The sequence below is a fragment of the Pempheris klunzingeri genome, chromosome 8 (assembly GCF_042242105.1).
Source record: "Pempheris klunzingeri isolate RE-2024b chromosome 8, fPemKlu1.hap1, whole genome shotgun sequence".
Lineage (NCBI taxonomy): Eukaryota > Metazoa > Chordata > Actinopteri > Acropomatiformes > Pempheridae > Pempheris > Pempheris klunzingeri.
In genome coordinates, this window is record NC_092019.1 from 1432588 (window position 1) to 1720945 (window position 288358).

At 43.3% G+C, this 288358-nt stretch overlaps 15 protein-coding genes, 1 long non-coding RNA gene and 1 pseudogene across 21 annotated transcripts in view; 10 read left to right on the forward strand and 7 right to left on the reverse strand.

The window, feature by feature from the left end:
- Positions 1-26152, reverse strand: part of LOC139205734 (CREB-regulated transcription coactivator 2) — a 45009-nt gene extending 18857 nt beyond the window's left edge. Inside the window, exons 1-7 of the mRNA XM_070836029.1 lie at positions 25979-26152; positions 15729-15830; positions 12489-12605; positions 9759-9820; positions 4239-4307; positions 2928-3034; positions 1373-1399 (exon numbers count right to left, since the gene is read on the reverse strand). Of these exons, the coding sequence (XP_070692130.1) occupies positions 1373-1399; positions 2928-3034; positions 4239-4307; positions 9759-9820; positions 12489-12605; positions 15729-15830; positions 25979-26152 (658 nt within the window). The remainder of the gene's footprint in view (positions 1-1372; positions 1400-2927; positions 3035-4238; positions 4308-9758; positions 9821-12488; positions 12606-15728; positions 15831-25978) is intronic.
- A 2214-nt stretch (positions 26153-28366) lies between these two features.
- Positions 28367-34132, reverse strand: LOC139205752 (zinc transporter ZIP1-like). 2 transcript variants are annotated; one of them, XM_070836051.1, is made up of 4 exons: positions 34023-34132; positions 32347-32561; positions 31669-31799; positions 28367-30375 (listed from the first exon to the last, which is right to left on the reverse strand). In XM_070836051.1, the coding sequence occupies exons 2-4, from the start codon at positions 32552-32554 to the stop codon at positions 29686-29688; spliced, it is 1029 nt and encodes a 342-aa protein (XP_070692152.1). In that variant the 5' UTR covers positions 32555-32561; positions 34023-34132; the 3' UTR covers positions 28367-29685. The 2 variants fall into 2 exon arrangements, with proteins under 2 accessions (XP_070692152.1, XP_070692151.1); XM_070836050.1 differs by having other exon boundaries at positions 32347-32567.
- A 3276-nt stretch (positions 34133-37408) lies between these two features.
- Positions 37409-39690, forward strand: LOC139205749 (tripartite motif-containing protein 16-like). Its single transcript, XM_070836046.1, has one exon. The coding sequence runs from the start codon at positions 37434-37436 to the stop codon at positions 39141-39143; it is 1710 nt and encodes a 569-aa protein (XP_070692147.1). The 5' UTR covers positions 37409-37433; the 3' UTR covers positions 39144-39690.
- A 4890-nt stretch (positions 39691-44580) lies between these two features.
- Positions 44581-48545, reverse strand: LOC139205753 (histidine N-acetyltransferase-like). Its single transcript, XM_070836053.1, has 4 exons — positions 48479-48545; positions 46570-46689; positions 46156-46380; positions 44581-45139 (listed from the first exon to the last, which is right to left on the reverse strand). Exons 1-4 carry the CDS (start codon positions 48542-48544, stop codon positions 44582-44584), a joined length of 969 nt encoding a protein of 322 aa, XP_070692154.1. The 5' UTR covers position 48545; the 3' UTR covers position 44581.
- Positions 48546-50080: 1535 nt separating this feature from the next.
- On the reverse strand, positions 50081-53857 carry LOC139205756 (tripartite motif-containing protein 16-like; annotated as a pseudogene).
- Positions 53858-55892: 2035 nt separating this feature from the next.
- Positions 55893-70068, forward strand: LOC139205748 (cyclic AMP-responsive element-binding protein 3-like protein 4). The gene is made up of 10 exons (XM_070836045.1): positions 55893-56101; positions 58629-58775; positions 58873-59137; positions 59597-59718; positions 59826-59915; positions 61367-61473; positions 61599-61667; positions 64116-64200; positions 67139-67232; positions 67900-70068. Exons 2-10 carry the CDS (start codon positions 58632-58634, stop codon positions 68226-68228), a joined length of 1305 nt encoding a protein of 434 aa, XP_070692146.1. The 5' UTR covers positions 55893-56101; positions 58629-58631; the 3' UTR covers positions 68229-70068.
- A 16287-nt stretch (positions 70069-86355) lies between these two features.
- npr1b (natriuretic peptide receptor 1b) lies at positions 86356-178365 on the forward strand. The gene is made up of 21 exons (XM_070836028.1): positions 86356-87100; positions 113181-113368; positions 117638-117751; positions 122613-122748; positions 155416-155510; positions 158175-158310; positions 158429-158513; positions 159646-159763; positions 160227-160301; positions 163217-163294; positions 164368-164472; positions 165118-165189; positions 165312-165474; positions 166316-166471; positions 169591-169759; positions 170198-170344; positions 170540-170663; positions 171628-171696; positions 173298-173472; positions 174892-174990; positions 175574-178365. The coding sequence occupies exons 1-21, from the start codon at positions 86356-86358 to the stop codon at positions 175717-175719; spliced, it is 3195 nt and encodes a 1064-aa protein (XP_070692129.1). The 3' UTR covers positions 175720-178365.
- Positions 139039-141095, reverse strand: LOC139205750 (tripartite motif-containing protein 16-like). The gene has a single exon (XM_070836047.1). It carries the CDS (start codon positions 141065-141067, stop codon positions 139364-139366), a length of 1704 nt encoding a protein of 567 aa, XP_070692148.1. The 5' UTR covers positions 141068-141095; the 3' UTR covers positions 139039-139363.
- An 8456-nt stretch (positions 178366-186821) lies between the features above and the next one.
- On the forward strand, positions 186822-190580 carry LOC139205743 (tripartite motif-containing protein 16-like). Its single transcript, XM_070836039.1, has 2 exons — positions 186822-188938; positions 189576-190580. Exon 1 carries the CDS (start codon positions 186857-186859, stop codon positions 188555-188557), a length of 1701 nt encoding a protein of 566 aa, XP_070692140.1. The 5' UTR covers positions 186822-186856; the 3' UTR covers positions 188558-188938; positions 189576-190580.
- Positions 190581-195826: 5246 nt separating this feature from the next.
- Positions 195827-208527, reverse strand: dek (DEK proto-oncogene). Of its 2 annotated transcripts, none has more exons than XM_070836043.1 (12): positions 208466-208527; positions 207147-207308; positions 206632-206730; positions 206317-206426; positions 203815-203909; positions 203393-203522; positions 201926-202264; positions 201502-201672; positions 201238-201328; positions 200715-200857; positions 200541-200609; positions 195827-196335 (listed from the first exon to the last, which is right to left on the reverse strand). In XM_070836043.1, exons 2-12 carry the CDS (start codon positions 207268-207270, stop codon positions 196324-196326), a joined length of 1383 nt encoding a protein of 460 aa, XP_070692144.1. In that variant the 5' UTR covers positions 207271-207308; positions 208466-208527; the 3' UTR covers positions 195827-196323. The 2 variants fall into 2 exon arrangements, with proteins under 2 accessions (XP_070692144.1, XP_070692145.1); XM_070836044.1 differs by having other exon boundaries at positions 207147-207301; positions 208466-208515.
- Positions 197116-199797, forward strand: LOC139205739 (tripartite motif-containing protein 16-like). Its single transcript, XM_070836033.1, has one exon. It carries the CDS (start codon positions 197132-197134, stop codon positions 198839-198841), a length of 1710 nt encoding a protein of 569 aa, XP_070692134.1. The 5' UTR covers positions 197116-197131; the 3' UTR covers positions 198842-199797.
- Positions 208528-209992: 1465 nt separating the features above from the next.
- On the forward strand, positions 209993-225361 carry LOC139205732 (NACHT, LRR and PYD domains-containing protein 12-like). 4 transcript variants are annotated; one of them, XR_011584470.1, is made up of 20 exons: positions 209993-209997; positions 210292-210357; positions 211932-212014; positions 212590-214393; positions 215217-215390; positions 215731-215907; positions 216834-217010; positions 217094-217267; positions 217963-218136; positions 218297-218470; positions 218875-218912; positions 219082-219137; positions 219348-219403; positions 219733-219950; positions 220610-220875; positions 220947-221063; positions 221173-221314; positions 222919-223217; positions 224667-224918; positions 225319-225361. XR_011584470.1 is itself a non-coding variant. In XM_070836024.1 (18 exons), exons 2-18 carry the CDS (start codon positions 210326-210328, stop codon positions 223209-223211), a joined length of 4155 nt encoding a protein of 1384 aa, XP_070692125.1. In that variant the 5' UTR covers positions 209993-209997; positions 210292-210325; the 3' UTR covers positions 223212-224409. The 4 variants fall into 4 exon arrangements, 3 of the variants coding, with proteins under 3 accessions (XP_070692125.1, XP_070692127.1, XP_070692128.1); XM_070836024.1 differs by lacking the exons at positions 224667-224918; positions 225319-225361 and having other exon boundaries at positions 222919-224409; XM_070836026.1 differs by lacking the exons at positions 219082-219137; positions 219348-219403; positions 220610-220875; ... (3 more) ...; positions 224667-224918; positions 225319-225361 and having other exon boundaries at positions 219733-219912.
- A 2836-nt stretch (positions 225362-228197) lies between these two features.
- On the forward strand, positions 228198-234638 carry kcnv1 (potassium voltage-gated channel modifier subfamily V member 1). The gene is made up of 4 exons (XM_070836042.1): positions 228198-228235; positions 229104-229424; positions 230424-231091; positions 233993-234638. Exons 2-4 carry the CDS (start codon positions 229117-229119, stop codon positions 234508-234510), a joined length of 1494 nt encoding a protein of 497 aa, XP_070692143.1. The 5' UTR covers positions 228198-228235; positions 229104-229116; the 3' UTR covers positions 234511-234638.
- A 1735-nt stretch (positions 234639-236373) lies between these two features.
- On the forward strand, positions 236374-238468 carry LOC139205740 (tripartite motif-containing protein 16-like). The gene has a single exon (XM_070836034.1). It carries the CDS (start codon positions 236411-236413, stop codon positions 238118-238120), a length of 1710 nt encoding a protein of 569 aa, XP_070692135.1. The 5' UTR covers positions 236374-236410; the 3' UTR covers positions 238121-238468.
- Positions 238469-266272: 27804 nt separating this feature from the next.
- On the forward strand, positions 266273-268228 carry LOC139205055 (uncharacterized). The gene is made up of 2 exons (XR_011584454.1): positions 266273-267146; positions 267213-268228. It is a non-coding gene; the product is annotated as an uncharacterized lncRNA (long non-coding RNA).
- An 852-nt stretch (positions 268229-269080) lies between these two features.
- On the forward strand, positions 269081-273687 carry LOC139205054 (circumsporozoite protein-like). The gene is made up of 2 exons (XM_070835131.1): positions 269081-270877; positions 271762-273687. The coding sequence occupies exon 1, from the start codon at positions 269461-269463 to the stop codon at positions 270739-270741; it is 1281 nt and encodes a 426-aa protein (XP_070691232.1). The 5' UTR covers positions 269081-269460; the 3' UTR covers positions 270742-270877; positions 271762-273687.
- A 1849-nt stretch (positions 273688-275536) lies between these two features.
- gbp (glycogen synthase kinase binding protein) lies at positions 275537-276692 on the reverse strand. Its single transcript, XM_070836055.1, has one exon. It carries the CDS (start codon positions 276591-276593, stop codon positions 276057-276059), a length of 537 nt encoding a protein of 178 aa, XP_070692156.1. The 5' UTR covers positions 276594-276692; the 3' UTR covers positions 275537-276056.
- Positions 276693-288358: the final 11666 nt, after the last annotated feature.

The window sequence follows — 288358 nt, forward strand, 5'->3', positions numbered from 1 at the left end:
TGCGCTCACACGTTTCACAGCGAGTTTCACAGACGGAGAGTTGAAAAGCTCCTTGTATTAATCAGAGTCGGCTCACACAAAATTAACCAGCAATAATTAATCTGAAAACTATTTGTTCAAAGCAAAAATGCTAAAAAGTTTCTTAAAAGTCAGGATTTTCTGCTTTTCTTCTTCTGAAATTGTAGAAAACTGACTATTTATTGGGTTTTGAATTTTCTGAATAGTCTTTGTGTAACCTCATCGTTGATATACACTTTAATACACACATTCAGTTAATTAATATATTCATTTATGTTTCATGTATCTTCAACACTTTAACAAATAAATATAAATATAGTTTCTGTTTCTCCATCCACTGTTGTTCTGGATCAACATGTTCTCTGTCTTTCTTTAGTCTCCTCTGATGAACAACATGTCTGAGTCCTGGATTTCCTCCATGTTTCTCCAGTCTGAAGTCTTTTCTCACTCATTCTGCTTCACTGACTTCTGGAACCTTCTAGCTGAGGTCGGACACATTTTAGGGACATGAAGAAGAAGAAGGTCCTCCAAGAAACGAAGAAGAAACAGCAGTGTGGAGATCAGATGGTTAACAGAAGATTAACTATTATTCCAAACACTGCTGGTGACACTTGATATTCAAACTTTACATTAGTGCAAACTAGGTTATTAAAAAAATTAAGACAACTATTCATCTGCATGCAAGTTCCCTGATCGATACCATGCTGTACCAAAACAAAGCATGTGCCATGAAGTCATAATCTAGAGCAGGGGGGTCAAACTGGCTCAACATTTAGTGAAGAGTCTAAAAGTGACTATTTTATTATAGTATATAATATAATAATATATATTTTATTCAGAAATATGAATTTAAACAAACTCAACAACTTTTCCTCAATAAAATAAATAAAAATTTTAATTCAAATTTTTTTATCCTCATGTTTTGTATCATAGTGTCGTCTTATATTTATATTCTTTAATTACAGCTCCACAAACAGGACTCACAGGTTTTACCTCCGACAGACAAACAGGTAAAACTTTTTGGGGGCTGAATTGTCGCTATAAAAGTGCCGATCGATGCATTGATCCGCTGATCGAGGACTAGCGCGGCAGCTGTTCAGTGCATTGTGGGATTTGTAGTATGAGAGGCGGGAGTGCTGTTTACCGACGGGCCGTTCTTAATAGTTCTTAATGATCTCGCCTTGAGTTTGACATGTCTGATCTAGACGTTTTTCTTTTTTTGCACAACGTGAGCCAGGCATCTCCGAGCCTCCGTACAGTCACAGAAATGTGCTTTCTGAATTTGAAAACAATGATGTGAAACTGCCCTGAAAGCTGACAGCAGTGCGTGTGTGTGTGTGTGCGTGAGACTCACTTCTTCTGGCCTCTCCGTCGCTCTGACCTGCAGGATCACACAGACAGACACAACAGGTTTTAACTGAGTGGGAAATATCGGCCTCAGTTTACATTCAGAACATCCTGATTGTGCTGCCAGGCCGGAGGAAACCCTGTTTGGACTGAGATCTTTATCCTGAGGAAATGTGTGGAAACGTGTCGGGCCAGAAAAGTCACTCTAACAATGAGCAGGTCGCTACATCACGTCCAAAATAAAGACCAAAAAACAAACAGTCATCGCTGAGTGCTCTCGTCTGACGGAGACATCGCACCATTTTCACTTCACGTCACTGTGGTTTGAAGAGGCTGCGTATGAATCAGCTGCAGGCAGACGATAGTGGATGATTGACTCTCCTTCAGTCAAACTTCAACACAAACATTTTCTGCACACGACTGCATGAATAAGCCAGAAAGATGAAGCTGCTGTTCTGGAAATGCTGCGACATTTCCCCTAAACGACCCAGCAAACTCAGACAGAGCATGCAGTTGCTGATTCATGCATGAGCTTAAGGATATCAAACTTTTTAGCAAAGTTTGTGAGTTTGGAGGAACTTATATTATACCCGAAAAACTGTTTGTTCAAAATCCGAGTTTGCCAGATGAAATCTGGGTGAGGCGTCCCACAGGGATCAGTAATGGGACCCCTTTCTTTTGTGTCCACGCTGTCACAGTTAATAATCATTTGACATACAGACAACACACCGCAAATTACATCGGAAGAGCAAAATGTTGCTCATTGGTCCAACCAGATCAATTTTCCATTAATCTCAATGTCCACACAATTTCTCAGAGCCATACAATGAATTTGGGAATTATCTTCAATCACTTTGTTTCCTCTGAGCTGCATATCAAAACAGAAACAGCTGCTATATCGCTTTTATCAAAATCACCAGACTCCATCTGCAAAAACCTTAATTTTCACCTCACAGTACTCAGGAGTTGCTTGTCTACTGCTGCCTCCATTGGTTAGTTTATGTTATTATGTGCTACAAAAGTATTGTGTTGAATCAAAACTAATCCTTTAAAACACCAAAATTACTTAATTGATCGACGCAGCAGTACACCAGCAACTCCTGTGTTCTGAGGTTAAATCCCTGTTTTAGTGAATGTAGTCTGGTGTGTGTGCAGAGAGCGATATAACGGCTGTTTGTGGTTAAACCAAAAGGATCTTCCAGGTCTCTCTCTGTAGGGATCCTTTCCATGATGCTGTCACACACTTATATAATAATAACACTCCGAGCCTGTCAGTGGATCAAACAAGCTCTTTTAGTGGCTCTACTTGAATCATGTGAAGTTACCCAGAAGGATTACACTGCAGCCCTTTTCATGGCTGCCAGTTTAGGTGATCTACTGGACCGACTCCCACCATTTCTATACCTACCAGTCATTTTTAACCCAAAACATTCAAATAAACTGAACTGCTCCGAGAGTCATTCTAGTTATTAAAATAACAGAGCAGGCATTAAATGCTCTATATGTTTCCGAGCAGGTTGTGTATTTCATTGTTAGTGTTTTCGTCGAGAGTGGTGCCCCACCGGTGCGTCTGTTGCTCTGGGGGGTGAGGGTGGGTCCTCCTGTGGTGAAGGGGTCTCCTGAGGGAGGGTTCATCACACTGGTGTGGAGGGCCGAGTCAGAGTTGGTCCTGAGGGGGGCGAGAGACATAAAGTGTTAAGGGTTGCAGGGAGAGCGAGGAGGAGGAGGAGGAGGAGACGACAATCAAGGAGAAAAAAAAAAAAAAAGATTTCTGAAGAAGCTGAGGGTCAGGTGAGTCTTCATCCTCCAAAACAGCGAGATATCAAGGTTAAAACACCGACAACAACAGCTGACATGTTTTATTTCTCCCCCACACATGAGAGCAGCACATTTAATCTTCCTAAACAAAATGTAACCTCTTAGTTTAGGCCAATAAAAACTTGAAGCAACTTATATGCACGTTAAGAAATACAACAATTATTTCAAGCATCTCAGACACTAACTAGTGCAGACTCCAACAGTGCTGAGGTACTCCCAAAAGACCCACAGTTCATACACAATTGATTTCATTCAATTCAAAGCCACCAGACTCCATTGATAAAAACAGGAATTTTACCTTGAAGCACACCGGAGTTGTTGGTCTACCACAACCTCCATCAGTTAATTAGCATATATTATGTGCTATGCAAATATTGTGATGGATCAAAACTAACCCTTTAAAACACAAAAGTCACACAAATAAATCTTACTGATGGAGGCAGCAGCAGAGCAGCAGCTCCTGTGTCCTGTTCCCTAAAATCCCTGTTTTAGTGAATGGAGTCTGGTGTGTGTGCAGAGAGTGATATAACGGCTGTTTGTGGTTAAACCAAAAGGATCTTCCAGGTCTCTCTCTGCAGGGATCCTTTCCATGATGCTGTCAGAATAACAATCTGAGCTATAACACAGCTGTTTCTGGTTAAGAGTCTGCAACAGAAAATGACCTCTTTGCTTAAACTGTCACGCTTCAGTTTACTTTTCGTGGTCCAAACAGACGGAGTTAGTTTTCTTTAGAGCTCCGATAATGCAGATAACAGAGAGTGGAGAGATGAAGAGAGCTCGAGAATGATTAAAGTAAAAAAGAGGGATAAAATAGACAATGTAGGAAGAATTTAGAAAGTTATAGGAAAAGAGTGAGGATGGTTTAAAAGGCTGAAAAGTTTAAATCTCTAAAGACATAACATTTTCCAAAGTGAAGTTTGACAGGACATTTTTCACCCTTTTATTTAAGAACTTGGTTCCCCTCTCAAGGTGGGAGCTGGAAGATGGGCCAGCAGAAGGAAGGACAGGAGGAACTAAAGGGAGGTAGAGGGAGGAAGAGGATGAGGAGGATTCACCTGTTGAGTGCGGTGGTGGGGAGACGAAACAACTGGCTTTTATCCCCGGGGAAGTTTCCGGACCAATTCCTTTTCATGATCGACAAGAACAAAAAGTTATTTTCCTCCACCGAGCAAGAACATCGAAAAAGAGGAAAAAAAAAAAAATAGGCGGGAGAGGAAGAAGACGAAGAAGACGAGCGTGGGGTTGGAAAGCAAACGCAAGCGAAGGAAGGAGGAAGATGGAGGCAGCGAGCGATGGGCAGAAGGAAGCTGACGTGTCACCTGACGTGAACGACGAAGGCCTGTGATGCCAACGCAGAGTCTCTTTGTGTGTCTTAAAAATCGATCAATACGTGTTTTCAACGAGTGCTAATCTGCTCATCTTCATCGCCGAGGCAATTCACACGATCAGATACATTTGAGATGCACGTGTGGGCTTACTACCAATATGATTCAGCCCTATTATGATGCAATATTTGATTCAACACAAAGTGGTTCATTAACAAATCAACTAAAAAAGTGACAATTTTGCACATATTTCAAGTTAAAATTCTAAATATTTGTCCCTCCAGGGGAAATTCAAGCATGCAAACATAAGCCCACATAAGGAATTCATTTACACAATCAAAATACAATCAAATATACTCTAATAACAAAGATGATGCATTTCAGGCTGTGCTAGAGGTATGAAATGGTCTGTTTACATCTGGAAACTAAAGCCATTTTGCTTTTTCTTCACTCTCTTCAAAAGACACCAGACTCCATTGACAAAAACAGCAATTTTACCTCAGAGAACATGGGAGTTGCTGGTCTGCTGCTGCTGCGATTAACAAACTAACACACTTGTTTAGATCCGAACTGACCCTTTAAAAACACCAAAGTCACGCAATGGTGCACAGAAACTAACCGATCGAGGCGGCAGTAGATCTTCAATCTCCTGTGCTCTCTGAGGTAAAATGGTGCTTTTGTCAGTGGAGTCTGGTGGCTTCAAGAGAGCAAGTAGAGGGAGGACGGCTTCAGCTCCCCGTCAGGGATGGCTTGAACTGATATGGAATTTTTTAGGTGTTTTTTTTATGGAGAAGAACCTCAAACAACCATGCTTCAAGTAATATGAACTTTTATCTTAACCCATCTTAGACCTCATATCTTAAGAAACCCAACTCGACTCTTCAATCGGCACTCGTCCCGTCATGCCTGTATCTACAACATCAACATCAACGCCTGACTTCACTTGTCAGCGGCTAGCTAGCTCGCTACAGTGGACAAGAAAAGATTGTTAGATTATTATTGAATGATTATTAGATGGCGTACTAACGTCTCAGACCAGCCAGGCCAGCTAACTTCCTGTTAGCCCTCCGCTAACTTGAATATAAAATTATTTAATCGTGCTGCTCTTCTAGACTTTCCAAGTGTTATCTGAGGGTGAAACGAGTCATCTCGCGGCTTCCAATCCTAATATTTCTGCGATCGTGTTGTTTCCCCATCGTCACTGTCATCGCTATACAGAAGCTAAAAGCTAATAGCTAAAATCCCATTTTAAGATAAGATCGGATCTTTTCTTTCTAAATGCAGTTTGTGTTTCTGTAAAACCAAAAGTCTTAAAACGTCATCCTGAAGTTCAAACAGGATTTCAGACTGCTTCTGTAATAAAACCTACTTACTGCACCTTTTCCACAGTCGAATTCAAGCATTTTTCAAGCGTTCTCAAGGAGCATTTTCAAGGTTTTCTAGCATCTTACAGCTGTCAATCAAGCTTATTTAATTTCTTTATCTACAGATCAAAGTATTCGGACAGATAGCGATTTATTACACTAATGCAGTGAGACTTTCAAGCACAAACTCAGATGGCTTTTCGAAGTATTTGTTTATTTTTATGAAAAAACGTGGAATAACTCCAGACGTATATCATCCAGCTGGCACAAACACCACAGAAGAAGAGCACAAACAATCTCAATCCAACTGAGCTGCGGCTACAAGAGCTGCACGGCACATTTTGTTTTGACTAAAACCCTCCAACCTGGCAGGATGACCGGTTACCAAATCTCTGCTGGAACGAAACACACTTCTGTTCACTTTTTGTCCACAAACTCCGCCGCTCTTGAAATAAAGCAGTCCGAGCCTCAACAAACCAGAAACAAACGTGTCAAATAACTCAGGCGACTGAAGACTAAGTGCAGGTGGGATCGCTCTCAAAACTTTCCAACAACTAAGCCTGTTTTTACCAGAAAACTCCGTGTTTAGAAAGACTCTGCGGATGGCGAGCCGACAAAGTGAGTCAAATCTAAACAGACTTTGGGAAATGGCTGGAGGTCGTTCTCCAGCCTGGTGTGTGTGTGTGTGTGTGTGTGTGTGTGTGCACATATGTCTTTGTATAGTTATGAGGACAAAATCTGGTTTTCTACCGCGGTGTGAGGTCCTCACTGGTCCTCACAACTTAAACTGGGGGCGTTTTAGAGTTAATACTTAATTTTAAGATAAAATTTAATTTTAGGTTAGGATTAGGGAATTTTTCTGTATATGCAAGTGTGTGTGTGTGTGTGTGTACATGGTTTTATGTACCATGTGTTATGAGGACCTTCCTGCATTGTGAGGACATTCTGCATGGACCTCACTACTGAAAAAGGCTGAAAAGTTTGAGGGGTCTTGGTTTAGGGGTTAATTTAGAATTAGGTTAAGGTTAAAGTTAGGATCTGTGTGTGTCAGTGTGTGTGTGTGTGTGTGTGTGTGTGTGTGTGTGTGTGTGTGTGTGTGTGTGTGCACATGGTTTTACACATCCTAACATTCCTCCATTGTGAGGACATTTTGCCTGCTCTGGACTTGGGTGTGCATTTGCGTGTGTGTAAGAGTGCACATGGTTTTAAAACCACCGACATTCCTGCATTGTGAGGACGTTGGTCCTCACAACTTCAAAGATCTATTTGAGGGTTACGACTTGGGTTTATGGTTAAATTTAGAATTAAGTTAGGGTTAGTGTTAGGGTTTGGGTGTATGTGTGTATTTGAAGGTGTGTACATGGTTTTACACCATTGCTGTGAGGACATTCCTGCATTGTAGGGACATTTTGCCTTTACTCACAACTTCAAAGGGTTAATTTAGGTGTGATGGTTACGGTTGGGATAAGTGGACTGTCCTCACAACTATAGAGAGACAAGAATGTGTGTGTGTGTGTGTGTGTGTGTGTGTGTGTGTGTGTGTGTGTGTGTGTGTGTGTGTGTGTGTGTGTGTGTGTGTGTGTGTGTGTGTGTGTGTGTGTGTGTGTGTGCGCGTGCAGTGGACCTTCTGTGACTGTGGACCGAGGCCAGTCTCTCTCTGAAGGGTAATTGTTGTCTTGTTAGAAGAAAACCAGAAATAACGCAGGCGGGCAGGCGAAAATTTAACGGCTGGAACGATGCAGAAGAAAAAGCCCAAAAAAGGAGGAATAAAAAAAAAAACCAGAAGGAGGACAACAGGCAGAACAAAAAAGAAGAAGAGGGGGAAAAAAAGAAGTGAGAGCTCTTCAAAACCAGCTCAGGTTTGGAGAGACGCCGGCTAAAATCAACTCTGTTTCCTGTTAGTGGTCTAGAGGCTAGCGTTAGTGCTGCGGAGGCAAATGAACCGAAGCAGCAGCCTCAGTCTGACCCAGAAAAACCTTTGTGAAGCCTCAGCGTCACCTCATGTGAGTCTCATCTGAGGAGAACAGTTCCTCTACTAACGCTGTCTCAATATCCTGAACAATTCACAAGACCAAAAGAATTACAATGATGACCCTCCTGTGATTGGTCAGTGAGCAGGTAGCCCCTCCCCCCTCTTCCTGGTGTATCTTCCTCTAAATGGACCTTCATTGACTACATGAACTGAAGAAGACTGTAAACTAGAGACTGAGAGCAGAAACTGTTCACTGAGCTGATAAATCAGGAGAGAAGTCGCCTCATTTCCTCATTGACTTCCATCCAATCAGACTTCAGTTTGGAGCCAGTGGAGTCGCCCCCTGCTGGACATTAGAGAGGATGCAGGAATGTTCGTGCTACCTGGGGCTAACGCTCGTCCTAACTGGGGCTAATGCTCATGCTACCTGGGGCTAATGCTCGTGCTACCTGGGGCTAATGCTCGTGCTACCTGGGGCTAATGCTCGTCCTTCCTGGGGCTAACGCTCGTCCTAACTGGGGCTAATGCTCGTGCTACCTGGGGCTAATGCTCGTGCTACCTGGGGCTAACGCTCGTGCTAACTGGGGCTAATGCTCGTGCTAACTGGGGCTAATGCTCGTGCTACCTGGGGCTAATGCTCGTGCTAACTGGGGCTAATGCTCGTGCTAACTGGGGCTAATGCTCGTGCTACCTGGGGCTAATGTTTGTGCTACCTGGGGCTAATGCTCGTCCTTCCTGGGGCTAACACTCACGCTAACTGGGGCTAACGCTCGTCCTACCTGGGGCTAACACCCGCACCACCTGGGGCTAACGCTCGTCCTACCTGGGGCTAATGCTCGCACTAACTTGCTTCAAAGAAAGGTACAACCGAAACCTAGAATCACTAACAGACCAATATTTTCTCTCGTCTATTAAAAAATTCGCTTTGCGTTTGGTGGTAACACAACTTGATACACGTACTCCTAAACTTCTCCAATACAACCGCATCAGCACCGCTTTAAGAGGTGTGTGTTCTGTGCATGGTTTGGTGCCACGACAGGTCGGCAGCCTGTTTCAGTGATATCTGAGATGGGGTAAGCTCGTCAGAAAATATCAGGGGTTTCAGCCGGCAACGTACCTTTCCAAGTTTAATAACTTTACAAGCAATAGTCCACCTTCTCTGCACACAAACACGGCTCATGGGATTCAACCCACGTGGTGTCGCTGTCCGTGTTTTAGTCAGCTCAGTTACAATCTTTAACAGCAAATCGAAGGTGCCAACAAGTGATCCAAGTATTCGAGTGGGAGATTATATCCCCCGTTAGTGATTTAATATTTTATTTGCCTTTGTGTTCAGTGTGGAATCTCCAGCAAAGCGGAGGAGCGAGAGTGGGCACAAAGTTTCTATACTAAAGACAATTTGGGGACTAAAAAAGACCGAATGTACAATCTTGTTTACTTTAAATTAAATACATTAAATAGATACCTTCTTATCTAAACCATAATGTTGCCTATTTGAGGTGAGTTTAGACTTAAAGTTATGCTTTAGTGAGCTCAAACATGAAAAACATTCAACATAACATCCTAATACAACCAGAAATCACATACTGTATATATATATTCAGGCAATTAATTAGCCTCAGGGAACACGTTTATTTTGAAACGCTCTTAAACAAACTTGTCTAATCAGGGAAGAGATGCTCGATGAGTCTATTCACTCTGTGTTTCTTCACATTCATGTATTCTTGCTTCTGAGCCACCTGAGGTGTCACAAAGGCTTCAGAGAGGTTTTCAGAGCAGTGGGAGCAGAGGAGACTCAAACAAGATGCTTTGGAAATAACAAACAGGCATCCCTGCGGACAGCCACGTCTCCATGGAGACAGACAGACAGCATAGAGCGAGGGGGGGGGGGGGGGGGGGGTAAACAGACAGTACCTTCTCCAGCTGGGGTCAGGAGGCGGGGACAGGTAGGCAGAGTTATACGGCGAGCTGTCCACCTGAGGAGACGACCGGTTAAAGAAACAACTCTTTTACACTTTCTGTTGCTGCTTGAGACGACGGAACCCTGGCCACTATTTTGGTGTCTAAATGGTTAACAGGTGGAAAAAAAGTGTTGGAACTGGTCCAGTAGATCACCTCAGCCAGCAGCCACCAAACGGGCTGCAATGGCTGCAACGTGATCCTTTGGGACAACTGCACCTGATCACAGTAGGTCCACTAAAAGAGCTTGTTTGATCCACTGACAGGCTCAGAGTGTTATTCTAAGTGTGTGACAGCATCATGGAAAGGATCCCTACAGAGAGAGACCTGGAAGATCCTTTTGGTTTAACCACAAACAGCACACACACCAGACTACATTCACTAAAACAGGGATTTTATACAGGAGTTTCTGGTCTACTGCTGCCTCAATCAGTTAGTTTGTTTGTGTTATGGTGTGGCTTTGATGTTTTAAAGGGTTAGTTCAAATCCAACACAATGTATATGTAACAGACAATAACACAAACTAATCAATCAAGGCAGCAGTAGACCAGCAACTCCCCTTTTTCTGTGCGGTAAAATTACCATTTTTCTCAATGGAGTCTGGTATGGCTTTATATGAAGCGATAGAACGGCTGTTTGTGGTTAAACCAAAAGGATCTTCCAGGTCTCTCTCTGTAGGGATCCTTTCCATGATGCTGTCACACACTTAGAATAACACTGAGCCTGTCAGCACTTTTAGTGTTTGTAGCCCACTTCACGTCTGTCTACTGGACTAATTCCAACTGACCAATCGACAAAAAACTAAAATAATCTCAGTTAAAACTAATTTTTCTATTATAACAAAGCTCACTGCCCAGTATCAAATAACATTTCATGGATAAATCCACTATATGATTGAAGCATCTCGACTTCTCTCCTTCACAAAGTAACTGAAACTTACTAAACACCCTCACTGGCCGCACAGCTTCACACTAAAACTGCTTCCAGCTCCACTCGTTCACACTTTCTTGCTGAACAGACCGGGTGTTCACTGCACAAGTCCAGGCTGATTTGAGCGGCTCAACTTTCCTGCTCTCCCTTCCTTTATATGTTGACTCTCACAGTTTTTGCATTCAAGTATAAAAACTACCAGTGTCTTTAAATCACAGTCACAGAGGCTCTCTAATGACCTGGGATGCTGATATCGTCACTGATTTTCACAAATATGCCAAGGACCAAATGGCAAAAATGAGCTGCTGATTCAGTACCAAACCCTATTCTGTGCTGTTTGAACAGTCCCTCTAAGCTACGGTTTGATTCAATTTGTTGTGTTTTTGATTTGATTACACACGGTAATCCAAGCACATGCATCATAGAAGCATAACATGTAAATAATGAAGGGGTCTAATTCATAACCTCAAAATCAGATAATTAAAGGATGGCTTTGATATTTTTAAACCTGGGCTCCATTTTTACATATTTTGATGTCTGAATGACTGGTAGGTACAAAAAGTGTTGGAACTGGTCCAGATGATCACGTCATCAAAATAAGTGCTTGTTTGATCCACTGACAGGCTCAGAGTGTTATTCTAAGTGTGTGACAGCATCATGGAAAGGATCCCTACAGAGAGAGACCTGGAAGATCCTTTTGGTTTAACCACCAACAGCACACACACCAGACTACATTCACTAAAACAGGGATTTTAGAGAACAGGACACAGGAGCTGCTGCTCTGCTGCTGCCACAGTCAGTTAGTTTATTTGTGTTACTATATGATTTGTTGGTGTTTTAAACTACTAGTTTCAGATCCAGACCAAGATTTGCACAACACAATAAAACAAACAAACTAAGCGATGGATGCAGCAGCAGAGCAGTAGCTCCTGTGTCCTGTTCTCTAAAATCCCTGTTTTAGTGAATGCAGTCTGGTGTGTGTGCAGAGAGCGATATAACGGCTGTTTGTGGTTAAACCAAAAGGATCTTCCAGGTCTCTCTCTGTAGGGATCCTTTCCATGATGCTGTCACACACTTAGAATAACACTCTGAGCCTGTCAGTGGATCAAACAAGCTCTTTTAGTGGACCTACTGTGATCAGGTGCAGTTGTCCCAAAGGATCACGTTGCAGCCATTGCAGCCCGTTTGGTGTCTGCTGGCTGAGGTGATCTACTGGACCAGTTCCAACACTTTTTTCCACCTATTAGCTATTTAGACACCAGAATATGTATTAAAAAAAAAATAAATAAAATAAAAAAAAACAGGGCCCAGGTTTAAAAATACCAAACTTACCCTTCAAGGGCATAAAAACCCCTCAGTGATAAACCTCTGGAACAAAAACACATTATGTTGCTGCTGTGACCTAAAAATTCAGCAGATTATGATTCTACTGACAAAATGACATTAAAACAAATTTACACACACAAGATAAAATAATATCTCTGCATGAGGTTTCAGGGCACTGCTGGAGGACATGGATGGACCAGAAAGGGGAATTCAGAGAGCGTGGAAAGAAAAAAACGACACTAAAGCTGTTGTATATTCTCTATAAACCCTCTGTGCAGTTCTAAACGAACGCTGTGGAAGCATCCTGCAAACACTGTGTAGGTTTTCTGTCTTTCTTTGATTTCTTGACAGACATAAAAGTGCAGGGTAACTTCAGCTGTATCCTTTAACAGCCGTTAGGATTAGATCTGACAGGACAGTGAAGGATACTTGACGGTTGCGGTACGGTCGGACCGGTGAGATGAAACGGCGGTCCCTCTGGACTCGCTCCACCAGACCGTGATGCCGAGTAGACCGGTTGGACTCAAGAGTGGAGGGGAAAGAGCCCTGAGAGACACAAAGAGAGAGATCCAGTGAGGTTTTTGATTCATTATGCACATTTATTGTACATTTCTGATATCAGTTATTGTTGATTGAGGTCAAAAGTGATGAGATTTTTTAAAAATAACCGGCTGGTTTGACGCAGATATGTTCGTAAACTGGTTAATTATTTTATTCTATGGTCATAAAACAGAACTGCTGCTCACATGATTAATACCTCGGCCCTGAAAGCAGCTCTAATTTCAGCTGCCGGCTGCTGTGGGGGACGTCAGACAAAGGCTTAATATGGAGGACTCGCAAAATAGTTCACACGCCAACCTGAGCGTGTTCTTTTCCAGGACGTTTGAGATTCATCGACCTGCAGAGGCGGAGAGCTCAGAGGGAGCCCCGCCCCCGCAGGTCTGCACGCAGCGGCTGTAAATCTACACATGCACGTGAGTTTAAACAGCAGCAGAGATACAGCAGTTATATTGAAATGCAGCGCTCTAAAATTGATGGCTAGGTTTTATTTTAGGAGCTAATGTTACATATATGGTTCCAATATGTAGCATGAACCTGCACAGAGTTTAGAGGTATCAATCATTTTCAGCATACAGCTGTTTTTTAGTAAGAAATATTTACTATATACACACATTTTATTTAATATTTAACAGACAGTAATTATTAGCAGTAACAGGATTGGAAGAACAACTGTTGAAATGAAACTAAAAGGGCCATTAGGTGTTTATTAAGGCTTTCCACACACATTCCTTGCAGTGATTTCTTGACTAAAGGGCCACAAAAATAATGATGTGATAATTCTAGGTTTAATAAATGAAATTAAAAGCCTTCGCTACCTTTGTTTTCTCTCTTTTATCCGTTAAATACATTGAATAAACATTGGAATGCCTGAAACGCAGCTTTTAAATTAACATAAGGACTCTTTTTTGCATTTATTTCAGATCAAGTAACTTTTACAAGCAAATATCGGAACATAGAGAACAGGCCTAAAATAAACACTCTGCAGTGGGCGTGATGTGTCTGCGTTACCGCGGCAACTGTACATTTCGGGCAATTTTGTCATTGGCTGAAGAGCGATAAAGTTTTCTAGTTTGACAGAATATATAAAAGCATTTCTTTCCATCAGTTTGTGTTGATGTGCTGCGATATGACGTCTCCACACATGTTGGTGAGAAACGTCAAACGCCGACTGAAGAAACAGCTTCGAGTTGTTTGACCGAGTGTTTGGCGTTAGCCTCGGAGGCTACAAGGCTAGCATGTGTCACGTGTGCACAGCGTCTGAAGTCCAGTGGGGTAAAAATAGAGAATTTTACACAAAAACCAGCAAAGAAGCAGACAAACCAGAGAGACGGAGGTCAGTCTGAGGTTTTATCTGGTCAAATCCTCCACTGGGGACTTTATACACTGTGTACACATGACAGATGCTAACGTTAGCACTGCTCTGTGGCTAAAAAGGTAAACTGATTAAGACCCTGTCTTTGTTTCGTCTATTGGAAGTGATTTTAGCTGACAAACTCTATATAATCTATTGCGTACGTTTAGCTTTTATTCACAAAACTTTTATAGTTTAAGGAAAGTTTTAGCTCAAAGCTGCTCCCAATAGCCAAACGCAGGCTGCTGCGGTTTAAGTTGTGTCTCTTGCACGTGTTGCTGCCAATAAATCAAGAGCCTGTCTCATCTCTTTATACTTAACATACAACGTTGTTAAGGAGTTAAACAGATAAATAGTGCTAGACAATAAATAAAAGGCTTCAAACTGCTCCAGAAATCGGTGATTGGCCCCAAAAATCCTTAAAACCCCGAGCATTTGTCAAGCTGTGTTACTGCACAAACTATTTTCTAGGGAAAACAAAACCTGGAAAACAACACGATGCACATTACGGAGGCGTCAACCTCCCGAATTCCTCCGAACTCCCTGCGGCGCTCAGAAGCCAGAAAGACCAGCCGAATAATCTCATCTTCATCTGACCTCAGAGGCAGAGACAAATAAGGCTGACATTCAGCCGCGATATCGGCGGAGGGGAGTAAAGGGGGAGTCGATGATATTGATGAAAAACTTCCATTACAGAATGAGTTTGGCTCTGCGGAGCTGACGGGAAACTGATGACTCAGAAGTGGAGAGATGAAGGCAGCAGATTGTGGCGACGCAGCAGCAGATGCTTAAAACACAACTCACAACCACTGCCTCGGCCCTCAGACTTTCAGTCTTTATACGTTTAATCACCTGTGCTGTTCTTCTTCTTGTAGCGGAGGAAGTATCTGTATGAGTAGCTGTGGTAGAACGGAAGTGCTTGCAGACATAGTAGCACAAACAGTAATAGTATCGGACCACTAACAGTAGTAGATGCATTAATAACAGTTTTGGAATTGGTCCAGTAGATCACAAATATTGTTTGGGTTTGAACTGACCCTTTAAAACAACAAAGTCACACAGTAAAATAAACTAACCGATAGAGGCAGCGATAGAGCGGGAGCCCCTGTGTTCTGTGAGGTAAAATTAACATTTTTGTCAATAGAGTCTGGTGGCTTTGAAGAGCCAGACTCCCTTGACAAAAACAGTGATTTTACACAGGGGTTGCTGGTCTACTGATGCCCCTATCGGTTAGTTTGTTTGTGTTATTGTGTGGCTTTTGTCTGTGTTTTAAAGGGTTAGTTCAAATCCAACATAATGTATATGTAACAGACAATAGCACAAACTAATCAATCAAGGCAGCAGTAGACCAGCAACTCCCCTTTTTCTGTGATGTAAAATTACCATTTTTCTCAATGGAGTCTGGTATGGCTTTAGATGAAGCGATACGACAGCTGTTTGTGGTTAAACCAAAAGGATCTTCCAGGTCTCTCTCTGTAGGGATCCTTTCCATAATGCTGTCACACACTTAGAATAACAATCTGAGCCTGTCAGTGGATCAAACAAGCACTTTTACTGGACATCTGAGGTGATCTACCGACCCAGTTCCAACACTTTTCGTACCTACCAGTCCTTTAATCACTGGAAATGTGAAAATATAGGTCCCAAGTTAAAAGAGGACAAAGAATTACCTTTAAAAAGCAATGCAAACTAAAAGAGACAAAATGGGAGATGAAGGAAATGACATCAGAAGTGAGAGCATGGTGGTTGTCAGTCACCTGGAAGTCCTGAGGGGTCCTCCCGATCTGGTTGACGTTGGGTAGCGAGCCGCCGTAGTAGGAACCCTGACTCCGGGCAAGACGGAGCTTCTGGGCCTGGAGCTGATGGGACGAAGATGACAAGAAACAAAGGCATTAATACTTTAAGGCCCAAGAGCACAATAAATCAGATGTATTAGAAAATAGATCACTTCAGCCAGCAGCCACCAAACATGTAATGTGAATGTAGTCTGGTGTGTGTGCTGTTTGTGGTTAAACCAAAAGGATCTTCCAGGTCTCTCTCTGTAGGGATCCTTTCCATGATGCTGTCACACACTTAGACCACACACCTATTAGCTATTTAGACACCAGAATATGTGAAAAAAAAAAAAAAAAAAACAGGGCCCAGGTTTAAAAAAATCCAAATATAGCCTTTAAGGGCATAAAAACCCCTCAGTGATAAACCTCTGGAACAAAAACACGTTATGTTGCTGCTGTGACCTAGAAATTCAGCAGATTAAGATTCTACTGACAACATGACATTAAAACAAATTTTACACAAGATAGAATAATATCTCTGCATGAGGTTTCAGGGCAGGGCACTGCTGGAGGACATAGATGGACTTGAAAGGGGAATTCAGAGAGCGTGGAAAGAAAAAATGACACTAAAGCTGTTGGGACTCTTAAGTCACCATCACAAAATCACCAAGGGGCTTTTAGTTTAACCACAAACAGCCGTATTATTGCCACCAGACTCCATTGACAAAAACAGTATTTTTTACCTCACAGAACACAGGAGTTGCTGGTCTACTGCTGCCTCGATCAGTTAGTTTATTGTGTGACTTTGGTGTTTTAAAAGATTAGTTTTAATACAATACAATATTTGTGGAGCACGTAACAACATAAACAAACTAACCAATGTAGGTAGAGGCAGGCCAGCAACTCCCACTACTCTGCAAGGTAAAATTACCATTTTTGTGAATGGAGTCTGGTGTGTAATGAAAACGATCTTACAGGTCTGTCTCAGAGGCATTTTTAGTGATGACCGGTTTTAAAAACACTGGAGTTATTCTTTAAACAGGACAAACAGAAGACAGCCAGCATGAGAAAGGGCTCACATGGGGACTGTCGGACCTGCTTCGTCCTTGAAGAAAAACTCCCAGCATGCACTCGGTCACCTCTGGCAGACAGACAGCTGCATGTCAATGATTCTTTGGCAAACATTTGCTTTTTCGCCATTTGAAGGAGTCTCTACCATCAGGCCGACTAACAGTTGGGTCAGCAGTGTCAGTTAACGAGGACACCACATCGTACACGGATTATATAACGAACAATAGCTTCCTATATGAAAAGAAAAGTAGCCAGCAGTGAGTAGACCAAAGGGCAGAGGCCACAGACGACATTTCAACAAGGAAATACAACAAAACTCTTGCCAAATTCTCAAAAATTGTACAGGCAAGTGTCAAGTAAACTATCTGAGCGCAGCACTGAGGTTACAACCAAACCTGAAGAGACCGTCAGCCTCAAAATGCATTCAAGAGTTGTATAAAAAGTCTGCTGTGGTTATCCAGAAGTAGTTTTCTGAATCTGGGGCTTATTTTTTTTTACTGGTAAAATATAGTAAAATCTAACCACACGTCTAAAATAAAAGCAATCCTTCTTTTTGCAGCTGAAAGCTAACCCGTCAAAGTGTTTTGTGTGTTTTTTTATTCAAATTTGAAGAAAACTGTGCACGGATTTTAGTATTTCTTTCAAATACAGGAGTGTAATTTATTATAATGTTCTTTTACAGTGGTGTTTGTATCATGTTCACACCTGAAAGTTGCACTACAGGTGAGAAAAGTCCTTAAACTAACAAGACAGACCTGACCTCTGTCTGATATAATGAACCAATACTGTCTCTGAACCAGACTCCATTCAAAAAATGACAAATTTAGTGGGGGGAGAAAAACCATAAGAGAAAAAGATTTCCAAAACCGGAAGTATATATTTTCAGCATGAACACACACACACACGCACTGTCCCACTTTCTTGGAAAGATGAACTAATTTAATCTCCAGTCTCTCCTGTCCTTTCTCTCTATCTGTTCATGTCCTTGGATCTTTGCAAAACACTTCTGGAAAATCCTGTGTGTTTAATGTGTCGCATTACCGGATCTTTAGGAGCTTCATAAACTCACATCAGCGGCGTCAAGACGAAGCTGTTTCGATGTCAGTGTTCGTTAGAGCAGCAACGATTAGTCAATTAACCCTTTGGACATCCGTCGTCTACTATTGATCTAATTTCTCCCTTTTATTAACATCTGTGTAGACGACGCTTGGTCACTGAGCGATACGCCAGCCAGCCTTTTCCCACCGTTACTCATCACTATGTTAATCCGGACACTTCCATGAACGCCAGCCGGCAGCCAAAAGTACAAATGCGGCCCACCTTTGAGTTACATAGTCTGGGAAAAACCTTTATCCAGGGCTTCCAGAAACACTGACGGACATTTATCACCTGTTTTATTGGCCAAAGAACTAATCGATAAATGGGGAAAATGATCTATGGATTAACTGGGAATTAAAACAACAGTTAGCAGCGGCCCTGAGGTTGATGCCGCTGCCGTCAGTGAGCTAATTATTGTCCAGGGACGAGAATCATGCCCAGAGTCACCAGGTGGATGAGTGACGAGGTTCAGTCGGAGCCCCGTTAGGTTTTAATCATTCACTTCCGGTAAAAAGAAGAGAGTTCTGGCTGTAAAAGCTGCCGCGAATGCAAGTAAACGGGACTCAGGCCTTTGATGTGAGACAAATTAAACCAAAACCAGTCGTTCAAATAATAATCTAAACTGTGTTTTTCTGTCTTGCATTTATTTATTATTTTCTGAGTATCCTGCTTTTGCTTTGTCTGTTAAAGCACTTTGTAAACTCTGCTCTCATAATTGCGGCATAAATAAACTTACTGTATTAATATCTGAGCTGAGCGGAAAGTTCAGCATTAAACATATGGAGGATTTTCGGTTTTCGCTGTTTTTATAATCTAATTAAAAGGCGGTTAACAGCGATCTGTCTTTGTTTGAGTGATGTTACATTTTCAAGGCCTCATTTTTTGCTCCAGGAAGTTTCAGACAAACTCCGGGAATCATATCATAACTGGACTGGATCCACGAACGGCTCAGAAACAACAAAAACCGTCCGCTCAGGGCTGTTTGTGGTTCAAAACTGAGAGGAAAGACAATCTAAAAGAGCCACAGAGATTAAGGAGAAACACTGATCTCTTTCTAAGAATATCTCACCTAAAAAACACAAAACAAAACTTCTTATGACTCAGACAGTTTGCTCCAAACGCAGACATTAACCACTGTTTTCAAGCAGGACGACGCCTGTAATACAGCAACACGACACTTACAAAGTGACAAACACCAAACGACTGATTATTCAGCCACAGTGACTACGGAGGCAGCAGCAGCAGCGTTTCAATCCACCGGACCAGACCAGACACAAAAAATCTCTTGATACAAAGTCTAGTTTAGAACTAGAGTAAATAACCTGATAACTGAGGAAAGTAGGTCCACTAAAAGAGCTTGTTTGATCCACTGACAGGCTCAGAGTGTTATTCTAAGTGTGACAGCATCATGGAAAGGATCCCTACAGAGAGAGACCTGGAAGATCCTTTTGGTTTAACCACAAACAGCACACACACCAGACTACATTCACTAAAACAGGGATTTTATACAGGATCTGCTGGTCTACCGCTGTCTTGATCAGTTAGTTTGTTTGTGGTATTGGGTAACTTAGGTGTTTTGAATGATCACTGTGGATCCAACACTATTTTTTTTTAACACACAATTAGACAAACAAACTAACCGATCATGGCAGCAGCAGACCAGCAACTCCATTTTTTCTGCAAGGTAAAATTACCATTTTTGTGAATGGAGTCTGGTGTGTGTGCAGAGAGCGATATAACGGCTGTTTGTGGTTAAACCAAAAGGATCTTCCAGGTCTCTCTCTGTAGGGATCCTTTCCATAAAGCTGTTGATAACCTGGACCAATTCCAACACTTTGTACCTCCCAGTCAGTTAGACACCAACATATGTACAAATAGTGTCCAGGTTTAAAAATACCAGAGTCCTCTTTTGAGATAAGGATAAGACCAAGATTCTTCTAAACACAGCTTGATTACTCACCAATCTTTTATTTCAGGGTTGTGGCCCCTTCTAATGCACCTTTTTTTCATCATGTAATCATGTTTTTTCGGTGGGATGAAGATACGAAGAGCTTTAACCTTTATGTAGTCTGGGTAACAGCGTCATACTGGCCAGCTCCCACTCAAACGGTCAACTTTTCCTACATATTGGTGACGACTGAGGAATTCAAAGCCAGCAGCCTTAACTGAGCAGCACATGAAATCCCAGTTAGCCAAACCAGTGAAAGCTCTGGAAGTCCCTGTTCTTCCCTGCAGCTCCAGCACTCAGTATTCTGCCCTGTAGCTGCAATTATCACCATCCTGCCAGGAGAAAAACGTCTTTAAATAGATTTAATTAGATTCTGTTTATGGGACTCTATCTCAGCTCATCTGGAAACCCCCTCAAAAAAAAAACAAAATTAGTAATAAATGGTTGCAATGATTACTAAAGCCATATTTTCAAGGATTTGATATTACTGCCCAAGATCTCGTGATAAAAATACACTGAATATTAGCATATAAACAATCATGGCTCAGTTGATTGAATTACCACAGTGGATGAACATAGTCAAAATATTAGTGTCAGGCTGCCTGACACTGTTTCCATCTCAGCTTTAAAGCTTCTCTTCCAGACGTCCAGAATACGTGGGTGTTATGTGAGCCGACAGTAGCTCTGTAACCACAGTGAGTAGCAGGAAAACATCACTGAAATTTAAATTATTTCTTGTAATGGCTGTAAACTCAAATAAAAACATAAGACAAAAATATTACGAACCCTGAGCTGGGAAGATTAAAGTCAAACATACATATGAATTTTGCTAATAAGCCATTTATTACTGCTCTTTTATCTTCTTGCCTGTCCATCACCATACTGGCCAAAACAATATATCTGTAGTAATCTGATTAAAGGGTAACTCTGGTAGAAAAAGTGTTGGAATTGGTCCAGTAGTCGCCTCAGCCGACACTGACAGGCTCAAACTGTTATAGTGTGGTCTACTAGACCTGTAAGATCATTTTTGTTTAACCACAAACAGCTATTAAATCGCTCTTTTCAAAGCCACCAGACTCCATTGACAAAAACATTAATTTTACCTCACAGAGCAAATGAGTTACTAGTTAAGTGCTGCCATCCGTCAGTCAGTTTGTATATTAACTGTGTGTTACACAAGTGTTGTGAAGGATCTGAACTAACCCTTTAAAACACCAAAGTCACAAAATAACACAAACATGGTAAGCTTCAGTGGAACGGCAGCTCCAGTGTTCTGCAAGGTAAAATTACTGTTTTTGTCAATGGAGTCTGGTGACTTTGAAAAGAGCGATTTAATAGCTGTTAGTGGTTAGACAAAAAGGATCTTACAGGGCCCTATTTACACATATAGATAAAAAAGAGTTTTGGAACTGGTCCAGTAGATTGCCTCATCTGGCAGCTGCGAAACTGGCTGCAGCATAATTCTCTGGCGCAAATGCACTCGATCATTACTAAAAGTGCTTGTTTGATCCACTGACAGGCTCAGAGTGTTATTCTAAGTGTGTGACAGCATCATGGAAAGGATCCCTACAGAGAGAGACCTGGAAGATCCTTTTGGTTTAACCACAAACAGCACACACACCAGACTACATTCACTAAAACAGGGATTTTATCTCTCAGAACACAGGAGTTGCTGCTCTGCTGACCTGTAAGATCATTTTTGTTTAACCACAAACAGCTATTAAATCGCTCTTTTCAAAGCCACCAGACTCCATTGACAAAAACATTAATTTTACCTCACAGAGCAAATGAGTTACTAGTTAAGTGCTGCCATCCGTCAGTCAGTTTGTATATTAACTGTGTGTTACACAAATGTTGTGACGGATCTGAACTAACCCTTTAACACACCAAAGTCACATAAAAACACAAACTAACTAAGCAGTAGCAGAAAAGCAACTCCAGTGTTCCGCAAGTTAAAATTACTGTTTTTGTCAATGGAGTCTGGTGGCTTTGAAGAGAGCGATATAACGGCAGTTTTGGGTGTCAATGAACATTTGATTTCACTCCTGATATTTTAACTCCATTCTCAAAAGCAAAATTTAAAGAAAAAATATCTTCCTCCTCATTTTTTTCTGGCACTAAATCTCTCTTCCGTAGATTTCTGTCCTTCCCAGCAGATAATTAAAAACAGTCTGAGAGAAAGAGCATATCAATACTGAACAGCTTTGACACAGAGCTACTGCTGCTACCAACACACACACACACACACACACACACACACACACACACACACACACACACACACACACACACCCTGATGCTATTAGCTGATTGGACCACACACACACACTCTACTGCAGAGTGTGTGTGTGTGTGTGTGTGCGTGTGTGTGTGTGTGTGTGTGTGTGTGTGTGTGTGTGTGTGTGTGTGCATATAAAGGACAGGGGCAAGAGGAATTCCCAGAAGAGACCAACCCAAAAAGGGTGGTATTGTCAGTAAATGACCGAGGAGGAGGAGGAGGAGGGTGTGCGTGTGTGTGTCAGACGCCCCCTTTCACACATGGAATCTGACTAACAATAACTTTCATTGTCAATTAACTGATCCATTATTTTTACGAATCACTGATCAATTATTTGGTCTATTAATCTGCAAAAGAACAGTGAAAACTAGCAGTGGTGCTAATTCACGCTGGAGAAGCCGCGAGTTTGAGGAGTGAGCTGAACCTAAATTGATAAGGAGACACTCAGCAGGTGACAGCGATTGACTGATTGATCGCACTGTGAGGAAAAACAACAAGACCTGATTTATTACAAGCGATAAAAGTCTGGGGAAACAGCTCAGTCAGCTTAGATGTTCATCACTGACGGAAATGTATTAATTAAGTGTTTATTCACCTTTACGGTAAAGACTGCGCTGCTGTTTAACTGCGTTGTGTTATTAACGCAGCCTTATTAACATTTCTAACAATAAAATAATAATAATAAAAAAGATTCCTGCTATAAATACACATAATCCCACAGAAAAACTTGCTAAATTGCTTGTTTTACTCGACCAACGTATGAAATCCTCACTTGTGAGAAGCTGAAACCAGAGAATGCTATTTTTGTCTGAAAAATTGCTAAAACTATTAAACTATTAATCACTAGCAGCACGAGTTTCTACTATTTATTCTCATGACGGAAATATGAACGAACACCTCTCAGTATAACACTGTGCGCTCTCAACAGAAACTGGACATTTATAGCAGAGCTGTTGGTCAATAATAAACTAAAACTGTATTAAAGGAAAACATGAGTATTTTGAAACCCAGGCCCTGCTTGTACATATTTTTATTTAACCACAAACAGCCATTATATCGCTGTCTTCAAACACACCAGACTCCATTGACAAAAACAATAATTTTACTTCCGAGTACACAGGGGTTGCTGGTTTACTGCTGCTTCCATCAGTTAGTTTATTGGAGTTATTGCGTGTTACACAAATATTGTGTTGGGTCTTAAAACATCAAAATCACACAACAGCACAAACAAACTAAGCAGCAGCAGACCAGCAACACTTGTGTTCCACAAGGTTAAATCCCTGTTTTAGTGAATGTAGTCTGGTGTGTGTGCAGAGAGCGATAGAACGGCTGTTTGTGGTTAAACCAAAAGGATCTTCCAGGTCTCTCTCTGTCTATTTTATGTACCTGCCAGTAATTTAAACACCAAATAATGTAAAAATAGAGCCCAGAGTAGGACGCAGGGTTATCCTTAACACACTGATCCATTCACACTGGCACAGATTCAGCTCGGCTCTTTTAGGAAGTCGACACTCCTGCCACAGAAACCATAACGCTAAATTAACACCTTTGTCATTGTGTCTCTCTGTCACCTGAAACTGAGACTCACTTGGTCCAAATGTGTCAGAGGCACCTCTGCACGATAAATGACTAAAACAGACAACCCCGATCGCTTCCTGTACGCTCAGATCTCAGCCTTTCATCAGCAGGGCTGTGGGCTGAGACCTCAGCTCTCTGGAGTCCTGACTGTCTGCAGCACCGAGGGCTGAAACACAGTCGAGTGCTCGACTTTGGCACAATAAATGCTCCGATTTTCAGCCTTGTTTACTTATTCTTTGATCAGATATCTCACATCTGGTCCTTAGTGCCTTTCTGGCAAACTTCAAACTGCCAACAGACCAAAAGGCATCAATCAAAGTGAGGAAAAGCCAGAGTCAGAAAAAGGTATTGCGTCTATGCTTCGGATCTGCATATTAGGTATACGTAGAGATAATATAAATATGCACAAAACTGAAATACTAAAGAATTTCAAAGCAGAATCAGCTGTTACATAGCTCTCCTTACACCAGTCTCCATTGAAAAAAACAGTAGTTTTACCTCTCAGTTGACAGGAGTTCCCGATCTACTGCTGCCTTGATCAGTTTGTTTGTTTGTGTTGTTGGTGGTTACACAAATATCCTGTTGGGTCAAAACTAACATCTTAAAAACCCCAAAATCACACAATAACACAAACTAACTAACCAATCGTGACGAGCAACTCAAGTGTTCCGCGAGCTAATATCTCTGTTTTAGTGAATGTAGTCTGGTGTGTGTGCAGAGAGCGATGTAACGGCTGTTTGTGGTTAAACCAAAAGGATCTTCCAGGTCTCTCTCTGTAGGGATCCTTTCCATGATGCTGTCACACACTTAGAATAACACTCTGAGCCTGTCAGTGGATCAAACAAGCTCTTTTAGTGGACCTACTGTGATCAGGTGCAGTTGTCCCAAAGGATACCAGTCACTCAGACACCTAAACATGTAAAGTAGGGCCCACCAGCAGACCCCTATCCCCTAACCCAACTATGCTCCAGTACTGCCTGAATCCAGAGGAAACAACAGCTGTATGGGAGAGATCTGAGGCTTAAATGATGTTTAGTTTCAGTTTAAGCTGGAATTTAGTGTTTCATCACTTTTTAAAGTGTCAGAATATTAACTTATGTCTATTAACGTTTACAGTTCACAGTAACATATGCCAAACCACCCATTCATGTCAATATACAGAAAAACAACAAAGTCAAAGTCTCACACAAGACAATGTTTGTTTTTACTTGATACGTTTTGTTTAAATCAGCCAGCAATGCTAAAACAACTAACCTGGAGCTTTAACCACAAAAAAAAAAAACACATTAAATATGCTTTAATACGTCTAGTTATCCAGTCAGAAGTCCAGCAGCACATCCTGCTTTAGCTGCCTTGGCTAAAAAATACTAAGCATTTGAGTGTATCAGAGAGCTTATCGTGTCCACTGCAGACCCGCCGCCTGGTGCATGTTAACAGGCTGGAATTAACTGAGAAACATAAGTTAGATGAGCAAAAGCCCCCACAGCCATGCCCTACATTACATGTTAAGACCACCGCGCCGAATCCCATTTTAAAAAATTACGATTAAAATTAAACATGCTTGTTAAGGATGTTTGCCACATAAATTACGACTTTAAAACCCATTAAAACGCATTGTTTTGTTCCGTTATACAAATCGGCCAAGTTCCACTTCACATTACAAAAACTAATGATTGGAAACCAGATGTCTTTTTATGTGCAACGTTATCAGCTAGAGGCGTTTATAAAGTTAGCTAGCTATGATTGCCATGAAACTCATTGCTGTTGAATTGTGACTCATGTGGAAGCCGAATTCACCAGAAGAACCACATGATTTGTAAAACATCTTAATTTCTGTTGTTCTTCTTAAATATTTGTGGCAGAATGCAATGCCGCGCTAAACTGGCAGATTTTTGAACGGAGTTCAGCGGGAAGTTCTCTCCGCGGAGAGCCGAACCTATCGGGGCGAGAAGGGTGACAGCGACGTTCACGTAACATAGTAAACAAGCCAAGTTAGCCCCCGTAGCTAATGCTGCTAACTGCGCTAACGACGTATCGGAAATGGACAACAAGAGGCGACAACGTTTTCTGTTAACACCACAAACCAAACCAAAACTAGAGCCCGTGTCGTGTTACGCTGTTATTCGCCATGAGCGCTCCAATTCAGGGCAGAGCGCCATGCAGAGGCGGCGGATAACGCTGCCCCGGAGCCTGACAAGCCCAGCAAGGCCTCTCTTCCTCCGGGGAGCTCTCCTCCTCCTGCCTCCGTCTCAGACTCACCCTGGTCGAGGTGATGTCCATCATGACCTCCTGGAAGGCGGCTGTCTCCTCGGCCTGCCGCTGGGTGTGCAGCGCTATCTTCTCGCTGAACTTTCGGGGGTTGGAAGCCCCGGACCCGTTACCCGAGGTGGGTCCGGGTCCGGGTCCACAGCCGCCTGTTCCCGTCGCAGACATCTTCACCGAGCGGACGGGACGACCTGACGTAGTGGAATGATCTCCGCCAGAGAGGGGCGGCGGCGCGAAGAGCTCTCACTCTGGACACACTTCTGGAGACCGAAAATGTCCGCCAGTCTGCGACGCTGTTTTAGCAATGAATTATTATTATTATACAGATATGATAATTTAAACAGCTTTAAACAGCGACACGTTATGTTGATTTGATTTATTTGTCAGTACAATTTGATATGAATACAAATAAAGACTTTTATAAACGATGGAAGAAGCCTTAATCACACTCTGAAAATATTCAGTAAAATAATAAAATTAAAAAAAGGATAATAATAATATACACTCTTAATCACACTGAAAATATTTAGTAAAAATAAAAAAAGGAAAAGAAAAACTGATAGTAAAAAGATAATGAAAAATCCACATATATAACAAAAAAAAATTTAAATATAATAATAGAATAAATACAAAAATTAAAACAAATGAAAATGTAATCACCAATAATAATAATGATAATAAGGAGGCATAAAAATGAACGTAAAAAAAAAAAAAAATGACATAAAACAAATTTAAAAGTGACTCACAGGCAACAAATGTAAAATTATCATAATATATATATATATTTAAAACATACGACGTAAAACAAAACTTAAAAAACAACAACAATAAAGTAAATAAATTAGAAAGAGACAATACAACAACAACAACAATAATAATATTAATAATAATGTCAACGTGTGATAAAAGAAAATGGGCAAAACAATTGTGAAAATAAAAAGTCAATAATTAGTCAATAGTCAGTTTTAATCAATTTAATTGAATTCTTATTTTCTTTATGGTGAATTCAAACTGTTTGGTCTCCATGGTAACAGCGCCTGTTGTGTGCGTGAGTCCGTGAACGTGATCATCCTGTCGATGGTTTGGGCCCTCGGAGTGAGACCTCTCGTCCGTCACAGGCCAGCTCTGTGTGAAAGGGGGCAGAGCGGCAGCGCCCCCTGCCGGCGGAGTTTGGTTACTGCACACAGAGAGTTAATTAGAGCGCCTGATTAAAATGAGGGGGGGGGGTCTCACCTGCGGCACACCTGCCACGCTCAGAGGTCACAGGTCAGAGCTGGGGGGAGCTCCTCGTGACCCGCAACCAAACACAGCAGGCAAAAAAACACACACCCTAAAACAACCTTCAGGCTAATTATATTCACTTTTTATTATTTATACTATTTTCAGTTATTTATACTTTATCAATACACCTATTGATGCTTGTTTATTACTCACCCTGTAAACAAAAAGGCTGTTCTATTGCTCTCTTCAAACACACCAGACTCCATTGATAAAAACAGTAATTTTACCCCACAGAACACAGGAGTATCTGGATCACTGCTTCCTTGATTGGTTAGTTTGTTTATGTGATTGTTTGTAACACAAATACTGAGCTGGGTCTGAATTAACCCTTTAACACGCCAAAGTCACACAAAAACCCAAACAAACGAACTGATCGAGACAGCCGTAGACCAGCGACTCGTGTTCTGTGAGGTAAAATTGCTCTTTTTGTGAATGGAGTCTGGTGGCGTTGAAGAGAGCGATATAACAGCTGTTTCTGGTTGAACTAAAAGGATCTTTTAAAGTTTACAGTTCAAAATAACTTATGCCAAACCATTCATATAAATATAGCACACAACACCACCATAAGAATTTTTAAATAGACACAAGAACCATTTTCTTTTATACAATAAAATCTTCAGTTATATTATTTTACATTATTTCTGTAAATTGTATCTCCCTACATGAAGACCAGGGTGTATGATTGTGATGGAGAAATATTACCTTTCACTTTTATCAATTTACTGATTTTATTTATTCTGTCAAAGGCAAAAACCTCCCCTTTAAAAAAATGATCTTTAATCATTTTATTTAATTGAACATAAACCTCTGTTTCCTCAGTGGTGGTTACGGTGCTGCTTCTGGTTTCCGGTAGCTTCCAGATATTATCAAACTCAAGCATTAAAGAGCAAACTGAGCAGACTCCAACTGTCAATGAAGACCAGGGACGAAGGCTAAAAGCTCAGAAACAGGTCAGTAAGTGGACCTTGAGTTGCGGCGATCACGGTGCGTTCAGGTGCTGCTGAAATCAGACGTAAAAAGATAAGAATAAAATCAAAAAATTTGGGAATAACATGTCAAAAGTTTTCATTTTAAACCAACAAATTAAGAATCTCGTCGCTGTTTGATCTAAAAGTTTAATTCAGTCATTTTCACGAATCATCACAATACAAAATACAACATTTTTCACGCTCAAAGTGACTTTGGATCAAGCAGTTTGTCGTTATAATCACAAAAATACATTTCTGAGTTCTGATTTGTCTAAAACACGTCGCATAAAACACATTTTCAGCACTTTTCCTGCTTGTGAAATCCAGTTAAAGCGAGTTGGGTCCAAAATAAATCAAAGCTGAGCCTAAATAGGAGACACAAGGCTCTGACATTTCAGTGTCCGGCTGTGTAGTAAATTCCCTCCGACTGGACAACAACAAGCGGCTCATTGTGTTTGTGCGGCGCAGCGTCTCTTTCTCTGCAGAGCCTCGGCCAAATAAAAAGATTTCTTTTCAGCCGAAGTGAACAGAGCACAGAGTCTTTTCTGTTTCGGCCTCTTGGTCGAAGGTCGAGGAGATAAATCAGACGCCGTCACGTCCGTCGGGACACTTTTCACGGCAGCAAGATGAGAATTTGGGGTTTTTGCTTTTGGTGATTGTGGAAATATGACCTCTGTGATCACGTGACATGTTTGTACGACGGCGTGTTAAGAGTCATTGTGGGTAAAAAAAAAAAATTATATATATATATTTATATGGTGGGGGGGACTTAACGATTTAAGTTGTAAAATTCACAAGAAAAAAAATGATTTAAGCCCAAAATCACTTAATTTCATCACAATCTCTCTTCAACATTTGGATGCTTATTATAACATGATGAACGGCTCTCTGTTCCTTTGTTTGCTTCAAAGCCACCAGACTCCATTGATAAAAACAGTGATTTTACTTCACAGAACACAGGAGTTGCTGCTCTGCTGCTGCCTCGATAAGTTAGTTTGATTATGTTGCTGTGTGACTTTGGTGTTTTAAAGGGTTAGTTCGGATCCTAACTAACCTGTTAATTCATTAATCAAGGCAGTGGTAGCACAGTGGATCCCCGTGTTCTGCAAGATAAAATTACTTTTTTTATCCATGGAGGCTGGTTTGTTAAAGAGGGCCACATGTTTGTGGTTACACCAAACTAAACCAGCCGTGTTCCGTGACCAGCAGCTCCTGTGTTCTGTGAGGTAAAATCACTGTTTTTGTGAATGGAGTCTGGTGCGTTTGAGGAAGGAACAAACATAACCAAATCACAGATTTTTGGTGCACTATCCCTTTAAATTACGTCATTTTTTTAGTGGAATCAATATGTTTAACATCACCAGTTTTGAGGTCTGTGGTGGTTTGTCGACGCTCTGGCTGGATTCTTTGTTTTAGGACAGACTTTGTCGCCGGGTGCCTTCGTTTCCATGGTTACAGCTTGATGAAGAGCACGGCGGTGACCACGGCGAAGCCCACCAGCAGCATGGCCACCTTGGGGATGCGGTTCCTGGCGGAGGAGAGCTCGTGCGGCAGGATCTCCATGAAGGTGATGTAGATGAAGGTTCCCGCCGCCAGCCCCTCCAGCGTGCAGCGGGCCAGCCGGTGCTGCGGCGACGCCTTGGTCTCGGTGAGGGCGATGCCGATGGCGATGCCCAGCGGGGACATGACGGCGAACAGCAGCAGGCAGCCGGCCACCGCCGAGCGCCGCAGCCGGCCCTGGGACAGCTTGAAGGCCAGGCTGAAGGAAATGACGCTCTTGTGGATCATCAGCGCCAGGCAGATCTCCAGCACCTCCTTCCCCTCCTCCAGCAGCCCGACCGCCAAGCCCTCAAACACCGAGTGCAGCGACAGCGAGAAGACCAGGATGAAGGCGCGCAGGGCCGACTGGGAGCCGAAGTCCACGTGGAAGTGGACCCCGTCGGACTCGTCGGACCCGTGGCGGCGGTGGGAGTGAAGACGGCCGTTCCTGTCGTTCGCCTGGACGCCGGAGTCCGCCAGCAGGGCCCGACGCTCCTCCAGGTGAGAGGACGACTGGTCCTTGAAGGCCAGGACGACCTGCTCCAGGACCAGGACCAGGAAGAAGCCCATGGCCATGATGAACTCAGGCAGCGGGAACTGGAGCTGCAACGAGGAGAGAACAAACCAAAAAACGAAGTCAACAAAGACAGAGTTTTATCTACGTTGAGCCTAAAATGTAGAAAAATAAATCACCTGTTCCTAGAAAGAAGATTTTCTTTAAAGAACAAAAGAAACAGCGTCTAAATGAGTGACATCGCTCTCTTCAAACACACCAGACTCCATTCAAAAAATCAGTAATTTTACCTCACAGAACACAGGAGCTGCTGTTCTGCTGCTTCCATCAGTTAGTTTGTTTGTTATTGTGACTTTGATATTTTAAAGGTTTAGTTTGGATCCAACACAACATTTGTGCAACACATGATAACACAAAAAAATAATAAAACTACTGTGTTTATGAATGGAGAGAGCAGGACGTTTAATCTTCCCAAAAATTTTATATCTTAGTTTAGAAATACAACAACTGTCTAATTAGTCTAACTAGTGCAAACTCCAGAAGACCCACAGTTCATTCACCATTGATTTTTTTTCCCAACTCAAGGCCACCAGACTCCATTGACAAAAATATTAATTTTACATTGTAGCACCCAGGAGTTGTTGGTCGACCACAACCTCCACTGGTTAGTTTGTAGATATTATTATGTGCTTGTGTTGGATCAAAACTAACCCTTTAAAGCACAAAAGTCACACAATAACACAAACAAACTAACTGATGGAGGCAGCGACAGAGCAGCAGCTCCTGTTTTCTGTGGGGTAAAATTACTGTTTTTGTCAATGAAGTCTGGTGTGATAGAAGAGAGAGGCATCACGGCTGTTTGTAGGTAAATATTTGTGCATGTTTTGGTGTCTACATTCACAAAAATAGGAATTTTACCCTCAAAGATCACAGGAGTTACTGCTCTACTGCTGCCTTCATCACTTCAGATCAGAACAGACGTGTAAAAAAACAAAAAAAAAAACAAGCACACTGAGATAAGATAAAATTACTGATTATGTCAATGGAGTCTGGTGGCTGAAGTTATAGTTGTAAAGTTCTAGTCATCAGTTTCGACATTATTTTATATCCCTTTTTGTTTTTACTCTTATTTACTGATTCTGCTCTGTGGAGGGTTTTGGGCTGCAGGTTTAAAGATGAACGTAAAAGTTAATGTAAGAATCTTCAGTTTGTCATTAAGTCTGACTTTGTGGATTTCTGTTTGCGAGCATTTGCAAGATTTGAGTTTTTATGGAGCACAGGTTTTATTTCCTTTCCTGCAGTCGCTGTGACTCTTTCTGTCGGCTCAGCGTTGTGCCGCTTTACGGCCGCTGGACACGTGAGCGCCGTCTAAAGTCTCTTACTGTGATTCCGGCGCTGCCGAAGGCCTCGTTGATGCCCTGCAGGTAGTCCGGCAGCAGGTCCAGCAGGCAGGTGGCCAAGAAAACCCCTCCAGCGAAACAGCTGATCAAACTGAGCAGCCTGCGGCGCACATCTGTGAGATCAATCAGCCGGCAAATCAATCAGCCAATCAGTCAATCAGTCAGTCAAACTTCATGTGTGGATCACATTTCATAAAGGTTCATTCAGCTCAAAGTGCTTCACAGACCAATTCATTCATTTGAGATTAATTTCATTAATTAAAAAAGAAAATGAAAACACAATAATAATAATAATATTAATAAAGCTGGACTAAAAATTAAATTGACTAAATAGAGATAATATATAATATATATATATATATATATATATATATATATATATACATATATATATATATATATGTATATATATATATATATATATATATATATATATATATATATATATATATATATATATATATATACATATATATATATATATATATATATATATATACATATATACATATAATATGGAAGACCATCACTGCCAATGCGACGGAGAAAAGATCCTAATTTATCATTTTGAGAGAGTTTTTAATTAAAATAGGACTAATAGGTTTGTTTTTTTCTTTCCTCCATCATATTGGCACAAAGGGGCTTCCGTACTTTCCTCACCTGGACCCAGGGAGCAGCGTCCCGCCCCCCGGACGACGCAGAGCGGGCCGAACCCGAACAGCACGGTGACGGACAGCAGGACCACCAGCGCCCCCAGCTTGATCTCCAGGGCGGGAACGTCGGCCGGCCGGACCTGCAGCACCGCCGCCGCCTCCCTCCCCGGAGACAGGAGGACGGAGGAGGACAGCGCCCCCTCCCCGACAAACATCTTTAATCTGTCGCTTCAGGAGAGGAGGAGGAGGAGGAAGAGGAGGAGGAGGAGGAGGAGGAGGAGGAAGAGGAAGAGGAGGAGGAGGAGGAGGAGGAGGAGGAAGAGGAAGAGGAGGAGGAGGAGGAGGAGGAGGAGGAGGAGGAGGAGGAGGAGGAAGAGGAAGAGGAGGAGGAGGAGGAGGAGGAGGAGGAGGAGGAGGAGGTCAGAATCTCACCATGGATTCACTCAGGATTCTGTGACCTCTGACCTCTCCGGACCTCTCAATCCAGAAAAAGTAGAAATAATAATAATAATAATAATAATAATAGTAATAATAATAATAATAGTAATAGTAATGATAATAATAATAATAATAGTAATAATAATAGTAATAATAATAGTAATAGTAATGATAATGATAATAATAATAATAATAGTAATAGTAATGATAATAATAATAATAATAATAATAGTAATAGTAATAATAATAATAATAATATAATAGTAATAATAATAATAATAACAGTAATAATAATATAATAGTAATAATAATAGTAATAATAATAGTAATAATAATAGTAATAATAATAGGACCCAACAATGTATCCTGAAGTAATCAAATTTGCACCTAATGTGATCAATAGTACAGAAGCCCAGAGGCCAGTGAGAAAAAAAATGTGTTGATGACTTAAAGAGGTGATTTAAAAAGCTTTCACCGGGTTAATCGTTGTAAGTTTATTTCTTTTATTTTATGTTTTTTTCTGCATAAAGAAAATATTTATTTAAAATAGTATTTTGTTTGTTGTTGTAATAGTCTGTGGTTCATTTCCCAGCTTCTTCTTCTATTATGTCAAAGTGCAACACTCTGGTTTTAGAAACCACTCTGAGCTGCATTTGATGTGCGAAAGGTGCAGTATAAATAAGGTTTATCATCATTATTATTATCATTACATGCTGCAGTAGAGGACTTTCTTCCACCTCTGCTGTTAACATATGAAGAATAAAAATCTAAAACAGTCTAATTATAATAACTACCCCTTGATACAGTACATTTACTCAAAATATCTAACGCCGCTCTGTACTTTACTTTCTACTTCATTTCTTTCACAGTTTCTTTTCACATTAAAAAAACCTGATATTCTTACATAACATGACGCAGTACTGTGGTCAAACACACCATGTTTACTTGTTGGTGATCCGTTAATCAATTATTTGTCAGTGAGTACTTTTACTTTTCATATCTTAAGTACATTTTCACTGCTCACAGAGTATTTTTAAAGGTTGTTCTTTGTACTTTTACTTCACTGGATGATCGCAGTACTTGTTCCACTTCCGCCTTTAAGTTTAAAATATGTGAGAAAGTTAAACCGAGATGATAAACAACAGAGAAGAAACACGTGACTGATGTAAACGTGGAAACTTTGATGAAGCTTCAGGCATTTGGCTGCTTTTATTTTCGCCTCTCGGTAATAAATCGGATTCGTACCTGATCCCAGATCCAGATCCGGATCCGGGTCCTCGGCAGAAACGGGTTCTGCTGGAGCGGCTGAAGCAGAATAAAGCAGGCTGGAGTCTCCTCAGCGGTCCATGCTGTCCGGGAAGAGGTGACTCACTTCCGGTCAGCTGATCCTGGAGCTGCCGTCAAGCACGTCACCGTGATGACGACTGCACGCCGCACTTCCTGTTTTCAAAGTAAAAGCTCGACTTGGCTCGGCAGTACTCTCAGCCTCGTGCAGTTAAAGTACTGCAGTACTCTCACCCTCGTGCAGTAAAAGTACTGCAGTACTCTCAGCCTCATGGAGTAAAAGTACTGCAGTACTCTCAGCCTCGTGCAGTTAAAGTACTGCAGTACATTCAGCCTCATGGAGTAAAAGTACTGCAGTACTCTCAGCCTCATGGAGTAAAAGTACTGCAGTACTCTCAGCCTCGTGCAGTTAAAGTACTGCAGTACATTCAGCCTCATGGAGTAAAAGTACTGCAGTACTCTCAGCCTCGTGGAGTAAAAGTACTGCAGTACTCTCAGCCTCGTGGAGTTAAAGTACTGCAGTACATTCAGCCTCATGGAGTAAAAGTACTGCAGTATATTCAGCCTCGTGTAGAAAAAGTACTGCAGTATATTCAGCCTCGTGCAGTAAAAGTACTGCAGTACTCTCAGCCTCATGGAGTAAAAGTACTGCAGTATATTCAGCCTCGTGTAGTAAAAGTACTGCAGTATATTCAGCCTCGTGCAGTAAAAGTACTGCAGTACTCTCAGCCTCGTGGAGTTAAAGTACTGCAGTACATTCAGCCTCATGGAGTAAAAGTACTGCAGTACTCTCAGCCTCATGGAGTAAAAGTACTGCAGTACTCTCAGCCTCGTGCAGTAAAAGTACTGCAGTACTCTCAGCCTCGTGCAGTAAAAGTACTGCAGTATATTCAGCCTCGTGTAGTAAAAGTACTGCAGTATATTCAGCCTCGTGCAGTAAAAGCACTGCAGTACTCTCAGCCTCGTGGAGTAAAAGTACTGCAGTATATTCAGCCTCGTGCAGTAAATGTACTGCAGTACTCTCAGCCTCATGGAGTAAAAGTACTGCAGTATATTCAGCCTCGTGTAGTGAAAGTACTACAGTACTCTCAGCCTCGTGCAGTAAAAGTACTGCAGTACTCTCAGCCTCGTGCAGTAAAAGTACTGCAGTACACTCAGCCTCGTGCAGTTAAAGTACTGCAGTACTCTCAGCCTCGTGCAGTAAATGTACTGCAGTACTCTCAGCCTCATGGAGTAAAAGTACTGCAGTATATTCAGCCTCGTGTAGTAAAAGTACTGCAGTATATTCAGCCTCGTGCAGTAAAAGTACTGCAGTACTCTCAGCCTCGTGCAGTAAAAGTACTGCAGTACTCTCAGCCTCATGGAGTAAAAGTACTGCAGTACATTCAGCCTCGTGTAGTAAAAGTACTGCAGTACATTCAGCCTCGTGCAGTTCAGCCTCGTGCAGTAAAAGTACTGCAGTACATTCAGCCTCGTGCAGTAAAAGTACTGCAGTACTCTCAGCCTCATGGAGTAAAAGTACTGCAGTACACTCAGCCTCTTGCAGTAAAAGTACTGCAGTACTCTCAGCCTCTTGCAGTAAAAGTACTGCAGTACTCTCAGCCTCGTGCAGTAAAAGTACTGCAGTACATTCAGCCTCGTGCAGTAAAAGTACTGCAGTACTCTCAGCCTCATGGAGTAAAAGTACTGCAGTACACTCAGCCTCTTGCAGTAAAAGTACTGCAGTACTCTCAGCCTCGTGCAGTAAAAGTACTGCAGTACACTCAGCCTCGTGCAGTAAAAGTACTGCAGTACTCTCAGCCTCGTGCAGTACATTAAGTACTCACAGCGCAGTAAAAGTACTCTGTGTGTACTTCGTTACACCACACAGCTTTTATGCTTTTAATGTTACATTAGTTTGTTCTTCAATGACTTCCGTACCTGTGAGTACTTCATAGTACTTCATAGTACTTCGTAGTACTACTAGTACTGATTGTCATATTGCAGGTCAACATCTCCTGAACTGGACCTTTTTATCTATACTATCAATTTTTCCAGGATGTTCTCTGTTCTTTCTTTGTATTTTGGGGAAACGATGGTTAATCTCACCAACCTGTGATGAGGGAGGACATTTGGCTTCATCTCCTGGACGTAAAAACATGACGGTTTGTGCTTTTATTTTGAAGGCAACAGGTCTTATTTTCCGGTGTGTGTGTGTGTGACTGTGTGTGTGTGTGTGTGTGTGTGTGTGTGTGTGTGTGTGTGTGTGTGAGTGCTGCAGCAGGGAGGAGGATCCATCCAGCAGCTGATCCTGCAGCTGAGCTCAGATCCAGGAAGTGTGACTGTCCCCCTTCGTCACTTATTAAAACAGTAAATGTTTTTACAGGAAATGATCAGCCTCTGGAAACAACATGAGATCATAGAAACACTTCGAAGACGCCGTAGCAACATCAGATTCTCTATTAACGGCTGAAATCACCTCAAAGGATAAATCTGGTAGTTTTAAACCTGTCCAGACCTCTAAGATCCTTATTGTTAACTGTGTTCTCTTCAAAGCCACCAAACTCCATTCACAAAAACAGTAATTTTATTTCACAGAAGACAGGAGCTGCTGGTCTGTCGCTGCCTCAGTCGGTTAGTTTAGTTGTGTTCACAAATATTGTGGTAGGTTTGAACTGAACTAGAACTAAACACAAACGTCACAAAACAAAAAAAATATAAACTAACCACAGACCAGCAGCTCCTGTGTTCTGTGAGTTAAAATGACTGTTTTTGTGAATGGAGTCTGGTGTGTAAAACCAACCTTTAACATCACGTGAGATCCTAAACTGGGACTCTTATCTTCCACAATAAAAAGCTTCATTAGAGGATGTGAATCTTCCCACTGTGTGTCACATGCAGAGGAAACAACAGCAGCCACGTTTCCGCTCTGGTTAGGATCAATAAATGTGATATTATTACAGTACTTTGACTGTAGTAAAGGATCTGAGTGCTTATTCCACCACTGGAATATGATACTGACTGACTTAACTCTTATTGCTGCAGAGGGCAGAGTTTTACTGTCATGTTTGTCAGTTATTGCTGCTGCAACATGAAACTGAGCAGAATATGAGGAAGAGTTTGAGAAATATGGAGCCTGAGGAGGCAGGAAGTCCTTTAAAACTAAAGACTGCAGTGTTTTCAAAGGGAAGCAGGTTTTCACTGGAGGAAGAGGAGCAGCGCTGTCAGTCTGAACTTTCCTCCCTCGTTCAGAGTCAGTCAGAGCTTGATAACTCCTCCCTCTTCCTCCTGCTCTCAGTCTGAAGATGGGTGGGACCAACAAGTTCAGATCAAACCGGTTTTCAGTGACGAGAAAGTGAAACTCAGACAGTCGTTGAGTCTCTGAGAGGAGAAATGGCGCAGAAAGGAGTCCAGCTGGACCGTGAAACCTTCTCCTGTTCGATCTGTCAGGACGTCCTGAAGAATCCGGTGACGACTTCCTGCGATCACAACTACTGCATGAGCTGTATTAGAGCCCACTGGAATAAAGAGGAGGATGAGAAGAGGATGTACAGCTGCCCTCAGTGCAGGCAGACGTTCACACCGAGGCCTGTCCTGCTGAAAAACACCATGTTAGCAGCTTTAGTGGAGGAGCTGAAGAAGACGGGACTCCAGGCTGCTCCTGCTGATCACTGCTACGCTGGAGCTGAAGATGTGGCCTGTGATTTCTGCACTGGGAGGAAACTGAAAGCCCTCAAGTCCTGTCTGGTCTGTCTGGTGTCTTACTGTGAGCAACACCTGCAGCCTCACTATGAAGTGGCTGCATTTAAGAAACACAAGCTGGTGGAGCCGTCCAGGAAGCTCCAGGAGAACATCTGCTCTCGTCACGATGAGGTGATGAAGATATTCTGCCGCACCGATCAGCAGAGTATCTGTTATCTCTGCTCTTTGGACCAACATAAAGGCCACGACACAGTGTCAGCTGCAGCAGAGAGGACTGAGAGGCAGACAGAGCTGGAGAGGAGTCGCCTGAACATCCAGCAGAGGATCCAGGACAGAGAGAAAGACCTGAAGGAGCTCCAGCAGGAGGTGGAGGACATCTGCAGCTCTGCCGATGAAGCAGTGGAGCACGGCGAGGAGACGTTCACCGAGCTGATCCGTCTGATGGAGAGAAGGAGCTCTGAGCTGAAGCGGCAGGTCAGATCCCAGCAGGAAGCCGAAGTGAGTCGAGTCAAAGAGCTTCAGGAGGAGCTGGAGCAGGAGATCAGGGAGCTGAAGAGGAGGGACGCTGAGCTGGAGGAGCTCTCACACACAGAGGATCACAGCCAGTTTGTCCACAGCTACAGATCACTGCCAGCTCTCAGAGAGGACACACACTCATCCAGCATCAACATCCGTCCTCTGAGACACTTTGAGGACGTGACGGCTGCTGTGTCAGAGCTCAGAGAGAAACTACAGGACGCTCTGAGGGACCACTGGACAAACATCTCACTGACTGTGACTCAGGTGGACGTTTCACTGCCTCAACCAGAGCCCACGACCAGAGCTGGATTCTTAAGATATGCTCGACAGATCACACTGGATCCAAACACAGCTTTTAGACTTCTGTTATTGTCTGAGGAGAACAGAAAAGTAACATTTGTGGAAGAAGAACAGTCTTATTCTGATCATCCAGACAGATTCACTTACAGGCCTCAGGTCCTGAGCAGAGAGAGTCTGACTGGACGTTGTTACTGGGAGGTGGAGATCAGAGGGAGGTGGTTTGATGTAGCCGTCACATACAAGAGCATCAGGAGAGACGGGAGATCAAATGACTCTAGACTTGGATTCAATGACAAATCTTGGATGCTGTATTGTGACACAAACAGTTATCAGTTTTATCACAACAGTGTCTACACTCCCGTCTCAGGTCCTTGGTCCTCCAGAGTGGGGGTGTACCTGGACCACAGAGCAGGTGTTCTGTCCTTCTACAGCGTCTCTGAGACCATGACTCTCCTCCACAGAGTCCAGACCTCCTTCACTCAGCCGCTACACGCTGGAGTCTGGATTTACTGTAGTCCTGGATCCTGTGCTGAGTTCATGAACCTCAGACAGTCAGAGGTGGTTTCAGGGACGCTGGGTTAGATTCTGTGATTTAATTCTTCAGCTCATTCTGACTTCCTGTTTGTTGCTGAGAGCCGACTGTTGTGGCCTTTCTTTACCTGAGATCACCTGTCAGTCAGACGTCGTGGGCGGGACTTTGACGTCTCCTCTGGCGGCCGACGATCAGCAACATGAACTATTGTCATGTTTTTCACTGTCACCTTATTGATCATTATTAGTCACAGTCCTGCTGTCAGCTCTACAGTTGATCTTATTATTATTATGGCTGTTGATTGGTGTGCACCCCCCCCCTCTGAGCCTGGGTCTGTTCCAGGGTTCTGCTGTTAGAGGGGAGATTCTGCTGTTAGAGGGGAGTTTTTGCATTTAAAGTTGTGTTTCTGCTGTTAAAGGGGAGTTCCTCCTGTTAAAGGGGAATTAGTTCTGTTAAAGGGGAGTTTTTGCATTTAAAGGGGAGTAAGTCCTGTTAAAGGGGAGTTTCTCCAGTTAAAGTGGAGTTTTTGCTGTTACAGGGGAGGTTTTCCAGTTAAAAGGGAGTTTTTGCTATTAAAGGGGAATTAGTTCTGTTAAAGGGGAGTTTTTCCTTTTAAAGGGGAATTTCTCCTGTTAAAGGGGAGTTTTTCCAATTGAAGGGGAGTTTTTCCAATTAAAGGGGAGTTTGTCCTGTTAAAGGGGAGTTTTTGCTGTTAAAGGGGAGATTTTGCATTTAAAGGGGAGTTTCTGCTGTTAAAGGGGAGTTCTTCCAGTTAAAGGGGAGTTCCTCCTGTTAAAGGGGAGATTTTGCATTTAAAGGGGAGTTTCTGCTGTTAAAGGGGAGTTCTTCCAGTTAAAGGGGAGTTCCTCCTGTTAAAGGGGAGTTCTTCCAGTTAAAGGGGAGTTTCTCCTGTTAAAGGGGAGTTTTCCAGTTAAAGGGGAGTTTCTCCTGTTAAAGGGGAGATTTTGCATTTAAAGGGGTGTTTCTGCTGTTAAAGGGGAATTAGCTCTGTTAAAGGGGAGGTTTTGCATTTAAAGGGGAGTTTCTCCAGTTAAAGGGGAGTTTTTGCTCTTAAAGGGAATTTATCCTGTTAAAGGGGAGTTCTTCCAGTTAAAGGGGAGTTTCTCCTGTTAAAGGGAAGTTTCTCCTGTTAGAGGGGAGTTTCTGCTGTTAAAGGGGAGTTTCTGCTGTTAAAGGGAAGTTTCTCCTGTTAGAGGGGAGTTTTTGCTGTTAAAGGGGAGTTTCTGCTGTTAAAGGGGAGTTTCTACTGTTAAAGGGGAGTTCCTCCTGTTAAAAGGGAGTTCCTCCTGTTAAAGGGAAGTTTCTCCTGTTAGAGGGGAGTTTCTACTGTTAAAGGGGAGTTTCTGCTGTTAAAGGGAAGTTTCTCCTGTTAGAGGGGAGTTTTTGCTGTTAAAGGGGAGTTTCTACTGTTAAAGGGGAGTTTCTGCTGTTAAAGGGGAGTTCCTCCTGTTAAAGGGGAGTTTCTACTGTTAAAGGGAAGTTTCTCCTGTTAAAGGGGAGTTTCTGCTGTTAAAGGGGAGTTCCTCCTGTTAAAAGGGAGTTTCTGCTGTTAAAGGGGAGTTTCTACTGTTAAAGGGGAGTTCCTCCTGTTAAAGGGGAGTTTCTGCTGTTAAAGGGGAGTTCCTCCTGTTAAAGGGGAGTTTCTACTGTTAAAGGGAAGTTTCTCCTGTTAAAGGGGAGTTTCTGCTGTTAAAGGGGAGTTCCTCCTGTTAAAAGGGAGTTTCTGCTGTTAAAGGGGAGTTTCTACTGTTAAAGGGGAGTTCCTCCTGTTAAAGGGGAGTTTCTGCTGTTAAAGGGGAGTTTCTGCTGTTAAAGGGGAGTTTCTACTGTTGAAGGGGAGTTTCTGCTGTTAAAGGGGAGTTCCTCCTGTTAAAAGGGAGTTCCTCCTGTTAAAAGGGAGTTTCTGCTGTTAAAGGGGAGTTTCTACTGTTAAAGGGGAGTTCCTCCTGTTAAAGGGGAGTTTCTGCTGTTAAAGGGGAGTTTCTGCTGTTAAAGGGGAGTTCCTCCTGTTAAAGGGGAGTTTCTACTGTTAAAGGGGAGTTTCTGCTGTTAAAGGGGAGTTCCTCCTGTTAAAGGGGAGTTTCTACTGTTAAAGGGAAGTTTCTCCTGTTAAAGGGGAGTTTCTGCTGTTAAAGGGGAGTTCCTCCTGTTAAAAGGGAGTTTCTGCTGTTAAAGGGGAGTTTCTACTGTTAAAGGGGAGTTCCTCCTGTTAAAGGGGAGTTTCTGCTGTTAAAGGGGAGTTTCTGCTGTTAAAGGGGAGTTTCTACTGTTGAAGGGGAGTTTCTGCTGTTAAAGGGGAGTTCCTCCTGTTAAAAGGGAGTTCCTCCTGTTAAAAGGGAGTTTCTGCTGTTAAAGGGGAGTTTCTACTGTTAAAGGGGAGTTCCTCCTGTTAAAGGGGAGTTTCTGCTGTTAAAGGGGAGTTCTTCCTGTTAAAGGGGAGTTTCTGCTGTTAAAGGGGAGTTCCTCCTGTTAAAAGGGAGTTTCTGCTGTTAAAGGGGAGTTTCTACTGTTAAAGGGGAGTTCCTCCTGTTAAAGGGGAGTTCCTCCTGTTAAAAGGGAGTTTCTGCTGTTAAAGGGGAGTTTCTACTGTTAAAGGGGAGTTCCTCCTGTTAAAGGGGAGTTCTTCCTGTTAAAGGGGAATTCCCCCCTTTTAAAGGGGAGTTCTTCCTGTTAAAGGGGAGTTTCTGCTTTTAAAGGGGAGTTTCTGCTGTTAAAGGGGAGTTTCTCCTGTTAAAGGGGAGTTCTTCCTGTTAAAGGGGAGTTTCTCCTGTTAAAGGGGAGTTTCTACTGTTAAAGGGGAGTTCTTCCTGTCAAAGGGGAGTTTCTACTGTTATAAGGGAGTTTCTGCTGTCAAAGGGAGTTTCTGCTGATAAAGGGGAGTGTTAACTGTTAAAGGGGAGTTTCTGCTGTTAAAGGGGAGTTCCTCCTGTTAAAGGGGAGTTTCTACTATTAAAGGGGAGTTTCTGCTGTTAAAGGGGAGTTCTTCCTGTTAAAGGGGAGTTTCTGCTGTTAAAGGGGAGTTTCTACTGTTAAAGGGGAGTTCTTCCTGTTAAAGGGGAGTTTCTACTGTTAAAGGGGAGTTTCTGCTGTTAAAGGGGAGTTTCTGCTGTTAAAGGGGAGTTCTTCCTGTTAAAGGGGAGTTCCTCCTGTTAAAGGGGAGTTCCTCCTGTTAAAAGGGAGTTTCTGCTGTTAAAGGGGAGTTTCTACTGTTAAAGGGGAGTTCCTCCTGTTAAAGGGGAGTTCTTCCTGTTAAAGGGGAATTCCCCCCTTTTAAAGGGGAGTTCTTCCTGTTAAAGGGGAGTTTCTGCTGTTAAAGGGGAGTTTCTGCTGTTAAAGGGGAGTTTCTCCTGTTAAAGGGGAGTTCTTCCTGTTAAAGGGGAGTTTCTCCTGTTAAAGGGGAGTTTCTACTGTTAAAGGGGAGTTCTTCCTGTCAAAGGGGAGTTTCTACTGTTATAAGGGAGTTTCTGCTGTCAAAGGGAGTTTCTGCTGATAAAGGGGAGTGTTAACTGTTAAAGGGGAGTTTCTGCTGTTAAAGGGGAGTTCCTCCTGTTAAAGGGGAGTTTCTACTATTAAAGGGGAGTTTCTGCTGTTAAAGGGGAGTTCTTCCTGTTAAAGGGGAGTTTCTGCTGTTAAAGGGGAGTTTCTACTGTTAAAGGGGAGTTCTTCCCGTTAAAGGGGAGTTTCTACTGTTAAAGGGGAGTTTCTGCTGTTAAAGGGGAGTTTCTGCTGTTAAAGGGGAGTTCTTCCTGTTAAAGGGGAGTTTCTGCTGTTAAAGGGGAGTTCCTCCTGTTAAAGGGGAGTTCCTCCTGTTAAAGGGGAGTTTCTGCTGTTAAAGGGGAGTTCTTCCTGTTAAAGGGGAGTTCCTCCTGTTAAAGGGGAGTTCTTCCTGCCACTGCTGCCTGATATAATATCTGATGTTTGCTGACGAGCTCAGAAACCCTCTGTGTTCTTAGTTTGCCATCACACTTCTACATCTTGTGCCTGCTCCTACCTTCACTTGTAAATAAAGTCCATTCGTCTGTCCTCCTGTGACTTTGTTCTAAACTCCGCAGGCTCAGGTGTGAACTTTTATCTCGCATGTTTCATGTTGTATCTTTCTATGAGTGCGTAGAAGAAGAGCGACAGCGGGACGAGCAGAAACCCGTGGGCTCAGCACGCCTCCTTCACTGAGGCAGAGCTACTGGCTGCCTCAGCTCAGGCCGCTTTACTTCGCCTTCATGTCGGATCAGCGAGCCTGAACAAGTTCTGCACGTGTGTGAGATACAAAACCTGCTTTCTGGAAAGTGATGACATATAATCTACAAACATCACACCGGTGACAAACAGTGAGGAAGCACAGTTTGGGAGGGACTGTGCAGTCTGAGGGGAGGCTGAGCTCGCCTCTGTAATCTAACAGGAAATATTCACATTTAGCCATTTTCATTTAAAACAAATATTCACGTTATGACAAGAAATTACATTTATTGCACAGGTCAGCTGACAAACATTGATATTCATTTTATTGTATCATTATTTTTTACTGAATCCTTGTGAGGTTAAATCACTGATTTCAGTTTGAGCTGTGAAAAGATGAAGATGAAGATGAACTCTAGCAGACTGCAGGACTGAACAGCTTCCTAAACGATGTGTAAATCTTTTAATTTAATAGAAATACCGTCAGCGGGACACACGGCAGCCTGGCGGGGTCACCGGTGGACGGTGAGTCGCTCTCCCAGACCTGGACCAGGATCCAACTTGAAGGATTCAGAAATCCAACGTGAAGGATTCAGGAATCCAACTTGAAGGATTCAGGAATCCAGCGTGAAGGATTCAGGAATCCAACTTGAAGGATTCAGGAATCCAGCGTGAAGGATTCAGGAATCCAGCGTGAAGGATTCAGGAATCCAACTTGAAGGATTCAGGAATCCAGCGTGAAGGATTCAGGAATCCAACGTGAAGGATTCAGGAATCCAGCGTGAAGGATTCAGGAATCCCCACAGAGCAGCATCAGGACCTGCCTTCATTGTAGCATCACTCGTCTGTGCGTCATCGTCATTTTCATATTTCCCTCATTTCTTTATTGTTCAACGGAGAAAGAAGAAGTCGCTGCTCTTATTCCATTTCACTGACACCTGCACCGAAATTCTGCCTGTGATTCATGGGCTCGTTACTCAGCTTCCTGACTGTGGGAGCGGTGAACTGAGGGGAACCAATGACAGAAACACCTCTGGTTCTAGTTCTGTTGTTCTAACGTTTGGATCAGGTCTGTCTGGGCAAAGACGTGTTTTAATCTCCACCAGACTTTCATCTGGGAACTTGAAGGGACAAGACAACAAAATACAGTTGTTTTTCTCAGCGATGACACCTGTGCTGTGACTCTGTGCCACCTGGTGTTTACTTGTCATTCAGGACTTTAGTCCATCGAGCATCGAGCTGCCGTCTTGTTCCCAGAGCAGCGGCTTCAGGCTGTTCTGGCTCCGGCAGCCACTCAGAGGTCCGTCTCCAACACGAGCTCCTGGCAGTAATCCTTGAAGAGCGACACGTTGCTGTTGTTCTGGCAGGTCTGGCGAAGCCCCGGCCAAACCGTAGGGTCCACGTAGGTGTAGAAGATCAGGTAACCTCGGAGACTCTGCAGCAAAGCTTCCAGCTGAGCCAGAAACACGGCGCACACCGAAGCCAGACTGCGGCCGAAGACGTTGATGTTGAAGTGCAGGGCGTCGTGGCGGTAGGGGACAGCGTACGGCGTGGTGCACAGGCTGATGGCGGCGGGCTCAAACTCACGGTCCGCGATCCACGTCAGTCCCCTGCGGCGCAGCACCTCCATGTTGGCCTCCACGGGCCGCAGAGGCTCCCAGTCGTTGATGATGGTTTTCCCGGGCAGCAGGTTGGAAACCACGTGCTCGCTCAGGAGCAGAGTCTCCGCCTGCTGCTGGCTCAGGGTCACCGGGGCGGGGGGGGACGGGTCCGCCCGGCCGGGGAGTCTGGAGCTCAGCTCGGCCACAAAGAGGCCGAGGTCAGCCGCCTCGCAGCACAGACACAAGATGGCCTGCAGGGGGCGACAGTCAGGAGCTCAGCTGGAGGATGAGACGGATTCTTTGTATGTTTGACTCATTTGACATATTTTCTGATTTTAATCTAAAAGTCACAGTGAAACACAAACAGTTGTTAAACTGAACACATGAGGAGTGACAAACAAACAGTTTAGAAAAGAGACAAAGGATTCCAACTTGGAAAGAAAATGTATATTCTTTATGTCTGATATTTTTTAATCCTGGGCTCTATTTTTACACATCCTGGTGTCTGAATGACTGGTGGGTAGTAAAAGTGTTGGAACTGGTCCAGTAGATCACCTCAGCCAGCCAAACTGATCACAGTAGGTCCACTAAAAGAGCTTGTTTTAGGATCCCTACAGAGAGAGACCTGGAAGATCCTTTTGGTTTAACCACAAACAGCACACACACCAGACTACATTCACTAAAACAGTGATTTTAGAGAACAGGACACAGGAGCTGCTGGTCTAGTTTCTGTGTCTTAACATGTTAGTTTGGATCCAAACTAACCTTTTAAAACATCTCAGTCACACGATAACACAAACAAACTCGCTGATGGAGGCAGTAGGAGACCAGCGACTCCCATTTTCTGCAGGCTAAAATGACTGCTTTTGTTAACAGAGTCTGGTGGGTTGAACTGAGCAATATAACTGCTATTTCTAGTTAAACAAAAATGATCCCACAGGTGTGTACAGGGATCCTTTCCATGATATTATCAGTGGGAAAAAACACATGTACTGGGATCAGGTACCAAAGGATTAGCCTGCAGGCCGTTTGGCCACCTGAGGCGATCAACAGGACCAATTCCAACACTTTTTGTGCCTAACAGTCCTTTCAAACCCCAAATAAGTAAAAACAGGGTGCAGGTTAACTAGTTAGCCTTTAACTCAACACTAATCTTAATCAAAAGCCCTTCACAGTCTTCACCCTGGATGGTAAAGCTGAACTCCAGTCAGGATCTGACTTCCCACAATACTTTGAGTGAACAGGTGTTTGAACAGGTGTGACTCACCTCTTTGGCGATGACTCGGTACTTGGCCAGCGTTTGCGGTGAAGGCCGGTCTCCTCGGCTCAGCCTGACAGCAGAGACTTGTGGGTAGTGGCGGCGGACGTAGTCGGTCACGTGCCTCTGGAGGGCGCCAGCGATGCCGCGGCCTCTCAAATCAGGCGCCACCCTGAGACCCTGAAACACGACCGTCTGACCACCGTCGACCAGCAGCGCAGACTCCAGCGCCACCTGCAGGTGAACACAGGTGAACAAATGTGGTTCATTTGTTTGTGGCATCGACTGTTTAAAAGAAGTGGACGCAGCTTCCTGGTCTGAACGGTGGAGCCTTAAAGCCGTGGAACCAAACAAACTGTCATGGCGGCTCCGTCCACTTCTTATATGCAGCCTGTGGTTTGTAGTGACTCTCTTCTTCCTCACCACTCTGTTGGTCATCCTGGCGACGAAGACGAGACGTCCAGGCTCCTGCAGCCAGCGGTGGAAGGTGGCAGCCATGTAGTCCAGTCCGTCGAAGGCATCGCTACCGCAGATGTTCAGGACCTGCAACACCAACACATGAATCTTCCCCCGAAATCCCGTCTGCATCGCATTCTGGCCTTGGCCTTATAGACACAGCACAGTGAGCACACGAACTGGAGTGAGGGAGAGACAAGAGAGCGAGAGAGAGCACTGCTACAAGTCAGACTGCAGGCAGGACAGGTGAGAAACATGAGCGACAGAAAATGTAGAAAAATTTGGACACATTTTAATATGATATTTATTTATTTATTTATTTTTTAATATTGATAGTTCAAAGGCAGAGTGCAGACTTTGCAAAATTAAAATTTCATATCAGGCAGGCTCCACAAATAACCTGCACAGGCATGCGTGTACTGTTCACCATGAATTCAGTTAGAGGAGGAAAGACAAGCAAGGGAAGCTGCTGTTAATGAAGGTGCCAGTGTGTCTACAGCTCCTGCAATGTCTACAGCATCATCCAGGACAACAGCACAGCCACCAAGACCTGCAGCCCAGAGCTCCATGACCCCAGTGAAATTAAATAATTTCAAATCAATAAGGCAATATAAACAATAAATATTCTAAATAATGTGTTTTTTACATTAATAATTCATTTTACACATAATTTGGTAATAAATTTATTGAAGCAACCAAAAAAATCTGAGGAGCCACTTGGGAGCCGAAAGAGCCGGCTCTCTAAAAAGAGCTGAAATTCCCATCACTATTCTAACAGGATCAAACAGGCCGCGTTTCTTCTTCTTCTGCTGCTTTAAATGTGTTTCTAACGGGATCAAACAGGCTGCGTTTCTTCTTCTGCTGCTGCTTTAAATGTGTTTCTAACGGGATCAAACGGGCCGCGTTTCTTCTTCTGCTGCTGCTTTAAATGTGTTTCTAACAGGATCAAACAGGCCGCGTTTCTTCTTCTGCTGCTTTAAATGTGTTTCTAATGGGATCAAACAGGCTGTGTTTCTTCTTCTGCTGCTTTAAATGTGTTTCTAACAGGATCAAACAGGCCGCGTTTCTTCTTCTGCTGCTTTAAATGTGTTTCTAACAGGATCAAACAGGCCGCGTTTCTTCTTCTGCTGCTGCTTTAAAGGTGTTTCTAACAGGATCAAACAGGCCGCGTTTCTTCTTCTGCTGCTGCTTTAAAGGTGTTTCTAACAGGATCAAACAGGCCGCGTTTCTTCTTCTGCTGCTGCTTTAAAGGTGTTTCTAACAGGTGTTTTTGTTGTTCTGGGGTTCATCCATGAAGAGTGGAGTTCACTTCTCCACTGATTTGACAGACATAGTGATACTTTGAGGCTTGATGTCTTGATGCACACGTTTTCTGACTCCAACCCTATAAAACACTAAACAGTTCTATTAGTTAAACTGTTTCTCTACCTGAGTGTTTCCATTTAAAGTAACTTAACACTTCTGCTCCACTACATCGTAATGAGTCACAGCAAACACTGAGAGTAATCTAAGTACGTTTTACTGTGGCACTCACATACTTTTACCCAAGTGAGGGTTTGAATGCAGAACTTTTACTTGGACTGGAGTGTTTTCAAAGTGAGTGTCGGTGCTTTTGCATAACTTCAGGGCCTGAAGACGCCCTCGGAGGCCCCGTGAGGCTGGAATATCAATTACACACAAGGAAAAAACACCGTTTCGACCTTCTCAGAGTGCCGACGTCTGGGAGCACAGTGCTGTAGTTACTGATGGAGTCTATGAAACTACATTGAAATGAAGTGGAATGATCCTTTAAGGCAGGAGAACTTCACAGTAACAGCAGGATTTCTTTTTTTTTTTTTTTTTTACAGTTTTACAATAAAAAATAAATGTTGGGGACCTGCTGGAAGTCCTGCTCCTCCGCCAAGCTGTACGCCACATCACAAGCTTCCCTCGCTGCAGACATCCACAGCTCTTCTCTCAGCTGGACCAGCTGACCTGATCGGGGTCGTAGCATCTGAGCTGCTGCCTCAGATCTTCTGAGTTACTGAAAGACACAGAGAGTTTTGTGTTTGTTGTTCTCAAGGACTGAAAAACTCTCTTTGTGGAAGCTGCCACTCGGCTACAGTATGAGGCACAGAGTCACACATCTGGAGCACATTCTTTGAGGACGAACCCCGATGCTGCGTTCCCATTGGCTGCACATACCTGCGTCCAATCAGAATCGGGCTGGCGGGAGGACGAGGCCGCACCCAGGAGGACTTCTTAAAGGAGAAGTGCATGAAAAGTGATCTGAGGCAGATTGGATCTAACCAATGCCACCTGCTGGGGGCATCTTGGTGCTTCTGAATAAAACAATTAATGAATAGAAATGAGCTTCATTTGTCGTTGGGCCACATCTGGATCAAATCTGTGCTGGATCCAGCTCACAGCCGGGACCAGATCAATAAAATAGATCATATAATCAGTGAATTAAATTCAAACTATTCAGCTGAGATGTACACTTCTAAAGTTAGAGTTAGGTTTCTTGACATATTGATAGTTTATTTAAAAAAAAAAAAAAATACAGTTATATTACTTGGTTCAACCCACCAGACTCTGTTAACAAAAGCAGTAATTTTACCCTGCAGAACAAGGGAGTCGCTGGTCTCCCACTGCCTCCACCAGTGAGTTTGTTTGTGTTATCGTGTGACTGTGATGTTTTAAAAGGTTAGTTTGGATCCAAACTAACATGTTAAAACACAAAAGGACACAGAAACTAGAACAGCAGCTCCTGCGTTCTGTCATCTAAAATCCCTGTTTTAGTGAATGTAGTCTGGTGTGTGTGCTGTTTGTGGTTAAACCAAAAGGATCTTCCAGGTCTCTCTCTGTAGGGATCCTTTCCATGATGCTGTCACACACTTAGAATAACACTCTGAGCCTGGCAGTGGATCTAACAAGCTCTTTTAGTGGACCCACTTTGACCAGTTTGGCTGGCTAAGGTGATCTACTGAACCAGTTCCAACACTTTTACTACCCACCAGTCATTCAGACACCAAAATGTGTAAAAATAGGGCCCAGGATTAAAAAATATTAGATGTATCTTTTGAATATTTGTTTTAAATGAAAATGGCTAAATGTGAATATTTCCTGTTAGATTACAGAGGCGAGCTCAGCCTCCCCTCAGACTGCACAGTCCCTCCCAAACTGTGCTTCCTCACTGTTTGTCACCGGTGTGATGTTTGTAGATTATATGTCATCACTTTCCAGAAAGCAGGTTTTGTATCTCACACACGTGCAGAACTTGTTCAGGCTCGCTGATCCGACATGAAGGCGAAGTAAAGCGGCCTGAGCTGAGGCAGCCAGTAGCTCTGCCTCAGTGAAGGAGGCGTGCTGAGCCCACGGGTTTCTGCTCGTCCCGCTGTCGCTCTTCTTCTACGCACTCATAGAAAGATACAACATGAAACATGCGAGATAAAAGTTCACACCTGAGCCTGCGGAGTTTAGAACAAAGTCACAGGAGGACAGACGAATGGACTTTATTTACAAGTGAAGGTAGGAGCAGGCACAAGATGTAGAAGTGTGATGGCAAACTAAGAACACAGAGGGTTTCTGAGCTCGTCAGCAAACATCAGATATTATATCAGGCAGCAGTGGCAGGAAGAACTCCCCTTTAACAGGAGGAACTCCCCTTTAACAGGAGGAACTCCCCTTTAACAGGAAGAACTCCCCTTTAACAGGAAGAACTCCCCTTTAACAGCAGAAACTCCCCTTTAACAGGAAGAACTCCCCTTTAACAGCAGAAACTCCCCTTTAACAGTAGAAACTCCCCTTTGACAGCAGAAACTCCCCTTTAACAGTAGAAACTCCCCTTTAACAGCAGAAACTCCCCTTTAACAGCAGAAACTTCCCTTTAACAGGATGAACTCCCCTTTAACAGTTAACACTCCCCTTTAACAGCAGAAACTCCCTTATAAAAGTAGAAACTCCCCTTTAAAAGGAAGAACTCCCCTTTAACAGCAGAAACTCCCCTTTAACAGTAGAAACTCCCCTTTAACAGCAGAACTCCCCTTTAACAGCAGAAACTCCCTTTTAACAGGAGGAACTCCCCTTTAACAGTAGAAACTCCCCTTTAACAGCAAAAACTCCCTTATAACAGTAGAAACTCCCCTTTGACAGTAGAAACTCCCCTTTAACAGGAAGAACTCCCCTTTAACAGCAGAAACTCCCCTTTAACAGTAGAAACTCCCCTTTAATAGTAGAAACTCCCCTTTAACAGCAGAAACTCCCCTTTAACGGGAGGAACTTCCCTTTAACAGGATGAACTCCCCTTTAACAGTTGAGACTCCCCTGTAACAGCAGAAACTCCCTTTGACAGCAGAAACTCCCTTATAACAGTAGAAACTCCCCTTTAACAGCAGAAACTCCCCTTTAACAGCAAAAACTCCCCTTTAACAGGAGAAACTCCCCTTTAACAGGAGGAACTCCCCTTTAACAGCAAGAACTCCCCTTTAACAGTAGAAACTCCCGTTTAACAGCAGAAACTCCCCTTTAACAGGAGGAACTCCCCTTTAACAGCAGAAACTCCCCTTTAACAGGAGGAACTCCCCTTTAACAGGAAGAACTCCCCTTTAACAGCAGAAACTCCCCTTTAACAGCAAAAACTCCCCTTTAACAGGAGGAACTCCCCTTTAACAGGAAAAACTCCCTTTTAACAGCAAAAACTCCCCTTTAACAGCAGAAACTCCCCTTTAAATGCAAAAACTCCCCTTTAACAGGAGGAACTCCCCTTTAACAGCAGAAACACCCCTTTAACAGCAAAAACTTCCCTTTAAAAGGAAGAACTCCCCTTTAACAGCAGAAACTCCCCTTTAACAGGAGGAACTCCCCTTTAACAGCAGAAACTCCCCTTTAATAGCAAAATCTCCCCTTTAATGGCAAAAACTCCCCTTTAACTGGAGAAACACCCCTTTAACAGAGAAACTCCCCTTTAACAGGAGAAACACCCCTTTAACAGGAGGAACTCCCCTTTAACAGCAAAAACTCCCCTCTAACAGGAGAAACTTCCCTTTAACAGGAGGAACTCCCCTCTAACAGCAGAATCTCCCCTCTAACAGCAGAACCCTGGAACAGACCCAGGCTCAGAGGGGGGGGGTGCACACCAATCAACAGCCATAATAATAATAAGATCAACTGTAGAGCTGACAGCAGGACTGTGACTAATAATGATCAATAAGGTGACAGTGAAAAACATGACAATAGTTCATGTTGCTGATCGTCGGCCGCCAGAGGAGACGTCAAAGTCCCGCCCACGACGTCTGACTGACAGGTGATCTCAGGTAAAGAAAGGCCACAACAGTCGGCTCTCAGCAACAAACAGGAAGTCAGAATGAGCTGAAGAATTAAATCACAGAATCTAACCCAGCGTCCCTGAAACCACCTCTGACTGTCTGAGGTTCATGAACTCAGCACAGGATCCATAATAGTGAATCCAGACTCCAGGACTGTAAATCAGGACTCCAGCATGTAGCGGCTGAGTGAAGGAGGTCTGGACTCTGTGGAGGAGAGTCATGGTCTCAGAGACGCTGTAGAAGGACAGAACACCTGCTCTGTGGTCCAGGTACACCCCCACTCTGGAGGACCAAGGACCTGAGACGGGAGTTTGGACATCGTTGTGATTAAACTGATAACTGTTTGTGTAACAAACCAACGACCAAGATTTGTCATTGAATCCAAGTCCACAGTCATTTGATCCCCCGTCTCTCCTGATGCTCTTGTATGTGACGGCTACATCAAACCACCTCCCTCTGATCTCCACCTCCCAGTAACAACGTCCAGTCAGACTCTCTCTGCTCAGGACCTGAGACCAGACAGTGAATCTGTCTGGATGATCAGAATAAGACTGTTGTTGTTTCACTAATGTTACTTTTCTGTTCTCCTCAGACAATAACAGATTTCTATGAGCTGTGTTTGGATCCAGTGTGATCTGTTGAGCATATCTTAAGAATCCAGCTCTGGTCGTGGGCTCTGGTTGAGGCAGTAAAACGTCCACCTGAGTCACAGTCAGTGAGATGTTTGTCCAGTGGTCCCTCAGAGCGTCCTGTAGTTTCTCTCTGAGCTCTGACACAGCAGCCGTCACGTCCTCAAAGTGTCTCAGAGGACGGATGTTGATGCTGGATGAGTGTGTGTCCTCTCTGAGAGCTGGCAGTGATCTGTAGCTGTGGACAAACTGGCTGTGATCCTCTGTGTGTGAGAGCTCCTCCAGCTCAGCGTCCCTCCTCTAGCAGCTTTAGTGGAGCAGCTGAAGAAGACGGGACTCCAGGCTGCTCCTGCTGATCACTGCTACGCTGGAGCTGAAGATGTGGCCTGTGATTTCTGCACTGGGAGGAAACTGAAAGCCCTCAAGTCCTGTCTGGTCTGTCTGGTGTCTTACTGATCTCCTGCTCCAGCTCCTCCTGAAGCTCTTTGACTCGACTCACTTCGGCTTCCTGCTGGGATCTGACCTGCCGCTTCAGCTCAGAGCTCCTTCTCTCCATCAGACGGATCAGCTCGGTGAACGTCTCCTCGCCGTGCTCCACTGCTTCATCGGCAGAGCTGCAGATGTCCTCCACCTCCTGCTGGAGCTCCTTCAGGTCTTTCTCTCTGTCCTGGATCCTCTGCTGGATGTTCAGGCGACTCCTCTCCAGCTCTGTCTGCCTCTCAGTCCTCTCTGCTGCAGCTGACACTGTGTCGTGGCCTTTATGTTGGTCCACAGAGCAGAGATAACAGATACTCTGCTGATCGGTGCGGCAGAACATCTTCATCACCTCATCGTGACGAGAGCAGATGTTCTCCTGGAGCTTCCTGGACGGCTCCACCAGCTTGTGTTTCTTTAATGCAGCCACTTCATAGTGAGGCTGCAGGTGTTGCTCACAGTAAGACACCAGACAGACCAGACAGGACTTGAGGGCTTTCAGTTTCCTCCCAGTGCAGAAATCACAGGCCACATCTTCAGCTCCAGCGTAGCAGTGATCAGCAGGAGCAGCCTGGAGTCCCGTCTTCTTCAGCTCCTCCACTAAAGCTGCTAACATGGTGTTTTTCAGCAGGACAGGCCTCGGTGTGAACGTCTGCCTGCACTGAGGGCAGCTGTACATCCTCTTCTCATCCTCTCCATCCCAGTGGGCTCTAATACAGCTCATGCAGTAGTTGTGACCACAGGGAATCGTCACCGGATCCTTCAGTGGATCCAGACAGATCGAACAGGAGAAGGTTTCACGGTCCAGCTGGTCTCCTTTCTGCGCCATTTCACCTCTCAGAGACTCAACGACTGTCTGAGTTTCATTTCCTCGTCACTGAAAACCGGTTTGATCTGAACTTGTTGGTCCCACCCATCTTCAGACTGAGAGCAGGAGGAAGAGGGAGGAGTTATCAAGCTCTGACTGACTCTGAACGAGGGAGGAAAGTTCAGACTGACAGCGCTGCTCCTCTTCCTCCAGTGAAAACCTGCTTCCCTTTGAAAACACTGCAGTCTTTAGTTTTAAAGGACTTCCTGCCTCCTCAGGCTCCATATTTCTCAAACTCTTCCTCATATTCTGCTCTGCTTCATGTTGCAGCAGCAATAACTGACAAACATGACAGTAAAACTCTGCCCTCTTCAGCAATAAGAGTTATAACAGCCGTTGTATCGCTCTCTGCACACACACCAGACTACATTCACAAAAATAGGGATTTTAGAGAATAGCACACAGGAGCTACTGGTCTAGTTTCTGTGTCTTATTGTGTCTTAACATGTTAGTTTGAATCCAAACTAACCTTTTAAAACATCTCAGTCACACAATAACACAAACAAACTCACTGAAGGAGGCAGTGGGAGACCAGCGACTCCCATGTTCTGCAGGCTAAAATGACTGCTTTTGTTAACAGAGTCTGGTGGGTTGAACCAAGAAACATAACTGCTATTTCTGGTTTAACAAAAACACTAACATGTCGATTCCAGTGTCTTCCCACAGAGCCAAGACATGCAGATTAGTTTAGTTTGTCTGCACTTGACCGTGACTTAAATTAGATTAGATTAGATTCCTTTTAGTGTCATTGTAAATAGATATAATAAAATTCAAAGCACAAAAAGTGAAACAAAACCCATAAAAGTACAAAGATACAAAAACAACAAATGCCAAAGAATAAATTATATTCCACTCAAATTATTGCACAAGGTCTTATGTTTTTAGTGCATTATTTAGTTTGGTGATGGCTTGAGGATAAAAACTATGTAACACTCTTTTAACTGTCCGCTAAATACTAATAATGATAACAAACATTCATCCAAATCATAAAAAACTGAAGTTGTTTTAAATTCACAAAGGAATTTCAGCTAAACAGCTTTTATTTAGGATTTCATCCTTCAGATTGGAGACGGCTCTTTTTTTCAGGCTGAAATGTGAAAATGTGAAACAAACTTAATTAAAAATAAAATATATATATAATTGAAGACATGTTAATGCTGCACAGACACAAAATGGTCTCATTTAACACATAAAGCCAACAAAGCCCACAATGTGCAGCTTAGCATGAATGCTGGAGTTTGGTCAGAATAATAATAACATATTGATGTATTGTTTAACATATTGATTACTGAGCTTTAGATAAATGTTTCTATCTACCAGGTTTTAGTTCAGTTGAGTTTCAGTTAGTTTCCGGAGTGAATTTGTTTGTTTTAGTTTTTATTAGTTTCTGTGTTTGCTTTAGTTTATTAATTTAAGAAGTTCTAATATTTTAGTATAATAGTTTTTATTCTTAATTCAGTTGAGTAAGAGTTTTTTTTTTACGCCTTATTTTAGTTTTTAATTCAGTTTTAGCTAATCAGGGTCCAGGGTTGGTTGGATCTTTGATTACGTCTTAATATTAATATTGTTAATTAAAAATGTACATTTAAACTGCTAATTTAAAAGAAACCACATCCCACATGTTGCAGTAAACTGTAGTTTGTGCCAATTTAATTGACTAACTGTAAATTCTTATCAGCACCGACAGAGTTTTGAGATGTTTAAGGAGAAATGACAAGTTTTGAATTATTGGGGGACACCGGTATTCAGCCAATATGTGCCGGCGTCCTTTTTTTCAGTATAAAGTGTGATATATTCAATGTCTGAATCCTAAAGTATTCGGATTACTTTACATTTTTAGTAATTTCGTACCATTTCACATCATGATAACCTGGAAATACATTACCCATAAAGCCACAGCTCTTCTCCAGCACAGCAGGTGGCGCTGTGAACGCCTGTGACAAAATCCGTAGAAGAAGAAGCGAAGACGCGAACGACAGGAGGAGAAGAAGAAGAAGAGGAGGAGGAGGAGGAGGAAGCCGGACATGAGCTGCCAGCTGGACTTTTTATTTACGGAGAACCAGAAGAAAGCAGCGGGTCGTTGCTGTTTGTGTGTCCGGACGTCCCGCAGCAGCGGCGGGGCCGCACTGTGATGAAGAGCCGGAGGGTCTGAACCGGCTGGTGGAAGAAGAAGAAGAAGAAGAAGAGGAGGAGGAAGAGGAGGAAGAGCCTGTCTGTGCACAGTGAGTATTAACATTAAATGCTGCAGCTGCGCCTGTTGATCCGGCTGAACCAGGATCAGGCCCGACCCTAACAGCTCATTGATTAACACACCAGAAACAGCCAATCACAGGCCTCACGTGGGCCTGGAGAATCCTGGAGAATCCTGGAAAGTTTGTGAATGTAAAAAAAACCCTAAACAATAAAAAGGTGCAATAAGGAAGTTACAGTGGTGGAAGAACAAATACCAAATAACTATCAGTGCATTAATGCAAAAGTATTCATTACTGTTATTACTGCATTCAATATAACTGCAGTCCAGTGGTTCCCAAGCTGTGGGTCGGCCCCCTCCAAAGGGTCACCACACAAATCCACATTGTATGTTTGTTTTTGTTTTTTTAATGTAAAGTAACTAAAAGGATCTTGCAGGTCCATTTCTGTAGGGATTCTTTCCATAATGTTGTCGGCCAGAAACTGAAGCTGTTATGTTGCTTCCCCCAAATCACCAGACTCCATTGATGAAAATAGTCATTTTACCTCTCAGCACAGGGGACTTGCTGGTCTACCGCTGCCTTGATCTGTTGGTTTGTTTGTGCAATTGTGTGACTTTGGTGTTTCAAAGGGTTAGTTCATGTACAAAGTAATGTGTTAACATGCCAGATTCACACGAACAACACCACTAAGTCCATGGTGTCCTGCTCTCTAAAATCCCTGTTTTAGTGAATGTAGTCTGGTGTGTGTGCTGTTTGTGGTTAAACCAAAAGGATCTTCCAGGTCTCTCTCTGTAGGGATCCTTTCCATGATGCTGTCACACACTTAGAATAACACTCTGAGCCTGTCAGTGGATCAAACAAGCTCTTTTAGTGGACCTACTGTGATCAGGTGCAGTTGTCCCAAAGGATCATGTTGCAGCCATTGCAGCCCGTTTGGTGGCTGCTGGCTGAGGTGATCTACTGGACCAGTTCCAACACTCTTACTACCTACCAGTCACTCACACACCAGGGTATGTACCAGGTTTAGAAATACAGATGTTATCCTTTAATAAATTAATGTGCCTCTTACTGTGAGTCCTACAATATACTATAGTTCTCTTACAGGACAGTTTACAGGGTAAAAAGTGTGTGAACAAACTCTGCGATGTTTCTAAATGAGCTTAAATATATTTACTGCTACTGTTACCAATATATACACTGATGCTACATCTCTAGTGCGTTAATATCGTACATGTACATATCAATCTTTTGCTGGTTGTCTCTGCAAAATCTTTCTAACGTTGTAATGGAGTCCAGCAAGTGAAGACAGGAATCATATTATCAGGATTTGTGTTACTTTTCATGGTTCATTGTTATGAAGCAGAGGGAGAGAGGAAGAGAGGGAGAGAGGGACGGCAGTGTCGTGTTTCACCTCTAAAGTTTGGTTTTAGGGGCGTTTTTAGGTCTAATTTGACCAAAGTGATTGAAAAATGTAACTTTAACTTCCTTGTGTCTGTGTGAGCCAAGAAATAAGGCGAGGAGGGAAAACTGGAAACACGTTCAGCAGCTTATCAGGTTTCTATTCAGTCAGACAGGTAGTGTGTGTGTGTGTGTGTGTGTGTGTGTGTGTGTGTGTGTGTGTGAGTGTGTGTGAGTGTGTGTGAGTGTGTGTGAGTGTGTGTGAGTGTGTGTGTGAGTGTGTGTGTGTGTGTGTGTGTGTGTGTGCGCGCACCAACCAGGATATCCTCCTCAGCGTTGCATCACCACAGTTTGTCGTGATCTCCAGACAGACTCTGTGTTCAGTTCTTGTGTTTACTTTCTACTCTCTCACGTGTCACACATGCAGCTGATGAATCCATTGACGCTTTGGTTTGTAAAAATGAAATGAAAATAATGCTTATTGTGTCCAACCAACAGTCCAGAAGTGTCAGTTTCATTAAAAACAAATTCAAATGATTCAAGGAAAACAAATTTTCATGTGTGAGAAACTGCAACCAGGAAAACTTACTTGAAGGACCAGTGCGTAGGATTTAGTGACAGGCTCTGATTATTATTGTTATACATTTATTTACATATTCTGGTGTCTAAATGACTGGAAGGTACTAAAACTGTGTGACAGCATCATGGAAAGGATCCCTACAGAGAGAGACCTGGAAGATCCTTTTGGTTTAACCACAAACAGCACACACACCAGACTACATTCACTAAAACAGGGATTTTAGAGAACAGGACACAGGAGCTGCTGCTCTGCTGCTGCCTCCATCAGACAGTGTGTTTGTGTTATTGTGTGACTTTAAAGGGTTTTTAAAGGGTTAGTTTGAATCCAAACTTAAGAGTTAAAATACCAAAGTCATTGCAACTAGACCAGCAGCTCCTGTGTCCTGTTCCCTAAAATCCCTGTTTTAGTGAATGTAGTCTGGTGTGTGTGCAGAGAGCGATATAACGGCTGTTTGTGGTTAAACCAAAAGGATCTTCCAGGTCTCTCTCTGTAGGGATCCTTTCCATGATGCTGTCACACACACTTGAGTAAATGTACTTCGTTACTGCTCTGGTGATCAGTGTCTCTGGTTGTGTTCAGCTCATGGATGCAGAGAGTGGCGAGCTGTTTCTTGGCAGCGTCGGGGCGGCAGACAGCTGGCAGCTCGACGCTCCTTTCGCCTGCTCCGACCTCGTCTTCGGCGGCTCAGAGAAACCCCTGCAGGACTGGCCGGTGGAGCCCGACCGTGTGAGTGTGCGCTCCCAGCATGTGTGTAGTGGATGGTACAGGTGAGGGTCACCTGACGCAGTCTGTTGAATCAGCTGACCCTCTGACTGTGTCACAGACGCAGAATGACAGCGAATCGGAGGACGTCCTTCACGGCGTTGACCCAAATGAGGTGTTTCCCAGCGGGCCACCAGCGGACTCCTCGTCTGAGAGCGACAGCGGCATTTCCGAGGATCCCGTGGTCGAGACTCCCGTCGCCACGGTGACCATGGTGACCACCCCGCTGGCCCCGGCGGCCGTCTACCAGGTGGTTTATGACATCGGCAGCCTGGGCGCCGTTAAGACGGAACCTGGACAAGAGAACGCCATCTCCATCGAGCTCGGTGAGGACAAGTGTGTTTGTGACGGTTTGAATTAAAGCGTGAACATTTAAATCCACCTGTGTCCACCGATTGATATTCTCAACTTTATTGATTTTGTAGAAAAAACATCACATTTATCACATGACTTTTAAAGCTCAGATCTGTAATCCAACAAAACCGCTCTGTGTAAAGCTGCCAGACTCCATTGACAAAAATAGTAATTATACCTCAAGGAACACAGTAATTGCTGGTCCACTGCTGCCATGATCTATTAATTTGATTGTGTTATTGTGTGAGTTTGACGTTTTAAAGGGTGAATTCAGACCCAAAGTAAGGTGCTAGTTGGCTGATTGAAGCGGCGGCAGACCAGCAAACCCCTGTGCTCTGTGAGGTAAAATGACTGTTTCTGTCAATGGAGTCTGGTGGCTTTGCAATGATTGCAGGCCTCATCTGTCTACCTCCATTTCCTGTCCTGTGCAGATGAGTGGAGCTCTCAGGTGTTGTTTTCAGACTCGTGTATAGTCAACGAGCTGCCCGTGCTCTCCGCGGCTCGCCTCGATGGCAGCTTGGCCGTCGACCCCCCCAGCCCGGACGGTGACCTGGTGAGGCTGCTTTGGTGTTTTTTTTTTTTTTTGTGTGTGTGTTCTTGCTCCTGCTCCTGTTCCTGAGTTTTTGGCCTGGAGGACTGACTCTTCTTCTGCTGTTGCAGCTGTACCCGGACCTCCAGCTGACCGAGGAGGAGCAGAAGCTGTTGACCCAGGAAGGAGTTTCTCTGCCCAACAACCTCCCGCTCACCAAGGTCAGGCCGAGACTAACCTGCTCATACGACACGACTTCAACACCTGAGTCACTGATTTCCTTACAGAAAAATCCTTCAGATGTGGGTCGGAGAACAGAAAAGGAAAATAAAGCACATAAACAAAGAACAAACGTATTCACTAAAATGACATAAATACGTTGCCATGGCTGCATAATGACATATTTACAACATACGTGCAAGTATTTTGAGCACAGACTGTATAAAGGAAGTGGACGTAGCCAAGAAGTGATGTTAACCCACGAAGCATCTGATTGGTTAGTGAGCAGGAAGCCCCGCCCTAAAGCCTCCTCACTTCCTGGTGTATCTTCCTCTAAATCACATATGTTAAACTCAAGGCCCGTCAGGACCCGTGCAGCAGCCCCTCCTCCCGCAGGTATAATGACACACCGATCAGCGGATTAATGCACCGATCAGCGCCTTTATAGCGACACTTATGGCGCGTTTCCACTAGTACCTACGCCGAGTAGAGCTGAGTAGGTACTAGTGGAAACGCGCCATTAAGATAGCCCCCCCAAAATAAATGGCTAAACGAAAAGTGGACTTAATTAAATAATTAAAGAAATATAAGACGACACTATGAGACAAAACATCAGGATAGTACAAAAAATAAAAAAATAATTTAAAATTCTATTTATTTTATTGAGGAAAAGTTGTTGAAGTTTGGCTGTTTACATTCATATTTCTGGATAATATATATATATATATATATATATATATATATATATATATATATATATATATATATATATATATATATATATATATATATATACACATAATTATTATATTATATACTATAATAAAAGAGTCACTATTAGAGTCTTCACTAAATGTTGAGCCCGTTTGGCCCGTGACTTAGACCGGGTTTTAAATTTTGGCCCTTTCTTTGATTGAGTTTGACCCCCCTGCTCTAGATGGACCATTTAGCTCAGTCGGTATGAAGAAGTGGACGCAGCTTCCTGGTCTGAACAGTGAAGCCTTAAAGCTGCTTCCTCTCTAGTGTCCAGCAGGGGGCGACTCCACTGAAGTCTGATTGGATGGAAGTCAATGAGGAAATGAGGAGACTTCTCTCCTGATTTATCAGCTCAGTGAACAGTTTCTGCTCTCAGTCTCTAGTTTACAGTCTTCTTCAGCACAGCAGGACGTTCATGTAGTCAGTGATGGTCCATTTAGAGGAGGATACACCAGGAAGAGGGGGGCGGGGCTACCTGCTCACCGACCAATCAGATGCTTCGTGGGATGAAAGTCACTTCTGGTTCTGAAACCAAGATGGCTTCCACGTTGGCTACGTAAATCCCACCTCTGCCCTGTGATTGGCTCGCTAGATTTGAGCAACTTCCCACCGGCCAATCAGAAACAACGTACTGTGGCGACAAACACCATAATCTGCCCTTAAAGCAGTCGGTTTTGAACGAATCTTTATTTTCCAGGCCGAAGAACGAATCCTGAAGAAAGTTCGGAGAAAAATCCGCAACAAGCAGTCGGCTCAGGACAGCCGGCGGAGGAGGAAGGAGTACATCGACGGGCTGGAGAGCAGGTAGGACACCTGTCTGTCTGTCTGTCTGTCTGTCTGTCTGTCTGTCTGTCTGTCTGTCTGTCTGTCTGTCAGTCAATCATTCTCTTAAACTTTCTATGACAGTGAATTAAATGTTGTGTTAACAGGGCAGCAGCCTGCTCGACACAGAACAAGGAGCTGCAGAGGACGGTGGAGCAGCTGGAGAAGCACAACATGTACGACCAGGTTTATTATTGATTATTCAACCCCCCCCCCCCCCCCGGTACCAACCATATCAGCCAGCTGGTCACCAAGGGGTTAAATAACTAGTTAGTCAGTGTGTAGTGGAGGTCTATGGTGTGTGTGTGTGTTAGTTAGTCAGTGTGTTAGTGTGTAGTGGAGGTCTATAGTGTGTGTGTGTTAGTTAGTCAGTGTGTTAGTGTGTAGTGGAGGTCTATAGTGTGTGTGTGTTAGTTAGTCAGTGTGTCAGTGTGTAGTGGAGGTCTATAGTGTGTGTGTGTTAGTTAGTCAGTGTGTCAGTGTGTAGTGGAGGTCTATAGTGTGTGTGTGTTAGTTAGTCAGTGTGTCAGTGTGTAGTGGAGGTCTATAGTGTGTGTGTGTTAGTTAGTCAGTGTGTCAGTGTGTAGTGGAGGTCTATAGTGTGTGTGTGTTAGTTAGTCAGTGTGTCAGTGTGTAGTGGAGGTCTATAGTGTGTGTGTGCTAGTTAGTCAGTGTGTCAGTGTGTAGTGGAGGTCTATAGTGTGTGTGTGTTAGTCAGTGTGTCAGTGTGTAGTGGAGGTCTATAGTGTGTGTGTGTGTTAGTTAGTCAGTGTGTCAGTGTGTAGTGGAGGTCTATAGTGTGTGTGTGTTAGTTAGTCAGTGTGTCAGTGTGTAGTGGAGGTCTATAGTGTGTGTGTGTTAGTTAGTCAGTGTGTTAGTGTGTAGTGGAGGTCTATAGTGTGTGTGTGCTAGTTAGTCAGTGTGTCAGTGTGTAGTGGAGGTCTATAGTGTGTGTGTGTGCTAGTTAGTCAGTGTGTTAGTGTGTAGTGGAGGTCTATAGTGTGTGTGTGCTAGTTAGTCAGTGTGTTAGTGTGTAGTGGAGGTCTATAGTGTGTGTGCTAGTTAGTCAGTGTGTTAGTGTGTAGTGGAGGTCTATAGTGTGTGTGTGTGCTAGTTAGTCAGTGTGTTAGTGTGTAGTGGAGGTCTATAGTGTGTGTGTGCTAGTTAGTCAGTGTGTCAGTGTGTAGTGGAGGTCTATAGTGTGTGTGTGTTAGTTAGTCAGTGTGTCAGTGTGTAGTGGAGGTCTATAGTGTGTGTGTGCTAGTTAGTCAGTGTGTCAGTGTGTAGTGGAGGTCTATAGTGTGTGTGTGTGCTAGTTAGTCAGTGTGTCAGTGTGTAGTGGAGGTCTATAGTGTGTGTGTGTGCTAGTTAGTCAGTGTGTTAGTGTGTAGTGGAGGTCTATAGTGTGTGTGTGCTAGTTAGTCAGTGTGTCAGTGTGTAGTGGAGGTCTATAGTGTGTGTGTGTGCTAGTTAGTCAGTGTGTTAGTGTGTAGTGGAGGTCTATAGTGTGTGTGTGTGTGCTAGTTAGTCAGTGTGTCAGTGTGTAGTGGAGGTCTATAGTGTGTGTGTGCTAGTTAGTCAGTGTGTTAGTGTGTAGTGGAGGTCTATAGTGTGTGTGTGCTAGTTAGTCAGTGTGTCAGTGTGTAGTGGAGGTCTATAGTGTGTGTGTGTGCTAGTTAGTCAGTGTGTTAGTGTGTAGTGGAGGTCTATAGTGTGTGTGTGTGTGCTAGTTAGTCAGTGTGTCAGTGTGTAGTGGAGGTCTATAGTGTGTGTGTGCTAGTTAGTCAGTGTGTTAGTGTGTAGTGGAGGTCTATAGTGTGTGTGCTAGTTAGTCAGTGTGTTAGTGTGTAGTGGAGGTCTATAGTGTTCCTGTTGTTCTGGATCAACATGTTCTCTGTCTCTCTTTAGTCTCCTCTGATGAACAACATGTCTGATTCCTGGATTTTCTCCATGTTTCTCCAGTCTGAAGTCTTTTCTCACTCATTCTGCTTCACTGACTTCTGGAACCTTCTAGCTGAGGTTGGACACATTTTAGGGACATGAAGAAGAAGAAGGTCCTCCAAGACATGACGGCACCAGAAGAAGAAACTACTTTTACTTTTAAACTGACAGCAACTGTGTTTGTAAAACTATATTTTCACATTTGATGGTTATTTTTATGGTTATTGACCAGCAGAGGGCGCTGCTGTCTTCTTCTTCTGGCATCTTCTTATTCTTCCAGTTTTCCTCCTCCTCTTCTTCTTCTTCTTTCCGTGCTCTGTTTTCTCCTTCTGTCCATCCTGCCGTCTTTCTCTAACGTCATTCTAAATCTCCCCCTCTGTCGGTCTAAAATGGTTGATTTAAGCCGCCGTCAGTCCTCCAGCTCTGATCTTTCAGCAGCATCACACCAGAGGGATGCAGATGTTTCCCACCTGCTTCTTCTGCAGGTTTTCTGCTTTAAATCCATTTAAAATCTGCCCTCTTTTCAGCCCTGAAGCCTGATCTTCTTATTTAGTCCTTTGAATTTCAGCTCCATTAGTGTCACGGTGTCTCTGTCTGCGATGAAGAAGCAGCCTGTCGTGTCCTCTGTGAGCTCCCTGAGGTCTGGTTACAGGTGAAAGTGATGATGTGTTCCTGCTCTTCAGGTCTCTGCTGGCTCAGCTGCAGCAGCTTCAGTCTCTGATTAAACAGACGGTCAGTAAAGGAGCCCAGACCAGCACCTGCTTACTGGTAGGAAACTGTGTGTGTGTGTGTGTGTGTGTGTGTGTGTGTGTGTGTGTGTGTGTGTGTGTGTGTGTGTGTGTGTGTGTGTGTGTGTGTGTCTGTGTGTCTGTGTGTGTGTGTGTGTGTGTGTGTGTGTGTGTGACTGTGAGTGTGTGTGTGTGTGTGTGTGTGTGAGTGTGTGTGTGACTCTGTGAGTGTGTGTGTGTGTGTGTGTGTGTGTGTGACTCTGTGTGTGAGTGTGTGTGTCTGTGTGTGTGTGTGTGACTCTGTGTGTGTGTGTGTGTGTGTGTGTGTGTGTGTGTGTGTGACTCTGTGTGTGAGTGTGTGTGTCTGTGTGTGTGTGTGTGTGTGTGTGTGTGTGTGTGTGTGTGTGTGTGTGTGTGTGTGTGTGTGTGTGTGTGTGTGTGTGTGTGTGTGTGTGTGTGTGTTCATGGCGCCAGACTTTTAAGTTTAAAGTGAGCGTTAGGTTTAGGTATTTAGTTGTTAAGTGTCCTCACAACCACACAAAGTCTGTGTTTCTATCATTTAGTTGAAGGGGCCGATAAGTGGGAGCACCCTCTGGGGGGCCACAGTGTTTTTCTCTGACATTATGTGTTTCTTCTTTGTGAGGACATTTGTCCTGGTCCTCTCAGCTACAGTGGAGATCGAAAGTTTGGGCACCCCAGGTAAAAATTTGTATTAATGTGCATAAAGAAGCCAAGGAAAGATGGAAAAATCTCCAAAAGGCATCAAATTACAGATGAGTCAGTCTTATAATATGTCAAAAAAAGTTAGATTTTATTTCCATCATTTACACTGTCAAAATAACAGAAAACAAAATAATGGCGTCTGCAAAAGTTTGGGCACCCTGCAGAGTTAATACCTTGTACTGCCCCCTTTGGAAAGCTGAGACCTGACAGTGTCATGGATTGTTCACAATCATCGTCTGGAAAGACCAGGTGATGTCAGTCTCAAAGGTGCTAAATGCCCAGACTCATCTGACCTTGCCCCAACAATCAGCACCATGAGTTCTTCTAAGCAGTTGTCTAGAACACTGAAACTGAAAATAGTTGACGCTCACAAAGCAGGAGAAGGCTATAAGAAGATAGCAAAGCGTTTTCAGATGCCAATATCCTCTGTTCGGAATGTAATTAAGAAATGGCAGTCATCAGGAACAGTGGAAATTAAAGCAAGATCTGGAAGACCAAGAAAAATATCAGACAGAACAGCTCGCAGGATTGTGAGAACAGCAAGTCAAAATCCACGTTTGATTGCACGATCCCTCCAGAAAGATCTGGCAGACGCTGGAGTTGTGGTACACTATTCCACTATAAAGAGATACTTGTACAAATATTGTACTTCATGGAAGAGTCATCAGAAGAAAGCCTCTTCTACGTCCTCACCACAAAAATCAGCGTTTGAAGTTTGCAAATGAACATATAGACGAGCCTGATGCATTTTGGAAACAAGTTCTGTGGACCGATGAGGTTAAAATAGAACTTTTTGGCCGGAATGAGCAAAGGTACGTTTGGAGAAGAAAGGGCACAGAATTCAATGAAAAGAACCTCTGTCCAACTGTTAAGCATGGGGGTGGATCAATCATGCTTTGGGGTTGTATTGCAGCCAGTGGCACAGGGAACATTTCACGAGTAGAAGGACAAATGGATTCAATCAAATTTCAGCAAATTTTGGACGCTAACTTGATGCCATCTGTGAAAAAGCTGAAGTTAAAGAGAGGATGGCTTCTACAAATGGATAATGATCCTAAACACACCTCAAAATCCACGGTGGATTACATCAAGAGGCGTAAACTGAAGGTTTTGCCACGGCCTTCACAATCTCCTGACCTCAACATAATTGAAAATCTATGGATAGACCTTAAAAGAGCAGTGCATGCCAGACAGCCCAGAAATCTCAAAGAACTTGAAGACTTTTGTAAGGAAGAATGGGCGAAGATACCTCAAACAAGGATTGAAAGACTCTTGGCTGGCTACAAAAAGCGTTTACAAGCTGTGATACTTGCCAAAGGGGGCAGTACAAGGTATTAACTCTGCAGGGTGCCCAAACTTTTGCAGACGCCATTATTTTGTTTTCTGTTATTTTGACAGTGTAAATGATGGAAATAAAATCTAACTTTTTTTGACATATTATAAGAATGTCTCATCTGTAATTTGATGCCTTTTGGAGATTTTTCCATCTTTCCTTGGCTTCTTTATGCACATTAATACAAATTTTTACCTGGGGTGCCCAAACTTTCGATCTCCACTGTACAAAAGGTGGTCTGTGAGGTTTGTGAGGACATTCCTTTAACATTCCATTTAAAAATCATTTTGTAAGTCTAGGAAGTAGAATTAGAAAGACAAAGCTAAAAGTTGCATAAGTGGCGTCCAGCTAGCCGGCGGCGCTAAAGCTGCTCTGTGTGTGTGTTAGCTGTGAGCAGGTAGAGGGTCTGATCCTTCCTCAGGGGACCAGGAGTCTGGGATCACACACAGCAGCTCAGAGAACATGAGGGACGTTAGCACGGGGACGTAGCAGCGTTAGCTCGCTAGCTAGCAGGAAACCGGAGGATGAAGCTCACTGAGCGGTTTGACAGCACACTAAATGGTTCTTTACCGTCTTCACCACAAACTGAGACTTTACTGACTTTAACATCATCTTTAAACGGACAAACATCACGTGTGAGCTTCAGGGAACCATTCAAACAGATCTAAACTTTATTTGTGAAGAGTGTACAGATTTTTTCTGAGATAAGGTCCCATGATGAGGAGACAGGATGTGGAGGCGGTTTAGTCTTTTGACTGAAAGCTCTGTTCTGTCAAAGTTTATCTTTGCACGCTGCACAACTGTATTATAAAATAAATATGATGAGATGCAACGTAAAAAGACTAAACAGATAAAAAGAGTAAAAAGGCTGTTGGATGATTTCGTAGAAGCCGACTGATAAAGTGTCCCTGTGCGTCCTCAGATCATCCTCGTCTCTCTGGGTCTGATCATCATGCCGAGTTTCAGTCCGTTCAGCCGCCACTTGTCTGCAGACGACGACTACAGACCCACCGGAGGTCAGTTAAACTGTGTTTAACCCACTGAAGCTCATCTGGAGTCTGTAGCGTTATAAAACATCACTGATTTCACTGGAGAACAAAACCAGGAAAAACAAGCAAATAAAACTGCAACCTTTTGTACTGAAGCCTGTATGGAAGATTAGGGATGTCAAGGTTTAAAAAAAAAACCCCAGAAAAATATGATATAACAGGAAAATGACATGATAATCAGGGTTTGATTCCCCAAATCCACAATTTGATTTTGAATTTACACCTGGTTTAGATTAATTACTAAACCAGTGCTTTAATTCTGACAGCACTAGTTTCTTTATGTTGCCTGTGTTTGTTGTTTTAAATAAGACAAAATGTTTTTGTTTTTTTTATTAATCTTTGCAAATAAGAGGGAAAAAAAATACTGGGAGAATCACAGATCCTGCACTCATTGATCAATGGATCCATCTTTGATTGAGAGTTGTTTTTATTTGAGGAGAAGCGGTGCGTTAGCTCACCATCCACCGAAAAAATTTACTTCCACGTCTCTGGAAACGTCACGAAGGAGCCAATAATGCCAAATCCACCTCATTGGCAGGTGGCAAATCACTTATAAGGAACGTATTTAATATTTTGTGGTACGTTTGGTACAACAGATGGAAAATGGAAATAAAATATCCTTCTATTATTCCAGTTATTTCCAGAAACATCCTGACGGACCCCTCCTCCTCCTCCCAGCCAACAGCAGACGACGCCGACGCTCCGGCCGTCCGGTCTGACCCCTCGTCACCGCCGTCTGAGCTCAGCCAGCCGGGACCTCCGGATGGCGCCGCCTTCCTGCAGGAACCAATGGAGAACCCCGAAAACAACGGCGTCACGGGGCCGGCCCAAGAGGGGAGCCAATCGGGGAACAGCTCAGCTCCTGTTGCTGGGCAGGCCGAGGCGCTGGCGCCGGGTCTGAACCTGGCGGCGGAGAAAGGCGGCCGCGATCCCGCCAAACCTGCACATGCTGATGAGATGTAGACGGTCGATCGATTTTTAGTGATCGATGGAGTCGACTCTTCGCTCTGGATGATGGCTGCTGATCAGTATCGGGAACTAATCGATCGGTGGTGGTTTTAACATTTGCTGATGAGATCATAAAACATGGCCGCCTCCCAAAGCTCAGTCTTCAGGTAAAGGAACAGTTTGACATTTTAGGAACTATTTCCTGGCCAGGCTAACAGTTTCCCCCTGTTTCCAGTCTTTGTGCTAAGCTATGCTAACTCACCTCATATTCACTTGGTGAACTCGTGGTGGGAAAGCAACGGAGTGCTCAACCATTCATTTCACTTTCAGAAAAACATTCAAGTTTTACAGAAGAGCAACTAGGCGGCTAACTAAAGCGTGAGTTTGACTAAACTGGGCTGGATGCAGCTTTTATTTCCATGATGATCAGTTAATTTTTTACTATTAAAGGGACATTTCGCTCTGGTGTAACATAAATACATAAATACGCCGTGTTTACCAGCTGACCTCTGACCTTACTTCTGCTTCTCAGCCTCTGTGGCCTTTTTCACACCGTAAGGTTAAAGCATAAATCGGTATTTATAAACCTTAAACATTTCTTTACATATTCTGGTGTCTAAATGACTGGAAGGTACTAAAAGTGTGTGACAGCATCATGGAAAGGATCCCTACAGAGAGAGACCTGGAAGATCCTTTTGGTTTAACCACAAACAGCACACACACCAGACTACATTCACTAAAACAGGGATTTTACCTTACAGGACACAGGAGCTGCTGGTGTAGTTGCTGTGACTTTTTACTGTGGTATATATTTAGAAATATAATTTGGACATTAACTAATCCCTTAATACATGAAAGTCACATAATAACATGAACGAATAAATTGATGGAGGCAGCAGCAGAGCAGCAGCTCCTGTGTCCTGTTCTCTAAAATCAGTGTTTTAGTGAATGTAGTCTGGTGTGTGTGCTGTTTGTGGTTAAACCAAAAGGATCTTCCAGGTCTCTCTCTGTAGGGATCCTTTCCATGATGCTGTCACACACTTAGAATAACACTCTGAGCCTGTCAGTGGATCAAACAAGCTCTTTTAGTGGACCTACTGTGATCAGGTGCAGTTGTCCCAAAGGATCACGTTGCAGCCATTGCAGCCCGTTTGGTGTCTGCTGGCTGAGGTGATCTACTGGACCAGTTCCAACACTTTTACTACCTACCAGTCATTTAAAACACCAGGATGTAGACAGAGAGGATCATGGGGTTAAAAATTACCCTTCAGGAACAGTGTGCACTCAGCATCATGCTAATCTTTTCTAATTCAAGAATCTAAAAGTAAATCATAAACAAAGTAGTGTAACTTTGTTAGTTGAATTGTTATAAAGAGAAGGTTGGCTAAACTTGTTTTTCTACATTAATTTAGGAGGTTCTACTTATGTGAAATTATGCTGTGGCTTTTTTGAAAAAAAAAAAAATGTTGGCTCTTTCCTTCAGTTTTCTCTGTTAGAGGGAGTTGTTTTTTAAATTTCTAACAAAAGTCAGAAATCCTTCTGAATGAATTACAAATCGTTGTCTGCTTCACGCAGTGGGTTGAATTTATTTATTTAGATCCACTGGAATAACAGGATGAAAGTTTGTTGTAACTCTGTGTTCAACCGTTGGCCCAAACCTAAAACTTTATTATTATTATTATTATTATTATTCCTAACAATGCAGTGGAATGACACCTCTCTTTCTAACTGCTGTGTTATGTTTGTGTGAGACGCCGTCATTTATCCACAGGCTTCATTTTTCATCATTAATTTATTAAAAGGGAACAATCAATGGAGGCGGTGTCTGATTTATTTATCATTTATGGAGACAGCTTCACTATCACCATGTACAGTGTTATAATATAATATAATTAGGGAAAATCTGTTAGTTAGTTTGTCTTGGAAAAAAGTATCTTTGATGAATCGGTGTCAAGGTCAAGTTATCATTACTGGTAAGTTAGTTACAGTCACTCCTGCTTAAAATAAACATTTAAATCTTCGGGGGGGGGGGGGGGGGGGGGTAAGGATTTAAATGGGGGTCAAACACAAACTTCACTGACGCCTCGTAGAACAAATGAACCCCATGAATCACCAAAATCACACAACAACACAAACACACTAACTGATGCTAAAATCCCTGTTTTTTTGAATGGAGTCTGGTGTGTCTGCAGAGAGCGATATAACGGCTGGTTGTGCATCAGTTGTGTCCAACCAACAGTCCAAATTTAACGATAATTTTATTCTATTTGTCATGACGTTTATGAAAACACTAGATGTAAGCAGGTAGCAACAGACAGAAACATTCCACTTTAAAATAGAAGTGCACAGAAAGGTTAAGAGTGATCGCAGGCGTTAAAGCTGCAGAATTAATAGTGGTGCACGTGTGAGACACACAAAAAGTCCTCCACATAAAGCCGGTAGATTTAATTAGTTAAATTAAACGGATTATGTTTCTTTCAAATGTTGCAATGGTGAAATGAAAGTGTTAAAGTTCTTCTGTTAATGAGAGTTAATACAACAGGACTCGATATGTGATGAATAAAAACACGGAGTCAGAAAAGGCCTGACTTTGTAAACTGATTTTTATGATGTTTGACACCTCGTCTCTTAAAAACCTTTATTTAAAACCAACAAACAAGCAAACATTCATGTCATTGAAAGGAAAAGCAGCGAGTCTTCACACCTGAGCCGCTGCAACCAGGAAACGACTTCAACCATCACCAGGACAGAATAACTTCTGTTATTGATTATTTGTGTGACGATGAGGCCGTGATGATGATGATGATGATGATGATTATGATGACGAAGGTTTCTGTGTCTTTGAGAAGTGACATTTAGCAGCTGTGGTGGGAGTCCGGTGGGCTTACTGTTAATGAGCTCTGGGTGAGTATCGTCCCTTTATTATTACGCCTGTTTGGTTTCTCTCCTTCCAGTCTGCAGCTCTTCTTCATCCTCCTCCTCCTCCTCCTCCTCCTCCGCTCTTCATATTAGAGATTAACACAGACCTGATGTGATGCATGGGCGTTAAAGGAGCAGTCTGTGGGATTTAGTGGGATCTATCCGTAAAAGGTGGAATACACGTGGTGTAAAATCACCTGAAACTAAGAGTCGTTGTGTTTTCGCTGGTTGGAACGAGTCAACATTATTCAGTTTACTGTCATTTAACACTCACCAATCTCAGTATCATGGACCGATTAAGATTTCTTAATTTCTTAGGTTAACATTTCTCGCTGGAAAGTGAACCACAAAGAGACACAAGACGACCACAAAGAGACAAAAAATACAAGAAACAGACACAAGACGACCACAAAGAGACAAAAAATACAAAAAACAGACACAAGACGACCACAAAGAGACAAAAAATACAAAAAACAGACACAAGACGACCACAAAGAGACAAAAAATACAAGAAACAGACACAAGACGACCACAATGAGACAAAAATACAAGAAACAGACACAAGACGACCACAATGAGACAAAAATACAAAAAACAGACACAAGACGACCACAAAGAGACAAAAAATACAAGAAACAGACACAAGACGACCACAATGAGACAAAAATACAAGAAACAGACACAAGACGACCACAATGAGACAAAAATACAAAAAACAGACACAAGACGACCACAAAGAGACAAAAAATACAAAAAACAGACACAAGACGACCACAATGAGACAAAAAATACAAGAAACAGACACAAGACGACCACAATGAGACAAAAATACAAAAAACAGACACAAGACGACCACAAAGAGACAAAAAATACAAGAAACAGACACAAGACGACCACAATGAGACAAAAATACAAGAAACAGACACAAGACGACCACAATGAGACAAAAATACAAAAAACAGACACAAGACGACCACAAAGAGACAAAAAATACAAAAAACAGACACAAGACGACCACAAAGAGACGAAAATACAAGAAACAGACACAAGACGACCACAATGAGACAAAAATACAAGAAACAGACACAAGACGACCACAATGAGACAAAACATGACTATAAAGAATCCATAATTACAGTAAAGGGACATCAAATGACCACATAGACACAAAACATGAAAAGAAAAAGACAAAAATGACTACAAGGAGACAAAAAGAGGCCAAAATCACAATAAAAATGACATGAAATGACCACATAGAGACAAAACATGACTATAAGGAGATGAAATGCAGATAAAGAGACAAAAATTACTAAAAAAGGCTTCAAAAGAGACACAAAATGAACGCATACAGACAAAAAACCACTACAAAGTGACATGAAATGACCACAAAGGAACAAAACGTGACTACAAGGAGACAAAAATGCAGATAGATACTTTTCCAGAGTTTCCAATCACTTTGATGAAAGTCATTCATTTGAGATATTGAGTTATTCTGACTAACCAATAAAAAATTAAAGATAAGATTGTTTGAAGAAGAGGAGACCTAGCCACCAAGGGCTTATGGGTAATATGGTCCTAAAACCTCCCTTATAAAAACAGGCGTGTCCCTCTGCACATGGTGAGCAAACCCACGGCTTTTTGAATATTTAGATCCTTTTCAGTTGAATAATTGACAAGCGGAGCCTGAAGGGGGTCACATCCACTTCCTGTTGAAATGGCAACAACACACAGAGGAGCAAGAGATGGAGGGATGAAAGCTCAGGCACTGGATGGATAAATGAGCTGATGATATCTATGTCTGTGGTTTCTACGGGTCTCTTCCTGGCTGTTTTGTGTCTCTTTCTGGCTGTTTTGTGTCTCTTTCTGGCTGTTTTTGGTGCCTTTTTGGTCATTTTGTCTCTCTTTCTGGGCCTTTTTTCTGTTTGCAGCCATTTTTTTTTTGTCTCTTTAAGATCAGTTTTTGTCTCCTTGGTTGTTTTTTGTGTCTTTGTGGTCGTTTTGTGTCTCTTTGTGGTAATTTAAGGTTTTTGCAGACGTTTTCTGTCTCTTTCTAGGCCTTTTTCTTCTATTTGCAGTCATTTTTTTGTCTCTTTGTGGCTGTTTTTTGTGTCTTTGTGGTCGTTTTGTGTGTCGTAATCATCTTTTGTCTCTTTGTGGTCGCTCTGTGTCTCGTAATCATCATCAGCATCCTGTGCACACGTACATGCTGCTAAGATGGAGAGACATGATGATTTATTGCAATAATAGTAATAATAATATTTAAAATGCAGCACTAATAATCTCACACAGTCATTCTACCTCACAGAACACAGGAGCTGCTGGTCTGTTGCTGCCGTGATTGTTGGTTAGGTAGTTTGCGTTATTGTGTGTTACACAAATATAGTGTTGGATCTCAACAAAACACCAAAGTCACACAACGACACCAATCGAGGCAGCAGCTCCTGAGTCCTGTTCTCTAAAATCCCTGTTTTAGTGAATGTAGTCTGGTGTGTGTGCTGTTTGTGGTTAAACCAAAAGGATCTTCCAGGTCTCTCTCTGTAGGGATCCTTTCCATGATGCTGTCACACACTTAGAATAACACGCTGAGCCTCTTCAAATACACCAGACTCCATTAACAAAAACAGTAATTTTACCTTTCAGAAAGACAGAAGTTGCTGGTCTACTGCTGCCTCGATTTGGTTCATTAGTTTGAGTTATTGTGTGACTTTGGTGTGTTAAATGGTTAGTTTGGATCCAATACAATGTTTAAGCAACATACAATAACACAAACAAACTAATTTATCAAGCCAGCAGCAGAGCAGCAGCTCCTGTGTCCTGTTCTCTAAAATCCCTGTTTTAGTGAATGTAGTCTGGTGTGTGTGCTGTTTGTGGTTAAACCAAAAGGATCTTCCAGGTCTCTCTCTGTAGGGATCCTTTCCATGATGCTGTCACACACTTAGAATAACACTCTGAGCCTGTCAGTGGATCAAACAAGCTCTTTTAGTGGACCTACTGTGATCAGGTGCAGTTACTGGTGCAAACTAACTAATGGAGGCAGCTGTAGACCAGCAGCTACTGTGGGAAAACACTGTAACACAAGACTGATCATCCCTGTCTCTAGGATGTCTGCTGTCCAAACTGTGAGACCGGAGGAACGTGGTCCACCTCGGTTTGGATGGTGCTGGGCCTCCTCCGGTCCTGACGGAGGGCTCAGACCAGGTCCGACACATCCTCCTCCATAGTCCTTTTGTGAACACGTTTGATGGACATATTTTAAAAGCCTAAGCTTGTTCTCAGACTCAGAGACCTGCTGTACCTGGAGCTGATGTGACAGACGTCCGCTGGTGTAATTAGGGCCGACATACAGGGGCGATTTGGAGGGAGGCGTTGTGGTCGTGTTGCCATGGCAGTGGCGGCTGTGGACAGATTATCTGCAGACATTCAGGGAGCTGCGAGTCACATACAAACACTTGCATTTCACTGGCATTTAAGAGCTGTCAGTTTACAGGTGGAGGTGTGGAGGCCTTTGGGTGATCACTGTCAGGGTGGTGTCAGAGGGTTGTTTGTCAGGGTGCAGTTTCTTCTTCACACGCTGAAGTTTGACAGACATTGTGACACAACAAAGCCTTAGAAATACAGGAGAACTTTGGTATTTATAAACCTGGGCTCTATTTTTACATATTCTGCTGTCTGAGTGACTGGTAGGTAGTAAAAGTGTTGGAACTGGTCCAGTAGATCACCTCAGCCAGCAGCCACCAAACGGGCTGCAGTGGCTGCAACGTGATCCTTTGGGACAACTGCACCTGATCACAGTAGGTCCACTAAAAGAGCTTGTTTGATCCACTGACAGGCTCAGAGTGTTATTCTAAGTGTGTGACAGCATTATGGAAAGGATCCCTACAGAGAGAGACCTGGAAGATCCTTTTGGTTTAACCACAAACAGCACACACACCAGACTACATTCACTAAAACAGGGATTTTAGAGAACAGGACACAGGAGCTGCTGCTCTGCTGCTGCCCTGATCATGTGACTTAAGTGTTTTAAAGGGTAAAGTTGGATCTAACACAATATTTGTGTAACACTCAAAAACACAAACAAACTAACGGATGGAGGCAGCAGCAGAGCAGCAGCTCCTGTGTCCTGTGAGCTAAAATCCCTGTTTTAGTGAATGTAGTCTGGTGTGTGTGCAGAGAGAGATATAACGGCTGTTTGTGGTTAAACCAAAAGGATCTTCCAGGTCTCTCTCTGTAGGGATCCTCTCCTGCAGTTAGCAGGCGCTCGTCTGCAGAATGGCGGCCTCAGAAACTGCGATGTGTAACACTGAGGCTGAGAAGTTCACTGCAGACATAAATGTCAAATAAAAGACTTTGGAGGAAACTCTGAAAAAGTATCTGCTACTGTAATAAAACATCTTGCAGACAGACGAGCAGAGCAAATCTGTGTTTTCCGTCAGCAGGTTGTAGCTGCAGCTGTCTGGAAGGAGATCTATTATTAATGTTCTCCTTCCACTCTGCACTTTTCCAATCGTTTACGTCGTCGCTTTGCTCCCGGCGAGAGATTTCCCCCGAGTGATGCATCATGTCACAGCACCACCAGGTCAAAGCAGCAGTTTATACTCTTTAAATTTTCATGTTTTCCTCTGATGTTTGGCGCCCGGCGAGATATTTCAATTACACTGCAGGGAGGCACTTAGAGAATTAAAGCTACAAAAAGCACATGTAAAATGAATCATGTGTGATAAATAACTTCCCTTTTTGTGCATTTATCATGTGTAAAAGACATGTTTTCACATGTGATGTCTTTAATGTACACATGAAATAGCTGGAAATCATAAATGTGAATTGATCTCATATGATAAACACGTGAAATGTGTTCACACGTGTGCTTTTTCTCACAAAACATCGCGAATTCATCGAGAACTGAATTATTTAAAATGTCACTTTGTTCCAGAGAACCACTTTGAATACAGCTATTAAATGATCCTGTTTATATGAAACTCAATTTATGGGAAAGATTTTGTCTAAATTGCCTCAAAAACCTGCAAGAAAACAAGTATTCTTTTGTTGTCGTCAGTGATGTCGAAAACAAGAACGGAAACTTAAAGGATAAATCCGATATTTTTTAAACACGGGCCTGATGTTAACATATTTATGAGTCTAAATTATTAAAAGGTAAAAACAAATGGTGGCTTAAATGTGTGACAGCATTATGGAAAGGATCCCTACAGAGAGAGACCTGGAAGATCCTTTTGGTTTAACCACAAACAGCACACACACCAGACTACATTCACTAAAACAGGGATTTTAGAGAACAGGACACAGGAGCTGCTGCTCTGCTGCTGGCTTGATAAATTAGTTTGTTTGTGTTATTGTATGTTGCTTAAACATTGTATTGGATCCAAACTAACCATTTAACACACCAAAGTCACACAATAACTCAAACTAATGAACCAAATCGAGGCAGCAGTAGACCAGCAACTTCTGTCTTTCTGAAAGGTAAAATTACTATTTTTGTTAATGGAGTCTGATGTATTTGAAGAGGCTCAGAGTGTTATTCTAAGTGTGTGACAGCATCATGGAAAGGATCCCTACAGAGAGAGACCTGGAAGATCCTTTTGGTTTAACCACAAACAGCCGTTATGTCGCTCTCTGCACACACACCAGACTCCATTCACAAAAACAGGGATTTTAGAGAACAGGACACAGGAGCTGCTGGTTGCCAGTTTGTGGGGCTTTGGTGTTTTACCACATTAGTTTGGATCCAAACTAACTATTTCAAACACCAAAGTCACACAATAACACAAATAAGCTGTTTGATTGAGGCAGCAGCAGAGCAGCGACTACTGTGTTCTGCAAGGTAAAATTACCGTTTTTGTCAATGGAGTCTGGTGGGTTTGAAGAGAGCGTTAATGGTTACAACGGCTCCAAATAAGTGCTGTCTCAAGGTGATGTAAAGCAGTGAAAGTATTCTATATATAGCATTCACTTAAACTTAGATGGATATACAGGACAGGTTGGTAATACAGTAATGGAAAAGCACCTCATACGACCACACCACAAATAATCCAAACTGCCCCTTTAAAGTTAAGCAGGAAGCTGGTGTAAAGATCTGAGAAGTGGCCACAGGTGTCAGGAATGATTAACTTGTCATTAGATTGGTTTATCAGCCACCTGTGATTTAACTAATTGATCCACTGTTGAACGTGCCAAAGTGACCTCTGACCTCCCTGCATCAGAAATCAGTGATCCGTGGATGATGACAGATTATCAGCCACAAAACATTTGACACGCTGACGTGACGGCAGACCCTCACGTCAGCTGACCTGTCGCCATGGTAACCCTCTCAGTCTCACGCACAGACCAGAAAATTAAGCCGAGTGTGTTTCTGAGATGATTATCTGCCTTCTGAGGTGAGGTGAGTTTACATACAGGTATGTTAATGAAGGTTTTTTTTCTTCACTCATTATGTCATTTTAATTACTTTATGTGTGATTTCATATGAAAATGCTGCAAAATACTAATATCAGGATTTCAAACCAGATCTCTTGAAAGTAGGTCCACTAAAAGAGCTTGTTTGATCCACTGACAGGCTCAGAGTGTTATTCTAAGTGTGTGACAGCATCATGGAAAGGATCCCTACAGAGAGAGACCTGGAAGATCCTTTTGGTTTAACCACAAACAGCACACACCAGACTACATTCACTAAAACAGTAATTTTAGCTCTCAGAGAATGAGAGTTGCTGGTCTGCTGCTGCCTCGATCAATTTATTTGTTTGTCTTATTATGTGACTTTCATGTTTAGAGGGATCAGTTCATGTCCACATTGTTGTGTTGAAATGCCACACTACACTAAAAAGTCACAGCAACTACATCAGCATCTCCCATGTTCAGTGAGGTAAAATCCCTGTTTTTGTGAATGGAGTCTGGTGTGTGTGCTGTTTGTGGTTAAACCAAAAGGATCTTCCAGGTCTCTCTCTGTAGGGATCCTTTCCATGATGCTGTCACACACTTAGAATAACACTCTGAGCCTGTCAGTGGATCAAACAAGCTCTTTTAGTGGATCTACTGGACCAATTCCAATACTTTTTGTACCCACAAGTCAATGAGAAACCACAATATGTAAAAAAAAAAAAATAGGGCCCAGGTTTAAAAACAATATATTAATCAACTAATATAATATTGGTTTAGCTACCCAGCAGGTGTCCAGGCATCAATGGTACAGAGAAAGATGATATCAGGCTTTGATATGCGTTTACCGCCTGGCTCTCCTGCACTTGGCGGTGGCGGCACTTTGTCAGGAGAAGATCCGGTAGGCGTCGAGATGCCGTGGAAAGCCATTAGCTCCTCACAGAGTGGGAGTCAGCATCTACTCAGCATCCTCGGTGTAAACCCTCCACTGCCACTCATGCGCTTTCACCCATGAGGATCACACGTTTATTAGTTCTTTTATTATTCACAACGGGGCTTTGGTACGGGTTTATGAATGCAGACCGAGAGGCTTTTGTGATATTGGAGAGACGGCAGGGAAGCAAACCTGCAGCAAAGATGAGGAGATAAACATTTGAGGAGCAAGGGTCGATCCTCCTCTGCTGAAGAGAGCTTGCAGCATGAGCTGTGTGGATGCACACTTGGATAAATGAGAACGTACGAGTGTTATGTCTGAGGAGAGATGAGAGGAAGAGGCAAAGCATCACCACACATAACATTAGTACCATCACTGTTATATTCGACGTGGTGAAATACTATGCACCATTACATTATGTATTATTTAAGGTACATCATCATCTCACCTCTCATTAGAAACAGACAGGTGTCTAAATGACTGGTAGATGTGTGACAGCATTATGGAAAGGATCCCTACAGAGAGAGACCTGGAAGATCCTTTTGGTTTAACCACAAACAGCACACACACCAGACTACATTCACTATAACAGGGATTTTAGAGAACAGGACACAGGAGCTGCTGGTTGCCAGTTTGTGGGGCTTTGGTGTTTTACCACATAAGTTTGGATCCAAACTAACTATTTCAAACACGAAAGTCGCACAATAACACAAACAGGCTGTTTGATTGAGGCAGCGGCAGAGCAGTGACTACTGTGTTCTGCGAAGTAAAATTACTGTTTTTGTCAATGGAGTCTGGTGGGTTTGAAGAGAGCGTAAATGGCTGCAACGGCTTCAACTAAGTGCTGTCTCAAGGTGATGTAAAGCAGTGAAAGTATTCTATACAGTTGCAAAAAAAAGTATGTGAATCCTTTTAGATTACTTGGATTTCTGCATAAATTGGTCATAAAATATGTTCTGATCTTCATCTAAGTCACATCACTAGACAAACACAGTCTGCTTAAACTAATACCGCACAAAAAATTATACGTTTTCATGTTTTTATTGAACACAACATGTAAACATCCACAGTGCAGGGTGGAAAAAGTATGTGAACCTTTGGATTTAATAACTGGTTGACCCTCCTTTGGCAGCAATAACCTCAACCAAACGTTTCCTGTAGTTGCAGATCAGACCTGCACAACGGTCAGGAGGAATTTTGGACCATTCCTCTGTACAAAACTGTTTCAGTTCAGCAATATTCTTGGGATGTCTGGTGTGAATCGCTCTCTTGAGGTCATTCCACAGTATCTCAGTCGGGTTGAGGTCAGGACTCTGGCTGGGCCACTCCAGAAGGCGTATTTTCTTCTGTTGAAGCCATTCTGTTTTACTGATTTACTTCTATGCTTTGGGTCGTTGTCCTGTTGCATCACCCATCCTCTGTTGAGCTTCAGTTGGCAGACAGATGGTCTTAAGTTTTCCTGCAAAATGTCTTGATAAACTTGGGAATTCATTTTTCCGTGGATGACAGCAATCCGTCCAGGCCCTGAGGCAGCCAAGCAGCCCCAAACCATGATGCCCCCTTCACCATATTTCACAGTTGGGATGAGGTTTTGATGTTGGTGTGCTGTGCATTTTTTTCTCCACACATAGCGTTGTGTGTTCCTTCCAAACAACTCAATTTTGGTTTCATCTGTCCACAGAATATTTTGCCAGTAGTGCTGTGGAACATCCAGGTGCTCTTTTGCAAACTTCAAACGTGCAGCAATGTTTTTTTTGGACAGCAATGTTTTCCTCCGTGGTGTCCTCCCATGAACTCCATTCTTGTTTAATGTTTTACTTATTGTAGATGTTAGCATGTCTTTAGCTGACACTCTAGGATTCTTCTTCACCTCATTGAGCATTCTGCTGTCACAGTCATCTTTACAGGACGCCCACACCTAGGGAGAGTAGCAACAGTGCTGAACTTTCTCCATTAGTAGACAGTCTGTCTTACCGTGGACACATGGACATCAAGGCTTTTAGAGATACTTCTGTAACCCTTTCCAGCTTCATGCAAGTCAACAATTCTTGATTGTAGATCTTCTGAGAGCTCTTTTGTGCGAGGCACGGTTCACATCAGGCAATGCCTCTTGAGAACAGCAAACTCAAAACTGGTGTGTGTTTTTTATAGGGCAGGGCAGCTTTAACCAACACATCCAATCTCATCACATTGATTGGACTCCAGGTTGGCTGACTCCTGGCTCCAATTAGCTCTTGGAGAAGTCATTAGCCTAGGGGTTCACATACTTTTTCCACCCTGCACTGGGAATGTTTACATGTTGTGTTCAATAAAAACATGAAAACGTATAATTTTTTGTGCGGTATTAGTTTAAGCAGACTGTGTTTGTCTAGTGATGTGACTTAGATGAAGATCAGAACATATTTTATGACCAATTTATGCAGAAATCCAAGTAATCCCAAAGGGTTCACATACTTTTTCTTGCAACTGTATATAGCATTCACTTAAACGTATATTGATATACAGGACAGGTAGGTAATACAGTAATGGAGAAGCACCTCATACGACCACACCACAAATAATCCAAATTGCCCCTTTATAAAGTCAAGCAGGAAGCTGGTGTAAAGATCTGAGAACTGGCCTGGAAGATCCTTTTGGTTTAACCACAAACAGCCGTTATATCGCTCTCTGCACACACACCAGACTCCATTTATAAAAACGGGGATTTAAGGGCTTTAAATGGCCTCTCGATAACCACTAGATTTTCTTCAGTGACCAAAAAGGAATAGTTTTGATGAATATGTGTACTCGCTGTCTTGCAGAGGGTTTGATAAGAGGATTGATACCACTCTCATGTTTGGACAGTAAAAATTAAGACACAGCCTGTTGATAATTGACACGACGAATCTGTCCAGACAAGGTGAATGTGTCACCTGAATGTATGATGAAACATCTCTCCTGGGTCGAACCATTAACTTCTTTTAATCTGCAATGAAGATAGTGGGTGGCCTCCACTGTGCTGCTGCCTTCCTGTTGTCCTTACTTTTTTTTTTTAATAGTGTGCTGGCATTTTGCTTTTATTGATCTGTGAAGAGCTTGTAAAGGGAACAGATAGGATGATGGGAACAAGATAATCCTCGAGCTCGGCTGATGGCAGATAACAGGGCTGTAAAATGTAATGGCAGGATGGGGGCAAAGGGACTGAGCAGGACACACTGGATAAACTGCTCTATTTTGATTAAGCAGACTGAGATATTTCAAAGATATGTTCCTGCAACTGTCTCTTTATTATATCATGTAGCTCTATTACACTATTGTAGGAAAAACTGCAAATTTTATATTGTATATTACAATATATATGTCTGAATAGTTAGTTAGCTTAAAGCTGGATGTGGTCTTGAATTTGTCTTTCTTTGCGGTTTTACTTCCACATAATCAACAGCACATTTTAACTCGTGCATGTGGCTCAAATTATCCGATTCACAGGCTCAACTCGGCCTCGTCGGGGGGCAAAGCTGAGCCCAGAGACCACTTTGTTTCTTTGGGAAAGTCATATTTTGAAAACAGCTTGTTGTAGATTATTCCCAGGGAGTCACCACATCCTGCAAACCGGCTGAGCTGACCCCGCTCTCCCCTGTTCAAGCATCTCCCTCAGTTCTGTTTTCGCTCTGCTTCCACCTAATGGATTAACAATGATGGTACTGGATAAACAGGCGTAATAGTTAGTTAAAAGTGCTAAATAAACAGGTGTAATAGTTAGCTAAAAGTGCTAAATAAACAGGTGTAATAGTTAGCTAAAAGTGCTAAATAAACAGATGTAATAGTTAGCTAAAAGTGCTAAATAAACAGGTGTAATAGTTAGCTAAAAGTGCTAAATAAACAGGTGTAATAGTTAGCTAAAAGTGCTAAATAAACAGATGGAATAGTTAGCTAAAACTACTAAATAAACAGGTGGTATAGTTAACTAAAACTAATAAATAAACAGGTGCAATAGTTAGCTAAAAGTGCTAAATAAACAGGTGTAATAGTTAGCTAAAAGTGCTAAATAACAAGTGTAATAGTTAGCTAAAACTACTAAATAAACAGGTGGAATTGTTAGCTAAAACTACTAAATAAACAGGTGCAATAGTTAACTAAACGCACTAAATAAACAGGTGCAATAGTTAGCTAAACGTGCTAAATAAACAGGTGGAATTGTTAGCTAAACGCGCAAAATAATCAGGTGGAATTGTTAGCTAAACGTGCTAAATAAACAGGTGCAATAGTTAGCTAAACGCACTAAATAAACAGGTGCAATAGTTAGCTAAACGTGCTAAATAAACAGGTGGAATTGTTAGCTAAACGCACTAAATAAACAGGTGCAATAGTTAGCTAAACGTGCTAAATAAACAGGTGGAATAGTTAGCTAAAACTACTAAATAAACAGGTGGAATAGTTAGCTAAAACTACTAAATACACAGGTGGTATAGTTAGCTAAAACTACTAAAACAGGTGTAATAGTTAGCTAAAACTATTAAAACAGGTGTAATAGTTAGCTAAACGAAATAAATAAACAGGTGGTATAGTTAGCTAAAACTACTAAATAAACAGGTGCAATAGTTAGCTAAAACTACTAAATAAACAGGTGGAATAGTTAGCTAAAACTACTAAAACAGGTGGAATAGTTAGCTAAACGAAATAAATAAACAGGTGGTATAGTTAGCTAAAACTACTAAATAAACAGGTGGTATAGTTAGTTAAAACTACTAAAACAGAAGGAATAGTTAGCTAAAACTACTAAAACAGGTGGAATAGTTAGCTAAACATGCTAGATAAACAGGTGGAATAGTTAGTTAGTATAATTAGCAAACTGCTGTTGATTTTGTTCACTTTGTTCATACTGAGCTTGATTTTGCTCTGAAAATTGTCCTTCATCTTAAACTAAACCTTTAGTGAGTCACGTGGTTCTGAGTTTGTCTCTCTGTGGTGCAGCAAAGAGACGACATGAGATGAAAACGTCCGGTTTTACTTCCACATAATCAACAGCACATTTTAACTCGTGCATGTGGCTCAAATTATCCGATTCACAGGCTCAACTGAGCCCAGAGACCACTTTGTTTCTTTGGGAAAGTCCTATTTAGAAAACAGCTTGTTGTAGATTATTCCCAGGGAGTCACCACATCCTGCACACCGGCTCAGCTGACCCCGCTCTCCCCTGTTCAAGCATCTTTTTCTGTCTCTCTCCACCTTTCCCGGCTCCCTCCACCTCCTCTCCCTCCCTCTTCCTCCCTCTCCGCCCAGCAGAGACCGCGGGGCAGCAGCCTCTCAGTCCGGCTGGAGGCGGACTACCAGCAGCACCCGGTGCACCTCACGGTTTAACCGACAACCTGCGGGCGGATTCAGATCACACAACCCAGGAGCAGCCGAATAATCACCCGTGGGACAGCACATCAGCTGGGAGGCTCCTCCAGCCTGGACCGCGTCTCCACGGATCCCAGCGAGCCGTTTAACCACAAACTGGGAATCACCGGCCGCGATTTTGACACCTCAGTCATGGTGGGTGATGTGGATTATCGCCGTTTCGCCCCAGATGTGAGCCACACGGAGGTCTGACAGCACCGCAGCACCTGTGTCTGTCACAGGTGAACACGTTAAACACAGGTTTAGACGCAGAAAGTGACACAATGGACGCGTTTTCTTTGAATCATGGGAGATTTTTTTTGGACAGTAACGCTTTTTTTGTTTGTTTTTTTAATTTAAACTTGTTCCTGCTGCAGGAAGTGTAACGTTACATCCACCGCCGATTTATTTTGATTATTATTTTTATTTTTTGACACATTTTTGACGTTTTTCTTCCATCCAGAGGAGCAGAAACGGATTTTTACGGTTGCTGTCATAGTGACGGAGCTCCCACGCGCCGGCATGGGTGGTTAATTAGTTAGTTGGTTAGTTAGTTAGTTGGTTAGTAGGTTCAACCGTTTAAAATCACCGACAGCATGAAGAGGAAACCAGACACCCGCTGAGGCGCAGAGGAGAAGGTCTGTTTTATCAATGATATCATGTTTACAGGATGTATTGATTTCCATCTGAGCCGCGCGTCTCAGCCCGGGGGGAGGTGATGCTGTTAGACAGAACAGCCGTCAGGTATGGAGGCTGATTAGTGCCAGCAGGGGCTCCGCTGGAAACCTTGTTTTAGTCCAGTAATGCTGGTTTTAATATATGGAGACCCATTGTCCAAACTCTGGGACAACTTCATCAAAGTAATGAGAAACTTTATCAAAATAATGATTTAGAGTCTGAAAATGATGAGAAACTTTCCTTAATAAGTGACTTAGTTTCTTAAAATAAAGAAAACTTTCTTAAAATAAAGACTTAATACCTCAAAAAATAATAAGAAACCTTATTTTAAAAAGTGACTTGGTGTCTCAAATTGAGAAATGTTCCTTAAAGAGTGACTCTGTCTTAAAATAATGAGAAACTTTATCAAAATCCTGTGAATTAAAATAATGACAGTCTGAAAATGATGAGAAACTTTCCTTAAAAAGTAAAATAAAGAAAACTTTCTTAAAATAATGACTTAATACCTCAAAATTATAAGAAACTTTATATAAAAAATGACTCAGTGTCTTAAAATAATGAGAAACTTTCTTAGAAGAGCGACTAAGTCTCTCAAAGTCACAACTTTTAGTATCTCAGCAATTATTTCTCATTATTTTGAGGCGTGTTTCTGTCCAAAAGGGAATCGACTGATTCAGGTACGGAGGCTGATTGATGCCAGAGGAGGCTGTGTTTAAAGTTTTAATTTTCTGTGCTCATTTTTGGAGTGTAACTTTATTTACATATACATACAACAACCAGAAAGACAGAAAGAAAAAGTGTTATTGTAATCCAGTAATGTTTTATTTCCATTGAAATGATGACTCAATATCTCGAAATAATGAGAAACTTTCTCAAAACAATGATTTATTATCACAACGTCATGACTTTTAGTATCTCAGTCATTGTTTTGAGTGAGTAAGTTGTGTTTCTGTCCGAAGGGCATTGATGCTTAACCCTGACCCAGTAATGTTGTTTTAATGTATGGAAACCCATTTCCGCCAATGTAATGTAAAAATAAAAAAAATTATTCTGAGAAACTTTATTGGAATAACGAGAAACTTTCCTACAAGTGTCTCAAAATAATGATAAACTTTCTTAAATATGAGAAACCATCTTAAAATAATGACATGGTTTCTCCAAATACGGGTTTTAAAGTAATGAGAAACTTCTTAAAGTGATGAGAAACTTTTTTAAAATTATGAGAAACTTTTTTTAAAATTATGAGAAACTTTTTTAAAATAATAAGAAACTTGAAGTAATGAGAAACTTTAAAGCGATGAGAAAGTTTTTAAAAATAATGAGAAAGTTTTTAAAAATAATGAGAAACTTTTTAAAAATAATGAGAAACTTTTTAATAATAAGAATAAGAAAAACCTAAAATTAATGACTACCTCTGAATTTACAATGCATAATATAAAAATATTTAAATTAGACAAAAACTAAGCTAATAGTAATAATATAATAACATTAATACATTTTATTTATAGAGCACTTCTCTTGAAACTGGGACACTTTACTAAAGGTTAATATATATATACACATATATATATATATATATATAACTTTCTTCACGCTCCGCTCGGTTTAATTTCCAGCTTTGGGGAGTTTTCCTCCCACGGCAAAGGCCTCTTGGGTCTGACGTGGACAAAATGAGCACCGTGAGCTGAACCGTGACCGAGCAGCGCCGGTCTCGGTGTCCTGACTGCGTTATTAGATTCCCGTCATGGGAGGAAGGGGCTGCGTCCATGTTGCATGTTTTGTTAATGTCTCCCTTGTGTGTATCTGCAGCTAAAGGGACATACATTATTCAGCCGCGGTGGAAGTGGACGACCTGCCGGGAAGAGGATGGCCCGTTGGAAGGAGGGTGCCGCTCTCCTGCTGGTTCTGCTGCTGGTTCTGCTCGACCCGCGGCTGGTCGCCGGGCGGTCGTCTCGGCACCGCAGGGGCCACCACGAACGCCGGCCACGCCAGAACGTCACGCTGGCTGTAATTTTACCGCAGACCAACACGGACTACCCTTGGGCTTGGCCTCGCATCGGCCCCGCTCTGGACTGGGCCGTCAAAACCGTCAACGCCAACCCGACCCTGCTCCCCGACCACCACCTCACCTACATTTTCAAGAACAGCGAAGACAAACACGGCATCTGCTCCGAGTCCATCGCCCCGCTCATGGCTGTGGACCTTAAATTTGCGTACGACCTGTGGGCTTTCATCGGGCCCGGCTGCTCCTACACCGCCTCCCCGGTCGCCCTCTTCACCAACCACTGGGACGTCCCCATGGTTACGGCGGGTGCCCCGGCTGTGGCCTTTTTCGACGGAGACTACCCGTCCATCACCAACATGGGGCCCACCCACAAGAAGCTGGGGAAGTTCGCCCTGCGGATCTGTGAGCACTTTGGGTGGCGGGAGCACGTGATGCTCATGTTCAGCGACAACAAGAAGGACGATCGGCCGTGTTACTTTGCCGTGGAGGGTTTGTTCATGGAGCTAAAGAACCTCAACATCACCCTGGTTGACAGAGTCTTCGAGGAGAACAAGCCGCCGTTAAACTACTCCCAAATCCTCAGCGACGTTCAGAGCGACGGCCGAGGTGAGTCACGTCATGAAAGTAGGTCCACTAAAAGAGCTTGTTTGATCCACTGACAGGCTCAGAGTGTTATTCTAGGTGTGTGACAGCATCATGGAAAGGATCCCTACAGAGAGAGACCTGGAAGATCCTTTTGGTTTAACCACAAACAGCACACACACCAGACTACATTCACTAAAACAGGGATTTTGCGTTGAGAGAACATGGGGATTGCTGGTCTACCACTGCCTCCATCAATGTTATTGTGTGACTTTGGTATTTTAATGGGCTAGTTTAGATCCAACACAATGTTTGTGTTGTCTACACAAGAACCCAAATAAACAAACCAGTGGAGGCAGCAGCAGAGCAGCAGCTCCTCTGTCCTGTTCTCTAAAATCCCTGTTTTAGTGAATGTAGTCTGGTGTGTGTGCTGTTTGTGGTTAAACCAAAAGGATCTTCCAGGTCTCTCTCTGTAGGGATCCTTTCCATGATGCTGTCACACACTTAGAATAACACTCTGAGCCTGTCATAATAGGCTTGATAGGCAGTTAGCATTATGGTGAATGGGCAGTAAAGAACAAGTAAAAAACTCAAAGAAAGTTGACAGAAAGTAAAAAGCAGGACAGTGTCTTCTAATTTCCCTTTAAACTTAGTTTAGTTTGTCAGGCTGCACTTGTTTTGATGCAGCAGGTTCATCATCAGAAACCAGTTTGAGTGTCACTTCAGTTGATAATCAAAAACAATGTACACTCTTTTACCCAGAGCACAACCTTACGTGGTGTTTTTTTTGGAAACTTTGGGGTTTTCAATGAGCCTAGAATTAAACCATAGCTGAGACAGACCGTAAATTGTCCAGTCTGACGGCTGTTGAGGCAAAAATAAATAATGAGGCAGCTCAGTTCCCAAAAAGCTGACATTTAGGAGGTCTGTAAACACAGCGTCAGTCTTTTATCTTATCTCATTGCATCCATGTACTGTAATACACGGATGAGCTTTATATTTATTATTAACCCTCCGACAGAACCACAATAAAAGCTCACACACACAAATTCTTTTCTTTTTCTTTCTATTGTTGTGAGGACACTCGTTGATGTAAATCACTCCCTGGCACTTTACCTTAGCCTGAAAACTACGTCTTAATCATTAAGTGGCCCATTGAAGTTATGAATTCTTTGCAAAATGTCCTCACAAGGCAGGAATGTCCCTACAGCACAGGTAGAAAACCATTTGTTTCCATCAGTATACAAAGAAATGCATTCACACGTATAAACACACACACAAATCTTGTCTTTCTACAGTTGTGAGGACCAGACAAAACCTCACAGCACCAGTATAAAACCATCTGTTCCTATAAAGAGTGTTTTCTTGTTGATTCAGCTGCACAGACCGAAGCTCTGCAGACACCCGGTGCTCATGTGAACAGCGTTGTACAAACCGCCTGTACGTCACGGTTCCCATCTATCACTCTACAATCTCTGCCGTGTGATTTGCGCCACATCCGCCTCGCGAGCGAGCCAGGCGGCGTGGCTTGTTAACCCTGACATTAGCTCCTGATCCCTGCCGCAGGGCGCCGTCACCGCTGCAGCAGCAGCCAGAAATATGAGCTGGATCGATGCGTCCACAGGCCGGACACCAGCGCAGCGCTGTAAATGGCTCTGCCCCGAGGACACAGTGGAAAAGTCTGCATCAGTGAATGACGCAGCACATTTCCACAGCGGAGAAGGTGCTCAGGAGCAGTCGCACGGCTCAGAAAGCAGAAAACGGCAGCAGGAATCGACCAATAAAAACACAAAATCAGTATAAACGTGCTGTCATAATGTCAGCAGGCCTGATGACACACTTAGATGACTAAAAGTGAGTAAGATCCTAGTCCGTGTTGTCCATTAAGAATCTAAAGGTGTTATTATACCAGAAACTACCTCAGGATGTTTTCTAGATGCAAACATGTGAAATCAAAATGAAAAACTCTCATCACAGCGTCCACTTTTTTCAGACGACTTCATCCTCTGATGAAGCAGCAGAATCAAAGTAATGACATAATAGTCCTCTGATGTGTAAAATAAAGTGACTTGAAGTTATGGTTACAGAATGAATGAACTTTTTAAAATATTTTTGTGCACTTTGGTGTTTTGGTGTCTGAATGTGTGGTAGTAGCCTCAGCTGGCAGCGGTGAAATAGGCTCACGTGGCCACAACATACATCCACTAAAAGAGCTTGTTTGATCCACTGACAGGCTCAGAGTGTTATTCTAAGTGTGTGACAGCATCATGGAAAGGATCCCTACAGAGAGAGACCTGGAAGATCCTTTTGGTTTAACCACAAACAGCACACACACCAGACTACATTCACTAAAACAGGGATTTTAGAGAACAGGACACAGGAGCTGCTGCTCTGCTGCTGCCTCCATCAGTCAGTGTGTTTGTGTTGTTGTGTGTTGCACAAACATTGTGTTGGACCCAAATTAACCTTTTTAAACCACAAAAGTCACACAATAACACAAACACACTAATCAATCGAGGCAGCAGTAGACCAGCAACTCCTGTGTTCTGTGAGGTAAAATTACCGCTTTTGTCAATGAAGCCTGGTGGCTTTGAAGAGCGTGATAACAACGGCTGTTTCAGGTTGAACAAAAAGCATGTTACCCTTTCACCAAAGGGTTATTAGTCATTTAGACACCAATATGTACATATGGGGCTCAGGTTTTCCTAATTGAAAGATTTCCAAATTAATATCAAGAGCTGAAAGGTTTGACATGCAGAAAAACTATAAAGGAAATAAGACTTTGGATCAGAATTTGTTGAATTGAAAAATGGTTGCTGTGGCTTTAAAAGCATCTGATGAGTTGATATTTAACCAAAGGAACAACGACATTATTAAACCATGTGAGAAAATATTTATTAAGGACAATCTGACTTTGAGAAAACCCAAAGCGAGAGCACCTCACTGCTCTCTGCTCTCCTCGACGGCGCTTTAGCAATAAAATCAGTCCTGTCACGGTGCTGACGCCCTGTAATAGAGTCATAAATTCAGCGCAGGGTCGGCTGCTTCCTCTATCTGCTGCGGCGAATCAATCTGCTAACCAAACAAACACAGCAGCTCTCAATCGGCTCCCAATGAGAACTTCCCTCTCTGGTTCCCACAGAGGCATAAAACCTCCCGACAGGGCATTTATTAACAGAGGTCAGCAACCTGCCGCCTTATATGGAAACTACAGTCGGCCTATCAGATCTGTAGGTATTTCCTGCCAAACACACTCAGGCTAATTTTACCTTGCGTCTCTGCCTTTTGTCTCCTTAAACATGCACGTTGTGACTCTCAAAACGCAGAACGAGCCGCTGTTTGTCTTTTTAGAGAAATATCGACAAATGTAAGTAAGTAGCTCTGAGGAGGTTTGTGCTGCCAAAGAGAAACGGAGGCTGTTTGTTCCCCTCGTTCACCTCCCCTCCGTCCAGCTTTGCTTTTAAAGCAAAACAGAAAACACGACAAGTTAAACAGACTAAAAGACAGAGAGGACAAAATCAATCATAAGAATTACAGACAGTAAGAAGAATAAAGTCATAAAAATGGGTTTTTACGCAGGATTTAAAGACAAAACAAATCCCCAGGAAGTGCGTCAGACTGTATAAAAGAGATGGACACCGTCACCATGACCACCACCACCTGACACAGGTACAGGACGTGACTCTGAAGTGGGGCACCTCTCTTTTCCAAACTGTCCACATCAGAACAACCAGAAGACGCTGGTCAGCAGGTTTGAGAGGCCTTGAGGGGATCGGGGTGGGGGGGGGGTGTAAAAGGTCAGAGAGATAAGTTGGAGCTCATTTAGTGATTTGTGGACGAGCAATAAAATGTTAAAATCAATCGGGGAGCCAATACATGTGACCGGGGGGAGAACAGCTTGTGTTTCATTCATCAAAACGTGGCAGCAATATGCTTCTTTTTTTTTTTCCTCTCCATGGCCGCTCCCGATTGATTACTCATTACTATTTAAAACATTTCATTTTAGCTCTCCTGCCCGTACTGCATTTGTATAGAAAGGGTCACAATTAATTTCAATTTCCACGCAATTTGATCGCCTCAGCTTGGCTGCTGCTGCTTTCGTCCACTAAAAGAGCTTGTTTGATCCACTGACAGGCTCAGAGTGTTATTCTAAGTGTGTGACAGCATCATGGAAAGGATCCCTACAGAGAGAGACCTGGAAGATCCTTTTGGTTTAACCACAAACAGCACACACACCAGACTACATTCACTAAAACAGGGATTTTAGAGAACAGGACACAGGAGCTGCCAGACTGCTGCTGCCTCAATTGGTAAGTTTGGTTGTGTTATTGTGTGTTACGCAAATATTGTGTTGGATCAGAACTAACCCTTTAAAATCACTAAAGTCAAACAATAACATAAACAAACAAATTGATTGGGGAGCAGTCGACCAACAGCTCCTGTGTCCTGTTCTCTAAAATCCCTGTTTTAGTGAATGTAGTCTGGTGTGTGTGCTGTTTGTGGTTAAACCAAAAGGATCTTCCAGATCTCTCTCTGTAGGGATCCTTTCCATGATGCTGTCACACACTTAGAATAACACTCTGAGCCTGTCAGTGGATCAAACAAGCTCTTTTAGTGGACCTACTGTGATCACGTGCAGTTGTCCCAAAGGATCACGTTGCAGCCATTGCAGCCCGTTTGGTGTCTGCTGGCTGAGGTGATCTACTGGACCAGTTCCAACACTTTTACTACCTACCAGTCATTTAAATGAGAATAGATAAAAATCATGTCTCTGACTGTCGCTGGATTTCTCGATAGCTGTAAACAAGCCAAAGTGACAGTAACCAGTCCACTGTTTGATTTGTGGACGAATAAGAGCTAATTTCTCACCGTTGAGGTTTCTGTGATTTAACAGTCCTCCAGCTGATTGAGGAGCCTGGCGAGTCCACTCCCGCTGTTTTTTAAGGTCAGTAACAGCCCGACGAATTAGGACAAGAGGGCGAGAGAGGTATCGTCATTTTTCAGCGCTTGATTGCTCTCCTGGAAAGCCAGACGACCAGAAAACAGGGAATAAGAGACGTATTTTTCCAGAGATCAGGCTGAAAGTCGTCAGTCTTTCTCGGCTCTGCTTCTTAAACTAATCAGCTCTGCCCTCATTAACCGAAGCCAAGTCACAGATTAGTTTTCACAGCTAACGGATGCTAATTAAGAGCGGATAAATGAACGAGTGCGTTAATGGCTCACCGGGGGCCGTGAGAGCAGCGAAGCAGTTAACCGCTGATTCTCATTTAGTGCCACTCGCTGTGATCAATGCATTCGTTTCTGGATCGTCAGTGTTGCCAACAAGTCAAACAGATGTGTCGCTAGGTGATCGCTTGCTAACACGTGACCCAGAACAATGAGACGTGAGCGCTGTGTGCCTCACAGCTTGTTCTGGACAGATTGTGCTTCATTTTGTCAGCCATTTTTTAATTCAGTCTGGGATCGATCTAATGTCAGTGTTCTAGGTCCTTCTGCACATAAAACAGATCACAAACACACAGTCCAGTAAATCTAATTCATGGCTAGTTTTGGTTTTAAATTGTCCCGTCAGACTGGTCTAGTTAACCCTCTGAGCTCTAAACGCTGCTGCTTCTTCTTCTGGTGACGTCATGTCTTGGAGGACCTTCTTCTTCTTCATGTCCCTAAAATGTGTCCGACCTCAGCTAGAAGGTTCCAGAAGTCAGTGAAGCAGAATGAGTGAGAAAAGACTTCAGACTGGAGAAACATGGAGGAAATCCAGGAATCAGACATGTTGTTCATCAGAGGAGACTAAAGAAAGACAGAGAACATGTTGATCCAGAACAACAGAGACACTATAGACCTCCACTACACACTAACACACTGACTAACTAGCACACACACACACTATAGACCTCCACTACACACTAACACACTGACTAACTAGCACACACACACTATAGACCTCCACTACACACTGACACACTGACTAACTAGCACACACACACACTATAGACCTCCACTACACACTGACACACTGACTAACTAGCACACACACACTATAGACCTCCACTACACACTAACACACTGACTAACTAACACACACACACACTATAGACCTCCACTACACACTGACACACTGACTAACTAGCACACACACACACTATAGACCTCCACTACACACTGACACACTGACTAACTAGCACACACACACTATAGACCTCCACTACACACTGACACACTGACTAACTAGCACACACACACACTATAGACCTCCACTACACACTAACACACTGACTAACTAGCACACACACACACTATAGACCTCCACTACACACTAACACACTGACTAACTAGCACACACACACTATAGACCTCCACTACACACTGACACACTGACTAACTAGCACACACACACTATAGACCTCCACTACACACTAACACACTGACTAACTAGCACACACACACTATAGACCTCCACTACACACTGACACACTGACTAACTAGCACACACACACTATAGACCTCCACTACACACTGACACACTGACTAACTAGCACACACACACTATAGACCTCCACTACACACTGACACACTGACTAACTAGCACACACACACTATAGACCTCCACTACACACTGACACACTGACTAACTAGCACACACACACACACTATAGACCTCCACTACACACTGACACACTGACTAACTAGCACACACACACACTATAGACCTCCACTACACACTGACACACTGACTAACTAGCACACACACACTATAGACCTCCACTACACACTAACACACTGACTAACTAGCACACACACACTATAGACCTCCACTACACACTAACACACTGACTAACTAGCACACACACACTATAGACCTCCACTACACACTGACACACTGACTAACTAGCACACACACACTATAGACCTCCACTACACACTGACACACTGACTAACTAGCACACACACACACACTATAGACCTCCACTACACACTGACACACTGACTAACTAGCACACACACACACTATAGACCTCCACTACACACTAACACACTGACTAACTAGCACACACACACTATAGACCTCCACTACACACTAACACACTGACTAACTAGCACACACACACTATAGACCTCCACTACACACTAACACACTGACTAACTAGCACACACACACTATAGACCTCCACTACACACTAACACACTGACTAACTAGCACACACACACTATAGACCTCCACTACACACTAACACACTGACTAACTAGCACACACACACTATAGACCTCCACTACACACTAACACACTGACTAACTAGCACACACACACTATAGACCTCCACTACACACTGACACACTGACTAACTAGCACACACACACACTATAGACCTCCACTACACACTGACACACTGACTAACTAGCACACACACACTATAGACCTCCACTACACACTAACACACTGACTAACTAGCACACACACACTATAGACCTCCACTACACACTAACACACTGACTAACTAGCACACACACACTATAGACCTCCACTACACACTAACACACTGACTAACTAGCACACACACACACTATAGACCTCCACTACACACTGACACACTGACTAACTAACACACACACACTATAGACCTCCACTACACACTGACACACTGACTAACTAACACACACACACTATAGACCTCCACTACACACTAACACACTGACTAACTAGCACACACACACTATAGACGTCATCCATCAGTGTCCTGGCAGCTCTGCTCTGTGTCCAAAACGACCAGGCCGGTTCAGATCCAGGCAGATTCAGCCACTGAGGAACATCTGATAACGTAAACCAATTAGTTTGCTGGTGTAATTGAGTGACTTTGGTTCGTATCCAAACTAGGCGTGTTGGTTTGTTGATCCAGGCAGCAGCAGACCAGTTCTGTGAGGTAAAATCACTGTTTTTTTGAATGGAGTCTGGTGTCTTTTGAAGAGAACATGGGTAGACGTAACGGCCTCAGTTCAGTTCAAGATATTCCGACGCATGAATAATTCAGCATTTAGCTTTAGCCTCCCTGCATGAGCCGCCATTGAATTATTTATCCTAAACTTCTCTACACATGAAGAAACGTGTACAAACATAAACACGAGCTCAGGGTTTCATGATGCATGAACACCAGCAGCTCATGTGGCTGCTGCCAAAATCTACAGATCTGAGGTCTTCGCCAACAAGCTTCAGGCTCACGCCAGTATTGGTTCCACCTGTTTCTGATCTCTGCATCGCTGTTTGCTTCACTTCCTGTTTTTTATGCAAACAAACCACAGAAGAAGATGAAAATCTCGCTCCACAGACACTCGGGGCTTCTGTTTCCGGAGGCAACTTGATGCCAGCCGTGACTCATTTCAGCCACCGAGCGTCCCTGTGAGCTGTTGACAATACAGACGCTGTGCAGGTACTCTGCTTCTCACATGTGGAGGTGTAATCTGGACGGCCAGCCTTTTAAAGGTCCAAACTAAATGTGTCACATAACGTACGTCCCGTGGCGGGGGGGTGGAGTGAATAATCTGACCGTAACAGACTCTAAACTCAGACTTTGGTCTTGACGCCTGTGTTACTGGTTGATGACGCCATTAAATTAGAGGAACAAAACGCTGTGATGTGATGTGGTGCAGTGGATTTTTTTTGTTTCTACATCCACTGTTGTTCTGGAACAACATGTTTTCTGTCTTTATTCAGTCTCATCTGGTGGAACAACACGTCTGAAGTTTGTACAAGCAAACAAGGAATTTGACTCCGGTGCAACTTCTCTCTCTTTCTGTACAGTAAAAAGTAAGAAATAAACTAGAACAATAAGAGTATAAACAATATAAGTACACATAAATAGCAGTATACTTTCCAATGTTTAAAGGTTCCTCCCTGGTGAAAGTGACCAGAGAAGGGGAGCAGAAAACCAGTAAAACACACTAAGGACCAGAGAGTGAAGTACCGAGGCGGCCATCTTGATCTATTCCTGGATTTTCTCCTTTTCTCACTCATTCTGCTTCACTGACTTCTGGAACCTTCTAGCTGAGGTTGGACACATTTTAGGGACACGAAGAAGAAGAAGAAGGTCCTCCAAGAGACGACGTCACCAGAAGAAGAAACACCAACCTGTCAATAACACGATGGCAGCGGCGGGTTTTTCAGTGCCGACAGGTTTGACCGTCAATGAGCCAATCAGCCAAATGCACTTCAGAGTAAAACACAGGACGGACGCACATCTGCATCGAGCTTTAGGGAACTATTACTTAAAAAAGTCACAGCAACAGTAAATCATGTGCCAAATCCAATGTGGCGCAAATATGCAAAGCAGCGTGTTGTTGGTCGGACGGTGAGGTCGTCCACGAAGGCCCAGACGTTGCACAGATGTTGTGTTTGGCTGCTCAGGCTTCGCTGGAGCTCCCACGGCTCGTCTCTCAAGCCGTAATCTGCGCCGATCAGGGCGGCGGATGCAGAAAAAGGCTACTCAGTAATCACTGATAAAGACATTGTGTGAGAGCGCCGACGGAGGCGTCAAATCACAGCGTGAACAAAGAGAAGGAGCGCCGCAAAAACGGCCTCTGGTCTAATCATCAGACGTCTGCAAGTGCCAATTAATCAAACCGTCACAGTGTCTTTCTGTTCTTGTTACTAATTAGCTCACACGCCGTCAAAGAGCAGACAAAGAGATTGTCAGGACAACGTGGCGGCTTCCATATTAAATCATTATAATGTGTGAGGTCACAGGCGCCACATGGAGGGAGGAGAAAATTAAACCATTAAAAGACGACACGGCAAGAAAACAAAAAAAAACTAGAGCTGAGTGATCATGATGTTCCTCACCATGTGGTCCAGGTGAATACTGGACTCTGATTGGCTGCTGGGTGTCCGTTAAAGAGCGATAATGGACGCCTGCTAAGTGGTTTTGGCGTCTAGACTGATCCCCTCTTACCTCACCGAGACTCTGGGTCACATGATCGCTCTCTGATCAATTCTCTGACCTGTTTAAACATTAATGATCCGCTGATGTGGAGCTTTTGTCTGAGATCCTGAAAAACAGGAGAAGAATCCTGCAGGATGACATTCAGCTAACGTTACACACAGCCGATCAATTATCAGTGGAAATCTTCATATTGATTAGGGGACAGTGACACAGCTGGTTAGCTGCTACAGCTGTCATCAAACATACTGTGACATTATATTTTCGGATTGTCAACTGAATGCAGAGTTATTTACATTCAATCCTGCTAGCATAACATTAGCTTTATGGCTAGCATAACGTTAGCTTTGTGGCTAACAGCTGAGCTAAACGGATCAATGAGCTGAGGGACTGGAAATATCTCCTGTTGATAAGTCGTATCTATGATCCGTCCTGTTTCCTGGAGGAGTGAACGGCGCTTCCATTGCTTGAGAACCGTATGGGATGGTCAACGTGCATCCACCTGGCTGGTCGCCATAGCTACCTGGCTAACGCTAGCTCTGCTAATAAGATGTTGAATTTTGGAGCAGAGCAGCAGAAAAAACCCACAGTCTGAGTAACGTTATTTAACTCTGACTCCTTCTCAACGAGGGCCGTTAACGGTCCGAGCTCCAGGACGGACATTTTATTTTGTTGTATGTTGTTTTTTTTTCTTTATTTGACAGTTTAGTCTGTTAGAGTTGCTGTTAGCGTGTTGCTAAGCTAACATGGCTCCCCTTTGGAGACGGCAGAGCTGATGCGGAGGTTTGTGGGCGGGAGCCTGGTCAGGCTTGTGGGAGACGACCAATCAGAGCAGACTGGGCTTGTCAGGTGGGAGGAGGAGGGGGGGGTCTTAAAGAGACAGTAGCTAAAGTGGTGCATTCAGAAAGTATGACAGGATGAGCATATAAACAGATTCTGGTTGGACCCCAAATCCAAGAATGAACCTCAAAATGAGCAGAATTCGTCTTGGTTAAGACTGACTGACTAATTTGTTGTGTCTTTTCGTACATAAACAAAAATGATCTAAAATCTACAGATCTGAGGCTTCAGGCTCACGTCAGTATTGGTTCCACCTGTTTCTGATCTCTGCATCGCTGTTTGCTTCACTTCCTGTTTTTTATGCAAAACAAACCACAGAAGAAGATGAAAATCTCGCTCCACAGACACTCGGGGCTTCTGTTTTCGGAGGCAACTTGATGCCAGCCGTGACTCATTTCAGCCACCGAGCGTCCCTGTGAGCTGTTGACAATACAGACACTGTGCAGGTACTCTGCTTCTCACATGTGGAGGTTTTTAAAGCTTCATGTATTTGTGATGGTTTTGGTCGTGTTTCGGGATCAAATTGGTGACGGCTCCCATAATGGAACTATTTCTTGATCACTACTGTACTGTAACTGTAATCAACCTGGCGACCTCACAGGCCTGGCGTCCTCGTTCCATCGGAGATATTTTGTTAAGCGAAGGTCGTGTCATTTCCAAACTCTTCAGCTCAGACTGTAAACTGACTTTGGGGAAACTTAATTGGAGCTCAAACATTTGCTGCCACCGCGCCGTCCGTGACATCGTCTTCCTGCGGCTCCCCGCACAGGAGCATCTCGCTTCATCTCCCGTCGTCGTGGCGGTGAGGCGGGCAGCCGATCATCCTGAACAAATCCTCCCCACAAGGCCGTGCTTCGGGGCTCTTTTCTTCTTCCTCGCTGCTCTTCCCGTCCATCTGGCAGTAGTTAAAGATTAATACACTGGAATCTCCGGCTGACGACGGGTGGTTTTATATCCAGGCAGAGAGACGGGAGGCTGATATCAAACTGGACAGAAAACATCAGCACCGACGGTTCACTGGGTTCAGATTGAATGATCTCACGTCTCCGACATTATACACCAGAAACACTGACGGTCATCAACCCCGAATATGTTGTATTTGTCCTTTCCTGTGTGTCAGTGCAGTTCCCCCCGTTGATCATTAGACCTTTGAATTCTGTCACTTAAATCTGTCTGCGTCCTCGCTGCTGTTTTTTCTTCTTCTTCTTCTTCTTCTTCTTCTTCTTCTTCTTCTTCCACTACACACCACCAGAATCACCAGAACAATTACATCTTGATCTCAGCATGCCGTGTGCTTATTGGCTCACTGACCCTGATGAGATTTACTCCTCAGGAAGTGAAATATGTGGCCATTGACATTTAATAGTGATATTTAAATCATGAACTAATTGCATTGAAAGTATAAACATGTGAGGGTGCAGGTAAGAGACTTAAGGCAATTTAAACCCCAAGTTTGGGGACATAACACGTATAAAGCTTAGTTTCTGTTCTGTAAAAGGAAAGTGCTGCACTTTAGAGTGAAGCCCAATCAGATTTTAATGTACGTATTGATTAAGAAATGTGAGTTTTACACCCCAGCGGCTGCAGAGGCTCCACATATACATGAATGGACCTTGAGGCGCTCTGATAAACTGCTCACGGCTCAGTTTTATCTCTACCTGGCAGGTAATACGACCAAACATGGCTTCAGCCAGTGTTTTGCTTCCTGGTTTATTATTTGTCATTTAGCTTTTGCATCATTCATGCAGCTTTTAGACACTTTGGGTGGAGTTTACGTCACTGCAGTGACTGGTTTAAATCTCACAGGTTGCACCAGCGCTGCCAGCTCTCACCCAGCTGCTTTCATTCTGTCTTTTTCCCACAGCTGCAGCCAAAACTCCCCCCAAAGACCAAACACATCTGGCCAGGGGTGGGTGCTCTGCGCTCTCAGCAGGGTGATAATTTATCCCCGTCCACTAAACTAATCGCTCTAAACTCAGCCAGCGGTCCCAAAGGCTCAAACCAAAGAATGACGACCTTATATTTATATTTACTCTCGACAAATAACACACGAGCGCCGCATGTCGTTGGTGAAGTGTTGGTAGTGTTTGGAGCAGTTTGGTTAAATGAGTTTTGGAACTGGTCCAGTAGATCACCTCAGCCAGATTATTGTAAGGTGATCCTTTGGAACAACTGCACCTGATCACAGTAGGTCCACTAAAAGAGCTTGTTTGATCCACTGACAGGCTCAGAGTGTTATTCTAAGTGTGTGACAGCATCATGGAAAGGATCCCTACAGAGAGAGACCTGGAAGATCCTTTTGGTTTAACCACAAACAGCACACACACCAGACTACATTCACTAAAACAGGGATTTTAGAGAACAGGACACCAGAGTCGCTGAATGACAGCTGCCTCAGTGGATTAGTTTGTTTCTGTTATTGTGTGACTTCGGTGTTTTAAAGGATTAGCTCAGATCCAACACAATATTTCTGTAACACACAATAACAGAGACACACTGACTGATGGAGGCAGCAGCAGAGCAGCAGCTCCTGTGTCCTGTTCTCTAAAATCTCTGTTTTAGTGAATGTAGTCTGGTGTGTGTGCTGTTTGTGGTTAAACCAAAAGGATCTTCCAGGTCTCTCTCTGTAGGGATCCTTTCCATGATGCTGTCACACACTTAGAATAACACTCTGAGCCTGTCAGTGGATCAAACAAGCTCTTTTAGTGGACCTACTGTGACCAGGTGCATCATTTGGGTTTTGAGAAACACTGATGGACGTTTTTCACCATTTTCTGGATCCAAAAACGAATCAAGAAAATAATCAACGGACGAACTGACAGTGACTATAATCATTATTTGGAAGCTTATTCTGCACTGCAACTCGCCCAGCACAGTGAATTGTCCTGTTTGCCGCCTCTGTGAGTGATGGCGAGCGAGCTGAAGCAAAAAATGAGGCCAGCGACGGGGCTTTTGTTCCGGTGGGTCATGGTCTTCCTCAGCAGATGGCCCTGTGGGACTCTGAGGGGAGCGTAGAGCAGATGAGAACATGCTGTTGTGTCAGAGCTCGCCGTGCGACTTCATTTTCTGTCCCCTGCAGCTTCGGCCTCAGCCAATTACCTTCCCCTGGCGGGAAATCTGTGCCCGAGGCGAGGAGCCAAATGAACTGCACATCGAGCCGCTGCCACTTGTGACCGACCTGCATTACAAGTCCTCCAAACCTCATCTGCTTCTCTTTATGTGCAGCTCGTCCCTCTGGGCCTCTACACATCGCAGCTTTCTTTAATAACCACATGATTACTGTGCGTTTGCTGTAACCCTGAGGAAAACATCAGCGGTGACCTCCAGCTCTTTTCACTCTCAGGCAATGATTCGACGTGATTGCAGAGTTCAGGCTGCCGCATAAATTTGTAACTCCACGACCAAATAAAGACGAGGAATGTTAAGAAATGTCTTAACGGCACCTGCGCTGTCGGCCACGTTTAACGAGCTGAAACTCGACAACTCTGCTCAGCAAAGCGTCTATATAAGGGATATGTCCGTGGTTCAGCACGTTCCCACGTAAAGACAGAATAATACACACAAGTACGGCATTCCTCGACCCAAACTGTCTTTGATACAGACCAGAAGACATAAAGAGAGAAATATTCCTGGTAAAGGTTAAATAAAAAATAAATAAAATATAATAAAATAAAAAGTACACAGTATTCTTATTATACTTCCATTTGCATTAAAATAAAAACTATTGTTAATTTAAGTGTACTAAGCACACAATCATGTGAATGCAGGTTAAAAATAATATTAAATAAAGAATATAAATTTAATTTATGTATTCCTAGTCTACCTCAGTGTGTTTGAATTGGGGAAATTGCATCGTACTTCAATACACGTGCAGGTTAAATAAAGAAATTAAAAAAATGTATTAAATATGTACTCTTAATTTAAGTGTTCTTAGTATACCATCCTCTGAATGAAGGTTTGATAAAAACATTTAAATGAAATAAAAAGTGCACATTTAATTGAAGTGTTCTTACTTTTCTTCCATGTGCATGCAGGTCGAATAAAACAACCAAAAATAAAATATTTAGCACCAACAGTGCCGTTAGTGCCACTAAACACATACTTCAGTACAATTAAACGTAATTCTGTCTTTAAATAGAAAATATACACTTAAATTAAAGTGTTTTTATCATACTTTCACGCACATGCAGGTTAAATCAGATGAATAAAAAAGAAATGTCTGCCAATTAGTGCACATTTAGTAAAATAATACAGAGATTAATCCGGGGAAGTTTAATCCTGACGTCTATAGATCTATCATTTTCACCTGAGCTGTTTTTCCACATTTTGCATAAATTCATTCGTTAGAAAAGTTCTTTTAAGTTTTCAGCTTTAATCTAACACACTGAAAGTCGCCCTGCAGCGGATTTAAGACCAAAAGCCGATAAACTCGAGGCCGAATCGGCGGAGAGGAAACTTTAAACGAGAGGAAGAGGAGTGATTTCTCTCCCTCTGAGCTCAGTTTGTCACATTTAAGAAGCAGTAAATGTATTTTACTTGATTTAAAAACAGCTAACATCGATGATTGAAAAGAACAGACCATAGTTATTCATATAGAAATACATGCAGGTTAAATAGAACAATAAAAAATATGCATTTGCTTTAGTTCTACGTCTACGTGCAGGTTAATAAATATATAAAGAATAAAAGATTCTAAGTATGAACCTGCTTTTTTACATTTCTGTGCCGGAAATTAGTGCACATTTAATGAGATAATAATCAACTGTGAATAAATTAACGATAAAAATAATAGCTTGGATTTATTCAGGACTGAATAAAAAACTTTATTGGTGATATCTTATAGTTCTATCTCGTAGTTTTTACTATATTTACTTGTCTTAATGTTACTTAATGTCGCATTTAAGAAGCAGTAAATGTATTTCACTTGATAAAACGGCTGAAGTCTAACAGCAGAGGAACATGTGAGAGGTATTTATATGTATGTACAGTACACGTATATGTGGCAGCAGAGACGTGGGGCTCCTCTGTGATGAGCTTCTCTTTAATGATGAGCTGCAGACCGATAACGATGTCGAGCCGGTTTCTGGCGCTGATTAAGAGGAAGAGCTAATAATAATAGTAAAAAGACAGAAGGAAGACGAGTCTTAATTGAAAGACTCGGGGGCGCTTCACTAAGACGATGACAGCCGTCGTTCCTCTTCTCTCAATCGTCTCTAATTAAAGAGCTGAGGAGTGAAGGCTGACAGGATCCAGCGCGGTATTATCCACAGAAACGTCATGTCACCCACGGCAGCAGGCAGACCCAATTATCTGTGCCGGACATGCATGAAGACACGAACAAAACAAACACTCCTCGTGAACCTTTTTATTTCCCCATTAGGGCTGCACATCACAAGGAGAAGCAGCTCACCAGTAACTGCTGCAGAGAAGAAAGTAAACTGGATTTAAAGGGTCATTTAAAGGTATTTTTAAACCTCGGCTGTGTTTTATGCATTTTATGACGGGAAGGTACTAAAACATTTGGAGCTGGCCGCTAATATCAACCAGACCTGCAATGGCTGCAACGTGATCCTTTGGGACAACTGCACCTGATCACAGTAGATCCACTAAAAGAGCTTGTTTGATCCACTGACAGGCTCAGAGTGTTATTCTAAGTGTGTGACAGCATCATGGAAAGGATCCCTACAGAGAGAGACCTGGAAGATCCTTTTGGTTTAACCACAAACAGCCGTTATATCACTCACCAGACTCCATTCACAAAAACAGCAGTTTTACTTGGTAGTTGCTGGGCTACCACTGCCTCAATTAGTTGGTTTCTCTGTGTTGTTGTGTGACTTTGGTGTTTTAAAGGGTTAGTTTGGACCCAACACCATATTTATTTAGCACACAATAACACAAACAAACTAACCAATCAAGGCAGCGGTAAACCAGCAACTCCTGTGCTTTGCGAGCTAAAATCCCTGTTTTAGTGAATGTAGTCTGGTGTGTGTGCTGTTTGTGGTTAAACCAAAAGGATCTTCCAGGTCTCTCTCTGTAGGGATCCTTTCCATGATGCTGTCACACACTTAGAATAACCCTCTCCTCAGGTGCAGTTGCACACTGCAGCCACTGCAATATAAAAGCATGTTAAAGGAAAAGCACTTTTGTAGGAGTAGGTGATACCTGTTGTTTTGCAAAGCTTCGTGAACAAGAAGAAGAGTTATGTCCTTAATCTGGACATGAAGCAGGGTATGGTTTAGGGCGGGGCTACTTGTGACTAAAAAAACGAACATCACCTCTGGCTCCAGAAAGCCAAGATGGCGATGCCCATTGAGCCAAACGTGAGGCTTCAAAATCCACAAACACAGTCACAGTAGCTACGTCCTTGTCTTATATACAGTCTGTGGCTGTGAGTTCAGCCCGTAGACTAACATACCGAGCACAGTGACGGCCGCAGAGACGCTCGCCGGCTGTTAAATGAGACACCAGACAGATGAGTTTCAGGCTGGGCCTCCAGAGTCACAGTGGAGGTTATATTTACTCCTGATGTGTAGCTGAACTCTGAGCGCTAATGGCTCTGATCCAGCTGTGTCAGCAGGGGAGCATCATCACCACGTCCTGTTTTATAAACAGCGTCTGTTCCAAAGGAATTCCTGCAAACACAATGATGTGTTGGTGCTCCAAACGCTTTTCACTGCAGTAGAAAGTTGTTGAATAAGGTGAGTTTGAGTTTCCACCTGGGAAAGTATAGTTTTAATTACTCTAGATCTCATCATCACCAACAATGTAGATACCGGATGAATATTATCGAGTAAGCGATGATGCACAGAGAGAGGTTGGGGGGGGGGGGTTATCCCACCTATTACACAGCTTTGTACTGAACAACAACAAAATATTGACTTAGAAACAATTTTATTGATGTAAAAATGATTTTATTGCTTCTGCCAGGAGACGGCGTCCATAGAAACTTCCTGTTATACATAAATAAAAGACTGTCGAATGCTGTAATTGACCAATCAGAATTATTCAGTCAAGAACATATAATATCAAATAAAATAAACTGGGAGAAACTCAAACTTTTTACCTACAAAAAGCTTTTTTTTGTTTTCTGATGTGTCTCAAATTCAGAACATGACTTTAATCACAACTCACCTAATTTTAGAAAACATCTGTTTGCATTAAAGCGCATTTTATTTACAGCTCAGGCTTGAACCGCTAATTTATAAATTAGAACATAAATAACGTTTATTATACATAAATTATACCAGAGGAAAAAGTGCATGTAAGAAGTTTACAGTCTTCTTCAACACAGCAGGATGTTCATTTAGTAAATTATGGTCCCATTTAGAGGAAGATACACCAGACCAGAACGAATGTCACCTCTGGCTCCAAAAAAACCAAGATGGCGGCGCCCGTATAGCCGAACTTGAGGCTTCAAAGCAACATCACGGTGGCTGCGTCCACTTCAGTTATACAGCCTCGATGCACCACTTCAGCATTTGTATTTCTTGCATGTTGAAATTGCACCGTGCTCCCCAGCATCTTTCACTGAATCAAATCTTTACAAAAGAAAACAAGGTTTTTAAGGTTTTTTAAAAGTATATTTTATTATTTACTGCTTTGATTTGCTACAAATGCAGCACTTCCTCCGTGTTCACCTGAACTCTTGAGAAATTAAGAATAACGTCCGTTTCCCAAGCCGACCCTCTGCGAGGACACCAAAACATCTTGATATCGTGACACCTTCAAAGTTGGAGCAGGCTGTCAGACAGCAGCGAGATCCACCGAGATGAAGGAGTGAAGAGGCACAAAAGGGAGATTAAGAAGAAAATTAGTTTTCCTCACATCCTATTCCCCGGGTGACCTTTGCTTTTTCTCCTCCTTCACCGTATGAAGGATGGCAGCAGCACGACGGCTTAATTCTTTGATTGAGGATATGAAGACGCCGTCAGATATCTGGATTAAGGAGAGACACTGCAGTTGGAGGCACACAGATTAACGGAGTTCGAATGCAAAGTTATGTTATTACAGTTCTGGGATTAAGCCACCATCAGAGCCACTTTGACTTTTTGATTAATGCTAATTTATTGGAGCATTGTGGCCAAAATGTGGAGGCCAAAACCAAGAGTGCATGAAAATAAGTGATGTAACACTGTATGAAGACAAAGCAACAATTAGATGTCAGTGTATTCAAACATATTGAACAGTGTGAATATGGATATACAAATAATTCAGATGAACTTTGAACTACAGGCTGCGTCAGTGGTCTGAAATCAATCATCAATCTTTATTTATTTATTCTAAATGGTGTCCACTTCCTGTCTCCTGCTGTGGATGGAGGGAAGCAGATGTAGCCAGCTGGTGTTCAGGCTGACAGACTGTCTGCAAACAGCTGTTAGCTTGTTAGCTTCCATGCTAACTAGCTCAGGTGCAGAGTGACAGCTTTCTATCAGAAGCAACTTCAGAGTCTCTGAGGACGGCAGTTTGTCTCCGGCTGCTCTTCAGACACTCAAAGCTTCTGTTTATCGGCGGCGGCTGTTGCTGCACTTCAGCAGCCTCCCGCCGGAGACGCAGCACAGACCAGGTGAGCCAGAGGCAGGTCTCCCTCAGGTGTCTCTGTAGTCCACGTCAGAGTCTCAGTGTCCAGAAGATCCTGTTAAAGTGACCCAGTGGTCACTTTGGTCAGAACCTGTGATCACCTTCACGTCTCCATCAGACTGAACAGACTAAAGGGGGCGGGGCTAGGACACACCACCTGACACAGGTACAGGAAGTGACTCTGAGGTGGAGCGTCTCTCTTTTCTAAGTGCAGCCTGAGCTCAAAACAGTAACTGTTAGTTCCCAACAAAGAACCCAGACCCACTAAAAGCTTTTCTTTAGCAGGCTGTGATATATTTGATATAATTATTAGCTTGTTAGCTGTTATTAGACGATCGCTCTCAGGCTCTCTGTCACCGTTCTGCTCTGCATGTGCTGCAGCTGAAAGTAAAGTTGGTTAAAATAAGCTAAGCTAACAGAAACAGAAACACAGCTGACTCGTTTCACACACTGGCTAAAGAGCGGCATGGCTGCTAACACGTTAGCATGTAGCTTGGAGCCATAAAGCTCTTCTCTCAGGATCTTATTCAGGACCTGGTGGGAACCAATCAGAGATCAGAGATGTGGGATTTAATCCCGGTGCAGCCGACTACTCAGCATCTCTTTAGCAGAGCGTCATTAATTCAAACTGGTTTCTTTAAGTTGTTTAAGTGATGAAGAGAGCTGGTCTGGATGATGTGTTACCGATCTGATGTAATTTTAGAAACGGGAATTGCTCACAAACGCTGCCTTAACAACACCATCGTCATCAGAGTGTAGCGTTCAGGGTTCAGGTGGTTTCGTGCTTCTGGTCTCTTGGTCCTGTGAGGAACAAAAACAACATCCTGTCGTGCCCACAGCTGCCTCACTGTAAGTGGAAAGTGCAGCGTAAAGTGGAAGCTGCTCCCCTTTCATGTCGGCACAGGAGTCAGGAAAGAGAAGGTGGGGGTGTGGGGTCCACGTTCGGGACTCCTCCTGCAGGACGCTTCCTGGTTTCAGGGTCGCGTCTGCACTCCGACCTTCGGTGTGCTGACTCACCCGGATTCAGCAGCGATCCATTAACTCATCCTGTCACATCTGCAGATAAAACCGATGAGTTTGGGAGCTGTGAGCGCCGTGGTGTGGTGCAGAGTACGCACAGGTACACGCAGGTAAACCCCCTGTAGGCCCGCCCCCAAGTCCCCTTCACTCAGGGAAGTCCTGCAAGCTGCAATCTTTTTTTTAATCTTTATTGAAAAACATTCAATTGTACGGATGGTGCAAAACTCAACATAAGAAAATATGCAGAAAAGTACTTGATTTGACATTGAATTAGATAAATAAAATAATTAAAAGAAAGAAAAGTAATGGGACAAACACAGGACGTTTATCACTTTAACCCTCTGCTCTCTGAACGCTGCGTCTGCGTCCTCGCTGCTGCTTCTTCTTCTGGTGACGTCATGTCTTGGAGGACCTTCTTCTTCTTCATGTCCCTAAAATGTGTCCAAGCTCAGTTAAAAGGTTCCAGAAGTCAGTGAAGCAGAATGAGTGAGAAAAGACTTCAGACTGGAGAAACATGGAGGAAATCCAGGAATCAGACATGTTGTTCATCAGAGGAGACTAAAGAATGACAGAGAACATGTTGATCCAGAACACCAGAGACACTATAGACCTCCACTACACACTGACACACTGACTAACTAGCACACACACACTATAGACCTCCACTACACACTGACACACTGACTAACTAGCACACACACACTATAGACCTCCACTACACACTGACACACTGACTAACTAGCACACACACACACTATAGACCTCCACTACACACTGACACACTGACTAACTAGCACACACACACTATAGACCTCCACTACACACTGACACACTGACTAACTAGCACACACACACACTATAGACCTCCACTACACACTGACACACTGACTAACTAGCACACACACACTATAGACCTCCACTACACACTGACACACTGACTAACTAGCACACACACACACTATAGACCTCCACTACACACTGACACACTGACTAACTAGCACACACACACTATAGACCTCCACTACACACTGACACACTGACTAACTAGCACACACACACTATAGACCTCCACTACACACTGACACACTGACTAACTAGCACACACACACTATAGACCTCCACTACACACTAACACACTGACACACTGACTAACTAGCACACACACACTATAGACCTCCACTACACACTAACACACTGACTAACTAGCACACACACACTATAGACCTCCACTACACACTAACACACTGACTAACTAGCACACACACACACACACACTATAGACCTCCACTACACACTAACACACTGACTAACTAGCACACACACACTATAGACCTCCACTACACACTGACACACTGACTAACTAGCACACACACACACTATAGACCTCCACTACACACTGACACACTGACTAACTAGCACACACACACTATAGACCTCCACTACACACTAACACACTGACTAACTAGCACACACACACACACACTATAGACCTCCACTACACACTAACACGCTGACTAACTAGCACACACACACTATAGACCTCCACTACACACTGACACACTGACTAACTAGCACACACACACACTATAGACCTCCACTACACACTGACACACTGACTAACTAGCACACACACACACACACTATAGACCTCCACTACACACTAACACACTGACTAACTAGCACACACACACTATAGACCTCCACTACACACTAACACACTGACTAACTAGCACACACACACACACTATAGACCTCCACTACACACTGACACACTGACTAACTAGCACACACACACTATAGACCTCCACTACACACTGACACACTGACTAACTAGCACACACACACACTATAGACCTCCACTACACACTAACACACTGACTAACTAGCACACACACACTATAGACCTCCACTACACACTAACACACTGACTAACTAGCACACACACACTATAGACCTCCACTACACACTAACACACTGACTAACTAGCACACACACACTATAGACCTCCACTACACACTGACACACTGACTAACTAGCACACACACACACTATAGACCTCCACTACACACTGACACACTGACTAACTAGCACACACACACACTATAGACCTCCACTACACACTGACACACTGACTAACTAGCACACACACACACTATAGACCTCCACTACACACTAACACACTGACTAACTAGCACACACACACTATAGACCTCCACTACACACTAACACACTGACTAACTAGCACACACACACTATAGACCTCCACTACACACTGACACACTGACTAACTAGCACACACACACACTATAGACCTCCACTACACACTGACACACTGACTAACTAGCACACACACACACTATAGACCTCCACTACACACTAACACACTGACTAACTAGCACACACACACTATAGACCTCCACTACACACTGACACACTGACTAACTAGCACACACACACTATAGACCTCCACTACACACTAACACACTGACTAACTAGCACACACACACTATAGACCTCCACTACACACTAACACACTGACTAACTAGCACACACACACTATAGACCTCCACTACTACTTGGATCAAACCCTCCTTGGGTGAACAAAGAAAGACTAGAGAGTATTTTCAGAGCAGGTGGAGGAGAATGAAAGCGGTTCAGGTCCAGCAGGCTGTAAACTCCTCGCGGTGGCTCGGTGTCAATCGGAAGAAGGCTTTTAGCCCTGCGTGGTTTCTGTGGTTTCACCGTTCACTTCCTGCCCAGAGGTTATTAAAGCCTGAAACAATAGAGGCCGCGGGGCAGGAACGGCACGCTGCAGGAATGTCATCACGCCTCTGGAGAGACTTCCTGACGCTGCGACACCGAGACTCCGCTATGGGAGGAAGCCGAGAGAAGTCTGAACTCTCTGCATCCGAGAAACAGAGAGAGCAAACATTAGTGCTCGGCCACTAAAACCATCCACAGAACAGCCGAGACGTTATTTATGATATTATTGTGGTTAAATGAAACACTCAAGGTACATCAGTGCCCTGAAATCATCAACCTCCACTTAAGCTGCATTACCACAAGCAGGAATCCAACGAAAGGAATCTTTTTCTTTCATGTTTTACTAAACCTCAAAGGACAAAAGCTGTTGTGTAAGAATTCAGTGTTTGTAAAAGCTCCAGTGAGCAGACCGTAAGCCGAGAACCTCACAGTGTCTTTTTATCCATAAAGTCCCTCAATATCACATTGATTTTGTCTGAACACAGAATATCAGCTGGCAAAGACTCACAAACTTAATGGATTTTTTTTCTCAGTGTAGCTGCACACACACACACACACACACACACACACACACACACACACACACACACACACACACACACACAGACACACAGACACACACACACACACACACACACACACACAGACAGACACACACACACACACACACAGACAGACAGACACACACACACACACAGACAGACACACACACACAGACACACACACACAGACACACACACACACAGACACACACAGACAGACACACACACACACACACACACACACAGACACACACAGACAGACAGACAGACACACACACACACAGACAGACACACACACACACAGACACACACACACACACACACAGACAGACACACACACACACACACACAGACACACACACACACAGAGTAGAGTGTGTGTCTCTACAGCTTATAATTAGCTTTAGCTTTAAACTCTGGGCATCACATCAGTTTCGTGCTCTGTACTGGAAACGCGTTACATTGCATTTGTTTCTGTTCAGTAAATAAGTTTAAAAAAACCTTAATCTGAACCTTAAAACCAAGTCTTAACACTTAAACAGGTTTTTGGATTTGTGATGCAGAAATCAGTCTCCTTCTGGTCTGCGTTTCTTCTTCTGCTGCTTTAAATGTGTTTCTAACGGGATCAAACAGGCCGCGTTTCTTCTTCTTCTGCTGCTTTAAATGTGTTTCTAACGGGATCAAACAGGCCGCGTTTCTTCTTCTGCTGCTTTAAATGTGTTTCTAACGGGATCAAACAGGCCGCGTTTCTTCTTCTGCTGCTGCTTTAAATGTGTTTCTAACGGGATCAAACAGGCCGCGTTTCTTCTTCTGCTGCTGCTTTAAATGTGTTTCTAACGGGATCAAACAGGCCGCGTTTCTTCTTCTGCTGCTGCTTTAAATGTGTTTCTAACAGGATCAAACAGGCTGCGTTTCTTCTTCTGCTGCTTTAAATGTGTTTCTAACAGGATCAAACAGGCTGCGTTTCTTCTTCTGCTGCTTTAAATGTGTTTCTTGGATGTACTTCCTGCTTTGTTGTGCTGCAGCTACAGACAGCAGCTAAAGTCACAGTCAGAGTGTTTCTCCATCCCAGATGAACCTCTGGTCGTCATGGTGTTAAAAACCCTCTGAGCGGCTGACGTCTGGCCTGGTGCCCCCCCCATTAGAGAATAATACTGATGTGCTGCTGGAATACACCACTGACAGTCTGCAGGGGGGCTTTTATTTTGAAAAGTGAGTGAATCTTTAGCGGAGTGCCGAGACACTTCTGAAACACACCACGGAGCTTCTGGTGGAATTTAAAGCGTTAGCTAGAGCGGCCCCATCAGCCCTGGTGGCCACGTGGCAGCAGATATGCTCCTGGTGGGTCTTAGCACTTGAGGATTAGCCAAAATGTCCTCACTTCACAGGTAAAAGGACACGGCCCGATCCTCACACACACATGCACAAACACACACTCTGTCTCTGTGATAGATCCCATTGATGTCTCCCAGTGGCAGACATCGTCGCCTCCAGCTGTTGGAGTCACTCTGGGCGGCTTCGGCAGCTCCCCGCCATGTTATTGATTATTGTTTCCTCCCCCGTACTTCAGATCGACGACACCCACTAACAAACACAGCGAGGACAAAACTCACAGCGGAAGACACAGAAACTTAAAGCAGCTGCTCCTAATTGTTATTTTTGAGCGTGACTGTAGAAATGACATTTTGATGCTGCTAACTACTGCTGCCGCGGTCGCCGTCGGATGTCTTCCTCGCTCTAAAGTCCTGCTGGAACAACCTGCTTTTAATCTGTCAGATTTAAAAGGGATCAAGGAAGAGAAACATCTCAGCAGAAAACTTCTTAGAAGTTCAATTTATCAGTTTAGTCAGAGGTGAGTTGGGGAGTCAGGGAACCATCACAGTTAAAAGGTAATCAAAGAAACCTGCAGAGGATGGAAATAAGGAAAGAAACAAAGATCAAACTGATTAATGTAAAGAAAACAAAAAATAATTATTGGAGACCAGGCACATTTTTTATTTTCTTCACCAGACTCCATTGACAAAACCAGTACTTTTACCGTGTAGAGCAAAACTTAAGTTATTCTTGAACTTCTTGTGCCGTTTTCTCATTTTCGTTTGGTCCCCAAAAACTGTACCTAAAATCCTCCCGTGGTTCATCTGGTTCAGCTGTGAGTCAACTCTTGAAAGTCATCGTCATTGTTTTCAGCATTTCCAGAACACTTGATCGTGAAAGCAGGAACGTAACACTGCTCCATAGTTGCTGAATGCAAAGCAGAATCTGAGCTCTTTCTCTTTTAGCAATGATCTCTGGGACTTGTGGTTTCTTACTGCCTCAAACGTCAGTGAACGCTGACCTGTGAGTATGTTGGAAAAGTTATTTAACTAAGTTGTTTAGCTCCTGTAGCTTCTTGAATCTCGACTGAAACCACCTCCTGTCTCGTGCTCTCCACAGTGACGTTTGTCTGCTGCTCGCCCGACGTCTTCAGGAAGTTGATGGTTGAGTTTCGTCGGGCACATCTTCCTCATGAGCAGTACGTCTTCTTCTACATCGACGTATTCGGAGAGAGTCTGAACTCCAAACACAGACAGCCGTGGGCCCGCGGGGACGAGGACGACGCCATCGCCAAGGACGCCTTCCAGGTACACTGTTCGTTTCCAAAACACGAATCTGACTCCAGTTCTCCTAAAACGTGCAATTTTTCAAGTTGAATTTGGTTTGGCCCGTTATCACACACTAAATGGGCTTTACAGCCTCGCAACAGCTTTCTAAACACACTATTTCTGAATAAACGTCTATAAAAAAGCAGCATGAGTACATCAGCTCCTGTTTGCAGTGGATGATGTACAGAAACCGTCGCTGGGTTGTTCATACCTGACATTAACTTGGGCGATCTGATCACAAGTGGGAAGCTGCAGGTACTACGGCTAATTAACGTCACCTTTCTCACTCTGTCTGCTTAAAAAAGCTGTAAAAAGCAACATTTAACATCACAGCTTGTTTTGTATAATGAAAAGCTGCTTTATATGCTGTAAAAACCTGCCAAAACACGGCTTCTTAAAGGGTTTCAGTAATGAGTAGTAAGGTGATTCATTTAATAAAGCGTAATGAGCCTTTTCTCCTGTTTCCTAGAGCCAGTAAGTTTCTGTGAACCATCAGTGGCATTTAAGTCACTGATCACTGGAGCTCCACACATTTTTACAAGCAGATGTCAAAAGCAGCGTGTTACATTAAATAATATAAAATATTGGTGTTCTGACAGTCTGAATGCTGCTTTTTATGGTGTAATTTTAGAAAACAGAGTGAAAAGTGGTGATAATTGCCACACCAGACGATAAATATGTCTCAACTGACAACCAGACAAGCAGTAAGTGTCAATCATCGTCACTTTTCATACTCTGTTTGCGAAAAAAATCACTGCAAAAGCATTTTTTTAACATTGTGTGATGTTAAACGCAGCTTTTTACATTGTAAAAAGCTGAAAAACCAGACTCCTTCTATGGTGCTGTACACATTATCTATTATGTCCATTGCGAATTAAGGTCCAAGAAAATCTACAGAATTTTTACTGCAGAACCTGCCCGAGAATCATCACGTTTTTAAGTTTTCTTTACTGACAAAGTAATCCAGTGTCAGTTGTCTGCACAGTCGTGGTTTCACTGCAAACCGGAGCTGCTAACGGCTAATTCGGCACAATTTTTACTGGAGACAAACAAAAACTAAATCCAGTACTTTCAATTGAAACTTGCAGTCAAGAGAAAGATTAAGAACCCACCTGAACAAGGTGAGTAAACAGACAATGATTATTGCCGGTCCGGCTACGTGAAGGTGAGATGAGCAAAATAAAGATGATATAGTTTCCTAAACCTGAACAAATAGTTTTGGTGCCTAAACCTAACCAAACTGCCACTTAAAACTGATAACAGTAAAACACAGCGGCGCTTCTGGTCGTACTTAAAGCGGAAAGTCACTGACGTTTAACCTGTTTGTCTCTTACGTGTTTGGTCGTAAATGTAATCAGAGTTTATCTCTCTATATATTTACGTATCTCTACTGACAATACTGTGTTTTATTGTTGGATTAAAACTTGAACTGTAATGTTTCTGAAGCACCAGTCGGTCCGTGTGATCCAGTTTGTTTGTTTTACCTGAATCCAACTTTTCCAGAACGACAGCTCAGCTTAATGACTGACGTGTCATTAAATCATTCTGTGCCAACTTTTATCTTTGGCTGTCACTGATTGTGTGGCAGCAGCCACCAGGAACACAATGAATCATCCATCCATCACACTCACAAAGCCTCAGACAGCACTGATTGGATTTCATCAGAGCCTCTGGGGAAATGATCCGTCCCATTATTGTTCTTCCTCACATTCAGAGTGATTTTTTTTTTTCCTTTCATGTCGAATTGATGTTTTCCTGTGAAGAGGAGTACTGTATGAAGGTTAAAGGTCCGTTTTAGTGACAGACGGGCCCCCCCACGTCGCCTTCGGGGGCTTCGTCCTGGAGGATGAGGAGGGTTAAACACCTCGAAACATCTCCGAGTGTTTGACGTCAGCCGGTGGCAGAAGCTGATTCCCCCCCGGCTGCTCTGAAGTGGTTTTCCTCTCTCAACTTCATCTTCCTCTGTTTTGCACTGGAAATTGGATTTATTCTCTGCTGACCCTCCTCCACACACACACACACACACACACACACACACACACACACACACACACTCTTATTCAAATCAGCAATTATTGTCCTGTTCGTCTGAAGTGGCACAGTTGAGACATATTCACACATTTGTCTGATCAGTCAGGCCATGTTTAAAGTTTTTATCTTCTTTTTACCTTTTACTGAACGACGACAGGATTACACGGCTTGGCAAATAACGGTTAAATAAGACGAAGGATGAGCCGGGCTGTGATGTGGACGACCGGCCGCCAACACAAAAGACAACAGAGGAGCGGCGCTCAGATAACAAATGTGTGTTTAGAGAGACAACAGGTTGGCAGAGCGAAGCAACATGCAGCCCGTTTCTCACAGGAAAGGAATTCACTCTGAGCGATAACGACCTGAAGGGAGACGGCTTGATTGACTGATTAAGTCCAGAGAAACATATTTTCATTCTGGGGAGAAATTTACTCATTTAAATTCCTCAGTAAATATTTAAAATCACAGTTTATCATCAAAGGTTTCCAACTTTAGGAGGACTAAAGGGGAGGATAAAGGCAGAACCTGCCTGAGAATCATCACGTTTTTAAGTTTTCTTTAATGACAAAGTAATCCAGTGTCAGTTGTCTGCACAGTCGTGGTTTCACTGCAAACCGGAGCTGCTAACTGCTAATTCGGCACAATTTTTACTGGAGACAATTAGCCAAAATCTAAAAAAAACGGAGGGATGAAAGAGAGTAGCAGTACCCACTCGTAGGAGTCTCGCTCTCCTGATGATAACTTTTTCTCCCATCACTTTGGTTCCCGCACAGGTTGACATGTTGATGTCGCGCCTTCTTGTTGCCAACATGAGCCGATCGTTTGTTCATGAAAATCTTCATATTGATTAGGGGACAGTGATACAGCCGGTTAGCTGCTACTGTTGTTGTTAAACATGCTGTGAAATTATATTTACTGTCTGTCAGCCGTACACGGAGATATTTACGTTGAATCCTGCTAGCATAACGTTAGCTTTGTGGCTAACAGCTGAGCTAAAGGGATCAATGAGCTGAGGGAATAGAAATATCTCCTGTTGATAATTCGTATTTATGATCCGATGTTTTTATACACTTTAAGGTCTTAATGGTTGTGTTGCTGTAATTTTTTCCTTTGAAGCAAAACATTTTGTTAATTAATTCATACTGTAGATAACTTTAACAATGAGCAGACTGCTGTTGACTGTCTCATTGATCAGGGAAATGTGTTACCATGGTTACCGAATTATCGCATCGCTCATGCTGATCGATTATAAGACTGCTTCCTTAACAGCTCACGATCGGCAGATTAATCTATCAGCAGTCACATATCCACCATCATATAATCCTTTGTTTGCTTTCTCAAATACAACGTGCACAATGTTAACCACTGCACAAGCTAGCTAGCTAACGTTAGCTGTGCTCTGACGTAAAAAGCTGACTAGCTTAAATATAGCGGCTAATGTCACCGTAGTTCTAATGCAGGTCGCTTATAAGAGTGCTTCCTGAATTTATTACATGTCACATATATCACATATCTGCGGTCATATGATCCATCGTCATGAAAACCTTTCAAACGTCAAAGACCAGACTTCATTCGATATGTAGCGCTCCCCACTGTTAGTGTTATTTAGCTAAGTGTGTTAGCACTGGCTCGCTGTACATGATCTCTCACATAACAATTCAATAAAACCAGGTAAATAGAGAAAAAAAAACATGCTTCAAAACATCAGACATGCATCTGACGTATACAAACATGATATCAAATACATACATCATGTCATATATCAAAATCTACACCAAATATATAAATATAAGTAGAACTTTTCAGTGAACTTTGTAAAGCACTATGAGACACTCTGTTGTGATATTGGGCTATACAAATAAAATTGAATTGAATTGAATTGAATTGAATTGAATTGAATTGAATTGAAAAGAAGTAATAGATTTGTGTTCTTTCATTGATGCTGTTGTGATGTTGGACCTTGCGTATATTTACTCTCCTTTAAATGATATCGGGTGTAAACACAGCGTCCGCCAACTCCTCTTCCTGCTTCCCTTCCAGATGCAATCAAAGAGCACAAGGAAGCACTTTTTTTTTTTCTTTTTTTTTTTACCTCCTTTCGTTTCCCATTCATGGAGAACAAGATGTTTACTTGTTTGGAATGGAAGTCTTATATAAGTCTTATATTTGTAATATACATAACGGTCATTTTCAAATTCCCCTCTTCCTGTTTTCCAGAGCGTGAAGATCCTGACGTACCGAGAACCCGAAAACCCCGAGTACAAAGAGTTTGTCAGCAACCTGAAGACAGACGCCAAGAAAATGTTCAACTACACCGTAGAGGACTCACTGGTGAGAAGTGTGTGTGTGCTGGTGAATATACAGTAAAATACATTTGAAATGAAGAAAGTCTCCATTACAACGTTAAAAATTTTTGTGTAACATCCGCCGAAATCACAAGTCTCATAAGTCAAAAAGCTTTTTCCACAGACTCACTTTGTGAAAGAGACGTCTGGACATCAGAGGATAAGATTTTTTGAGTCACATCCTGTGAAATTACTCGTTTCATCATCAGAATTTGATTCACTCAGTCCAATAACATTTGAATGACATCTAGAAGAGCTGCATGGTTAAATCATTTTATCCCCATTCAAGTTAGTGGAAGGCTAACAGGAAGTTAGCGGGGGGCTAACAGGAAGTTAGCAGAGGGCTAACAGGAAGTTAGATGGCTCGGTAGGCCTGAGACACCAGTACTTCATGTTTAGTTTTCGTCAAACTGAGCAACTTTCCTCCACGCTCCATGCTTCTGGCTCCAAAAAAACCAAGATGGCAACGACTGTGAAACCAAACTTGAGGCTTCAAAACAGCAGTCTGGCGCCATGTATTTATATACAGTATTTTATAGGAATATGGCTCAAATTTCTGTGAATGCATTCAAAAGAAAACTTTCTTGTTTTGTTCATAACGCAGCTAATTTACACGACTGTAGAAGTCAGGAGTTTTTAGGATGTTTTATTGTTACTTTGGTTGTTGATGGTGTGAAATTCTTTGGCTGGGAGCCAAAGACGTGTATATATGAACTACAGAATAAAACATACATATGTAAAAAAGATATATATATAAGTCAAAACATATGTAAAGAAATGTACAATGTTGAAGGCATCTAAGTATAAAAACAGGGAACAAGTAGAGATAAAGGATAGAAGCATAAAACGGGATATATAATCATAAGAGATAAAAAACAAAATAAAGTGTATATATATGTACGTAAAGAGATATATGAATAAAAATATATATAAAGAAATAATGTATAAGGTAGATAAATATAAAAACAGGAAATAAAGGCAGTAGAGAGAAAGGATAGAAGCATAAAACGGAATATAAAATCATATATGTATGTCTACACATATATATATATATATATATAGACATGATATAAAAGTAATAAAGGGGCATATTCAGTAATGTAGTGAGATGTTGCACAGATGAATAATGAGGTTATTGCTCAGGTTTACTAAATAAATCAGGGTTCATCCTCTGGAAAGCTCGAATATGAAGTGAAAGTGCTGGACAGACAAACATCCTCATCCTCAGGCCTCACTGCTGGCGGACAAACACAAACATGATCTAATAAAAACTGAGGAAATTAGGTTATTAGACGTAATGAATGTGCCTGGAAAACATCAACAACACCCAGATGAAAGAAGACATTATTATGCTAATGTGTGCTCGGCTCTGTCAGGGCTGTCGGAGAGCTAATTCAGTTCAGAGACGCTAATTCAGTCTGCTGATCTTATCCTGCCGCTTCGTCCTGGACATGATGGCACATAATGGTGACCGCAGCTCGGCACAACACGGCGCTAAAAGCAGCTGATGTCTCCACCTGTAATGAGGATGGGATGGCGGACAATGACAGGAGCTCTGAGCCGAGGTGAGGCGTCTCGTCCTGCGGCGTGTTCCCTTTGAGCTTTTATCGTGTTGCAAAGAAAAACAGAAAGCTGTGTTGGAGAGTAGCTCGGTGTGCTGGACGCATCTGCTCGAACTGCCGTCAAGACACAAAAGTGTTGAGTGCAGCTGCAGCATTGTGACTTGACGTCTTCATCCGGTGATATTCAGCCGCACAGTGTCTCAGTATCAGGAAGTACACCAGGCTTTGAAAACAATAGAGGCCAAACCCCGTAATTACAATAATGGCGGCTGTCATTGACTCACATTAGCCCCTTTTCCAACACAAGAACTTTCATCATTTAGCAGGATTTCTAAAAACCTCGGCGCGTTTCCATCAAAATTACCCGGAGGAAAAACGTTCCCTGAAGAAAGTTCCTAATAGAGAGGAGGAACTTTTCAGATTACCCAGAATTCTTGAGGGGCGGGGCTGTGTGCTGCAGAACGCTGATTGGTCGAACGCACTTCCGTTTTTAAGCCAGTGTGGCTGCAAACTGGTTTATTTCATTTCTACAAGTGGACGTGGAGTGTTTGCCGAGGAGGAAATTCAGCGGGACGACCGAGTCTGTGGAGGAACAGCCGACAAGCTGGCCCAGCTAAATGTAGGACACACGCCGAAACAGATTGGTGAAAAGTTGAAGAAACTTGTGCAAGATTATAAGAAGCTGAAGGACCACAGCAGTCGCAGTGGTATGACCAGCTCGACGCCATACTGGGCCACAGACCGGCACATTCTGGCACTCCTCCATACTCCATCAGCCTGATCTGAATAAATGGAAACGCAAACCACACAGATTACCAGGAATTTATTTACCTGGGTAAGTAAATTCCTGGTAATAAAAGTTCCTGGAACACAAACTGCAAAATGATTTGTTTCACCATCAGAATTTGATTCATTCAGTCTGATAAAATTTGGAAAGTCTCGAAGAGCCACTCAAATCATTTTATTCCCATTCAAGATAGCAGAGGGCTAACAGGAAGTTAGCAGAGGGCTAATAGGAAGTTAGCAGAGGGCTAACAGGAACTTAGCAGAGGGCTAATAGGAAGTTAGCGTAGTGGGGAGCTGTGCCATTCCTACTTTCATAGAGCCTCCAACACTGTGCAGTTCTGTTTGTACATCTATGAAACCAGCGTGTACCATTTCCCTTTTTCAATGATACATACAGACTACTGCCACCTGCTGGCACGGAGAGTTATCTCCTCTCACTCTGGTGCAGAACTGTTGGCTGATGTCTGCGATGTGTTCAAGTGCAACCGTGTTGACCAGAAACAGGAGGCGTGAGGTGGTTCAGATCCCCTCAGTCTGATAAGACTTGGAAAGGATTTTAGACCTGTTCAAGTTGGCTAACAGGAAGTTAGCGCAGGGCTAACAGGAAGTTAGCCAGCTCAGCAGGCCTGAGACACCAGTACGCCATGCTGTATGGCCCCAACTGCTCCGTCCTCTTGTTTTAACAAGCTGCTGTAGTTCAAAGCTAGTTAGCATATAAGATAACAACAATAACAATAGGCTAGCTTAGCTTAGCATGAGCTAACGCTAACGTCGCTTAGCACAGCTGCAGATGAGTGGATGGATAGAGTGCAATAGAATATAAAATGAAAGATAAAAAAGGATTTAAATAAAACAAAAGCAAAGGAAAACTTAAATAGAATTTCTAGAAGCAACATAAAAGCAAATGAAATACAACATTTAAAGTAACGCAGAAGTGCAAAATGGAGTTTCAGGCCTGTAGCTGCAGAGCTAATTAAGGGCTAAAGCAAAAACACTTTTAAGCTTTGTTATTGTATAAATATAAATGTGTGTGTGTATTTAAAATGTTTCATTAGCTGGATTCCCTGATATCTGCAGGTAGAGTTTTCCAAAGGCTGCATCCGATTTTTAATCATCGTGAAATCAAATGACAGATTTACCTCAATAAATCAACAATAACATGAGCAGAGAGGATAATTATTCTGTCAGCTGTCACACAAACAGTGCAGTTAAGCCAATTTAACAATAAGAGCGTCTCTCCGGCGATGATGGGATGTGTGCGAAGTGTGTCCAGTAATCAGTGAGCTCAGTCCTCCTTGAGATTACAAGCATAGAGCAGCTTTTAGCAGGACGGAGGTGAGAGTTTAATGACACAGGTAAATAGATAGAAAGTGGGGGGGATGTGTACAGAGGAGAACAAACAATCTTATCGATCGTGGTGTTGGGTAAAGGTCAGCACGTCCTTCAGGTCACAGTTACAGATTTGACGACATTTTGAATCTCCGCAGGGCCCCGACACCCGGGGTGTGTGTTTGTGTGAGATGTCAAACACTTTAGTGACAGTTTGGAGGTTAAAGCTTGAAACAACAGACGGAAACCAGAGGCCAGATGTAGGAACGACACACACAAATACACACAAACACACAAATACCATCAGTGGTATGCATGAAGCAGATGTTGAGAATGTGTGCGGCTCACACATGGTGAGGATGCTATGGTGATAATGTCATCTGATCATGAAACATGCTTTATTTAGCTTGTTAGCCACTTCCACTAATCGTGTGAATTTCTTTCCAGTCTACACAGCTACTGCATAAGCAAACAGTTACGAAACGTTTACCTAGTTGTTTATATCAGGATCCCTATAAGCTGTACATTGAAGCACATGTATTCCTATGGGCTCCACATATCAAAAACATATATCCAAAACATAAATGAAGCATTGCAGTCAACAGGTGAGCATTAGACATACTGCAGAATAACGACGATATGAAGGAGTTCAACTTAAACTCAAAGCCACCAGACTCCATTGACAAAAACAGTAATTTTACCTCACAGCTCCAACATAATTACTAAACCATTAAAACCTCAGCAGCCATTTTATCCCGTTACCGGGCCAACGGGCAGACATCAAGACAAGATTAATTAGGAAAAATAAAAAGGAAATACTGAAAGTAAAAGAGGTCATCAAGGCAGCAGTAGACCTGCGCTTGTATTTTGTGTGAGGTAAAATTAGCAGATTTCTCAGTGGAGTCTGGTGGCTTTAAAGACAGCAATGTAATGGCTGTGTAAACAATAAGGATTTTACAGGTCCAGAAAAAAAAAAAAGCTCCCATGTAGTGCCAATTAGTTTTTGTTTACCCAGTTATTATACTGGATCCAAACCAATTCTTTAAAACACCAAAGTCACTGGAGGGTTAACAAATATTTAGTTTCTACATTCACTGTTATGTTTTGGGTTAACGTATGATTTTTTTTTTTACCAATGAAAAGGATTCTGTTTTGTTCCCCGTCTTCCAGATGAACATCATAGCCGGAGGTTTTTACGACGGTTTGATGCTCTACACTCACGCTCTGAACGAGACCATGTCGGTGTCCGGCGGTCGGCCTCCGGGCAAAGCCGTCACCAAGACCATGTGGAATCGAACCTTCCTCGGTGAGTGCGGTTTCTGGTGATTTGCACCGTTTCTTCTTCTTCTTTTTCTTCTTCTTCTGCAGCTTTCACCAATCAAAGGTACTATGTGGAACAATTTACAAGTATTCAAGGTTCTTTATTGGCAGGTGAGAAAAAGTCTGACTTTCTATGTAAAGGTCATTTTTATTGGAAAATCCACAGTAAGGTTTAGCTCCCTATGCAGCGCCAACGTTAGCTTAGTAGCACAACTACAACACAGAGTCCAACAGAAAGTCCACTTAAGTTTCAGCTGGGGTAAACTTCAGAAGGGCGTTCAATTAATGGAGGGACTTTTATTTGGTAAAATTGAATGTACCAAAAGCAATGCAAAGCAGCGGGGGGGGGGCAACTGGCTAACTTGAGGTTAGCATGCTAGCTGTAATTTAGCTGCGTGGCATAGATCCAGCCGTGGTTGCTTTGTAACAGCAGCCGATAAAGAAATTTGCAGAAAGTTAGTCAGCATCATCAAGCCGACGGTCCAAATAAAATAAAACATTCGTGTTTATCGTGTCCAGTCGTGTGCTGTCACTGTTTTGACCGATGCCCAGGACTCTCACTCGCTTCTAACTTCTGTTTTAACAACCTGTGTTGATTTCAGCCAACAACAAATGGATGTTATAGCACAGAGAGTGATGCACTACGAGCTAACTGCAACTTAAGATAAGCTAATGTTAGCCCGGTAGCTGTAACAGGTGTGGCGTTGGCTGCGTCGGTAAAATCATCTGCAAACAGGAAGTTAGTTAGCATCATGGAGTCGACGGTTCAAATAACGTCACCTCACTTTTTTAGCCGAAGCCTCTACGGAGCAACAGGACGCTGACTGCAGTTCACCTAACGGCCAGCGGTGTCGCTAATAACAACGATCTTCCACGTAGCATCTTGAAGGTTGAACGTCACGTTAAAATGCTTTTTCTTTCATCTTTAGGTTTCTTCATTAATTTAGTTTTTAATGTGTGTCGATTCATATCAGAGAGGATGCTACTTTAGATATACGATGATTTATGATTTAGATGCAGATATTCTATTTCCCTCGACATGACGGAGAAGCTGCTGTGTGTTTGAGTTGGACTCATTCATTTCTGTGTTTGTATCATATGTAGAAATATCCATTTCTAAACCCTCTTTTGAATTAATACTAGTAACGTCTCTTTATATCTGGTTGTTTAGCCACATTGGCTATTTGCACCCAGGTCTCTGTTGTATATTTGAGTATATTGTGAGTATATTTTATGCTCAGTGTGCTCTGCCTTTTGTGTTTGACTTATTATTTTAACCCAAACTGTCATCTCTTCTTAAACCTAAACAAGTAGTTTTAGTGCCTAAACCAAACCAGCCTGCAACTGAAAAACTGAAATATTTACGTCGACAAAGTCTACAAATAAATAAGTAGTTGTGTGTTGTTGGTGTCAGACGGGATTTGAACTCTAAACCATTCAGCCATGTTCTTTATTCTTTAAACGAGGCGCTTGGGTGCAGACAGACACTCCAGAAACTAATTTCATGCTAAGTCACGTGAAGCAGAAACTTCTTTGAGCATACGTGTAGTACAGTTTGATCAGCTGGAGGCCCGTGTTAGAAACCACTCCACCTCCACCTGAGCACACTTGTATGCTACCGATTCCCTGAGAGGTGTAATTTACCTTCATTTACACTCAGAGTTGAAGTACCGCTGCAGGTTCAACACTAAATCTGAAAAACGGCTTCACTCCAAAACGAATCCTCGCCGGCAGAGAAACATGGCGCCCACTCGAGTGAAACGGCGGCCGACACGGAGGTCAAACTCATTCTGAAATGCTGCTGAGGTTATTAACTGCGTGTCCTGCTCAGCTCCTGTTTGAGGCTCAGATAACAACCCCTATCTGACAAGTCATTTTTTATTCTTTTAATATTGTTTCATTAGCTTTTTTCATAGACCTGTTTAAGTAATTAGCTTTATTTAAATGGCTTTTTATTTGAAATGAAACTGAAGTGGTTCATGTAAGCTTGTAATTTTCACCCTCTGCTTCTCATCATTAAATGGTCAATTCATCATTGAAAAAATGTCAAGGGAGGCTGGAAGGAACCTGGCGTCTAACCAATCACTGCACTGATCTTCAACCCCCTGACGTTAGATGTCAGATTCTGTAGTAAGAACTAAATGGCTAAATGGTGAAGCGCTAAGCTAACCGCCTCTTCTGCCGGCCACGTCTGTTGTTCGACCGATCCGACGCCTCTTTGGACAACCGACGGTGCACAAGCGGGACCTGTGTGCATCTTTCTCAGGAGCTCAAACTCAAAACGTTTTGACCGCGTGAGACAAACGTACGAAGACGTAACCAGCAGGTGGACAAAAACCGGCGCATTCGGGGTGACTGTTGCGGTTCAGGAGCCTTCGGGGCCACAACCAATCGGCCAGCGGTCTGTGGAGCCGCTGGCGACATTTACCGGTATGATGAAGACCATCATCCCATCATGTGGTGACTTAATCTCCATGGAAAGCTGACTGGCTTCCTGTGTGAGTCACCTTTTTAATTTCAGTCCTACATCGAGGACCCACCAACACAGGTGACCTGTAGGCACCGCTGTTGTTGTGTTAAAGTAATATATTTCTTTTAGTAAATATAACTTGTTACTAAGAACGATGCACTAATGAGAAAAGATGCACAAATCCCTGTTTTTGTGAATGTAGTCTGGGGTGTGTGCTGTTTGTGGTTAAACCAAAAGGATCTTCCAGGTCTCTCTCTGTAGGGATCCTTTCAATGATGCTGTCACACACTTAGAATAACACTCTACCCATATATCAATCTATTTTTTCATATAATGTATCACGCTATTCAAAGCTACCAGACTCCATTGACAAAAGCTGAAATTTTAACTTGGAGTTTCTGGTCTACCTCTGCACAAATTCATAAATTTGTTTGTGTTATTATGTTATGGAAATATTGCGTTGGGTCCGATCTAACCCTTTATAACACCAAGGTCACACAATAACGCAAACAAACTAATAGAAGGAGAGAAAATAGCTCTTGTGTCCTGTGAGCTAAAATCCCTGTTTTATTGAATGGAGTCTGGTGTGTGTGCAGAGAGCGATATAGCGATATGGAGCTGCTGGCGACATTCACCGGTATGACGAAAACAGCTGAGAACGAAATTGCTCCGTAACTCCCATCATGTGGTGACTTAATCTCCATGGAAAGCTGACTGGCTTCCTGTGTGAGTCACCTTTTTAATTTCAGTCCTACATCGAGGACCCACCAACACAGGTGACCTGTAGGCACCGCTGTTGTTGTGTTAAAGTAATATATTTCTTTTAGTAAATATAACTTGTTACTAATAGGAGTTTGTTGATATTATTGGCAGATGTTATTTGCACCTGGATGTAAACGGCCAGTAAAAACGTAACCCGAGCCAAACCTCTCGGTAGGTGAGCGGCCCTGGTCGCTGATTATCTGCCAGTTTTAAGATTTATTCATTTATTCAGCAGTGGAGCTGAATTTATTCACGACTGTCAAAACAAACCCAACCAGCCTGCTGATTGACGTGCTGACTTCACTTCACAGCTGCGAAGCTGCGTTTGAGTGCTGGGAATTAATGATGAACGTTAATAATTAATAATTTAAAACTCTGCGTCTTGATTTGGTTTGATTAGAAGATGTGTTGTTTGGATTGATCTTAACAGAGTCTGTTATTTAAAGCTTCCTGTGCTCTTTAACTCAGAAACAGTTAAAGCAACATGATCCACACACACTATAGACCTCCACTACACACTAACACACACACACACACTATAGACCTCCACTACACACTAACACACACACACACACTATAGACCTCCACTACACACTAACACACACACACACTATAGACCTCCACTACACACTAACACACACACACACACTATAGACCTCCACTACACACTAACACACACACACACACTATAGACCTCCACTACACACTAACACACACACACACACACACACTATAGACCTCCACTACACACTAACACACAAACACACACACACACACACACTATAGACCTCCACTACACACTAACACACACACACACACACACACACACACACACACACACTATAGACCTCCACTACACACACACACACACACACACACACACACTACAGACCTCCACTACACACTAACACACACACATACACACTATAGACCTCCACTACACACTAACACACACACACACACACTATAGACCTCCACTACACACTAACACACACACACACACACACACACACACACATACACACTATAGACCTCCACTACACACTAACACACACACACACACACTATAGACCTCCACTACACACTAACACACACACATACACACTATAGACCTCCACTACACACTAACACACACACACACACACTATAGACCTCCACTACACACACACACACACACACACACACACACACACACTATAGACCTCCACTACACACTGACACACTGACTAACTAGTTATTTAACCCCTTGGTGACCAGCTGGTTGGTACCAGTGACCCGTGGCTGTGAGATCTCTGATAATAAATCTGGACCTTGAACGCCTCGCTGGCTCTCATTGTGTTGTGTTTCAGGCAGCTTATCTCAGAGCTCATATCTGCAGCGTTGCACCTGCAGCTGATTCCAGTTTTCAATGCACCCTTTCAGGAATGTACAGTATGTTCTGCTCTGATATCGGCCGGGCAGGAAGTAGAAACTCTCCTGCAGCTGCTGGGAGGTCTGAGGGTCTGTAACCCTGAGTGATTCAAGGCTGGACGGGAACACAAACACCGATCTGGTGATTTAAAAGCTTTAATTTTGATGTGACGGTTCAGCAAACAGTCTGTACTTTGGTGACTTGGTTTATTTTTAGCAGGAGGAAATAATTTTTATATAATTTAGTTTGTTCTGTATAACCAAGGCGGCAGCAGCAGCAGCAGCTCCTGTGTCCTGTTCTCTAAAATCCCTGTTTTAGTGAATGTAGTCTGGTGTGTGTGCAGAGAGCGATAGAACGGCTGTTTGTGGTTAAATCAAAAGGATCTTCCAGGTCTCTCTCTGTAGGGATCCTTTCCATGATGCTGTCACACACTTAGAATAACACTCTATCTATATATCAATCTATTTTTGTCATATAATGTATCACACTATTCAAAGCTACCAGACTCCATTGACAAAAGCTGAAATTTTAACTTGGAGTTTCTGGTCTACCTCTGCACAAATTCATAAGTTTGTTTGTGTTATTATGTTATGGAAATATTGCGTTGGGTCTGAACTAACCCTTTATAACACCAAGGTCACACAATAACACAAACAAACTAATAGAAGGAGAGAAAACAGCTCTTGTGTCCTGTGAGCTAAAATCCCTGTTTTAGTGAATGTAGTCTGGTGTGTGTGCTGTTTGTGGTTAAACCAAAAGGATCTTCCAGGTCTCTCTCTGTAGGGATCCTTTCCATGATGCTGTCACACACTTAGAATAACACTCTGAGCCTGTCAGTGGATCAAACAAGCTCTTTTAGTGGACCTACTGTGATCAGGTGCAGTTGTCCCAAAGGATCACGTTGCAGCCATTGCAGCCCGTTTGGTGGCTGCTGGCTGAGGTGATCTACTGGACCAGTTCCAACACTTTTAGCACCCACCAGTCATTTAGACAGCAAAATATGTACAAAGGGGACCAAGTTAAACATACTTGAGTTATTCTTCAATATAATTTATTATGAGGCTTTACAGTACAAAGGTTTAAGCAAACACTGAATGAACTGAATTTCCCAGAATACAGGAAACTAGTATGATTTATTGTTAATTCTTTATTTTAAATGCTTCTAATTTAAGTTGGTGTTTTTGCAGCCTCTGAATCCTCAGTATAAAAAAAAAAAAAAGAATCTCAAGATAAGTTTCCTATTCAGTTTTTTGCTGTACAGAGGTTTCTTTGGCTTCCCCTGCAGATGTCTGTGTCTTGTTACAGTAAAGACTTCTGCAGAGATCCATGCGCTCATCATTTTTACCTCCAGAAATGTTGGTTTATCTTTACGGCCCTGCCCTCTGACCCCGAACACAACACCACCACCCCCTCCTCCGCAGCCAGAGGAAACACTGACACCGCAGAGAAGCGAGGAGAGCTGGATTAAAGCGTCATCCATCACTGTTCGATTCACCAAACACAAACCAGATGAAAGCAGCGACAAGAAAGTGAACCGGCCGCACTTTGAAACGCCGCCATGTTACATCACTGCTCCGCTCTCACCCGCTCCGGCTTGTTTGACGTCTCGTTGCGCCACATCGGCGCTCTTTGGCTCTTTCACAATAAAAGCATTAAATAAGACCAGAGGAGTGATGCTGCGTCAGGAAACATGCTTCCCTCCCTGGATCCTCTTACCTCCTCCATCATGCCACAGCCGTACAGACCGAGCGGACTCTCATTTGGCTTCCATTACGCTGATATTTGAAATCTAAGCCCGTCTAAGTCTGTCAGGCAGAATATTCCTGCTCTCGTAGATCAGAAAATGACCCAGTTTTTTCATTTGTGGTGCACAAAATGAGCTGTGATTTACTGTATGTTAAGAAAAACTCAATTTATTGATGATTTGTCTTTATTAATTTTCATGGGCAACATTTTGAAAGTAGGCTTAAGGATGATTCTGGTGTTACAAAACCTGGGAATTACTGGTAGGTACCAAAAGTGTTGGAATTGGTCCAGTAGATCAGAGTGTTATTCTAAGTGTGTGACAGCATTATGGAAAGGATCCCTACAGAGAGAGACCTGGAAGATCCTTTTGGTTTAACCACAAACAGCCATTATATCGCTCTCTGCACACACACCAGACTACATTCACAAAAACAGGGATTTTAGCTCACAGAGCACAGGAGCTGCTGCTCTGCTGCTGCCTCCATCAGTTAGTTTGTTTGTGCTAATATGTGACCTTTGTGTGTTAAAGGGTTGGTTGAGATCAACAGAATATTTATGTAACACATAATAACGCAAACAAACTAATTAGCTGAGGCAACAACTGGAACAACAGCTCCTGTGTTCTGTGAGGTAAAATTGTTAGTTTTGTCAATGGAGTCTGGTAGCTCTGAGGAGAGCAAAGGGAAAGAGAGAACGTCTTAGGTTCAGAGGCGGTCACCTTCCTCACATTAATGATACATGATATAACAGCCGTTATATCGCTCTCCGCACACACCAGACTCCATTAACAAAAGCAATAATTTTACTGTGCAGAACACAGGAGTTGCTCATCCACTGCTGCTTTTCTAGACCTTTAAGATTATTTTCGTTGAACAAGAAAAGGCGTTTATATTATTCTCTTCTCTCCGCCTCTGGAAGCACATTTCCGCTCGCTGCAGGAGGAGATGTCACAGGGATTGTTTCCGCTTTATCCCGACGCTGGTGGAGAGTCTATTAATGAGAAGCAGGTGGGAGACACGTGGCTCCTCTGGTGTTTTCAGGTCTATTTGACCACAGATTTCATAAACAGAGAGCCAGAAGTGCCGTGGTGACTTTTTAAAAATATGCAAAACTGCACATCCAGTAGTTATTCCAGCATCTTTGCACCAACTGTCTTCACAGTTTCATTTAAAAGAAAACTCCAGTTCTTCTATGGCAACAGTCTCTGAGGTTTAATTTCCTTTGCGGAGGAGCAGATCTGACAAGACGAGCATGTCAGAATCATTTATCAGTAGCTATAAAATAAAGTATTGACAGTATTAACATCAGTCAGTCCCTTTTCTCCACTCAGAACTAATTAAAAACTCATCAGAGATAAAAGTAATAAAAGTAATATTCTACAATACAAACCCACCCACATTCTTTTAAATGTCCTGTTTTAATGATCTTGTTCTTGTGTGTTGATAAATGCTGACATCAGCTGTTCAGCCTGGAGATCCAGTTGATGAATGACAGGAAACTTCCCGTCGTAACTTCTCTGAAACAGACCAACCACACAGATGACCCTCCATCCCTCGCCGCGCTAACCCCCCCATCCCACACACGGCCGTCCTCTGGCAGGTCAGACCCGTTTAACCCGCCCACGTCACCTCAGCCGGTGACGAGCTGTCGTCGCCTGACCTGACAGCTCTGACTCACGCTGTGTTGTTTGCTCGGCCGAGCTGGGGGGCGTTTTATTTTGAAGGGTCGTAGGTCATCAGGGGTCGTTGGAATGGAGGAAGAAAGGTGGTGTCGGTGACGGCGTTAAACGTGACTCTCGGGATGCTTCCAGTGGTGATTAACAAGGTTTTGGTAATTTTTTAAACATGTTCTATCTCTTTAGTGTTAATTCATTGTTTGTCCCGTTAGTCGCCTCGTTTCAGATCTCTGGATCACTAATTACGTCTCTTTTCTCCAATGATACCTGCAACAAAGTTTATTTAAAATGGCACCTTTCAAGAGCAGAGACGACATAAAGTGCTTCACAAGCTAAAATACACACAGACATAAAACACGATGATAAATTATAAAAAATTACAACAAAAAAATGACACCAAGGCCAGATGGGTTTTTAGCTGCTTTTCATGAGTGTTCACAGTGTCAGTCAATCTTTATTTATATGGCACCAATTCATAAAAAACTAAGAAATATTATCTTGGCAAAACCCATTCTTAAGTCACTAACAGACGAGAGAAAACTATTTAGATCTATCTTAGACAATTTATCAACGTTGCTCTCTTCAAAGGTACCAGACTCCATTGACAAAAACAGTGATTTAATCAAGCAGAAAAACAGGAGTCGCTGCTCTACTGCTGCCTCAGTTGGTTAGTTTGTTTGCCTTACTGTGCATTACACAAATATTGTGTTGATTCGAACTTTCATTTTGAAACACAAAAGTCACATAATAACACAAACAAACTAAGCTGAAGCAGCAGTAGACTCCTGTCACCTACGAGGTAAAATTACTATTTTTGTCAATGGAGTTTGGTGGCTATGAATCAACTGTGACACATACTGTTATTTTTTAATATATTAATGTGAGAAAGGTTGCAGCATCTGAACTGAAGCTGTTTTCTCTTTCTCTTCACTGTCTTCAAAGACACCAAACTCCATTGACAAAAGCAGTAATTTTACCTTTCAGAAAACGGGAGTTGCTGGTCTGCTGCTGCCTTAACCGGTTAGCTTGTTTGTGTTATTGTGTGTAATATAAATGTTGCGTTGATCCGAACAAGTCCTTTAAAACACCAAAGTCACACAATAATACAAATGAGGCAGCAGTGAACTCCTGTGATCTGTGAGGTAAAATTACTGTTTTTGTCAATGGAGTCTGGTGGCTATGAATGAATCATGATACATTACTATGACTGTCATATATATTTAGGTAGGGAAGGTTACTGGCCTTCCTCTGGTTATAGGTCCATAAGTCCATTAAAGTTGACTTATTTGTCATTTCCACTCAGGTTATTTTTTTATTGTTTTGATTTTTATTGACGACGTTGTGCCAGAGCCATAAAAAAACGTAGATGCAACTATAAAGTTGTTTTTAATTTAATGTGCCAAAGCAGTATGTAGCTTCATGCACACGGACGCAGTAAAGGAGGGAATAGAAATAAATAAAAACACAAACTGTGAGTCTTTTCCCTCTGAAACTACGGGGGTGACTGCAGGGTCACAGAGTGTATTTGTCCTGCTCTTTATTCCTTTCTAGCCCTCTTCAAGCGTTCCCGTCCAGCTCTTTGTTATTCCACCCGCCCGTCCTCCATCAGAGCCTCGGCTGTCGTCGCCCGGCGTGACCTCGGGTTAAAGAAACCGCGGTCAACACAAACCGTGGACTGCTGGAGCCAAACACGTCAGTTTGTCTGATGAATAGCTTCATGCGGCGCGAGTAAGGCGAGTCTGTAAACCCCAGTTTGTCCGTTCCTGTGGTCCCTGACGAGATAAATCTTAATTATTAAAGACTTTTATTACTCTGTCTGTGTGAACGTAGTCTGTATAACAAGCAAATAATCAAACACCCAGAAATGCAGCAAAGAAGAAAACTGTTAGTGAGGATGTTAACTTTTCTGGTTTAAAAATGCTTTTAAATTTTGACTTTTTTATGAAGAAGGAAATCCCTCCGACGTTTGTTAAGTTTTAGGAAACTTCTTAGTAAATTATAAAGAAATTCTGCACCCGTAAAATAAAACATTAGCAGTAAAACCTAATTTATTATAATTTAGAGTCGACGTATTATCCTGGTTAACATCTATTATGTAATTAGGAGAAGTAATTAAGAGAAATTAGTTGCAAAACAGGACAGAAGCTTCAGGATATTTCTTCTTTTAGCGAGTTAGTGTAAATCCATGTGCATATTTTAATGTCACCTTGATCAGATTTCTGTTGAAGAAAAAAAAAAAGTTAACCGACAAATCTGAAAAGCTTCTGCTTGTAGTGACGAGCTTTATTACAACTAACAGCCTGGTTGGATACAGAAAACATCTGCACGTGTTTATTAGCGTTTAATCAAAACCACAATCTTTAACCTTAAAGCTGCGAAATTCGGACCAAAAAAACAGCCAGAATTAGAGAAACACGTCGGTAGCGGACACTTCATACATGAAGGAAAATGTTCGTGACTGCAATCACAGACCTGTTTTAATCACTGTTTTCTTTGCTAACGTGAGAAGATGAGCTGTGATTCAGGCTCTAACGTGTGCTAGCGTTAGCGACATGAACATATAATTAGCTGCAGCCTCTTAAAGTTAGCAGAAGGCTAAACTGTTAGCAGAAGGCTGAACTGTTAGCAAAACGCTAAACTGTTAGCAGAAGGCTGAACTGTTAGCAAAACGCTAAACTGTTAGCAGAAGGCTGAACTGTTAGCAGAACGCTAAACTGTTAGCAGAAGGCTGAACTGTTAGCAAAACGCTAAACTGTTAGCAGAAGGCTGAACTGTTAGCAGAAGGTTGAACTGTTAGCAGAAGGCTAAACTGTTAGCAGAACGCTAAACTGTTAGCAGAAGGCTGAACTGTTAGCAGAAGGTTAGAAACTATATATTGTATAAATATAAATATAAGTAAAATCCACATTTTGTCCTTTTTTAATCACAACCAATTTCTAATTAGCCAAAAAGCAATAAAACAAACTCATTTATAATTTATTTTTATAAGATCCTATTAATTAAGACAAGATGATGGTGACAGATAAGATTTTTGTGTGAATATATCAAATATTATATGTTAAATAATACATTTTATGTGTCCCAGAAACCATTGTCAACTAAGTTACCTACTATAAGAAACCCAAGTCACATGACCTGCTCCTGATGATGTCATTTCCTCCTGATGAAGACACGTGTAATAGTATTTCACTTCATTGCTGCTGTAACAGTTTAAGAAAATGTTTCTCGGTAAGGTTTGGTTGGAGGCAGCCATTTTGATTTCAGGCCCTTTGTCTGTAACGTAGTTGACACAATAATCAATTAATATCTCCTTTTATTTAACAAATATCTAAAATCAATAATGCTTAAGCTTGGCAATTACTAAAAACACAACATTTCAGCACATTTTAATTAGGGGAATCTCTCTCTCTCTCTCTCTCTCTATATATATATATATATATATATATATATATATATATATATATACATATATATATATATATACACGTGTGGCGGCTGCAGTGTTGTTAGAGGGAACTGGTTTAACTTTCTCTTAGCCGTCACAGATCAGCGCTTCAATTACCGTCATTCACTTTCCATCTCTGTCGTTTCTTGTCATGTTTTTTTTTCTCCCTCTCTCTCCATCCTCTCTCCGTCTAATTCCTGTCATTCAATCACGCCACCGTCCTCGTCTCATCCATCTCCCCTCGTTATTGGAAGAGACTCGATCTCCTCTCGTCTCTGCTCGTCTCATTGTCAGGCGGCCGTGTTAGACTCCCCCCCCCCCCCCCCCCCCCCCCCCAAAAATAGCCCTGAAATCTAATCGGGTGAAACCAGAGAGCCTCCTGCCTCCCGCCGCCTTTCAGCCTCCGTCTCTCTGCCCGTCCACGTCCGTCACTGCGCTGCCTTTCCCGTTCGTCAGCGTCTGCGGGGAGGCGGCGTAACGAGGCCTCTGGTCCGGCCTGATAATCAGTCAGAGGCGTCTGGGTCTCACAGACGAGACCGCTTCAAACCGTTTGGGGAAAAAGATGCTGAAGCTAAAACACAAACGTAGCTGCAGCTGTTTGTTGTTCCTTATAACAAGATATTTTCACATTATTTGTTTCATCTGACCAAAAGTCCAAAATCCAGAGATTTAAATTACAGTGATTTAAGAGACCAAAACCCATAGAGAGCATTCCTGCCACAAACAAAAGGTCCTGTTAATCATTAAAATTAGCGTTTGGCTACGGTTAGCGGAAGGCTAAACTATTAGCATCGCCTGCTTTCATTGTAAATCTACATACACAGGCTAACGAACCACTGCCTAATCAATTGATATTAATTACTTGTGTGTGCCTCACAGAACTGGATTTATACACATATTTATATTTTAGGAGAGTTCACGCTTTTTTCTACCTTATTAATATGCAGTCGACTAGCACACACACACACTATAGACCTCCACTACACACTGACACACTGACTAACTAGCACACACACACACACACTATAGACCTCCACTACACACTAACACACTGACTAACTAGCACACACACACTATAGACCTCCACTACACACTGACACACTGACTAACTAGCACACACACACACTATAGACCTCCACTACACACTAACACACTGACTAACTAGCACACACACACACACTATAGACCTCCACTACACACTGACACACTGACTAACTAGCACACACACACACTATAGACCTCCACTACACACTAACACACTGACTAACTAGCACACACACACACACTATAGACCTCCACTACACACTGACACACTGACTAACTAGCACACACACACACACTATAGACCTCCACTACACACTAACACACTGACTAACTAGCACACACACACACACTATAGACCTCCACTACACACTAACACACTGACTAACTAGCACACACACACTATAGACCTCCACTACACACTGACACACTGACTAACTAGCACACACACACACTATAGACCTCCACTACACACTAACACACTGACTAACTAGCACACACACACACACTATAGACCTCCACTACACACTGACACACTGACTAACTAACACACACACTATAGACCTCCACTACACACTAACACACTGACTAACTAGCACACACACACACACTATAGACCTCCACTACACACTGACACACTGACTAACTAGCACACACACACACTATAGACCTCCACTACACACTAACACACTGACTAACTAGCACACACACACACACTATAGACCTCCACTACACACTGACACACTGACTAACTAACACACACACTATAGACCTCCACTACACACTGACACACTGACTAACTAGCACACACACACACTATAGACCTCCACTACACACTAACACACTGACTAACTAGCACACACACACACACTATAGACCTCCACTACACACTAACACACTGACTAACTAGCACACACACACACTATAGACCTCCACTACACACTGACACACTGACTAACTAGCACACACACACTATAGACCTCCACTACACACTGACACACTGACTAACTAGCACACACACACTATAGACCTCCACTACACACTAACACACTGACTAACTAGCACACACACACTATAGACCTCCACTACACACTGACACACTGACTAACTAGCACACACACACTATAGACCTCCACTACACACTAACACACTGACTAACTAGCACACACACACACTATAGACCTCCACTACACACTGACACACTGACTAACTAGCACACACACACTATAGACCTCCACTACACACTGACACACTGACTAACTAGCACACACACACTATAGACCTCCACTACACACTAACACACTGACTAACTAGCACACACACACTATAGACCTCCACTACACACTGACACACTGACTAACTAGCACACACACACTATAGACCTCCACTACACACTCACACACTGACTAACTAGCACACACACACTATAGACCTCCACTACACACTGACACACTGACTAACTGGCACACACACTATAGACCTCCACTACACACTCACACACTGACTAACTAGCACACACACACTATAGACCTCCACTACACACTGACACACTGACTAACTGGCACACACACACTATAGACCTCCACTACACACTCACACACTGACTAACTAGCACACACACACTATAGACCTCCACTACACACTGACACACTGACTAACTGGCACAGGTGCCGGCTCTTACTATCTATCCAACTGTTTTTTTAAATATCCTCCCTCACCGTGTGATGACCCTGTTTACCTGCTCTCTAACTGAATCTGGCCAGCGTGTGATGAAAGAGCGTCGGCGTCTGCGGCCAAACCAGATTTGTCAGCCTTTTCTAATCTTTGATTTTATAAGCGTCGGGCCGGACGGCGCTCGGCTGAGGTGAACGTGGTTACCAGGCAACAGGTTTCAGCGGCTCGTCTGTCTGAGCGTTAATGCCGTCAAACGGGGATCAGCAGGCTGTGAAAGAGACAAACGACCAGCAAACCAAACCAGGACTCCAGTTCATGGAAGACACAAAGAAACAAGAGCTGCAGAGGGAGGGTTTGTCAAGCAAGCTGTCATCGTGTTTCAATCAATCAATCTTTATTAATAACAGCGTTCTCTCAGACTGTTTCCATAAAGAGCAGCTCAGAACAAACTCTTTAATTACAGACCAAAGATTCAGGAATCCTCACAGAGCAGCATCAGATATTAGATTAGGAAACAGTGGAGGAAGAACTCCCCTTTAACAGCAAAAACTCCCCTTTAACAGAACTAACTCCCCTTTAACTGGAAGAATTCCCCTTAAACAGCAAAAACTCCCCTTTAACAGAACTAACTCCCCTTTAACTGGAGGAATTCCCCTTAAACAGCAAAAACTCCCCTTTAACTGGAAAACTCCCCTCTAACTGGAAGAAATCCCCTTAAACAGCAAAAACTCCCCTTTAACTGGAAGAGTTCCCCTTTAACAGGAAGAACTCCCCTTTAACAGGAAGAATTCCCCTTTAACAGAACTAACTCCCCTTTAACTGGAAGAATTCCCCTTAAACAGCAAAAACTCCCCTTTAACAGGAAGAACTCCCCTCTAACTGGAAGAAATCCCCTTAAACAGCAAAAACTCCCCTTTAACTGGAAGAGTTCCCCTTTAACAGGAAGAATTCCCTTTTAACAGGAGAAACTCCCCTTTAACAGCAAAAACTCCCCTTTAACTGGAAAACTCCCATTTAACTGGAAGAATTCCCCTTAAACAGCAAAAACTCCCCTTTAACAGGACGAACTCCCTTTTAACGGGAAGAATTCCCCTTAAACAGCAAAAACTCTCCTTTAACAGGAGAAACTCCCCTTTAACTGGAAGAGTTCCCCTTTAACAAGAAGAACTCCCCTTTAACAGGAAGAATTCCCCTTTAACAGCAAAAATTCCCCTTTAACAGGAGAAACTCCCCTTTAACTGTAAGAACTCCCCTTTAACAGGATAAATTCCCCTTTAAGAGCAAAAACTCCCCTTTAACTGGAGAAACTCCCCTTTAAATGCAAAAACTCCCCTTTAACAGAGCTAATTCCCCTTTAACAGCAGAAACACCCCTTTAAATGCAAAATCTCCCTTTAACAGCAAAAACTCCCCTTTAACTGGAAAACTCCCCTTTAAATACAAAAACTCCCCTTTAACAGAGCTAATTCCCCTTCTACAGCAGAAACACCCCTTTAAATGCAAAATCTCCCCTTTAACAGCAAAAACTCCCCTTTAACAGGAGAAACTCCCCTTTAACTGGAAAACTCCCCTTTAAATACAAAAACTCCCCTTTAACAGAGCTAATTCCCCTTTAACAGCAGAAACACCCCTTTAAATGCAAAATCTCCCCTTTAACAGCAAAAACTCCCCTTTAAATGCAAAAACTCCCCTTTAACAGGAGGAACTCCCCTTTAACTGGAAGAACTCCCCTTTAACAGCAGAAACTCCCCTTTAAATGCAAAATCTCCCCTTTAACAGCAAAAACTCCCCTTTAACTGGAGAAACACCCCTTTAACAGGACAAACTCCCCTTTAATTGGAAAAACTCCCCTTTAACTGGAGAAATTCCCCTTCAACAGCAAAAACTCCCCTTCAACTGGAAAAACTCTCCTTTAACAGGAGAAATTCCCCTTTAAAAGGAAAAACTCCCCTTTAACAGAACTTACTCCCCTTTAAATGCAAAAACTCCCCTTTAACAGAACTAATTCCCCTTTAACAGGAGGAACTCCCCTTTAACAGCAGAAACACAACTTTAAATGCAAAAACTCCCCTCTAACAGCAGAACCCTGGAACAGACCCAGGCTCAGAGGGGGGGGGTGCACACCAATCAACAGCCATAATAATAATAAGATCAACTGTAGAGCTGACAGCAGGACTGTGACTAATAATGATCAATAAGGTGACAGTGAAAAACATGACAATAGTTCATGTTGCTGATCGTCGGCCGCCAGAGGAGACGTCAAAGTCCCGCCCACGACGTCTGACTGACAGGTGATCTCAGGTAAAGAAAGGCCACAACAGTCGGCTCTCAGCAACAAACAGGAAGTCAGAATGAGCTGAAGAATTAAATCACAGAATCTAACCCAGCGTCCCTGAAACCACCTCTGACTGTCTGAGGTTCATGAACTCAGCACAGGATCCAGGATAGTTGTAAATGTAGACTCCAGCGTGTAGCGGCTGAGTGAAGGAGGTCTGGACTCTGTGGAGGAGAGTCATGGTCTCAGAGACGCTGTAGAAGGACAGAACACCTGCTCTGTGGTCCAGGTACACCCCCACTCTGGAGGACCAAGGACCTGAGACGGGAGTTTGGACACTGTTGTGATAAAACTGATAACTGTTTGTGTCACAATACAGCATCCAAGATTTGTCATTGAATCCAAGTACAGAGTCTTTTGTTCTCCCGTCTCTCCTGATGCTCTTGTATGTGACGGCTACACGAAACCTCCCTCTGATCTCCACCTCCCAGTAACAACGTCCAGTCAGACTCTCTCTGCTCAGGACCTGACACCAGTCAGTGAATCTGTCTGGATGATCAGAATAAGACTGTTGTTGTTTCACTCTTGTTACTTTTCTGTTCTCCTCAGACAATAACAGATATCTATTAGCTGTGTTTGGATCCAGTGTGATCTGTTGAGCATATCTTAAGAATCCAGCTCTGGTCGTGGGCTCTGGTTGAGGCAGTAAAACGTCCACCTGAGTCACAGTCAGTGAGATGTTTGTCCAGTGGTCCCTCAGAGCGTCCTGTAGTTTCTCTCTGAGCTCTGACACAGCAGCCGTCACGTCCTCAAAGTGTCTCAGAGGACGGATGTTGATGCTGGATGAGTGTGTGTCCTCTCTGAGAGCTGGCAGTGATCTGTAGCTGTGGACAAACTGGCTGTGATCCTCTGTGTGTGAGAGCTCCTCCAGCTCAGCGTCCCTCCTCTTCAGCTCCCTGATCTCCTGCTCCAGCTCCTCCTGAAGCTCTTTGACTCGACTCACTTCGGCTTCCTGCTGGGATCTGACCTGCCGCTTCAGCTCAGAGCTCCTTCTCTCCATCAGACGGATCAGCTCGGTGAACGTCTCCTCGCCGTGCTCCACTGCTTCATCGGCAGAGCTGCAGATGTCCTCCACCTCCTGCTGGAGCTCCTTCAGGTCTTTCTCTCTGTCCTGGATCCTCTGCTGGATGTTCAGGCGACTCCTCTCCAGCTCTGTCTGCCTCTCAGTCCTCTCTGCTGCAGCTGACACTGTGTCGTGGCCTTTATGTTGGTCCAAAGAGCAGAGATAACAGATACTCTGCTGATCGGTGCGGCAGAATATCTTCATCACCTCATCGTGACGAGAGCAGATGTTCTCCTGGAGCTTCCTGGACGGCTCCACCAGCTTGTGTTTCTTTAATGCAGCCACTTCATAGTGAGGCTGCAGGTGTTGCTCACAGTAAGACACCAGACAGACCAGACAGGACTTGAGGGCTTTCAGTTTCCTCCCAGTGCAGAAATCACAGGCCACATCTTCAGCTCCAGCGTAGCAGTGATCAGCAGGAGCAGCCTGGAGTCCCGTCTTCTTCAGCTCCTCCACTAAAGCTGCTAACATGGTGTTTTTCAGCAGGACAGGCCTCGGTGTGAACGTCTGCCTGCACTGAGGGCAGCTGTACATCCTCTTCTCATCCTCTCCATCCCAGTGGGCTCTAATACAGCTCATGCAGTAGCTGTGACCACAGGGAATCGCCACCGGATCCTTCAGGAGGTCCAGACAGATCGAACAGGAGAAGGTTTCACGGTCCAGCTGGACTCCTTTCTGCGCCATTTCACCTCTCAGAGACTCAACGACTGTCTGAGTTTCACTTCCTCGTAACTGAAACCGGTTTGATCTGAACTTGTTGGTCCCACCCATCTTCAGACTGAGAGCAGGAGGAAGAGGGAGGAGTTATCAAGCTCTGACTGACTCTGAACGAGGGAGGAAAGTTCAGACTGACAGCGCTGCTCCTCTTCCTCCAGTGAAAACCTGCTTCCCTTTGAAAACACTGCAGTCTTTAGTTTTAAAGGACTTCCTGCCTCCTCAGGCTCCATATTTCTCAAACTCTTCCTCATATTCTGCTCAGTTTCATGTTGCAGCAGCAATAACTGACAAACATGACAGTAAAACTCTGCCCTCTGACTGCAGAGCGGCTTTATTCCACTTTACTGAAGAACAAGACGGACAGAAATGTTAAAAAGAGGCGACATGGAAACAGGATCATTTAGAGTTATTGCAGATTTATATCATGGCCATCAGTTTTCTTTAGCTGAACACATTTTACCTCTCTGTCACACTGAGATTGTTGCTGAACAGAAAAGGAAGCCGGCCTCGTGTTGGTAAACAGTCTTGAGCGAGCCGAGCGGCTATTTGCCGATGTTTCCTCCACATTATTTAGTGCTGCTCATATTCATATTTTGAACCCGTGAGGGGATCATACGATGCAAATCACCGGTTCAAGCCGACGGAAGCAACGAGATTCGCTTTGAAATAGTGGAGATTAACGGCTGAATGACGCCCTGGAGAGAAAGGGTTAAAACCAGGAGAAAGCAGAGAGTCTGCAGGTTAGCTGAGCAGCTCGCTCCTCCACGCCATCCAGAATGACGCTACGGTGGTCACAAGGGGACAAAACTACACATATGAGGAGCAAAAAATAAATAAAAAACATGCATCCTACAGCACATCAGCTCTGAGTGCAGGCGTCACGTGTTCACACCTTCTTAAACAGAATTTCAGACTATTTAATACATTTAAAAGCATTTTTATTAGTTAATGTGAGTTTAAGACATTTTAGGACTTTTTAAGGAGCTCTGATTTACAGATTTTTGGAGTCTGTGGTCCCACACAGGAACCATTCATGTGTGTGAATACTTAACAGAGGGTGATAGGTCACAGTCCCCAAGATGGATAACATTACCTTTGTGGCTAGCATAACGTTAGCTTTGTGGCTAGTATTACATTATCTTTGTAGCTAGCATAACGTTAGCTTTGTGGCTAGTATTACATTACCTTTGTGGCTAGCATAACGTTAGCTTTGTGGCTAGTATTACATTACCTTTGTGGCTAGTATAACATTATCTTTGTGGCTAGCATAACGTTAGCTTTGTGGCTAGTATAACATTATCTTTGTGGCTAGCATAACGTTAGCTTTGTGGCTAGTATGACATTATCTTTGTGGCTAGCATAACGTTAGCTTTGTGGCTAGTATTACATTATCTTTGTGGCTAGCATAACGTTAGCTTTGTGGCTAGCATAACGTTAGCTTTGTGGATAACAGCTGAGCCAAAGAGATCTATGAGCTGAGGGACTAGAAATGTTGATAAGTCTTATCTATGGTCTGTCTTATTTCCTGGAGGAGTCAAAAACATTTCCATTGCCTAAGAACCTAGTGGGATGGTGAAGACTGTTCCAGGTATTAGTCAGACCCTCCAGCGTTACCGGGGAAACACAGATACGGCTCATGAAAAACTTTTGGTTGGAAAACACATGAAAACATAAATGAATGGCTCTAATTTTTTCTCCTCCATTAATTCCTGATAACGAAACACCTTGTCATGCGTCATTCCTCATGTATTAGTCACTCATGGGAGCAATTTAAGCAGCAAGTCTGACTTAAAGTTATATTTAAGCCAAAGAACGGGTTTATTTTTAAACACTTGGCTCTGACGCAGACGGGAAATCGATCTCGTCACCAGACTCCATTGACAAAAACAGTAAATGTGTGAGAAAACGCTCCGGTCAACAATTAATCACTGATCATCCTCCTGTTGTGTAACTTTGATGAATTAATCCACACAGGAACCAGTCGTCATTCATGAACAGTGTTTAACAAACGTATCAGACCTCCACCCAGTGGAAGGTGTTTACCTCCCCTGCCCTAAATTAACAGTATTACTGATCACCAGATTATTTCTTTAGTTCCTGTGATGGTTAATCCTCCAGTATGTGCAGCTCTTTAATCACAATGATGGATCTGAAATGATGGAAAAGGAATCTGGAGTAGAGGAACTGATGGACTGGACAAGTCAGAGTCCAGACTAGAATCCTATCGAACAGATCTGGGATTTATTGGATTAAAAAATAGATCACACACTAATTTAATCCAAAGCAAGTCTGAGGGAACAGCTGGGAACTATTTGGAGCTCAATAACAAAAGAGACGGTGGAAAAGTCCATGAAAACAATCAGGGAGGTCAAACTAGATATTAAGATTTCTGGTTAAAACATGTGAATAAGGACTGTTTAGTTGTTCCAGTTTGTTATTTGCCTAATAAATAATAATACAATGTTTAATTTGAAACAAGTTTTTGACAGATTTCTAACATATTTGTGTTTTCTCCTTTTTATGACAGCTGGTCTGAGACACTTGTTAACCACTGTATGTGAATACTGAACGGAGGGTGATAGGTCACAGTCCCCAAGATGGAAAAGGCGTGAATGAGAGACAGAGTCAGGGAGGCAGGGGGTGGGGGGGGGGGGTAATAAGATTTCATCTGAGATAATATCCATGACAAACAGGACATGAGAGGAAGGAGGCGGGAGGAGGATCAGATTACAGCTGCCTCTCTCCGCCGTTTCCGCTCCATTAAGTAATGGACAGCCGCTTCCCACCGTGTTTGCCGGCCTGGGAATATTACAACATCTCTATTGTTAGTACTCGTCAGGGTTCAGTGCTGCACGATTCGCTCGCTCGCTGCAAACGACCATTTTGTTTGAATTGAAGTGACAGGAGCGTCCGTCCTCCTGAGACGGTGAATTCATTCACTATTTGAGTCCTGCTGTCCTGCCAAGACGACATCCTGCCGCACACGGCGTTACGACCAACAGAGCCAAGACCAACATGTTCTCCCTTTTCAAGATTCTCCTGAACAACCCTCTCAGCTCGTCCTGAGGGATCCTGAGGCGTTCCCAGTCCAGATGAGATATATAATCCCTCCAGTGAGTGCTGGACGTAACCACAAGACCTCCACTGGCTCCTTTCGATCCGAGTGCCGGTTTCTTCCTCACCGTTGGGCCCGTAGAGCATGACCCCGTGCGGCTCTTCTAGGATTCAAGGATTCAAAGCGTTTATTAGCATGTGTACAGAAACAGGTTTCCCTGCACAATGAAAATCTTACTTTGCCGTCCACACTGAATGCCAAAGAGTTTAAAAAAGTAAAAAAGAAGAGGATAAAATATAAAATATAAACTACCATTGCTAATATATTTACAAAATGTGCAACTTTATTAACATAAAGTAAAGTAAATGTGCAAATTCTAGACTCTCCAAACGTTATCAGTTGTCGCAGGTTGTGATCTGCTGATTTTCAGGCGTCTCCTTCACAGAAAAAGTGGAAGACGGTGTGTTTTGGGCCCAATGGCACCACGTGGCAGACGCCAGTGTTGTAGTCATACGGTTTGTGAATGGTTTTTCTTTTCTCCAGCCCCCTACAGCCCTCAGGACAAAAGCAGCACAGATGATGACACAAACTGTTTCTAAATGAAGCTGCAGACTTTGCCTTTTAATTTGGACGACTTGTGGGATGTAGAGAAATCCCTGTCAGCGTGAATTTATATAACAATCAATCACTCAAGTCTTGTTTGTTCATTTTGAGCCTTCAGACTGCGGCCGCCTGACTGAGCTGCACTCCAGGCGGCGCCGCCACCTCAAACCCACCGGCATTTTCTGATGAAAGGTGTTCGAGTCGTGACTGAACTGCAATTAGAGAGCTCGTTATGGCATCCCCGAGCTTTGTTCCTCCAGCGCAGCCAGAACAGAAACCAATTTTCATCAGGGCTTCTTATGCTCTTGCAGCTGCTGTGATTGTTCCATCTGTGTCGCTGAGCTCCATCTGTGTGTGACAGCACAGGTCCCATTCACAGAAGGCTCCATTTTCTCCAACTGGCAGCTCACAGAGCACAAATCTGAGCGGTGATCAATCTGTAGTGGCAGATTTGTAAATGCAGAGCAGGTTTTGAGAGGCCAGACAAGCTGCTTGTATACATTCTGCAAATGATGCATTCAGTTCCACCTTAAAGGGGACATATGGTGCAAAAAGCACATTTTAAAGTCTTTTTGACATCGTCCCCGGTGTGTCCACAGACCCTCGGACTTTGATTTAAGAGCATCCACTCTCTCTCCTTCTCCGTCTTTCACCATCTTCACATCCACCAGACTCCATTGAAAAAAACACTAATTTTATCTTGCAGAACACAGGCATGTAACAGAGTCTTCTCATCGCTGTCGTGGACTCGTCCTCCAGCAGGTAACGCCAGTCTGGTAGCGTGTTCGTGTGTTGTAGCCGAGCGGCTTCGGAGGGAAGCCTGACGGATATTTTCTCGTGTATACTAGAAAAATCTCGTTACTCTCGCTCTGAAACAGATGGGAGATCGGTCTCTTCACAGCCACCAGACTCCATTGACAAAAACAGTAAATGTGTGAAAAAACGCTCCGGTCAACGTGAGCGTTAACAATTAATCACTGATCATCCTCCTGTTGTGTAACATTGATGAATTAGATATCAGCGTCATGATTGATTGATAGGAATGTTAAAATCCCCACAGCTGTGTAATGAAAGCACAGCTGGTTAAACTGCACTTCCTCATTCCTCTCATTGACAGGTGTGATGATTGTGGGGCGGGACACGGGTATCCGTATGCTAACAGCTATTTATGACAAACTGTGATAGTTCAAATGAGGCTCACGCAGGTGCGCCCGTTCCACAATGATTAAGAAAACAGATCCAGGCGTATGTGCTGCTTTATAAATCTGACAACATGAATGTGCAGCCTTCACACAGCTGCAGGCGTGAAACAACACAGAGCTTTAGCTTTAGCTTTAGCAACAAATCTTGTATGCCACAGACACCACTCTTTTTAGTCTTTTTTGGGGGGATTTATTAGTTCCAGTTGTAAGAATTTCAACAAATATAACAAAAACTGGGCAGCACAGTGGTTAACAACGTTGGAGAAGCTATCAGAAATAGCTGATTTCGAACAAATCCATTCAACATTATCCCGCCATCTCCCTTCAGGCTTTCCTCCAAAGCCGCTCCACAACTACACATCAACGCTGCCTGCTGAACGTTATAGCTGGAGGACGAGTCCCTCATTCATTCTGTCCTCAGCCACTTACTGACAGTATCTCTTAGCTTGTTGATAAAATTACTGGTTTTGTCAATGGAGTCTGGTGGCTGTGAAGAGAGCGATTTAACAACTGTTTCAGAGCAAGAGTAGCAAGAACCAGGAAATATCCCACCCTTCCTTCACACTTTCCTCCGCTACAACACACGAACACGCTGCCGGACTGACGTTACTGCTGGAGGACGAGTCCATGACAGTGAGGAGGAGACTCTGTTTTCATTCTGCAAGATAAAATTAGAGTTTTTTTCAAAGGAGTCTGGTGGATGTGAAGAGTGATTTAACAGCTGTTTCAACGGCTGAGAGCCTCCCCCAGCTTTTCGGTCCGACATGTAGACACAGGTAAAAAACCCAAAAAAAACAGGCAGGCAGGTACTTGTCCTGCCGATGGGGTTATTACAGCCAACAGACACTCAATTGTTTTTGTTCTTTGTCAAACTATTTCAGTTATTGATTGCTGTCGGGCTGGTATGAGAATTTAAACAAATAAAACAAAAAGAGCTGCGAAAATAAGTTGCAGATCCTGCTGTTACACGAAAACATGCTGTAATTACATCTGGGTTTTAGTTTTGTACAAAAATACATTTCAGAGTTTATCTGATGGTGACATGTGGCTGCAGCAGTCTGAGCCAATCAAATCATCACAAAGCGCCCGAAGCACAAAGAGGAAATCCACTTGATTTGATTAACTGCTGAAGCCTCGTATCGTCCTCACATGAACGTAATAACAACTTAACAAGCGTTTTGTCCCCAGTCCCCTACAAGAGGGAGGGATCTCTAGTATTAGCAGGAGGAAAGATTACACCGGCGCCGAACGGCTGCACCTGACCATCACGAAGCTGTCGGTGAAGCTCCGTCCTGGTGCGATCCATCAGCTTAACATCTGTGTAAAACCCGAAAGGTGAAGGTCAGACGTGGGACAGGTGTGGATTTAAAGACGTTTTGCTACAAGGATAAATCCTCAGTTATCCGAAGGAGTGGAGCCAAATCTGGTTTTCACCAAATTAGAGTTTGCTCTGCTAAAGAGATGCTGCGTAGTCGGCTGCACCAGGATTAAATCCCACTTTGCTGATCTCACATTTGTTTACCTGCCAGGTCCTGAAAGAGATCCTGATAGAAGGACATGCTAACGACATGCTAATGCTACATGCTAACACCGTATACTGGTGTGCGCTGCTGGTTTGAAATGAGCCACCTCTGTTTCTGTATTCTTTCATGAATACAGCTGTAGCCTGATGTTAGCTTTAGGGTGGGGCTAGCTTGCTAGCTTTAAGTTTTTTGTTTTTTTTCAAGGATGTTCATGATAACCACAAGCCAATGTTACATTTAAGCATTTATAACTGTTATGATAACTTGTAGAGACTTAAATCTAAAGGTGGCCATGTTTTTGGCTTTGGAGTGACAAGTACGCAAAAATTGATAATGGACTCGATCACATCATTACACTCTGATTTGTTTCTCTGATTTAAGGACAGTGACGTAGCCGCGTAGCTAACTAGCCTTGTTGTTAAACATCCTGGGAAATTACTGGAAAATACTGTTTGTAAGCCATACGCTGAGTTATTTATGTAGAATCTTGCTTGCATCAGTTAGCTATGTGGCTAGCATAAGTTAGCATTTTTGGCTTGCATAACATTAGCTTTGTGGCTAGCATAAATTAGCTTTTTGGCTAGTATAACATTAGCTTTGTGGCTATCATAAGTTAGCATTTTGGCTAGTATAACATTAGCTTTGTGGCTAGCATAACATCAGCTTTGTGGCTAGCATAAGTTAGCATTTTGGCTAGTATAACATTAGCTTTGTGGGTAGCATAAGTTAGCATTTTGGCTAGTATAACATTAGCTTTGTGGGTAGCATAAAGTTAGCTTTGTGGCTAACAGCTGAGCCAAAGAGATCTAGACTAGAAATGTTGATAAGTCGTATCTATGGTCCGTCCTATTTCCTGGAGGAATGAAAAACGTTTCTGTTTTGGTTGGAAAACACATGAAAACATAAATGAATGGCTCTAATTTTTTCTCCTCCATTAATTCCTGATAACGAAACACCTTGTCATGCGTCATTCCTCATGTATTAGTCACTCACAGGAGCAATTTAAGCAGCAAGTCTGACTTAAAGTTATATTTAAGCCAAAGATCGGGTCTATTTTTAAACACTTGGCTCCTGACAGAATCAAAATCCAACCACTGAAACACTTAAGCACACACTGTGACCCACGTCCTCATGAAAATGGATCAATCAACCGAGGACCAGCAGCGTTTCTGACCTGTGTGAGTCACAGCCTTCAGTCTCAGTCTCGACCGGCTCGTTATCGGACTAAAAAAATCTGCCAGAGTTGTCGCGTCCTGTTTTTCTTCTCTCACTGGTGAAGGCAGAAGTCACACACACACACACACACACACACACACACACACACATATTCCTGGAAAGCGATGCATTCACAGTCACAGTCACGTTACTGTGTGTGTGTGTGTGTGTGTGTGTGTGTAAACATACAGTATATTTATGACGGTAATAAACCTCTCAGCTCTGACATTTCAGCTGCCCCCCCTCGTCCAATGAGCTCGTCTCTAAATGTCACAATCCATCCATCCATCCTTTTCTGCTTCAGCTGTTGTTGTGTGAGTTCATTTAGTTCCTGAAACGAATCCAAACCAAAGCAAGATTCAAACTCGAGCACTTAATTCCCATTTAAGAGTTTGTACTTAATATAAACAGCAAAACTAGAACCAATAAGATACAAAGATGGGAGAGCCGGGGCTAATGATTGTGCTAACTGGGCTAGTGCAAGTGCTAACAGGGGGCTACTGCCTGTGCTAATTGTGGCTATGGCCTGTGCTAACTGGGGCTACCGCCTGTGCTAATTGTGGCTAGTGCTTGTGCTAACTGGGGCTACTGCCTGTGCTAATTGTGGCTATGGCCTGTGCTAACTGGGGCTAAGGCCTGTGCTAACTGGGGCTAAGGCCTGTGCTAACTGGGGCTAGTGCTTGTGCTAACTGGGGCTACTGCCTGTGCTAATTATGGCTAGTGCTTGTGCTAACTGGGTCAGCCAATCAGTGTTGAGATTCCCCCCAGGGATACATTCACTGAAGCCCTCTCTGTGGGAAATCACAGCTCTCTGAAACTTTTTGGCTCAAGTTGAATATTTCCAACTTAATTGGAACGTGAATTTGCCTGATTTTGCATCACTCACGTCCTTTTTGCGTCGCCTGCCGCAATTTCACATCTTCTCAGGTCTGTTTGCGTCTTCGCTGGAAACATTCCCTTTGTGTTCGCTGGACGATCATACGTCACGTGAGGAAATAAAACAAAAGAAATCCCGTAAAACCAGCCCTTCGATCACGTGCACCACTGTGCTGGACGACACAGAGTTCATCTCATGTCGTTCCCGTTTTATACTTCATGCCGTGTTTTAAAAAATATATAGATTTATCTGACTTGTTTGCTTGTGTTGTTTTCTTGTGTGACCTCTCCAGCTAATCAGTGCCTGCTCTCTCCTCATCCATAATTACATTGTTGCTATGGAGACGAGCCACACACACACACACACACACACACACACCGTCTAACATCTAACTGGCTGTAATTTGCCTCTGATGGCTGTATTAATGTTTTCCACCGTCCACCTCTCCTCCTCTCCCTCTTACTTCAGGCTGTGCTTTTTTTTTTTTTTTTTAAAGTTTTTAAACTCACTGAACTAAAGATGTGATTTGCTGAAATTGCCGGTTATCATAACACGGCTCTGATGAACCGGAGAAAAGGTCGATTTGCCGTCACAGCTGCAGCCACAAACAGTGACTCTCAGTATCAGTGTGAGTTCCTCAGTCTGTTAACATCCGTCAGTGTTCATGGACGCTGTTGCTGCTCGATTCAATTGGATCTTTGCATTTGCATTGCAGTGCTGCACGTTAGATAGAATAAGAAAATCCTATTTTAAGCTAAGTATGGAAGCCCATTAAACTGAACTAATGAGACACTACATAAGAATATTGGCTTTGGTATCTCAAAATAAGTCATTATTTTAAATAAGTCATTATTTTGGGATACTAAAACGTCACCAAACATTATTTTTATCCTGTAAAATATGAAAAGTCATGTTTACGCTGACAAATTGGCTCTTGATGTTTGAGCCCAGATAGAGACATTATCATATTAAGACATGTTTTTAGGTTCTAAGTCATGTTTTGAGAAAATCTCTTATTATTATAAGATGCTAAAACATTTTGACTTGTTAAGATATTTTTTAAGATATTAAGACATTTTTAAGATATTAAGACATTTTTTAAGATATGAAGACATTTTTAAGATATTAAGACATTTTTTGACATATTAAGACATTTTTAAGATATGAAGACATTTTTAAGATATTAAGACATTTTTAAGATATTAAGACATTTTTTAAGATATGAAGACATTTTTAAGATATGAAGACATTTTTAAGATATTAAGACATTTTTTAAGATATGAAGACATTTTTAAGATATTAAGACATTTTTTGACATATTAAGACATTTTTAAGATATGAAGACATTTTTAAGATATGAAGACATTTTTTGACATATTAAGACATTTTTAAGATATGAAGACATTTTTAAGATATGAAGACATTTTTAAGATATTAAGACATTTTTTTAAGATATGAAGACATTTTTAAGATATTAAGACATTTTTAAGATATGAAGACATTTTTAAGATATTAAGAGATTTTTAAGATATTAAGACATTTTTTAAGATATGAAGACATTTTTAAGATATTAAGACATTTTTTGACATATTAAGACATTTTTAAGATATGAAGACATTTTTAAGATATGAAGACATTTTTTGACATATTAAGACATTTTTAAGATATTAAGACATTTTTTAAGATATGAAGACATTTTTAAGATATTAAGACATTTTTTAGATATGAAGACATTTTTAAGATATTAAGACATTTTTTAAAATATGAAGACATTTTTAAGATATTAAGACATTTTTTGACATATTAAGACATTTTTAAGATATGATGACATTTTTAAGATATGAAGACATTTTTAAGATATTAAGACATTTTTTGACATATTAAGACATTTTTAAGATATTAAGACATTTTTTAAGATATGAAGACATTTTTAAGATATTAAGACATTTTTTAAGATATGAAGACATTTTTAAGATATTAAGACATTTTTTGACATATTAAGACATTTTTAAGATATGATGACATTTTTAAGATATGAAGACATTTTTAAGATATGATGACATTTTTAAGATATGAAGACATTTTTAAGATATTAAGATATTTTGACATATTAAGACATTTTTAAGATATTAAGACATTTTTAAGATATTAAGACATTTTTAAGATATGAAGACATTTTTAAGATATTAAGACATTTTTTAAGATATGAAGACATTTTTAAGATATTAAGACATTTTTTGACATATTAAGACATTTTTAAGATATGAAGACATTTTTAAGATATGAAGACATTTTTTGACATATTAAGACATTTTTAAGATATGAAGACATTTTTAAGATATTAAGACATTTTTTGACATATTAAGACATTTTTAAGATATTAAGACATTTTTTAAGATATGAAGACATTTTTAAGATATTAAGACATTTTTTAGATATGAAGACATTTTTAAGATATTAAGACATTTTTTAAGATATGAAGACATTTTTAAGATATTAAGACATTTTTTGACATATTAAGACATTTTTAAGATATGATGACATTTTTTAAGATATGAAGACATTTTTAAGATATTAAGACATTTTTTGACATATTAAGACATTTTTAAGATATGAAGACATTTTTAAGATATGAAGACATTTTTTGACATATTAAGACATTTTTAAGATATTAAGACATTTTTTAAGATATGAAGACATTTTTAAGATATTAAGACATTTTTTAGATATGAAGACATTTTTAAGATATTAAGACATTTTTTAAAATATGAAGACATTTTTAAGATATTAAGACATTTTTTGACATATTAAGACATTTTTAAGATATGATGACATTTTTAAGATATGAAGACATTTTTAAGATATTAAGACATTTTTTGACATATTAAGACATTTTTAAGATATTAAGACATTTTTTAAGATATGAAGACATTTTTAAGATATTAAGACATTTTTTAAGATATGAAGACATTTTTAAGATATTAAGACATTTTTTGACATATTAAGACATTTTTAAGATATGATGACATTTTTAAGATATGAAGACATTTTTAAGATATGATGACATTTTTAAGATATGAAGACATTTTTAAGATATTAAGATATTTTGACATATTAAGACATTTTTAAGATATTAAGACATTTTTAAGATATTAAGACATTTTTAAGATATGAAGACATTTTTAAGATATTAAGACATTTTTTAAGATATGAAGACATTTTTAAGATATTAAGACATTTTTTGACATATTAAGACATTTTTAAGATATGAAGACATTTTTAAGATATGAAGACATTTTTTGACATATTAAGACATTTTTAAGATATGAAGACATTTTTAAGATATTAAGACATTTTTTGACATATTAAGACATTTTTAAGATATTAAGACATTTTTTAAGATATGAAGACATTTTTAAGATATTAAGACATTTTTTAGATATGAAGACATTTTTAAGATATTAAGACATTTTTTAAGATATGAAGACATTTTTAAGATATTAAGACATTTTTTGACATATTAAGACATTTTTAAGATATGATGACATTTTTAAGATATGAAGACATTTTTAAGATATTAAGACATTTTTAAGATATTAAGACATTTTTTGACATATTAAGACATTTTTAAGATATTAAGACATTTTTTAAGATATTAAGACATTTTTAAGATATTAAGACATTTTTTAAGATATGAAGACATTTTTAAGATATTAAGACATTTTTAAGATATGATGACATTTTTAAGATATGAAGACATTTTTAAGATATTAAGACATTTTGACATATTAAGACATTTTTAAGATATTAAGACATTTTTAAGATATTAAGACATTTTTTAAGATATTAAGACATTTTTTGACATATTAAGACATTTTTAAGATATGAAGACATTTTTAAAATATGAAGACATTTTTAAGATATGAAGACATTTTTAAGATATGAAGACATTTTTTGACATATTAAGACATTTTTAAGATATGAAGACATTTTTAAGATATTAAGACATTTTTTGACATATTAAGACATTTTTAAGATATTAAGACATTTTTTAAGATATGAAGACATTTTTAAGATATTAAGACATTTTTTAAGATATGAAGACATTTTTAAGATATTAAGACATTTTTAAGATATTAAGACATTTTGACATATTAAGACATTTTTAAGATATTAAGACATTTTTAAGATATTAAGACATTTTGACATATTAAGACATTTTTAAGATATTAAGACATTTTGACATATTAAGACATTTTTAAGATATTAAGACATTTTTAAGATATTAAGACATTTTGACATATTAAGACATTTTAAAGATATGATGACATTTTTAAGATATTAAGACATTTTTAAGATATGAAGACATTTTTAAGATATTAAGACATTTTGACAAATTAAGACATTTTTAAGATATTAAGACATTTTTAAGATATGAAGACATTTTTAAGATATTAAGACATTTTTTAAGATATGAAGACATTTTTAAGATATTAAGACATTTTTTGACATATTAAGACATTTTTAAGATATGAAGACATTTTTAAGATATGAAGACATTTTTTGACATATTAAGACATTTTTAAGATATGAAGACATTTTTAAGATATTAAGACATTTTTTGACATATTAAGACATTTTTAAGATATTAAGACATTTTTTAAGATATGAAGACATTTTTAAGATATTAAGACATTTTTTAAGATATGAAGACATTTTTAAGATATTAAGACATTTTTAAGATATTAAGACATTTTGACATATTAAGACATTTTTAAGATATTAAGACATTTTTAAGATATTAAGACATTTTGACATATTAAGACATTTTTAAGATATTAAGACATTTTGACATATTAAGACATTTTTAAGATATTAAGACATTTTTAAGATATTAAGACATTTTGACATATTAAGACATTTTAAAGATATGATGACATTTTTAAGATATTAAGACATTTTTAAGATATGAAGACATTTTTAAGATATTAAGACATTTTGACAAATTAAGACATTTTTAAGATATTAAGACATTTTTAAGATATGAAGACATTTTTAAGATATTAAGACATTTTTTAAGATATGAAGACATTTTTAAGATATTAAGACATTTTTTGACATATTAAGACATTTTTAAGATATGAAGACATTTTTAAGATATGAAGACATTTTTTGACATATTAAGACATTTTTAAGATATGAAGACATTTTTAAGATATGAAGACATTTTTAAGATATTAAGACATTTTTTGACATATTAAGACATTTTTAAGATATTAAGACATTTTTAAGATATTAAGACATTTTTTAAGATATGAAGACATTTTTAAGATATTAAGACATTTTTAAGATATTAAGACATTTTTTAAGATATGAAGACATTTTTAAGATATTAAGACATTTTTAAGATATTAAGACCTTTTTTGACATATTAAGACCTTTTTTTGACATTAAGACATTTTTTAAGTTACTTTCGGAGACACTAAAAGTTTTTTGAGATACTAAAACACCAACCAAACTTTATTTTTATTCTATGCTACCTAAAGTAGGAAGCCCATTTTGAAATGAGACATTATTGTACTATGAGGAAATGTCTTTTTTCAGTGTATGACTCACACACCGATTTGTCATTAATCCAAAACATGCATTCAGATGATGATGTGCAATTTTGATTGTATGCTGAAGATTATATTTGTGTATTACTGCTCCCTCCAGTCTGTTGTTTCATGTACTGTCACGTCTTCTCCGCTCATTAACCTGATTGTATCTCACGTTAAATATTTTCTAATGTTATGTCCTCACTCACCTGTGGGTTCTGTATCTTCCTCCGTGTTCCTCAGGTGTGACGGGTCTGGTCCACCTGGACGAGAACGGAGACAGAGAGACGGACTTCGCTCTGTGGGACATGATCGACACCAACACCAGCGCCTTCCAGGTGAACACACACGTTATTATTAGCGTGAAAGTATGCAAATGACGGCCGTTAATATCTTCTCGCTGTAGGAAATTCAAATTGTGTTTGTGCGTCCTGTTTATCAGGTATCCACTCAGAGCTTAGAATTTATATCCACATAGCGAGTCCTCCTCCCTGGAGTCCGCCATGTTTCTACAGTAGCCCAGAATGGACAAAAAGAGGCCTTTAGCGTTTTGAGGTGGCAGAAGAAGAAGGAGAAAGAGAAGAAGAAGACCATTTCATTTCATGTTGTGACAAATGGAGGATCAGAACTTTAGCTTTTAACTTTTAACTTTCTGTTTAGCACAAGAAAAAGCAAAGGTAGCGTGAGTCCTCGTGGGCCACCGTAGGTTCTCCTACATGCTCGGAAAGGGAAACTTTCTTCTTACTGTCTAAAATCAATACTTTAGGTAGCTCAAAATAATGCCTGAGAAACTATAAGTCATTAGCTCCTCATTATTTAGAGATACTAAATCGTTATTTTGAGATAATAAGTCAGAATCAGCTTTATTGTTCAGGTGTGTGTTCACAAATAAGCAATTAGACAGACTTTACATTTAAATAGACATTTAGCTGCTACATACATCATACACATTTAAGAATATAAAAGTACGTAAATATTTAAATTAAGAGGACAATAACGTAATCCGGCAAAGATGTTTGAGTAGAAAAGGGAAGATTAATGTAACAGATAACGTCATATACACGAGGCAGGTGGAGGATTTAAACGTGACGCTGGTTACAAAGTGCAATCTCTCCAGTAGACGCCACTAAAACATACGCACTGCTCCTTTAAGACAGAGTCAGGAGGAGAGACGGCAGAAACACCGTCGTGCTCATCCAGATTATTACTGTGCCACAAAATCTGGGATTTAGAAGCACTTATAGACCTTTGGGCTCCGGGTTACGTCTGTATTCTCTCGATGTAAAGTCACAAAGCACAGAGCTCTTTGCAGTAAAATCAGCTCTCTACCAGCGAAAACCTTTAAGTGGTTCTATTTATTTTTTTCTAATTAGACATTTTGAAAAGCCTAAACGCCTCCTCCATTAAAACATGTCATTTGTAGGGTGGATATATGGACATAATGGATGGTGGAATAGTATAATTGGTATAATTACTGCAGTGCAATGCAGCAAATAATGACGTTATTAGCTGCACCTGAGCTGCGTGTTTTTGTGGCTGAGGAGCAGGACAAATGTTTTATTACCCGCCGATTCATCTCGTCCGACGAAGCCTCAAAACGGCATCAGGCTGCAACTGAGCTCTGGTTCGATATTACACCACTTTTGTTTTGTGTTTCTTCCTCTTTTTTTTCTACATTTAGCTTCCTCCTGTCACTTCTGTATCTCAGTAAATCCCCTGCGAACAGAGAAGTCACACCATGAAGGCGTCATATTACTGTTGGTTTAATCGTAAACTCAGAAACCAACAGGTTTAATCAATGAAAGTCTGTTTAAACGTTGCAGACAATATTTCATATGTAAAATCTTCATTTTTTTTAAATTTATTGTTTTATTTAGTAACTTCAGCTGTTAGATAACTGGAGTGCAATACAAAGTACAATATTTCTGTAATATCAGAATCAGAATTACTTTAATAATCCTCAGGGGGAACTTGCTTTTTGTTACTCACAGCTCCAAAAGAATAAGAATAAACTTCAAACATAAAAGTAAAAATACAAATATATACATATTATAATATTCAAAGTAAAGTACAAGTACCTAAAACTCTTTCTGTCACTGGCAATGGTTCATGGGAAATGGCCCCTACTATTCCCTGGAGGGCTTTTATTTTGTAGGCAGGAAGTGTTTAAATCTTTCCAACTTCCTGTTGTTATCACTCATATTAAACTCCTTCCTGTTGTTTAACAGCACTGCAGACACCCTGTAAAGTGGTAGAAAGTAATTGAGAGCATTCTGAGTGTGTGACAGCATCATGGAAAGGATCCCTACAGAGAGAGACCTGGAAGATCCTTTTGGTTTAACCACAAACAGCACACACACCAGACTACATTCACTAAAACAGGGATTTTACATCTTAGAACACAGGAGCTACTGGTCTGCTGCTGCCTCGATTCATCAGTTTGTTCGAGTTATTCTGCGACTTTGGTGTTTCAAAAAGTTAATTCAGATCCAAACTAACGCGCTAAAACACAAAAGATGCAGCAACTAGACCAGCAACTCCCATGGTCTGTGAGGTAAAATTACTGTTTTTGTGAATGGAGTCTGGTGTCTTTGAAAGGAGCCATGAGACGTGATCGAGAGCTCGTCGAGGCCCAACTCAATTCACATCTCGCACAATGAGTTGCTGATCTGCTGCTACTTTGATCAGTTAGTTTGTGCCAATCATGTGACTTTGGTGTTTTAGAGGGTTAGTTCAGTTAGTCAGATCATTACTAACACTGAAAGTCACACAAAGTACCGCGTTATATGTGGTAAAATGACTGGTCTCTGTGTGTCAGAGTTACTTCAGATCCAACAGAACATTTGTTTAGCACAGAATAACAAAAACAAACTAACCGACTGAGGGTAGTAAATAGGATCCATGTTTAAAAACACCAAATTTATCCTTTAAAAGGCTGAAAACAAGGAAGTCGAGTCTTTAAAGCTGATGTCTTACGTGTGGATCACCATTTTATTTCCCAGATAGTTTTGGTGTACAACAGTTTGGAGGAGCAGCTGACCGCCATACCTGGAACCAGCCCGCACTGGCTGGGTGGAGTTTGTCCTCCTGATGTTCCCGTCTGCGGCTTCAAGAACGACAACCCCATCTGCCTCGCAAGTCAGTGGACCCAACGGGATCCACTGGATCCCCTCAGCCGTGCACACACCGTGATGGGATCTGTCCAGTTTCCAACCGTCTTCCCCGAAATGTAAACATTATTTTCTCTCTCTGACAGAGACGGTCACCATCCACCAGATGGTTTCCATCGTGCTCTTCTTCATCTTCACGATGACCCTCACCATCACCGTCTTCATCTACAGGTGAGGGATGCAGCGGTCTGATTTATGTATTATATATGATTTTTTATTTTTTTATTTCACTCAAGAGTGCAGAAAGATTCTCTCTATTGCGTCTTTAACCCTTCGGAGTCTAGGACCGCCACACGGCGTCAAAGTCACGTCGCACGTTTGAAAACTGTTGGAAAGCGGACACTTCAAACTTTTTACAAGTGTTTGAATTTTCTCGATCGGCCTATTAAGACTAAATTTATGAAGAGCCGAACAGAACAGCTCTTCTACGAGTTAAAAGAAAGACAAGCTAAGCAGCTTTAATGGGAAACACAAAGGTCAAATGAAAAGTAGTAAAAAACGCTGTTTTACCCCAGACTCTGAAGGGTTAAATAAGAAGTTTTTCTGTTTTCCAAGCAACAAACTGATCAAGTGAAGCCGTTTGCTTCACATGTCATATTTGATGTGATTTATTTCTGCACACAAGTTTAATAACGGCTGATTTGTGTAATATTACACACTAATATGTGTCACTTTTGTCACCTCTGGAGCTGTAACGATTATCAAGGCAAAGAAAAGTGTCATCTGCAAAAGATCAAACTCAGAAATCATATACTGGAGCCTAAATGACTAGAAGGTACAAAGGTTTTGGAAGTGGTCCAATAGATCACCTAAAGCACCTCATACACACCAGACTCCATGCACAAAAACAGGAATTTTACCCAACAACAATAGCAGCAGGCTAACAGCTGTTTGTAGACAGTCTGGTAAAAGAAAGGCTGTTATATCGCTCTCCTCAAACACACCAGACTCCATTCACAAAAACAGGAATTTTACCAACCTGGTAAACAACCTGAACAGCTGACTACAACCTCCACTGAGCTCCAGTCTGACTGATACTAAACACTGAACAGCTGCAGCTCAGTGCAGGTGGGAGTTAGTAGCTGTTCAGATAGATTATTGATAGATTATTGATGCTCCCACGCCTTCACCACCAGGAGGCCACACCCACAGGAAGTGGACACCATTTCAGACTGGAGCCTGTAGTGAGACACCTGTAGTTATAGAGGATCTTTGATGCTGTTCTACCTGCTAACACAGGTGTCGTGTCAGTCGTCGTAATGAGAAAAATAATGACTCTGCGTCGTCTCCTGTCTCTCTGCAGGAGGATGAAGCTGGAGAAGGAGCTGGTCGCTCAGCTGTGGAGGATTTCCTGGGACGACATCCAGATGAGCAACATCGACAAAGTGCTGCGCAGCGGCAGCAGGATCACACTGTCGCTGGTCAGCACACACACACACACACACACACACACACACACACAGTCGCCCCCTGCTGGACATTAGAGAGGACGCAGCTCTTCACCGTTCAGACCAGGAAGCTGCGTCCACTTCTTTTAAACACTCGATGGTTCACATCTTCCAGCATCAAAACAGGAAGTGGTAAACTAGTAAAGCCCGCCTCCTCTTTGATCTGATTGCCTGCCTGGAGGTGTGACATTGACGAGCTGTGCACTTTGCATTGAATATATATTCTAACTTTTATCCGCATCCTAAAACTGCCAGAAAACACACACACACACACACTCACCAGAGCTCGTGATGTTCTCACCGTCACTTATTATCTGTAATTGTGTTTTTTATTCTCTGTATTATGAATCATATAAAAAGCACCTTGTGTTCTCAGTCCAGTGTATCCAAAACACACACACACACACACACTCTCTGATCCTGTGTCTGTCTCCAGAGAGGCTCTAACTACGGCTCCCTGATGACCGGAGATGGAAACATGCAGGTTTTTGCAAAGACGGGATACTTTAAGGTCAGTGTGTTGTTTCTAAATGACTGATACCGACCAATCAGAGGACGCTTCTTTATACAGACTGATACCGACCAATCAGAGGACGCTTCTTTACAGGCTGATACCGACCAATCAGAGGACGCTTCTTTATACAGACTGATACCGACCAATCAGAGGACGCTTCTTTATACAGACTGATACCGACCAATCAGAGGACGCTTCTTTATACAGACTGATACCGACCAATCAGAGGACGCTTCTTTATACAGACTGATACCGACCAATCAGAGGACGCTTCTTTATAGACTGATACCGACCAATCAGAGGACGCTTCTTTATAGACTGATACCGACCAATCAGAGGACGCTTCTTTATAGACTGATACCGACCAATCAGAGGACGCTTCTTTATACAGACTGATACCGACCAATCAGAGGACGCTTCTTTATACAGACTGATACCGACCAATCAGAGGACGCTTCTTTATACAGACTGATACCGACCAATCAGAGGACGCTTCTTTATAGACTGATACCGACCAATCAGAGGACGCTTCTTTATAGACTGATACCGACCAATCAGAGGACGCTTCTTTATAGACTGATACCGACCAATCAGAGGACGCTTCTTTATAGACTGATACCGACCAATCAGAGGACGCTTCTTTATACAGACTGATACCGACCAATCAGAGGACGCTTCTTTATAGACTGATACCGACCAATCAGAGGACGCTTCTTTATAGACTGATACCGACCAATCAGAGGACGCTTCTTTATACAGACTGATACCGACCAATCAGAGGACGCTTCTTTATAGACTGATACCGACCAATCAGAGGACGCTTCTTTATACAGACTGATACCGACCAATCAGAGGACGCTTCTTTATACAGACTGATACCGACCAATCAGAGGACGCTTCTTTATAGACTGATACCGACCAATCAGAGGACGCTTCTTTATAGACTGATACCGACCAATCAGAGGACGCTTCTTTATAGACTGATACCGACCAATCAGAGGACGCTTCTTTATAGACTGATACCGACCAATCAGAGGACGCTTCTTTATAGACTGATACCGACCAATCAGAGGACGCTTCTTTATAGACTGATACCGACCAATCAGAGGACACGATTACAGGCGTTGGGTCAGCAGGTCGGAGACCATGAAAAGATTTAAAAATAAACTCTCCTCCTAAAGCCCATTAAAACCAGAGTAATGTGCTCTCTTTCTCTTTTCTTCCCAGCTTAGATTTAACCAATTGATTGATTGATTGATTGATCCAGTTCCTCAAATCCTCTTTATTTTTCTTTGCTCGTTCGAAGGCACTCGCGCCGCCTAAGAGCTCTTTCCTGCGACACAGGAAGTGATGCCCTCCACGTTTCTGAGGTCTGGAGCTGTTTTTCCACTTAAAGACGTGTTCGCCGCCAGTGAAGGAAATGGCCCATTAGCGGCAGGAAGCATCTCAAACCGTTTCCGCCTGTAAAATAAACAGTTTTCAGCCGCCGAGTCTATTCGTGGACCCAAATGTCACACGGGGAAACATTAAGTGAACTGTTTCATTAAGCCTGGTTACCTCAGCAACAAGGAAGAGATCCGACTGTTGTGTGTGTGTTTTAGGTTATATGATCGTATGATATGTGCTGCAGTGTTAATCCCATCATGCCTCTCGCCTGTGATTGGCTCGAGGTGACATTTCTCCAGCAAAAATGTTGAAAAAAGTATGAATAATCAAAGAATATATTTGCTACACAGTAGATCTGCAGTGACAAATCGCTAATTGGCTGATGTTTAAATCCTTTAATATGCAAAAAATCCAAAAAGTTTATCAATCCAGGCTCTCAAATGTGAGAATTTGCTGCTTTTCTTGGTTTTGCATTATAATATGTTGAATATTTTTTTGTTTTGGATAATTTCTCAGACATCAGATGAGCTGGAGGATAATGTGAGGAACATTTTTCAGTTTTTTCATGTTTTAGAAACCAAACTATTCATCGATTGGTTTAGAAAACAAGCAGCAGATTAATAAAAATAATAATTTGTTGCTTTTCCTGGATTTTAGAAAGGGTTTGGAAAGGTTTGGTTTAGAAATAAACAACACAAAAAGTGATAATTGACCACGTTTTTATCTGGAGGCTTTACAAACATCTCTTGTGGTCTTCTTCATCGTCCTCTTTATATTCAAGGAAAAACAACCTCTTTCTGACTGGAGTAAGCCTTTATCCCGGATCAGAAGTACTTTATTTATACCGGGGGGAGAAGTGTGGGTGTTAGAGAAATATATTTATGAGGAAAAGCCAAAAAAAAATCAAAAAATCTGACATAGAAAAACCCCACAAGCTCACCCAGGTGCATGCTGGTCCAATACCTGCCTACCTATGTAGCGTCAGGTCCCCACAGTGTTCCCCGACTTGCAACAAAACAAAATACCAGTTAGGCAACTAAGTATTTAATAATTAAAGTAAACAAATCAAAGAAAATCTATTAGAATTTGATCCAAATAAAACAAACTGTAGAATGATCAGCTAAGCAGCACTAATTAGTATTAGCACAACTGCATGCTAACAAAAAATCAATCAGCGGCACAGTCATCGCTGCTCTGAAGCCTCGAGTTTGGCTTCATGGGCGCCGCCATCTTGTTTTTTTTGGAGCCACAGTGAGGACAGTAAGCAGAACCACCGGTGGAGGCTCTGGGGAAATCTTTCTGGTTCCTGTATTTCCTCCATGTTTCTCCAGTCTGAAGTCTTTTCTCACTCATTCTGCTTCACTGACTTCTGGAACCTTCTAGCTGAGGTCGGACACATTTTAGGGACATGAAGAAGAAGAAGGTCCTCCGAGAAACGACGTCACCAGAAGAAGAAAAACATATAATTTATAACTTCTTGACGTTCAGTGTGTTGCTGCCCACTGATCAGTCTCGTGTTCTTCCAGGGAAACATCGCGGCGATTAAATACACCAACAAGAAACGCATCGAGCTGAACAGGAAGGTCCTGTTTGAACTGAAGCACGTGAGTGTCTCATCATCACTTCACTTCAGGACAGAGCTGATTATATAGAACGGTCAGACGGTAAGAAATGTTGAAAAAAGTATAAATAATTAAAGAATATATTTGCACAAAAAATCCAAACAAATGTATTAATCCAGGCTCTCAAATGTGAGGATTTGCTGCTTTTCTTGGTTTTGCATTATAATATATTGAATATTTTTTCGTTTTGGATAATTTCTCCTGTTTTAATATCTTAGAAGCCAAACTATTAAACGACTGATTTAAAAAAACGAGCAGCAGATTAAGAAGAATTATGAATCATCACACGGCTTTGTTGGATGCTTGATTCTGATTGGTCAATAACGGCACTGTTATTCCCGGTTCTTTAGTACAAAGCCGCGTAATAAAGACGACTGTTTGTCATCCCTGACGTAAAAAACTGGAAACCCAAAATAACAGAAACCCATTTTTACCCCTGGAGCCCTAAAGGGTTAATCCAGCTGACCACCGTCTAGATCTATAGAAATATAGTAGATATATAAATACTTTTAATGACTAACAAAGTGTTTTCTACTCTTTTAATGTTTAATATTCAGACTATTGTATTATTTTGCTTTCGTACCCAGGAAACTGGTCCTGGTGTCATTTGAGTTTTAACCCTTTCAAAATGTCCGCCTGGACTTTTTTGCTTAGTTTGACTCTAAAAGGGTCAGAAAACGCTTTTGCCCTTTTTTCCAGAAAACCTCAAACTTTCAATATCCGGCAGTTATTTACGATTTACCGCCTGTTATAAGAGTGTAAACAGTTTAAAACGAGGAAAAACACAAAAACGGAATTTGATTTTAGGGTTTTAGTGGGAACTGAGCACGAATAACAGATTTTGCAAGTTAAAGTAGAAATTTGAAAACTTCCAGGATGAGGCGCGAGTGAAATCACCGTAATGACGCCATAAAGAGCAACGGCTCAGCTTTCAGAAACCGTTGACGGGATTACGGTAAAATCCAAAGTGCGCTTGCGTGTCGCTGACGACACACTCGGAGTTAAAGGGTTATTAACGGACGAACTGTCATTCTGGATCTTTTGTGTTTGTGCAGATGAGAGACGTTCAGAACGAACACCTGACCAGATTTATCGGCGCATGCATCGACCCCCCCAACGCCTGCATCATCACTGAGTACTGCCCCAGAGGGAGTCTGCAGGTACGCCGCTCACCTTTACCTGTCTGTCTGTCTGCGGCTAATCTCTCAGACTATGGAGATTTTTGGTGCAAACTTTATAAAAACCCGTCTCACTGACGGCTCCACCAAAGACTGTATATGAGTGGACGTGTCCGCCGAGACATGTTTGATTGATCGATTGATTGATCGTTAGATTATGGTTTGGTTATAGGTAGGTTACTGTTAGGCTATGGTTAGGTTAGGATAAGGTTGGGTTTAGGTAAGGTTATGAGTACGTTTGGTCATGTTAGGGCTAGGTTATGCTATAGTTGGGTTGCAGTTTGGCTATAGTTAGATTATGGTTAGGTTATAGTTAGATTTAGGTTATGGTATTGTTAGACTAGGTTATGGCTATGTTATGGTTAGGTTTAGGTAAAGTTATGGTTAGGATAAGGTTGGGTTAGGGCTAGGTTATGCTATAGTTGGGTTGCGGTTAGGTTGCAGTTAGATTATGGTTTGGTTATAGTTAGATTATGGTTAGGTTATAGTTAGATTATGGTTAGGTTACAGTTAGATTATGGTTTGGTTATAGGTAGGTTAGGCTATGATTAGACAAGGTTATGGTTAGGCTAGGTTCTGGTTAGGCGTAGCAGAGATCTCCACTAACCGTCGGTATTCTGTCTTCAGGACATCTTGGAGAACGACAGCATCACTCTGGACTGGATGTTTAAATATTCTCTCATCAACGACATCGTCAAGGTTCAGTTCTTTTTATTCAAGATTTTTTTCCTCCACGTGTTCTCGCGCTCTTCTACCCGTTTACCAGTACGAGTATTCCTTCTACCTCCAGTGGCTCAGTCCTGTTCTCTCTGTCTCTGCAGGGCATGGTCTTCCTCCACAACAGCGTCATCGTCTCTCACGGCAAACTCAAGTCGTCCAACTGTGTCGTCGACAACCGCTTCGTCCTGAAGATCACAGACTACGGTTTGTCCAGCTTTCGGTCTGACTGCGACTCCGGAAAAGACGCTCATTCCTACTACGCCCGTGAGTTTTTCTGGTTACGCTTTTTTTCTGCAGCTTCTCGGAGCGACTTTTTAATTTGGGCCCTGATCCAGCGTTTGTTCCCAACGTTAGTGCTCTGGTAGCTTTTCCTTTCATTTTCAATGGACGCAGTGACGGGAGGGAGCGTGTCTATGTTCCCACAGCTTTATGTTCCTACAGACAAATGTTCCCACAGCTTTATGTTCCTACAGCTCTATGTTCCTACAGACAAATGTTCCCACAACTTTATGTTCCTACAGCTTTATGTTCCCACAACTTTATGTTCCAACAGCTTTATGTTCCTACAGCTCTATGTTCCCACAGCTTTATATTCCTACAGACAAATGTTCCCACAGCTCTATGTTCCTACAGACAAATGTTCCCACAACTTTATGTTCCTACAGCTTTATGTTCCCACAACTTTATGTTCCTACAGACAAATGTTCCCACAACTTTATGTTCCCACAGCTTTATGTTCCTACAGCTCTATGTTCCCACAGCTTTATGTTCCTACAGACAAATGTTCCCACAACTTTATGTTCCCACGGCCCCATGTTGTGGGAAGTTGTGGGAACATAAAGTTGTGGGAACACAGAGCTGTGGGAACATAGAGCTGTGGGAACATAGGGATGACCTCACACGAAGCTACAAATAAAGTAGCAAAATAAGCAAAAAAGTCCAGGCAGACATTTTGAGGCTCAGGTTTTGGTTTGTACCACAGGAAGTTTTATGTTCAGTACCTGATCCAATCATCATCCAACCCTGATTAAAATAATTCTAAATGCACAAATGCCCCTAAATAACTTCACTATGAGAATACAAGCTGTGTTGTGCCTCCCTGCAGAGAGGTTGTGGATGGCTCCAGAGCTGCTCAGGATGGAGTCTCCTCCTCCGCAGGGAACCCAGAAAGGAGACGTCTACAGCTTCGGCATCATCCTCCAGGAGGTGGCGCTGCGCCGGGGAGCCTTTTACCTGGAGGGAGACTCTCTCAGCCCGAAAGGTGGGACTCAGTATTTAGAGGAATGGGTTGAATTCTCCCTCCGACTGTCCCGAGAATTAAATAATAGTAAGAAATATAATACAAAAAATGAAATAAAATAACACATAAAATATTGGTAATAAATAAAAATATAAAACATGATATACAAAATGAAATAATAAAGAATAAAATAGTAATAGTAATAAATCTAACACAAAAAATACTGAAAAATACAAAACATAATATAAACTATTTAGAATAAATAAAAAATAATAATATAATAATAAAATATGTCTGTTTCATGCTGAGCCTGTATGACCCTAAACTAGTCAGCAGAAAAAGAAAAGAAAAAGTGGTTTGAAATACTGAAATACTTTTGCATGCTGATAACACATCTGGTCCACTGAAAACTTTCTCTCCAGGAACAAACAAGAGATCAGAGCGATTAGATAAAAAGTGTGAGATCGCTCTCTTCAAACACACCAGACTCCATTGAAAAAAACAGTAATTTTACCTCGCAGAACGCAGGAGCTGCTGGTCTGCCGCTTTCCAATTGGTTTGTTTGTTTGTGTCGTTGTGTGTTCCACAAATATTGTGTTAGATCCAAAGGAAACCTTTTAAAACACCAAAGTCACACAATAACACAAACAAACTAACAGATCGATCGGCAGCAGGAGACCAGCAACTCCTGTGATCTGTGAGGTAAAATTACTGTTTTTGTCAATGGAGTCTGGTTTCTTTAAAGAGAGCGATATAACGTCTGTTTGTGGTTCTGTTTCTGGACACTTCAGATTATAATTTGAGCTCTTTTAGTGGATCTACTTTGATCTGACCCCATTTCCCCAAAAGGATCATGTTGCAGCTCGTCTAAAGGACAAATTCCAACATTTTTTGTACCCACCTGTCGTTTAGACACCAGAACTCTAATACCAAAAACACCAAAGTTATCCTCTAATGAACAACAGAATCAAGTATTAAGAAAATATTAGTCTGAAATAGTCAAATTGAGCATTAATTGAGAAGACAAACGTAAAATTAGTGGAAAACAATTGTTTCAGGAAATGTGAAGTAAGGAGCCAAATAAAACAATAAGAGAGTAAGAAATTATCTGAATAACCAGCAGCCTCGGCGGAGAGCTGTCGGGTGACGTTTTGGTGTTTTTACCCCCTGGATCGCCTCTATAAAGGGAAGCTAATGGTGCTCTGTGGGTCCGTTCTCTCCCTGAATGTGTTATTGACCCGAGTTCAGCCGTGTTCAGTCGTCGATCAGGGAAGTGGGAAGAGAGGCAGCGGACAAAGCGGAGGATGGATGGATGGATGGAGGGATTTAGTCTGAGTCGTGACAGCGTCTGAATGAGGGGAATTAGAGATGGAGCATGACGGGACTGAAACCAGCAATTACCCCCTGATGGAGGAGGAGGACAATCAGGGAGAAGAGAGAACCACTGGACGACTGAGAGCCTGAAAAGAGATCAAGAAAGGGTTATTTTCTGCCTTTTCTTTTTTCTTTGTTCATTTCCAAAAACACTTTCCAGGACTTGAGCCGCAAGTGCTGAGGTGTCACCTTACAGTTCTCTGATTTCACTTAAAATTCAGCATTAATGTGGAGATAGAACGTTTATCTCTTCAAAGACACCAGACTCCATTCACAAAAACAGTATTTTTTTACCTCACAGACCATGGGAGTTGCTGGTCTAGTTGCTGCGTCTTTTGTGTTTTAACATGTTAGTTTGGAACTGAATTAACTTTTTCAAACACCTAAGTCGCAGAATAACTCAAACAAACTGATGAATCGAGGCAGCAGCAAACCAGTAGCTCCTGTGTCCTGTTCTCTAAAATCCCTGTTTTAGTGAATGTAGTCTGGTGTGTGTGCTGTTTGTGGTTAAACCAAAAGGATCTTCCAGGTCTCTCTCTGTAGGGATCCTTTCCATGATGCTGTCACACACTTAGAATAACACTCTGAGCCTGTCAGTGGATCAAACAAGCTCTTTTAGTGGACCTACTGTGATCAGGTGCAGTTGTCCCAAAGGATCACGTTGCAGCCATTGCAGCCCGTTTGGTGGCTGCTGGCTGAGGTGATCTACTGGACCAGTTCCAACACTTTTACTACCTACCAGTCATTAAAAAAAAAAAAGTTATCCGTAAATGACAAGCAAGTAAATCTTGACAAACGACAAGTAAATCTTCCTGCTCCACCACTTGTTGGTTGTTAAAAAACAAGTGCAGTTTTACAGCACATCACAAGTACTTCTAAACCACCATCACTTGTGGCATCACAATACAAAAGATAATCGATAATTTCATTTATAGCACCATTATGGAAACAATGTCACGATAAAAGGATCCCTACAGAGAGAGACCTGGAAGATCCTTTTGGTTTAACCACAAACAGTCGTTATATCGCTCTCTGTACACACACCAGACTACATTCACCAAAACAGGGATTTTAGCTTGCAGAACACAGGAGTTCCTGGTCTACTGCTGCCTCGGTCACTTAGTATGTTTGTGTTATTGTGTGTTCCAAAAATATTGTGTTGGATCTGAACAAACCTTTTAAATCACCACAAGTCACAAGATAACACAAACAAACTGAGTGATCGAGGCAGCAGTAGACCAGGAACTCCCGTGTTCTGCGAGGTAAAATTGCTGTTTTTGTCAATGGAGTCTGGTGTGTTTACAGACAGCACTGTCAGGCTGGCTGCAGGCTGTTTGTGGTTCTGTTTCTGGACACAGACAACAACGTGATCACCTTTAGGTTTCAGTCAGTGGGTCTCTACTCTGAGACGGCCACAGTGCACTCAAAAAGTGTTTGTGTGAGGACAAAAAAACATTTTGTAGTTGGAAAAAATGAACCAATGAACTTTACGCTGCAGCGAGCCGTTCAGCCGTTAGGAAATATCCATAATTAAATACAGTTTTATCCTTAAGTGGACTTTGAGTCTCTAAGTTTCTCTCTCTATGTTTTTGTGGTAATTAGAGCACTTCACATGATGGTGTTATTTCTGACTGGTTGGTAATTAAAATCTTTTCTTTTGGCAGCTTCATCTTCCTCCAATTCGGCTGTTTTTCCTCTCGTTTTAACCACACAGTTTCGTGTGTGGAGCGTTCACCTGTCTTAATACTGTCCCCGACCCTCCGCAGAGATCGTGGACCGGGTGATTCTGGGCGAGTGGCCCTGCCTCAGACCGACCGTCGACCCCCAGAGCCACAGTCCCGAGCTGGGTCAGCTGATGCAGCGCTGCTGGGCCGAGGAGCCCACGGAGAGACCCGAGTTCAACCACATCCGCCTGCTGCTGCGCAAACAGAACAAGTGAGTTCAGTACATTTAGGATATTTTCAGCCATTTCCAACGTGGAACTGAAGCTTTAGCATCCATCTATGCTCACTTACAAGCCACCAGACTCCATTCACAAAAACAGTAATTTTACCTCGCAGACAACAGGAGTTGCTGGTCTACCGGTTCGTAAATCAGATAGTTTGTTTGTGTAATTGTGTGACTTTGGTGTTTAAAAAGGTTGATTTGGATCCAAATTAATGTGGTAAAATGTCTCAGTCACTGCAACTAGACAATCAACTCCCATGTCCTGCGAGGTGAAATCACTGTTTATTTCAATGGAGTCTTGAGTGTGACACTACGGCTACTTCCTGGACCAACGAATCATTTTACCAGACAAACCGGAGTAAACGGTGCATTTGTTGGGGACTATATTCAGCGGCGGATGAATCCACGTTTTGGTTGTGTGTTAAGGGAGTCGAGGACCAACATCCTGGACAACCTGCTGTCCCGTATGGAGCAGTACGCCAACAACCTGGAGGAGCTGGTGGAGGAGCGAACGCAGGCTTATCACGAGGAGAAACGCAAGGCCGAAGCCCTGCTGTACCAGATACTACCACAGTGAGTACTACATGTACCAGATACTACCACAGTGAGTACTACATGTACCAGATACTACCACAGTGAGTACTACATGTACCAGATACTACCACAGTGAGTACTACATGTACCAGATACTACCACAGTGAGTACTACATGTACCAGATACTACCACAGTGAGTACTACATGTACTTTGGTATCTACCCCCCCCTCAGCTCGGTGGCGGAGCAGCTGAAGCGCGGTGAGACGGTTCAGGCCGAAGCCTTCGACTCGGTCACCATCTACTTCAGTGACATCGTGGGTTTCACCGCCATCTCCGCAGAGAGCACGCCGATGGAGGTGAGCGCTGCCGTTTGAGACAGCAGGTGTGGTTAGGCGCTGGAACTATTTCTTGGCGAACAGCAGCCATGTGCGTGTTCAGGTGGACTGTAAGAAAACCAGACTTCTGCTTCGTCACCATGAAAGCAGGTGGTGAGCGGCTATGTTGAGTGATGCTAACAGTTTAGCCTCCTGCTAACTGTAACGTTAGCCTACGTAAGACTACGTCAAGTTCATGATCATGTGACATCCCATAACTGTGTCGGGGTCCCTGCTGACTTCACATGTAATAAATGTGCCGACGTGGTTCGTTAGCTTGCATCATGGGTGTAACGTCTGCCATGAAAGCAGGTGTCGCTGATGGTTTAGTCTCCTGCTAACTGGTTAGCCAAAGCCTCGCGGCTGCAGCTGATTCAAGTTCATGTTTATGTAACGTCCAATGGTGGTGGCGGGATCACAATCACAGGAAAACGACGTTAGCAGCTTCAATCATTCATAATATCTGAACGTGTTGCACTGGTTCGTTAGCTTTCATGGTAAGCGTTACACCTGTGGCGCAAGCTAACGAACCACGTCGGCACATTTATTACATGAAGTCTGCAGCTTCAATCATCCCGATCATGGTTGTGACCCCGACACCATTATGGAGCGTCACATGATCATGAACTGGCTAACGCTACAGTTACAGCTAACGTGTTGCAGTGGTTTGTTAGCATGTGTACATAGATGAGCAGCTCTATTGAGTGTTGCTAATAGTTAGCTGTCTGCTAACTGTAGCCAAAGGCTGCGGCTAATTACAGTTCCTGTGTATGTAGCTAACGTTCACTAACATTACAGCCTCAAATCACTGTTAATGATCTCAAAGGGGGAAGAGCTGCCTCCCCCAGACTTACGATAATGAGGACGGTATTGATCCTCCTCTTTATCCCTTTAGGTCAGTGTTAGTATTTGGCTGTTCATGCTGTCGCTCTGACTCCCTCTGCAGGTGGTGACTCTGCTGAATGACCTCTACACCTGTTTCGACGCCATCATCGATAACTTTGATGTTTACAAGGTGACGAAATCAACACAAACTCCTTTATTGTTCTGTAGGTTTGATTTCCCAGTGGACGTTCTGCTGCGGCTCTAATAAGACTCAAACATCTTTAATATTACAGGAGACTAGACCGAATGCATTATTTAATGCTTTTCATCAGGTGTAAACATCACATCTACAGAATATCAACGTCTGAAGTACAAACAAACCAGTGTGTGATAAAATAAACCCCCAAACAACCTCCTCCACCCCGATCATTTACTCCAAATAGGCCCAATTTGTACATATTCTGCTGTCTGAGTGACTGGTAGGTAGTAAAAGTGTTGGAACTGGTCCAGTAGATCACCTCAGTCAGCAGCCACCAAACGGGCTGCAATGGCTGCAACGTGATCCTTTGGGACAACTGCACCTGATCACAGTAGGTCCACTAAAAGAGCTTGTTTGATCCACTGACAGGCTCAGAGTGTTATTCTAAGTGTGTGACAGCATCATGGAAAGGATCCCTATATCGCTCTCTGCACACACACCAGACTCCATTCAATAAAACAGGGATTTTAGCTCACAGGACACAAGAGCTGTTTTCTCTCCTTCTATTAGTTTGTTTGCGTTATTGTGTGACTTTGGTGTTATAAAGGGTTAGTTCAGACCCAACGCAATATTTATATAACACAATAACACAAACAAACTTATGAATTTGTGCAGAGGTAGACCAGAAACTCCAAGTTAAAATTTCATCTTTTGTCAATGGAGTCTGGTAGCTTTGAATAGCGTGATACATTATATGAAAAAATATGGGTAGAGTGTTATTCTAAGTGTGTGACAGCATCATTGAAAGGATCCCTACAGAGAGAGACCTGGAAGATCCTTTTGGTTTAACCACAAACAGCCGTTATATCGCTCTCTGCACACACACCAGACTACATTCACTAAAACAGAGATTTTAGAGAACAGGACACAGGAAGCAGCTCCTGTGTCCTGTGAGCTAAAACCCCTGTCTGCTGCCTCCATCAATTAGTTTGTTTGTGCTATTGTGTGTTACACAAATATTTTGTTGGATCTGAACAAAACCCTAAACACAAACTACACAATTAAAGCAGCAGTAGATCAGCAACTTCCTGTTCTCTAAAATCCCTGTTTTAGTGAATGTAGTCTGGTGTGTGTGCTGTTTGTGGTTAAACCAAAAGGATCTTCCAGGTCTCTCTCTGTAGGGATCCTTTCCATGATGCTGTCACACACTTAGAATAACACTCTGAGCCTGTCAGTGGATCAAACAAGCTCTTTTAGTGGACCTACTGTGATCAGGTGCAGTTGTCCCAAAGGATCACGTTGCAGCCATTGCAGCCTGTTTGGTGGCTGCTGGCTGAGGTGATCTACTGGACCAGTTCCAACACTTTTACTACCTACCAGTCACTCAGACACCAGGATATGTAAAAATTGGGCCCAGGTTTATAAATACTGAAGTTATCCTTTAATTGTATTTAAATATTTAAGAAGCAGCAGAGTAGAACTGAGATAAAAACTGATTTTTTTTAGTAATAAATAAGGAAACACACCAAGAATGTGTGTGAACTGTGAAAGGAGATGGTGACCTGCTCTCTGTGGTCCTGTGGCGCCCCCAGGTGGAGACCATCGGCGATGCCTACATGGTGGTGTCGGGGCTGCCGGTGAGGAACGGGAAGCTGCACGGCAGAGAGATCGCCCGGATGGCCCTCGCCCTGCTGGACGCCGTGCGGACCTTCAAGATCCGCCACCGGGCAGAGCAGCAGCTGAAGCTGAGGATCGGAATACACAGCGGTGAGAAACCTATCGAAAGCTCCTGAAGAGTTAAAAACAAAAGTTATGGATGACGACCATCATCAGGAACTGACCCTTGTCATCATCACTCCTGTTTCCGTCGTCTTTGTGAGCAACAACAAGCTGCAGACAGACAAAATAAGACGATATGTCACATGTTTGATTAGAACAAAAGAGGCCAAGGAAGTGTGGGATCATTAACACAGTTAATTATTGCTAATTGGGTTAATTATCACTCAGACATTACTTATAAAGAAAAAAAAAAACAAACAAATGATGACAAAAATGTAGAATATTAAATAATGGATGTCAAAAATAAAACAACAATAACAGACAATACAAAGAATAAAAATAAATAAAATGTTAAAAATACGACAACATAAATAGGTTACAGGAAAATGTAAACGAAGTAATATGCATGTAGATAAAACAAAATAGAATAAAATTAAAAAAATAAAAATAATAAACAGTAAAATGAGTTATTACAATAAAAATGCTGCATCAAAGCCAGACTGAACAAATTGTTTTCATTTAAAAGCCTTTCTGATAGGCAGAATGTGAGCAGCAGCCATAAATGTGTATCAATGCTAAATAAATCAATAGAGTTGGTTTAATAAAGATGTGCAGTTTGTATGATGAATAATAATCTAGTTTCATTAAATCTGCAGCTCGTAACACAGCTGAAGCACGAAGGAAATGATATGGGTTCTTTTTCTGTGTAGCTTATTTCTTAAAGAATAAAACACAAATAAAGCACAAAGCTAGAGCTAAAGGTAGAGCTAATGCTACAGCTAAAGGCAGAGCTAATGCTACAGCTAAAGGCAGAGCTAATGCTACAGCTAAAGGTAGAGCTAATGCTACAGCTAAAGGCAGAGCTAATGCTACAGCTAAAGGCAGAGCTAATGCTACAGCTAAAGGCAGAGCTAATGCTACAGCTAAAGGTAGAGCTAATGCTACAGCTAAAGCTAAAGGTAGAGTTAAAGCACAAAGCTAAAGCTAGAGCTACAGGCAGAGCTAATGCTACAGCTAAAGGTAGAGTTAAAGCACAAAGGTAGAGCTAAAGGCAGAGCTAATGCTACAGCTACAGCTAAAGGTAGAGTTAAAGCACAAAGCTAAAGCTAGAGCTAAAGGCAGAGCTAATGCTACAGCTAAAGGTAGAGTTAAAGCACAAAGGTAGAGTTAAAGCATAAAGGTAGAGCTAAAGCTAAAGCTAAAGGCAGAGCTAATGCTACAGCTACAGCTAAAGGTAGAGTTAAAGCACAAAGGTAGAGTTAAAGCTAAAGCTAAAGGCAGAGCTAATGCTACAGCTACAGCTAAAGGTAGAGTTAAAGCACAAAGGTAAAGCTAAAGCTAAAGCTAGAGCTACAGGCAGAGCTAAAGCTAGTTTGAGCTTGAACCCGGTGCTGCTGTGTGTTGCAGGTCCGGTGTGTGCAGGCGTGGTGGGTCTGAAGATGCCACGTTACTGCCTGTTCGGGGACACCGTCAACACGTCGTCACGCATGGAGTCCAGCGGAGAAGGTCAGAGCCACACAACGTTACAAAACACACATTTAAATCTTCAGTTTAAGTATTTTTTCAATCTGGGCCCTGTTTATACAGATTCTGGTGTAGAGACGACTTGTTTGATCCACTGACAGGCTCAGAGTGTTATTCTAAATGTGTGACAGCATCATGGAAAGGATCCCTACAGAGAGAGACCTGGAAGATCCTTTTGGTTTAACCACAAACAGCACACACACCAGACTACATTCACTAAAACAGGGATTTTACAGTAATACACTGCTGCCTCGATCAGTTTGTTTCTTTGTGTCACTGTGTCCCTTTGGTGTTTTAAAGGGTCAGTTCGGATACGACACAATATTTGTGCAACACACAGTGACACAGACAATCGGACCGATAGAGGCAGCAGCAGACCAGCAGCTCCTGTGTTCTGCCAGATAAAATGACTGTTTTTGTCAATGGAGTCTGGTGGCTTTGAAGAGAGCAATATTATTATTAAATACCTCAAATAAAACTCAGCATGTTTTTATTTTTCTCACTGTGTGTGTGATGAAGAAGATGTAAATTATTCCAGGTGTACCTGTGTGTGTTTTCTGCGCAGCGCTGAAGATCCACGTGTCGGCGACGACCCGCGACGTCCTGCTGGAGTTCAACTGCTTCCAGTTGGAGCTGAGAGGAGAGATCGACATCAAGGGCAAAGGAAAGATGACCACCTATTGGCTGCTGGGAGAGTGCGAGAGCCAATGACGACCCACCACAGAGGGGAGGACGGAGGTTCATCTCCACAGACGTATCCTCCTGCAGGTCTCTCCACCTCCTGGTTGTCTTCTGTTTCCCAATTAAAGACACCCGGAAGGTTTCAGACTTCACACCACGGAGGAACGTTCTGGTACATTCAAGTGTGGAAGAAACAAAACAAAAACACAAGACGAGGATCAGAAAGTGTGTTTTTCACAGGTGTCGGAGGCCGTCTCATCGTGGCAGGTGGGGGGAGTTAACCAGACGTTTGTTTGCCAAATCTACCATTTCACATTTTCACACCTACAATTCCTCTGCTCTGGTCTGAATCAGGGACCAGTTTACGTAAACGAGTGAGAGAAGTTTGATTAGAGTTTGGAAATGAGGCTGGAGAATAATGTGTCGATGCACTGGAGCCATACGGGAGCTGGTTTAGTCCAAAAAGGAGAAATGATCCTGTTAGAAACACATTTAAAGAAGCAGCAGAAGAAGAAACGCAGCCTGTTTGATCCTGTTAGAAACACATTTAAAGCAGCAGAAGAAGAAGAAACGCAGCCTGTTTGATCCCGTTAGAAACACATTTAAAGCAGAAGAAGAAGAAACGCGGCTTGTTTGATCCTGTTAGAAACACATTTAAAGCAGCAGAAGAAGAAGAAACGCGGCCTGTTTGATCCTGTTAGAAACACATTTAAAGCAGCAGCAGAAGAAGAAACGCAGCCTGTTTGATCCCGTTAGAAACACATTTAAAGCAGCAGAAGAAGAAACGCGGCTTGTTTGATCCCGTTAGAAACACATTTAAAGCAGCAGAAGAAGAAACGCGGCCTGTTTGATCCCGTTAGAAACACATTTAAAGCAGCAGAAGAAGAAACGCAGCCTGTTTGATCCCGTTAGAAACACATTTAAAGCAGCAGCAGAAGAAGAAACGCAGCCTGTTTGATCCCGTTAGAAACACATTTAAAGCAGCAGCAGAAGAAGAAACGCAGCCTGTTTAGAAGCTCCAACATCAGTTTAAGGACCAAACCAGCTGAACCTGAGCAGAAAGATCAGCAGGAGAAACTCTCTGAAACTCTCCTGGTGGGATTTGAAGCCACGTGAAGGACGGCTGAATCCGGACCGGTGGGGTTTCAGGTTTTTGGCGTGAACACATCCACACCTGAAAAACAAACTCCATCAAAGCAACAGCAAACAGTATTTTTACAGTTTTTGTGGCAAACGTACGTCTGGTTAACTTTCCCCGATTCCTTCAGAGAGCTGCTTTCCTGTGGTGCCGAACAGAGCAGAGCGTTTTTAAAACAGGACCCGACGGCGGCCAGATGAACTGTGACGGCGTGTTTGAACGTACAGTGTCAGTAAACGCCACGCCGCTTTGACTGGCTTTGTCAGGAGAAGCCGAAAGAACTGTGCTGCAGCTCTTTTGAAGATCTCTGTAAACGTACAAACGTCTCCCTCTGTTTTTAAATATAAAGCTACACTTATATGAAGTTTTGCTAATTAGGGAACCGTCACACGAGGCCCCTTTTGTTCTCCGTCATCTGTGCAGTTCAATGACCTTCACTCCTACAGCAGTCTGAGGAGATGACAACACGTCTGCAGAGCGGACTGTCGGGGATCAAACCTGCGACGCCTTCCTGACCGAAACGAGCCGTCGGAGGGACCAAACACATCAGAAAACTCACATTCGTGGACTCAAATAGCCTCAAAATGTCCTCCTGTACCAAAAGCCCTGATATTTTTCTATAGTGCCGTCACATGTGGAGTGTTTTAGAGCGTACGTGTCATTTCTGCTGAAGAGTAAAGCTCATTATTGCCGCTCAGTCTGTTCGTCAATAACCTGCTTTCATTTAAAGAGAGTCGCACGTTCTGTCGTCGCTGACGGCCAAGTTTTTCACACATGGGTTTGAACTCCTTTGTATTTTGTTCTCACTCCATGTTGCACTTTTGCATCAGGCTAAAAAACAAAAAACAAAAAGCAGCTTCAGTTTGTTTCCGTCTGTACTGACCTGAATAAAGTGCTGTGCAGAGCCGCTTGTTCTCTGATGTGGCTGAAATGTAAAGAAAGAAAAAGAAAGAAATCAGATGTGGTGTGATGATGTCACAGTTTAACAATTATTACTTTAAAACTTCAGTTAAGATTTACCAAACGATAAAAACACGTCTCAGAGGGAAGAAGAACATTAAAAGACTAAATAAACTCACTTTATTTCTATTTATTATGGTAAAAACACTTTAATTGAACCCATTAACAAAAAAACAGACTGATGAACAAATAGAAAGATGCTTTTCTGTGTTACTGTAAGTTAAATAAACACGTTTGTGTTTTGTTTGTCAGACAGAATAGAAAATATAACATAGTGACAGTGATAGAAACTGTGATACACACAAGTGGAGAATATTAGCTAGACATCAACACGCCCCTTATATCCCCAGTTTTAATCACCTGTACAGACTCATGTCCAGACTGACTAAACTAATTGCTAAAAAGTGCAATAAAGCATAAAAAAATGAAGATAGTTTTTTCTCCACATATTTTTCTGAATAAGAAAACGATCGTTCACGCTCACAGCGTCATGACGTGGATTATAACGTTTCTGTTGTGTGCGCTTTATGCTGTATCAGTGTAACTTTTATATGCTAAAAGAGTTACTGCTTATTATTATTGTTGTTGATCTTATTTGGCAATAAAGGGTTAAAACAATGGTTTATATAGTAAAAAGCTACAAACATCAGCTGTAAAAGCCAGATGAAGCCAGTCAGTTGGCTAAACTCAGAGTCCTGGATGAGCAGCGACTTTCTGCTGCTGAACTCAAACTAAACTGAAGTTATTCTGCTCTAAACACCTTTCCTACCAACATATCTGCCCTGGGTGGCATCACTGTGGCCTCCAGCTGCACTGGGAGGAATCTGGGAGTCTGATTTGATCAGGATTTGTCCTTTAACTCCCACATTAAACACATTTCTAGAACTGCCTTTTTCCATCTCGGTAATGTTGCTAAAATCAGATGATGCAGAAACACTAGTCCACATGAGTCACTTCCAGGTTGGATTATTTCTCTTCCTTATTATCAGGCTGCCCCAATAAGTCCTTCAAGTAAGTAACAAGTAAAGTAATACTGACGAGAACTAAGAGAAGAGACCACATTTCTCCTGTTTTCCAGATTTCAGCGTCACCCCCACGGCAATCTGACAGAACAACACTGTGTGAAATACTGTGAACGGATTCATCTGCAGCTTGGAAGTTAGTCTGCAAACACAAGCACAGGTTGGACCAGACGTTTATCGTCCTCGACCTCCCCTGTAGTCTCATTCAGCCGCTTGTTAGCAACATCTGCTTTTCTTAAGAAAAACACTTCCAAATCCACCAGTGGGATATTTACTGATGTATCTCATGTCGTGATAACTAGACCACCGACTTCCACACGAGGGAAGTGGACGTGAGAAAACTCTTCAGGTTTTAGGGATGAGAAGGATTTATAAACCTCCACCTGCCTCCTTTTCAGGGGAAAACTGACCGTATATACAGTGGTTAACAAGTGTCTCAGACCAGCTGTCATAAAAACACAAATATGTTAGAAATCTGTCAAAAACTTGTTTCAAATTAAACATTGTATTTTTATTTATTAGGCAAATAACAAACTGGAACAACTAAATAGTCCTTATTCACATGTTTTAACCAGAAATCTTAATATCTAGTTTGACCTCCCTGATTGTTTTCATGGACTTTTCCACCGTCTCTTTTGTTATTGAGTTCCAAATAGTTCCCAGCTGTTCCCTCAGACTTGCTTTGGATTAAATTAGTGTGTGATCTATTTTTTAATCCAATAAATCCCAGATCTGTTCTAGTAGGATTCTAGTCTGGACTCTGACTTGTCCAGTCCATCAGTTCCTCTACTCCAGATTCCTTTTCCATCATTTCAGATCCATCATTGTGATTAAAGAGCTGCACATACTGGAGGATTAACCATCACAGGAACTAAAGAAATAATCTGGTGATCAGTAATACTGTTAATTTAGGGCAGGGGAGGGAAACACCTTCCACTGGGTGGAGGTCTGATACCTTTGTTCAGCTCTGTATATATAAACGTAATAATGCACAGACGTGTTCGGTGAATATCAAAGTATTTGATCTGAAAGATGAATCGAAGCGTCGTGCTTCTTTTATTTCCACGTTTCACCGTGTGATTTACTGGATGAAAAATATCCCCAAAACCAACAATAAACTGTGTTTTCTGTTTAACTGGCACTCAAACGTCAACTTACATTTTCTCAGTCCCAGTTTAAACCAGTGTTCTGCACCGTGGTCGACTCTGTGGAGCAGATAGAAGCACAAGTTATCAGCCTGGATTATATCGAAGCAGTGACAAAGAAAGACCCATAAATACTGAGTTATCTTTACCTGAGGTTAGTTCATCCACAGCGTCCTTCCTCCAGAGCCTGATGGCAGCTCAGGTTGGCCCAAGAAACCACAACCTGTGACAGAATCCACCCAGAACTGGCGACCGATGCCCTTCAGAAACCTTATACTCACCAAAAGTTCAAGATATTCGACTTTCAGGTGAAATGTATGGAAAATATAAAAAGTTACTGCTACAGTGATATTATATCATGAAAGTAGGACATTTAAGTAGAAGCATACACTGGTGATTTCTTCATCTTAAACAATTTATTGAAAGAAAATCTACCAGCAGTGGAGGGTAAACCACAACAGAACATGTCAGTGTCTCAATAAATTGGGACGTGGCCAAAGGACGTCCACTCCTCTCCTTTCTGTGACTCTTCCAGTCTCTGTATCACTGTTCCAACCTCCTGATGACACTCTGTGACCCTCTAAGCTCAGTGAACACCTCCGTCTGAGGACTTCCTGTTTGAAGCCTCCAGTGTTGAGGTGCTGCTGATCAACTGTTAGGTGTCGTCTTGGTCTCATGATGTCAGAATGTGAACAGCTCGATGAGGAGGACTGTTTAAATACCAATTCTACCTGAAGCAGGAAATGTATTGGTGGATTCATGGATCAAACCTGCTGTGAATGTTGCTGTGAAGCTTCTTGTTAGAGAACAGCAGCTGGTGCAGAAAGTACTGAGACACTGAACAGTTGGACATTCAAGAGTTTAGAGAAGGTCACATTAAGTTCACCTGGAAAGGTGAGAAAGCATTTTAGGTTCATCCTGAGACTTCACCTGAGCGCTGAACATCCCTGACTCTTAGTGAGGAGTGTAGTTCACTAATAAATCTCTTTAGTTTCCTGGTGTGTTTCAGGTTCTCCTTTATCTCTGCCACAAACACTAACCTAACAGTCAGTAACGCCGTGTTCTTCAGAGTTTCAGTTTAGTCCCGGTCCAGAGCGGCGAGGCTTCGATCAATCAGTCATTATTTATAGAGCTCCAATTCACAACAGCGTTATCTCAAGACTCTTTCCATAAAGAGCAGGTCTGGACCAAACTCTTTCATTAGAGAGAGACCAACGATTCAGGGATTCAACATGAAGGATTCAAGAATCCCCTCATGAGCTGCATCAGATGTTATATTGAGCAACAGTGGAGGAAGAACTCCCCTTTAACAGGAAGAAACCCGGAACAGAACAGAGACAGAAGAGACGACACAAACAGCAACCAACGTACTAGCAGTGACTACAGCACTAACAATAGGAGTGTGACTAAAAGATTAGCAGTATGATATTACTTCGGTCTGCAGTGTGGTCGTCCCTCCGGTCCAGCTCTCAGAGCGGCTCAGGGACAAATAAACACCTGGTGAAATACAGAAAGGAGATCACTGCTGCCTCACCTCAGCGTCCTCAGCCTGCAGGTCAGGCTTTGGAGAGGTTTGATCCCCAAGTCGGATTTAAACGTCTGAGTCGAGGCGCCTCAACTGGACCATCACTGATGAACAGAAAGACAATTTGTTGAAGACATCCGCTGAGAATTATTAAAACATCAGTCATCAGAGATGATACCTACATTGCCGATCGGGATCCTGAGAGGGACGTCTCTCGTTCTGGAGTCTTTCCTGAGGTGGATCTCCTCCGGCTTTCCCGGTGAGGTCGGCAACACAAACGACGACGAGACGAGCTGAAGGACAACATTCAGAGCCAGACTGGTTCTGAATGTTGTCGTCTTTCATAGGCTGGAAATGTGAACATGGAAACCCACCAAAACACTTTTAACCTGCTTGAGATCCGACTCTGTTCTTCCAGGTTTGGATTTAATTCACACATTTTCCTTTTCATTCAACTTCCCGGATTTTTCCAGGACTTTCCTTGAATAAAAGCTGCTTTTCCACGATCCAGGAATGAAACATGACAAGCTGCACTTCAGGGATTCATTTAACCAGAATAATATTAATGTTATAAAAATACTAGTTTGGTGAATTAACACAGTTTTAATCCTTAAAAAAAAAAGACTTGCCCCAATAATTCAATAAATTCTGTCAGAGAGATCATTTTAAAACACACTTTAGATCAGGGAAGTCTGCGAGGATAAAAAAACACTGGGTTGGATTTTAATTAACACATTTTGATTTCTGTTTTTGCAATAAATGCTCAAAGTGACTTTTCCAGGACTTTCCTTCATTCAAAAGTTGGATTTTTTGGCCCAGAAATGCAGAAAATCATCAGACCAGGGATCCCAGACTGATTCATTACTGCATTAATTACTCATTTAAATACAGGCTTTGTTGTTTTTAAATAAGATGCACAAAGTTCCCTGATTTTCCAGGACTTTCTCTTCCCGTTTTTAACTCCACAGCCTGCAGAAGGAACATTTTCACGGCAGCAGTTTGAGCGCTGCTTCCACACAGATCACAGACGAAGGTCATTTAGTAAAACAGCTAAAACAAAAACAGGTTTCAGACCACATGAAGACGATGTTGTTGAAAAAAGGTAGAGCTTTAATCAGCTGGTAAATTTCTCCACACGGTTCATTAGAGTGACTGACGGAGCAAAACCACCAAACAGAACAACAACAAAGCAAAGTCCAGGAAAATAAAGGAGTTTAAGTGAGTTCATCAACTATTTATGTCCACGGTTTGATCCACAAGTAGAAAGCTGAAGTCCTGTGAGTCCAAACATTTTTCCTGTAATTACATTTTGTTTGGGTACATAACTGCTTCTTTGTGTATATAGGTGTTAACCACTGTATATATTATATTCTGCTATTTAATTTTCTTGCTATTTAATTTTCTAATCCTTTAAGTGTTTGCTTTTTGTCTGTTTCTCCCTGAGCTGCTGTAACAGCAAATTTTCCCCACTGAGGGATCAATAAACGATATCTTATCTTATCTGAACTTTCCTCCCTCGTTCAGAGTCAGTCAGAGCTTGATAACTCCTCCCTCTTCCTCCTGCTCTCAGTCTGAAGATGGGTGGGACCAACAAGTTCAGATCAAACCGGTTTTCAGTGACGAGGAAGATATAAATCTGCAATAACTCTAAATGATCCTGTTTCCATGTCGCCTCTTTTTAACATTTCTGTCCGTCTTGTTCTTCAGTAAAGTGGAATAAAGTGGTGAGAGAGAGACGAGCTGCAGGTCTGAGTTTAGTGTGAAGTTTGTACTTTCAGCAGGCGAAGAGAAAACAAAGAGGAAACAGAGCATGTGTGAAGAACACACACACACACACACACACACACACACACACACACACACACGTGCTGTGTTTGGTCTCTTTGAAGTCTGGGATTGTGAGTACAGCAGCTTGTTCTACCTGTCAGGTGTTGTCTGGGAGTTTCACTGCTGCTATTCCTGAGCTTGAGGCTTAAATGCTTTCAGGTGGTGCTTCAGTCAGATTCTCAGGAAAACCTCCTTCTCTACGTTTTTATCACAAACTGATATGAAAAATGACCCTCGCCTGAATTCCCTGTCGATTGCGCGTCAACTTGTAGCTTTTGGCTTCTCAGCAGAGGACAAAAGTGATGAACTACGAGCCACCGGAACAATCGGACACTTGATTTGCTGCCAAACGTCCTGAAACCTGAAGGTAGCTTGTTTTTGTTTTTCTTCTGTTTCTCCCCCCAAATGCTCCCGACCTGTTTGTGGCTCAACGATTCCCGTTTTCATTCCTTCTCCTCTATCGGTGCGACCCGGTTGCACGCTCTCGTTACAATCCTGGAAAACTTGACTCGCATAGGAAAACTGCCTGCAATTGCTTTTCGTTGTAAGTGCTTGTATTTATTGATCAGCCTCAGTGTATTAAAAACAAAATGTCTGTTCATATGTAAGAAAAACAAATGTTTCAGCGCTGAATGAGCTTCAGTTGGATCACTGCCAAAGCCAACAGCTATTTATGATTTTGCTCCGCCGCCCGTTGTTGGATTACAGTTCCTCATCAAATGTTGTGTCCTAGCTCGTCCTTTCTTAGTGCCTTTTTAAAGAAAACAAACATGAACTGTACAGCGACGTAATTTAAGCTAGAGCCAACAAACCTGGGACTGTAAACCTGAAACCTCTTGGGCTCGACGGAGACTCTGCAGTGAACAACCATGTCAACTGTAAGTAGATGTGAAAGAATGTATGTTTTTGTAAATAGAGCAATTCAGAAATGTGTAATTTTCTCTTATATTGGGATGTTTTAAATAAATGAAGTGAAATGACAGTCTGGTGGTTTCCTGTCTGTGTGACGCCTGCAGGTGCAGAGGAGAGGCCTTCATGGGTCGCTGGGTTTGTGGGGGAATATCATCGACGTTTTTATTTACAATGCAGTAAAATAAGGAGGGAAAACACTGAGAGGGTGAGGGAGAGGAGCGTGATGAAGATCCAGCTGAGAGATGTGACGTTGGCGAACGAGTCGAGTCTTTTGAACGGCTCTTTTAAGTGAACGATGAGAACCGATTCACAGTTGCGAGTCGTTCTTATATGCAAATTGTCCGTGATGCCTTCAGGTGTCACCTGTGTGCCCCACGAGTCTGAGTCGTCCACGCTGCCTTCAGGTGAACGCAGCTACAGGTGTGCAGCATCAGGGGAGGAGATATTAGTGAGCGCCGCCCGACCGGACTGAAGACATTTACATTTAACGCTGGATCAATGAGCAGGAGATATTAACGACTGGAGAGAAGTTATTTGTTATTGTTTCCATTGTTCTGATGTGGATTCAAGTTCCTGTTTGTAAAGTAGTTCAGGTGAACACACACCAGGTAGTTTAGTACAATTATGCATTCACATTTGGATCTACTTTTATTTATATTTTTTAAATATAAATAATTTCTCTGTATTAATGTTCATGTGAGTAAAATTTCACACTAAAGTTATTTTGCATGGAAGTTATCTGCAGCCTGAGTAGTTTTTATTGAGCCACAAAGTTTTTTAGGTGAAGGGAAAATTCAAAATAGTGATCAAAGCATGTTGGTACGGCACCATCTTATGGAACGATTCCACTGAAAACACAAGCCAAATGAAATTATAATCAATATTTCAGAATAAATATGTAGAAGTTTGAATTATTCTGAACCAAATCTTATTTTACAACTGCTGCCAGTGATTGTTTCCTTGATGAAAACTAGTTTCCCCTGGTTGACTTCTAGTAAATAAATCAAATATAACAACGAGTCAGTCTGCACGCTGGAGTCTGGATTCACTATAGTCCTGGATCCTGTGCTGAGTTCATGAACCTCAGACAGTCAGAGGTGGTTTCAGGGACGCTGGGTTAGATTCTGTGATTTAATTCTTCAGCTCATTCTGACTTCCTGTTTGTTGCTGAGAGCCGACTGTTGTGGCCTTTCTTTACCTGAGATCACCTGTCAGTCAGACGTCGTGGGCGGGACTTTGATGCTGTTCTGCAGATGTTTGAGCGTCTTCAGGCGGCGCTGCTTCCTGTGTCTGCTCCACCGCTCAGGACCACTTCTGTTCACCTGGACTGATGTTTGTCTGCATGAAAACGTCAAATATCTGCATTGATGTTCTTCGTTTGCTGTTTGGACAGAAACATTCTCTTCAGTCTCTGAGCTGTTTTTCCACAATTGATCTGCTTTCGCTTATTAAACTGCTAAATGTGTGCAGCTCAATACGAGCAGCTGATTTCACATGGTGCGCCCACAAAGCTAGCAGCGACGCTAACCACCTCGTTCCTCTGTAAATCTGCTTGACGTGAATGTAGCATCAGCACGTAGCCTTCAATAGAGACACATTTTAAGGGTTTAAAGCTTCTCATTAACAACAACCGCTGAGGAAACTACGTCCACGTGCAGCCGTTTGTGTCGTTTCAGGCCGACAGGAGCAGCGAACGTCATGGCGCTGTTCACACGGGGGATTTAAATGCATTCTGGGTAACGATTTCTGGCAGAAAGTCCTCAGAGGTGAGAGCACACTGACCCTTGTTCACACGTATACGCTTATTTTCCTAAACGGACATTTTTCTCTTCTTGTTTCACAAAAATCTGGGATTCCAACAAGCGTGCCGGGCCAGTAGGTGGTGATAAAGTCAGAGAAGAACACTTTGAGGATTTTGTGCTCAATTTACTGCAATAAAATAAAATTAAAAAAAGAAACTGCCAAACACCAAACCTCAGAGGACAACGTTGGGTCTGAAAACTAGAAGGTGGACGAGGCCGGAGCCGCTCGGCTCAGTGTGAAACCAGACGGATCCTGGAGTCCCAGACTGCTTTAAAAAGACTGTTTACCAACACGAGGCCGGCTTCCTTTTCTGTTCAGCAACAATCTCAGTGTGACAGAGAGGTAAAATGTGTTCAGCTAAAGAAAACTGATGGCCATGATATAAATCTGCAATAACTCTAAATGATCCTGTTTCCATGTCGCCTCTTTTTAACATTTCTGTCCGTCTTGTTCTTCAGTAAAGTGGAATAAAGCCGCTCTGCAGTCAGAGGGCAGAGTTTTACTGTCATGTTTGTCAGTTATTGCTGCTGCAACATGAAACTGAGCAGAATATGAGGAAGAGTTTGAGAAATATGGAGCCTGAGGAGGCAGGAAGTCCTTTAAAACTAAAGACTGCAGTGTTTTCAAAGGGAAGCAGGTTTTCACTGGAGGAAGAGGAGCAGCGCTGTCAGTCTGAACTTTCCTCCCTCGTTCAGAGTCAGTCAGAGCTTGATAACTCCTCCCTCTTCCTCCTGCTCTCAGTCTGAAGATGGGTGGGACCAACAAGTTCAGATCAAACCGGTTTCAGTTACGAGGAAATGAAACTCAGACAGTCGTTGAGTCTCTGAGAGGTGAAATGGCGCAGAAAGGAGTCCAGCTGGACCGTGAAACCTTCTCCTGTTCGATCTGTCTGGATCCACTGAAGGATCCGGTGACGACTTCCTGTGGTCACAGCTACTGCATGAGCTGTATTAGAGCCCACTGGGATGGAGAGGATGAGAAGAGGATGTACAGCTGCCCTCAGTGCAGGCAGACGTTCACACCGAGGCCTGTCCTGCTGAAAAACACCATGTTAGCAGCTTTAGTGGAGGAGCTGAAGAAGACGGGACTCCAGGCTGCTCCTGCTGATCACTGCTACGCTGGAGCTGAAGATGTGGCCTGTGATTTCTGCACTGGGAGGAAACTGAAAGCCCTCAAGTCCTGTCTGGTCTGTCTGGTGTCTTACTGTGAGCAACACCTGCAGCCTCACTATGAAGTGGCTGCATTAAAGAAACACAAGCTGGTGGAGCCGTCCAGGAAGCTCCAGGAGAACATCTGCTCTCGTCACGATGAGGTGATGAAGATGTTCTGCCGCACCGATCAGCAGAGTATCTGTTATCTCTGCCCTGAGGACCAACATAAAGGCCACGACACAGTGTCAGCTGCAGCAGAGAGGACTGAGAGGCAGACAGAGCTGGAGAGGAGTCGCCTGAACATCCAGCAGAGGATCCAGGACAGAGAGAAAGACCTGAAGGAGCTCCAGCAGGAGGTGGAGGACATCTGCAGCTCTGCCGATGAAGCAGTGGAGCACGGCGAGGAGACGTTCACCGAGCTGATCCGTCTGATGGAGAGAAGGAGCTCTGAGCTGAAGCGGCAGGTCAGATCCCAGCAGGAAGCCGAAGTGAGTCGAGTCAAAGAGCTTCAGGAGGAGCTGGAGCAGGAGATCAGGGAGCTGAAGAGGAGGGACGCCGAGCTGGAGGAGCTCTCACACACAGAGGATCACAGCCAGTTTGTCCACAGCTACAGATCACTGCCAGCTCTCAGAGAGGACACACACTCATCCAGCATCAACATCCGTCCTCTGAGACACTTTGAGGACGTGACGGCTGCTGTGTCAGAGCTCAGAGAGAAACTACAGGACGCTCTGAGGGACCACTGGACAAACATCTCACTGACTGTGACTCAGGTGGACGTTTCACTGCCTCAACCAGAGCCCACGACCAGAGCTGGATTCTTAAGATATGCTCAACAGATCACACTGGATCCAAACACAGCTCATAGAAATCTGTTATTGTCTGAGGAGAACAGAAAAGTAACATTAGTGAAACAACAACAGTCTTATTCTGATCATCCAGACAGATTCACTAACTGGTCTCAGGTCCTGAGCAGAGAGAGTCTGACTGGACGTTGTTACTGGGAGGTGGAGATCAGAGGGAGGTTTAGTGTAGCCGTCACATACAAGAGCATCAGGAGAGACGGGAGAACAAATGACTCTGTACTTGGACACAATGACAAATCTTGGTCGTTGTATTGTGACACAAACATTTATCTGTTTTATCACAACAGTGTCAAAACTCCCGTCTCAGGTCCTCGGTCCTCCAGAGTGGGGGTGTACCTGGACCACAGAGCAGGTGTTCTGTCCTTCTACAGCGTCTCTGAGACCATGACTCTCCTCCACAGAGTCCAGACCTCCTTCACTCAGCCGCTACACGCTGGAGTCTGGATTTACTATTATGGAGACTCTGTTGAGTTCATGAACCTCAGACAGTCAGAGGTGGTTTCAGGGACGCTGGGTTAGATTCTGTGATTTAATTCTTCAGCTCATTCTGACTTCCTGTTTGTTGCTGAGAGCCGACTGTTGTGGCCTTTCTTTACCTGAGATCACCTGTCAGTCAGACGTCGTGGGCGGGACTTTGACGTCTCCTCTGGCGGCCGACGATCAGCAACATGAACTATTGTCATGTTTTTCACTGTCACCTTATTGATCATTATTAGTCACAGTCCTGCTGTCAGCTCTACAGTTGATCTTATTATTATTATGGCTGTTGATTGGTGTGCACCCCCCCCCTCTGAGCCTGGGTCTGTTCCAGGGTTCTGCTGTTAGAGGGGAGATTCTGCTGTTAGAGGGGAGATTTTACATTTACAGGGGTGTTTCTACTGTCAAAAGGGAGTTCCTCCTGTTAAAGGGGAGTTTTTCCAGTTAAAGGGGAGTTTTTGCTGTTAAAGGGGAATTTGTCCTGTTAAAGGGGAGTTTTTCCAGTTAAAGGGGAGTTTTTCCAATTAAAAGGGAGTTTCTCCTGTTAGAAGGGAGTTTTTGCATTTAAAGGGGAGTTCCTCCTGTTAAAGGGGAGTTTTTGCTGTTAAAGGGGAGTTCTTCCTGTTAAAAGGGAGTTCCTCCTGTTAAAGGGGAGTTTTCCAGTTAAAGGGGAGTTTTTGCTGTTAAAGGGGAATTTGTCCAGTTAAAGGGGAGTTTTTCCAATTAAAAGGGAGTTTCTCCTGTTAGAAGGGAGTTTTTGCATTTAAAGGGGAGTTCCTCCTGTTAAAGGGGAGTTTTTGCTGTTAAAGGGGAGTTCTTCCTGTTAAAGGGGTGTTTCTCCAGTTAAAGGGGAGTTTTTGCCATTAAAGGGGAGTTCGTCGTGTTAAAGGGGAGTTCTTCCTGTTAAAGGGGTGTTTCTTCAGTTAAAGGGGTGTTTTCCAGTTAAAGGGGAGTTCTTGCTGTTAAAGGGAGTTCGTCCTGTTAAAGGGGAGTTTCTCCTGTTAAAGGGGAGTTCTTCCTGTTAAAGGGGTGTTTCTCCAGTTAAAGGGGAGTTTTCCAGTTAAAGGAGAGTTCTTCCTGTTAAAGAGGAGTTCTTGCCGTTAAAGGGGAGTTCTTCCTGTTAAAGGGGTGTTTCTCCAGTCAAAGGGGAGTTCTTGCCGTTAAAGGGGAGTTTGTCCTGTTAAAGGGGAGTTTCTCCTGTTAAAGGGGTCTTCTTCCTGTTAAAGTGGAGTTTCTCCAGTAAAAGGGGAGTTTTTGCTGTTAAAGGGGAATTTCTCCAGTTAAAGGGGAGTTTTCCAATTAAAGGGGAGTTTCTTCTGTTAGAGGGGAGATTCTGCTGTTAAAGGGGAGTTTTTGCATTTGAAGGGAGTTTTTGCTATTAAAGGGGACATTTTGCATTTAAAGGGGTGTTTCTGCTGTTAAAGGGGAGTTCCTCCTGTTAAAGGGGAATTAGTTCTGTTAAAGGGGAGTTTCTCCAGTTAAAGGGGGGTATTTGCTGTTAAAGGGGAATTTCTCCTGTTAAAGGGGAGTTTTTCCAGTTAAAGGGGAGTTTCTCCTGTTAGAGGGGAGTTTTTGCTGTTAAAGGGGAGTTTTTGCTGTTAAGGGGAGTTCGTCCTGTTAAAGGGGTGTTTCTCCAGTTAAAGGGGTGTTATCCAGTTAAAGGGGAGTTTTTGCTGTTAAAGGGGAGTTCGTCCTGTTAAAGGGGAGTTCTTCCTGTTAAACGGGTGTTTCTCCTGTTAAAGGGGAGTTTCTCCTGTTAAAGCGGAGTTCTTGCCGTTAAAGGGAAGTTTCTCCTGTTAAAGGGGAGTTAGTTCTGTTAAAGGGGAGTTTCTGCATTTAAAGGGGAGTTTCTGCATTTAAAGGGGAGTTTCTCCAGTTAAAGGGGAGTTTTTGCTGTTAAAGGGGATCTTCTTCCTGTTAAAGGGGAGTTCCTCCTGTTAAAGGGGAGTTCTTCCTCCACTGTGTCCTAATATAATCTCTGCTGTTTGCTCGTGTTCTTGAATCCTTAATGTTGAATTCCTGAATCTTTGGGTTTCTGAATTAAAGTCTCCTCTGATGAACAACATGTCTGATTCCTGGATTTCCTCCATGTTTCTCCAGTCTGAAGTCTTTTCTCACTCATTCTGCTTCACTGACTTCTGGAACCTTCTAGCTGAGGTCGGACACATTTTAGGGACATGAAGAAGAAGAAGGTCCTCCGAGAAACGACGTCACCAGAAGAAGAAGCAGCAGCGTTTAGAGCTCAGAGGGTTAAAGCAAAGAGCTCCGATCAGGAGAAAATCTGAGACACGAGGATCAAAGAGGATCAGTTAACACCGAAAACACTGGTTCAGATTCAGATCTTTACACTTTTAGAGAAACCCAAAAGAAAACTGTAGATCCTTGAATTTCTGTCCCACTTTAATAAAATCATCCCGTACTGTAATTTGAAGTCGAGTAAAAATATCACTGAACACGAAACTATTAGAGGACGGAAGAAACGGGACTCAGGCGGACTCAGCGACCCGGCTTCATCTGAACGCCGCGACGGGCGGAAAATATTTCTAAAAACAGGACGACAGTCGCGTGAACTGTTCGATTTCTTATAACTTAAGGACTTTTTGAATAGTTGAAGACCGTCTGTAGTTTTGATGTAGTTTGGCGGCACAAGGAAAACGGTCAGAAGTTCAAAGTTCACCAGTAAATAACTCTGACATGGATCCACTGAAGTGAGGAAAAAATGACACGGGATCCCTTGAAGGAAACGGCGGTAGTTTCAGTCTGTACTCATGAACTGTGTGTGTGTGTGCACACAGATTTGACGGTCTGTTTGATGTAGTCCTTCTTGCCGGTCAGGTCCTGGTCTGGGTACGTGTCAAACACCTAAAAACACACAGGAAGGAAGGAAGAGCGGTGTTATTCTTATTTCAGAGCACGACAGATTTATTTCTCTCCGCGTCGACGGCCAGTCCGTCTCAGGCTCCTCACCCTCTGGCAGATCTGTTTCATGGTCATCTCCTCCAGGTTGGCCTCCTTCAGCAGACTCTGCACCGTCTCCTTCAGCTGCTCGTCGGTCGGAGCTTTCTTGATCATCTTGATGAGCGGCTCGTCGTCGTCCGAGCCGTCCTCTGCTGCAGGACAGAACAGAGGAGGAGACGCTCCGTCGCATTAACAAACTGAGACGTCCGTCACAGGCCGACACACACCATTCAAAATATAAGATATTCTTTACACGCAGTATAAAGGAGGATAAATCCCATGTGAGACGAACCAAGTGACAGTAATCTGTTGGTGAACTTAGTATAACTTGTATATTTCAGTCCCACGTTGGTTCAAATAGTAGAATACAAAAGGTTACGTTGAAGAAAAATATGCTCTTTGCAACATGCTAAAGGTAGAGCTAAAGCTAAAGGTAGAGCTAAAGCTAAAGGTAGAGCTAAAGCTAAAGGTAGAGCTAAAGCATAAAGGTAGAGCTAAAGCTAAAGGTAGAGCTAAAGCTAAAGGTAGAGCTAAAGCATAAAGGTAGAGCTAATGCTAAAGGTAGAGCTAAAGCTAAAGGTAGAGCTAAAGCTAAAGGTAGAGCTAAAGCATAAAGGTAGAGCTAAAGCTAAAGGTAGAGTTAAAGCATAAAGGTAGAGCTAAAGCTAAAGGTAGAGCTAAAGCATAAAGGTAGAGCTAAAGCTAAAGGTAGAGTTAAAGCATAAAGGTAGAGCTAAAGCTAAAGGTAGAGCTAAAGCTAAAGGTAGAGCTAAAGCATAAAGGTAGAGCTAAAGCTAAAGGCAGGGGCGCCGTCAAGAGGGGGCCAGGGGGGGCCACGGCCACCCCTGAAAAATGCTTGCCCCCCCCAGTTCTGATAGGTCAAGTTCACATTTGAGAATTTCGCAAATTGTAACTATGTTGTCCGAGTGCAAGTGAAGGCAGCACTGAAACTCAAACTCAGAGAGGGACAGTGGAAGTCATTTTCAACGGCAGCTGTTGAGACGAGCAGACTACCAACAGGTAAGTCAGTCAAACTGTACTTACTTTTAGAACAAATAGTGTGTGTTTGGTAAACTGTGTCTGTGCTGAACCTCCTGCTGGCTGCTCTCCGTTACTGAGCATCTCATTAGCTCGTGTTAAGGATCACCAGCACCTGTGCCGTGATGCTACGGCACTTTTCAGACAATGAAGAGAAAGTCTACGGACATCTCTTCCATACGTGTGATGATGCAGGACAAGATAAGACCGCCGAGCAAACCCATGAGCAGACAGGGACAGAGACAGAGCAGGGCAGAGGAGCAGGGTCAGACAGGACACAGCTGATCATCCTACTGATGGACCAACAGGTGAGCTGAGAACATGAAGAAGTAAGACAGCAGGTCAGACAGGACACAGCTGATCATCCTACTGATGGACCAACAGGTGAGCTGAGAACATGAAGAAGTAAGACAGCAGGTCAGACAGGACACAGCTGATCATCCTACTGATGGACCAACAGGTGAGCTGAGAACAGGGTCCCTCATGAGGAAATGAATGGCAAGAGAGTAACTTCACCTGGATAAACGTGTGGTAACAAGGTGTCAACACTGAGTTATGAATCCTGGTGCAACAACAGAAAGCTTCTTGTTCATGTTTACTGGTAGAAGAGTTTGAACAGTCAGAACAGAACTGACTGTGGGTCCATAATACAACTGTAATCTGATTACTATGAACAGCTACTCATGTTGTTACTGTTGTTTTTGCTGCTGCTATTTTAAATTCAGAGTAACTTATCGTCCTCATGTTTCATCACAGATATTTCCCAGTCAGGATCAGAGGGGCCCCTCGTGCTCTTCAAGGGGGCAGAAGACGAGGCTTCAAGAAAGACTGGCACAGTGCTCACACATGGCTAGAATCCTCTCAGAGCTGTGGTCAAATGTCTACTGTCAAAGACAATGCTTTAGTGGACACAGTCTGTTACATGTTTACAGCAGAATAAAGCTGTACTGAAAACAATCAAAGGCCTCTGTGTGCTGCTTTTAAACTAGAGTAGACTTGTTCCCTGTTACTGTTTAGTTCATTACATGAATCTACTCCCTAATAGTAAAGCTGTATAATACAACTACCCTATTAGAGCAATGAATTTCCTAACTCACAAACAAACCAACACTAAATAAAACAGGCTTGTCCTGCATTAGTCCATGTACATCTGAGTAACACTAACTGTAAAATTAGAAAGTATATGAGTATGTGATTCCTTAACTCTCATACTGACATCGATTTTGACTCAATACTTACAGCAGCTTTTCTTCTTGAAATTCCGTTGTTGTTTTTGGTTTTGGTGTGCCACCCCAGGATTTTCAATGGCCCTATCTGGCCCCCCCTGTGAAAAATTTCTGGGGGCGCCCCTGTCTCATGATGTCAGAATGTGAACAGCTCGATGAGGAGGACTGTTTAAATACCAATTCTACCTGAAGCAGGAAATGTATTGGTGGATTCAGGGATCAAACCTGCTGTGAATGTTGCTGTGAAGCTTCTTGTTAGAGAACAGCAGCTGGTGCAGAAAGTACTGAGACACTGAACAGTTGGACATTCAAGAGTTTAGAGAAGGTCACATTAAGTTCACCTGGAAAGGTGAGAAAGCATTTTAGGTTCATCCTGAGACTTCACCTGAGCGCTGAACATCCCTGACTCTTAGTGAGGAGTGTAGTTCACTAATAAATCTCTTTAGTTTCCTGGTGTGTTTCAGGTTCTCCTTTATCTCTGCCACAAACACTAACCTAACAGTCAGTAACGCCGTGTTCTTCAGAGTTTCAGTTTAGTCCCGGTCCAGAGCGGCGAGGCTTCGATCAATCAGTCTTTATTTATAGAGCTCCAATTCACAACAGCGTTATCTCAAGACTCTTTCCATAAAGAGCAGGTCTGGACCAAACTCTTTCATTAGAGAGAGACCAACGATTCAGGGATTCAACATGAAGGATTCAAGAATCCCCTCATGAGCTGCATCAGATGTTATATTGAGCAACAGTGGAGGAAGAACTCCCCTTTAACAGGAAGAAACCTGGAACAGAACAGAGACAGAAGAGACGACACAAACAGCAACCAACGTACTAGCAGTGACTACAGCACTAACAATAGGAGTGTGACTAAAAGATTAGCAGTATGATATTACTTCGGTCTGCAGTGTGGTCGTCCCTCCGGTCCAGCTCTCAGAGCGGCTCAGGGACAAATAAACACCTGGTGAAATACAGAAAGGAGATCACTGCTGCCTCACCTCAGCGTCCTCAGCCTGCAGGTCAGGCTTTGGAGAGGTTTGATCCCCAAGACGGATTTAAACGTCTGAGTCGAGGCGCCTCAACTGGACCATCACTGATGAACAGAAAGACAATTTGTTGAAGACATCCGCTGAGAATTATTAAAACATCAGTCATCAGAGATGATACCTACATTGCCGATCGGGATCCTGAGAGGGACGTCTCTCGTTCTGGAGTCTTTCCTGAGGTGGATCTCCTCCGGCTTTCCCGGTGAGGTCGGCAACACAAACGACGACGAGACGAGCTGAAGGACAACATTCAGAGCCAGACTGGTTCTGAATGTTGTCGTCTTTCATAGGCTGGAAATGTGAACATGGAAACCCACCAAAACACTTTTAACCTGCTTGAGATCCGACTCTGTTCTTCCAGGTTTGGATTTAATTCACACATTTTCCTTTTCATTCAACTTCCCTGATTTTTCCAGGACTTTCCTTGAATAAAAGCTGCTTTTCCACGATCCAGGAATGAAACATGACAAGCTGCACTTCAGGGATTCATTTAACCAGAATAATATTAATGTTATAAAAATACTAGTTTGGTGAATTAACACATTTTTAATCCTTAAAAAAAAAAGACTTGCCCCAATAATTCAATAAATTCTGTCAGAGAGATCATTTTAAAACACACTTTAGATCAGGGAAGTCTGCGAGGATAAAAAAACACTGGGTTGGATTTTAATTAACACATTTTGATTTCTGTTTTTGCAATAAATGCTCAAAGTGACTTTTCCAGAACTTTCCTTCATTAAAAAGTTGGACTTTTTGGCCCAGAAATGCAGAAAATCATCAGACCAGGGATCCCAGACTGATTCATTACTGCATTAATTACTCATTTAAATACAGGCTTTGTTGTTTTTAAATAAGATGCACAAAGTTCCCTGATTTTCCAGGACTTTCTCTTCCCGTTTTTAACTCCACAGCCTGCAGAAGGAACATTTTCACGGCAGCAGTTTGAGCGCTGCTTCCACACAGATCACAGACGAAGGTCATTTAGTAAAACAGCTAAAACAAAAACAGGTTTCAGACCACATGAAGACGATGTTGTTGAAAAAAGGTAGAGCTTTAATCAGCTGGTAAATTTCTCCACACGGTTCATTAGAGTGACTGACGGAGCAAAACCACCAAACAGAACAACAACAAAGCAAAGTCCAGGAAAATAAAGGAGTTTAAGTGAGTTCATCAACTATTTATGTCCACGGTTTGATCCACAAGTAGAAAGCTGAAGTCCTGTGAGTCCAAACATCACATTTGGCCTCAATAAAACACAATTCTGACTTTATTGTCTTTCGCCGTCCACTCGTTTGAAATTTAGCGTTTTCTCCTAAACGATGAACGTCGTCAGAGACCTTAGAAAAGTTTGATGGTGATGAAAACGGTTGAGTTTCTTAAAATCTACACACACAAGTCACATAATAATAATAATAATAATAATAATAAAAAAAGAACATAATCGTGTATAAAACTGTTCTGTATGAAAACAAACTGATGCAAAAGGAGCTCCGAGCGTTTTCCTCCGTGACGGCGCTGCAGCGTCGGAGCTGAACTCTTCTTCAGGTCTTCATGTGATGAGCTGTGAGGGGACACGGAAAGAAACACCACGTGACTCGGACACGTCAAAGAGACACGTCTGCGCCTCTGTGGCCACAGGAAGTCCACGAAAGGCAGGATGAGCGGACGTCCGGACGACTGAAAACTAATGAGCTCGGAGACGCTGTCACACAAACGCATGTTAACGCATGTTTGTCACAGGTTTCATTAATTTCCCTGTTCTGAGAGGCTGCAGTCAGTAAAGCAGAGAACATTTTCAAAGAGGTATGATGTCACTGATGATCAGCAACATGGGAACAAAGAGAAACACCACAACACTTAATGTGAGTCAGAATAACGGGACTGATATCAGGAAAGAGTGGTGGCAGCTGACGATCAGCGATATTAACTTGGTCTGTTCCAGGTTTCTTCCTGTTGTTAAAGGGGAGTTCTTCCTGTTGTTAAAGGGGAGTTCTTCCTGTTGTTAAAGGGGGAGTTCTTCCTGTTGTTAAAGGGGAGTTCTTAACCACGGTATATATTATATTCTGCTATTTAATTTTCTTGCTATTTAATTTTCTAATTCTTTAAGTGTTTGCTTTTTGTCTGTTTCTCCCTGAGCTGCTGTAACAGCAAATTTTCCCCACTGAGGGATCAATAAACGATATCTTATCTTATCTGAACTTTCCTCCCTCGTTCAGAGTCAGTCAGAGCTTGATAACTCCTCCCTCTTCCTCCTGCTCTCAGTCTGAAGATGGGTGGGACCAACAAGTTCAGATCAAACAGGTTTTCAGTGACGAGGAAGTGAAACTCAGACAGTCGTTGAGTCTCTGAGAGGTGAAATGGCGCAGAAAGGAGTCCAGCTGGACCGTGAAACCTTCTCCTGTTCGATCTGTCAGGACGTCCTGAAGAATCCGGTGACGACTTCCTGCGATCACAACTACTGCATGCGCTGTATTAGAGCCCACTGGAATAAAGAGGAGGATGAGAAGAGGATGTACAGCTGCCCTCAGTGCAGGCAGACGTTCACACCGAGGCCTGTCCTGCTGAAAAACACCATGTTAGCAGCTTTAGTGGAGGAGCTGAAGAAGACGGGACTCCAGGCTGCTCCTGCTGATCACTGCTACGCTGGAGCTGAAGATGTGGCCTGTGATTTCTGCACTGGGAGGAAACTGAAAGCCCTCAAGTCCTGTCTGGTCTGTCTGGTGTCTTACTGTGAGCAACACCTGCAGCCTCACTATGAAGTGGCTGCATTAAAGAAACACAAGCTGGTGGAGCCGTCCAGGAAGCTCCAGGAGAACATCTGCTCTCGTCACGATGAGGTGATGAAGATATTCTGCCGCACCGATCAGCAGAGTATCTGTTATCTCTGCTCTTTGGACCAACATAAAGGCCACGACACAGTGTCAGCTGCAGCAGAGAGGACTGAGAGGCAGACAGAGCTGGAGAGGAGTCGCCTGAACATCCAGCAGAGGATCCAGGACAGAGAGAAAGACCTGAAGGAGCTCCAGCAGGAGGTGGAGGACATCTGCAGCTCTGCCGATGAAGCAGTGGAGCACGGCGAGGAGACGTTCACCGAGCTGATCCGTCTGATGGAGAGAAGGAGCTCTGAGCTGAAGCGGCAGGTCAGATCCCAGCAGGAAGCCGAAGTGAGTCGAGTCAAAGAGCTTCAGGAGGAGCTGGAGCAGGAGATCAGGGAGCTGAAGAGGAGGGACGCCGAGCTGGAGGAGCTCTCACACACAGAGGATCACAGCCAGTTTGTCCACAGCTACAGATCACTGCCAGCTCTCAGAGAGGACACACACTCATCCAGCATCAACATCCGTCCTCTGAGACACTTTGAGGACGTGACGGCTGCTGTGTCAGAGCTCAGAGAGAAACTACAGGACGCTCTGAGGGACCACTGGACAAACATCTCACTGACTGTGACTCAGGTGGACGTTTTACTGTCTCAACCAGAGCCCACGACCAGAGCTGGATTCTTAAGATATGCTCGACAGATCACACTGGATCCAAACACAGCTTATAGAAATCTGTTATTGTCTGAGGAGAACAGAAAAGTAACATTTGTGACAAAACAACAGTCTTATTCTGATCATCCAGACAGATTCACTAACAGGTTTCAGGTCCTGAGCAGAGAGAGTCTGACTGGACGTTGTTACTGGGAGGTGGAGATCAGAGGGTGGTGGTGGTTTCATGTAGCCGTCACATACAAGAGCATCAGGAGAGACGGGAGAACAAAAGACTCTGGACTTGGACTCAATGACAAATCTTGGTCGTTGGATTGTGACACAAACAGTTATCAGTTTTATCACAACAGTGTCCAAACTCCCGTCTCAGGTCCTCGGTCCTCCAGAGTGGGGGTGTACCTGGACCACAGAGCAGGTGTTCTGTCCTTCTACAGTGTCTCTGAGACCATGACTCTCCTCCACAGAGTCCAGACCTCCTTCACTCAGCCGCTACACGCTGGAGTCCTGATTTACAGTCCTGGATCCTGTGCTGAGTTCATGAACCTCAGACAGTCAGAGGTGGTTTCAGGGACGCTGGGTTAGATTCTGTGATTTAATTCTTCAGCTCATTCTGACTTCCTGTTTGTTGCTGAGAGCCGACTGTTGTGGCCTTTCTTTACCTGAGATCACCTGTCAGTCAGACGTCGTGGGCGGGACTTTGACGTCTCCTCTGGCGGCCGACGATCAGCAACATGAACTATTGTCATGTTTTTCACTGTCACCTTATTGATCATTATTAGTCACAGTCCTGCTGTCAGCTCTACAGTTGATCTTATTATTATTATGGCTGTTGATTGGTGTGCACCCCCCCCCTCTGAGCCTGGGTCTGTTCCAGGGTTCTGCTGTTAGAGGGGAGATACTGCTGTTAAAGGGGAGATTTTGCATTTAAAGTTGTGTTTCTGCTGTTAAAGGGGAAGTAGTTCTGTTAAAGGGGAGTTCTTCCTGTTAAACGGGAGTTCCTCCTGTTAAAGAGGGGTTTCTGCTGTTAAAGGGGAGATTTTTCATTTAAAGGGGAGTTCCTCCTGTTAAAGGGGAATTAGTTCTGTTAAAGGGGAGTTTCTCCACTTAAAGGGGAGTTTTTGCCATTAAAGGGGAGTTCGTCCTGTTAAAGGGGTGTTTCTCCAGTTAAAGGGGAGTTCTTGCTGTTAAAGGGGAGTTCGTCCTGTTAAAGGGGAGTTCTTGCTGTTAAAGGGAGTTTGTCCTGTTAAAGGGGTGTTTCTCCAGTTAAAGGGGAGTTCTTCCTGTTAAAGAGGAGTTTCTCCTGTTAAAGGGGAGTTCTTCCTGTTAAAGGGGAGTTTCTCCAGTTAAAGGGGAGTTCCTCCTGTTAAAGGGGAGTTTTTGCCATTAAAGGGGAGTTCCTCCTGTTAAAGGGGAGTTCTTCCTGTTAAAGGGGAGTTCTTCCTCCACTGTGTCCTAATATAATCTCTGCTGTTTGCTCGTGTTCTTGAATCCTTAATGTTGAATTCCTGAATCTTTGGGTTTCTGAATTAAAGTCTCCTCTGATGAACAACATGTCTGATTCCTGGATTTCCTCCATGTTTCTCCAGTCTGAAGTCTTTTCTCACTCATTCTGCTTCACTGACTTCTGGAACCTTCTAGCTGAGGTCGGACACATTTTAGGGACATGAAGAAGAAGAAGGTCCTCCGAGAAACGACGTCACCAGAAGAAGAAGCAGCAGCGTTTAGAGCTCAGAGGGTTAAAGCAAAGAGCTCCGATCAGGAGAAAATCTGAGACACGAGGATCAAAGAGGATCAGTTAACACCGAAAACACTGGTTCAGATTCAGATCTTTACACTTTTAGAGAAACCCAAAAGAAAACTGTAGATCCTTGAATTTCTGTCCCACTTTAATAAAATCATCCCGTACTGTAATTTGAAGTCGAGTAAAAATATCACTGAACACGAAACTATTAGAGGACGGAAGAAACGGGACTCAGGCGGACTCAGCGACCCGGCTTCATCTGAACGCCGCGACGGGCGGAAAATATTTCTAAAAACAGGACGACAGTCGCATGAACTGTTCGATTTCTTATAACTTAAGGACTTTTTGAATAGTTGAAGACCGTCTGTAGTTTTGATGTAGTTTGGCGGCACAAGGAAAACGGTCAGAAGTTCAAAGTTCACCAGTAAATAACTCTGACATGGATCCACTGAAGTGAGGAAAAAATGACACGGGATCCCTTGAAGGAAACGGCGGTAGTTTCAGTCTGTACTCATGAACTGTGTGTGTGTGTGCACTCACAGATTTGACGGTCTGTTTGATGTAGTCCTTCTTGCCGGTCAGGTCCTGGTCTGGGTACGTGTCAAACACCTAAAAACACACAGGAAGGAAGGAAGAGCGGTGTTATTCTTATTTCAGAGCACGACAGATTTATTTCTCTCCGCGTCGACGGCCAGTCCGTCTCAGGCTCCTCACCCTCTGGCAGATCTGTTTCATGGTCATCTCCTCCAGGTTGGCCTCCTTCAGCAGACTCTGCACCGTCTCCTTCAGCTGCTCGTCGGTCGGAGCTTTCTTGATCATCTTGATGAGCGGCTCGTCGTCGTCCGAGCCGTCCTCTGCTGCAGGACAGAACAGAGGAGGAGACGCTCCGTCGCATTAACAAACTGAGACGTCCGTCACAGGCCGACACACACCATTCAAAATATAAGATATTCTTTACACGCAGTATAAAGGAGGATAAATCCCATGTGAGACGAACCAAGTGACAGTAATCTGTTGGTGAACTTAGTATAACTTGTATATTTCAGTCCCACGTTGGTTCAAATAATAGAATACAAACACAAAAAGGTTGCATTGAACACAAAATGTGCTCTTTCCAACATACACCTGGAGGTAAACAGCATCTTTACTTTGGTCACACCGTCAGCAGCCAAAGCTTCTGAACAAAAGGCTGAATCGTCTCCATTCACCTGAGCAGCTCCGACTGGCAGAGCCTCACCTGTGTTGGTGTTGGTTTTGCTGTTGCTGCTGCTGTCGGCCTTCTTGGTTTTGGCGGTGGGTTTGGCCGGAGCCGATTTCTTCTTCTTGGGCTGTAAGAAGACAGACGAACTTAACAGGGAAGCTTTAAAGAGCAGAAAACAGGGTGTGAATAAGAGTAAAGCTCTTTTAAAATAAATAGATAAATAAAAAGGTTGAATCCAAACGGACACCACAGCTCAGACCGCTGCTTCCCTTTAACTTCTGAGCCATTAAAGTGTTTTACCCTCTCGTCAGCTTCACTGTCGGCGTCGGACTCTGACTCGTCTGAAACCTCCTTCTTCGCCCTCTTCTTCTTCGCAGGAGGACCCGTCTTCTTCACTGGCGTCCGCTGTCTTTTCGCCGGCGCCGATTTCTTGGGAGCCGACTTCCCTTTGCCCGACTTGGATTTGGGAGACTGACAGAGAACGTTTTGTGGGTTAAAACCTCCAATGACACCAGTTAGACTGTTTTCTATCAGGAACCAACACTTGTCTTCATCAGTAATCACTGCTGACTATTTTCTACATAAATTGTTTGGTATCATTATTTGAAAAATGATTTAAATCATTCATCAATTAACACAATAGTTGCAGGTTGATTTTCTGTTGATCGGTTAATGGTTTCAGCTCCTGTTGGGATTTATCGGAAGGGACACAACGATTCCTCACCTCGTCATCCTCCTCCTCCTCCTCCTCCTCCTCCTCCTCTTCCTCTGAAGACTCCTCCGACTTGTCAGACTGGTCGTCCTCTCTCTCCGACGGTTTTCCTTCTGTGTCCGACCCCTCGGCCTCGGCCGAAGCCGCCGCCTTCTCATCCTCCTCCTCCTCCTCGTCTTCGTCGCTGCTGGAGTCCATGACGATGGCTTTGGACTTGCTGCCCGCTTTGGACTTCTTGGGACTGGACGACGAGCTCCTGGGTTTGGGTTTGCTCTTCTTCTTGGCCTTGGCCGTCGAGTCGTCGCCCGACAGCTTTTTCTTCGATTTCCTCTTCTTCTTCACGGGCAGCCGCTGCCGAGGAACACACACAGCTTCAGACTCTGAACTGTGAAGGATGAAGAGCTAAACTAAAACTTCCCCAGTCGACAAACAAAGGGCCACAGAAGAGCAGCAACAACCCTGGACCTGCCCCATTACTCAGGCTAACAAAACAATGCTTCCACTACAAAAATATGTCATTTAAATGCTTTAAAGCCCGTTTGGTTTGGGGGAAATCTCCAGCAGCAGTTAGCAGGTGGCTGAAATGGAAATAAGAAAAGAACAAAACTACAGTAGATCAGATAAAATATAGAAAACAGAAGAATTTAGTGCTTCAGGCTGGAGGCAGAGGAGATACAAGCCAGTTTTAAGTCGATCGTTTGTCAAAACCCTTAAAAACTCAAAAAGGCTCAATAGAGAGTTAATAAAAACACGACTCCACCTTCTCCAAACACATATTCAAGCACTTTTCAGGCATTTTCAAGCTTTTCCAGCAGCTTTGGTGTATTAAATCTAAATTAAATCCCATGTCTTTACCTAAAAAGCAAATAATTCAGTCACATAGCAACTTTTTGTATCAATGCAGAGAATTTCAAGCATGTTCTTCAAAATCAAAGCACTTTTCAAACCTTGAAAAACGCCACGCTAAACATGTTCAGGGGTTTGTCTGAACGTGTGAATCATATAAACATAATGTTCACTCGTGATGTTCTGCAGTCGCTCTCAGAGGCTGTTCTCACCTCAATTTACAACTTTAAAGTCATAAAAAGCCATAAAATAAAGAGACAAATGGTTTTTATGGCGAGGAGGAGTAAAGGTGAAGGACTTCTGCCGTTATCTCTGACGTACGTCCAAAACTTCACTTCAAACTGTTAAATCTACAAACCTATAAATGTTCACCTGAACAAGCAGCACAACCACCTCTGGCCTCTGGTCGCCTCCTTCATTTCTTCTTCTGTAGTTCCTGCTATAAATCCCCTTTTCCACCAATTACTCCCCTTTGAATAGTGGTCGCTGCTAGCTTAAAGCTGTGGCAGCCTAAGCTAACTTATGTTTTGTGTATTTGAGTGTTTGTCCTGCTTGGTTTTTTTAGCTCCATGAAGAGATCTCAGTGTCTCAGCTATTCCCTGTCAGAATGACGCGTCAGAGCTCGCCGCTCACCTTCCCGCTGTTTTTTGGCGCGATGAGGAAAGTCAGGATCCTGTCGACCAGATCCGAGTGGGTTCCTTTCTTCTCCAGATCCAAAACCCCACAGACGACCTTCAGCTTGGTGTTGGTAAAATTTGAATTCCTTTTATTCAAAAAGAAAGAAAGAAAAGACTAAATCACTGTGGTCTTTCTACCTCTGAGAACAATCTGTGCTCCTCTCTCACTGAGAAACAGGTTTAAGACTCAATCAAGACGATTTACAAGCTGATATTTACACAGCGTAAACTTTAAATCACGTGTAAACAGACTCCAGTAGATTTAAACCCCTGAATCTCATCGGACTTACTCACTGCCTGCTTCTTTTCGAGCAAGAAACCAAAATGGCTTCCTCTTCTGTCTCTGTTGAATCGGAGCATCTCTGCCTGCAAACTTACTTGAGGAGTTTGTCCCGTTTTCTGGTGTACTGCTCGCTGTCGGCGTCAAAGGGGAATCCGTTGAACAGACGCAGGTTCTTCTTTAAGGTGGCCATCTGACAAAGAAAAGGACAAACCATAACCTGGTGGAAGAATTGTCACTGCAAATGTGTATTTCTCAGAGCAGGAGGCGGGAACTCGACAGCCCTGAAAGAAAACGACAAAAAGCAGCGACCAGTCAATCTGAACTACAGCAGAAAAATAGTTCTCCTCCTGCAGAAGCTCAGTAAGTCATTAAACTTCACTCCAGGCTCGGCTTCAATCGATCTTCATCTGTATAAGAAGTGTTACCTCAAGAGACACCCAACGATCCAAGGATTTAAGAATCTGCACATGAGCAGCGTTTAATTAGATTTAAGCAATAGAAGTAAACATCAAATGTGAAAATACAGGCGCATTCCTCTGAGTAAATACATTTATTGTCCGTTTAACCCTCAGGCGTCACTTTGATTTACTACCCTCTTGAGTCATTAAGGACAAAAATGTCCGCTTCCTAAAAACTGCTATAAAAACTAAATGGCTGATTTTAGTGGTGAACGCTAAAAACCACAAGTTTGACTATTTTTCTCTAAAATGAAACCCTAATATTGCAGAATGCAGGATTATATGTTGTCATGGCAATGCGATTAAAAAAAGTGGTTTGAATGGGAGTCTATGGGACATTTTTGTCATCTAATGACTCAAGAGGGTAGTAAATTTTAAATCTGATGCTACACAAAAATGAATAATGCATCAGAGTCAATATTTTGGCTAATCTTTGACATATCCAAGACTGATAAAAAAAATAAATAAACCCCCCGGCCCTCTAACATTTGTTTCATGGAAAATAACCCAGTTTTTGTGATATCAAGTAATCAAACTGGCATTTAAAGGGTTAAAATCCTGAAAATTGTTGAGTGTTTGGTAGTTTCGGACACGTCTGAAGTTGTTTAAGAGGTTTATGCAAAAAAAGTAGAAAAAAAATATTATTTTGTTAGTTTTTATAGCAGTTTTTTGGAAGCGGACATTTTCTTCCTTAATGACTCAAGAGGGTAGTAAATTTGTTTCACAGTTTTCTATTACAAATATTGTGCCTTATGCACAAAAACAGCCAAAATGGCGGCCAAATGAAAAAAGGGAAGATTTGCTCAGATGGGCAAAAATGTCCACAGTGGTGCTTGAGGGTTAAGATGACATTTTAAATGATATTAATCACTAATCAGTGACACAGTAATCCCGTCTTATTATTGTAAATGTATAGTTTATTGTTTAATAGTTTAAACTTGGCTGTTAAACAATGAGGAAAATGTCTGTCAGGATGAATCCAGTCTGCTTCAGACGGACGATCTTCACTTTTTACAGCTCGTCTTTTGTCCAATAGTAGGTGGAGTTAATCATCTAGCGCCAGTGTTTCCTCCACATTATTTAGTGCTGCTCATATTTATTATATTTTTGAATCTGTGAGGGGATCAGACGATGCAAATTGCCGGTTCAACGAAGCCCCGGAGGGAAAAGAGTTCAAGTTAAAAACCAGGAGAAAGTAGTTCACGCCATCCAGACTGAATGGTGTTAAAAGCAGTTTTGTTTGAACTCAATAAAAAAATATAGGAGACCTTCCCAGGCTGAATTTAAACCTCTTTCATAACTTTGAAGGGCTTTTATTAGTTAATGTGAATGTAAGGCTTTTTTAAAGACTGTCGCCGCCCTGTTCCCTTTTCAACCATGTCACCATGGCAACGGCACTGCCCAACTTCACCCAGTACGTGAACTGTTCCACCAGAGAGGAGAGAGAGGACCCTGGACTCACCTGATTATTATTATTATTATATAATACGGCTCCTCACTCTGAGTGTACATGTTGTTATATATTATTATTATTATTATTATATAATTCAGCTCCTCACTCTGAGTGTACATGTTGTTATATATTATTATTATTATTATTATTATATAATTCAGCTCCTCACTCTGAGTGTACATGTTGTTATATATTATTATTATTATTATTATTATATAATTCAGCTCCTCACTCTGAGTGTACATGTTGTTATATATTATTATTATTATTATTATTATATTATAATACAGCTCCTCACTCTGACTGTACATGTTGTTATATATTATTATTATTATTATTATTATATTATAATACAGCTCCTCACTCTGACTGTACATGTTGTTATGTCATTATTATTAGTAGTGGTATTATTATTATTATTATTATAAGACTCTGGACTCACCTGGTGCAATAATTTACCTCTGTGTAGTAATTTGTAATAATAATTTGTAATAATAATTTTTTATTCATACTTTTATATATTTATATTTTTTCCTTTTGTGTTTGAAGTTTATTCTTATTCTTTTGGAGCAGTGTGTAACAAAAAGCAATTTCCCCCTGAGGATTATTAAAGGAACTCTGATTCTGATTTCACAGGTAGAGACCTCAGACAGACGTGGGCGGCTTTGTGGCGGGGATGTTCGTACCTTTCCCGGCCTGTCGAACAGGATGGCGTGCAGAGGTTTCAGGTCGGCTGGCTTCATCTTGGTGATCTGGTAGCCGGTGCGTGGGATGTCCCCTAACTTATCTCCACTACCTGCAAACATGGGACAGTTTTAATGAGCATACCTGCTTATGCCTTATACCGTCTGCGCTACACGACCAGAGAGAGGACTGAGAAAAGGGGCTGTGGCGTTCCCTTTTTAATCATGAGGTAGAAAACCTACAACACCCAGAATGCACTGGGCTCAAAATGTGCGACTCTGTGATGCTGAAAACAAAAACACCAGTTAAATATCTACCGTCTCCGATCTTGAGCTTTTCCTTTTGCTTCGGTGCCTGAAGATCGAGCCTCTCGACCGTCTTCTTCGTCCTCTTGCCTTCAATGATTTCGCCTGCAGCTGCAGAACGACAGAGACGATTAAATCCAAAACCTGACGGCTTCTTTTACTCGACAAATCGAGCAGCAGCAATCCTGAAAGTACCGCCAAAATAAAACACTGACATTTATTTTAGTACTTTATACTATTATGACAGTACACACACACACTACTATAGTTTAGTTTATACTCTGATATTTCTTTTCATATCTTAGATTCTAATTTGATTTTGTTCCACTTGAAATACAGAAACACGTCTGCATAACATCTGTTTTGTATGAAATGTTTAATGTGTTTACCCCTGTTCAATAAACATTTAATAATAATAACAGATACATTAATAAGTCTGGTCCAGTTCTTAGTAGTAACAGCAGACTTAACAGGTGACAGCACTCTGTGTGTATGACACAAGGAGTAAACCTTCTGCTTTGCTTTACCAGATATTTTGGAGCGGCTTTTGTTCGGACTCGAATGGTCTTCCTGCGACGTGTCCCGCTGGTCCTCCACTTCCTCCTCCGACACCGCAGAGCTGTCCATCGCTTCCTCCGCCACTTCACTCATATCTGCACTGCGTCAGGCAGTCTGCGTTTCACTTTATCCTAGCAGGAGAGAGATGTTTATATTAGTGTAAATGCTAAATTTTCTTTACATTAATTGATCTGTACAGTGTTAACTTGCTGAATAGCTGAATGAACATCTCACAAAGGGCTCTAGTAATAGATTAGATTCGATATTGTTTATTGATCCCTCAGTGTGGAAAGTTTGTTGTTACAGCAGCTCAAGGGGAAAACAGACAAATGCACACGGTTAAAGAAACAGAAAATTAAATAGCAATAAAATAATATACACAGAGAAAACCTATATACACAAAAACCTAAGACAGCATGTGAGTTTTTTCACTTATTTAAGAATTTGTATCATCTATCATCATCAGCATCAAGTCAAAATCAAACCTAGAAATTAGCCATTTTAATAAAAACAGGCCAACTGATGTAAAGCCTGACTGGTGCTGCAGATCCTTCACCAGCAACAGCATTAAAGACTGATAAACATGGTAGTTATTGTAGTTTGGTGCATAAGAGGTATGCCAAAGAGTAACTTGGCTTTTAGTAACACGTTGCACCTTAAAATCAGGCATTGGGAACTCATGTTTTGGCAGGCAGGAGCTTTTCCCCATAAAAACGACAGAATTTTGAATGGGGTCTGGCAGCTTGCACCAACAGCTGAGGCTGACCACTTAAACTTTTTCTCCAACTTGTTTTTCTGAGTGAAATAGGAGTGGGAGGCCTGTCCGAGTTTGTTAGGAAACGCTCCCCTAACTATCTTAACATATTTAACACGTCCTCTGCGCTGTTTGGGGTCTTTATCCCTTCACAATAAAAGCCGGTGCGGATTGGCGCGCTGTAACTTCACAATACCCCTTTAAGCTAGCTGATGTGAGCGCGCGCCGAGGCTCGGCTATAAACCGAAACTCTCCACAGCCGCTTGTGCGCCACCCTGCAGTGTTCACCGGTTAGTTGCGCGCTGTTAACTATTAATGTTTTAAAATAAAGCAGAAAACAGGCGTTAACGTTAGTAACAGGCAGCTAGCCACTGCCTGCTAACACCAACGTTAGCTACCGTGATGTTGGATGCTTTCTCACAGCTGTGTGTGTGTTTAAATGGAAATAAATAAGGGTAAAGTTCCGGCACACATGTCACCAAATGTCCAAACTCTCTCTTGCTGGCGTTCAGAGGGGAAAGTGTTAAAGTTTACCTTGTTACGAACCAGAGAACTGCGTCCGAGCCTCATCTGTCAGTTTCTTGTTTTTAATTTCATGATGGCGGTTTCTCAAGGGGGCGGGGATAACTGCCGCGGCCGCACCACTGATTGGTCCAGGGGCTGATGACGTTTTTCTTCTTCGCGTTGTTTAGTGGTGGGTCGAGCCCGTCAACTTCCCCTCAGCGCCCCCTGCCGGTCACACTGTGGACGTGTCGGCGGGGCGAAAAAAAGGGGGGGTTTTGCACTTTGGCGTGTGATAATGAAAGTAAAACTAAATTAAATTAAAATAAATGAACGGCGACAGGATGAAGAGAGGAGAAAACAATCTGAATTTCTTGTTGTAATGGCAAGCATCACAAACCTTTATCTCTCTGTCAGGTGTGTTTGCTTAGGAACATGTGATTAATGTACAAAGGTGTGCATGATTTGAGATTTATACCTTTGAGTTTCCACTTTTACCCAAGCGAGCAGCTTTGTGACTTATTTGCATCCTTGTTTTTGTCGAGGGTAATGTTTGGGTATACTACACGTTCTTATTTGATGTAGTTTTATTATGATGATTGGTTTTCGATGCAGCAATTCCCTTAATCCAAGACAGTTTTTCTCCTGTGGGTGACAATAAAGTAACCTTAAACGCATTATTCATTCAGGGGAAGACAAAAATGTGGTTGACTGGTAGATTAAACACTTCAGCAAGCAAAGTTGATGTGTGTTCGAGGTGACTTTTCCATTTGCACCTTTACAGTATGTATGTAAATACACTGGGACTCATTTATTACTTACTAACTCAAGCCAAATAAGCAGTGCATTGTATTTTGTAAATTGGTATTATTTTATTTTTTTGTTAACTTCATTTTTTAAATTTTCCTTTTTCCACTGTAAATTGTGTGTATGTGAATTTCCCCTTTGAATCTTGAATCATTGCATTACAATTCAGACTAATTACATTGGATTAATTGTCCAGCAACCTTGAATCATTACTGAGGATTTAGAGGTGGCATTACACTTCCTGGTTACGTTACCATAGCTGGTTAGCTTAGCATAGCACAAAGTCTGGATAACCACCTGAAATAGTTTAAAGTACTTTAGTTAAACTGTCGAAATTGTGTGTTTGGTCACTTATTTAGCTTGGGAAGCAACAACTACTACCAGGAAGTAGAAGTAGTACTAATACTACTTCTACTTCCTCATCATAATTATGTTAAAATAAAAAACCTTTGGTCGGTTGGACCAAAAAGCTCAGGGAACAAGTCAGCTTGGCACTGAGAAAACTTTCTACTGTGTTAGACCAAATAAATAATTAATTGATTTAACTGAGAAAATCAGTCACAGGCCATAATAAATGCATAAAAACCACATCAACACCTGAAAAAAGTTCTTGGACATAAAAATAATAATTAAAAACGAACATAACAGAGCTGATTCTGCTCAGAAGGGAGGAGCTTCACAAAGGGCAGGAACACTGAGTGAAAGTCAGTTTGTTCAGACTCCATTTTAAAGTCCACAGAGCAGAGAGGGGAAGCAGGGTGAGTGCTGATACACCTGCCAATAATGATCGATTTACTCACATACATTATTTTTATTGATGAAACTGCACTCGTTGTTCAGTCTGTTTGTCAGGAAAACAGCCGCAGTGTGTTAGAACCCAGGAGGAAGTCTGCACACGTTCCTCTTTTCTCTAAAGCAGCACAGCCGTGAAACACGTTACATAAATCAGAAGCAACCAGCGCTGGAGGGGAACTGACTTTACTGTCTGTGTGTGTGTGTGTGTGTGTGTGTGTGTGTGTGTGTGTGTGTGTGTGTGTGTCTTCACCTCTCAGACATGAGAGGTTCCAGAGTGATTCCAAGGAAGAGATGGAGGAAACACAGACCATGTTGTGTAAACGGTAAATAAATGCAGTACATAAATGCAGTAGATAAGTGCAGTACATAAATGCAGTAGAGTGCAGTAGATAAATGGAGTAGATAAATGCAGTAGAGTGCAGTAGATAAATGCAGTAGAGTGCAGTAGATAAATGCAGTAGAGTGCAGTATATAAATGCACTAAAGTGCAGTAAATAAATGCAGTAGATAAATGCAGTAGAGTGCAGTATATAAATGCACTAAAGTGCAGTAAATAAATGAAGTAGATAAATGCAATAGAGTGCAGTAGATAAGTGCAGTACATAAGTGCAGTAGAGTGCAGTATATAAATGCACTAAAGTGCAGTAAATAAATGGAGTAGATAAATGCAGTAGAGTGCAGTAGATAAATGCAGTAGAGTGTAGTATATAAATGCACTAAAGTGCAGTAAATAAATGCAGTAGATAAATGCAATAGAGTGCAGTAGATAAGTGCAGTACATAAATGCAGTAGAGTGCAGTATATAAATGCAGTAAAGTGCAGTAAATAAATGCAGTAGATAAATGCAGTAGAGTGCAGTATATAAATGCAGTAAAGTGCAGTAAATAAATGCAGTAGATAAATGCAGTAGAGTGCAGTATATAAATGCAGTAAAGTGCAGTAAATAAATGCAGTAGATAAATGCAGTAGAGTGCAGTATATAAACGCAGTAAAGTGCAGTAAATAAATGGAGTAGATAAATGCAGTAGAGTGCAGTAGATAAATGCAGTAGAGTGCAGTAGATAAATGCAGTAGAGTGCAGTATATAAATGCACTAAAGTGCAGTAGATAAATGCAATAGAGTGCAGTAGATAAGTGCAGTAGATAAATGCAGTAGAGTGCAGTATATAAATGCAGTAAAGTGCAGTAAATAAATGGAGTAGATGAATGCAGTAGAGTGCAGTAGATGAATGCAGTAGATATGTGCAGTACATAAATGCAGTAGAGTGCAGTATATAAATGTAGTAAAGTGCAGTAAATAAATGGAGTAGATAAATGCAGTAGAGTGCAGTAGATAAATGCAGTAGAGTGCAGTAGATAAATGCAGTAGAGCGCAGTAGATAAATGCAGTAAAGTGCAGTAAATAAATGCAGTAGATAAATGCAGTAGAGTGCAGTAGATAAATGCAGTAGAGTGCCGTAGATAAATGCAGTAGATAAGTGCAGTAGATAAATGCAGTAGAGTGCTGTAGATAAATGCAGTAGATAAGTGCAGTAGATAAATGCAGTAGAGTGCAGTAGATAAATGCAGTAGAGTGCAGTAGATAAATGCAGTAGAGCGCAGTAGATAAATGCAGTAAAGTGCAGTAAATAAATGCAGTAGAGTGCAGTAGATAAATGCAGTAGAGTGCCGTAGATAAATGCAGTAGATAAGTGCAGTAGATAAATGCAGTAGATAAGTGCAGTATATAAATGCAGTAGAGTGCAGTAGATAAATGCAGTAGATAAGTGCAGTAGATAAATGCAGTAGATAAGTGCAGTAGATAAATGCAGTAGAGTTCAGTATATAAATGCAGTAGAGTGCAGTAGATAAATGCAGTAGATAAATGCAGTAGAGTGCAACGTGTGGCTGTTATCAGATGTTACCTTAATCGTCGTCTCAGAGGGAGAACAGAGTCAACAGATGGAGAAATATCCAAACCAGGAGCTGGACTGCAGACAAGTAAGCAAGACGATCCATCTGTCTACTGATGGCATCATTTATTGTGTTGTACAGCATAGACATTAACTTTGGCACTCTAATCTATTTTACACACCATCCTGCTGTCTGAGTGACTGGTGGGTAGTTAAAGTGTTGGAACTGGTCCAGTAGATCACCTCAGCCAGCAGACACCAAACTGGTGTGTGTGCAGAGAGCGATAGAACGGCTGTTTGTGGTTAAACCAAAAGGATCTTCCAGGTCTCTCTCTGTAGGGATCCTTTCCATGATGCTGTCACACACTTAGAATAACACTCTGAGCCTGTCAGTGGATCAAACAAGCTCTTTTAGTGGACCTACTGTCATCAGTTGTCCCAAAGGATCACGTTGCAGCCATTGCAGCCCGTTTGGTGGCTGCTGGCTGAGGTGATCTACTGGACCAGTTCCAACACTTTTACTACCTACCAGTCATTTCAAAACCAAAATACATATAAATAGGGGCCAGATTTAAAGATTTCTATAAAAATAATGGAATTTATTTATGTATTTTTTGTTGGTCATAAATAAAAATAATTACCAGATTATTCCTTCTCTGCCAGCTGATAGCAGTCTGCAGGAGGTTTTAGACAAACATAAGCTCAGCCTGAGGAGGAGATGTGAACGTGTGACTGAAGGAAGTGATGAAGCAGGAAGTAAAACCTTCCTCAACACAATCTACACTGAGCTCTTCATCACAGAGGGGCAGAGCGAAGCGGTTAATACCCAGCATGAGGTGAAGCAGCTGGAGACAGCATCCAAGATGGAGACCCTACATGACGCTCCAATCAAGTGCTGCGACATCTTTGAAGCCTTACCTGGCAAACAGACATTCATCAGAGTCGTCCTGACGAACGGCGTCGCTGGCATTGGAAAAACCCTGTCAGTGCAGAAGTTCACTCTGGACTGGGCGGAGGGTTTGGAAAACCAAGATGTCAGTCTGGTGGTTCTGCTTTCGTTCAGGGAGCTGAACCTGATCAGAGACGAGCAACTCAGTCTTCTCAGGCTGCTCCATGTTTTCCATCCAACGTTACAGAAGGTCACCGCAGAGAAGCTCGCCGTCTGTAAACTGTTGTTCATCTTTGACGGCCTGGACGAAAGCAGACTGTCACTGGATTTCAACAACAAGGAGGTCGTTTCTGACGTCACCCAGAAGTCGTCAGTCAACGTGCTGCTGACAAACCTCATCAAGGGGAATCTGCTTCCAGCAGCTCTCGTCTGGATCACTTCCCGACCTGCAGCAGCCAATCAGATCCCTCCTGCATGTGTTGACAGGGTAACAGAGGTACGAGGCTTCACTGACGCCCAGAAGGAGGAGTACTTCAGGAGGAGAGTCAGTGATGAAGAGCTGTCCAGCAGGATCATCTCACATGTCAAGGCCTCCAGGAGCCTCCACATCATGTGTCAGATCCCAGTCTTCTGCTGGATCACTGCCACAGTTCTGGAGCACATGTTGACTACAGACCAGAGAGGAGAGCTGCCCAAGACCCTGACTGACCTGTACTCACACTTCCTGCTGGTTCAGACAAAGAGGAAGAAGCAGAAGTACGAGGGGGGACATGAGACGAGTCCACAGGAGCTGATGGAGGCTGACAGGGACGTTCTCCTGAAGCTGGGGAGGCTGGCGTTTGAACAGCTGCAGGAAGGAAACATCATGTTCTACCAGGAAGACCTGGAGCAGGTCGGTCTGGACGCCACAGAGGCCTCGGTGTACTCAGGAGTTTGTACCGAGATCTTCAAAAGAGAGAGTGTGATCCTCCAGAAAACGGTCTACTGCTTCGTTCACCTGAGCGTTCAGGAGTTTCTGGCTGCAGTCTACATGTTCCACTGTTACACCAACAGGAACACAGAGGTGCTGAAGGACTTCCTGGGCAAAGACTGGGACTGCGACAACAGTGATCACCCATCTCTGGACGTCTTCCTGAGTGGAGCCATGAAGAAATCCCTCCAAAGCAAAAATGGTCACCTGGACCTGTTTGTCCGCTTCCTTCATGGCCTCTCTGTGGAGTCCAACCAGAGACTCTTAGGAGGCCTGCTGGCTCGGACAGACAACAGTCCAGAAATCATCCAGAGAGCCATCAACAACCTGAAGGAGAAGAAGACCGACACCTCTCCAGACAGAAGCATCAACATCTTCCACTGTCTGACAGAGATGAACGACCACTCGGTCCATCAGGAGATCCAAGAGTTCCTCAAGTCAGACAACAGATCAGAGAAGAAGCTCTCAGAGATCCACTGCTCGGCTCTGGCCTACATGCTGCAGATGTCGGAGGAGGTTCTGGATGAGTTGGACCTGGAGAAGTACAACACGTCATTGGAGGGACGACAGAGACTGATTCCAGCTGTGAGGAACTGCAGAAAGGCTCGGTACATCCAGATGTGATTAATTTAAGTTTTCCAAATTAACACTAGAAACACTAGAATTACACTAAAAGTTTGGGATGTTCAGCTCTCAGGTGAAGTTTCAGGATGAACCTAAAATGCTTTCTCACCTTTCCAGGTGAACTTAATGTGACTTTCTCTAAACTCTTGAATGCACATGTCCAACTGTTTCTCAGTACTTTCTGCACCAGCTGCTGTTCTCTAACAAGAAGCTTAACAGCAACATTCACAACAGGTTTGATCCATGAATCCACCAATACATTTCCTGCTTCAGTTAGAATTGGTATTTAAACAGTCCTCCTCATCCTGCTGTTCACATTCTGACATCATGAGACCAAGATGACACCTAACAGTTGATCAGCAGCACCTCAACACTGGAGGCTTCAAACAGGAAGTCCTCAGACGGAGGTGTTCACTGAGCTTAGAGGGTCACAGAGTGTCATCAGGAGGTTGGAACAGTGATACAGAGACTGGAAGAGTCACAGAAAGGAGAGGAGTGGACGTCCTTTGGCCACATCCCAATTTTACGTTTACCCTCGTTTACCCTCCACTGTTGGTAGATTTTCTTTCAATAAACTGTTTAAGATGAAGAAATCACCAGTGCATGCTGATACTTAAATGTCCTACTTTCATGATATAATATCACTGTAGCATTCACTTTTTACATTTTCCATAAATTTCACCTGAAAGTCGAATATCCTGAACTTTTTGTGTGTAATTTTTATGTAGTTAACGACATACATCAATACGTCAAACTGCATGAGGCAAAAACAAAGTGTCATCTCTTAAGTAACATATATTTTTGTAGACTTTCTGGCGTTGGCATCTACGAGACTCACTCTGAGGTTTTGGCCTCGGCCCTGAAGTCCAATCCATCCCACCTGAGAGAACTGGACCTGAGTCACAACAACCTGCGGGACTCTGCAGTGAAGCTGCTTTCTGCTGGACTGGACAGTCCCAACTGTAGACTAAACGTCCTGAGGTCAGTTTTATGGACCGCAGCCTTTCAGGAAGGAGCCGCTTCACAGTCAGTATTGACGAGAGGAAGGATCACTGCCTAGCTACCACACAATAATTAACAGTTTATTAGCTCTGATTTTATATTAATACTCTAATTACAGGCTTGTCTGAGATCAGCAGCAGTTCTTCATCTGTGTATAGAAGGCTAACATAATGATTGAGGCGATCCACAGTAACAAAATAAGAATTGTGTTGCTATTGATTAGGACAACGTGATGATGTTGTGCAACACATTTAAAACCTGAATGCACATGTTTAGATTATAAGTGGATTTTTGTTGACATAGTTTCTCCTTTCGTCAGATTGAGCTTCTGCAATTTGTCAGCGATCAGCTGTGTTTCTCTGGCCTCTGCTCTGAAGTCCAACCCCTCCCACCTGAGAGAGCTGGAGCTGAGTAACAACAAAAGCATGCAGGATTCAGGAGTGAAGCTGCTCTGTGATTTTCTGAGGGATCCACACTGCAGACTGGAGAGACTGAGGTCAGTTCACTGACCCTCCGTTATCTTAAGCTGTTTTCCACAAAGACCAAAACCTCATGAAACCACAAGCAGTTTCTGCCCCACAGACATTACCCGCAATGTTAAAACATAACACTGGTAGCAAAAGTGTTGGAACTGGTCCAGTAGATCACCTCAGCCAGCAGCCACCAAACGGGCTGCAATGGCTGCAACGTGATCCTTTGGGACAACTGCACCTGATCACAGTAGGTCCACTAAAAGAGCTTATTTGATCCACTGACAGGCTCAGAGTGTTATTCTAAGTGTGTGACAGCATCATTGAAAGGATCCCTACAGAGAGAGACCTGGAAGATCCTTTTGGTTTAACCACAAACAGCACACACACCAGACTACATTCACTAAAACAGGGATTTCACAGGACACAGGAGTTGTGTCGAAGTGTGGGGAAAAGAGTCCCCCAAAGCCAGAGACTAAGTGTCTATCCTCTCTGTCCAGGCTCTAACTTTGACACTTTGGAAAGTTTCCAAATTCAAAGTATTTCTCAGAGACTAAGTTCTTCTGAGTCTAAGTTTTTCCAAACAGGCACCGGGAGACTTCAGAGTTCAGCGCGGTCTCTCTCTGTAGGGATCCTTTCCATGATGCTGTCACACACTTAGAATAACACTCTGAGCCTGTCAGTGGATCAAACAAGCACTTTTAGTCAACCTACTGTGATCAGGTGCAGTTGTCCCAAAGGATCACGTTTGGTGGCTGCTGGCTGAGGTGATCTACTGGACCAGTTCCAACACTTTTACTACCTATCAGTCATTCAAACACCAGGATGTGTCATAATAGGGCTTAAAAGTACTGGTTATCTTTTACACTCCGCTTTTTCACATTTAAAACCTGAACAGACACGATTGGATTATAAATAGATTACCATCTCATGTCATTTCTTCTTTCTCCAGATTGTGGGGCTGCAGATTGTCAAAGATCAGCTGTGGGTCTTTGGCCTCGGCTCTGGAGTCCAACCCCTCCCATCTGACAGAGCTGCAGCTGAGTAACAACAACGAGCTGCAGGATTCAGGGGTGAAGCTGCTCAGTGATTTTCTGAGGAATCCTCACTGCAGACTGGAGAGTCTGAGGCAAGACGCCACAGTTAACGGGAAGTTGTGGTGACATTAAACCGTTGAGGCAAATGTTCTACTCGCATGTATCCTTTATTCAGGCTGAGCGACTGCAGTCTGTCAGGGGTCAGCTGTGGGTTTCTGGCCGCGGCTCTGACGTCCAGCCCCTCCCACCTGAGAGAGCTGGAGCTGTGGGGAAACGACCTGTACGATTCAGGAGTGAAGCTGCTCTGTGGTTTTCTGGAGAATCCAGACTGCAGATTAAAGGTCCTGAGGTCAGTTCACTGACTCTCTCTTACTACTGTATTCTTTTTATATGTTTAATCATTGACTGTATAAACAATGTGGACGTAGCTTACGGTTCTGAGAAGTGATGCCAGTGCAGAAGAGCCTCAAATGTCCAGCAGGGGGCGACTCCACCGGCTCCAAGCAGAAGTCTGATCGGATGGAAGTCAATGAGGAAATGATTTATCAGCTCAGTGAACATTTTCCTGATGAGTTTCTGCTCTCAGTCTCTAGTTTACAGTCTTCTTCAGCATAGCAGGATGTTCATGTAGTAAATTATGGTCCCATTTAGAGGAAGATGGACCAGGAAGTGAGGGGGCTTTAGGGCGGGGCTTCCTGCTCACTGACCAATCAGAGGAGGTCTTTGTGAAACGAACGTCACTTCAGGCTCCAAAAGAGTAAGATGGCGCCAAACTTGTGGCCTCAAAATGGCGGTCCACAAACCAGCAGGTGAAGTCACGGTAGCTACGTCCACTTCTTTTAAACAGTCCACATGAATTTAATAAACAACTTACAAATATTCACAGCCGACAACCAAATAGTTGAAAATTCCCTGAACCAGTATCTGTTTTAAATTCATGAAGTTTTACTTGCTGAAGAAGAAAAATGGCTTTGCTTTCCATTAATTGTTTTCACAAATAATGAAATCTGGGTTTTAATCTACATAAATTATCTTTTTTTTCAGGTTGGGTTGGTGCAGTTTATCCGAGGTCAGCTGTGGGTCGCTGGCGTCGGCTCTGGAGTCCAACCCCTCCCATCTGAGAGAGCTGCAGCTGAGCGGAAACAAGCTGCAGGATTCAGGAGTGGAGCTGCTGTGTGACTGTCTGGAGAGTCCAGACTGCAGACTGGAGACTCTGGAGTGAGTTCACTATTACTACTGTTTTGTGGGCTTCACTATAGCTGGTGAACTAGATTGTGATCTCTGTGGCGTCTTTCTTTGATTAGCTCATAGTGATGTTGAGCTGCACAGCCTGAATTTGTGTATGGATTTGTACTCCCGTTGTTTCTTCCTCCTTCAGATTGAGTGGCTGCAGATTGTCAGAGATCAGCTGTGGGTCTTTGTCCTCGGCTCTGGAGTCCAACCCCTCCCATCTACGAGAGCTGCAGCTGAGTGGCAACGACCTGAAGGATTCAGGAGTGGAGCTGCTGTCTTATCATGTGGAGAGTCCGCGCTGTCGGCTGGAGACTCTGAGGTCGGTGGGGTTTCTGACTCTGGCTATTATATCATTATATAGCGTCTATTTGCACCTGAGTGCAAGTAGCCAGGTGGCCACTATTCGGCTATTTACACCTGGTCCTTCATGCAGTACAAAGAATGATAGGGCACTTTTACACCAGGATAGTCAGTGGACCAAACCGGCGGTACAACATCACACAGTTACAACAGCTGCTCGTTTTGGGCCGGTTATTGCCTGAAACTGACCAGGAAGAAAAAAATCCCGGCTCATGGATTGGCCAGGACCGAAAATGGAAATCCATCCCCTTCAGCCGGCCGTCTCTTTGGTTGTGGACTTGTTGGCAGAGACAAACAACCAGGAGGCAGAAATTCGGGTTTTAAACGTGATCCTTAACTTCTGGACTTTGCTCATCCTTACAGGATTGATGACAAACTGATCACGGCTGAGAAATCACTTGGTGAGTATTGAAACAACGTCCCCCTGTTTTATCAAGCTGTAACACTTTAAGATGAGCGTCTCGTCAACGTGCGACAAAAATTTTCCATTCCATTCCATTCCATTCGGATTAGAGCAGTAAAGTCACATCTGGTGAAACACTTGTGCTGCTCGTTCTTTGTCTCCATCAGGTGACTCCGATGTCAAAGTGGCCGTGAAAGAGAACCTGCTTGAGCAGGACGAAAAGGTGAGAATGGAGAAAATGAATGCCAGGTTTCAGCACTGACACAAGGGGAAAATGTATCACAACTGCAAACTGAAATTACACTTCAAGTATTGTGAATTTTAAAATTATTCATGTCATGTATGGTTTCAACAAAACAGCTGTTGCAAGAACAGGATTTCATCTGTTGGTTTCTCTTGTAAAAATATCTCACTGCACATTTCTTCGTTCCAGACTCCATCGACCTTCTCGCCCGAACAGATAACAACCAATAATGAATCTTCTTACAGGTAATCTATCTGTAAATATTCTAAATTCTGTTTATTTTATTGAGGAAAAAGTTGTTGAAGTTTGTTTAAATTCATATTTCTGAATAAAGCAGTCACTTTTAGACCGTCCAGTAAATGTGAAGCCCGTTTGGCCCCTTCTTTGATTGAGTTTGACACATTTAACCAAAAATATTCTGCTGCCAAACATTTGGATGGCGGCGATTTGTCCCACCAACTGTAAAGAAAGCATCATATCCCAACTCAGCATGCTGAGACATTGGCTGAAAGAGTGGGCTGTGTTGATAACGCTTGTTATCATATTATGAATTCGTCCCCGCTGTGTCCCACAGGTTCAGGAGTCCCGGTCCAGGTCTGTTCCGGTGTGCTCTGACTGGACTGGTGTTTGGCATGGCTCAGGAGGCGGTGGTGCTGTACAGGACCGTCCAGTGGGACGAGCGCCTGCTTCAGTCGGCGGGAAAGAAGCCTGCGGGGCTGCTGTTCAACATAAAGTGTTCTGAGGATGCTGCTTTCTGTCAGCTCCACCTCCCACACTGTGAAACACAGGACGGTAACGACACGGCGGTCTCGCATTTATTTCCATCCAGAGTTGCATTAATTTTCCGCCAAGATCTTGTATTGATGATGGGAGAGTGGCTTGTACGGTCGGCATTCGTCACTTCATCCGCCTCTCTTCTTACCCTGATGTGCCCATCACTCTGGAGCAGGGTAAATCTGGACTCATCAGACCACATGACCGTCCTCCATCGCTCCAGAGTCCAATCTTTATGCTCCCTAGCAAACTGAAACCTGTTTTCCCGATTAGCCTCATTGATCAGTGGTGACCTCCCATCACCATCATCCAAGAGTTTCTTCCTCAAAGATGATGGTTCACCACCATCCCTCCAGGTTTTAATAATCTCCTCAGCTGTTTTCTTAGCTTGATGCAGGCCCATAATTTGACCCTTCTGAAACAGATTAACACCTTTTCCACAACCACAGGACATGTCTTCCAACATGGTTGTTTAAGAAAAGAGAAGCTGCTCACAGCATCAGCTGGGGTTAAATAAGTTGTTGCCATATTCATCACTGCAGTAATTATCCAATGGAAGGCTCTTACCTATTTGCTTTGTTAAATCCAGGTGGCGACAGGCAGTGTATCATCCAGGCAGGTCACAGAGGAATGAATTGGGTAGAGGTTCACCTGCTAACACCTCTTTGCTTTCACAGCGTTGCTGGTTGGGGGTGTGTTGTCGGCCGTTCACATCACTCACGATGGAATGAGCGTCCTGGAGCCGCTGGAGATTACAGACACTCACGTGGTTGTGAAGGTCCCTCACCTGTCTGCCTTCGGCCTGGTCTGGGATGTCATCAAACGCTTTCTGAACATCACGCTGCCGATAAACGGCCAAGTCCTGCTGTACCGCCGACCCCCGCAGAGAGAGCATCAAGTTCTGGATGTATTTGTGCTGCAGGATAACATCCCTGTGCACGAGGTAAAGCAATCTGTTAAATGTCATGAAGGCACAACCGAACCAATCAGACTAAAGATGTCCTGTTACTGAAGGTTTCCGTCCAACAAGGAGACGCTGAGTACATCAGGATCTCCTCCGAATGTCAGCTCAGCTTTGGGCAAAGTTACAGCGTCCACTGTGAACCCGAGGGCTTCACAATACAGCCTCAGGTGAGCTCAGTCACCCGGACTCTTCTAACGGTGATAAACTACATTATCGTGAATACAGTGCAGCAAGGAAAGTAGCTACCAGATAAACGCCTTTGCTTCTGGTTATCAGCACGCACGGTTTCAGTCGAAGCACGGACCCAATTTCCATCCAACATTTGAAGTTTTCCTGACTGCGATGACAGAAAAAGTGACTTTGATGATCCAGGACCAAGAGAGGACAGAAGTCTGGAAACGTTATGTGTCTCTCACAGGTAAAGAATAGAATAGATATCTGAAGCTCTTCTACCGTAGGGAACGAGGGAGTGTCTGTGTGACACTGTAGGGAACGAGGGAGTGTCTGTGTGACACCGTAGGGAACGAGGGAGTGTCTGCGTGGCACTGTAGGGAACGAGGGAGTGTCTGCGTGGCACCGTAGGGAACGAGGGAGTGTCTGCGTGGCACCGTAGGGAACGAGGGAGTGTCTGCGTGGCACCGTAGGGAACGAGGGAGTGCCTGTGTGACACCGTAGGGAACGAGGGAGTGTCTGCGTGGCACCGTAGGGAACGAGGGAGTGTCTGCGTGGCACCGTAGGGAACGAGGGAGTGCCTGTGTGGCACCGTAGGGAACGAGGGAGTGTCTGCGTGGCACCGTAGGGAACGAGGGAGTGCCTGTGTTGCACCGTAGGGAACGAGGGAGTGTCTGCGTGGCACCGTAGGGAACGAGGGAGTGCCTGTGTTGCACCGTAGGGAACGAGGGAGTGTCTGCGTGGCACCGTAGGGAACGAGGGAGTGTCTGCGTGGCACCGTAGGGAACGAGGGAGTGCCTGTGTTGCACCGTAGGGAACGAGGGAGTGTCTGCGTGGCACCGTAGGGAACGAGGGAGTGTCTGCGTGGCACTGTAGGGAACGAGGGAGTGCCTGTGTTGCACCGTAGGGAACGAGGGAGTGTCTGCGTGGCACCGTAGGGAACGAGGGAGTGTCTGTTGCGCCGCAGGGAACGAGGGAGTGTCTGTGTGGCACCGTAGGGAACGAGGGAGTGTCTGTTGCGCCGCAGGGAACGAGGGAGTGTCTGCGTGACACCGTAGGGAACGAGGGAGTGTCTGTTGCGCCGCAGGGAACGAGGGAGTGTCTGTGTTGCACCGTAGGGAACGAGGGAGTGTCTGCGTGACACCGTAGGGAACGAGGGAGTGCCTGTGTGACACTGTAGGGAACGAGGGAGTGCCTGTGTGACACCGTAGGGAACGAGGGAGTGTCTGCGTGGCACTGTAGGGAACGAGGGAGTGCCTGTGTGACACCGTAGGGAACGAGGGAGTGTCTGCGTGGCACTGTAGGGAACGAGGGAGTGTCTGTGACACCGTAGGGAACGAAGGAGTGTCTGCATGACACCGTAGGGAACGAGGGAGTGTCTGTGTGACACCGTAGGGAACGAGGGAGTGTCTGCGTGACACCGTAGGGAACGAGGGAGTGCCTGTGTGACACCGTAGGGAACGAGGGAGTGTCTGTGACACCGTAGGGAACGAAGGAGTGCCTGTGTGACACCGTAGGGAACGAGGGAGTGTCTGTGTGACACCGTAGGGAACGAGGGAGTGTCTGCGTGGCACCGTAGGGAACGAGGGAGTGTCTGTTGCGCCGCAGGGAACGAGGGAGTGTCTGTGTTGCACCGTAGGGAACGAGGGAGTGTCTGCGTGACACCGTAGGGAACGAGGGAGTGCCTGTGTGACACCGTAGGGAACGAGGGAGTGTCTGCGTGGCACCGTAGGGAACGAGGGAGTGTCTGTGTTGCACCGTAGGGAACGACGCTTCACTCAATTTCTAAGCAATCTTTGTTTAAAAGTCATTGTTGGTTATTAAACTGAAGTATTTATCTGACACATCCAGGAAGCGAGCTGCCACAGAGGAACGTCCCAGCAAAGGTGAAGCTGCTCTCAGTTCGGAGAGAATTCGTGAAAAGAGTGTCTGAGCCTGTTGTGAACCAGCTCCTGGACAAACTCCTGGAGTGTCACTTTATAAATGATGATGAGAAGCAGTCGGCCACAGATAAAGGCAAAGCGGAAAAAGCCCGATACGTCATCGACATGGTGCGAATGAAGGGAACCGAAGCCTGCTCAGTCCTGATCGCTGCTCTCCTCGAAGTGGATCCGATCCTCTCCAGAGAGCTGAACCTCAGCTGAAGCAAGGTGAGGTGACGTTAAAGCCTGTTTTTAATGAGCAGGTTCTCACACTGGATGGACGGATGTTCAGCAGACAGAAGTTTTTTTGTTGCTAAAATAATTCTTCCAGTTAGTTAAAGACCTCGTGCAGGTCCTCCTTAAGACGTTACTGATCTTTCTCCAAAGAGCGTGGACACCTCATGTCTAAGTTTGTCTGCTTCAGAATCGGCTTTTAAAGGCCCAGTATGTGAACACAAACCCTCTGCTCTCATGTCCTTACACATAAACAGACAAAGATGGAGTAAACACACATTTAACGGGTAGGGAATGAGTCCTTACCTCGGGGTCTTGTTCACAAGTGAGGGAACAACGGAGCGGGAGATGGGCCGGAGAATCGGAGCAGCAGGAGCGGTTTTGCAGTCGCTTTGAGGAAAAGGGAGCTGAGCCTCTCGATCTACCGGTCGACCTTCGTTCCTGGGTCATGACCGAAGCTCGAGAGAAGCTCGGAGTAGAGCTGCTCTGCTCCTTTGCGTGGAAAGGATCTAGTGGTTTGGGCATCTAGTAAGGATGACCAGAGATTACATCTCCTCCGTCACACCTGATGTGAACGTCAACGTTGCTGCTGCCCAAAGTGTCCTTATTTTATATCTTCTACAAAACAAAACCACCAACCAGCATCATCCAGCTGCTGAGGAGACAACAACAGTCCTCCAGGAGTGTGCTCTGGAGCCACTCTCTGATTCGTCCACTAGATGGAGACAAACGTTCACTGACGGACACCGAAGATGCAGCTGGAGCATCAGACAGATGCGGAGACTGAACATGACATAAATATCAACTCTGGGTCATTTAACACTATGTATGGAGAAAATGATGATCATCAGCTGCAGTCCAAGTTAGTTTAAAGCCCCAACAGTAAAATCCTGCCTTTACATGAACACATGAGGAAAAAGAATCTGATGATGACCCTAAATATGATATTTTCATTGCAGGTTTATTTATTATAGATAGATAGATAGATAGATAGAGTCATATCAGGTCAATAACAAACTATCAGGAGACTTTGAGGTTACAGGACTTTAAAAAGAAAAAAACAGACATTTTATTTTTTAAAACAGGCCAAACGTTTTCGGTTTTCAGTGGCAGGTTGGTTAGGTTTAGGTTAAAATAATAATAATAAGGCCTGTCTGCTTTAATACTGTAAATTTGGGACTAATAAAGGAATATTTTATCTTATAATGACTTATATTTTATGCTTCATGTCCTCTTTTATTCCTCTGACTTGTGTTTCTTTAGGCTTCGGTATGAGTCGGACCCTCTGTGTGTTAAATAAACTCACTTTGCCATGTAACAGATCATTTCTCCAGCTTCTAGTTAAATAAGGGATCAGAGTACTTCCTCCCTCCCCGGACCCTCAAACACCTCCTCCCTTGCCTCCTCCTGATTGTCATTAATCTCCTCCCATACCTCCACCAGTCTATTTTAAAGCTGCACCGCCAGACCGCCGACAGACGGCAGAGAGCTGCTGCAGCACCAGGAGCAGCTTCCTCCTCCTGCTCCTCCTCCTCCTCCTCCTCCTGATGCAGCTCTGCTCTGCCGTCTCTGGCATCATGTGATCATTTCCTGCCCAAAAAGTTCACCTGCTCTGGATTTTATTTTATCTTTTGTGGAGATGTGGAGTCGACATCATCACGCAGAGAAGCTCCAGGTCCTGTTCAGTTAAACCAGGTGAGACTCACCTCCTTCTTTTAACATCTTCTTCTGCAGTGTTTGGATGCAGGTGGTTGCAAGATGCAGAAAATATACGAAAAACCTCTAAACTTGTTAAATCCAGTAATTGTCTAACTTTAATTAATTTCCCTGGATGTGGAGCAGTCTGAGCATTTTAAAACAGTCACAATAACACTTAAAAACCAGTGCTGGAATGTAACTGAATGCATTTTTACTCAAGTATAATTTTTCCTTTTCTTCAAATGCACCAGAGTCCATTGAGAAAAACAGTAATTTTAGCCTCTGAATACTGGATGAGCTGCTTCAATCGGTTGGTTGTGTATTTTGTTATATCCCTTGTTTTTTTGCACCACTTCTGTTTCTGCACCTTTTCTGTCTCCTCTGTTGCTGTAACAAGTGAATTTGCCCACGGTGGGATAAACGAAGCCTTTCTTTATGTTATGTCAAAACACCAAAGTCACATAAACAAACTGACTAATAAAGACAACTGTAGACCAGCAACTACTGTGTAAAATTCCTGTTTTTATGAATGGAGTCTGGTGTATTAGCAGAGAGCGGTATAACGGCTGTTTGACAAAAACAGTGATTTTTACCTTCTGAATACTGGATGGGCTTAAAAACCACTTTAAAACCAGTGCTTGAATGTAACTAAGTGTAACTAAGTACTTCTACTGCGCTACATTTATTGTAGTGCAGTAGAACTAAAACTCTGACTTGAATGCTTGAAGTACATTTTCCTGATGATACTTCTTATGCCAGCTGCAGGACTTTTACTCACGCTGGAGTAAAGTCACAGTGACACATTAGTACTTTTACTTGAATATTTAACTTTGCGATGGAGGCAAAACTACTGAAATAGTTTGAAAACATCAAACATCTTTGCAAAAACCTGAAAAGCTGCAAGAAACGAGTCATTCTGCTGATCGCCTGAATATAAAAGCTTTTCCCCTTTATGAAACACAAAGGCAGAGTACTTAAATTACACGAGAAACATGTTGGAATAAGGGTTTCACAAACATGCACATGAATCTTACATGCACACTTCCTCCAGCTATGACCTTTTCTTGGACCTCACACACATGTTTAATGCATAACATTTATTTAGGTCGCATATATGATCTATTCTGGGCGTTGATGTGTTTTGCTTGGAGGCTTTTACCGTCACTTTCAATCGACATGTTTTTTTTTTTTGGTTATTAACAAATGTAAGATGTTTGAAGTTGTGCAAGAATGTGTGATTCCCTTCAACAGAAGAACACACCAGACTCCATTCACAAAAACAGGAATTTTACACAGTAGTTGCTGGTCTACGTTGTCTTTATCAGTGTTTGTGTTGTTGTGTGACTTTGGTGTTCTAACATAAGATAAAGAAAGGCTTTGTTCATCCCACGTTGGGGAAATCTGTATCTGCATCTGTGTATTGCACAGGATAAAAAGTTTGATCAAATAGAATATTTGTGCAGCCCACCCAGTATTCAGAAGCTAAAATCACTGTTTTTCTCAATGGAATCTGGTGCATTTGAAGAAATGAATCTTGCAGGTCTCTCTCTGTAGGGATCCTTTCCATAATGCTGTCACACACTTAGAATAACACTCTGAGCCTGTCAGTGGATCAAACAAGCTCTTTTAGTGGATCTACTGTGATCAGGTGCAGTTGACTTAAAGGATCACGTTACAACCATTGGAGCTTTGTAAAGCAAATGTTCATAGAATCTGTAGGAAATCAGTTAAATTAACGCATGAATGCACGTAAGTGGAAAATAAGCAACAGTTGTTATTTTTAGCCATTTCTGCCGTTATATCGCTCTCTTCAAACTCACCAGACTTCATTGACAAAAACAGTAATTTTACCTCACAGAACATGGGAGTTTCTGATCTACTGCTGCCTCCATCAGCTAGTTTGCTTGTGTTACTGTGTGTTACACAAATATTGTGTTGGATCTGAATGAACCCTTTAAAACACAACAGTCACACAATATCAGAAACAAACTAATTGATCAAGGCAGCACTAGATCAGCAACTCCTGTGTTTTTGCAAGCTAAAATCCCTGTTTTTGTGAATGTAGTCTGGTGTGTGTGCAGAGAGCGATATAACGTCAGTTTGTGGTTAAACCAAAAGGATCTTCTCTCTCTGTAGGGATCCTTTCCATAATGCTGTCACACACTTAGAATAACCCTCCTACATCTGGGAGCTGTGGACGTCACTGACCGGCGTCTCTGCTCCAGTGGCCTCATGTAATATTCAGAGTGAGATGACAGCGTCAGACAGAAGGAATGAAAGATCACAGGAGCAGCAGCACTACGATCATTAATTAGCCAGCTGAAATATTTAAATATTTAAATATCACAGATCTGCCAGAAGTAGGACGCCTGCCTCTGCTCCTCTTTTCATGGATCCGCCTGACAGTTTCCTCCCTCCTTCCCTCGTCTCCTCCTTCCTGCTCTGTGATTCGTTCACATGACGCCGAGGTCAAGTGACCACGTTCAGGAGAGAGAGAGAGGGAGAGAGAGGGGGGAGAGAGAGAGTATCCAAGTACCCCCTAAGCAGAGCAAAGCATTTTTGGTTGAAAAAAAAAAAGATGTAAAACACAGCACTGTGTCATCAGTGTCGGATTTATTACATTTTGTAACTGGGCTTCGTTTTGAGACCTGAATTCAGTAAGTTTCCTCTTAAAAAGATCAGGTGGCTAATCAGTGGTAGTGATCAGTGGTGGTAAACAGGTGGTAGTGATCAGTGGTGGTAAACAGGTGGTAGTGATCAGTGGTAGTGATCAGTGGTAGTGATCAGTGGTGGTAAACTACGCGGTTAGTGGTGGTTCATTTTATGGACTCGGATTACTCTGAGTCACTCACTCAAGTGATCCGGTTCACTTGAGTCAGTCTTGTTGCACACCCCCCCCCCCCCCCCCAAAAAAAACAAAACAAAACAAAACAAAAACAAAACCCTGTTGCTGTGGATTCACCCATGGTAAGGATCCACATACACATTATTAGGTTACCATGGTAACAGACAACAAACAGGACTTAAACACAAATGACAACAAATGGAACAAAAATGTCAAAAAAATGCAAATCAATTACAAGTGAACCAAAATTAAAATATGTAGATAAATATGTAAATACGTCTGTAAGCATTTTAGTCTGTTGTCTAACAATTACACTAATAATATAACTATAGTTTGTTGTTTTGCTTACAATAACGAACATCAGTTAACCACTTGTTTATTGCTTATTTAACTTATTACTTAGATTCACTGGCTGGAGTGAAGTCAGTGAACCGGATCACCTGAGTCACCTGAGTCCGCGGTGTTTCCGGTGAGTCCGCTAACTCGCATTGTGTACTTAGCAGCAGCACCAAGAGGACTCATAGGATCCGGGTTAATGGAGACCTGGACTGATTCAGTACCTGACACAGGACTCATGAACCCGGTGATTCAAGGCCCAACCGGCTCTCCTGAAGATGTGCCGGCTTCATGCCACTGTTGGCTAACTTCTCCCCACAGAAAAAACACAGGGCCTCGGGTGGGTGGGACGTAAATGCCATTAAAACATATTCTTCTGAATACTGTCTGAATGTTGCCGCCTCTGGTCTCGCCTTCTTTGGCACTTGCTGCTACGCTTTAACCTCGACATTGTTTGCCTTGTCAAGACAGGTGACAGGTGATGCCATGTGGCACGTGCCAGGTTGGGTCAAACCATCCTGGTATGGGGGAGACTCTGGGTTTGGGGTAATTAAATTGAACAGCCTACTTGATATAAAATTCAGTTTATGAACTTACACTCATATTTTATTGAAATATTTATTGAATAAATATATTTTATAAAGGATTTTTGAATTGATGCTATTTTAAAATTTTTTTTTTTTAAATCTCACGTACCCCCTGGAGTGCCTTCAAGCACCCCCAGGGGTACACGTACCCCCATTCGAGAACCACTGCTCTAAGGCTGCTTTAAGGTTCCTCTAAGGCTCCTTTAAGGTTCCTCTAAAGTTCCTCTAGGGCTCCTTTAAGGTTCCTCTCAGGCTCCTCTCAGGTTCCTATTAGGCTCCTCTAGGGTTCCTCTAAGGTTCCTATTAGGCTCCTCTAGGGTTCCTCTCAGGTTCCTGTTAGGCTCCTCTAGGGTTCCTTTAAGGTTCCCTGGATTCACAAATGGAGTTCTTGTTCTGGTGTCTTTGTTCCACCAGCTCCTCCCCCACCATGAGCGTCCTCTCCAGCTCGGTGGCGGCGGCAGAGCTCTGCAGCGACGGCGCCTCCCCGCTGTCTCTGGACTCCAGCGTTTTCTTCAGCGAGATGACGTCGTCCTGCGCCCGAGACCCGCTCGACTTCTTCGTCATCAACGTCGGGGGAAGTCGCTACGTGCTGTCGCAGGAGCTGCTGGCGTCCTACCCGGAGACCCGGCTGGGCAAGCTGGCCCGCTGCACCCGGGACTCGGCGCTGGAGCTCTGCGACGACGCCGACTTCCTGGAGAACGAGTTCTTCTTTGACCGAAACTCGCAGACCTTCCAGTAGGTGGCGCCGTTTTTCTGCATGTGTGATCTCTTCCAAGTCAAACATTTCTGCCAAACATTGACCCAAGTACATCCTAATCAATCCGGACGCCAAAGCTTCAAAATAAAAGCCTTGTATCGAAATTTTCCTTTCTCTCAAATTAAGAATATTGTTATGTGGTCAAAATGTGGTTAATGGTCCCAAGCTCGTACTTGTATTTGGAGTTCCTGGAGGAGGTCACATGATCAACAGATCCCCTTATGACATCATAAAAGGAGCCAAATCTAAATGGAGCGTTCACATAAAGACATTAACCCTTTAATAGCCACCATAGAACAAGCCACAGCGCATCTTTACATGTTTACAAGCTGTAGTGCCATTCCTTGTAGCATTTTAATTTGCTATACATCAACAGAATCCTTATATCCCACATTTTAATAATCTGTTCAGACTGTAATGGGGTCTGTAAGGGTCTGTAATATGTCAGAGGTTTCTTCCTGTTTCTTCCTGTTCTTCCTGTTTCCTTATAATAATATCTGTGTCCTCATGTGGGGATTCCTGAATCCTTAAAGTTGAATTCCTGAATTGTTGAGTCTCTCTAAATTAAAGAGTTTGGTTCAGAGCTGGATGGAAAGCGGCTTGAGATAGATAGATAGATAGATAGATTATTGAATTATTGAATTTGCTGATGGATCAGTGGTAGGGCGATGAATCTGCCCACAGAGAGACCAAGAAAACTAAGGAAGTTTGTTGTTGTAGATTTCAAGAAGAAGCAGGGTTTCAAGTTCAGTCCAGTTTCAACAAACACAACAGAGACTTTACTTACTTCCTCAGAACCTCCAGGAAGGTCAACCCGTCACAGCAGCTCCTGGTGTCTTTCTGTGTCCTGACGATCAGGCTCTCAAAAGAGTCACAAAAACTGCTGAAAAGATCACGAACACACATCTGGAAGACATTATTTTGTCAATAACAATAACGCTCCCAGATTCCTGTGCTGCCTGTGTTTCTGCCGACAGGTATGTGATGAACTACTACCGGACGGGTCACCTGCACGTGAGCGAGGAGCTGTGCGAGATCTCCTTCCTGCAGGAGATCGAATACTGGGGCATCGACGAGCTTCGCATCAACCCCTGCTGCCGCGAGCGTTACTACCGCCGCAAGGAGCAGAAGGAAACCCTCGATTTGCAGCACGAGTTTGAGGCCGAGGATGACGATGAGGACTTTGTGGGCGCCGCCTGCCCGGCTCTCCGTCGCCGCCTGTGGGACCTCCTGGAGAAACCAGAATCATCGCGGGCTGCTCGCACCTTTGGCTCGCTCTCAGTCTTCTTCGTGGTGTTGTCAGTCATCAACATGGTGCTCATCTCGCTGGACCTGGATGAAGACTTCGGCGTGAGCGGCGTCGGTGTCGGAGCGCCGCTGCTGTTCGACGCCCTGGAGTACGTGTGCGTGGTGTGGTTCACCGGTGAGCTGGCACTGCGGTTTCTCTGCGTGAGGGATAAGTGCCGCTTTGGTCGAAGTATTCCTAACGTGATCGACCTGCTGGCCATCCTACCGTTCTATGTGACGCTGGCGGTGGAGAGCCTCCATGGAGGAAGCACGGAGCTGGAGAACATGGGCCGCGTGGTGCAGGTCCTCCGACTCCTCAGGTCGCTCCGTATGCTGAAACTAGGACGACACTCGACAGGTAAACACGTCCGAACAGAAGCTTTAAGAAAACAGCACTTCTCTATATTTGGTAATGTAGGTGCAGGTGGTGCATTGTTGCCTCACAGCAAGAAGGTTTCAGGTTTGAATCCAGGTTTGAACCTGGGATTGTGGGTTTCCTCCGGGTGCTACGGCAACAGTCCAAATACATGCAGGTTAATTGGTGACTCCAAATTACCTGTAGGTGTGAGTGCAGATGGTTGTGATTGGGTATTGGCTCCGTAGACGATTTAAAGTGGACCTGAACAGTGAAGCCTTAAAGCTGCATCCTCTCTAATGTCCAGCAGGGGGCGACTCCATTGGCTCCAAACGGGAAGTCTGATTGGATGGAAGTTTCTGCTCTCAGTCTCTAGTTTACAGCTTCATACTTCTACATACTTCTTCAGCACAGCAGGACGTTCATGTAGTCAATGATGGTCCATTTAGAGGAGGATACACCAGGAATGGGGGGGGGCTTTAGGGCAGGGCTACCTGCTCAATGACCAATCAGAGAAGGGCTTTGAGGGACGAACATCACTTCCGGTTCAAAAAAACCAAGATGGTGAAGCTGAACTTGAGGCTTCAAAATGGCGTCCACAAACCTCTTTGAGTCTTAGATTGGTCCCTTAAGGATGAATAGTATAGACGATGGAAGGATGGGTAGATTAAGATGGATTACATAATAGATTATCTCCATTACATATGTTTAAAAACTCGCCACGTAAAAAAGCGAAGCGCAACACCACCAGTATTTCTTCTTCTGTGGCTTAAACCTCTGCCTCCAAGGGTGCCTAGATGCAGACAAGATGGCCGACCTCCGCAGTTGACAGGAAATCACATGACTTCAACGCTGTAAAGTAAATAAATAGAACATGTATTCAAGTATTTAAGGTTAAAAGTGCAGACACCCACCGGCTAAAGTAGAGGACGACGGCCGTAGACGGTCTGTGCAGCTACAATGACCCACAAAGAAAAAGCGGTTTCACGTGCGGCTGTTGCGGCTGCGGTTCATCTTCCCCTCCCCACGTGTTCCTGTCCTGCCAGCTTGCGATTTCACCGACATGATGTGAACAGCCGGAGAGAGAGAGAAAATAAATTGAAATTCTCCGTGGTGGGAAGCTGCCGCTGTGAGATTACAGCCTGGAGGTTTTTCTGAGGATGACAAAGAAGTGTAAAAAAATAAATAAATATTGAGTCACATTTTGGCAAATTCCTTCTGGAGACGGAGGGAGGAGAGCGGCTGACTGTGTGTGTGTGTGATTATATGTTATATTTGTGTGTGAACGTGTCAGACTGGGACATATGAGCGCTTTGATCTGGGTGAGTTTGGGAAGGATGATGATCCCTGGACTCGACTCATGAATAATGAAAGAGAACATGAGGGGGAAGAGGAGAGGAGATGATGAGCTGTTCCCACATGGAAGTCTTTCTTGCACACAATACTAAAATACCGCCAGCATGCGGAGATGGTTGACATCATTCCTCGCGCCTGTGAAGAGAAACCTTCCTAAAATCCAAACCATGAGTTCAGCTGCGCCGCGTTGAAACTCGACGCTCGCTTCGTCCGATCAGTTTTAAAAACGGCAGGTTTGATTCTTGTGAACGAGTCGCTCCCTGATTGGCCAATCAGTGGCCTTTTCGTTAACAAAAAATGCCTTTAAAAATAAATAGATAATGGAGCTGGGAACTTGTTATTCGGGCCACCGGTTCCTCGGACATGTGAACGCTGTCCGGTGACGTTTCCCGGCATCACTGAGAACCTGTTGTGACCTCTTCTACCGATGATGTGCAGTTGTCAGTTGTCTAACAGGCGCCATGGAACACGTTAAGCCAATTCTAGGTACAGACAGCGTGACCCCCAGCCGAATCTGCCGTCTCTGTCCTCGTCTCCTCCTGAACCAATTCTCTGGTCACTTTTTGACCACCTAGCTCAACATCTGGTTTTCATCAATATCACAGCTCTATTGTTTGGTTAGAAACATGGACACAATAAACACAACCATAACCGTACTCCAAAAGCACATACCAGACACCACAAACCACAATCACGTGGGTGAAAATCACCCAAACCTGAATCAGCGAGGACGCTGAGCTGCAGCTCGTCGCCACAGGAGGCCTAAAGATTTCTTTAAGTTACTTTACGTTAAGTCCTGCAAGTCTCTGCTGGATCATCCCAGTGGGTTTGACGTGACAGATGACTGCAGATCAGAATCAGAAGCAGCTTTTGTTGGTCAAGTATGTGAACTCATAAAAGGACTTTGACTTCGGTTTTTCCACAGTGCATATTGTTTTATTGTGTTTCCTCATGTTCTGTATTGTAAATGTTAATGATGCAGCAGTATAAGAAGGCAAATCTCTACTTTGCAATAAACGTCAATCTGATTCAGACCGTCAACATAAACAGGAGTTTCCAAAACAATGTGAAACAAATAAATGGAAAAGCAAAAGCAAAGACATCGGCCCAGAGTGCTGTTTTCCAACTATACATATATATATATATACATATATATATATATATATATATTTTTTTTTTTTTCATTACATTACAAAGTTTGCTGTTTAGATTCTGCTTCTCAAAACTTTAAGGCACCAAAGGAGAGAGTTTTTATTAAAGCCTCTGTCCACAAATGCATTAGCACACAATTAAGTCTGGCCTGATTTACATGTTCACTGTGATGGATCGTCCCAATCATTTTTAAGTGTCTGGAAATAATTAGAAGCCTTCGGCCGCCTGGAGGGTTGATGGAAACTGGAAGAGCTGCCTTACTCTTCATCCATCCTCCTTCCTCCACACAGACGGCCAGAGCGCTCTGGTTGCATTTATTCCTCTGCTGGTGGTATCATCTGGAAAACACTCAGCAGAGACGTGATGAGTTGCTAAATATTCTTCATTTCTGTCCAGGCCTCAAGTCTCTGGGTATGACCATCGCCGAGTGCTACGAGGAGGTCGGCCTCCTGCTCCTCTTCCTCGGCGTCGGCATCTCCATCTTCGCCACGGTGGTCTTCACTCTGGAGTACGACATTCCTGCCACAACCTTCACCAGCGTGCCGGTGGCTTGGTGGTGGGCGACCACCTCCATGACCACGGTCGGCTACGGCGACATCCGGCCCGACACGGCCGTGGGGAAGGTGCTGGCCTTCCTCTGCATCCTGTCCGGGATCCTGATCCTGGCGCTCCCCATCGCCATCATCAACGAGCGCTTCTCCGCCTGCTACTTCACCATGAAGATGAAGGAGGCGGCGATGCGGCACGGGGAGATGCTGAAGAGGTTGGCCCGCGGCTCGGTCGGCGGCGGGAATGTGGGAGGAGGCGTGAACCTGAGGGACGCCTACGCCCGGAGCGTCCTGGAAATGTTGAGGCTGCACGGGCGGGAGAGGGCGAGCACCCGGAGCAGCGGGGGAGAGGAGCTGTGGTGGTAGATCCAGGAGACCCAGGAGACTTTGACCTGACGGGCTCATGAGCAAAGCACTGACACTCCAGCTGCTGAGCACAACTTTTCCTCCCACACCAGGTGTTTGTTTTGTTGTTGTTTCCGTTGTGGACACTCTTCTCACTCCTGTATTTCATGTCAGTCTTAAGTTGTCCTTGAATAAAAAAGAGCGATAACATCATGAACGTCTGCAGAGACCTGAATACAACATTAGAGGCTCCGTTCATTCCCGTGAAAGTTGCTCAGTGGATCAGGAAGTCAAAAAGGTTTGATTTTCCCCGTATAAAAGTACCAGGATCTTCCAGGCTTTCTGGCCCGTGGAGCATGGCGCACTAGCCCTCCGCTGACTTCCTGTTAGCCCTCCGCTAACTTCCTGTTAGCCCTCCCCCAGAAGAGCCCACGGTGACACAGGTATCACGCACCTTTTAAATATTCTAGAAATGTCCCTTTACAGCTTTTCTCCCTGAATGTAACTCCAGAAGTCCCTCAGTGACAGATACTGAACTTCCTGGTGCAGTCATGTGACCTGGTGACCATTTCCAAGATGGTGGCCTGTCTGATTAACACCTGTGGCACAAGCAGCTGATTTAAAACAGCTTGTTTTTGTTATTAAGAATGTGAGTTTCAGACAGTTTAACAGTTCTAATCCTGTCCTAGATTATACGAACCTGTCCTGACTGTATTTTAGGAAAAAGTTGATATGAAATAAGTTCAGAAATGTTCCTTCTGCTCGTCTGTTTTATATCCCCCATAATTACACCTAAAGGAGAAAAGGGTTCTTGTGATTTAATCTTGTGGCTCCTCTACACTTTCCAAATGTTATCGAACTGAATGACCACTCGTTTATTGCTGTTCGGGTTGAGAGGTCGTGGTCATTTGGTGTATTTCTAACATTTAAAATGTACATTTCTTTCCTGATATTACTCAAATCAGTGTGTTTTTTAAAGGCATTGTCACAACATACATCATCTGTAGTGAAGCTCAAAGCAGGAAATGAATCTGTTTTTTGATAATAAATGAGTCAAATTATTCTCTCTGAGAAGAAATGAATGAAGGTACAATGACAAAACAAAGCCAAATAAACATGAATGCATGTAGCACTGCAGTAAAAGTTTGGATTTGAGCCAATGAAATCAAATTAACACCATTTTCTGTTAATAGAACGATCATTTGTGATGGAAAAATGCCAAATATTTTAACACTTTTACTGTTTTCTGGTGTTTTATAGACACTTTATTAATATTATACTGCTGTATGATAATGGAAGTAATCAAAGGTAGCTGCAGCCCTACTCTGACCTTCGCAGAGGGGAAATAAGATGCAAACTCCTCTCTGGCTGTTGAATTGGTCACTTTAATGGGACCGTCCTGCTTTCAGAGGCCGATGGTTAGACGCGTTTCTCTCTGATGATTTTATTTTGACAGTACACTCTGAATAATTCATCTGGTTTTACTTTGAAATAAACGTCAAGGTTCAAACAGCTGCGTTTGCTTCACACCTCAACTGTTCAACGTGCAGCTCGTCATGGTTTCACAAGTTACCTGTCAAAAACTACTAGCGCCAGTTAGTTAGTGTGTAGTGGAGGTCTGTAAACTGAGCAGAATATGAGGAAGAGTTTGAGAAATATGGAGCCTGAGGAGGCAGGAAGTCCTTTAAAACTAAAGACTGCAGTGTTTTCAAAGGGAAGCAGGTTTTCACTGGAGGAAGAGGAGCAGCGCTGTCAGTCTGAACTTTCCTCCCTCGTTCAGAGTCAGTCAGAGCTTGATAACTCCTCCCTCTTCCTCCTGCTCTCAGTCTGAAGATGGGTGGGACCAACAAGTCCAGATCAAACCGGTTTTCAGTGACGAGGAAGTGAAACTCAGACAGTCGTTGAGTCTCTGAGAGGTGAAATGGCGCAGAAAGGAGTCCAGCTGGACCGTGAAACCTTCTCCTGTTCGATCTGTCTGGATCCACTGAAGGATCCGGTGACGATTCCCTGTGGTCACAACTACTGCATGAGCTGTATTAGAGCCCACTGGGATGGAGAGGATGAGAAGAGGATGTACAGCTGCCCTCAGTGCAGGCAGACGTTCACACCGAGGCCTGTCCTGCTGAAAAACACCATGTTAGCAGCTTTAGTGGAGGAGCTGAAGAAGACGGGACTCCAGGCTGCTCCTGCTGATCACTGCTACGCTGGAGCTGAAGATGTGGCCTGTGATTTCTGCACTGGGAGGAAACTGAAAGCCCTCAAGTCCTGTCTGGTCTGTCTGGTGTCTTACTGTGAGCAACACCTGCAGCCTCACTATGAAGTGGCTGCATTAAAGAAACACAAGCTGGTGGAGCCGTCCAGGAAGCTCCAGGAGAACATCTGCTCTCGTCACGATGAGGTGATGAAGATATTCTGCCGCACCGATCAGCAGAGTATCTGTTATCTCTGCTCTGTGGACCAACATAAAGGCCACGACACAGTGTCAGCTGCAGCAGAGAGGACTGAGAGGCAGACAGAGCTGGAGAGGAGTCGCCTGAACATCCAGCAGAGGATCCAGGACAGAGAGAAAGACCTGAAGGAGCTCCAGCAGGAGGTGGAGGACATCTGCAGCTCTGCCGATGAAGCAGTGGAGCACGGCGAGGAGACGTTCACCGAGCTGATCCGTCTGATGGAGAGAAGGAGCTCTGAGCTGAAGCGGCAGGTCAGATCCCAGCAGGAAGCCGAAGTGAGTCGAGTCAAAGAGCTTCAGGAGGAGCTGGAGCAGGAGATCAGAGAGCTGAAGAGGAGGGACGCTGAGCTGGAGGAGCTCTCACACACAGAGGATCACAGCCAGTTTGTCCACAGCTACAGATCACTGCCAGCTCTCAGAGAGGACACACACTCATCCAGCATCAACATCCGTCCTCTGAGACACTTTGAGGACGTGACGGCTGCTGTGTCAGAGCTCAGAGAGAAACTACAGGACGCTCTGAGGGACCACTGGACAAACATCTCACTGACTGTGACTCAGGTGGACGTTTCACTGCCTCAACCAGAGCCCACGACCAGAGCTGGATTCTTAAGATATGCTCAACAGATCACACTGGATCCAAACACAGCTCATAGAAATCTGTTATTGTCTGAGGAGAACAGAAAAGTAACAAGAGTGAAACAACAACAGTCTTATTCTGATCATCCAGACAGATTCACTAACAGGCCTCAGGTCCTGAGCAGAGAGAGTCTGACTGGACGTTGTTACTGGGAGGTGGAGATCAGAGGGGAGTGGGGGTTTGGTGTAGCCGTCACATACAAGAGCATCAGGAGAGATGGGAGATCAAATGACTCTAGACTTGGATCCAATGACAAATCTTGGACGTTGGTTTGTGGCACAAACATTTATCTGTTTTATCACAACAGAGTCCAAACTCCCGTCTCAGGTCCTCGGTCCTCCAGAGTGGGGGTGTACCTGGACCACAGAGCAGGTGTTCTGTCCTTCTACAGCGTCTCTGAGACCATGACTCTCCTCCACAGAGTCCAGACCTCCTTCACTCAGCCGCTACACGCTGGAGTCCAGATTAACTGTAGTCCTGGATCCTGTGCTGAGTTCATGAACCTCAGACAGTCAGAGGTGGTTTCAGGGACGCTGGGTTAGATTCTGTGATTTAATTCTTCAGCTCATTCTGACTTCCTGTTTGTTGCTGAGAGCCGACTGTTGTGGCCTTTCTTTACCTGAGATCACCTGTCAGTCAGACGTCGTGGGCGGGACTTTGACGTCTCCTCTGGCGGCCGACGATCAGCAACATGAACTATTGTCATGTTTTTCACTGTCACCTTATTGATCATTATTAGTCACAGTCCTGCTGTCAGCTCTACAGTTGATCTTATTATTATTATGGCTGTTGATTGGTGTGTTAGTGTGTAGTGGAGGTCTATAGTGTGTGTCATGTCACACTTACGACATCTCAACCGTTTGGTGGAGGCCAGTATCTAAAATAAAATATGTGGGGTCTGTTCATTAAAAAAAAAAAAGGAAACACTACATTTGTCTTTGTTTTTTTCTCGGTGAGGACGTTAAAGGGTTAAAGGCAAAAGGAGCCATTTTTGGTGTCAATGCTGCAAAAGAAATTTGAGTAACTGGACTGAAAATCTAAAACAAATCCATAGAAGTAAACGTAATTCAGTCAAAGCATTCTGGGACTGTGTTTCCCACAATGCACAGCTCCGTGTGTGCTATCAAAACAACTCTTCCTGCACTCCTGCTGCATTTCCATCCTGAAAAAAGAGAACAAACGTTATCTCGGAGCAGAGAGGAGTCGGATTAAACCCCCACAGGCTGTTTTGGCCGCGGTACCTCGGTGCGTCTTCGCTCTCTTCTGTAGTTCCCGTCATCACGCGGCGACTCAGCCATGCGGTAAAGTGCTTTCTCCTGTGCGCTCTTTTCAAATATCACCGTGATGTCCCGAAGGCCAGAATAAAAACACTGACCTGCCACCATGTTTTTCTGCCTCCACACAGGCTGCTTGTGTGCACATTTGTTATCAGGTACTTTCTGAAATTTCACCAGAACTTGAAGCAAAAGCCGATAGAAAAGAAGTGGAGCATTAAAAAAAACATGTCGTTGTATCTGTCGCTTCCTCAAATCATGACGTAACCAAACATGTTTGTATATTTATGTAAAAAATATGGATGGTTTATATTGTGGTGACCAGCTTTTTGTCTTTTTGTTTTTGCCTACAACTTTATTTTTAGGTAAAACTCTCGCAGCTAAATGTGATTCACCCTCTTTTTAAATGTATTTTTATATTTATTACATTTATTTACTATTTTACTTTTACTTTTCCAATTTTATTTTCAAGAGCATCAAATGAGCGTCAGTGCCACAGTTAGGAAAAAGGAAATCATTTATTTTTTTTGCGAAAAATACAGAATATTTAGAAAATGAAGTTAGAAAAGACGGAAAAGTATGTAAGAATGTAATTTTACACGAAAAATGTATTAAGTTGCCAAATTTAAAAAATAATAATAATGATATTACGAGGAAAATGATAAAAGTCACAATATTTCACGAATTAAGTGGCCATAATATAAAAAGGTTGTAATAGTAAAGTTGGAATTTAAGGATAAAGCTTTTTCCAGAGTAAAGACATTTTATTTCCTCTGTGGCCATAAACTCCACTGTTGTCATAATTCATGTTTAACTTTAACATCATAATTCAAAAAAGAGAGACGTCATTATAAAAATATTAAATATTAAATCAGTCACAAATGCACACACACACACAGAGGTGAGATGGGAACGTCTGTTTTCAGTCTCGTTAACGCTGATTTGTTTCACAGTTTTGTTTCACCTCAAGTCGACGACGAAAGGTCATAAAAAAAACTGTGACAACATCCATTCGGTGGCATTTCACCGCTCCAAGCTGTGTGTGTGTGTGTAATTATATAACACAACCTTTCCTTATGCAGCACGCTCTCTTCCTCTCTGCTGAGCGCCAAAAAACCTCATTTACACTTTTCTCTCTGCACTTTCACACACACACACACACACACACACACACACACACACGTGTCAAACAGCTGCTTTTCACGCTGCTCTTTCATTTTCTGTAGATAAATCTGGAGCAAAGATGATCTAGTTGTGACTTCAGGTTAGTAAAACATCTCCAGCTTGAGCTCAGAGTGTTATTCTAAGTGTGTGACAGCATCATGGAAAGGATCCCTACAGAGAGAGACCTGGAAGATCCTTTTGGTTTAACCACAAACAGCACACACACCAGACTACATTCACAAAAACAAGGATTTTATGTGGGAGTTGCAGGCCTACTGTTGATCAAGATCAGTTAGTTTGTTTGTCCCATTGTGTGACTTTGGTGTTTTAAAGGCTTAGTTTGGATCCACCAGGATATTTGTACAACACATAATAACATAAACAAACTCACTGATTGAGGCAGCGGTAAACAAGCAAATCCTGTTCTCTGTGAGGTAAAATTACTGTTTTTGTCAATGGAGTTTGGTGTGTTACTTTTCTTCTTGGCAATCAATGAGAGTATCTGAAATAGCTGCCCGCAGGAATAACAGAGGATCTGACAGACCGGCCGCTTCGTCTTTAATAGTTTCCAGACATTTCCTCCAACATGATGCATTCAGGGGGCCCTGGACATACGTAGAAACTAGAAAAGGTGTATTTAAAACCAAATTAATTCCTTTATGGCTGCCAGCACACGAGTCCAGGGCTTTAAATGTCTTTTATCTGTGATCAACAAACCAGGCTGGAACAACACCAGGACAAAAAGGCAGAGGTGAAGTCAGAGTAGTTTCACCTGAGGGAAACATCCAGGTCTATTTTTGCTTTGCTTTCATATCGACGTGAACAAACGTGCTTCACAGACGAATAATATCATTATTATTATTTGACACTAAGCCGGCAGACAAATCTCTTCCTGTCTGACGGCGTGCAGAAACAGAAACCTGCACATTTCTGTTGTTGTGATGTTTCACTGCACCGAACGGATGAAAACCTGGGGATTAAAAGCTTCCTCCTAAAGTCTCTTTAGTGTTTCTACATCACGGTTAAACCATAGTACAATAGATCTGAACCTGAACGTCCCAGCAGGAGTTATGTGGACGGTTTAGTTGGTTTAGAGCTGATTAGATCTGCCTCCACTCACTGAGTTTAGTTCTAATAAATAAGCAGCATCATGTTAAGCAGCATCATGATCCCGACCTCCCCAACATGGCGGCTGGCACGCAGCAGTTTCTCTGTGCTGAAAACCACGTTCGACACGTCGCTGGGGTCGAGAACATTTAGTGATCTGCCGTCCAACAGCTGAATCTTAAGATGAGTCCTAAACTCCCTCCACCTGCCACCTGAGCAGAGGTTACTGCAGGTCGCTCCGCCCACGCACCTGCAATTCACACACACCTGACACCCATCACCAATCAGACCGCCCCCCCCCCCCCTCCCTGCCTACATAAGCCCAGATCACCACTCTCTGCCAGACTGTTGCAGCACTTGTCCCACTTCAGGCTCCTTTCTCCAAGACTTCTTGTGATTTTGCTCGTGTTTGCTCTCTGTCCTGGTTCTGGTTTTTGTCTCCCTCTCCCGTCTGCTCTCCCTCAGTCTCCGTCCTGGTCCTGCTCCCTGCTCCCCCAGTCTGTCTTCCCTGGTCCCCACCCAGGTCCTGCTTCCCACTAGCCCCCTTTCCCCCGTCCTTGCTCCTCTCCGTTGGTGTAAATAAACCCATCTGTCTCCAACCACCCAATAGTTCTGTGTCTGCATCGTGGGTTCAGCCGGTTTAGTCCTGCACAACACCGTCAGGTAGCCAGAGCAGAGATTTGCTCTTTGCTGGTCTTTCTCTGGTCGACTCCAACATTAGTCCACCAGGAGGCTGTTGTGGGAATCAAAGGTTGTGTGTGTGTGTGTGTGTGTTTGTGTATTTATTTATCTAAGCGTCCGCTCTAGTTAACCCAAGAACACCAACCTGACCGAGGGGCTGGTTGTGGACTTCAGGAGGCCCAAACTGGTTCCTGTTGCACAAGATAGTTTTTTAAAATTCTTTATATTGTGTTCTAGTCTTATGTTATATGATTCTATTTTAGATTGTACATATTTTATATATATTTTTTCCTTTTTTACTATTGTTTTTGTGCCTTAAGTGTCTGTCTGTCTGTACTGCTGCCGTAACAAAGCAATTTCCTGTGAAGGATTAATGAAGGAACTATTCTATACTATATCACTGTGGTATAATAGTAACACCATCAATAATATTTTACTCGATATAATACACCAGATAAAAAAATATACTGAAGCGCTCTTCTTTTATTTTCCCCTGTACAACGTCTCATAAAAAACAATGGTAGGACCCAATAAAAAGGCTCTAAAATTAGTGAAAAATTAGGGAATCGTTAACAAAAAATGCTGTAAAAATAAATAAATAATGGAGCTGGGAACTTGTTCTTCGGGCCGCCAGTTCCTGGGACATGTGTCAGTAAAAATAAATGTGCCTACAAACCCCCAAACTCCAAGTAAAGACCGTCCTCTCTCTGTTTCTGCTCCATCTCTCGTTAAAATGCTCCGTCTAGATTCGGCTCCCTTTATGATGTCACAAGGGGATCTGCTGATCACGTGACCTCCATCAGGCCGCCATGTCTGCGTGTCAAACCATGTAAACCTCCAAATACAAGCCTGACCTTCCAAATGAGCAGAATCTGGGATATTTGAGGAGCCGGATTCAGTTCTTTCAAGTGTTTCCTGGTATTTGTGTCACTTTTTAAAGCAAAAATTAGACTAAATCTCAGTCCTGTGTGACTTTAAATGTTAAATATTCAGTCTTGCTTCCTCTGCATTGACCTCCCATCAGCTGAAGTTTTCTTCTGACGCTGTCCTCGCTGTGACGTCTCTCTGGATAAGACCTCGTCTTTTTCCCCTTTAAATGACTAAAATGCAAATGTGATGTTCCAGTTTTTTTTTTCTGGCTGTGTAGCCAGAGGCGTCAAACGGTGAATTCAGGTCAGCTGTGAAGGCAAGTCAGGCAGGAAGCCATCTGATGTACCTGCGGTGGAACTGGAGGTCTGCCTTGCCTCACAGATTTAAAGTAAAAAGGTCCCCTTTCAGCTCTTGCAGCAGTCTAATGTCCAATCGGTGGCTTTGATTGATGTTTTCCTGCGGATGCACAGGTAAAGAGCATAGTCATCGGTCAAAAGAGTGAAGCCACGTGGGACAAACCAGGCCAGAAGCCGACATCACCGCCTTACAACATGTAATTTAGACAATTTAAACAGTTCGACAGCCGTGAAAGCGCCGTGACGGATTAAAACAAAGTGGTTTTTCATTTAAAACGAGCCTGATCTCACCTGTAGAGGCTGCAGGCTTCACACATGTGGCAAACAGACTCTGTATTTACTCTGAGGTCCACCAATCACAACTTCTTCTGCTCTGAGCTTCACCAAAAACTCTTGTGTCCTACTTAACGCTGTCTACACAGGCCTGTTATCCCCTCAAGCCTTGTGCAGCTCCCCAGAGAAGCTTTTTTTATTTTTCCCCCCCACTATGCTGCTCCATCTCTTCATGTTCTCCTTTTATCTCACAGGCCTTTTTACAGCGGCAACACTAATTGTTTTCATTTCTTAGCTGTGAGTCATGCTGGCGGTCACTGGAGAGGAAGAACCCGCCAGCTGAGGGTTAATATGATAATACAGGTTTGAAGACAGCAGTATGGTGATGGATGTGGTTGGTAATTAAAGCAGAGAAAAGGCTGTTTGCTCAAACAGGCTGAAGTCCAACACGTTTAATCCGAGATAATCTGATGAACACACACCCACACATGCATGTTTACAGTACTTGGAGGGGACGTAACCTTAAAGGAGACCTATTATGTTTTTGTCCCTGGTGTCTCCAGACACGCTCAAACTATGAAAAAAGACCGTCCCCTCCCCTTCTCTTCTGCGCCATCTTTTAATAAATGTGTAAAAACCCTTTGTTTTAGATTTGGCTTCACTTGTGACGTCGTGCGCAGGGATCTGTGGAGCCGTTGCTACGCGGCTAACGCTAGCTCTGCTAACAAGATGACGAAGGTCGGACAACAACAGTGTTTCCCGTCCTCCTCCATCTGAGGAGGTGAAGTACCAGAGGATTCATTTTCAAACCTCTGCTGTGTGCGTGTGATGTTATTTTACTGGGACTACTTTCTTTGCGAGGGCCAGACGTCTCGGCAGCTACGTCCACTTCTTATCTTCAGTCTTTGGTTCAGAAAGAGGCATGAACGGGCAGCATGCAGTTTACACAGTATGTTGAAATTACTTTATCTTTTTGAAGTTTTATAAAAAAAACATAGGTCTAGTAGGGCCCTCAAGTGCAAAAATGAACCCAAAAGCAGAATTTGGCTCCTTTGACTCAGTTTTTAACCCAGTCTGAACCCTCAACAGGCATCCTGCTGTGTCATCAGCTGAAACCGGAGCGTTTCCTTTGGCTTCTTTTGTCAAGAGGGGGGATTTCTGGCTTGTGAGATCAACTTTTCCATGTGGGTTGCTGAAGGTTGGGTAGAGATTAGACACACGGCACAAACATGAAGCACATTCTCTAAATATTGAGAATGCTTTCTCACCTTTCCAGGTGAACTTAATGTGACCTTCTCTAAACTTTTGAATGTCCAACTGTTCAGTGTCTCAGTACTTTCTGCACCAGCTGCTGTTCTCTAACAAGAAGCTTAACAGCAACATTCACAACAGGTTTGATCCCTGAATCCACCAATACATTTCCTGCTTCAGTTAGAATTGGTATTTAAACAGTCCTCCTCATCCTGCTGTTCACATTCTGACATCATGAGACCAAGACGACACCTAACAGTTGATCAGCAGCACCTCAACACTGGAGGCTTCAAACAGGAAGTCCTCAGACGGAGGTGTTCACTGAGCTTAGAGGGTCACAGAGTGTCATCAGGAGGTTGGAACAGTGATACAGAGACTGGAAGAGTCACAGAAAGGAGAGGAGTGGACGTCCTTTGGCCACGTCCCAATTTACTGAGACACTGAAATGTTTTGTTGTGGTATACCTACCACTGTTGTTAGACTTTCTTCAAATAAACTGTTTAAGATGAAGAAATCACCAGTGCATGCTGCTATTTAAATGCCCTACTTTCATGATATAATATCACTGTAGCAGTAACTTTTTACATTTTCCATGAATTTCACCTGAAAGTCGAATATCCCGAACTTTTGGTGAGTAGTGTATTTCAAATTATTAACAATCAAAAAAAGTAATATATATATATATGACTAACAATGAATGATCCAAAAAAACCTTCAACATATAAATACAAATTCTTTTTCTTTGGTCATGCTTTCTGGTCGTGAAGCCGAAAACTGTGGGTCCAGTTAAACAGCCTGAGCCGTAAAACGGAGCCGTCGTGTTTTGCACTTGTTGAAACATGCAGCTCCTCCAGGTTATAACACGAAGCGTGTGCGTCGACTCAAAGCGTCCTCCGATGATCAGAGTCTCCGCTTGTCATAACAGTTTACCTCTCAGCTGTTTTAATGCCCTCCGGTGTTTCCTCTTCCTCCGCAGCCCTGATGAAGCTCCGCCGTAACAAAAGACAGACCCTCAGCCTCACATCCAGGGAACCACATCAGAGAGCCTGCAGCAGCTTCCAGTCAAATACTAATGCATCTGAGGAGGAAATATAAATGTAGCACCAAAGGTTTTACAAGTAAAAGCAGTAAAAAAGTCCTCTGTGACTCCCAACCTGCGGCTCGGGCCCTGCCGAGGGTCTGAACACTGAGCAGTAAGTGAGAGCAGGTCTGCGGTTTTTAAGGATGTTTATTAAAAATTCTGCTTTGGGTGCGTTTAATCCGTTATTTAGTCTTTAATTGTGTTTCTATTGTTTGTGTTTTTACAGCGACTGCTCATCCTCTTTAGTTTCATTTAATAGGATTTGTTTTAGTTTGTCCGAAGACCTGTGAGAGCAGACTAACTTCCTTTAGATTAGATTAGATTAGACTTTATTGATTAGAATTTACATTTTACAGCAGCCGAGACCAAATAAAAATACAATAAACGAGGACGTACAGTGTGGAGACGTAGATGAGATGGTGTGTTTACTCACTTTAGGATCTAACTAACTCTAATCCCTAGTAGTACTGAGACCTGACTTCGCTGTGCTGGTTATAGATAGAGAGATAGAAATACTTTATTGATCCTTTATAATCACGTGTGAATTGATTGCAGTGGCACTTTAAGCATGCAGTGATGTTCACCCCTCGTCTGTCGGGCTCTTGTGCATGAGGTATTGACAACATACGTAATTTGACCCCGTGTGGATGAATAGGACTGATTTTATGATCTGCACTGTGGAGAATAAATATTACCTTTTATACACCTTCATTCCTTGTACCACATTTGATTTAGTGATTGGCCTGTGATCTGATAATCTCACTGAATGTCTAATCAGGCTGGAACTAACTCAGGTTTACTGTTCAGGACAGACAGGACTGAGGATGTGGGACGACCGCTCTGCTTTTAAAACAAGCTCCCCGAGTACATTTAGCTCCAATCGGCCCACACAGAGAGTTTCTCCGAGCGTCGGAGGCTTTTTCTGGATAACAGGGATGTGTTTTCGCTTTTTCTTTATGTGGCTGCAAATGAGCGAGCTGCAGAAGCTGTCGTACCTGTAGCTCTGGATGGAGCCTCGGTTTTTTATTAACACGGCTTCATGTGAGACACGTGCAGCCACCACATGACGCCACGTGGACTCACAGACGTACTGAAGCGCCTGTTTGACGTTACCGACTGTGAACTGAACTGTTTTAATCTTTGATCCACGCTGACACAAGACCTTAATCTCTTCTCTGCTGCTGCTTCTCCAGAACATAAAGGAGACATCAGAGCTGCAGAGTCAACTTGAATATTTCAGCAGCTGCAGGAGAGAGTTTAAAGCACAACAGGAGCGCTCGGGGGGGTTTAGTTTTATTCACGTCAGCTTCTCCACCAAGTGACGAGCACACCGGAGGAGAGCGAGCCCAGGGACCCGCACGGCGTACGCTCGTGCCTGCTTTCCCAGAATTCCCAACCCGGGACCCCTCATTAGCCCAGTTCTGCTGGGCCAGAAGACGTTGGAGGCGGATGGAGATCATTCCAAGGACGACGCTGCAGGTATTCCCAGCTGTGACGGGAAAACGAGGCCAGGCGCACTCTCTTTCCACGTTACAGACGGAGTCCCGCTCAGTCCAAAGTGGGTCAGCTTCCACACACTTACAGTGTCTGAACGGTGCGGTTCAGTGTCTCATTTGATCCAATTTAACAACATCACCACACAACAGATCCCACAATGAGTTAGAGTGAGTCACCGTGAGAAACCCGAGTCCATGAAATGAACCGAAAATGAAATGAAATAATCTTAATAGGCGGCATCCCAAGACAAAACATGCATGTCATGTCGGTAAGCCACAAGCCACAAAAATGCTTTTGCTCTGCAAAGAGGTTGAGGACCACTGGCATAGAACACAATAAATGCACTTAGAAATGGCCTTCAGGTTCAGTGTTTGGTGATATTTCCATTATTTTCCATTAGATTTTGATATTTCTTGTAAGAAGAGAAAAAGAAAAAGTACAGCTTGTGCACACCGTTCCCTGGACGGGACACTTGGGTCACTATAAGACACATCTAAGGCTGCCTGTCGGTTCTTTTGACAGCTGAACCACAGATTTATGTAACAGTCTGGTGTGTGTGCTGTTTGTGGTTAAACCAAAAGGATCTTCCAGGTCTCTCTCTGTAGGGATCCTTTCCATGATGCTGTCACACACTTAGAATAACACTCTGAGAATAATGTCTCTCACAGCAGCAGCAGTGTGAGCCTTACAGTGTCTCTCTGTGGAAGAACACTGCGACATCGAGGAGCTGAAAGGAAACCAGAGGAGGAAAAACTTCATCAGGCTTTAGAAGAACTGAGGATGCAGAGGATGTTTGGCAGCTTGTGTTGCATCATCATTTCTCCGACTGATGCTCAGGCCCGTCTCTAATCAGGACCGAGAGGCGCCGAGCGAATCCAGTTAACTGCAGCTAACGAGCAGGTTTCCTCATTTCCAACATGAGCAGAGCTTCATTAACTCGTCTTCGGCTGAACACACAGAAACACACACACACACGGAAAAAACAAACACCTCTGATAAAACTGAAAAAGAGACCATGAATCATTAATCAGCACAACTCCTCGGATGCTCAGCGGACGAAGCTTCAGGGAAAAAATGATGCTTTGCATTTAGTTTTGTAGCAGCAGAACCTTATTCACGGTTCAAATCACACGTCATCCGTCACTTCATTTCATTTCATGCCCACAAATTAATCATCTTCAACCAAGAGGAGTGACAGAGAGTTCGGAGCGTAAAACAAGACAATGCTGTTGATTATTTTGGTGCTTTAATTACATTTTAGAGTTTGTAGAGTCTACCTCATGCAATATGTATCTCCAAGGGAAAACAAATATGTGATTAATGACCCAACACCTCTAATTACAAGAGAGTATAGTGCAGAGCTACGAGGACACGGCTGCTCCACAGGTTTCTTCTGTTATTAAGCTTCAACATGTGCATGAGTTCACATTCAGAGGCTTTAAATGATCTGTTTCTACCCTTTGACGTTAGATCATTTTACGCGCGGCTGTATGAGGTTTGGAGCCACCAGACTCTGTTCACAAAACAAGGGTTTTTTACTTTGCAGCACAGGGACGTCTAATGTGCTACTGCTGCCTCTATCAACGACCTTTTGCGTTAGTTTCGATTCAAACTAACCACCGAAAACACCAAACTCACACCAGAACACAAACAAACCAACCAACAGAGGCAGCAGCGGACCAGCAACTCCTGTGTTCTGTGGGGGTAAAATTCTTAGTTTTGTCAATGGAGTCTGGTTGGCTTTGAGGCAAGCGAAGAGAAAGAGAGAACGGCTTCAGTTCCTCATCAAAAGAGTTGTCTAAAAATATTATAAACATATATAATATAAGTTTTAAGTACATATATATCATATATCCCATGTGATGAGTGGAGTTTGCCCTCGCTGTCGTGGTATTTCACGCTTCAATCAGCAGGATGGAGGTTCACTCAGTTCATGGTTAGAATAAGTGCTGGGACACAGTTTCTTTCGGTCTGCCTGCTGTTACAGTTACAGTTACGGACCATGAAGCTTCAGAGACGAAGATGAATGCGACGCCTCCCCCCTGCTGCGTCTGGGTTTGCTGTAAATTAGCTCTCATTGTCGGCGTGTTGAGGAATCAGACAGCAGCTTCACGGCCTGGAAACATCGACGCAGGCGACCAGCGCCGGGGACGCTCGGGATGAATGAGAGCTAATGAGGCCGAGGAACAGCGATGGAGATAACATGATGAAAGGTGTAAATATTTGATGCTGTTTGTCCTCTGCTGGGACAAAGACGACGATGATGATGATGATGATGATGATGATGCAGAGGCTGGGAACATGAGACACAGTCACAATGCACAAGTACATTTACTGATTTTTAGGTAGTCTGTACTTGAGTATCTCCATTTTAATCCACTTTCTGCTTCTTCAGAGGGAACTATTGTGGTTTTTACTCCACTACATTAAAAAGATGATGAGGAAAAATGCCAAAAACGACAGAAAAGTGTCTCCTGTGACTGCTGTGAGATTATTGTTTGTCATTGTTGAAGGAAAAGCAGGATTTTAGTGTTGGAGTTGGTTGAGGTGAAGCTCATTTTGAACTTTTTAGTATCAGACTGCAGATGATGATTCTTTGAACATACAGAGGCACAAAATGATCATAGAGACACAAAATGATCATAGAGACGCAAAACGATTACAAAGAGATACAAAATGATCACAGAGATACAAAATGATCACAGAGACGCAAAATGATCACAGAGAAACAAAATGATCACAGAGACGCAAAATGATCACAGAGACGCAAAATTATCACATAGAGAAACAAAATGATCACAGAGACGCAAAATGATCACAGAGACGCAAAATGATCACATAGAGAAACAAAATGATCACAGAGACACAAAACGATTACAAAGAGATACAAAATGATCACATAGAGAAACAAAATGATCAGAGACGCAAAATGATCACAGAGAAACAAAATGATCACTAAGAGACACAAAATGATCACACAGAGAAACAAAATGATCACAGAGACACAAAACGATTACAAAGAGATACAAAATGATCACATAGAGAAACAAAATGATCAGAGACGCAAAATGACCACAGAGACGCAAAATGATCACTAAGAGACACAAAATGATCACAAAGAGATGCAAAATGATCACAAAGAGACGCAAAATGATCACAAAGACACAAAATGATCACAAAGAGACGCAAAATGATCACAAAGACACAAAATGATCACAGAGACGCAAAATGATCACAAAGAGATGCAAAATGATCACAAAGAGACACAAAATGATCACAAAGAGACGCAAAATGATCACAAAGACACAAAATGATCACAGAGACGCAAAATGATCACAAAGAGACGCAAAATGATCACAGAGACACAAAATGATCACAAAGACACAAAATGATCACAAAGAGACACAAAATGATCACAGAAATGCAAAATGATCACAAAGAGACACAAAATGATCACAAAGAGACGCAAAATGATCACAGAGACGCAAAATGATCACAGAGAGACGTAAAATGATCACAAAGACACAAAATGATCACAGAGATGCAAAATGATCACAAAGATGCAAAATGATCACAGAGACGCAAAATGATCACAAAGAGACACAAAATGATCACAAAGATGCAAAATGATCACAAAGAGACACAAAATGATCACAGAGACACAAAATGATCACAGAGACACAAAATGATCACAAAAACGCAAAACGTGACAGAGACTGCTGCCGGCATCGTCCATCCCAGAACAAATTCGGAAGAATTCACAACAGAGATAAAGAGACTGTGTGAGAGTTTCAGGCTGGACACAGTGGAAGCAGAGGTGTTTGGCGAAGGGGACATGGGACCCCTTTGAAAACAACGCACCCATTTCATTTGGAGAGGACAGAGGCACAGTATGGTAGGAGAGTCCAACACTACAGAGGACAGGCTTGTTACTCTAAAGTGTGAGAGTGCAAACAGGGACCAGAGGAGTCTGTGCTAGTCTAATTTGGATAGGCTGAGTCAGATTTTTCCAACTCACAGTGGTATTCCTGTAGACCATGCAGATAAGAGTACTTACAACCTGCAGCTAACAAATGCATTCCTACTTAATTAAATTAAAAAGCAGCTTGTGGGATGGAGCAGTGCAGGGATTCAAGCCACCAAAGATCATGCACAACATGAACAAATGAATGTAAAGAAGAAGAAACTTAAGGTTATAAGTAATGATACTTTTCTAACTGAGGACTGTGATGGATATGAATGAATATTATGATGTTTGTTACCGAGGAAATGATCGCAGAGGAGGAAGAGGAGGAGGAGGAGGAGGTGGACAGCCACAAAGAGACACAAAATGATCATAAAGAGAGACAAATGTACAGTAATTCCTCTCAGAGATGTGTCACCCTCCTCCTCCTCCTGATCTACAGCTTAATGTGATTACTAACCACCAACAGTTTGACCTACATGTGTTTGTGTTTAAATCCTGATCAGTTGTTTGTCGGTGGTGCCGTGATGGAAAAGCTAATTAAATATTATTTCACAAACCGAAGCAAAACTCCACAGTTTCACCTCCTGGCTCAACCCATACATGTCTAGATTTCACATTTCAATAATATTGCTGTTGCCAGTCTAATTACTGGAGGGATCTTATTAATAGTATTGTCACACGTGCTACGTTTGTGCGGCCATAGATAGATAGATAAGTATTATTATCAGCATTATTTATGCAAACAGCAAAACTGTTTACATTCCTCCTTCTGCCAACCCAACTTCGGCGTGTGACGTCATCCACAGCCTATCCACTATCTCTGTCTTCAACCATGTCACCTTGGCAACGGCACTGTCCAACTTCACCCAGTACCCAGTTTCACCAGAGAGGAGAGGACCCTGGACTCACCTTATTATTATTATTATTGTTATAATTATTATTATTATCATTATATAATGCAGCTCCTCACTCTGAGTGTAAATGTTGTTATATATTATTATTAGTAGTGGTATTATTTGTATTATTATTATTAGTAGTGGTATTATTTGTATTATTATTATTAGTAGTGGTATTATTTGTATCATTATCATTATTACTTTTGTGTTTGAAGTTTATTCTTATTCTTTTGGAGCTGTGTGTTTTATTTATTTAAATGTTATTATTATTATCATCGTCATCATTATTATTTGTTTCTCCTTATTTTATTTTATTTTTATTTATTTATTTGTATTTATTTAAAAATCATCATCATTATTATTTGTTCCTCCTTCTTCTTATATGTTGCAGGTTTGCAGACTGAAAACTGGCTATATTTAAAGTCCAAACATTTGAATCTGCTTTATTTTCTGAAAAGCTTCTTTTGGCTCAACCCACATAGACAGACTACTGTCATATCTAGATTTCACAATTCAATAATATTGGTGTTGCCAGTCTAATTACTGGAGGGATCTTATCAATAGTATCCTACCTTCTTTATCTCTTGGTCACACGTGTTGTGTCTGTGCTGCCTGTGTTCATTAAAATAAAATAAAGGTAAACACTGTGAAGCTGAGCTCTGGTGTCCTGCCGCCCTCTGGTGGAGTCACGCCGCCAATCAAAGAGCTTTACGGGGCCAAAAAAACACAGCGAGGAGGCGAAAACATCCAAATGTGCAGTTCAAGCTGAAGAGGAAACACAAAGCAGGAGGATACGTCGCCACAACTTGAGCCTCAGAAGAGACGAATAGTGAAGGTTGGCTGAAGAGAAGCACGTCTCCGACATCAGTGGTGACAGCAAAAGATCCTTACTGATTAAAACATGTCAGCACTCGATCCAACAGGACACACTGACCAGAGAAAATGTGGCTGATGTGTTTTTTGATCAAATGATCGAGCAGCTTGAAGGAGAAGCTTAGGAGTTTGGCATCAATGTTGTGTTTCAAGTAAACATAACTTCTCCTGGAGGCCGAGGTGGGACAGCTTCTGGTGCTTCTGACTCTTCTGACACAGCAGCTGCTCTGGCTGATACACTTGCAAACATGTCAGTGTCCAACGATGATTCAGATTAAAACCTGAAAGCTCGCCAGCAGTGACCGGCGAGATCCTGCAGGTCCTTGATAAGACGTATATTTTGGGGGTTTAATTCTTGGGAAACAGATCGTGTGTTTCTTTCCGTCTGTGTTAAACTCTGCATGACGTCCATCAGTCTGTTTTGCATTTCCTGTCTGATTAACTACGGCAGCAGCAGAACAGCTTACAAACTTAGCAGCTGTCTTGTATCATCTTTTAATGGACACCCTGCAGCCAATCAGAGTCCAGTATTCACCCAGACTGGTAGAATTCACCTCAGTTCAGTCTTAAATTCGTCAAATGTGTCATTTAAAGTATTATTATCAGGATTATTTATGTAAACACCAAAATGAAGGAAGCGTTAGGCTCGAACTTAATCAGCTCCAGATGTTTCCGGGCATCCCATCACAGATGATGATTCACGCTGGAAGTTTGTCGCTCAATAAATAGGAGGCTGCTCCTCTGTTCAGTCTAACTCCCACCAGGTTTGGTGAATAGTCTGTTCCTCTGCCTGGCACTTTTCTTTGGTGAGACAATGGATAAGCTTTCAGACTTTAGAAAGAATCCCACTGCAGAAAATCTTGAGAGACTCAGAAGAGAAGACTTGGTAAAGTTGGCTAAAGAGTACAACATCCGTCCTGAGAACAAAAGAGACTTACAGAAGAAAATATGTCAGCACTTGATCCAAGAGGGCAGGCTGACCAGAGAAGATGTGGCTGCTAGGTTTCCTGATCAAATGAACGAGCAGCTTGAAGAAGAAGCGACGGAGCCTGGCATCAATGTTGTGTTTAAAGTAAACATAACTGCTCCTGTGGCTGGAGACCGAGGTGGAGCAGCTGCTCCTGTGGCTGGAGACCAAGGTGGGGCAGCTTCTCCTGTGGCTGGAGGCCAAGGCGGGGCAGCTTCTCCTGTGGCTGGAGGCCAAGGCGGAGCAGCTGCTCCTGTGGCTGGAGACCAAGGCGGGGCAGCTTCTCCTGTGGCTGGAGGCCAAGGCGGGGCAGATTCTCCTGTGGCTGGAGGCCAAGCCGGGGCAGCTTCTCCTGTGGCTGGAGGCCGAGGTGGGGCAGCTGCTGGTGCTTCTGACTCTTCAGACACAGAAGCTGATCTGGCTGATACACTTGGAAACATGTCGGTGTCCAACGATGATTCAGATTTAAACCTGAAAGCTCGCCAGCAGTGAGCGGCAAGATCCTGCAGGTCCTTGTTACGACGTGTAGTTTGGGGGTTTAATTCTTGGGAAACAGTCGGTGTGAAACTCTGCATGACGTCCATCAGGTGTGTGTGTTTATCATAGGTTGGGTTCAAGTGTCCTCTGGAAACAGGCACTACATTTATCTTTCCCCCTCTTTGTTCCCATGATAGTCGGTCATCATCAGTCTGTGTTTCACTTCCTGTCTGATAAACTACGGCAGCAGCAGCAGAGCAGCCTGCTCGGTTTGCTGTAACACATTAGAACAACAGCTGCTCAGAAGAGTTTAAAGAAGTAAACCTGCTCCAAATATCTGACTCCATGATCACTGATGAGAACGTTTCCTGCTGGTTTCACCTTCACTGTCTTTTATTTTCACTGCATCTGCTGGTTTTAGTCGTCTTACTGTCACTGTGGAGCTGCACAGAATGTTTTCCTGATGTTTCAGATCTCTCCTCTCATTACTGTCTTTGTCATTATCACTTTTATTGATGATGATTCATAGTTTGTTCTGTTTTGTTGTTGTTTGCTTGTTTGAGGTTTGTTTTATTGATTTCTGGGTTTACTTCCAGAACTGTTTTACATGATGATGAAATGTGTGTCTGAGGATGAAAAAGCAAGTTAAATGTGCTCAACACCCCATAATGACAAAGTGAAAATCTGCAAGTGTATTAAAGGATAAATTTGTTTCTTGTTTTGGCCTTTTCTCACCCTGAAGCTGAAAAATACCTGATGATGAATAAATCAGTTCTGCTTTGACTGCATCTGCTGTGTGCTTGTCTTTGGGAGGGGGAAAAGAGAGGAGTGTAGATAATGAAAGATAAAACACCATAATCTCCTGGTTTCCACATTTATTAAACTTTAATGTTTTTAAAAACTAAAACCTTTCAAACACCTCATATTTCCACCTGTGCAGGCGACGCTCTTTCTAAATGAAGCCTGGTCACAAGAGCTGGTCGTCCTGCCTCCACTTTCTCGTGCACTGTGAAGCTGAGCTCTGGTGTCCTGCCGCCCTCTGGTGGAGTCACGCCGCCAATCAAAGAGCTTTACGGGGCCAAAAAAACACAGCGAGGAGGCGAAAAACATCCAAATGTGCAGTTCAAGCTGAAGAGGAAACACAAAGCAGGAGGATACGTCGCCACAACTTGAGCCTCAGAAGAGACAAATAGTGAAGGTTGGCTGAAGAGAAGCACGTCTCCGACATCAGTGGTGACAGCAAAAGATCCTTACTGATTAAAACATGTCAGCACTCGATCCAACAGGACACACTGACCAGAGAAAATGTGGCTGATGTGTTTTTTGATCAAATGATCGAGCAGCTTGAAGGAGAAGCGAAGGAGTTTGGCATCAATGTTGTGTTTCAAGTAAACATAACTTCTCCTAGAGGCCGAGGTGGGACAGCTTCTGGTGCTTCTGACTCTTCTGACACAGCAGCTGCTCTGGCTGATACACTTGCAAACATGTCGGTGTCCAACGATGATTCAGATTAAAGCCTGAAAGCTCGCCAGCAGTGACTGGCGAGATCCTGCAGGTCCTTGATAAGACGTATAGTTTGGGGGTTTAATTCTTGGGAAACAGATCATGTGTTTCTTTCCGTCTGTGTTAAACTCTGCATGACGTCCATCAGTCTGTTTTGCATTTCCTGTCTGATAAACTACGGCAGCAGCAGAACAGCTTACAAATTTAGCAGCTGTCCTGTATCACCTTTTAATGGACACCCTGCAGCCAATCAGAGTCCAGTATTCACCCAGACTGGTAGAATTCACCTCAGTTCAGTCTTAAGTTTTTCAAATGTCGAATGTGTCATTTAAAGTGTTATTGTCAGGATTATTTATGCAAACAGCATAAAGGTGCGTGTGGACCGACATAACCAGGACACCCCAATACATGAGGATGATTCACCCCAGAAGGGGGTGGAGATGCAAAACAAGGAGGAGCAGCTGTAGCTCGATAAATAAGAGGCTAGTAGTCTGTTCCTCTGGTTGGCACTTTTCTTTGGCAAGATGTTGGATAAGAGGCGTTCATTCGAAGACTTTAGGAACAATCCGACTGCAGAAAAACTTGAGAGACTCAGAAAACAAGAATTGTTAATGTTGACTAGAGAGTACGACATCCGCACCACGAGTGGTGACAACAAAAGAACCTTACAGATTAAAATATGTGAGCACTTGATCCAAGAGGGCAGGCTGACCAGAGAAAATGTGGCTGATGTGTTTTTTACTCAAATACTCGAGCAGCATGAAGAAGAAACGAGGAACCTTGGCATCAATGTTGTGTTTGAAATAAGCGTAACACCTCCTGATGTGGCTGGAGGCCGAGGCATGGCTGCTGCTCCTGGAAGCAAAGGCGGGGCAGCTGCTCCTGTGGCTGGAGACCTAGTGGGGGCACCTTCTCCTGTGGCTGGAGACCGAGCCGGGGCAGCTTCTGTGGCTGATGTGTTTTTTACTCAAATACTCGAGCAGCTTGAAGAAGAAACGAGGAACCTTGGCATCAATGTTGTGTTTGAAATAAGCGTAACACCTCCTGATGTGGCTGGAGGCCGAGGCATGGCAGCTGCTCCTGGAAGCCAAGGCGGGGCAGCTGCTCCTGTGGCTGGAGACCTAGCGGGGGCAGCCTCTACTGTGGCTGGAGACCGAGCCGGGCTAGCTTCTCCTGTGGCTGGAGACCTAGCGGGGGCAGCTTCTACTGTGGCTGGAGACCGAGCCGGGGAAGCTTCTCCTGTGGCTGGAGGCCGAGCCGGGGCAGCTTCTACTGTGGCTGGAGACCGAGCCGGGGAAGCGTCTACTGTGGCTGGAGGCCGAGCCGGGGAAGCTTCTCCTGTGGCTGGAGACCGAGCCGGGGAAGCGTCTACTGTGGCTGGAGGCCGAGCCGGGGAAGCTTCTCCTGTGGCTGGAGGCCGAGCCGGGGCAGCTTCTACTGTGGCTGGAGACCGAGCCGGGGAAGCGTCTACTGTGGCTGGAGGCCGAGCCGGGGAAGCTTCTCCTGTGGCTGGAGACCGAGCCGGGGAAGCGTCTACTGTGGCTGGAGGCCGAGCCGGGGAAGCTTCTCCTGTGGCTGGAGACCGAGCCGGGGAAGCGTCTACTGTGGCTGGAGGCCGAGCCGGGGAAGCTTCTCCTGTGGCTGGAGACCTAGCCGGGGAAGCGTCTACTGTGGCTGGAGGCCGAGCCGGGGAAGCTTCTCCTGTGGCTGGAGACCTAGCCGGGGCAGCTTCTCCTGTGGCTGGAGGCCGAGCCGGGGAAGCTTCTACTGTGGCTGGTGACCGAGCCGGGGCAGCGTCTACTGTGGCTGGAGACCGAGCCGGGGAAGCTACTCTTGTGGCTGGAGGCCGAGGTGGGGAAGCTTCTACTGTGGCTGGAGACCGAGCCAGGGAAGCTTCTACTGTGGCTGGAGACTGAGCCGGGCAAGCTTCTACTTTGGCTGAAGACCGAGGTGGGGCAGCTTCTACTATGGCTGGAGGCCGAGCCGGGGCAGCTTCTACTGTGGCTGGAGGCCGAGCCGGGGCAGCTTCTCCTGTGGCTGGAGGCCGAGGCGGGGCAGCTGCTCCTGCTTCTGACTCTTCAGACACAGCAGCTGCTCTGGCTGATCCTCTGGTTGGCACTTTTTTAGGCGAGATGTTGGATAAGAGGCGTTCATTCGAAGACTGTAGGAACAATCTGACTGCTCTGGCTGATTCATTTGCAAACATGTCGGTGTCCAACGATGATTCAGATTAAAACCTGAAAGCTCGCCAGCAGTGACTGGCGAGATCCTGCAGGTCCTTGATACGACGTGTAGTTTGGGGGTTTAATTTTTGGGAAACAGGATGTGTGTTTCTTTCTGTCGGTGTGAAACTCTGCATGACGTCCATCAGGTGTGTGTGTTTATCATAGGTTGGGTTCAAGTGTCCTCTGGAAACAGGCACTACATTTATCTTTCCCCCTCTTTGTTCCCATGATAGTCGGTCATCATCAGTCTGTGTTTCACTTCCTGTCTGATAAACTACGGCAGCAGCAGCAGAGCAGCCTGCTCGGTTTGCTGTAACACATTAGAACAACAGCTGCTCAGAAGAGTTTAAAGAAGTAAACCTGCTCCAAATATCTGACTCCATGATCACTGATGAGAACGTTTCCTGCTGGTTTCACCTTCACTGTCTTTTATTTTCACTGCATCTGCTGGTTTTAGTCGTCTTACTGTCACTGTGGAGCTGCACAGAATGTTTTCCTGATGTTTCAGATCTCTCCTCTCATTACTGTCTTTGTCATAATCACTTTTATTGATGATGATTCATAGTTTGTTCTGTTTTGTTGTTGTTTGAGGTTTGTTTTATTGATTTCTGGGTTTACTTCCAGAACTGTTTTACATGATGATGAAATGTGTGTCTGAGGATGAAAAAGCAAGTTAAATGTGCTCAACACCCCATAATGACAAAGTGAAAATCTGCAAGTGTATTAAAGGATAAATTTGTTTCTTGTTTTGGCCTTTTCTCACCCTGAAGCTGAAAAATACCTGATGATGAATAAATCAGTTCTGCTTTGACTGCATCTGCTGTGTGCTCGTCTTTGGGAGGGGGAAAAGAGAGGAGTGTAGATAATGAAAGATAAAACACCATAATCTCCTGGTTTCCACATTTATTAAACTTTAATGTTTTTAAAAACTAAAACCTTTCAAACACCTCATATTTCCACCTGTGCAGGCGACGCTCTTTCTAAATGAAGCCTGGTCACAAGAGCTGGTCGTCCTGCCTCCACTTTCTCGTGCACTGTGAAGCTGAGCTCTGGTGTCCTGCCGCCCTCTGGTGGAGTCACGCCGCCAATCAAAGAGCTTTACGGGGCCAAAAAAACACAGCGAGGAGGCGAAAACATCCAAATGTGCAGTTCAAGCTGAAGAGGAAACACAAAGCAGGAGGATACGTCGCCACAACTTGAGCCTCAGAAGAGACAAATAGTGAAGGTTGGCTGAAGAGAAGCACGTCTCCGACATCAGTGGTGACAGCAAAAGATCCTTACTGATTAAAACATGTCAGCACTCGTCCAACTCGTCCCAGTGTGTCCAACAGGACACACTGACCAGAGAAAATGTGGCTGATGTGTTTTTTGATCAAATGATCGAGCAGCTAGAAGGAGAAGCTTAGGAGTTTGGCATCAATGTTGTGTTTCAAGTAAATATAACTTCTCCTGGAGGCCGAGGTGGGACAGCTTCTGGTGCTTCTGACTCTTCTGACACAGCAGCTGCTCTGGCTGATACACTTGCAAACATGTCGGTGTCCAACGATGATTCAGATTAAAACCTGAAAGCTCGCCAGCAGTGACTGGCGAGATCCTGCAGGTCCTTGATAAGACGTATAGTTTGGGGGTTTAATTCTTGGGAAACAGATCATGTGTTTCTTTCCGTCTGTGTTAAACTCTGCATGACGTCCATCAGTCTGTTTTGCATTTCCTGTCTGATAAACTACGGCAGCAGCAGAACAGCTTACAAATTTAGCAGCTGTCCTGTATCACCTTTTAATGGACACCCTGCAGCCAATCAGAGTCCAGTATTCACCCAGACTGGTAGAATTCACCTCAGTTCAGTCTTAAGTTTTTCAAATGTCGAATGTGTCATTTAAAGTATTATTGTCAGGATTATTTATGCAAACAGCATAAAGGTGCGTGTGGACCGACATAACCAGGACACCCCAATACATGAGGATGATTCACCCCAGAAGGGGGTGGAGATGCAAAACAAGGAGGAGCAGCTGTAGCTCGATAAATAAGAGGCTAGTAGTCTGTTCCTCTGGTTGGCACTTTTCTTTGGCAAGATGTTGGATAAGAGGCGTTCATTCGAAGACTTTAGGAACAATCCGACTGCAGAAAAACTTGAGAGACTCAGAAAACAAGAATTGTTAATGTTGACTAGAGAGTACGACATCCGCACCACGTGTGGTGACAACAAAAGAACCTTACAGATTAAAATATGTGAGCACTTGATCCAAGAGGGCAGGCTGACCAGAGAAAATGTGGCTGATGTGTTTTTTGATCAAATACTCGAGCAGCTTGAAGCAGATTCTCCAGTGGCTGGAGACCGACGCAAGGCAGATTCTCCTGTGGCTGAAGACCTAGCCGGGGCAGATTCTCCTGTGGCTGGAGACCAAGGCGGGGCAGCTTCTCCTGTGGCTGGAGGCCGACGCAAGGCAGCTTCAAATAATCAAACAATCAAACAGCATAAAGAAGAAGCGAAGGAGCCTGGCATCAATGTTGTGTTTAAAGTAAACATAACTGCTCCTGTGGCTGGAAACCAAGGTGGAGCAGCTGCTCCTGTGGCTGGAGATCGAGGTGGGGCAGCTGCTCCTGTGGCTGGAGATCGAGGTGGTGCAACTGCTCCTGTGGCTGGAGACCGAGGTGGGGCAGCTGCTCCTGTGGCTGGAGATCGAGGTGGGGCAGCTGCAACTAATCCAACAATCAAGCAGTTTAAAGAAGTGAAGGAGCCTGGCATCAATGTTGTGTTTGAAGTAAACATAACTGCTCCTGTGGCTGGATACCGAGGTGGGGCAGCTGCTCCTGTGGCTGGAGACCGAGCCGGGGAAGCTTCTCCTGTGGCTGTAGGCCGAGGTGGGGAAGCTTTTACTGTGGCTGGAGGCCGAGGTGGGGAAGCTTCTACTGCGGCTGGAGACCGAGCCGGGGAAGCTTCTCCTGTGGCTGGAGACCGAGCCAGGGAAGCTTCTACCGTGGCTGGAGACCGAGCCGGGGAAGCGTCTACTGTGGCTGGAGGCCAAGTCGGGGCAGCTTCTACTGCGGCTGGAGACCGAGCCGGGGAAGCTTCTACTGTGGCTGGAGGCCGAGGTGAGGCAGCTTCGACTGTGGCTGAAGGCCAAGGTGGGGCAGCTGCTCCTACCTCTGACTCTTCTGACACAGCAGCTGCTCTGGCTGATGTACTTGCAAACATGTTGGTGTCCAACGATGATTCAGATTAAAACCTGAAAGCTCGCCAGCAGTGACCAGCGAGATCCTGCAGGTCCTTGATAAGATGTGTATTTTGGGGATGTGTGTTTCTTTCAGTCAGTGTGAAACTCTCCATGATGTTGTTCTTCTGTTTTTCATTTCCTGTCTGATAAACTACGGCAGCAGGAGAACAGCTTACAAACTTAGCAGCTGTCCTGTATCACATTTTAATGGACACCCTGCAGCCAATCAGAGTCCAGTATTCACCCAGACTGGTAGAATTCACCTCACTTCAGTGTTAAGTTCATCAAATGTGTCATTTAAAGTGTTATTGTCAGGATTATTTATGCAAACAGCAAAATGAAGGAAGAGTGAAGCTCGAACTTAATCAGTTTCAGGTGTGTGTGGACCCGTGATGATGGTTCACCCCAGAAGGGGGTGGAGATGCAAAACAAGGAGGAGCAGCTGTAGCTCGATAAATAGGACGCTACTCCTCTGTTCAGTCTCTCTCCCACCAGGTTTGGTAAGTAGTCTCTTCCTCTGGTTGGCACTTTTTTAGGCGAGATGTTGGATAAGAGGCGTTCATTCGAAGACTGTAGGAACAATCCTACTGCAGAAAAACTTGAGAGACTCAGAAAACAAGAATTGTTAATGTTGTCTAGAGAGTACGACATCCGCACCACGAGTGGTGACAACAAAAGAACCTTACAGATTAAAATATGTGAGCACTTGATCCAAGAGGGCAGGCTGACCAGAGAAAATGTGGCTGATGTGTTTTTTGATCAAATGAATGAGCAGCCTGGAGAAGAAGTGAAGGAACCTTGGCATCAATTTTGTGTTTGAAGAAAACAAAACTTCTCCAGGAGACCGAGCCGGGGCAGATTCTCCTGTGGCTGGAGGCCCAGGCAAGGCAGCTGCTAAGAAGAGTTTAAAGAAGTAAACCTGCTCCAAATATCTGACTCCATGATCACTGATGAGAACGTTTCCTGCTGGTTTCACCTTCACTGTCTTTTATTTTCACTGCATCTGCTGGTTTTAGTCGTCTTACTGTCACTGTGGAGCTGCACAGAATGTTTTCCTGATGTTTCAGATCTCTCCTCTCATTACTGTCTTTGTCATAATCACTTTTATTGATGATGATTCATAGTTTGTTCTGTTTTGTTGTTGTTTGCTTGTTTGAGGTTTGTTTTATTGATTTCTGGGTTTACTTCCAGAACTGTTTTACATGATGATGAAATGTGTGTCTGAGGATGAAAAAGCAAGTTAAATGTGCTCAACACCCCATAATGACAAAGTGAAAATCTGTAAGTGTATAAAGGATAAATTTGTTTCTTGTTTTGGCCTTTTCTCACCCTGAAGCTGAAAAATACCTGATGATGAATAAATCAATTCTGCTTTGACTGCATCTGCTGTGTGCTCGTCTTTGGGAGTGGGAAAAGAGAGTTTAGATAGAGTGTAGATAATGAAAGATAAAAGACCATCATCTCCTGGTTTCCACATTTATTAGACTTTAATGTTTTTAAAAACTAAAACCTTTCAAACACCTCATATTTCCACCTGTGCAGGCGACGCTCTTTCTAAATGAAGCCTGGTCACAAGAGCTGGTCGTCCTGCCTCCACTTTCTCGTGCACTGTGAAGCTGAGCTCTGGTGTCCTGCCGCCCTCTGGTGGAGTCACGCCGCCAATCAAAGAGCTTTACGGGGCCAAATAAACACAGCGAGGAGGCGAAAACATCCAAATGTGCAGTTCAAGCTGAAGAGGAAACACAAAGCAGGAGGATACGTCGCCACAACTTGAGCCTCAGAAGAGACAAATAGTGAAGGTTGGCTGAAGAGAAGCACGTCTCCGACATCAGTGGTGACAGCAAAAGATCCTTACTGATTAAAACATGTCAGCACTCGATCCAACAGGACACACTGACCAGAGAAAATGTGGCTGATGTGTTTTTTGATCAAATGATCGAGCAGCTTGAAGGAGAAGCTTAGGAGTTTGGCATCAATGTTGTGTTTCAAGTAAACATAACTTCTCCTGGAGGCCGAGGTGGGACAGCTTCTGGTGCTTCTGACTCTTCTGACACAGCAGCTGCTCTGGCTGATACACTTGCAAACATGTCAGTGTCCAACGATGATTCAGATTAAAACCTGAAAGCTCGCCAGCAGTGACCGGCGAGATCCTGCAGGTCCTTGATAAGACGTGTATTTTGGGGTTTAATTCTTGGGAAACAGATCGTGTGTTTCTTTCCGTCTGTGTTAAACTCTGCATGACGTCCATCAGTCTGTTTTGTATTTCCTGTCTGATAAACTACGGCAGCAGCAGAACAGCTTACAAACTTAGCAGCTGTCCTGTATCACATTTTAATGGACACCCTGCAGCCAATCAGAGTCCAGTATTCACCCAGACTGTCCAACTGTGAAATAAAGACCGAAAAGGAAACAAAAAAACCAGACACACGACATTAACTTAACATGAACAATGTGATGATTCACTCCGAAGAGACTCAGCAGGTGGAGATGCAAAACAGGGAGGAGCAGCTTTGGCTCAATAAATAGGAGGCTGCTCCTCTGTTCAGTCTCACTCCCACCAGGTTTGGTGAATAGTCTGTTCCTCTGGTTGGCACTTTTCTTTGGTGAGACAATGGATAAGCTTTCAGACTTTATAAAGAATCCCACTGCAGAAAATCTTGAGAGACTCAGAAGAGAAGACTTGGTAAAGTTGGCTAAAGAGTACAACATCCGCGGCATCGGTCGTGACAAAAAAGGAGACTTACAGAAGAAAATATGTCAGCACTTGATCAAAGAGGACTGGCTGACCAGAGAAGATGTGGCTGCTGTGTTTCCTGATCAAATGAACGAGCAGCTTGAAGAAGAAGCGACGGAGCCTGGAGCTTCTTTTGTGGCTGGAGACCAAGGTGGAGCAGATTCTCCAGTGGCTGGAGACCGACGCAAGGCAGATTCTCCTGTGGCTGGAGACCTAGCCGGAGCAGATTCTCCTGTGGCTGGAGACCAAGGCAGGGCAGCTTCTCCTGTGGCTGGAGGCCGACGCAAGGCAGCTGCAAATAATCAAACAATCAAACAGCATAAAGAAGAAGCAAAGGAGCCTGGCATCAATGTTGTGTTTAAAGTAAACATAACTGCTCCTGTGGCTGGAGACCAAGGTGGGGCAGCTTCTCCTGTGGCTGGAGATCGAGGTGGGGCAGCTGCAACTAATCCAGCAATCAAGCAGTTTAAAGAAGAAGTGAAGGAGCCTGGCATCAATGTTGTGTTTGAAGTAAACATAACTGCTCCAGGAGGCCGAGCCACAGCAGCTGCTCTGGCTGATTCATTTGCAAACTTGTCGGTGTCCAACGATGATTCAGATTAAAACCTGAAAGCTCGCCAGCAGTGACTGGCGAGATCCTGCAGGTCCTTGATACGACGTGTAGTTTGGGGGTTTAATTCTTGGGAAACAGGATGTGTGTTTCTTTCTGTCGGTGTGAAACTCTGCATGACGTCCATCAGGTGTGTGTGTTTATCATAGGTTGGGTTCAAGTGTCCTCTGGAAACAGGCACTACATTTATCTTTCCCCCTCTTTGTTCCCATGATAGTCGGTCATCATCAGTCTGTGTTTCACTTCCTGTCTGATAAACTACGGCAGCAGCAGCAGAGCAGCCTGCTCGGTTTGCTGTAACACATTAGAACAACAGCTGCTCAGAAGAGTTTAAAGAAGTAAACCTGCTCCAAATATCTGACTCCATGATCACTGATGAGAACGTTTCCTGCTGGTTTCACCTTCACTGTCTATTATTTTCACTGCATCTGCTGGTTTTAGTCGTCTTACTGTCACTGTGGAGCTGCACAGAATGTTTTCCTGATGTTTCAGATCTCTCCTCTCATTACTGTCTTTGTCATAATCACTTTTATTGATGATGATTCATAGTTTGTTGAGGTTTTTTGTTGTTTGGTTTGTTTTATTGATTTCTGGGTTTACTTCCAGAACTGTTTTACATGATGATGAAATGTGTGTCTGAGGATGAAAAAGCAAGTTAAATGTGCTCAACACCCCATAATGACAAAGTGAAAATCTGTAAGTGTATTAAAGGATAAATTTGTTTCTTGTTTTGGCCTTTTCTCACCCTGAAGCTGAAAAATACCTGATGATGAATAAATCAGTTCTGCTTTGACTGCATCTGCTGTGTGCTCGTCTTTGGGAGGGGGAAAAGAGAGTTTAGATAGAGTGTAGATAATGAAAGATAAAAGACCATCATCTCCTGGTTTCCACATTTATTAGACTTTAATGTTTTTAAAAACTAAGACCTTTCAAACACCTCATATTTCCACCTGTGCAGGCGACGCTCTTTCTAAATGAAGCCTGGTCACAAGAGCTGGTCGTCCTGCCTCCACTTTCTCGTGCACTGTGAAGCTGAGCTCTGGTGTCCTGCCGCCCTCTGGTGGAGTCACGCCGCCAATCAAAGAGCTTTACGGGGCCAAAAAAACACAGCGAGGAGGCGAAAACATCCAAATGTGCAGTTCAAGCTGAAGAGGAAACACAAAGCAGGAGGATACGTCGCCACAACTTGAGCCTCAGAAGAGACAAATAGTGAAGGTTGGCTGAAGAGAAGCACGTCTCCGACATCAGTGGTGACAGCAAAAGATCCTTACTGATTAAAACATGTCAGCACTCGATCCAACAGGACACACTGACCAGAGAAAATGTGGCTGATGTGTTTTTTGATCAAATGATCGAGCAGCTTGAAGGAGAAGCGAAGGAGTTTGGCATCAATGTTGTGTTTCAAGTAAACATAACTTCTCCTGGAGGCCGAGGTGGGACAGCTTCTGGTGCTTCTGACTCTTCTGACACAGCAGCTGCTCTGGCTGATACACTTGCAAACATGTCAGTGTCCAACGATGATTCAGATTAAAACCTGAAAGCTCGCCAGCAGTGACCGGCGAGATCCTGCAGGTCCTTGATAAGACGTGTATTTTGGGGTTTAATTCTTGGGAAACAGATCGTGTGTTTCTTTCCGTCTGTGTTAAACTCTGCATGACGTCCATCAGTCTGTTTTGTATTTCCTGTCTGATAAACTACGGCAGCAGCAGAACAGCTTACAAACTTAGCAGCTGTCCTGTATCACATTTTAATGGACACCCTGCAGCCAATCAGAGTCCAGTATTCACCCAGACTGTCCAACTGTGAAATAAAGACCGAAAAGGAAACAAAAAAACCAGACACACGACATTAACTTAACATGAACAATGTGATGATTCACTCCGAAGAGACTCAGCAGGTGGAGATGCAAAACAGGGAGGAGCAGCTTTGGCTCAATAAATAGGAGGCTGCTCCTCTGTTCAGTCTCACTCCCACCAGGTTTGGTGAATAGTCTGTTCCTCTGGTTGGCACTTTTCTTTGGTGAGACAATGGATAAGCTTTCAGACTTTATAAAGAATCCCACTGCAGAAAATCTTGAGAGACTCAGAAGAGAAGACTTGGTAAAGTTGGCTAAAGAGTACAACATCCGCGGCATCGGTCGTGACAAAAAAGGAGACTTACAGAAGAAAATATGTCAGCACTTGATCAAAGAGGACTGGCTGACCAGAGAAGATGTGGCTGCTGTGTTTCCTGATCAAATGAACGAGCAGCTTGAAGAAGAAGCGACGGAGCCTGGAGCTTCTTTTGTGGCTGGAGACCAAGGTGGAGCAGATTCTCCAGTGGCTGGAGACCGACGCAAGGCAGATTCTCCTGTGGCTGGAGACCTAGCCGGAGCAGATTCTCCTGTGGCTGGAGACCAAGGCAGGGCAGCTTCTCCTGTGGCTGGAGGCCGACGCAAGGCAGCTGCAAATAATCAAACAATCAAACAGCATAAAGAAGAAGCAAAGGAGCCTGGCATCAATGTTGTGTTTAAAGTAAACATAACTGCTCCTGTGGCTGGAGACCAAGGTGGAGCAGCTGCTCCTGTGGCTGGAGACCGAGGTGGGGCAGCTGCTCTTATGGCTGGAGACCGAGGTGGGGCAGCTTCTCCTGTGGCTGGAGATCGAGGTGGGGCAGCTGCAACTAATCCAGCAATCAAGCAGTTTAAAGAAGTGAAGGAGCCTGGCATCAATGTTGTGTTTGAAGTAAACATAACTGCTCCAGGAGGCCGAGCCACAGCAGCTGCTCTGGCTGATTCATTTGCAAACATGTCGGTGTCCAACGATGATTCAGATTAAAACCTGAAAGCTCGCCAGCAGTGACTGGCGAGATCCTGCAGGTCCTTGATACGACGTGTAGTTTGGGGGTTTAATTCTTGGGAAACAGGATGTGTGTTTCTTTCTGTCGGTGTGAAACTCTGCATGACGTCCATCAGGTGTGTGTGTTTATCATAGGTTGGGTTCAAGTGTCCTCTGGAAACAGGCACTACATTTATCTTTCCCCCTCTTTGTTCCCATGATAGTCGGTCATCATCAGTCTGTGTTTCACTTCCTGTCTGATAAACTACGGCAGCAGCAGCAGAGCAGCCTGCTCGGTTTGCTGTAACACATTAGAACAACAGCTGCTCAGAAGAGTTTAAAGAAGTAAACCTGCTCCAAATATCTGACTCCATGATCACTGATGAGAACGTTTCCTGCTGGTTTCACCTTCACTGTCTTTTATTTTCACTGCATCTGCTGGTTTTAGTCGTCTTACTGTCACTGTGGAGCTGCACAGAATGTTTTCCTGATGTTTCAGATCTCTCCTCTCATTACTGTCTTTGTCATAATCACTTTTATTGATGATGATTCATAGTTTGTTGAGGTTTTTTGTTGTTGTTTGCTTGTTTGAGGTTTGTTTTATTGATTTCTGGGTTTACTTCCAGAACTGTTTTACATGATGATGAAATGTGTGTCTGAGGATGAAAAAGCAAGTTAAATGTGCTCAACACCCCATAATGACAAAGTGAAAATCTGCAAGTGTATTAAAGGATAAATTTGTTTCTTGTTTTGGCCTTTTCTCACCCTGAAGCTGAAAAATACCTGATGATGAATAAATCAATTCTGCTTTGACTGTGCTTGTCTTTGGGAGGGGGAAAAGAGAGGAGTGTAGATAATGAAAGATAAAACACCATCATCTCCTGGTTTCCACATTTATTAGACTTTAATGTTTTTAAAAACTAAGACCTTTCAAACACCTCATATTTCCACCTGTGCAGGCGACGCTCTTTCTAAATGAAGCCTGGTCACAAGAGCTGGTCGTCCTGCCTCCACTTTCTCGTGCACTGTGAAGCTGAGCTCTGGTGTCCTGCCGCCCTCTGGTGGAGTCACGCCGCCAATCAAAGAGCTTTACGGGGCCAAAAAAACACAGCGAGGAGGCGAAAACATCCAAATGTGCAGTTCAAGCTGAAGAGGAAACACAAAGCAGGAGGATACGTCGCCACAACTTGAGCCTCAGAAGAGACGAATAGTGAAGGTTGGCTGAAGAGAAGCACGTCTCCGACATCAGTGGTGACAGCAAAAGATCCTTACTGATTAAAACATGTCAGCACTCGATCCAACAGGACACACTGACCAGAGAAAATGTGGCTGATGTGTTTTTTGATCAAATGATCGAGCAGCTTGAAGGAGAAGCGAAGGAGTTTGGCATCAATGTTGTGTTTCAAGTAAACATAACTTCTCCTAGAGGCCGAGATGGGACAGCTTCTGGTGCTTCTGACTCTTCTGACACAGCAGCTGCTCTGGCTGATACACTTGCAAACATGTCGGTGTCCAACGATGATTCAGATTAAAACCTGAAAGCTCGCCAGCAGTGACTGGCGAGATCCTGCAGGTCCTTGATAAGACGTATAGTTTGGGGGTTTAATTCTTGGGAAACAGATCATGTGTTTCTTTCCGTCTGTGTTAAACTCTGCATGACGTCCATCAGTCTGTTTTGCATTTCCTGTCTGATAAACTACGGCAGCAGCAGAACAGCTTACAAATTTAGCAGCTGTCCTGTATCACCTTTTAATGGACACCCTGCAGCCAATCAGAGTCCAGTATTCACCCAGACTGGTAGAATTCACCTCAGTTCAGTCTTAAGTTTTTCAAATGTCGAATGTGTCATTTAAAGTGTTATTGTCAGGATTATTTATGCAAACAGCATAAAGGTGCGTGTGGACCGACATAACCAGGACACCCCAATACATGAGGATGATTCACCCCAGAAGGGGGTGGAGATGCAAAACAAGGAGGAGCAGCTGTAGCTCGATAAATAAGAGGCTAGTAGTCTGTTCCTCTGGTTGGCACTTTTCTTTGGCAAGATGTTGGATAAGAGGCGTTCATTCGAAGACTTTAGGAACAATCCGACTGCAGAAAAACTTGAGAGACTCAGAAAACAAGAATTGTTAATGTTGACTAGAGAGTACGACATCCGCACCACGAGTGGTGACAACAAAAGAACCTTACAGATTAAAATATGTGAGCACTTGATCCAAGAGGGCAGGCTGACCAGAGAAAATGTGGCTGATGTGTTTTTTACTCAAATACTCGAGCAGCATGAAGAAGAAACGAGGAACCTTGGCATCAATGTTGTGTTTGAAATAAGCGTAACACCTCCTGATGTGGCTGGAGGCCGAGGCATGGCTGCTGCTCCTGGAAGCAAAGGCGGGGCAGCTGCTCCTGTGGCTGGAGACCTAGTGGGGGCACCTTCTCCTGTGGCTGGAGACCGAGCCGGGGCAGCTTCTGTGGCTGATGTGTTTTTTACTCAAATACTCAAGCAGCTTGAAGAAGAAACGAGGAACCTTGGCATCAATGTTGTGTTTGAAATAAGCGTAACACCTCCTGATGTGGCTGGAGGCCGAGGCATGGCAGCTGCTCCTGGAAGCCAAGGCGGGGCAGCTGCTCCTGTGGCTGGAGACCTAGCGGGGGCAGCCTCTACTGTGGCTGGAGACCGAGCCGGGCTAGCTTCTCCTGTGGCTGGAGACCTAGCTGGGGCAGCTTCTACTGTGGCTGGAGACCGAGCCGGGGCAGCTTCTCCTGTGGCTGGAGGCCGAGCCGGGGCAGCTTCTACTGTGGCTGGAGACCGAGCCGGGGAAGCGTCTACTGTGGCTGGAGGCCGAGCCGGGGAAGCTTCTCCTGTGGCTGGAGACCTAGCCGGAGCAGATTCTCCTGTGGCTGGAGACCAAGGCAGGGCAGCTTCTCCTGTGGCTGGAGGCCGACGCAAGGCAGCTGCAAATAATCAAACAATCAAACAGCATAAAGAAGAAGCAAAGGAGCCTGGCATCAATGTTGTGTTTAAAGTAAACATAACTGCTCCTGTGGCTGGAGACCAAGGTGGAGCAGCTGCTCCTGTGGCTGGAGACCGAGGTGGGGCAGCTGCTCTTATGGCTGGAGACCGAGGTGGGGCAGCTTCTCCTGTGGCTGGAGATCGAGGTGGGGCAGCTGCAACTAATCCAGCAATCAAGCAGTTTAAAGAAGTGAAGGAGCCTGGCATCAATGTTGTGTTTGAAGAAAACAAAACTGCTCCAGGAGGCCGAGCCACAGCAGCTGCTCTGGCTGATTCATTTGCAAACTTGTCGGTGTCCAACGATGATTCAGATTAAAACCTGAAAGCTCGCCAGCAGTGACCGGCGAGATCCTGCAGGTCTTTGATACAACGTGTAGTTTGGGGGTTTAATTCTTGGGAAACAGGATGTGTGTTTCTTTCCGTCTGTGTTAAACTCTGCATGACGTCCATCAGTCTGTTTTGTATTTCCTGTCTGAAAAACTACGGCAGCAGCAGAACAGCTTACAAACTTAGCAGCTGTCTTGTATCATCTTTTAATGGACACATCAGAGTCCAGTATTCACCCAGACTGGTATAATTCACCTCACTTCAGTCTTAAGTTTGTCAAATGTGTCACTTAAAGTATTATTGTCAGGATTATTTATGCAAACAGCAAAATGAAGGAAGCGTTAGGCTCGAACTTAATCAGCTCCAGATGTTTCCGGGCATCCCATCATGTGATGATGATTCACGCTGGAAGTCTGTGGCTCAATAAATAGGAGGCTGCTCCTCTGTTCAGTCTCTCTCCCACCAGGTTTGGTGAATAGTCTGTTCCTCTGCCTGGCACTTTTCTTTGGTGAGACAATGGATAAGAGGCGTTCATTCGAAGACTTTAAAAAGAATCCCACTGCAGAAAAACTTGAGAGACTCAGAAAAAAGGAATTGTCAAAGCTGGCTAAAGAAGATTACCACATCCGCACCAAGAGTGATGACAACAAAAGAACCTTACAGATCAGAATATGTGTGCACTTGATCGGAAGGAAGAAGCTGACCAGAGAAAATGTGGATGATGTGTTTTTTTATCAAATGGTCGAGCAGCTTGAAGAAGAAGCGAAGAAGCTTGGCATCGATGTTGTGTTTGAAGAAAACATAACTGCTCCTGGAGGCCGAGGTGGAGCAGCTGCTGGTGCTTCTGACTCTTCAGACACAGAAGCTGATCTGACTGATGCACTTGGAAACATGTCGGTGTCCAAGAATCATTCAGGTTTAAACCTGAAAGCTCGCCAGCAGTGAGCGGCAAGATCCTGCAGGTCTTTGATACGACGTGTAGTTTGGGGGTTTAATTCTTGGGAAACAGGATGTGTGTTTCTTTCCGTCGGTGTGAAACTCTGCATGACGTCCATCAGGTGTGTGTGTTTATCATAGGTTGGGTTCAAGTGTCCTCTGGAAACAGGCACTACATTTATCTTTCCCCCTCTTTGTTCCCATGATAGTCGGTCATCATCAGTCTGTGTTTCACTTCCTGTCTGATAAACTACGGCAGCAGCAGCAGAGCAGCCTGCTCGGTTTGCTGTAACACATTAGAACAACAGCTGCTAAGAAGAGTTTAAAGAAGTAAACCTGCTCCAAATATCTGACTCCATGATCACTGATGAGAACGTTTCCTGCTGGTTTCACCTTCACTGTCTTTTATTTTCACTGCATCTGCTGGTTTTAGTCGTCTTACTGTCACTGTGGAGCTGCACAGAATGTTTTCCTGATGTTTCAGATCTCTCCTCTCATTACTGTCTTTGTCATAATCACTTTTATTGATGATGATTCATAGTTTGTTCTGTTTTGTTGTTGTTTGCTTGTTTGAGGTTTGTTTTATTGATTTCTGGGTTTACTTCCAGAACTGTTTTACATGATGATGAAATGTGTGTCTGAGGATGAAAAAGCAAGTTAAATGTGCTCAACACCCCATAATGACAAAGTGAAAATCTGCACGTGTATTAAAGGATAAATCTGGTGTTTTTAAACTCGGGGCCCATTTGATGTCATCTGTTTTGGACCAATTCCAAATCTTCTTGTACCTGTAATACTGGACCTGAAATATCACGCTGACAGACGTATCTGGGCTCTTTGCTTTGACGCCGTGGCCGAGCTGCAGAGATCACACGGACACACGACAGCCTGAAGCACCCAAAGGACTCTGGGACTGTGAGGGGCTCAGACCTCTGGTCTGGTGAAGCCGAGGCCGAACCGTCTGACCTCGGTTGGGAGGAACCATCAGCTGCTCGTTCCAGCGCCCAAGCACGGTGCTGTTGGGGTGTTTCAGGCTTTAGACTTTAGACTTCTTTATTTTATCCCCCATAGGGGGAAATTTTCTTGTTACAGCAGCAACAATATAAACAGGGACAGTGAAAGAAACAAAGCAAAAGAAAAGACAAAAAATAGCAAATATAAATATAAATATAAATATAGATATAAATATATGGATTGTGATGAAATGAAATAAATATTTACACCATAGGATATTACACTTTAGACAGGAGGCTGGGTTCACCTTAAGGCCGGAGCTCTGCCGGTCCTCCAGAGTCCGGACCTGAACCCAGTCCAACAGTCTGTGGACAGACCTGAAAACGGCCGACGGCCCCCAGGCTGCTGCGGCCGCCTCCGGAGGAGCTTCATCTAAGAACTGAAGGGTCTGAATACGTGCGTCAGTGTGATGTGAACAGTTTTACAGCAGCGCCGTAGAGAGAAAGACGCTCTCGGCCTGCAGAGCTCATTAAATCCTCATTCACACAGCAGCAAACGCAGCTTTCACACACTGAAGCTGAACTGGGGGTTCAGTCGTGGACTTGGACGTGTGGATTCAGGTCTGTTGTGACCAGGTCATCATGTTTCCTCCCTGCCTGAGGCTGCTGCCCTGAGCTGCAGGTGGAGGCTGCCGATCGGCCGAGGCCCCGACGGCGCCGACTTTAAAATGGCCGACTCCCGTCCTTCTGCTTCCTGACTCCCAGCTGGACCTGCTGGGCCTCCTGGTGTCTCTCCAGTGGACTTGTAATGACTCTGTGGTGTGATGATTGCAGCTGCAGGTGGATGTAGGGGTGAGAAGCCTTTTTCTTTACATCCTGTTTCTCCTGTGTTGTTGTTGGGGAGGCAGGTCAGAGCCTGGACTTTCTTTTCATCCGTTAGGACGTTTAGTTGATGCTTTTCACCAGATGTTTTGTTTCTTGTTTTGGCCTTTTCTCACCCTGAAGCTGAAAAATACCTGATGATGAATAAATCAATTCTGCTTGGACTGCATCTGCTGTGTGCTCGTCTTTGGGAGGGGGAAAAGAGAGGAGTGTAGATAATGAAAGATAAAACACCATCATCTCCTGGTTTCCATGATTGGAAAGTGAAGATCTTTGGGTTTCAGGCTCTCGGTCAAATCTGTGGAGGACATTTCTCAGACTTGAATGTTTTTAAAAACTAAGACCTCTCACCTTCATTTCCTCTCTGCTCTCCATTTTCACCAGAAACACCTCTTATGTGTAGGCGACGCTCTTTCTAAATGAAGCCTGATCACAAGAACTGGTCATTAAAAGTTAAATCAGGTTTCTGCTGTGTTAGAAAGTTCCTCCTCCCGTCCTCGCCAGAGACACCTTCCCTCACGGTGTTTCTGTTTGCTGTCAGTAAAACAAGGTGCAGTTTGAACGTTAGAGCGTGTAAACCTGCAAATACAAGCGTGGCCTTCAAACTGAGCTGAATGTGTGTTCACTTCAGGACTTGTGTCACGTTTTAAAGCAAAAATGAGACTAAAATGTGTAAATCTTAACTACAAAGTGCTTTAAAGTCACAACAATCTAACGTGGCTTTAAATGTTCACTATTCTATAATACCCCCCCCCCCCCCATCAGCTGTGGCCGTGTAAACCGACCTCCAAATACAAGCCTGAACTTGTAAAACACCTGATAATGAGACGTTTGAAGGTCATTTAAAGGAAGAAATCCTGATTTGTGGAGCAGCAAGACTTTGACCTGTGAACTCAGTGTGAATGAGGATCTGTGTTGCCGTGATCGTCTGCAGGTCAAACATCCTCCCTGAGACCCCAAAACATGTTGTCAGCTGCCCCCGTCAGCTCCATCTGCTCCTGCCACCTCCTCTGTGACGGACGACGACAGACGGCGTCAGTAACCGAGCAGCGACGGCAGAGGGAGCCGCTGTAAACGGTGTGTGGGACCTTGACTCAGCCGGAGCAAAACATGTTTTCCACCGCTGGTGTCATGCCTGCCTGCTGTGATCCAGCAGGGGGGGGTGGGGGGGTATTTATAGGCCGATAATGACCATGTGTCCTTCAAGACCACGTTGTGCACACTCACAGGGACACACACACACACACACACACACTCACAGGGACACACACACACACACACTCACAGGGACACACACACACACACACACACACACACACACACACAGGGACACACACACACACAGGGACACACACAGTCTCCATCCAATAAGAACTGTACAGGAGGTTTGGAAAAACAAAAATGAGTTTATTAAGACAACAACAACAAAAAAAAGGCCCTGAATACTCAGGAACATTATCAGATGCTTCGGTACGAAGCAGGTCGTGGTGATTTTTCTTTACACAGAGAAGAAACAAATGAAACAATAAAAAAAAGAAACCAAACAGAGCTCCAGGTGAAAGCACCACAGAAGTGTTGTCATGTGACGGCCGACCCCCCCCCCCCCCCAAAACCAAGCATGGCAAACAGGCAGCTCCACATCTCCCAAAGCCTTGTGGAAAGAGGGGAAGAGGGCATGTCCCCCCCCCCCCCACATGGATGATACCCCCCTGTGACAAACACACCTGGCGGGGAGACGTGGAGCCGCTCAGCAGGTGGAGGTGTTGTCCTGTAGCACCATCCAGCCCCCCCCCACAGACAGCTGAGGCTCAGGTGGGTAGAGGACAACCTGCTGGATGTGAAGAGGGAAACACGGGGGGGGGCTCTTCCTTCCTTCTCTCCGTGCAGCGGCTCCTCACACCCAGCATTACATTGTAAACAAAATGGACAACTACCCCCCCAGCCCCCATTATAACGGTCTGCCAAAGCAGGGAATGGCTAACCACGAGCAGACCCTCCCCCCTCCCTCCCCAAACACACGAACAAACCCCGGGATGCAGTGGTACAGAAGAAATGAATAAGAGAGGACTTCCTGCCAGCCCCCATTGTTCAGGACTCCATGTTCACTCACACACACTAACAAACACTCCGAGTGGTGTCAACACACACCACAGCAGGCTAGCGCTAGCCACGGAGGGACGTGAGGAAAACCATGTGTGGCTGATAAAAAGCTCGGTAGGAGCGAGCCTTAGGCGGCTCAGAGCTCCGCTGCACCCCCGAACAGCTGACCCACACGGAGACATTCAAACATAAACAACACGGCTCATTAGCCGGGCGGCTAGCAGCTAGCTAGGCTAACTGCTAGCTAGGCTAACTGCTAGCCAACGTAGCGTAACAAACGTTACAGACAAATCGATGAAAATAGGTGAAATTAGAAAACATAGCTACCAGTCCCGGGGAATTTAACTCTAAATAGTCTCAATGTTTGTGTCCATCCAGGGCTGTGGGTGGATGCTGCGGCGGAAACCCGGTCCCCGGGGCGCCCGTCACGGTATCAGCAGGGCACATTGTCCGCCGCCGCCTTGGGGAAATCTCCACAGTCTGCGGCGGAGAACTGCAGCCTCCTCACGGCCTCTTTAATCAGGTTCCCCGATAAAATTAACTCCTGCAGCAACCGGTGCGGATCGTCCTCCTCCACGGTGATCCTCTTTTTGTTCCACGGTTTGATTTGGTCCCAGTCCTGGTCGCCGTTAGACCCGGGGATGCTGTACGGGCTAGCCCTGCTGCCGCCCCGGTGTCCCCGGCTCCGGAGCCGCATGCAGCAGCCGTTGCGCTTCTGCGCCGGAGCTCCCGAGCTGCCGCCGATGATGGCCGCCGGTTTGACCCCGCCGCTGCCGCCGCCGCCGCCTCCGCCTCCGCCGGTGAGCCCGTGCAGGCAGGACATGGACACGGACACCGTCTTCTGGTGGCCGCCGCTGTTGTTGTGGAGCTGCAGCGCCTCGCCGATCTTCGTCACCAGCGCGTCCACCTCTTTGGAGCCGACGGTGACGGACTGCTCCAGGAAGATGTAGTTCTCCTTCCGACAGGGCATCCTGGCCGAAGTGTCGTCGGGTCTCTGGGTGTGTTTTTCAGCGTGTGTCGGTGTGGGTCTGGCTGAGAGCCGCCGGGCTGCTCCTCGCTCTCACCACGCCGCTCGGCAGTAACCAACAACCCCCGTTCATTTGTAAACAATGGGTGACGTGTTCCGGACCGTACCATGTTCCCCGCTAGGGGGAGGGGTGTATAATAAACCAAAATAAATTACTCTTTCATACAAAATCCATGCAGTAAATAACCAGCCTAGCATTTTATAACTTTACACATTTATTTACTGTTTTACAACTCAACATACGAACTATAACGCTTTTGTATGGGCTTTTGCTGATGACATGTTTCCCGCCCCAACCCGACCACGCCGCTGGTTTGGTCCGCTCCCTTCAAATGGACATTACATAACTCATAACTGTCCGCTGCTGTGTCTGTGCAGGCAAAACAAACAAAGCGCGGCCTGTTTCTCAAACAAAATGGAGAGGGTGTGTTGCACCTTCCTCCTGTTTCTGTCTCCTCAGCTGTCCAATTGTGGTCGAATCAGAAAATATGTTGGAAATCATCAGAATGTGTTGTGTTCATACTGAAACAAACCCAGTGCTGCACCAGATTGTGTGACCTCCATAAAGGAATTCCTGCTATATTGTTGTTAAAACCACAAATGATGTAGATATGAACACACATTTTGATGCCAGTGACAGAATGAATCCAAATGTGTCGACGTGTATTGAAAATACCTTGAATGCACCTTGTTTAATGCCATAATAGAGTATGTGAAAAAGAATTATTTGCCACATCAGATGTATAAAGGTAGCCGTTCATTTAAAATCTCATGTGGTGAAATCTCATCTGCGTGCTGCACATATATGATGCAGTAAAATATCCATGGCTGGACACTAAAAGCAGTCTGTAAGCAGCTATAAATACATCTAAATGTGCGGCTGCAGTTAAAATAGTTGGCTGTGAGTGTGATGTGTGAATGTGTGGAGCTGCCTCGGGCACCCGGCCTGTACACACAGTGACAATAGGAGCGGAGGGGGGGTGCGTATCTGTGGGAGAACACGGTGTACAATTCTGTTTCTGTTTCTCAGAAACAGCAGCCAGGCTAAACCTGATGCTCCAGTCAAAGAGAGCCCTCATGACCATACAAGGAGCTACTATCACTGCCTCCACGTGGTGCGCCGGCCAATCACAGCGCCGGCTCAGGCTTCCTGTGTGTGTCAATGGCAGCGGCAGCAGCAGGAGTCCAGTCATACTGGGATCCAGTGAGGTTGTGGCAGTTAGGAGTGACACCAGCATGTGAAACTGAGATAAACTGTCACTGCTTCCTGACACGTAAAACTACAATTCATCCGCCTCCAAGTCTAAATAAGCAGTTTATAGCACGCAAAGAAAACACATTCGTATGTAGTTATTTATACTTTCATGCTACTTTCTTCTTCTACTCCACCGCATGTCTTACTTTGTGATGATTTAGATTATTGATGCACATTATGAATTAACTAATAGATCATGATACATAATCATATTAAGCTCCTCAGCAGTGTATAAATTATACATCAGAATTAACTCCACGAATGCATCAGTAGTTCAGATCCACTCTGCAGGAAGACTTTAACTGTACTTTTGGTACTTTAAGTATATTTTGGTGTTAATACTTTAGCTTAAGTAGGATGAATGAAGGAGTTTTTACACTGTGTACTGGCACGTTTAGTAAACGTCACTCAGCAGGTGTGTGTTTGGGATCTGTTTAGATCCTGTAAAGTAAAAGAAACAGCAGCTTTCCACCCTGTTAGTTTATGGTCAGACTAGTGTGCTGAAATACATTGAAAGTGAATGTATCTGTCGCTGAAGCTGCTCCTCAGCTTGTCCACTGTTTTACGGAGGGGGTGGGATCGTTGTCCATGATTGCCGGCAGCCGACAACAGACTCGGCCTCGTTGATGAGCCTGATGAGTCTTTGCTTTGAGGCCTGCGGCCCAGCACAGGCTGCTGGAGCTGCAGGAGCTGCTGGAGCATCCCGTCGCACATATTGAAGGACCTGCACCTCCTCAGGTAGCTCTTGTGGACGGCCTCCGTGTAGGTGCACCACACCAGCTTGTTATCCAGTAGAAAATATACAGACGTCAGTATCATAAAATCAGATTCAGAAATCAGAAACACAAGATAGACTGCACTGTGTTTTACCTGTTGTGCTGTGTTTTCTGATGTGTGGGGGTGTTTTTAATGCCTGAATGTGGGTTTTTAAACCCTGATTTTACAGCTGTGACAAAAGAAAAATGTCTGTTTTTACCCGAACAGACAATAAAGTTGAATTGAATTGAATTACACTGCGGACAGAGAGGCAGCTAACTCTGTTTTTTCTTTCAGCTAAATGACAATGTTTGATTTGAACAGAAGAAAACACATCCACCACACACACCAGTAAAGCTAAAGGTGGGCACAGCTCTGGTTTGCTTCTAGCAGCACTTCACCTTTGTTGTGAAAGATTTTATATGTGGAATTAATTTGATCTCAGTTGTTAATGTGCTCCACAGTCGACGGAGCTTCACGGAGAAAGCTGATAGTCCAGCTTTAGTTCCTCTGTTACCGTCCCGTCTTTGAGCATGTGTGGAAAGATGCTGTTGGTGCATCGGAAACTTTATTTGAGAAAACAAAGATGAGTCGATCGTATCTTTTCAGGATGTGACAGCGATGCCACCAAACAGGCTTTTCGTCTGTTATTTTCAGTGCCTGGTTGTTCCCTGACTACAGCAGGTAGCTCATGAACTACACCCTTGGAGCGACACCAAAACCTCCCCGGTGGAGTCTTAAGAATGGAAAAATGTAAGCTTATAATCTGCTGCACTGGACTGTGTTTGAGCCTGAAGAGTGCGTGTGTGCTTTAACACTAAACTCTCCTCCTCCTCTTCCCCGGACTCTTTGTCTTTACACCCAAGAGTTGGTCCACAACACGAGGAAGTGAGCCGGCAGAAAACTGGGTCACACACTTCCTCCATCTTTCATGTTTTCCTGTAGGTGAGTCAGCGGCGGCGGTAAACAGCCCCTGCAAGTATAATTCCTGTTTGTCTGCCACAGCAGCTGCTTGGTGTGTGAACTCATCGTCGTTCTTTGTGTGTGTGTGTGTGTGTGTGTGTGTGTGTGTGTGTGTGTGTGTGTGTGTGTGTGTGTGTGTGTGTGTGTGTGTGTGTGTGTGTGTGTGTGTGTGTGTGTGTGTGTGTGTGTGTGTGTGTGAGTGTGAGATAAACACCGACAGCAGTTGAACATAAGAGGGGATTAATAAACCTCGCAAATAACAACATGCATAGAAAACCCAGTAGGCGGCCTGTCACGGCTCAAAACCAGCCAGAGATTCATGTAAACCTGTGAAATCATTAGAAAACACAGCGCGAGCACACAGAGCTTCATGTCTGCGTCCACTTAACGCAGGTAAATGTTAGATTAATGGGCTCCAGCCACCACAGACTGTATGAAAGAAGATCCAGATTGTCCTGCAGGATGATCCACTGGAGCCTCGGTTCAATAGTTTCAACCTGTGTGGTACAAAGTCCACGTCACTGAGACCTCGTGTCTTCTCATCATCTAATCTCGTCTTTAGCTGCTGTTCATCCGTCTCCTCTCTTCTCCTCTTCATCTCTTCATCTGCCTCTTTTTGTTTTGGTTTTAAATCTTGAAACGGCATTTATGTTTTTATCTGCACGTATGATACTTAAACAATGAACAATGACTCTTCTAGTTTATTACTGTACACACAGAGAGAGTCAGATTCCTTGTTTGCTTGTACAAACTTGGCCAATGAAGGTGATTCTGAATTGAATTGAGTTCTTTGACTTGTTTTGGTGGAAACGCCTTAAAACAGAGCAGCACACTGTTGGTTAATTTTCAATATACAACTCTAACCTTTAAACTTCTGGCGTATTTGCGACTGATCTGGGAAGCGTATCTTTAAATTGGGACCTCTCTTGGTTGCTACAGATCCTTTAAACTGTCCGTACTTTACTTCAGCAGGCGCACATGTGCTGCCACGGAAGCCGGCCGAGCTGAATGGGGAGCGAGCAGAAAAGAAAACAGGCCTTTCAGCCAGAGGATCAACTTTGACAGCAGTTGGACGGCCGCCAGCGGCTCGGGTTCACCGGGTTTGTTTCCTCCATTCAGAGAGAGCGAGAGAGAGAGAGAGAGAGAGAGAGAGAGAGGCCATTTTTATAGCGGCGCTCTCCCAGACACACCTCTCTCTCTGTCAGAGGAATGTGAGGAGGTTGCACATGGCAGGAAGTAATATCAAAGGATTGAATTGTTGCTGTGCTGCAGGGCTGCAGGTCTGCAGGTCTGCGATGTTGTAAACATGCACAGAGGCATCGTCAAAGCCTCGATTATCAACAGCAAATTGAATAGGAAAGTTACTGTCGGGCCGTTCGAACACGCTCCCCAGGGTCTCTCAGCTGACACGAACCAAATAAGTGAGTTCCTGCAGCACTAAAAGGTTCAATGGAGGCGTTACTGCTGCTCCTTATGCTTCCTTCTGCTTAACTTACACTTTATAGACACTTTTCTGTGTTGGCAAAAGCACGATACGCTCATCGGGCTAAAAACAGGGTGGCGGCCCTCATCAAAACCTCCTCACACGTTAAGGCTGAAACTTTAATTCAGTTAATTTCTGCTCAGTAACGTGTGTAGTTTGTAGTTTAGGAAGTACTGGGGCTTTATTATATGTTTGTGCAAAGTGTAAAAGTCAAGCTGGAAAACGTAATGTGCTGCAGAGACGAGTGTAACGTGTTCAAATGAACAGTTTTATACTTTTCTTCTCCACATCAGCTTCTTCATCAGGTCCCAAATAGCCAGCAGAAACTAAAAATGCACACCGAACAAACTGGCAGGTTTCGGGAGGAGACAAAGAAACTGTGGTTGTTCTTTCTCTCATAACCTCCCTTCACGCTCCGGCGCTCAGGCCGGCTGAACAAAACTCCACTTCAGTCGAACTTATCTGGAAGTCAAAACAAAGTCGAGCGGTGAGAGCGTGACCCAAACGGTCCACACGCGGCGAGGACACGACTCCTCGCTTCAACTCTGACCCACTTCAGTTTTTCTCTGGAGTTCTGTCACACATTGGTCAAAAAAAAATACTTATTTAATTTATTTTAAAGTTTCATGACACGTATATCTTCTCTGAGATGAACTCCAACACTTTGTGAGCTCATCAGGCACGTTTTATTAACATTTAACCCTTTTCGTTTGGCCCCTGTGGGCAGTTGAGGAGTCAAACGAGACGTAAACACATAAAAAAACCTACATGTGAGCAGCTTCATGCCAGGACATCTCATGCTCCGTGTTCTCTACATTACATAACCATACACGTCTTGAGACACCGTGTGCAACATGAGCCGAGGCCCAGATGTAACCGGGGAGTGAAAAGTAGTTTTCTGTGAGCCCACCTCCCTCCTTCACGCCTCTCTCCACCCCTGCGGCATCGTGGGATTGATAAATAGAGATTACATAATGACAGTTTGTAAAACTCTCGCTGAGGACCCGATCCCCTCACGTTACTGATTCTCTGAATGTACAGAGAACACAGGAGTTACATAACACTGTTTTACATACTGTGTGTGTGTGTGTGTGTGTGTTTTCAAGTATGTGCTGACTGGAGAGCTTTGTGTTCGTTGGCAGCCTGTGCCACTCACACCCTGTACAGACTGACCAGTTTATTAATCTGAGCAATTTATCAAGTGCTTGTTTGATCCACTGACATGCCTCCATCAGTCATTTTGTTTGTGTTATTGTGTGTTCTTTAGTGTTTTTAAAGGGTTAGTTCCAATACTAATTAAGGTGTAAAACACCAAAGTCTCAGCAACTACACCAGCAACTCCTGCGTTCTGTTAGGTAAAATTACTGTTTTTGTCAATGGATTCTGGTGTGTTTGCAGAGAGCGATATAACGGCTGTTTGTGGTTAAACCAAAAGGATCTTCCAGGCTCAGAGTGTTATTCTAAGTGTGTGACAGCATCATGGAAAGGATCCCTACAGAGAGAGACCTGGAAGATCCTTTTGGTTTAACCACAAACAGCTGTTATATCGCTCTCTGCACACACACCAGACTCCATTCACAAAAATAGTGATTTTAGCTCACTGAACACAGGAGCTGCTGGTCTACATTGCTCAGATTGTTTGTGTTATTTGTGTTAAGTGAACATTGTGTTGGATCCAAACTAACCCTTTAAAACACCAGAGTCACACAATAGCACAAATAAATGAACTAACTGAGACAGCAGTAGACCAGCAACTCCCACGTAAAATGACTGTTTTCGTCAGTGGAGTCTGGTGGCCTTGGACAGCTGTTGTATCTCCACGTGCAATTTTTACTAATTTCATGACTACATGAGTCGTCTCATCATCAGACCCCGAAGAATCTGATTTGTTTTTTTAAATATTCTAAAATTGGCATCACTTGAAGTGAAAAACAGTCATTGTCTGTCCTGCTGATTCATCAGTTATCAGGTTTTATCGGCTCTGACCGACACAAACAGACCCGTCGGCTGTTTCCCAGAGGAGCCATTAGTTCCTAGCACCGGCGTCTCCCCGGGGACACCTTTGATTGTTGCGCCACAGAGCAACGGCACGCCCGGGCGAACTCCCTCCTCCTCTGAGCTCGCTCTCTGTTGTCTTTGTCAGACGTGGAGGAAGCACCTGAGGCGACCTCGGCCATCACACCGCGGGGGTTCACAGGTCGGATGCTGGACGCCGTCCGAAGGGTTTAGAACGAGAGCGCCATAAAAAAGACAAACAAACAGACAAGATGGCGTCATGCCAAACATTCTCACTGGGCCCAGAAGGTTCTCCAGACTTCCCCCTTCATTCATCTACGGTGGCCCTGAGAGCCCGCTTATGGTTATGGTTATGGTTTAGGGTTAGGTTAGGTTATGGTTAAGTTTCAGTTACGTTACAGTTAGCTTATGGTTAGGTCCCAAACCTAGGTTTAGGTAGGTTATGATTAGTTTAAGTTTTGTTATGGTTAGGTTTAGGTAGGTTAGTATAGGTTTAGGTAGGTTATGGTTAGTTTAAGTTTGGTTATGGTTAGATTTCAGTTGGCTTATGGTTAGGTTTAAGTTAGGTTATGGTTAGATTTAGGTTAGTATAGGCAGGGCCGGCTCTAGGCATAGGCCATATGGGCGGTCGCCTAGAGCGCCAGCTGCTGGAGGGGCGCTGCTGGTAATAGCCGAGTGGTGAGCCGAGCCGAGTGGCGCCCCCCGTCCGTCCGCCGCCGTTGAGAGGCCCCCCGCTCCTGAGACGCCCCCCCCCCCCACACACACACACACAAGGGGCGCGGGGCGAGTGATCGGTGCGCATCTCGCCTAGGGCACCATTATGGCTAGAGCCGGCTCTGAGTATAGGTTTAGGTAGGTTATGGTTAGTTTAAGGTTAGGTTTTAGGTAAGTTATGGTTAGATTTAGGTTAGGTTATGTTTAGGTTTAAGTTAGGTTATGGTTAGTTTTAGTTTATGGTAGGTTATGGTTAGTTTTAGGCTTAGGCAGGTTATGGTTAGGTTTAGGTAAGTTATGGTTAGATTTAGGTTAGGTTATGGTTAGGTTTAGGTAGGTTATGGTTAGTTTAAGTTAGGTTATGGTTAGTTTTAGTTTATGGTAGGTTATGGTTAGTTTTAGGTTTAGGCAGGTTATGGTTAGGTTTAGGTAAGTTATGGTTAGATTTAGGTAGGTTATGGTAGGTTATATTTCGGTGTAACAGAGATCTGCACTCCTTGTGCTCTTTTCTACTTCTAACAAATGAGTTGCAAAACTAGTAAAGATGTTTTAACTATTTTCTGTCCTTGTGTTGAACCCACAGGGCCACCGTACCGTATCACCCCACAGTCCAGTTCTGGTCACGAGCCCCCACACACAGGAGTCCACTACCACACCGGTAAAACATTAACATTCGGCTATCTGAGCTAGTTTATAATGTTTCAGTGAGCTCAGACTCAACTGATAAACCAGACAGCTGTGGTGTTATGATCTGTTATATAACACACACACACAGTAAAGTGATTACAGCAGGTACAATGTGTCCTGCTGAGCTTTTCTTTCAATTTCTATTCATATCAGCAGTTAAAGTAGGCAATAATATTCCATCATAATGTTGCTTGAAATAACTGATAGCACAAATGGCTAGCCTGCTGTTAGCGTAGCGGGCTAGCCCTACAGAGTGTGTGTGTGTGTGTGTATAAGATAAGATAAAAGACACTTTATTTATTTATCCACTTGTTACAGCAGCAGAAAGAAGGGATTTAACAACTATAACAATAAATACAAATGTAAAAACATGAGAAAACATATGCAGGAGTTAGCCGCGCTAGGCTAACAGCAGGCTAGCCATGGAGGCCCTGTGATTGGATAGTTTAGTGCTATAAGCTCACTTTGATTCCCAGGCTCAGGAACCCTACAATTAAATACTGTTAGTGACACGCAAAGGTCAAAGTTAGTTATTTCAAGCAAAATGTAGTGAAATAATGTTGCGGACTGCATCTTTAAATGGTGTAAACTCACACACACACAAGCACTAAAGCTGTGTCAGCAATTCAGTGGCTAAAGTAGTTTTATATATATATATATATATGTGTGTGTGTGTCTTTATTTTATCATTTTATTTTTATACACATTTTCTTTATGTTTATCCACAGCCACTGTTTAGCTGTACATTTTATTTTATTTTATTTAGCTGTACATTTTATTTTGTTTTATTATATTTTCTTAGTTGTATAAACCTTATTTATATTTACATTTCTTACTTACTTACTTGCTGGTGTGTTTTTTATTTTATTTGATATTGTTAGCAGGGTTACTGGGACCAGAGACACAAGATTTTCACTGCCAGTGATTACTTCATGTAACTGCTGAGCTTGTGACAATCAAGTCTTTGAATCTTTTGAATCTTGAACTTCGAGCCAGAGAATTGAGCATCAATCAATCTTGAGCACACACACGTCCACCGAGCCACAGCAGCAACAACAAACACACCAAAGATCACCGCTAATGAAATGATGTAAACTTTGGTGCTTTGCTGACATGATAAAAAAAAAAACAGCTCGGTGTCGTGAAGCTTAAACTCCGACGGGGACGAGAGGAGGAGTGTTTGAAGTGTTAGAAAAGATCTGCTTCTCCAGATGTAAAACTTTAGTGTGAGGATTTGTGCACGTGAATCAAAGCAGGAGGCAGCGAAACATGTTCACACACCTACACACACACACACCTACACACACACACACACCTACACACACACACACACACACACACCTACACACACACGTTTCTGTTGTTTTGCCAACCAGGACATTTCCTCCTTTCTCTCTCTGAGAGTCGTTGTTGTCAAAACACTGAGCAGAAACCTGCCAAGTAACCTGGGAGACTAATCCTGCACACACTCACACACACACACTCACACACACACACACACACACACACTCACACACACACACACACTAGGGACTGAAGCCTTATATTCTCGTCAAGAGGTCGAATAAATAGCAGAAATTTCCTAAAAAAAACCACCACGAAGATGAAAAAACTCCTCACTGCATCATGAGGGTTTCGTCTGGTCAACTAGTCGACTAGTTTGGACCAGAGCTAACTAGCTGTCCTGCAGAACCACTCCTTTACTTAGCTTTAGCCCGTTAGCATGACAGCGAGTTCCTGTTCATTCAGGTCAGATGGAAACATCGTGAAGAGACGATCAAATCGAGGACATGCTGATTCCCAAATAACCTTTGATGGTAAATCTGCAAGAGCCTGAGACAAGGAAAGGAAAGGAAAACTGTGTGTGTGTGTGTGTGTGTGTGTGTGTGTGTCTGTGTGTCTGTGTGATACAGTGGATCAGGGTCACAGCAGGGTGCGGCTTGTTGCCATGAAATAACAACAGAGAGCCTGAAGTTCAAGTAGCCGCTATCACACGTGAGTCTTTATTTGTGTGTGTGTGTGTGTGTGTGTGTGTGTGTGTGTGTGTGTGTCATGCTCCATGCAGGAACAAATATGTCTTTCATATTACGAGTGTTGTGAACAGTCATGAGTGTATTTTGTGTTTTATCACAGTGATTTATTAGTAATGTTATTATATAATAGAAGGGATCAATAAAGTCTCTGATCTGATCTTATCTGATCTTATCTGATCTTATCCTCAAACCTGCTGCTACTTATGTGTGACGTCACTGTCATGAATGGACTTTCTTTTCAACGTGCGTTACTTTTTTTTCCTCTATTGTGCTTTTTAATGTTGTATTTTTAATGTTATATTTTTAATGTTGTATTATTAATGTTATATTTTTAATGGTATATTTTTAATGTTGTATTATTAATGTTGTATTTTTAATGTTGTATTTTTAATGTTGTATTATTAATGTTGTACACTGGCTGTTGCAACACACTGAATTTCTCCCATTGGGGATCAATAAAGGATTATTATTGTACGAGTCCTGTGTCCTTGTCAGTTTTTATCATGTGTAGACATCCTGTTTGTGTTAGTTGACTTCAGCCTCACATGTTTCATCAGGAGATATACAACACTGGGATGTGTTCGTTCACTATGAAGCTCTGCTGGACAAACTCCCAGAATACCTCAGCGCCCTTCTCACTATCAACTCTTAATTAATAATCTTCAAAAAACCCTTCAACTACAAACATTCACATCCATGAATGAGTTTAAGAGAATCATAACGAATGTCACTGTTTATCCTTAAACAGTCTGTTTGTGTGTCCTGTATAGAGCCAGGAAAAGAGATGTCTAATCTCAATGGGACTTCCTGTTTGACTAAAGGTAAATAAGAATAAGAGGTGACCTGACAGACGCTCTGCAGTTTGTTGGCCACAGAGCGAGTTCATCTCTGTTTGTCGTGGAGGACGAACAATCAAACACGCATGATGTTCTCGGCCTGCAGCTGATCTCGGTTCAGTGCCTCCGACCTGCAGCTCTGGACTTCGTCTCTGTTTGCTTGTTGGTGGACGATGCACTTGTGGCAGTCAGTTACTATTTCTGAGAATATCTCCCTCCTCCTCCTCCTCCTCCTCCTCCTCCTCCTCCTCCCTCACCCCCCTACCTTCCCTCCCCCATCTCTCTGAAGGCTTAATGTTGTTGTTGTTGTTGAGACTGGAAGAGAGAGCACATGGTCCAGAGAGAGAGAGAGAGAGAGAGAAGCAGGAAAAACAACAGTAATATTTTAGTTCTAATCCCATAAACACAGTACAGTGGAAAACAGTGACAGCATCACGGTTACTGTGATCGATCTGCATCAGGGGAGTCCAACTCACTTTAGTTCAGGGGCCACATATTTGATCTCCAGCGGGCCGGACCGGTAAAATCACAGCATAATAACCTTTAAATAAGGACGACTCCAAACGTTTCCTTTTGTTTTAGTGCAAAAAAGTAATTTTTTAATGAACTATCTTTCTACAAAACGTTATGAACGACCCGCGGGCCGTATGTTGGACACCCCGGCTCTACATGGATCAAAGAATCACTTCCATACAACTGCTGTGTAAATATTGGCTGCTGGGTGTCCGTTAACAAGTGATAATGGACGCCTGCTAAGTAGTTCCGGTCAAACTGCCTGTTCACTGTCTGAATTAATACTCCGTTGCTGTGGAGTAACCTTAGCAACGGGGACGCCTCACCAAGCTAACGTTAGCTTCTTGCTAACAGCGATGTTAGCGCGTTGTTAAAGTGCATGAAGCTATAAACCAATGGTCCTAATTTATTTCATTTGGCGCTGACACTCACCACGTTTAAAAGGGACCCGA

Excerpts from the sequence above, each read along its gene's own strand:
- dek (XM_070836043.1), bottom strand. The coding sequence starts at position 207,270 with ATGAGTGAAGTGGCGGAGGAAGCGATGGACAGCTCTGCGGTGTCGGAG. Across the intron at positions 203,910-206,316 it reads TGTTCGACAGGCCGGGAAAG|ATGGCCACCTTAAAGAAGAA; the intron begins GTACGAACATCC and ends TTTCTTTGTCAG. Across the intron at positions 201,673-201,925 it reads AGGAGGAGGAGGATGACGAG|TCTCCCAAATCCAAGTCGGG; the intron begins GTGAGGAATCGT and ends GTTCTCTGTCAG.
- LOC139205750 (XM_070836047.1), bottom strand. The coding sequence starts at position 141,067 with ATGGCGCAGAAAGGAGTCCAGCTGGACCGTGAAACCTTCTCCTGTTCG.
- LOC139205743 (XM_070836039.1), top strand. The coding sequence starts at position 186,857 with ATGGCGCAGAAAGGAGTCCAGCTGGACCGTGAAACCTTCTCCTGTTCG.
- LOC139205748 (XM_070836045.1), top strand. The coding sequence starts at position 58,632 with ATGGATGCAGAGAGTGGCGAGCTGTTTCTTGGCAGCGTCGGGGCGGCA. Across the intron at positions 59,719-59,825 it reads CCAGCCCGGACGGTGACCTG|CTGTACCCGGACCTCCAGCT; the intron begins GTGAGGCTGCTT and ends CTGCTGTTGCAG. Across the intron at positions 67,233-67,899 it reads CGACTACAGACCCACCGGAG|TTATTTCCAGAAACATCCTG; the intron begins GTCAGTTAAACT and ends CTATTATTCCAG.
- LOC139205752 (XM_070836051.1), bottom strand. The coding sequence starts at position 32,554 with ATGTTTGTCGGGGAGGGGGCGCTGTCCTCCTCCGTCCTCCTGTCTCCG. Across the intron at positions 31,800-32,346 it reads ACGCTGCTCCCTGGGTCCAG|ATGTGCGCCGCAGGCTGCTC; the intron begins GTGAGGAAAGTA and ends TTGATCTCACAG. Across the intron at positions 30,376-31,668 it reads TCGGCAGCGCCGGAATCACA|CTCCAGTTCCCGCTGCCTGA; the intron begins GTAAGAGACTTT and ends TCCTCGTTGCAG.
- LOC139205753 (XM_070836053.1), bottom strand. The coding sequence starts at position 48,544 with ATGTCTGCAGCGAGGGAAGCTTGTGATGTGGCGTACAGCTTGGCGGAG. Across the intron at positions 46,690-48,478 it reads AGGAGCAGGACTTCCAGCAG|GTCCTGAACATCTGCGGTAG; the intron begins GTCCCCAACATT and ends TTGGTGTTGCAG. Across the intron at positions 46,381-46,569 it reads CCAGGATGACCAACAGAGTG|GTGGCGCTGGAGTCTGCGCT; the intron begins GTGAGGAAGAAG and ends GTTCACCTGCAG.
- LOC139205739 (XM_070836033.1), top strand. The coding sequence starts at position 197,132 with ATGGCGCAGAAAGGAGTCCAGCTGGACCGTGAAACCTTCTCCTGTTCG.
- LOC139205054 (XM_070835131.1), top strand. The coding sequence starts at position 269,461 with ATGTTGGATAAGAGGCGTTCATTCGAAGACTTTAGGAACAATCCGACT.
- npr1b (XM_070836028.1), top strand. The coding sequence starts at position 86,356 with ATGGCCCGTTGGAAGGAGGGTGCCGCTCTCCTGCTGGTTCTGCTGCTG. Across the intron at positions 87,101-113,180 it reads CGTTCAGAGCGACGGCCGAG|TGACGTTTGTCTGCTGCTCG; the intron begins GTGAGTCACGTC and ends TGCTCTCCACAG. Across the intron at positions 166,472-169,590 it reads AGACTCTCTCAGCCCGAAAG|AGATCGTGGACCGGGTGATT; the intron begins GTGGGACTCAGT and ends GACCCTCCGCAG.
- LOC139205749 (XM_070836046.1), top strand. The coding sequence starts at position 37,434 with ATGGCGCAGAAAGGAGTCCAGCTGGACCGTGAAACCTTCTCCTGTTCG.
- gbp (XM_070836055.1), bottom strand. The coding sequence starts at position 276,593 with ATGCCCTGTCGGAAGGAGAACTACATCTTCCTGGAGCAGTCCGTCACC.
- LOC139205740 (XM_070836034.1), top strand. The coding sequence starts at position 236,411 with ATGGCGCAGAAAGGAGTCCAGCTGGACCGTGAAACCTTCTCCTGTTCG.
- kcnv1 (XM_070836042.1), top strand. The coding sequence starts at position 229,117 with ATGAGCGTCCTCTCCAGCTCGGTGGCGGCGGCAGAGCTCTGCAGCGAC. Across the intron at positions 229,425-230,423 it reads CGAAACTCGCAGACCTTCCA|GTATGTGATGAACTACTACC; the intron begins GTAGGTGGCGCC and ends TTCTGCCGACAG. Across the intron at positions 231,092-233,992 it reads ACTAGGACGACACTCGACAG|GCCTCAAGTCTCTGGGTATG; the intron begins GTAAACACGTCC and ends ATTTCTGTCCAG.
- LOC139205732 (XM_070836024.1), top strand. The coding sequence starts at position 210,326 with ATGGAGGAAACACAGACCATGTTGTGTAAACG. Across the intron at positions 210,358-211,931 it reads CAGACCATGTTGTGTAAACG|ATGTTACCTTAATCGTCGTC; the intron begins GTAAATAAATGC and ends GGCTGTTATCAG. Across the intron at positions 219,138-219,347 it reads TGCTTGAGCAGGACGAAAAG|ACTCCATCGACCTTCTCGCC; the intron begins GTGAGAATGGAG and ends TCTTCGTTCCAG.